Genomic DNA, 288,358 nt, shown 5'->3' on the forward strand with positions numbered 1-288,358 from the left:
TTCTTTACACTCTGCTGTTGGAATGGATCTGTAACGGATGAGGGAAGGTGGACTAGGGAAAGGGAGTGTGCAGAGGAGGGGTTAGCAGGGGTTCATGTGGCTGGGGCTGAGTTTCCTGACACAACAACACCCCACCCCTGTGGCCCAGCCAGGGTATAGATACCTGGTGAGGGTGGCCTGGGCCACACTACTGTGCCAATTACACAAGCTTCTAACTGGGAAATTAGCAAGCAATTCAGGCTTCACAAATAAATCCATGCAAACTGACTACAAGAGCAGTTCTGTTAAGTGAATGTAAGAATGTTTCCTTTCACCCAAATGTTTAGCATCAGTGCAAAAAAAATCTGTTGATCAAAGGTCTAGTATTATTTTTAAATCAGAGAAGAGAATGTGGTTTGGGTGCAGAATGTTTCTGAAAGAAGGAAAAGAGTCTACTGAAAGATTTGACCCCCAAACTTTCCCCTTTCCTATAATTTATATGCATAGCATGCAGAACAACCAGGGAAATAATTAAGCTTGTGATAATTTTTCCACCTTTATACTCTTAAAAGGCACATCAAATCTCTTTGATCATATGAGAGTTAAAATTTTATTATTATTTTCTAGTGAAATGTAAGGGTCACTGATCCCCATTTAATCTATAAAAGACATGCTTTTCACCACAAGGCCTTCTTTACTGCAAAGAGGTTTTATGAAAAAGGATTGCATGGGGAGATTAATATGATTCCCTGAAGACCCCTGATGGGTTTGCTATACTGAGTCCTACCACTTCGTGATGTGCATGTCCTCCAGGCAACTTAGTTATGCAGTAGCATTTCCCAGATGCCAGACTGCAAACTAGAACCCCTTGTGGCCAATTTTCACTAATTCACAAAATGTTTATTTCTGAAAGGGGCTTGGACTATCATCACATGTTACAACCCTATGGTTCCCTTGCCAATGACCTGAAATGTCTGGGTGGTCAAGAATTAGGGTCCAGAGCTCCACCACTTAGGATTCAGCTCCCTGCTGCTCCGGGGTGCTGCTCTGTCTCTCCCCGCCAACCGTCCTTCCTGTCTCACCTAAGGTTTCCAGGTGCCTCATTCAACGTGAATAGTCAAAGTGTCTGTGCTTTAGGTGTACCCAACACTGATTACAGGCTTATTCTGAGCCAGATGCTGTCCAAGGCACTGAGAGTCCCAGGTAAGTCAGAAACCAGCCCTGGCCTTGAAGAGTCCATGGTAAATTGGGACAAGGCCCACACTAAAAGACAGGGAAGCGGTCTCTACATGGAGGAAATATACAGAGCCGGTAGCTCCACCTACGTGTCACACAAGGATGACCTTGAATTATTCTTGAGATCTGAGAGCAACTGGGTCAATTAAGGAAAAGTAGAAAGTACTTTTAGGCCCAGATTATAGCATAAATGAAGGTCTCAAGAGTTACAGTATTGTTATGTGTCCCCTCAAATTCATACATTGAAGTTGTAACTCCCAATATGACTATTTGGAGATAGGACTTGTAGGAAGTAATTAAGGCTAAATGAAGTCATAAGGGTGGGGTCCCAGCCCAGGAGGATTGGTGGCCTTAAAACAAGAAGAGGGGCAGAGTCAAGATGGCGGCATGAGTAGAGCAGCGGAAATCTCCTCCCAAAACCACATATATCTATGAAAATATAACAAAGACAACTCTTCCTAGAATAAAGACCAGAGGACACAGGACAACATCCAGACCATATCCACACCTGTGAGAACCCAGCACCTCGCAAAGGGGATAAGATACAAGCCCCGGCCCAGCGGGACCCGAGCAAACCTCCCCTCAGCTCCCTGGGAGGAGAGGAGTCGGAGCGGGGAGGGAGAGGAAGCCGAGGACTGCTGAACACCCAGCCCCAGCCATCCGCACCAGAGCGCAGACACAGTGCATGTGTGGGGTCCTGCATACTAGGGAAAGAGGGCAGCCATACCGGTGAGCGGGTAACAGAGGCCAGCGCCGGAGGACAAAAGAAAAGCGAGCGGCCATTTTGTTGTTGTTGTTGTTGTTGTTGTTTTGTTTTGGCGAGTGCTTTTTGGAAGTCTTAAAGGGACAGGGACCCCAATACTAGGGAAACAGGGCAGCAAGACCGGTGAGCGGGTACCAGAGGCCGGTGCCAGGGAACAAAAGAAAAGCAAGCGGCATTTTTTTTTTCTTTCTTCTTTTATTTATTTTTAATTTTTTTCGTTTGTTTGTTTTGGTGAGTGCTTTTTGGAAGTCTTAAAGGGGCAGGGTGGGACACTTAGTCCAGAGGTAGGGAATCTGGGGATCTCTGGGCACCCTAACCCCTGGGCTGCAGGGAGCAGGGAGGCCCCTTACGGAGATAAATAGCCTCCCAGCAACTCCTGCTCCAACGCGACTCCACCATTTTGGAGTAGCTGCCCGAGCCAGGCCACGCCCACAGCAACAGCTGAGATAAACTCCATAGCAGCCAGGCAGGAAGCAGAAGCCCTGTCTGCGCACAGCTGACCAGCACAAGCCACTAGAGGTAGCTGTTCTCCCAGGAGAGGAGGGCCACAAACCAACAAGAAGGGAAGTTCTTCCAGCCATGACTCATCCCAGCTCTGCAAACTATTCCTATCACCATGAAAAGACAAAATTACAGGCAAACCAAGATCACAGAGACAACACCAGAGAAGGAGACAGACATAACCAGTCTTCCTGACAAAGAATTCAAAATAAAAATCATAAACATGCTGATGGAGATGCAGAGAAATATGCAAGAGAAATGGGATGAAGTCCGGAGGGAGATCACAGACGCCAGGAAGGAGATTACAGAAATGAAACAAACTCTGGAAGGATTTATAAGCAGAATGGATAAGATGCAAGAGGCCATTGATGGAATAGAAACCAGAGAACAGGAACGCATAGAAGCTGACATAGAGAGAGACAAAAGGATCTCCAGGAATGAAACAATATTAAGAGAACTGTGTGACCAATCCAAAAGGAACACTATCCATATTATAGGGGTACCAGAAGAAGAAGAGAGAGAAAAAGGGATGGAAAGTATCTTGGAAGAAATAATTGCTGAAAAATTCCACAAACTGGGGGACGAAATAATCGAACAGATGACGGAAATACACAGAACCCTCAACAGAAAGGATCCAAGGAGGACAACACCAAGACACATAATAATTAAAATGGCAAAGATCAAGGACAAGGAAAGTTTTAAAGGCAGCTAGAGAGAAAAAGATCACATATAAAGGAAAACCCATCAGGCTAACATCAGACTTCTTGACAGAAACCCTACAGGCCAGAAGAGAATGGCATGATATATTTAATGCAATGAAACAGAAGGGCCTTGAACCAAGGATACTGTATCCAGCACGACTATCATTTAAATATGATGGCGGGATTAAACAATTCCCAGACAAGCAAAAGCTGAGGGAATTTGCTTCCCACAAACCACCTCTACAGGGCTCTTACAGGGACTGTTCTAGATGGGAGCACTCCTAAAAAGAGCACAGAACAAAACACCCAACATATGAAGAATCGAGCAGGAGGAATAAGAAGGGAGAGAAGAAAAGAATCACCAGACAGTGTATATAACAGCTCAATAAGTGAGCTAAGTTAGGCAGTAAGATACTAAAGAGGCTAACCTTGAACCTTTGGTAACCACAAATTTAAAGCCTGCAATGGCAATAAGTACATATCTTTCAATAGTCACCCTAAATGTTAATGGACTGAATGCACCAATCAAAAGAAACAGAGTAATAGAATGGATAAAAAAGCAAGAAAAATCTATATACTGCTTACAAGAAACTCACCTCAAACCCAAAGACATGTACAGACTAAAAGTCAAGGGATGGAAAAACATATTTCAGGCAAACAACAGCGAGAAGAAAGCAGGGGTTGCAGTACTAATATCAGATAAAATTGACTTCAAAACAAAGAAAGTAATAAGAGATAAAGAAGGACACTTCATAATGATAAAGGGCTCAGTCCAACAAGAGGATATAACCATTCTAAATATATATGCACCCAACACAGGAGCACCAGCATATGTGAAACAAATACTAACAGAACTAAAGGGGGAAATAGACTGCAATGCATTCATTCTAGGAGACTTCAACACACCACTCACCCCAAAGGATAGATCCACTGGGCAGAAAATAAGTAAGGACACGGAAGCACTGAACAACACAGTAGAACAGATGGACCTAATAGACATCTATAGAACTCTACATCCAAAAGCAACAGAATATACATTCTTCTCAAGTGCACATGGAACATTCTCCAGAATAGACCACATACTAGCCCACAAAAAGAGCCTCAGCAAAATCCAAAATATTGAAATTCTACCAACCAACTTTTCAGACCACAAAGGTATAAAACTAGAAATAAATTCTACAAAGAAAACAAAAAGGCTCACAAACACATGGAGGCTTAACAAGATGCTCCTAAATAATCAATGGATCAATGAACAAATTAAAATAGAGATCAAGGAATATACAGAAACAAATGACAACAACAACACAAAGCCCCAACTTCTGTGGGATGCAGGGAAAGCAGTCTTAAGAGGAAAATATATAGCAATCCAGGCACACATGAAGAAGGACGAACAATCACAAATGAATTGTCTAACATCACAATTATCGAAATTGGAAAAAGAAGAACAAATGAGGCCTAAAGTCAGCAGGAGGGACATAATAAAGATCAGAGAAGAAATAAACAAAATTGAGAAGAATAAAACAATAGCAAAAATCAGTGAAACCAAGAGCTGGTTCTTTGAGTAAATAAACAAAATAGATAAGCCTCTAGCCAAACTTCTTAAGAGAAAAAGAGAATCAACACAAATCAACAGAATCAGAAATGAGAATGGAAAAATCACGACAGACTCCACAGAAATACAAAGAATTATTAAAGACTACTATGAAAACCCATATGCCAACAAGCTGGAAAACCTAGAAGAAATGGACAACTTCCTAGAAAAATACAACCTACCAAGACTGACCAAGGAAGAAACACAAAAGTTAAACAAACCAATGACGAGCAAAGAAACTGAAACGGTAATCAAAAAACTACCCAAGAACAAAACCCCCGGGCCAGATGGATTTACCTCGGAATTTTATCAGACACACAGAGAAGACATAATACCCATTCTCCTGAAAGTTTTCCAAAAAATAGAAGAGGAGGGAATACTCCCAAACTCATTCTATGAAGCCAACATCACCCTAATACCAAAACCAGGCAAAGACCCCACCAACAAAGAAAAGTACAGACCAATATCCCTGATGAATGTAGTTGCAAAAATACTCAATAAAATATTAGCAAACCGAATTCAAAAGTATATCAAAAGGATCATACACCATGACCAAGTGGGATTCATCCCAGGGATGCAAGGATGGTTCAACATTCGAAAATCCATCAACATCATCCACCACATCAACAAAAAGAAAGACAAAAACCACATGATCATCTCCATAGATGCTGAAAAAGCATTTGACAAAATTTAACATCCATTCATGATAAAAACTCTCAGCAAAATGGGAATAGAGGGCAAGTACCTCAACATAATAAAGGCCATATATGATAAACCCACAGCCAACATTATACTGTACAGCAAGAAGCTGAAAGCTTTTCCTCTGAGATCGGGAACTAGACAGGGATGCCCACTCTCCCCACTGCTATTTAACATAGTACTGGAGGTCCTAGCCATGGCAATCAGACAAACAAAGGAATACAAGGAATCCAGATTGGTAAAGATGAAGTTAAACTGTCACTATTTGCAGATGACATGATATTGTACATAAAAATCCCTAAAGACTCCACCCCAAACCTACTAGAACTGATATCGGAATACAGCAAAGTTGCCGGATACAAAATTAACACACAGAAATCTGTAGCTTTCCTATACACTAACAATGAATCAATAGAAAGAGAAATCAGGAAACAATTCCATTCACAATTGCATCAAAAAGAATAAAATACCTAGGAATAAATCTAACCAAAGAAGTGAAAGACCTATACTCTGAAAACTAGAAGTCACTCTTAAGAGAAATTAAAGGGGACACTAACAAATGGAAACTCATCCCTTGCTTGTGGCTAGGAAGAATTAATATCGTCAAAATGGCCATCCTGCAAAAAGCAATATACAGATTTGATGCAATCCCTATCGAATTACCAGCAACATTCTTCAATGAACTGGAACAAATAATTCAAAAATTCATATGGAAACACCAAAGACCCCGAATAGCCAAAGCAATCCTGAGAAAGAAGAATAAAGTAGGGGGGATCTCACTCCCCAACTTCAAGCTCTACTGCGAAGCCATAGTAATCAAGACAATTTGGTACTGGCACAAGAACAGAGCCACAGACCAGTGGAACAGACTAGAGACTCCAGATATTAACCCAAACATATATGGTCAATTAATATTTGATAAAGGAGCCATGGATATACAATGGCAAGATGAAAGTCTCTTCAACAGATGGTGCTGGCAAAACATACAATGGCGAGATGACAGTCTCTTCAACAGATGGTGCTGGCAAAACTGGACAGCTACATGTAGGAGAATGAAACTGGACCATTGTCTAACCCCATACACAAAAGTAAATTCAAAATGGATCAAAGACCTGAATGTAAGTCATGAAACCATAAAACTCTTAGAAAAAAACATAGGCAAAAACCTCTTAGACATAAACATGAGTGATCTCTTCTTGAACATATCTCCCTGGACAAGGAAAACAACAGCAAAAATGAACAAGTGGGACTATATTAAGCTGAAAAGCTTCTGTACAGCAAAAGACACCATCAATAGAACAAAAAGGAACCCTACAGTATGGGAGAATAAATTTGTAAATGACAGATCCGATAAAGGCTTGACTTCCAAAATATATAAAGAGCTCACACGCCTCAACAAACAAAAACAAATAATCCAATTAAAAAATGGGCAGAGGAACTGAACAGACAGTTCTCCAAAAAAGAAATACAGATGGCCAACAGACACATGAAAAGATGCTCCACATCACTAATTATCCACATCACTAAGTATCACTTCACACCAGTAAGGATGGCTGCCATCCAAAAGACAAACAACAACAAATGTTGGCGAGGCTGTGGAGAAAGGGGAACCCTCCTACACTGCTGGTGGGAATGTAAATTAGTTCAACCATTGTGGAAAGCAGTATGGAGGTTCATCAAAATGCTCAAAACCGACTTACCATTTGACCCAGGAATTCCACTCCTAGGAATTTACCCTAAGAACACAGCAAACAAGTTTGAGAAAGACAGATGCATCCCTATGTTTATCGCAGCACTATTTACAATAGCCAAGAATTGGAAGCAACCTAAATGTCCATCGGTAGATGAATGGATAAAGAAGAGGTGGTACATATACACAATGGAATACTACTCAGCCATAAGAAGAGGGCAAATCCTACCATTTGCAGCAACATGGATTGAGCTGGAGGGTATTATGCTTGGTGAAATGAGCCAAGCAGAGAAAGAGAAATACCAAATGATTTCACTCATCTGTGGAGTATAAGAACAAAGGAAAAACTGAAGGAACAAAACAGCAGCAGAATCACAGAACCCAAGAATGGTCTAACAGGTACCAAAGGGAAAGGGACTGGGGAGGATGGGTGGGTAGGGAGGGATAAGGGGGTGTGTAGAAGAAGGGGGTTATTATGATTAGCATGTTTAATGGGTGGGGGTGGGAGAAAGGGGTGGGCTGTACAACACAGAGAAGATAAGTAGTGATTCTACAACATTTTGCTATGCTGATGGACAGTGACTGTAAAGAGGTTTATGGGGGGACCTGGTATAGGGGAGAGCCTAGTAATCATAATATTCTTCATGTAAGTGTAGATTAATGATAAAAAACAAAAAAAAACAAAATAAAAAGAAAGAAACAAAAGGGGGATTACTCCCTGATAGGATAAAACTAACTGTAAATCAACGATTAATGCATGCTTTAAATATCCTTAATTTTGATCACTTAAAGGGTGTCAGATGATCGGCTATGGAGGTACATTTTTTTGATAATATTCCTTTCCCTTAAAAAAAAAAACAAGAAGAGATCTCTCTCTCTCTCTCTCCTCATGTTCACACGTGGAAGAAAGGACCTGTGAGCACACGCTGGAGGACTGTCAGCAGCCCAGGAAGAGAGCTCTCACCAGTCCCTGACCATGCTGGCACCCTGATTTCTTCCAGCCTCTAGAACTGTGAGAAATAAATTTCTGTTGTTGAAGCCGCATGACCTATGTCATTTTGTTATGACCTCTAGAGCAGACTAAGATGAGTGCTGTCTTGCATTTGAGTTATTTAAGAAAATATACTTATTAGACTGTGAAGTTTGAGGCCTGCAATGGAGAAGATAATACTGGAGGTATAAGATAGTAAGACATAGGGGAAAGAAGGGAATGGAAAGGGAATAGAAATACCATTGCCCTTAGAAGCTTTGGACAAGGGAGAAGAAAAGATTATCCCCAGGCTCTTGGAAGCATGCTAGGAATTTTGGCACCCACAGAGGGGAACCCTTAGCCTCCTGCTACTGCTGGCAGAAGGGTCACCTTCCTTCCCTAGAGCTGGTTTCCCAGGCCCACTGGAATTCTGTTTCACTTCCACCTTGGCTCCAAAGCACAAGAAACTGGAGAATTTAGGAATATTTCTCCTGGCTTTCAACCTGTAACCAGTGTTCTAACAACTGTTTCAAAATAGGAACATAGAAAACAAAGCTAATGCTGAGAATTCAAAGTAATTGGTGCTATTAGCATGATAAACATGCAACAATTTAAAAAAAAAACTCCAATTTCTTGGAAAGAGGATTATGTATAGATACAGTGATGACAAAGTTTACATAACCAGATTAATTGTTGATGAGTGAAAAGGAGAAAGAAATAGCTAATGGAAGCATAATTAATAAACCAGGGCCTCTTTGTTGCTATTTTGATTAATAAACTAATAGTTATGAATATATCTTAATAATGATTAGATAACCATGAATAGAATGGAATGCAGGCATCTGCTTTCTAAAGCACTGAGAAGATAAACAAAATGGCCTGGAGAACAGAGGCAAAATGGTGAGCAAACAAAAACCAGACAGCAAATGAACTGTCAGACCAACAAAATGAATGAACATAGTTCAAAATTTCCCTAATACAAAGGCAAAATGTATCAGACTGAATAAAAAAAATACTCCAGTGATTAATTGAAGAGCAAGAGCTAAATAATAATTAAAATAATTACAGCAGAGGTGATAACATGAACAAGTGGAACTAAAAAGTGTTGTCATAAATTGACGAAATCTCAGTTGCAGAAATAACAGTGAGCACCTAACGCCAAGTAGCTGAAAACATATAAAACAAAATTATTTAAAATATAGGAAATTACATTTTAAACATAGAATCTTCTCTATCAGCTATCTAGCCTTCCATCCTATTAAACATAACACTCAACAGATACAGATAGACAAATAGAACACAACAAATATCTGTTTTTAGATCAATGTCAGTATTGAGCTAACAAAAAGTTATAAGGAATTTGAACAATGTAGGATTTATATATGTATACATATGTATAATATATATGTAAACATTTTATCCTCTACTTCCTTGTAGGGAGAAAAATCTTCACAGGTGTCTTGCATTTCTGCACATCTTGCAAGCAGAGATATTGGGTGGCTTTGCTCAGACCATCTTTCCAGGGATGCTTTTATAGCAAATAACCATGGAAGACAGGGATAATCTCTCTCTCTCCAGAGCAAAGAGCTGGCTAGCTGCGAATCTTGGAGATAGATAGTGTTCCTCCAGAGCATGCTTACTGCCTTTTGTAAAAGAATCTGGTTACCTAAGCTCAGGATTCCTCTCCTGTAACTTGTCCACTGAGTGTCACCTCGTCCTCTTTACCCTGGCCTGTGGGAATCACAGCATGAGGAAGTGATAAAAAATGATACTCTAGCTACTGCTGTTGCTGTGAGTCCTAAAATCCTTTCTGACCCAGGAATTGAATCTTTTCTCCCAATATTCATACAACAATGAAGCTAAATTGTTAGCTATAAAGTAAGGCAAAATCTCAGCTTTTCTCAGTTCTTTACTAGTAACTTTCTTCATGTAAAATGTGCAAGAAACATGTATGACAACTGGTACGAGACCAAAGCATAGTCAGGAATCTAAAGAAACCAAAGTCATGCACCATGTTAAGTGACAGGGAGTGGGAAATACAATTTTTCTTTTCCTGAAAACAAGATTCAACCACTTAGAAAAACACACCTTTCTAACTACTACTGAACCAAGGAAGAGATAAAAAGTAATATGAAAAAGTGTTAGAGCAAACATGGTGTACAAAAGCGAATTCATAAGCATAAATGTTTTTCTATGTGTTGTGAAAAATCTAAATAATTTAGTAAGAAAATAAGATTATTTCATAATAAAAGAGAAATAGGTATCAAAATTAATAGATCAAAAATAAAGAAATATGTCCAAATATTTTTTAAAAATAAAATAAAGGCAAATGTCTAAAGACAATATTAGCAAATACTGAATAAAATTTTAAGTGCTAAACACAATATAACAGTACTTTTAAACATAAGTAAAATACCAAATTCTGCCAAGGATATCAATGAAGGAAAAAGTCAACATCTCTCTAAATGAATCTGAATTTTAATATCACAAATAAGATCTCAGAAATAGAACGTGACATTATATAATAATCATCAAGTTGGAGTTATTTCAGGAATGAACAAATAATCAACATTGCATAATTTATTATTATACTATATTGAGTTATTAGCTCAACTAAGAAAAATATTATTATTATTATTTCTGCATGAGGCATTAAAAAAATTCAATAGTCACAATTATTGAAAACTCTGATGACATAGAATATGCCATCAACATGATTAAAAAATAGTCACTATGATACATTTCTAATGGTTAAACCCAAGAAGACCACCACTGAATGTGGAAAAAAAAAATAATGATATCTAACATCTTTATTAAAAGAGTTGTTCAATGGTGGAAGACATGACACAGAACTAAGAGCTATAATACAAGACAAAAAGAAAAATGATTCATTTAAAGGAAATGATAAAAATGACATATTATGGAAACTGTATACAGTTATTTTATTTATTATAGAAGAAAAAAATTAGAATAGCCATGCCTATATTCTGACAATAGCAAATGTGGAAATAAAATTATAGAATAACTTTAATTTATTATTGTATCAAAAATATAAAATCCCGAGGATTTTCCTTAAAAAATGCATTTAACATATGAAAACTTTCACAAATATTTTTGAAAGGAAAAGAGTTTATATGGGAAGACTATTTTACAGATACCAGTTTTACCAAATTAATTGGCTGTTTATGCTATTCAAATGCTTTTCAAACAAAAATTAAATGTGATTTGAAGTAATTTAATAGAATAAATATTAAACTTTTCCTGGAAGAATAAGCAGATAAGAACCACAAAGAATTCTTTCAAGAAGACAAATTAAGGGAAGAGGTAAGTCTTCTCCTATAGTAAAGGTAGTATAAAGCCATAACAAAGTAGCATGGTGCTGATGTAAATATAGAAAGGTCCTGATCAATACACAGAAAAAGATACACCCAATCAATGGGTGAATGTTCTTGGGACAGTAGGCTGGAAATCAGTGGTGGAGTAGGAGGTGAAATTGACTTTCAATCTTCACTTTACAATTTCATCCCTAATAATTAGACAAATAGACAAATAATATTGCAAGAACTAAAATTTTATTAATTCAAACCGTTGAGTTTTAGGGGTTGTTTGTTAGTTCAGTATAATGTAGCCTATCCAAACCACTAGTCATTCTCCAAGATGTAGTTTTCTCCAGTAAAGTTTAATGCTAACTCATCATACAAGCGTAGATTTGAAATAGCTTTACCTTGGGTAGCAAGTGACTTCAGTGTCTTATGGAACTAGGGTGCAAAATCCTATGCTGCCAGAAGGTGTCATGATCTACATTATGCAGTGCTGGCTACAAAACACCTGGGCCAGAGACTTCATGAGTTGGATGCCAAAGATACCCCTGTTCACCAGGAGTTAATACCAAATTACAATATACTTTAAATTAGCTCTCTGTTTATCAGTTGTACAATTTTTAAACTTTGTACATTGGTTTCCTTCAATACAGAATTTATTTTTTAATGTTGAGTGTCAATGCTTGATTGCCACACTGAGCTGGACAACTGATACAAGATTATTGAAGCCATTGTAAAATAAGTTATATAATTCATACACAGTGTTCTAAAAAGTTCTGTACTTGTACGGATACCTATAATCTGTTAATGAGAACTTCTATTATAATAAACAGTCCCAAATCTTTGACTCTCCTCCAAACAGTGTTTCGGACACAATGGAAACTATCAAGGATGCCTGATGGCCTTCCTTGAACTTTTGTCTTACTTGTTCCACATCCATTCATATTTGTGCTGAATGCTTGTCAAGCAGCCAGCCTCTGGGTCTGGTACTGCAAATAAAAGGAAATAATGGTGGGAACAGAATGGATAGTTAGCAGTGTGAATGGTGTCCATAATAAACAGCTGTGAAACTGCTTTATGAATTTGGTTCTACCTTTGGAGGCACAGTCGGGACACAAATATACCCTTCCTTCTAGTTTATTTACAAAATGAGAGGGAGCCCTCGCAGCCCCCAGGGCTTCCTGAGGACCATTGCTCGGTGCATATCACCGTTAACTCTCTCTTTGAAGGCAGAGGAGCTGGGAAGTTGTTCCTTCCCAAATACGTGTTTTTCTTTGAACCTGATGTGCTTGTCTGAGGGTCTGTTGGTGTTCTCTGATGATAGATGCGACAGAGACATTTGTTTTTTTGGACTAATTGGATGACTTCGGTTTCCAGAGCTGTCAGCTTGACAATTTTTACAAATGGTAAGTTCAAGTGAAATAAAATTACTAAAATTAATGGTAAGTATTGCAAAACATAAAAACTAGACTATAAGTAGCCTTAAAAATTTGAAGAGTTTGTCCTAAACTATGAGCATCTCCTAATGGCTGGTTCAAAGAGCAGGGCCACACCACACCCATGTTCAGATTAGACTCCTAAACAAAGTGCAGACTGAGTCAACAGTGTGAATAGCAGTGTCTTTTGGCTCCTTCCTCCCTCCTACTCTCTCCCTACTTTTTCTTCCCCTTGCCTGATGGTTTTTAAGATATTAAAAGATGACTCAGAATATATACAAATTTTTTAAAACAGCATTAATCACAGAGCTAAGACATTATATCAGCTTGGGTTTTGACTCAAAGGAGGACAAAGGTGGAGAAATGTTGAACAAAGAAGATTGTGGTCACGAGCAAATGTTTTTCAGTGAAAAACAGAAGCTGGGAAAATGGTAACTAAGAATATAAAATATTAATTTTTATGTTTAACATTTTGCATCAAGATTTAAGAATTTAATTTCTGGAAAAAATTTCATTGTGATATTGGCTGGCTAAAATAAATTTGATGCCTAAAAGGACCACACGTGTTTTTTTATGCCCAGTGAAGATTTTTTAAGTGCTTATTTTTTAACATTATTTTTTGTAAAACTAAATCAGCAAATATGTTTTTTACTTTGACTTTGATAATAATTCGATTTTTGCTATATTGATTATAAGGATGCTGTCAGTAAGCTAAACTGCAGGATTTATAGAGGAATGCAAAGGGATTTCTTAAAGGTATGTATAACGTTTAAAACAACTGAACTGACTTTGTGATTCTTAAAAACAAACAAAAAAAGAAAACAACGAAAAAGCACGTACCTGAGGGGAACATCTTTAGCATATTAGCCAGGGTCTTGGGATAACTTTTCTAAGTTCTGAAAAAACGCAAGAATCTTCTGAGTTTTCAGATCCACACAGGCTGCTTTCCTTCAGGCAGACGCTACCTCGACTTTCTCCTTGTTCTTAGCTTTCGCCAGGCACGTGGAGTCTGAGCATCTCACGGATCCACTAAGAGTCCACATTCCTGCGAATGCTCCTCCGCACACCGCGGTTTCCCCCCACCGCAGGCCAGTCGGCCGCCGCCTGGTTTCTTCTCCCGCAAACCCTGCCGTAAAGTCTGCCTGTCCTCTGTAGAGCTAAGAGTAACAGGAAAATATTTGAAGCATCGGTCTTATATTTTGTTCTTACTCTCAGAGAAGTTCTTCAATTTGGACACAATTTTAAAAAGTAGCACCCCCTTTGTTTAAAAAGAGAAAGTATTTCCTTTATAATGAAAATTAGGCTTTTACCGCTTACATGTTGTTACTATAAGTGGTAAGCTACCCAATTTTACTATTAAGGTAAACGGAATATTCTAAACAGGAGAGAGACATTTCTTAGAACTGATTATCTGGAAATAGAACTGGGTAAAATGGTGATTTCTCCACCTCTGTTAAACGGATGCTAATCGGCCTTTTAACTCCAGGCCTGAAATAATCATGGGTATAAAATCTTTATAAATCCCTGGAAGGTGGAGTGGTGGTGCACTGATGAATAACAAGATGATGAAATTCAACCTCATAAGACTTCAAATGAATAATAGAAGGTTTATACTAAGTGAAAGTGAAGAGCAATTAAATATTCAATCAGTGACTCTCAACAGCAGGAGAGTTAGTGGGGATACTAGTAATTAGCTCCCCCACGGGGAACTTGTCACAATATTTGGGGCAAGGTATAATAAAAGCACCGAATGATTCACATTCATTTATAGGGTGCACCTTCCCCAAAGGAAGATGCTTTTTCTAGGACATTTTAGCACCCGTGTACAGCATGACAAAAACATCAAAAAAGGTGGAAGATAATTGTACTAAATACCTTAGTTATTTCTTTTCCTTCTACTTCAAATTTCAGGTTTGGATTCCCCCTATTGTAAATTTACATTCCACTATTACCTGTTGGAAACACAAATCCGTCCATATTATCTGGATAAGTACTTCATTCTGGATTGGTGTAGCTAGTGTGAATGCAAGTGAGCACATCAGGGTGGCTACACCCCCATGGACTGCTTCAACACCTTAAAATGTTTTTCATAACTATCATTATGCTATATTGAGGATAGAGAATTTAAATTTTAAGTTGAAAATTATAGGGACTACAACAACGAATTGGGACTAGGTCATTTGTGAGTGTGACCCAGTTTCTCACAGAACATGGAGTGGGGTGGGGGGGGTCAACTTCAGTAAAGGCTGGGTCACAGTGGGAGTCCACGACATGGGCCTCAGTCCTGGCTGATGCGCATCTACATCCTCGGTAAGGGGGAGACGACCAGCTCAGGCAGGGCAGAACTATCAACAGTTACCCAGCCTGCAGGTAATCACCTAGGGCTCCTCTTCTCCTTTGTCACGGAGTAAGTCACAGATTAAACCTGGACAGAGATAAGTAAGGTCAAGCTGCCACCAGAGTGCAGCACGGCTGGAGCCTGTCCCAGGCTACGAGGTTCTTCCTACACTTCTGCAGGCAGCAACCACTCCCAGGATGCACCTGGGCATGGTGCACGTGGTGTAAGCGGGGGAGTAACCCCCCTGCTTCCTGACAGTGTGTCAAGCAGTGGTTAGAAGAGGTTCTGAGAAGAAGGTTCTGGAAAAGAAGACAGGATCTGAACTCACCACCCCTGCAAAGCCCAGGCCTGGTAGAATGACTTACTGAAAACCGAAAGGATTAAATGAAATTCTGCAGCTTGAACATCATCCCCTTCCCCAAGAAAGCCTCTAATGTGAAAGACAGAGACAAAAACAAACACTGCAAGAAAAGCAAAAGAGAGGAAACCAAGATAATGCAGGGAGCAGAAGAAAACTTTTAAACAATGTATAAAGAGATAAGATGAGCTCTCACCTCCACGAATCAAGAGCAATTTTGGTTTCTATAAGAGAAACCAAAAGCTCTTGGAAATCACAGATATGACCAAATTTTCAACAGAAATTAGAAGAAAAAGCTAAAGAGATCTTCCAAAAAACATATTTAAAAGAGAGAGAAAGAAAATGGAAAAGGAGAGAGCTAAGAAAATTAGGGATAAATCTGTAACATTCTGTACCTGGAAAAACAGGAGGTCTAGAAAACGAGAAAAAAATAAAAAAGCCAACTTACATTTTCTTTAAAGTTTGTACAATCTCATTAGCATATAGATAGTGCTTATTTTTTACTGGAAGAAAAAAAACCTGTGAACTACATAAAGCCCTTTTACCTCATATTTACCTTTCTTATTACAAAAATAACTTAAGGGGCAGTTTTGAAGTATAAATAGGTCCTTAATATTTGTTGAGGTAATAATTTGAGAACTGAGAATAGGCCTACACATCCCCACTAGCAAGCATCTCAGAGGGAATCTTTCTTACCATTGATGACTTACTTGCTCTTATCAAGAGATGCACAAATTCTGGGAGAGGTCAGACTAAAACTGCTTTGGACGAACTTGTCAGTTGCCCAGTGGTCTGGACCTTACTGTCAGTCCCAGATGCTGAAAGGAGGTGGTCCCCAAGCTTTTGTCCAAATTCCACATCCTGTTTCTTTTCATCTTTTTTTTTTTTTTTTGCATGGCATACTCCTAAAAGTGAGCAAACATTTATTGAGCAAATAGTAAGATTATGACCTTGCCCCTATCTCATAGTTTGGCCATAGTCTGCATTCCATTCACATCATGAGTCCCTTCTCTTATTAGAAAGCACAAGCCTACTGTGTTTCAGTCCCTACGTTCTGAGCCCATCTGTCCTTGTCTCCCCTGCTCCCCACTTCCCTCATTGTCCCAGTGACCAGTCTCCTTAAAGTGCTCTTCCCTCAGCTGGAGACACCTCATGTCCTGGTGAGCTTCAGAGAGTTTGAAATTTGATAGGGCTTGACAAATTAGTTTTAGAATGCCAACATATGTTTATCGTTGGCTGTTGGGACAACTTTGGAAGTGAGAATATTCCCATCTCTCAGAAACACATTTTTGAAAAACGTCTCAAGGATGACTCAAAATAATAGACAGCCCAGAAAGATAACGCTTATTTGTGGCAATCACTCAGCTCTTTGGAGCTATGTAAAGAATGAATCACAGTGACATATATTATAAATTCTGTAATAAGTGGGACTATTGTTGATTTTTTATATTCACTGCTTAACTCAGATGGTATCATCCCAGATAGACTGCAATATAAGGACTCATCTGTGAGTCATCTGTGAATGATTTATGGTGCATTTCACTGAATATAATGTTCTCAGGAGTCTATGGATGAACATGTGTTACTTTTGTAATAGAGAGATAAATAATGTTATTTTTCAAATTTGTGGATAAATGAAAACGAAGGAGAAAGATTTCACCAGCATGAGGAGTCTTGTCAGTTGTGCGCATCATGAACATGTGACGTGACCTTAGGTACCAAGTCCTCATTCCTCCTGTGATAGCAGAATCCACAGCCTAATCAATACCATGCATTTATCTAGAATTCTCTCTGAAGAACCAAATACACTTGTGGACCTTCCTTTCTTAGTCCTCTCAGCATTTTGTAAGGAAAGTGAAATTATTTATGCTGTATAGTTGAGAAAATAAGTGGCATTTTAAGATTATTCACCAGGCATGGACTTGGGAAGTAAACACTGGTCTGCTGAGTTCAAGAAATACTTTATCAACTGCCTCAAATTTCACTGGAGGAAAGGGCATAGTCAGTATAAGTTCAGATATGAAATACATTTTACTATCCTCTCAACACTGACAGTTGTATTTCAGAACTTTCCAGAAGGCAGATCTTTGCTTTTAAAAGGATATGAGGGCAAAACTTTGGTGCAGCTGAACAATATCAAAGTCTTCAGTAGGATTTGTGTTATTTTTTGAAGATACCTTTATCTTGAGAAATGGCCCTTCTGACCTTTAAAGTCATCCAAAGTGCTGGTGTTGCCCCATAAATACCATGCTTCTGAGGCAGAAAGTAGATTTCTTGAATATGATGAAAATCGTATTTTTAAAAATACAGCTGTGATCTTTAAGCAGGACTCATGAAGTTAACTATGAAAATTTGACTCTGGGAATGCAGAGAAAATGGTTTGAGAAATGACAAAAGCCAAGTTCATAGGGGAAAGGTGCCAAGCAAATGAGGGTTAGTCCTTGCCTTTTATGAAATAAGTAAAAAATGAATTTGTTTTCCTGTACAAAATCCATATGTTAGTATGGAATATAGTTTCCTAGTAATGCTTTAATATTCTCAGATTTGTTTCTGTGCACCTTATAAAGGCATCAAAGTTTTATTACTTTTTCAGTCTGTAGATGATTCAGCCATTGCTATCTACATTAGACATTTTGTGTTGTTCTATAGAATTTGAGCCTCCAAAATAAAACTATAATTAAAAGCCTTTTTTTTTCTTTTTAAACTGTAGACAGAACTGGAGGAGATGAAAGGAGCAGTCACCGGGACTCCTGAGGAGCTCAGCTCCAAGTTCTCAATGTAAATAAGCATATTGAGTACATATATAGATACAATGTAAGCTTCCACTATACTCCCCTCTGTTCACATCAGGCTTTCTGAAGAAGTACTGGCACATTATCCACATTTCAGAGGTAAGAAAAAAGATCCTTAGAAATGTTCAGAAACTCACCCAACATCACAGAGCTAGGTCTACCTGAATAAGAGTCCATAATCTGTTTATTACATCTTTCTACTTTCCAGAAAGCCAGAAGGGATTTTTTTTTTTGTTAGTGGTGTTCCTTGTAATATAGGGGCTGCTTGCGAATTTGCAATTACTTCCCTCATGTTGCAAATTTATAGCTCATTTACTCACTTACTTGTACATATGTACTTCAAAAGTTACTTGGTTATATTTTCTATGAAAACATTGAGCTTGATCTAAACTACTAAAAAAAAGGTAAATAATATCCACAAACAAGAGTGGGTTTAAAAAAATAAAACCAGGTTTTTCTTCTAGGATTAAAACAGAGCACACACACCTTCTCTGGTTGAGAACCAAGTAAACAGCTGGCTTGCTCTTAGCACATAAGTTCTACCGGAGATACTGATCTTGAAATGCCAGAGTCCCGCTAAGTGTGGTGCGAAGATCACACTGAGAAAGACCCAGGAGAACTGAGACCAGTCGGAAGAAGCGCAGAGTCATGGCTCCGACCTCACACATGTTCGGAAGAACGAAATACCTGAGAGAATCAGTGAACAAATTCCCATCATCATTAATTGTTTTTAAAGCCTCCTCCTCATTCCATAAAGTTGAATTTTCTGAAGTTGAAAGGAACCCCCAAGAATAATGTAAAGAGCCTTTATAGGACCAGGAGAGAGGAGTCTGTGTCCCATTGGGGTTCCCTACTTGCATACCTGCTTAAACCCCTTTTAAAACAGGTGATTTGCATAGACCGTCTTTAAATTTCAATTACAACATTCCATAACCCTGTAAAAGGGGTATGACCCAGGGAAGGACAGCTTTAATACACTAAAGCTAGTTGGGGGGCAACTTGCAACGTGAAGACACTTCGTAAAGGAGAACGGACAATCCTAGCTTTCCCTGGAGGTTGGGAGAAGGATCAAGAGAGGAGGAGGGCCTTCATTCAGCATTGGGGAAGGACACTTAGCTGAATGGCAGCAATGAAGACATGTGGGGCTCCTGACTTGGAGCTGTGTGTGGGCGGTGAGGCGGGAACAGCGGTGCTCCGGGTAGACTCCCTGCAGCCTGGCCTCTTGTTTCCAAAGTGAGGACCCTTTAATACAGATACTCACATGATATATTTGTACCTTTAGCATCTCTGATAAAACACATTAGAACAAAATGTTATGATTTTACTTTGAAATGAATGTTTAAAAATGAATCATTGTGGCATCCACATACATTTGAAACTGGTATGTGCAGGAGATATCATTTGTTCAGTGTGTCCACAATGTCTGATGCACATATACATTTGTAGACCTCTTATAGGATATCAGCAGCAGCCCACAGGCAGAAATCAAGGGACTAGACTGATTTTTGGTGTATGAGCCCAGCCTTACTTTTTATTATTTTTTTCTTGTCTTTCCCTAACCCTCACTACCTGGCTGTTTCTCAGGATCAGTGTCAAGTCCCCTGCAGCCCTGGAGCTCTGCAGGCTGATGGAAAGTTAATTTTCAGACTGAGGATGCTTTGAGCAGAGGCTGAAAATCTGAAAGTTTGGTTACCATTTGCTCAGAGAAATGAATTATTAGATTATCCTAAGTATGGTGCAATGGAGGTAAAGCTGTGCTGGGTGCCAAAGTCATCCCTAGACCTAATTTTGTTGACATCAAATGGATGCACAAAGTCTCCAGTAACGAGTTTAGAATAGGCTATTCCTTCTTGTGGTAAAAGGCTGATTAGCAAGATTTGGCCAACCACGTGATCAGGTTAAACTCAGGCAAAGCAATTCCCCAGCGTTGAAGAGTGAGAGGCATGCAAGACGGGTCCCTCCCCCACCCTCAAAAAAAGCTATATGGTCAAAAACTATTGGAATCAGAGAATTAGTTGACTGACAGGCATTCCGAAGCAGATTTTGAAGTCATATTAAGAGTTTAATTTATAAGGGGCACCGAGTTTAAAGCTTCAAGCAAATCAAATAATACTAGAAAGCAATAGTTGCTCCTGGTGAAATCTGTTCTCCCTTCAACCTAATCAGAACGGCAGTTACATCAATGGCTCGGTCTCCTCCAGGTTCACAGCTCAGTTCTATGGGGGTCTATACATTCCACTTCAGAATACAACAAATTATATCCCCGTATTCCTACTGAATTGTTTTATTATTATGCATGAGTCCTTGAACGTGGAATTTATAAACACCCTATTGCAAGAATTTTTAGGCAGATTAGCCATAGTGTGACAACAGTATTTAGCAAAGAAGAAAAAGAGAAAGAACAAGCTGATCATTTCCTCTTTAAATTTAATTAACATGATCTTTATTCTTTTGAGAAGAAAATCCAGGAAAAAGTTTTTTAGTTTCATTTAAAAAATGGCCTACAATATTATGTTTTAATGAAAATTGAGTAAGCTTCCCTATGAATATTAAAAAATTAAAGCCTAGTCTGCAATAGTACATAATTAAAAGCTGCATTGCTTATGTCAAAGTTATTAGTGCTTAACTGTTAGAGATTCATCAAGTTCTTTAATGATCAACCCTGAAACTCAAATTCAAATAATATGAATGCTTCAGTTACCCAACGCAGAAGAGTCATGTTCACTAACTGCAACGAAGGTCGACGACCTCCAAAATATTTATATGCTTAGATAAAAATCAACATTTTTACTTGCCTGTAAAACTTAAAAAAATTCTGGAAAAAATTTATCAATTTACCAAAGTCAATTGTTCCTCACTCCACCTCCGTTCTACAAATTCTTGTGACCCAAACTTGTGAAGTCTCTCACTTTTTGTGTTCCCAGTTCACGCCTTAAAAGGACGAAGCAAAAATCCTTTACTTGGTGCAAACTCTTTATCAGTCATTTTATCTTTTAGATAATCCTATTTTCATGGCGAGTTCTGGCTTTTAGATTGTTTCCCCGTGTTTTCCTTTTCCTTCCCTTTTTCCCTTTTTCTTTTTTTTTTGTTACTGTGGCGGTTGTTGGGGGTGGTGTAGAGAAGTCAAAGTCCCCGAAACTGCTAAAAAATGTGAACGGTACCACTAACGAGTAGAAATGCAAAACGGGAGATAAATAAAATTACACGCGCTCTCCAAGCCCCAGGGGAACAAAAGAAAACCCAAGAGCACGCAAACTTAGACTATTCCGGCGCACCCGCCGAGGCGGCGAGGAGAGCGCCCGGCTCCGCCCGCTCGGTCCGCAGGTGGCTGAGTCTGCGCGGCGGACAATGGCCGGGACGGGCCCCGCCGCGGCGCGCGTTTGTGGTCTGCCCCTGCCCAGGAGAATGCAATCTGAGAGAACGACCGCACGGAAAGGGCAGCGTGCGGCAGGCCACCCGGAGGTGTCCCCCCCGTCCTAGTCTCAGATTCCCCGGCGCGGCCCAGAGGTGAACCTGCCACCGATCAAGTTATGACGCAAGTTAATTTCCCGCAGCCACTCCGTCCGCCGGGCGGTTCTCCGCACGCCCCGGGCTGCCCTCCGGCGACCCCCCGCGGGCTGCAGCAAAATCGGGGCGCTCCGGCAGGGCGGGGCGGGCGGCTGCCGCGGATCCGGCCGGCCGCCGCCGCAGCTTGGTGGCCTCCGATTGGCCACGACGCGGGCGGGGGAGCTCGGCGGCGGCGAGAGGCGGCGCGAGGGCGGCGGCGGCGGCTGGGGGAGGAGGGGAGCGGGCCGCGCGGCCGGGCAGCGCGTGCGGCGGGCGCGGGGAGAGCGGCGGCGGCGGCTCGCCCAGGTCGCGCTCACGGAGGCCGAACGGAGCGCGCGGGCGGCGGCGGGTGCGGGGGCGGCGCGCGCGAGGTAGCGGCGCCGGGCGAGGGCCGGCGGGCGGGTACCGGCGCTCGGGCAGCGCGGACGGAGCCGTGGGAGCGGCCGCGGCGGCCCCTGGGCTCCTGCCCGCTCGGCCGAGGCCAGAGAACAGTCCGCAACTCCACGGGGGCCCGGGAAGGGCGGCCAAGAGGTGGCCCTCGGCCCGCGCGCGGCGCAGACGCGGGGCGGCGGTCCCGCGCCCTCCGCGGGCGACCTCCGCGCGGTGCTCTCCCCGGCGTCCTGGTCGCGCCGCGCGGCCCTGGAGAGCCCCGCAGGCAGCCCGGCGCGGGCCCAAACCTCCGCGTGGCGGAGCTCCGGGGAGCGCCGGCGATCCGCTCCCACACCCGCATCTTCCGCCGGCCCCGGTCCCCGCCGGCCCCGGTCCCCGCCGCCCGCGTCCCTCCCGGCCTCCGCTGCGCTGTGGGCCGGAGTCGGGCCGCCCACACACAGGCTCACGCTCACACTCACGCGCTCACACTCGCGCGCGCCCTGCCTTCCCCGCCCCCCGCAGCTCCCCCAGCCCCCGGTCTGTTTTATTACTCCTGGTTCGAGTCCCGCGGACTCCGCGGCCCGCTATTTGTCACCAGCTGGCTCTCCATTGGCGGGGAGCGCGGAGCCGCGGAGAAGGGGGTGGGGTGGGAGGGGAGGGAAGGGGTGGGAACTGCCGCGAGCCGTCTCCCCGTGCCGCTGCTGGTGCCGCCGCCGCCGGCTCCTCGCTCGGCCCTCTCCGCCTCCATGTGCCGGACAGTGGGAGCTCCGCGGACCCTCCTGCCGCTGCTGGCGGCCCTGCTCCAGGTACGCGGCGGGCTTCGCGGGCCGGGCCGCGGGCGGGGCGGGGCGGGCGGCGCCGGGTCCCTTTGTTCCCCGCGCCGCTGCGGGGCCAGGCTGCGCACCCGGGAAGGGAGGTGCCGCACCGCGCGGCCGAAGCTGCGCAGGCACGAGGCTCGGGCCGTGCTCAGGGGCAGAGCCACCGGGGCCAGCGGGGCTCCCGCGCCTTCCCGGCCAGTCCCGGAGGGACCGATCGCCGGCTGTCTCTGTTCTTTTTCGGGGACCGGACGACCCGCGGGGGTGTCTCCAGGCGGCAGAAGGATGAGGCAGGATAGCGCCTCGGGTTCGCAATTTTCTACGCTCCGCGCCCCTCGCTTTGCACTTTGCTCCATTTTTTTGTTTGTTTATTTCTGCAGGGATGGGTTGCGAGTTTGCAGTAGGAAATCTCACTCTGTTGTCTTAGTTACGGGACTTGCCTCCCCACCCACTACGGCACCCGCGCGCCTCCCGCTGCCCGAGGGCTCCACGGTCCTATTGTCTTTACCCCGCCCAGAGTGGCCTCTTATTGCTGTTCCCTTCGCCTTCACAGTGTACTGTGTGGGTCCCACCTGGAGGAAAGCCTCACCCCCCCTTGCCTCCAGACGAGCCTGTGCGGCTCGGCGCTGCCTCCCACAGACCCCGGCCCGGCGCGCTCCTATCCCGGCGCGGGGAGAAGTTCCGCTACTCGGCTGTTATTCCTCTCCCTTCGGCCGGCCGCTTGTCTTCGCCAGGAGCCTCCGCACTTTTCCTGCTTTCGGGAGAGCGCCAGGCTTTACCGGAATCCGCACCGGGAGGCTACGCCGCGGCAGGAAGCACCTGCTCGCCGCAGGTCGCAGGCGCCCCCGCCACTCCTCGCCGCCCCACCGCCCAACTTTCCCGCGGCCCGAGGACGCCCTGAGGCCCCTCCAGTCCCGCAGCCCACCCGGGAGGCGGTGCCGCGCGCCTCCACCGCTACCCCACGTCGCTGGGTGGAGGCGGGGCGGGGTCCCGAGGGCGCCCCCACGGGCGGAGGGGCCCGCAGGACTGCAGGAGAGGGGCGTGTCCGCCCTCCTTGCGGCTCAGGGTCTCCGGGGAAATCTGCCCGAGAGGCGCCCTGCGCACCGCCGGCGGCAGCTCGGAAAAGTGCGGGTGCGGCTCGGAAGTGCAGCTGCGCGGGGGGCTGGGGGGGGTGGCCCGAGAAGGGACCGACGGTGCGTACGGCCCCCCTCCGGGTTCTTAGGGGTCAAGGCTGGGCGCTCCCCGGCCGTGGGGAGGAGAGGACGGCGCCCTGCGGAGTGCTCGGGCCGCGGTAGCGCCGAGCCCTGTCCATGGTGCGCGGTGGAGCGGCGCGCCCGGCCCTGCCCGGTTCGGCTCCGCGCTCTCCCCACCTCCACCCCCTCCCCGGGGCGTGCTCTCCCACCTCCCGGCCTCTCTCTCCCTCTGCTTCCCCGGCCGCCGGGTCCCGGCTTTCCTTTCTCCTTTTGTGGGTTTCTCCTTTTGTTCTTTGGTCTCCTGCTGGTCTTTCTTCCCTTCCCCCACTCTCCAGTCCGCCCTTCTCGGCTCTCCTGACTCTGGGGTCTCAAAACTATTAGACTAGACATTTTTGGCCTCTGCAGTTTTGGGAAGTGGATGGAATTTCTCCTAACTTGGGGGAGGAGACCTGTCAGTCACTTGCTAACAAAAGTACCTCCTGTTATAAAACCACCCTTTATTCTTGGAGTGCACTTTCCTCAGTCTTACTCCTCCTGTCACTCCTTATTGTTTCTTCTTTTAAAATGGGGTTTATTGAAGAGGTTTGAACTAGGGTGAAGGAAGAAAAAAGTGCGACTTAAGTCTTTGAAGTTAAGGGAACTGCAAGATAAGCTTAATTCTGCGGGCAACAGATATATATATATATTTAAAACGGCGATGTTATCAAAAAATCATTTAAAAATATTTTGGGGGGGCATCGTTGAGTGGCCTCATTTACAAACAAAGTTGTAATAAATCCTCAGAGTGTGAGCTCAGCGGCAGATGGCATGTTCCCTAACTTTTCCATCTGAAAGTAAGTTTAATTGAATACTGCTCAGTGAAGCCAGTTAGAGAAGACATTTTTGGTCATTAATACCAGGGGATTAAGTGTGGTGCCACTGAAGCAACCTCGTTTCCTCTTTTAGTCATCCGCCTTGAAGTCAGCTCTGAATTTTATAGGTCATTTTCTTTTTTTTTTGTCTCCTTAAGCATTAAAAAAAATAGCAAATAATGTGCTTATCTTTTCCACTGTGATTCTTTTTCGGTTTCTTTTATAGTGTTATTATATTGACTTTTATAAACCTTCATGAAAGAGGAAATTATAACTTTGTCATCAAGTTTGGGTGCAAGTCAAACAATAACATTGAATGATTTGCAAGGTCATTTAGGAATGGAAGCCGAGCAGTTGATGCAACATGAGTTTTAGGGTTAAGTGCACCATGTGAATCTCACAACCGAGATTAGAAATGACTTTGTGCTAATGGTGTGCTTTACACACCAGAGTAACAAAGATCTATCTTCAAGGTGAAAATGGCCCCTCTGCAGTCATCTGCTATTGAAAGTCTAGGTTTTTTTTTTTAAGGCCCGACTCAGGAGTCAAGAGTTTTAGAAAAGAGAATGAGTAGGTTATTAGTGTAGATAGAGAGCAACCTAGTTTTATCATACCACTCAAAGAACTGAATACTCAAATGGACTTTGTACCTTTGTTGTTAATTGAAGTGTTCTTTCTTTGACTTTAAACAGTTTTTTTTTACTTTGAGAGATTCTTTGTTTAGTTATTCTGTTACCTGGATTTTCATAATTCCAGTCAATTTTGGATGTTATGATATTTAGCTGTAAGATTTTCTTTGTTCTTCCAAATTTTAAATTGAGGTGTTAGCATTGTTCTTTACACTAAAAACAGAAGAGCAAGAGTTTGAGCATTAAACTTCTCTGATCAAAGGATAACACAAAGTTATAACAAGCTTTTCTTTTAAATTATGCTAGTGACTTTCAAATTCTTAAGCGGATTTATCATCAGGAAAAAATAATCAATTTTACTTTTACTACCTCCCCAGTAACAAATAGATTAGAAACCTGTCTTGTTTTTCTAGTGAATATTTTAATTGCATAGCTCCATTGTTCTGATTTAAGTACGCTTGCAGAGATTATGAGGCATCAAGGACATCACCTTAATGTTCAGCTTCTTTAGTCTAGACTCTTAGTCTTATCACACAGGTTCTGCTTCCTTGCAATCCTGGATGAGAATATTTGAAAAGAGATGCAGAAGCCATATGTAATTTTTCACCTTTGACTTTGAAGAGATTATCATTCAATACATGAAACATGTTTGTAAAAAGAAGCTTCACTTTCAGATGAGGAAAATCTGGGGTGCAATAATCATTTTAAGTATAAAACATACTTATTCTCAGTATCTGTTTGATGATATTCATGTGTCTTTGCAACAAGTTCTTGTGGCAGTAGGGAGAATTACCAGAGCTGGTGTTCAGAGTTTATTGTATTTTGTGGCCCTGGTTATGAGTATCTCTGGCTTTTTCTTATCTTGTGGCATGTGGTCATTACTAATAGATGATGCATTGAAAATATTCTAGATACTAGATGTGATTTGAAATATAATAATTTGTGTTCCCTAAAATATCTTTGTCAGAACATTTAAAAACATGATATATAACATTTTTCTCTGCCTCAATTGCAAGTTTGAGTTTACATGCAAACTGTACTTTTTTGACTTTCCTACATTCATTGAAGTCTGCCCAGACCTCTTTGTAAAGTTTGCACTGAGTTTTTTTTAGAGGAAATTCTTCTTAAATAGTTTGTATTCTTTACATGTAGAGACAAAAGTTTTCTTGGAACAGATTATTTTTTGTGACAGGGTATTACACCAAACTGTCCTTAATTTCCTCTTTAATTAGAAATCTCAATTCTTAAATCTGTTGTGCCTCATTAAGCCTTAGGTTATTAATCTGGAAATGTCAAGACTTAAAGCAACAGTTAATCTTGCTTTAAAATCCCTTTTAAAAAAAGTCCTTAATCAGTCAAATCCCCATCATGTTTTCAAAGGGTTATTCTAAAGTTAGAAGAGAGATTTTTTTTTTAAAGAAAACTCTAAATAGTTATTTAAGAAGTGTGGTGTTTTTGTATACACTCTACCATTTTGCCCAAGTTAACATGCTTTCTAATTTGTTCCTTTGGCTCAAATACAGAAAGTAATTAAGTTCAAGCCCTGATTGGACTGGTAGTAAATTTTACCAGCCACTTAAAACATATAATAGATTAGGAATTTGGATTTTGTCATTTCAGAAAATATTTCATATCTGCCATTAGTATACCTTTTAGGAACGTAAGTATTTTCAAGTTGGGTTAACTAAGTTGAAACATAATTTGAACCTACAAATCATGTTGCCTCACATTTCTGTTTTATCCTACTAAAAACTTATATTTCAGTTTTTCAGCAAATTATATCAGTTAATTTGAGCAGGTGCTAGTCTTTGTGTATTTATGTAAATGTAGATACATTTTAATTAAACAGCCCTATTCATGTCAGGGAAGAGCATATGTAGATAAGTGTTTTAGAACCGTATCTTCTATGTTTATAGAGAGATGTGTTTAAAGTAGCCAGAAGAAGGTGCAGGCAGGAGCTAAATGTGGCCTTTGAAAAGATTTGAATTTAAAGATTACAATTTGTGTTATAATAGAGTTTTTAAAAGGAAAATTTAGGTTACACATGAATACTGTTCAGCTCTTCATTGTCAACCTCTTCAGTACTCTGTGCACTTCTTGTCTGAGCTTTCGAGTGTCCATACAGCAGCCAGGCCTTTGGGTTGCAAATGTACACCCACATGTGTTGAGGTCTGCTGTCTATATGTGTGTCCCCTGCACCATTACCCACAGTGTGGCATGAGGTGTCAATCGGCAGTTTATTGATAACTGTCTGTGTGTCATCCAAGGTGATTTGGGTACCAGGAGTATAAATAAGTTTGTTCCATGCAAATGACCAGCCCTTACATAGTGCCAAGGACAAGAACTAGGAGTCAAGGGCAAGAGCCTGGTGTCAAGGGCAGGAAGCCTGGGATTCTAATCTGGTCCAGATGTCGTTTATTCTCTTAAACTCCAGTGACCTCATTTTCCTCAATAGTAAGATCTTGGGCCTGGTTCAGTTAGTTGCTCTCTAAGGGGTTTTCCAGTTGTGTGACTCTTGGGCTGCTTAAAAATATCCCAAATATGACTCCTTTTCAAAGAATTTGGAATGACTTTAACTTGTAACCTGATGTACAAAGATTTTCACGTACGCAGAGTGGTAGAAAGTCATTTTTGAGGGTTATTAGCATGATAGGTCAGAAGTCATCTGTATTATTTATATGCTTGACTTTTAAAGTTTTTTTTTTCATTGCCTCTGGTGCTTTTTCCACCAAAAGTAAACTGGTTTTTTTTGGAGGGGGTTAGGCATAAAGGAAGGGAAGTGTAATATAACTAAGAATAAAAATCTTTCCTTTACCTATTGAAAGAAACATTTTTATGTTTCTTTGAGAGATGATAGCCTCCATAGGCACTATTGAATTGAGTGATATGGGTCAGCATTAAAAATATAGCCTTTGTCCTAGCAAGTCCTTCTCTAGTTATTTTTCTACAGATATTTCTGTATTCTTGATGTTAACATGATGCATATACATATAAAAATATGCATTGAAACATTCCTTTAATTACAAAAGATTGGATTAGTTGATCTCTGAAGGTCCATCAGTAGGAATTGATTTAATATATTATGTGTAACATAAAGTCAAATTTCTCAACCCCCAATGTGTGGAATAAAACACTTTATGTTTTAGTTCTGGGTCAGAGAAGGCATCCAGTGTTTTTGGTATCACCACGTACCTAGAAAAGCTTTAGGGAAGGACAGCCAAAATAATGAGTGGGATGTCAGGGCTTCTGAATGAGAAGGAATGGGCCGCAGATAGACACTAGAACTGAAGATAGAAAATCAAGCGGAGAGGAAATAAGATGAAATGACCTGACACTAGAACATCCTAAAGTTGGAGGAACATCCTGAAGAGAACAACTTGTAGCAGGCTGAACTGTAAGGAAGTCCAAGGGAAGACTGGCTGAATTAATAGGTAATTAAATAAAAGATAAGTTTCCATGTTGTGTCATGGAATGACCACACTGTGCTGAGTCGTTCGTGACTGAGAGATTGTAATAGTTGGTTTAACTATTATGATAGTTCTTATATTCCCTTGACAGACTGAATATTTAGTTTTTCATTTGTTCCCGTGGTGAAAATCTAGTCTAAAGTGGACTTCACCTGTCTGTGGAAGATATGGAAGAACATTTAGTATAGGAATCTGCTGTTCTGGTCTATTGCCTACATTAAGTAAACTAACTTTTTTTCCCAGGTAGCATTGGGAGAATCAGTTATGTATGCTTTCAAAACAGCTTGAGCTATTTGAGAGGAAGAGCTATCATAAATATAATATGGTGTCCATAACAGAGTAACTTGGAGAAGTGCTTGATCCATGATCTATTTCTTATGTTTTCTTTTACAAAATATACCTATCTATAATAAAAGTAAATAAATAGTGGAGTAACAATGTACTTATGTACTTCTGTGGATTGTGAATTTAATACTGCTTTTTTATTGATTTGAAAAATTTACTTGAGCGTAGTGTGTCAACTATATATTATAGTTTTATAGTTTTAATATTGGGTTTAATGTGAATTAAAGAAATTTTGTACTTGACCTTCATAATTCAGAACATTTATACTAAGATCCCTGTTGTCATACAGATATATTATTTAATGTTTTGGTGAATTCAGGAATTAGTAAAAAAAATTGTTAATTAAGGGGGCAAAATTTGGAATTTTTATTAGTTCAGAAATTATTGGAACTAGAAGTGTGAAATGACTTTTTTTCCTCATTATTAAAATAAATTTTGAGTTTATTCAGTTTTCTTCTGTTGCATTAAGTGTTGAGCTTTTTGTATAAATGCTTTCAGTAAGGGTTCTAAGGATCGCCTGCTATGTTTTTTTCCATATATGCAGTTCTAAGACATACCATAATTGATTTTATTTTCAGCATTTTTCAGTCGATCATTCATATAACTTAGAAGAGCACAGACACCAGAAAAAATCATTGACACTTTAGATATTTGCTGACATCTCTTAAAATCTTTTTTTTTAAACTAATGTCTGGTGGTACTAAACCTTGAAAATAAAATATTTTTGATTTAAAGAAAGGAAAGTAATATGTAATCTGAGTTAATTATTTCTCTAACCCTCTGGGATAGGTGGTTTATTCCCATTCTACAGATGAGAAAAGGGGAACTCAGTCTGGGGAGTTAAGAGAACCTAGAGCAAACTGCACCTGTCCTTGAATTGAGCCTGGTTATAAAGCACATGGTTTTCTCCCTCCCTAGGCTAGGGCCTTTCTAATACAGTACTCAGGGAATGACTATCACATGAGAGAGGAATTTTAATTTTAATTCCTCTCTACTGAGTTGATAAGATTTTTTTTAAGCAGTTAACTTTTGAGTTACAGTCTCTGCATCATTTTGACCTTAGATATTTTTATTTTTTTTGTCATGTGAGGTAAAAAGTAATGCTTGGTTAGGATCTCCATTCTCTCTCTTTTAAAAAAATATTCTCTTAGAGAAAGAAGAAAAAACCTTAGGGAAATGATTCATTATCAGTTTAATAGTGTTCTTCAAATTGTCTTGGTCAACAGATAATATGCTGGTAAGTGCCCCCAAAATAATATTTTGTGTGTGAATCCTGGAGCTTAAAATACTTCCAAAAGCCTAGAAATCCTCCGGCTGTGCATTTTTTTAAACTGTTTTTTCAGGGTTCTTCTCTGTGAAAACAAATTCGAGAGATTCTATCACTAAGTTTTGAAATACTGTTATGTTTGATGGCACACTTCCCATATTTGAATAGTTTGAATTACTTTTTCCTCCCAGAAATGAAGTTATTTAATGTCCCTTAGGATATCTACGTGCACATCCTGAAAGGGCCTCCCCCTGCAGGTTGATGGGAATGTTTTGTGCAGTGACTGACTATAGACATTTGATTTATTTGCAGCAGGGAAAGCCTAGAACTATTTTGTTTGTAACTTGACATATTGTTACAGAGTGGATACATTTGGCTTGACTATAATCTCCAACAAAATGTCTGTTTTGGGGGAGTTTTAAGTGAACTCTGAAATGAATGACTAAAAAACATTAATTTTTAAATTGAAAGGCGATATAATCCACTCCCTCTGCTTAACATCTTTAATGAACTAGAGATTATGACCACTTTAATATATTTTTTTCTTTTGTTGTCTTAATTGGTTAACACAATGGTTCAAAGTCTGAAGTTCATTCTTTATAGTCTTCTGGTCCAGGAAATAAATAAAAATGTGTTTTGGCAGCCAGAAATTGAGCCTTTTGCAGATCCTCTGGCACCCACCTAGGGTAGTCTGTGTCATGCTCAAATCTCCAAAATAGGGTTCTAACATCCTGCTCCCCCATATTATGTTTCAGGGAATTCAAAATTCCCTAAATTTTCACACACATATATGCTTACACACACACAACCACACTTTATGAGAGAATTAAATGCATACAGGAAAGTGTACATACATGAGGGTGGCCTGCCTAGTGGTCATAGATTGAACATCCTGTTGAATGAGCATCTAGTCAGGGTGGCATTGCCATCATCTCAGGAGCTCCCTCTTCCAAGTTTAACCATCCCCCAAAGCTAACTACTTACTTGACTACTAACAGCATTATTTTTCCCATCTTGCACTTTATGAAATCATACACTATATTCCCTTTTTTGTCTGGCATCTTCCACTCAGTTCGTTGAATGGTCCATATATGTGTGTCATGATTTTTAATAGTCAAATTGGGAAGTAGTCATGGACATTATAAAAGTATCTGGAAGGTTAAAGAAGTTGAACATTGATTTAAATAAAAAAGCAGACTGATTGTTAACATTGAAGCTAAAATTTGCTTCTGTGTTTATGGTGTTAAGCCACGGAACCCCTCCTGTGGGTTTCCTACTCGATGTCTTTCTTCTTCTGTAGTTCTGGTCATTTGGCAATATTATTTCAGCCCAAAGCCAGAGACATTTGGAATTCAGTTAAGTTACAGCCTCTCTTTATCAGGAGGAGGATGGAGGAAAGGAGTAAATGTCTTTTTGACTTGAAGTCTTCAAGCAAAAAGTTTGGGTGTTAATAGATGCTAATCTTTTCAGTGATGATTCTTAATATTTTCTCTGAGCTTCCTAGTGACTCACTTCTCCATAAGGTTCCACCCATGTTTATTTTTAATTTTAAAAAGGTACAGTTGAGGGGTTATAATGCCATAGCTGCTAGTTTTCCAGCTATGTTCAGTGCATCTTTGGGTACAGTCGACCCACTTTCCTGTTTGTGTAGGTTGTTGAAGGTCTGAGAGGTTGTCATGAAGGCTGCAGAGTCCCGTACTTGTCCCCAGATCTTTATTTCTAGGGGCCTTTTCCCTTCTTTTACAGTGATTATTCGGTAGATCCAGATTCCAGGTGGAGGATTACATAAAAATGCTGAGGGCTAAGGAATCAGATTCCAGAAATATGGCCCTCCAACGATTTGTGTGCTTCAAGGCAGCTCTATTGTTTATTATCTTCCCTGTGTGGACTTTATTTTACAGTATTTAAAAAGACTGTACTCTTTATGTGGCCTTAGCTTATTGATGCATAATTTGTATTTCACTGATATTTCACCTTTGCATATAGTTTTGCTATCATAAAAGTAATTATTTACATAGAGTGTTTGCATTTGGGGCATTAAATTTCATGTATAATTCTGTCTTTTCTGTTTGAAATACACTTAGAACATTTGGGAAAAATATCGTAACCATTGATTTAATTTACAAATTGATTTATATTTGAGTACCTTGTAAATGAAGCTGAATTATACATGTTTTAGTTTTGCTCCTCCCACTTATTTAAGGCCATTTTGGAGCCATGTTTATGGCCTAAAAAGCACTTTTGAAAACAGTGTGGTTACTTTTTCTAGTATTTGTGTGTGTAATGGATCTTGTCAAAATTGTAAGTCCTTATTTTATGAAGTCTTAGTTATTCAAAGTTAAATAAGTTTTAAAAATGTGTATGATGTGTTCTGGAATACTACTCTGGTGGGTGAACCAAGAGGTAAATTGAGATTATCTGCCTCCAAACACAGTCTTTTCAAGCTTGATACTGTATATCAAATTGTGTTTATCTGTTTGTATTTTTACATTAAGATAATTTACTTATCTGAAATTAATTTTTATATGTAGTATGAGGTGAGGGATCTTGCCTTATTCTAACCTCCAAATTTTATACATATAAACATATGCACAGAGTAACACACGAATGGCTGTCATTTGTTGAATGAAACTTATGTTTTTCTGAGCTGTAATGCTTCCTTTATTAAGTATAACATTTCTGTAGATTTTTGGATCTTATTCTTTTGTCCTGCTCCACTTGTATTGATTTCATTACCTAGAGAGGCCGAGTGGCACCATGGTTAAGAATGGGGAGTCTGAGCTGGATGACTATTTGTACCCTGGCTCTGACACTTGGTTGTTGTGTGAATTTGGACAACATACTTGATGTTTCTATTCCTCAGTATCCCCATTTTACAAATGGGGTTAGTAAATAGTATCTATCTTAAGGTTGTTATGAAGAATACCTGGAATAATATATATATAAATCATTTATAAAAGTGCTGATAACTTGTAACTCTGGACTACCTCCAGTGGTCTTTAGACTGCATTTGGAAGCTGCAACTGAACGGCACATATTTTAACATTCCTCTGTGAATTCTAACAGATGTTGTCTAGGCTGGTACAATAGGGAAAGGGGTTAATATATGGAGTGTTATTCTGTCAGCAATTTGATTTGGGAATTAGAGGTAATCAAACAGGAGCTATTCTGGTGTCTTCTAGGTCTGTCTCTTTGCTTCTGTGATTAATTTCTTTAATGTTCTGGTATGAATGCAAGCATGTGCATGGTGTGTTTAGACTAGCCTTGAATCAGCATAAGGTACTCAGTCTCTGAATGCTTTTAACATGTTGATGAGGACCCAGTAAAGGGGAGAGGGTAATGTTATCACATTGGTTGATACCAGCACAGAGCCTGTGGCAACAGAGCTGAAGGTAGATTCATTGTTTTTGTACATTCTGATGATTTATTGACCATTAGATGCAGGATATGTTGCTTTTAACTTAGTTTCCACCTATCTTAATAGTAGTACATCATTTTTGAGTAATTAGTATGTGCCAGACACTGTCCAAAGTACTTTATATGTATCAACTCATTTAATTCACAGAAACCATTTTACCCATGATACCAATGCACAGATACTTCAAACGAAGGTGTCCAAAGTTATTTGGTTAAGTGATGGATCTAGGACTTAAATGCCAGGTGTCCGACGTCAGAGCCTGTGTTCCTAGATTTGATATTTATTCAAATGCAGGTAAAAAAAATGAAGGCAGGATTGGCATCTGGTTTTCTCTTGTATATGTATGAAATTCAACCTGTTTAAAAAAGTTTTCCTACTGAAAAATGTGGTCCATGTAGAGGAGTGTATAAAGTATATATGCACAGTTTAAACCATAGTTAAAGTATGAGAAACATGTCAGTGTAAATACCAGACAGATTAAGAGGTAGAATATTGCCAGTGCCTCACAAGTCCCCAGAGTGCTCTTCTCATTCCCCTCGTCCCTCCCGCAGGTAACCACTATCTTCATTTTCTAATAATTATTCATTGCTTTTCTGTACAGTTTTATCACCTCTCTATTTTCCATATATATACATATATAGAGAGATGTGTTTATATGAATGCATATATGTAGCATGTATGTACACATAAACATACCATGCATATGTGTGTATGTTGTGTATATTTATATATATGTATATCTGTAATGTATTTTTTGTAATTTGTTTCTGCTCAGCATCTTGTCTGTAAGAGTCATCCTGTTGAATTGTGTAGCATAATTTGCTCATTTTCACAGCTCTAGGGAATTCATGCTGCTATTGAAGTACAGTTTATGTATTTATTGTTGATGGGCTCGTGTGTGGCTTCAGAACTTTGTTGCCGTGAACATTCCTGTACACGCCCACAAGCATAAGGGCCAGGCTTACTCCAGGGCTGCAGCTCCCCACCTTAGCTGTCTAAGAATCACCCGAAAACTTGTGTAAGGTTGACTCCTGGTCCCACCCTCTGAGCTTCTGATTCGGTAAACCTGTGGTGGTGCCTGAGAATCTGCATGTCCAGTAAGCTCCCAGGTGGTAAACTATTGGTCTACTCTGGGGTATATACCAAGGAGTAGGATTGCAAGCCATGCACATGTTTGTCTTTACAAGCTAATCCAAGAGTGTTTTCCAAACTGTTCACCAGCACCATGTACCTATTTTTTTCCCCATAGTTTTAGTATATGTGTTAGAGTCAAGGTTTAAAAGTCTTTAATGATCTAGTGGACTTCATAATGGTGTCTCTCTTTGGTTTCAGTTCGCGTTGTCCTAGTTACTACCAAGGTGAAGATTGAGATTGCTTTTGTATGTGTGTTGGTCTTTGTGTCTTCCTGGAGGTGTCCGTGCACCCAGGCCTGTTGAATAAGTCTCAGAACTTGTCTGACTTGGCCTTACTGTTCGTTGTGCATTCCCTTTGCCTAACGTTTTCAGGCATGGCTTGTATGGTGTGTTTCCAAGAATCGTGAGCCTTTCTGAAAGCTGACTCGCAGTTCAATCTAGTATTTGTTGGAGTCTTCGCTGTGTGTATGGCCGAGCCCTTTACCTGCATTGTCTCATGTAACCCTCTCATCTGCGATCCCTGAAGATAGGTTGGCAGACATCACAGTCGTTATCCATTTTACTGATGGCTGAAGGAGGCCTGGCTTAGCTCAGTCACTCAAAGGCACACTTTTAGGAGGTGGCCAACAGGGGCTTGAACAGTGTTTTATCTCCCTGGTGACAGCCAGTTCCTTGGATTAGCTGCAGTGGAAACAAGATAAATCTATCTATCCAAGATTTGGAAGGATGGCAGGCTGGAGAAGGATTTGGACTTTGGGATGAAGAAGGCCTGAAGGATCTCAGTTTCAGGGAGTAAATTTTGGCCTTATGAATGGGGAATTCTGACAGACTGAGCCAGAACCAGCACAGGCTGCTGCAGAAGAAGGCAGTTTCTGTCACTGGCCACCTTGGTGGTGATGTTAAGAGACTGAAAATAAGTGATGAGTGGCTGGCATCTCTGTGAGCTGCCCTGCTTTTCCTGACCTCCGGCCGTCTTGGCCCAGAACTGTCGTCGCCCAGGAAGCCAACGTGCCTATGTCTTCCCGTTCCCAGCACTTGGGCACCCCAGGCACTTAAACAGACTTGGTTGTTTGCTGGCAGCGCCTCGGTGACCAGCCGTCCTGTCGGTGTTATTTGACCTGGCTTTTTTTATCTTTTAGTTATTGCTTTTGAGGAGTCAGTAATATTGAGATTTTACAGGTAATTTCAGTGTCTTTAAAAACCTAATAAAGAGTGCTTCTTATTCATCCAATTTCTGCACAAATAAGACAACAGAGTTAGCAGATAGAGAACCAAAAAGAAGCTTTATCACTGACAAAGACAAGGGTGGAGATTGTATTTAAATGCTTAAATAAATTCAATCTCAGAATTAACTCTCTGCTCATCTCCCATCTTTACAATGCTGGATGAGGGCCAGGCTCCCACCCAGGGATCCTACTGCAAGTGAGCTCACCTCCAGCGTAATGGCATCTGCACTGTAGAGGCAGGCTGGCTCCCAGCAGAAAAGGTGACAAGGGACTGGACTCTGCAGCCCAGCTGTTTGGTGCAGACTCAGCGGAGAGGCCAGGGGTGGTGCTGCTGGTGTAGGTCCCTCTGCCTGGGGGTGGGGAACGAGGGCCCCACTGACCACAGAGACTTTGGATTGACCATTAACCGCTGCATTCATGCTCTTTACCATCAAGTGTGTGTCCTCCCTGAAGTGCAGCAGCCGCCCTCAAATGGGCATCTGTCACTCCCAGCCCTGTGAAGTTTTAGAAGACCAATAGCTTTACTTTCTAAAAAATCTTCAAGCCTGATGGGCATGCAAGATGATCATAGCAGTTGTCAGCCTACAGAGTTGGAAGGCTAACCAGTCCTGATCCTAGAAAACTTAGCCCAGGGGAAATTATGACCCTGAAGCTTGTCCTTAAGCATTGCCCAGAGACCCTGACAGAGAGCCCCTGATCTCTGGAGGAGGGACTCCCAGTGTGCAGAGAAAACCTTCCCCAGGTGAGCCTTTCCCGAACGCAAGTCAGGCCCAGCTTCCTGTCATCCGTGACTTTTGAACTAACAGAGTTCGAAGAAGAAATGAAGACTGACTTAAAGATATTGGATATGCTGGATAAGAAAGAAAGGCACCTCAGAAAAAGACAGGGATCGCCACCATCAATATCCTAAACCTTACGTGGAGGTGGCAGTACCTCAAATGCCAGCTTTCTGAAGGGAAGCCCAGAAGGCACCCTTAGAGCCCCTCCCCCAAATACAAAGTGCTAAATTTAACCTTCCCCTGGGAGCCTCTCCCTCAGGATGAGGTCGGTTTGCAGCCAGCATGCTGAGACCGCCTCCCATGGCTTTCCCCAGGGTCCTGGAGACAAAACAGCCACGCTGTCGGCGTGCTTGGTCGTGTCCTGTGGGTGCTGGGACCCACTGTCTTGGGAGACGTGTTTTCAGTCTCTTGCTCTTGCTGTGGCCTTGCTTTGGCCAAAGAGGGCCATTTTCAAGGGAAGATTTCTTTTTCATTTGTGAAGACTGGCCCAGTCTGGTGGAGGCTGCCCCCTGAGCTTGTGGTCAAGTTCGGAGAATCCAAGATGCGCCTTCCTTTGCCTCTGCATGCAGAACAGGATTTGCGCAGCCAGTCTGGTATTGCCTTATGGACCTGCCATTGATTTAAGCTGAGAACCTTGATAGGGGTCCTGAATTCACTGGCCTTTAAAAATAGTGAGTATTGTTCTCACTAGTCTTTAGGCAGGAGGTGTTGAGCTAATCTCTTTTCTCAGTCCTCAGCTGTCTTTGCTTGTGAGCACCTCCAGGAGGTATGAGGTGCTCAGACTTTGTCCAAGGCAGCCTGCAGTAGGCCCCCTAGCAGAACTGTTCATCCCCTGGCCAGGTCACTGCGTGTCCTGCCTCTTTCCCAGGATCCGTGTCCTGCAGCCTTTTTAAGGTCCACTGCCTTTGTTCTAGGCCCTACCTCTGTGGACAGCCACTTTCCTGGAGAATAACCAGCATATGTTGTGGTCACACATCAAGATCAAAATACCCTGTGGTTTTGGAATTAAAGCCTCTTGATGTTGAAAGCTACCTGCCCGACTATAAAAACCAGCCACACTGTACAGTCAAGGCTGCAAACCACCACGTTAAGGAGCAAGCAGGACCAGGACCGGTTCCCCTGGTCGCACCCCATCACCACCATGGGCATTTTCTTCCCAGGATTCCTTTTTGATTATTTCTCAAGGTCCCCAGATAGTATTCTAAATGCAAGTCTCTGAAGGGGCCCAATAGATGGGACCTCTCCTCCCTGATCCATGTTTTGAATCAAGTAAAACATAAGCCAGAAGAGCCAGCAGTTCAGAAAGAAAGACCTCACCATGTCCTGATAAGAGCGGGCTGTCTGTTGCTGGTACAGACCCCAGGATTGTACACCCATGCTCTGAGTTGCGGGCCGTGCAGGAACACTCCCCCCACAAATGCTGCAGGGCATCTGCAGATGCCCAGCTTGGAAAATGAGATCACCACGCCTGTTTGCTAAGGGCCAGTGACTCCCAGGTGGGAGGGGTGTGGGCCAGGGCTGGGCACCAGCTGCCCAGGCTGTTCTTCCGAATTCAGCCTGCGGGTGAGTTCATCCATCCCTCATCTCTCGGGTAGCAGTTCACAGGCTTCTTGTGTCAGGACTCTTTCACACTCTTAGAAACTATTGAGGCCTTGTGAATGTTTATAATGCACTAAAATCTACCAGTGTCTGGCATGCTAGAAATTGATATGAGAGAATTATGTAATATTTATTTACCTCATTAAAAAATATTCAACCCATTACATATGTAACATAAATACCAGTTTTTATGAAAAATGACTATTTTCAAAAGCAAAAATGAGATTTGTGGGAAGAGAATCATTGTGCTTTTATTTGAGGAATCTCCTTAGTATCCGACTTAATAGAACACAGCTGGTTTCCTATGCCTTGTTTTTCATTTACTTTGTTAAAGGGCCACACATCACCACGCCTCTGGAAAACTCCACTTTGTATGTCTGAGAGGTTGAGAGGGAAAAAGCAAATAATGTTATTATATTATGGAAACAGCTTTGCCTTTTCAGATCCCCTGGAAGGATCTTGGGAGACCCCTAGGGCCACACTTTGAGAATGCCATTCAGGGCCTGACTGATGGGTGGGAATACTGATGGAAAGAGGTGGGAATATTACATCAGCACTTTCCTTCCACATGGAAAGGAGCTTCAGGAGGGGAAGAGGCGTCCCCCTCGACAGGTTACACAGTGAATCTGTCTAAAGGCCAGACAGATTCTCCTGATTGCCCCACATGGAAAACGTGCGAGGCCTCATCCCCCAGTGGAAGCTGGACTGGTGACGTTAGCTCTGTGTCATCTGGGCGGCTTGCAGGGCTGGTGGTTTACTTTTTTATTGTTTAACCTGTTGAGGCAGCCTTTTAGGAGAGCCACTGCCTCAAGAGCAAGCTCAGGAATGGCTTTGAACTCTGCTGTTAGTGACTGTGCCCTTTTCTCCCTGCACTGCATTTCCAGGAGCTGTGCTCTGAAGTTATTTTCTCACCGAAACAATGGCATAATTGGGTTGGGTTTATCTTATGAAGGACTCCAAATTAGACAAATCATGCCTATGGCCAGTTCTTCAAACTAAATCAGAGTTATGGGGTCTGTAAACGTCTATAAGTGATTTTAAAAAGTGAAACTATGGTCCAGGTGTTTTGAAATAGGTCTGATAGTTCATGAATAGAAAGGAGTGTGGATAAAAGACAGTACACAGCCTATGGCAGACTCACTCCCCCATCACCTACTGAGAATTGATATATTTTCCATGATCTGTATGTATGGATATTTTTCATATCTTAGAAGAGTTTGGTGGTGGGGAACTTTGGGTGACTTAAAAAACAAGAGGTTTACCAAAGTTTGACTTGTTGCCATTTTCTCCCAATTTTTTTCCAGAGTCAACAGACACAGTGAAACTCTTTGCTAATAATTATTTGTAAAAAGTTATTTGTTAATATTTGTTAGCCTTTGTCATATCATACCACAATCATATTTGAGAACCATATTTTAGAGAAAAATTTGCAATGACAACAGGTAGATTTGTACCTGGCTGTAAATCGTATTGGACAGTTTCTAGCCCTTAGCCAGGTAGGTATTCTGTCCATGGATGTGGGTGCCTCCTGATGACTTTCCTGGTCTCCTGGTGAAGGGTCGTCCCTGAAGCCACTGAGTGCTAGCGTGTACCATCCCCAAGTTGGCAGCTAAGTGACCTCGGGCAGGTTCCTTTCCATTGGCTTCTCATCCTGCACAGCAGTGCTGGTAACAGTACCGCTCTTGTGGGGTAGTTGTGAGGGCTGTCGAGACATGATGGGCAGAGAGTGCTGTACCCGGCTCCTGGCCCACAGTCCGCACTCAGTGACTATTGGCAATCACCAAAATTCAGTGCATTAGCTAATGAGTTTCCAGGTTGATTATAAACACAGTATTGTACTGTTTGATGACATTTTGAACATTGTCTGTAAGCACTTTGCAGTCTCTGGTGACTGCATTGAGCTGGTGGGTCAAAATTAATCTAAGCCAGGATTGGCCATGTCTACCCAATTGCCTTTGGCTCCTCTGTAACTTGTAATGGCAGTTTAGTTGCATCACCAGCTCAGGCCATTATGTGAGCCCCTACATCGTGATAGTGTTATAATCTACAAGGCAAGTCAGTCTGTAGGCAGCGTGATGCTGGTCACTCCATTAAGCATCCTGGGCACTTACTGGTGAACTCCTGTCTGTCTTCTGGGACTCCACTCCATGAAGCCTTGATGCCTAGGAAGCCCCCTCTCAGAGGGCCCGAGGACACAGGGATTGCACAGCTGTCTGTGATTTTCCTTTGCTATATGCTTGTATTTGGTCCTAGGCTTTGCTAGGTTCTCCTGAGAAGTTGACATTCCCATTCACATTTTGTATGTGCAGCTCAGAAGTTTGTCAAGCTGTTGTACTGTGGTTCTGTCTTCTAGCTCAGAGTTCAATTTCAGCAGAGTCACTGGGTTGTTGGGCTGGCATCAATACTATTATTTGACCATTCTCTTTGACTTCACTTGATTAAAAGAAATGAAAATGACAAAGATAAAAGTACTGATACTGGAGGTATTCAGAAACCCATCCAATTATACAATTGAAGCAAAGATGGAAATAACTAGGTGGGTCACAGGGGACAACTTGTGGCCTCAGTCAGGTATTCTTTGCACCTAAGCGCATCTAGATTGTATCAAAAAGGCTAGAAAGTTAAGGAATCCATTCAAAACATTGTGCTTTCCCTCCAGGATAGCACATGACAAAGCAGAAATATCAAAGTCTGGGTTTAAACTTTGCACATTTTGAGCATGTTTCCAGGGATATGAAATTCAAAGTCAGTAGCATGACTGACAGAAAATTCTTTAAAGGGTGTCGGTAGCTCTTGAATAATCTTCTTAACATAGCCTCACATCGTGGATGAAATTCTGTGAAATATGAAGATTCTGGAAAATGTAATTGTATGGTAATAAATTGGATTAAAAATAAAAAATTCGTCATGCAGAATTGGTCCTGAACAGCTCCATTATTCTATAGCATGTACCCTGCTAAACACTTGACAAATGTCCCCACTAATTGTTTACATTTTGCTTATGTCATTTGGAAGAAATAGCTGTGTAACAAAAGTATTGCCGTAGTTGGCCCCGCTTCCTCTACCACACTGGCCAGCCCCACCCCACCCCGCCAGTCACATGTTAGGAAAGGAATTCCAGGTTTTTTTGTTCATGTTTGAATGGCTTTTTATTTTTTGTCACCTTAGGTTCCTTTCAGTATTTGTACTTTATAAAATTCTTTGTAAATATTTCTCAGGTACCCTTGTAACAAAGAGATGAAAGTCCGCACAATAGTACAACAGCATATTGTAGTCATAGCTAAGCTTCATCTTGTGGGGAATCAGGAATTACTTTTAACATCTTTATATGCTTCACTGTCGTTCTGTGAGGCTGCTACTTATTATCATTATCATCATCAGTGGCAGGATTATTATTACATTACAGGGGAAGAAACCCGAGGTACAGATGAAGTTACATAGCTTGTCAAGGTAGCACAGGAAGTGTGGAGACAGGCTTCACAGCTAAGCAGCTTTGCTCCAGAGCCTTGTCCTAAACACTGTACGCCACACTGCCTGTATTTCCATAAAGAAGAAGGGAAACAGTTCAGTAAGAGGAAGTTTACAGCTTCGTTGACTGCGATTGTTAATCTACTTCACAGTGTTTCCTTTTTACTGAGTTCTGACTATAGACTATCTATCTGGGAGGGAAAAAAGGAAGAGATCATTGCTTTGGAGAAAAACATCCAATGGATTAAATTTAAGAGTTTATGATAAATGACAGAGCCTAAGTTTTAGTTAGGCAGTCTTCAGAGCCAGAAAGAAATGATAAGATTCCATGAGGTTTGGGCTGCTTTCCGATGTGACAAGTTTAGCCAATAATCATTAATGATCTTGATCAGGGAGAAGATGGAACAGTCTGCTGTGGCTTCAGTAGGATATTCAAGAGCTTGGCTTTAGGAGCAACTTGGAGGAAATGGGAGAGCAGAGCTGGTGGCCAAGGGTGACGGAAAAACAATCACGATAAGGGGAACCTAACAGAGCCGTGGACTCAGGGCTGTACAGTTCACAGTATTGAGACTATGGAAATATTTTAACAGGAAAAAAAAGCCATGTCGCTGTGAGTTCAGAACCGGAACAGATGGACTAATAGCAACAGGCAAGCAGAACTCCTCAACTCCTATTACACTTCTGTCCTTTTCTGACAAGGGGGTCGATCTTCAGCCTGTGAAGAGTGGAGCAAATACTTGTAAGAGGAAACTGAAACTCAAGATAGGTGCGCTGATTGTGCGAGAGCAGAACAGCACTAAATTGGTTCAGATTCCCTGGCCAGCATGAATTTCGTCTTGGTGGGCTGAGAGGACTTGCTGACTGCTGTAATCTGGAGGATTGTAGAGAGGAGCAGTTTCTAAAGGACTAGGGATGGAATTATGTTACAACTAGAAGCATAACAAAAATAGAATGAAGAAGGTGTGATTTTCAGACCAAAAAAATAGAGAGCCCCTTGCTGACCTGGTGCAAAACTCTCAAATCAGTCATTTCAAAAGGATGTCTTCGGGGTTTTGATTTTCAGATGTTTACAGTTACTAGGAGACAGCACGGGATTGTGGAGAACAGATAAAACAATTGCTTATTTATTCTTTTTTGTGTTAAGTTATTAGATTTGAATATATGCCAAGCCTGGAGCTCAGAAAGATGACAGGCTGGATGTGTGGCCGTCAGGTGCTGCACAGGTATTAGTGACTATACCGGTTTATCCACCACATGTCTTGAGATTCTGTTTTAGTGAGTCTTGGTTTTGGACCCAGGAATCTGTCGTTTAGACAAGTTGTCCCAGATTACTCACTATACTCAGCAAGTCTGGGAACTATTGATTATATAAGACACGCTGTGAGCTGGATTCATGTTGTCACACTAGTGTTAATACTGCTATTACTAAGCTGCTCCATTGAGTAACCACGTGCCAGACACTGTCCTAAGTACACATGGGTTCACCTGCCCGTGTTGTGGGGGTGGTGGTGGTGTCTTTACTGTGATATAGGTGAACCATGACATTCTGAAGTCTAACAGGTAGTAAGCCATGGAGCGGAATTCAAATGCAGGCCGTCTGGCACGTCAAAAGTCTACACTCCACGTGACCCACAGATCCCCCTCCCCACCCTCCGGCATGCTCCAAGAGCCTGGCTTATGGCTCCCTGTTGGTGGGAAGGCAAAGTCTGGCCATGTTCACACCTGTCTGCAGCATCTGACTAACATCTTTACAAAGACATTGGGTGTCTCGTTAGACGTTTTGCTAAGACGTTTTGCCAAGACGTTTTGCCACAGAGAACTGGGAGGAGAGACTAAACCTAGATGGGATTACTAGTTGGTCTGGATGAAATCTCGGAAGGTCATGTGTAAATTTGCTGCCCCTTGAGCCCTAATCAGGGGCAAAGACACTGGAAATCAGGACTTAACAGTTTTCTTTAAAACAATTGGGATTGCTTGGGTTACCAACAGCTCTGTATAAATCAAGGCCCTTGTCAAGCTGCACCTTTTGCCTGGAATGCCCTTTTCACTTCCTCCTTTCTCCTCCTGGCAAATTTTGAATCATCTTTAACGAGAGCCTAAATGCTCCTTTGGCTATGGAGTCTTCAGATTCCTGCGGGCAGATTAATCATCCTGCTCTCTGCATTGGCACTTGACTCCTGACGTTACAGTTTTGCCTGTTGTCCTCCTTAGTTCATGCCGCCCACGTCCACAGTCGCTTGTCTGGAAACGGGGGAGGGCATCAGTGCCCCCTTGCCCCCTCAGCACGCCCTGGCAGCCCCAACTGCCCACGTGTTGACGGTCTGCCCCTCCCTCATGCCTGCAGCCTGGTCTGATTCAAGTCGGTGTCTAACTTGTACCCCAGCTGTGTCTCACTCACCCCCTCCTCCCCCATTTCCCACGAAGCATCAGAGAATTCTCTTATCAAACACAATCTGCCTGTGCTTAAAATCTGTGCCTGGCTCCCCACAGCCAACAGGATAACCTCAAGCTTCCAACCATTTATGATCTAACCCCATCTAACTCTTCAGCCTCAACTTTTGACTTCCTCCCTTGATTCTTGGACTCTGGTGACACTGAACTCATTGTCATTCCCCAGGCAGTGTGCTGTTTCTCGCTGCCTTGTTCCAGCTCAAGCAGTGACTGCCCGGCATGGCTTCCTGCCACCCCAGCGGCTGGGCTGCTCCCGGGTTCTGCTTGGGAGGCCCCCCAGCTCCTGCAGACCTCTGCCTCCCAGGCGCCCTGTTCTACTGCAATTACTTCTTTATTTTGCTCTCACATTGAACCTTGAACTTCATAAGGGCAGAGGCCATCTGTCCCAGTTTCCAGTGGCTAGTGGACACTCCGTACATGTTTCTTGAAAGAATTGCTTTGTAATTGTTTGTTCTACTTGGAAAGACTGTAAGGTTAGAATCTTGCCTCTTCCTCTTGCTGGATGTGAGGTCTTGAATATTTCCCTGTACCTCCGAGTGAGAACCTATTTGCTTACTTGTAAAGTTGGGGACATTTCACCCCCTTAAGGGGCTATTGTGAGCGTTAAGTGAGAGAGCGCAGTGTCTTACAAAACTTCACATACTATCCCAGGGATCTGCAGACTGCAGTACTGATGCCTGATTTGTATGGCCAACAATGTTGCTCACATTTCTAAAAGCTTAAATGTTTAAAAAAACAAAAATTGAAAGAAGAGTATTTTTTGACACTTGAAAATTAAATGAAATTCAAATTTTGGTGTCCAGAAAAGAAGTTTTATTTGAACGAACAGAGCCATGTTCATTCATTTCTTGTTGTTTGACTGCTTTTACTGTGCAAGAGCAGAGCGGAGTGATTTCAGCAGAGATCCCAGGGCCTGCCAAGCCTCAAATATTTACTATCTGGCCTTTACAGAAGAAAGTTTGCTGACCTCTACATTATTCAAATATTAAGAAACGGCATGTTTTCTGAATACTGTATTTAGAAATATGAATACACAGTCTCCTCCTTGCACGACAGGGACCTTTTTGAGGGGACGTTCCTCTCTTTGAGCTTCTGGGACCTCATCCTGGGCTTGGCAGAGTGAACAGTTACATTGGAGGTGAGCCCAGTGGCAAGATTTTGGTTTTTTGTAAAGGAGGATGTTCCAGTAAGAGCGTGGTGGGCTGATTAAAGATATAGCTTCCCACTGCTTAGGGTGTTCAAAGGTAGGTGGACACCCCTTTGTGGTGCGTTGCTGTAGGACAGGGTATCCCACCCTTGGTCCTGGTGACGTTTCAGGCCGGGGCTGTCCTGTGCATTGTGTGATGGTCGGCAGCATCCTTAGCCTTTAGCCTTTGGAAGCCATGGGTGCCCATCTCCCAGCTGCAATAACCAAGAGTGTGTCTAGACCTTGCCTGACGTCCCCTGGGGATAAGGCCACCGGGGTTGAGGGCCCCACGGTCGTAGCACACTCCAGCCCTAGCTATGGGTTAGTCTAGAGAATTTTCAGTGCCCCCAAGGCTGTTGCCACCAGAGGCTGCGTGAGTGCAGTCAGCTGCTCTGGGTGGAGGGTGTCGCCAGCTCTGGGGTCTCCCGAAATCTCAGGCCTCGTACCAGCCCCAGCCTCGGAAGGTTGCTGTGAGCAGTAAGTGAGAAGCCGATATGCAAGCACAGGGCTTGGCACCAAGTAAGCCAGCGTTGTCTTCCATTTGGAGATTTTGTTTATTTTAGTGCTTCTTGTTTGCTTTTTGAACATTAACTTTGTTATTTTGGGACCGATTTTTAAGAGGGGAAGTTAAAAAATTAATAAGGGGAAATATGTATTTTAATAATTTTATGGAGCCTGTATTTAAGAAAACAGATTACAGAAGAACACCAGCATGTCATTTTGAGAATCTGTTTTACTTGGGGAAGAACAATTTAGAAAAGGTTCAGCTGTTTAAAAAAAAATTGAAAATCTCATGAAGTCCTACATGACCCCATGGGCCTTGTAAACATGACCCCCATGGGCAGTTCCTGTAGGCAGCCAGCATCTGTTAGAGATGTGCCTTCCGGTCATGGGTTCAGGGATTCTCCCAGCCACCCTGTGCAGGCAGGTGCCTCCACCTAGATGAAGAGAATGAGCCAGGTGGCTGAGTAAAGGGCAGCCTGATGAGGACTGAGGTTCCCTTCTCTGAAATAAGGTGGAGATGGAAATGCAGAAGGGAACCTTCACAGTGTTACCAATGGCCTTGAGGCGGCCTTGAAATCCCACTCTGTAGATTTGGGTGAGGAGCCTGTTGCTGCTCATTGATTCCCCTGTGTTTGGGCAGATGACCTGGAGAACAAGGTGATAGTGGAGTTATAAAGACACGATTGCAGTCTTCTTCCAGTCTTTAGATTATTGATCTCTAGGGCTTGCCTGTAAAATTCCCCATTGCCCTAATCCAAATGCCCAGGTTGAAATGTGGCCTGTTTGCTGCTTGCTCCCCTTTGTTTACCCCTGGTCTGCTGCCCCTGCAGAGCTCTGCTCCACCTTCCTCCTTGGGCCAGAACCTGCCCAGCCTCCTCTATGGAAGCCTGGGCTGGAGGTGAGAGGCCAACCTGTCAATGGGACAGATGTATACACGTTGGCCCACTACATACAGGGAGCTGAGGACTGCCCCTCGCTTGTTTGCTTAGCTAAAAAGCAAATCTTACACTTGGTGTTTGCTCTGCGCCAGGTCCACTCTAAGGGCCTGAATATTTATAACTGGCGAGTATCACAATATTGCCTAGGGTCCTAAACTCGGCAGGTGTTGGAAGCCCACCTTCTCAGCCTCTATTACTTGTTCTTCAGGAAGGATGTGCAGCACACAGGATATACAGGGAATAATGAAATGTGCTCCTCTGTGCCTGTGCACAGCATCACCTTTTACTCTGTTTGCTTTCAGTTCTTTTGGAGAGAAATGAATTATTACAAATAAAATCAAAGCTTCCTGTATGATCCTTTCTAATGCCTTTCCTGTCTCGCCCTCCCCTGGGATAGCCACTGTTCTAAATTTGATGTTTTTTAATACCTTGTACATTTTCATTACACATATGTTAATAAAATTACATACCTCTTATTACATATGTCAATAACTTTACATTATCTTCTGTCTTTAACCTTTATATTCTAAAAATGGGGTTACCAATCATGCTTTTTTTCCTTTATTTTTTTGCAAGATGCATCCTGCAATGTGCTTGGTCTCTAATCTAAATTTGGAATGCTGCATAAATAGATTTCTGAATTTACAAAAAAAAAAAAATAACATTCATTCCCAGGTTGAGTTATAATTAAATTTTCTCTTTCAGTCTTACATAGAAGTTAAAAAAACAGACTTTTGTTTTGAGATGTGACCCCGTGGATAAATGTAGATGTAGTTTTTCCCTTTTAATGCTGTTGAGTGTTCGCTTCTCTGGCTATGTGAAAACTTCCTAGTCCATTGTCCTGGGATGGGTGTTGAGGTTGTCTCCAGGTCCTGCTGTTACAGCCATGCTGCCATGAACACCCCTGCACATGTCAGCTGAGGCTCCCATGGGAGAGTTTCTCTAGGACTGTACCTACCATGTAAGCTAGGATATGTGCACCTTCATTTTTACTAGAATTTTCCAAACTACATCCCAATGTGACTTTATCAGCTTTCAGTTAACACCTGTATAAAATGGTTGCGCTGTATCCTTGACTTGCTATGATCCTTTCTTGCATATAATAAACTTAAAATGCTTTGCTAATTTGACAGGTCTGAGCTCATATCTTGCTGCTTCTCCTAATGCTTTTTTTTTTCCAGATTAAATACTGTGTTATATTTAACAAAGTTCAAATTTACTTCTTTCTTTATGTTCTCAGATCTGAAAGGAATGGTTTAAATAATAGATCAGTCTAGGTTTTTGCAACTTTAGTATTTGCCAAACTTCACATGCATGATGCAGGTGGTCCTTTAAATGGGAAGCTGCCCTGTGTTGCTTTATTCAGACAATTTGCTCTGAGGTCTGTTTCTTGGGCAGCCCTTTAACCTTGCTTCCAATTTCCGATTGTCCTCATCAGTGCAGACTGCTCCTAAGGTTGGCCCTGCAGCTACTGATATCCCTCCTTCTGCAGCCTTCCTCCACCCTTCCTTCTCCTGTATTTGGACCCCCAGCAGGGCAGGGTAAAGTTTCCTGTAACAGATTTAAATGCTGCACAAGTTCTGCTGAGGTCTGACTATCCTGTGATGATGTCAGGAGGTTCTGGGAAAAGTAGAGAAACTAACTTGGCAGGGGAAGTGGGTGAGTTTTGAGCACAGTATGTAGGTGACCTTGCTTGTGATGATGAGGGCAAGAGATAATGACTTCCTCATTTTTAAGTATAAAAAGGAAACATTATTGTATTAATCTTTTATATTTTGATGTATCTGTGCCCTTCAAATCAGATAAAAACATACTTTTGATTGGTTGGTTTTACTTGGTATGAAATGTGCTATATCCTGCAATAAGTATATTACAATTTTGTTCTTTAATTAATAGGGTATATTGAAATGAACTTCATAGAGAATTAAATGTGAATATAAAAATCTATACACTTGAAAATATACATTTTTCTTGAGAAGTTAAGTTAAATAAAGATGACTATTTGTCGAGGCTAAAAACTATTTGGCTGGCTCCCACCTCCAGGTCCACTTGCTATTCTTCAGTCCCAATGACCATTTTAATGGAAATATTCAGTCCTTAGAAGAATCTAGAATGTGTATTATTTAGGCTTTACTGGACAAGACAAGTGGGATTTGTTTCTTCTACTCCAGTTATCAAAAAGATTAACCCTTTGCCCTCTACATTCTAACTGTAAACGTTCAGAAACAAAGGGGTTGTTTGTACAAGATGGTTGAAAAAAATGAGGCTTTGTGCCAAGTGGAATGTTTCTTAGCTGAAGGAGGTAGCAATCATTGCACACATTTTTGTTTCTTGTGTTGCAGGCGTCTGTGGAGGCTTCTGGTGAAATTGCATTATGCAAGACTGGGTTCCCTGAAGATGCTTACAGTGCCATCTTACCACAGGATGTGCACGAAGGACAGCCTCTGCTCAACGGTACTGTCTCCAAAGATGTGTTTGTATACATACAGTGTCTATGCTTTTAAAACAAATTAGCTGTTAAAAGGTCTCTATGTCATCTCTCCTGTATAGTAAGTATGAGTTTTTTTACAATCAGTATAATGAGGCTGCAGTGACTTTATTTTAGGGTTATAGAAGAGTTCATGAGTCACTTCTGTACATAATTGGAAGTTTCTTGATTTATTGAAAACTTGACATTTCTTCCATTTTTAATTTACAGTAGAAACCATTGCACAACTCATTTTTACAGTTTTCTGCATAGGTGTTACTTAGTTGAAGGATATTTATCAAACATCTGATTCTAATGGTTTGAAGTTACAGTCAAAATTCACTTAGTATTTTGAATTAAAGAAGTTACTGTGATGTGAAACAGGTTAAACATTAATGTGTTGCTAAATTACTATGACCAGATTTAGCAGGTAAAGTCATGAGGCAGGAGCACAAAACCATATTTTTGTTATGACATTGTTTATAGAAATTATTAGATAGCGAACTTCATTATAACATATGTGAATTTCAAATATAGGCTCATCTCCTACTTAAATATGCATTGATTTTATTATAATTGTCATATGAAAACTCTTGCCAATAAGACTAGATAAAATCTGAAATAAAATGAGTATCAAAAGCAAAATCATAAAACTCTTTCCTTTGCCTCTAATTGAAAGCAAATAAAATCTTGGTAGAATGCTCATGGACTTACCATTGCACGTAATATTGTTCAAATGTGAAAGCAAGAAGAATCGATTAGTAAGTTGTATTAAATTCTAGTTCTCCTCAAATCATGCCTATCTCCGAGGCTGTTTTAGAGAGCTGCTTTTAGAAAATCCTTGTAACCTCAGCTAATTAATTTACACAGAGTTCTACCACACAGCCTTAATTGAAGTGTCTCTGCAATCTGTTCCTGGAACAGTACTGAAGCCTACCACACACAGAGGACTTGGACGTGTAAATGGCCTCCGAGCACCTAAGGTTCTCAGGGGCAGCTCATCACGTTATTTTCATTTCTCTTCTAATTGTGATTTGCTCACACCTATGTGATTTTTCTGAGTTTGACTTTTTAAAGACATCTTCCTCCGCCTCATTACATGGTATTTCAATGAGTAAATGTTAAATCAGTCTGACTCAACACTGAGATGCTATGTCATCTAGTGGGTAATGTTTGACATGATAGAGGTTTAATTCAATCGGAAGTGTATAGGTTCCATGCAGCCTGATCGAGTCCTGCAGTTCTTCTGCGTGTGTCATTTTCTTTAAATCTGTACGTTATATGGTTTCCTAGACCCTATATGGCCTGTAGATATTTTTTGAAGGTTGAAAGAAATATATTGATACATCTCACAATAATTCAGACAGCTAAGAAAAATGTCAGTGGAATTTGTGGCATTTTTGCACTTTATTTTTGAGATTCATTTTTACATGAATAATGCCTATTCCTAGTGTGTTTGTTTTTTCCCCCTAAAAGCATGTTGAATTTTCTGGTTACAAATAAACACATGTCCATCACTAGAAACCTCTGATTTAAGATGAAATACATTGGCATGTTGAATAGTCTTGAAAGTGAAAGCCTGTTTTCTAATTACTAGATGATGCTGGTGACAGTAGAAATTGGACATAGTTGCTGGCCAACATCTTTTTAGTATAGAAATTTGGGAATCTGCTGGCATTGTAAATGAGAAAACACTTTGACTCTGTGCTTTAACCATTACTGGCAGAAGCATGTTATGATACTCTCTGGTAGAATTTCTATGGTTTTGGTATGTTCCACTGTTAACCATTTTATTTTTTTAGCCTTTAAAAAAATAACCACTATTTTTCTCATGACACATCATAACATATTTTCTTTATCATTCGTTGAATATGTGAAAGAATACCAGTATCTTAAAGCTAAAAATACCTAGTTTAAAGTACTGATTAGTAGAGAAGAAATTTTTTGGAAGAAAAAAGAAAACTTACACAGGCTTTTGTGAAACATCAATGTTCTTTTTACAAGAGTGTTGCCACTGGTTATGTTTCTTTTGGAGAAGTGTTACTTAGAAGAATTCTAGGTTTTTAACTTTTCTGTCTTCTTGGGTTTTTTAGTGGGATGATGAGATAAAGGTGTATCTAAACACTGAGCCCAAATACCCTGTCATTATTATGTTCATGAATTCTGTACTAAAGCGGAAAGGCATCTATTGCCAGGCCATGGTCACTTGTGCCATGGCTTTGTGACTTGCAATGTTTAAGGAAAGTGGGAATTGTACATGAAAATACACAGCAGTTTTGCTAATGCATTTGCCTCATATGAAGTTTATTGTATTAAGTTTGACTTCAGAGACCAAGAGCCTGTTGAAATCATGAGTCCTAATTCTTGCTTCCCTTTAATTTCCCATTGATGACATTTTTGTAGAGGAGGAAAGTAGTCCAACAGTGTGCAGTATGCTCTCGTAGGATACACCCCGGTGCACTAGACCTTACACAGAAGCTTACCTTTAGGTGTATAGGTGCACAACTGCTGGTTGTTTCTCAAATAATAAGCAACATAATCTTTGTGATGGTGCTTGAAAAACACTGAGTGTTAGATGGAGATACAAGGTGGGATTAGTCATGGTAGAAAAACTGGGTACAAGAAGCAGGAGATGTAAAAAGGGGATGATAGTGTAGAGAGCTTTCCTTTCTCCCCAGCACCTCTTTATTTTTTGTGATTGTGTTGACTTTTATAGAAAGAATGGACCCAATGAACTTCCATCCCTCTGGTTTCTCTTCTGGTTTTCATTCTGGAAGAAAACACATCAGTATGTTTCTCATAAAATCATAAGGAGGGCAAATGTATTTTGCAATCAGCCTTTACATTACATTTCATGTTATGTCATGTTGAATATTTTTGCTCTTTTGAAAATAGCTCTGTATTTAAAGAAATGGCTATACAGGCCTTTGTTCCATTTTGTTAGCAAAACCAAATTCTGCTTAACTGGGCCTCTATTTTTGTGCTTATAGGTTGTTTCCAATTTTTCTCTCTTACATATAGTGCTGTTATGGAGATTTTTTTTACAGAGCTTTGATTTTTCTTTAGGGATATTTTCTTTGGGGATTTATGCTCCAAAGTAGAATTACTAAGCCAAAGGGAATGTAGACTATGATTGTATTTTCTTTTCTTCTCTTTTTTTTTTTTTGGTGTTTCTGTAGGATTCTTCTACAGAGGACTTCAAGTGTGTTGGTTCTTTCCTACATTCTCATTACCATTTAATTTTAAAATGTTTTTCATTTTCCTGTTTCCCCTCAGGTGAAAAACATTCCTTTTTTTTCATCCTGTGGTATTCTCTGTGTTTGCCTTTGTGAGTTAGGATCAATCTTAATATGTTTGGGTAGTCATTTTTGCCTTTCATTTTTCTATTCTCTTTTAAATGCATTTATTACTAGACCCCCTCATTTTACAGATAAGCAAATTGGAGCTCAGAGAGATTACAGGCTTTTCCTATGATTATGCAACTTTAGATTGTAAGCTACAGATCTGGAATGTTCCAGAACCCAAGTTTCCTGATTCCTAATTAAACTCTAATGATGTTGATGATAAAAAAAAAACAAAACATTATGGTATGTAACCCAGGGAGGAGTGAAAGCTATTGAGAGCTAGTTTCACCATCCTGGTGTTTTGCGGCAAGTTTATCTTAGAGCTGGCTGCCTTTATTCCCCCCTTGACCCTGTGCCTCGTGCATTAACAGACATATTTGGGAATTGGTGACTCTAAGGCAAACAAACCCCCTATAATTAAAAAATATCTTTCAGTGATTATCACCATTAGTATTTTGTGCATACCTGTTTACCAGCAGAAGAATGTTGGGCTTCGGAAAATGATATTTAGTCTTTGATATTTAACTTAAACTCCACTGAGCCAGGAAAATCTCTTGTGGTAGCACATTACTTGAAAATGAAATGGCTGCAATCATATATTTCCATTCTGTTGCCACAGTGCCTGTGCCACTATGAAATGACAGCCACAGTGTGACGCTGCAGAGAGGGTCTAGGCTGTCTGTAGTGTGGGCGTCAAGAGTGGTTTTCCTGTGTTTTTGCACTGGTGGTCTGTGTGCTTAGACATTTCACCAAGTAAACTCCTCCAATTCTGGCCAACATAAATAGCAGCCTGCAATTACCAGGAATATTTTCAGTAACCCATTTATAATCACCGACTTGGGGCAGCACATGATGATTATTTTCGACTGGATGGAATTTGATTTAGATTAGTTTACTTACTGACTGAGGCTTGTCTACATGAACATGATCAGAAAAAGCCTGTAGTACAGTATCTTTAGAAAATGGTACTGAAATATTTTTTTATTCATTTAGTAAGAATCGACAACCACACTATTTTTTTAATGATATGAGTACTTTTGTATGATATGTATTACTGACTTACAGATTTTCAGCAATTCTGCTGTGTTTAAGACTTGTATTAATTTGTTATGAAAGCTTGAAATTTATTTTCATTCAATTTTTGGATTCGATGTATCTTTTGTTTTTGTTATTGAAGATGTAAATGTTTTGAAGTATTTGAAAGGTAGGTTTATAAGCATCTTGTTTATGAAGTGAGCCAGTCTCTTGGACTTTCCTGATTTCAAATGGATTGTGGAAAAAGGCACCACGTGTGGAGATTGCTGCCTTGGATGTTGATGATATGCTCTAAGGAGTTACAAATGAAATGCAGCCATGTGGATTCTCATGTGTGGAGAGCTTTTTTTATACCCTGGGGCAGTTTTTTTAAGAGCAATTAAATATATAATAACATCAAATTAGAACTAAGAAATTTCATCCTTGTTTTCATTAGAATCATTTAGACTTTATTTAATACTTGACAAATGTTACATCCCTTTTGATGTATTTTAGGTCCAGCTTTCTTTATGCAGTGCTGCAAACCAAGACAAGCCAGCTTGGATGGTCACTTTTTAAAAAAGTCCTTTGTACTTATTCATAGCCTTCAGTAATTTGGAGGAGCCAAAATCTGCTCTCTCACACACTAGCCCCCTGATCTGTGTTCTAGTAAGTCACAGTTCACATATGTAAATGTGTTAGCAAGGAGGCACCTGAATGGTTTAAATTCTGCCCTTCTAACCTCAGAGAACTCCTTTCTCTCTGTCCTTTTAAGCCTCCTGTTAAGTGTCTAGTGGGGCATAGAAAATAAACACCATAAATAAGTAAAATTTACTGTGTATTAGATGATATAAATGCTATAGAAAAAAATAAAGCAGAGAAAGGGAACAGGGAGAAAGTGTGGTTTTGCAGTTTAAATAGGATGGTCAGGGGTGGCGTCATTGCAGAGGAGACATATGAGCGAAAACTGGCTGGAGATGGTCCAGGAGCTGTGGATCTGGGATAGGAGAACTCACAGTAGAGTGAACAGCAAGTGCAAGGGCCCTGAGGCACGAGTGTGTCTGGAATGCTGCAGGAGCAGCAAGGAGCCTGGTATGACCAGAGTGGAGAGAGGAAAGAGGAGAGTAGTAGATGGGATTAGAGCCACATTGTCTGGAGACCTTGCAGATGACTATGAAGACTTTGGCTTTCACTGTAAGGAGCTTTCAGGAGAGGAAAAGCAATATCTGACAGAGTAATATTATTCTGTATGTTGTGTTGACAAAGGGGACAAAGGGGAAGAGGAGATCGTTAGGAGGTTAGTGATAATCTAGGTGAGAGAAAATAGTGTCTTAGACCAAAGTGCTAGCAGTATAGGTAGAGAAGGGGTTGGATCTGGAAATCTAAAAAAAAAAAAATCATTTAAATGAAATTCATGTAACATAAAAGTAACCATTTTAAAGTGAGCCATTCAGTGGAACTAGTACATTTTAATGTTTTTAATCACCAAATCATTTTCATCATTTTAAAGTAAAATCCCTTATCCATTAAGCATTTTACCCCCAATTGTCCCTCCCCTCTGTCCCACAAACCTTTTCATCTGGCACATTGTTTTGGAGACTCAGCCACAACTGTAGCACATGTCACTACTTTAGTACTTGTTGTGGCTGAATAGTATTCTCTTGTATGTATGTATATAGGTATGTAGTTTACAGTTTGTGAACTGTTTGCTACCCGTTCACTAGTTGATCGACTTGTGGGACATTTTTATCTTTGGCTCTTGTGACAAGTTCTGGTATGAACAATGGATACACATGTAGTTTTGAGTACCTGTTTTCAATATATTCCTGGGAGTGGAATTCCTCCGGAGGGGTCATATGGTAATTCTATGTTTAACTTTTTGACAAACTGCCAAACCATTTTGCTTAGCAGCTGAAGTATTTTAGGCTCTCAGTAGAATATACAAGGGTTTCAGTTTCTCCACATACTCACCAAAACTTATTTTCCCTTCATTTTCATTGTAGCCATCCTAGAGGGTGTGAAGTGGTATTGCATCATAGTTTTAATTTGCATTCCCAATTGACTAGTGGTGTTGAGTATCTTTTCATATGTATCATTTGTATATCTTCTATGGAGAAATGTCTATTCAGGACCTTCGTTCATTTTTAAATTGGATTGTTTTATTTTTGTTTTTGAATTGTAAGTATTCTTTATGTCTTTTAGATGCTAGACCCTTATCAGATCTTTGATTTGCAAATATTTTCTCCCATTGTCTAGATTATCTTTTTACTTTCTTAATAATGTCCCTTTATGTACAAATTTTTTAACTTTGATGAAGTCCAATTTATTTTTTTCATGTTGCTCTTGGTGTCATATCTAAGCATCCATTGCAAAAAAAAGATCATAAAGATTTACTGCTTTGTTTTCTTCTAAAACTTTTATGGTTTTTGGGTCTTTAGGTCATTGACCTATTTTGACTTAATTTTTGTATCTGGTCTGAGACAGAAGTCCAGTTTTATCCTCTGAATATGTTTTGACAGTAGAGCTGACTGAATTTGATGGATTGGATGGGTGGTGTAAAAACGGGAGTCAAGGATGACTCCATGGTATTTACTGTCTGAACATGGGAGGATATCAGTCATAGCGGAAAGATCGGGAACTTGGTTTGACCCTGAGGAGATGAGTATCAGAGATATCAAGGAGACATTTAGATATGGGTTTGGGGTTCAGTGGTATGGGCTAGGCTGAAGGCTGGGAGCACTAAGTGTGTGAACAGTAAGTAAAGCCATGCCCCAGAGTGAAATCACTAAGGAGCCTAGCATGAGGAGGAGAAAGCCAAAGAAAGAAGAGAAATGGTTTCATAGTGAAGCTTTGAGCTCTCCAATATTAGAAAATCAGGACTAAGAGGCAGAATGGAAACTGAGAAGAGTGACTGAAGAGGTAGGAGAAAAATCCGGAGGGTGTAGTGACTCTAAGTCCAGTGAGGGAGTGTTTCACAGGGAGGGAGGGATCATCTGTGCCAAACGCTACTGAACGGTCAACCCAGATAAGGGCTGAGGATTCACCCCTGATTTCTCAACACAGAGGTAACTGGTATCTTTGATTTGGGTACACACGCAGTCAGTGGAGGAGGGAAGCTGGACACAGATGGATTTTATTTAAAAGGAAGAAGAGAAATCTATGGTTGGAGAGGGAAGCAAGGTCAACCTAGGCTATGTTTTAACGATGGGAAAAACATGTTTGCATGGTGATGGCAAAGAATCCAATAAGGAGAGGAAGGTGATGGCACAGCAGAGAGGAGGTAACTGTGAGGACCATGTCCTGGGTCAGTGAGAGAAGTGGGATCACATGGGACATAGAGATCCGCATCTATGACAAGCTCCCCGGATGTTTTGTGGTGCCTGCATTTGGGAACCACTCTGACATGTTCTGTTGAGTCATTCCTGACATGGTTTAAAATTCTTCATTTCAGCTTGATGATTTCATGTCAGCAGAAGGTTTGTTCTACAGAAACGGCCCATAGGATAAAAATGAAAACCTTGTGGTGTTCGATGATGCAAACGGTGTTTTCATGGCTGTAGCATCCTTGACAGATGGTTATCCAGTTTCTGCTAGAATACCACTGCTCCTCCTTCCCCCAGAACGAGGAGGAGATGACTCCCTTACAAAGCCGGCTCCCTCTTTGGAGAGCTCTAACTGTTAAAAAGTTATTTCTTAAAAAGTTTAACTGAAGCATATGTTCCTAAAATTTTTATCCACTGATGTCTTTTCATCTTTTGGCATCACCAGAGCAGCAAGCGTATTCTCTTTGTGCTCTGAAGCCATTCATTTCACCATTATACAGTCAACAGGTATTTTTGAGCATTTGTCCCATGCCAGGCCTTTTTCAAGGAACAGGATAAGATGGGCAATCCCTGCAGGAGGAGCTTCATTCAGAGACCCTTAAGTACCCAACCACGGTTGCTTGGGCCCTGGAAGTCTTCCCTGCTCACACTAAACAGCGGTTTGTTCAGTGGTGTCCAGCATTCTGCTTTCCTCATTCCTTTCAAATAGCGAACACTGCGGGCCTCTCCGCAGTGACCCCGCTCTGCGCCCTGCCCATGCAGAGCCCTCTGCTTGCTGTCCACGAGGCCGCAGCAGCCCCAGAGCAGGCCAGGCTGGAACTGGCACAGTCCACGCTGCATCATTCTTGGCTCCTGTTACAATGGTGGTTGACTCAAACTCCTGGGTGGTTTTCAGAGGAACTGCTTACCCTCTTGCACTTGTGAAATTGATTACTGAACTCAAATGTTAGAACTGCAGGTTGGCTTTTTTTCAAAAAGGCCCTAGTTTCAACACCATCTGGAGACCCCAGGAATGAATACCGATATACTTACTTTAAATTGTCATTTGGACAAAGGAACATATGGTCCCCTCTAAAAGTTTTAGATGACAAACTGCTAAATTGATTGAGCAAACCATACACACACACACACACACACACACACTCATATACTCTCACGAAAACGTGGTTGATGAGTTTCAAGTTCAGCCTACAGCAACTTCAAGACACATGGTAAGACTAGAATCTTCTTAAAATAAGATTTCTTAAGGTCAGGCGATGGAGAAAAGGCCTATTTCAAATACATGAAGATATAAATAACAGGGGACTTAAATATCCCAGGGACTACTATTTCAGGTTCCCACTAAGAAATGAATTTCATTCATTTTATCAAAAAATTAAAGTTATTTTCAAGAATGCACATATAAGGTATGTGCTTTAATAAGATAAAGCACATCTCTAGCTGCTGCGAAGTCTCCATCCGACGTCAATAGACAGTGATCCCTAAACTGACCGAGTATAGCAAAGATGAGTGCATTCTGGTGTTTGTGGATGGGGACACTATTTTCTGCTCCTTCAGTAACTTTGTGCTTTGAATCATGTCTTTGCAGAGGTCTAACATTTGCTTTTTTTAGTTGTTTCTCATTGAATTTTTTCTCTATCACTCCGGGTGGGATTTGCCAACTTGTAAGAGGAAAGTCACCGACACCTTGATCTGTTATTTTTCCTTCTTCAATATGAACTAGGTTCCTTTTATGAATGCTTTACTTTGCTCTTATTTTGAGAAAAAAAATCTCATAGGCTTTTATCCAAATGGAATCATCTTTCATGCTAATAGTGTCATATGCAGAACGAAATTGAGAATTCCAACCACCTTTGAAAGACGTGTGTCTTGACACCAGAGTGTATGTCTCCTCTGCCTTCCTCTAGGAGCCAGCTATCCTTTGGGGCAGTGTTTCATTTCCTCTTGGTTTGAGATTTCCAGTAATATGAGGAACTACCCCTGTGGCACTTGAATTCATCAGATTTTATTTGCACTGTCTTTTATATTGACTGTTACATGGTTCTGCACCACTGATAGGCTTCTATTCTTTCCAGTTTAACTTTGTTCTTAGTTTCTATATTTAATAGTATAGGACATAACTCCTTCAAAATGCTCTTGTTTTAACTTTCTTTTTTAAACAAGTATCACTGGTTTTCAGATTATAGGGTGTCTTGAGTGTTAACTGGGAGGAACTTGTTAAAATGCAGCTTCCTGGGACCCACTGGAGAACTTAAGGTCTGGATCCTAAGAATGTAAGAATATACACGTTAGAAGTGCTCTGCAGGTGATTCTAGTAAAGGTTGTCTTCCACCAAGCTTACATAGCTGGGCTTAGTGTATATTTCAAAGGCAGAAACACAGATTGGATGGATTTTTAGAGGTGTTAAACTTTAGAGGTTGTACCTGATCTCTTCCTTTTTGCTTTTTTATATAAAAGGCTACTTTCTGCCTTTGTTTGGACAGATACCACCAACATCTAAAATAGATATTGATGAAACCTTTGTTCACATTAATGATTGAGCCAAACATATATGTATACACTATTGTTACACTTTTGTTGCTTTTAAACATCTCAATATTTATTTCACCAGATGATCAAATAAGGAGACTGACAAGTTCTAAGATAAGTAAGTGCTAACCAATCAAAACTAAGACTCTGCCATTACCTGGTAGAAAAAAAAAATGTAGCAAAGAAAATGGCTCATAAGTTCTTCTCTGGTTGGTTCCTGGAGTAGGAATCTCCTCCTTCCTGGCTCCCTCATTTGCTTGCTGATGTGGTGTTTAGCCTAGAGTGTTCCTCTCAGAGCAGAGTACCAGGTATATTGCATTTGATTTTCCTGACATCAGCTGGCCTGGATGTTCCCCTTTCCCATTGGCACTTGACTTTGTTTAGCTGTTTGTTGAATTACATTTTCAAACCCTGCAAGTAGGGGCCAGTTCATTACTACTGTCTTTCATTTCAGAAGTTCCCTTTAAGTCTTCTCAGATTTGCAGGGATTATGAATTTAGAAAGTGTTGATATGGAGATTCTCAGAGCATGGGAAGTATTTGTGTCCCATACATTTATTCAACAAATATTTGCTTTCTGTTGTGTGTAAGGAAATCACTCTGCATCGCCTTGGAAAATGCCAGTGCCCAGCTAAACACCTAGCAGTTGTGGTAGTTGGGAAAATAGTCTTAATTTGTGGGAATCGTTTAAATTATAACTGTTTCTCTGTAGAATTTCCATGTGGCTTTAAAGGGCAAAAATAATGGGCCACCTTAATGAAAAATCTCAACAAAGCCGAATATTTGTTCTGCTGATTCCTTTGTGAAATTAAATACTGCAGATTTTCCCATTGTGCATATATATAATTATTCCTTCAGTTCAGTCACTGAGATCTACCGTGGCATCTTTTGTTGATGTGTCATGTACTCTATTGATGTGGAAGACGTTTATTAAAGCATCTTGTTGCATTTATATTGTAGGAAAATGGTCCCTTCTGAGGTAATCTCACACAAACTACTCACACTGATAAAGCCCCAGTATGGTATTGTCACTCTACTAATGATTAGCAAATTAGTAGGTGGCATGAATTCTCAATCTGTGTTAGTGCTCCATCCTCAGACATTTAGTAGTTTTATATTTAAATGTCCTATTTGTTTAACCCTTCTCAAATAATAATTATAATTTATTATTTTCCAGGCAACCATTTAAATAAACTAGGCAATTAAAAACAGATGCACGCTTTGTTTTGCTGAGCATTGATGTATGATGGCTGGCGGCTGCAACATGGACATTTCAGCAGCATTACATTCAGCACTGTAATTTGTCAGAAATGCCTTACCTTAAGCATTCAGGTTGCTTATTTGTAAATGTATTACATTTGCATAGCATTTTATACTGACTGAGAAATGGGATGAATTGTATTTTTAACTGCCCCAAACTCTGAGTCAAGTAGGATGGGGGTGCTGGTGGGGAGGGGATGGGGAGCCTTTCTACTTTCACATAATGAAACTGAACTCACAGAGGTGAAGTGATGATTAGTAAGTGGCTGAATGTGGCTTCGTTATTGTCTTCCGATTTCTGTCCTTTTCCTGGAGCCCATGAGGTCAGTGCTTTTCGTAATGGCTGCTTCTGGTGGGGCATTCTGTGCACCTTCTGCTTTTTCACCGCCCACCATCTGGGACTCACTTGTCTGGGGTTTTAAAATCCATGTTGCCAGTCACAGTACTAGTTCATTTTTCCATCCGTCACTTTCCAAGAATGATCACAAAGCCAAGTTCGGGTTCCTTGGGATGGTCCTAAGGGCCGCTGGAGTTCTCTGGTGCCTACTCCAGCTGTTTGAACTCTGATGGGTTCTCAGCAGCTTTTAGCTCTGCTTTTACTTTTTTTTTTTTTTTGCAGGGAAGTGGGTTGTTTGTATTACCACCATTAAGACCAGAAAGTCTTCCCTGTGGAAGATTGTAGAAGGTAAACATAGCCCTCGTGAAGCAGCATCTCGGTTTTGCCAGAGCCTGTGGCCAGCAGTTCATCAGCCACAGACACCGAGATGAATCCTCTTGTTTGCCCCAGAATACTCGTCGTTAAGTGAAGGTCTAGTATATGCGAGCACTGGAGAGCAGCAGAAGATCGCATACAAAACAATCAATTTGTAAAAGAGGCATTATAGTTCCATTCCTCTGACCACAGTTGAACACCTTGGACCAGTGAGGTTCACTTTAGGGAAATACTGCTCCCTCTCAACTGTCTCTGTCGTTGCCACCTACCTCGCCTCCCTACCTTCTTCCTTTTCCCTTCATGCTCCTCTCCATCTAGAGATGGAGACAAGGAAGCAAAAAGTCCCAAGAGCTCTGGTGGATCATCCACTCCAGGCAGAGTTCAGAGTTCAGGGAAGGTAAGAAACCTGGCCCTCCATGCAGTTATGGGATGGCTGAATTGATAGTCCCCAGAGCTTTGCCAGTGCCTGGGTTTCTGCTCATGTTGGCTGATAAGCCCTGTCGACTGTGTAGAGCAGCATGAGAGGAGTTTTCTGGTAAGTGCAGTGAGTTGCATCCCAGCTGGTAGTGGGTCTCACTGAAGGTCTCAGAGAGGATGGGTCACAGGTTGCGTCCATCAGGGCAATGAGACGCTGGTTTATGTGGTTGTGGCCAGGAAGAAGGCATCAGGGTAGAGGTAGGAAAGGTGTTGCATTGATCACAGAGGGGTCTCCACTTCTCTGCTGTGGGCCTGAGATGACGGTCAGCTCTCTGAGGTGGGGACTCTGTCAATTATTTACCCAGGTCCCCAGTGCCTTGCTCAGTGTCTGCCAAATCCTAGTTAATAGATAAATGAATGAACGCATGTTGAACAGAGTTTGCAGGTTTGCTGAGAAATAGGAAATGAGGTCAAGGAGAGGATCATCTATCGCAAGGAATAGTGTGGAAATTAGAAGAAAATGAAGCAGTTAATAACTTAGAAAAATGGAAATGGGATACTAACTTGTGAACAGCTGGAAAGTATTTACATAAAAACAAGTTTTAACTAAGCTGTAGGGTTATACCGTTTCAGGCCACAAAAAAACTGCTTTGGGAACAATTTCTTCTCTATCCTTAATTTTTTGTCTTCCTGTCTAAATGGACCAATTTTTTTCCAATTTTTTTCCTAAATGTCTTCCAAAATATTTAGATTTTCTTATAAGAAAATTTTGTAAGAGAGAAAAGTTCAGGAAGAAAAAGTAAGCACTTCCACTAGGCCAGATCTTAATAGACAATCAACTCCCAGGGACTGAGGTGCTTCGTGAAGACTCCATCCGGGGGCTGCTGTTACTTCCCAGGACGTAAAGTAAGGTATTATCATTAAAAACCCACTAGGGAGCTTGCTGTGATTATCTTTACTCCTGTGGGCTCATTCCTTACAAAGTAGGGGTACAGAAATCATTCAGAGCATTAGATTTTTAAAAATTGACAGAGAACTCTCTATCTGAGAAATGCTCTTCCTTTAGTTCTTCATCTGTTGGGGCTGCTCCAACAGAATACCATAGGCTGGTTGGTAAGAACAGCAGAAATTTGTTTCTCATTGTTCCGGAGTCTGGGATGTCCAGCTCTGTCTGATGCAGTGAGTGTCCGCTTCCCATGTCCTGTGCGGAAGGGACAAGGGAGCCCACTGGGGTATTTTTTATAAGATGCTAATCCCATCTGGGGGGCTCTACCCTCCTGATGGAAAGGCCTCCCCCCCTCCAAATGCCATGATATCAGGGAGTAGGTTTCAATATACAAATGGGGGGTCACAAATATTCAGTCATAACAAGTTCCTGGAAAAAAACATAAATTTTCGTATTTTTGAAAAAAAATAGATAATACATAATTTTAGATGCGCGAGAAAGGCAGAAGAAATCTGAAATTATCACTTTCAAATACAGTAGAACTTAGAGTATCTTATTTGAGCTTTTTTGTGTGGGTCATTCTATCCCCCAAATTATATGGTATTTATTGGTCCAAAGTGACATTTGCTTTCTCAGCTTTTTGGAACTATTTTCTGGTTGTATGTCTAGTTAGCTGAGGAATTGGTGTAAAGAGCTGTCTTAAAGATTCCACTGAATGGGTGAGTGGGTTCTCATATATGTGCCTGATTCTAAATTTTTATTTAACTCCTGAAAGGAGCTCACTAAAATTTGGGGTTGTGGAAATCTCAGCTTCCCGTGGGAATGACATCCTTTCGCTCTTCTGGAGGGGCTGATCCTTTCCCAGTCCAACTCCACTTTGGAAGTCTTGGCAACATTCCAAGTCCCTGTAGCCCAAAGGAGGTAACACATTGTCAGGCTTCAGTCCCCAGGGACAGAGCCCAAATCCTCTCCTCCTGGGCTCGCTGGAAGAGGTCTGCTTAGCTGCTCTGCTCACATCTCGATGCTCTCTGTTTTCTCAAGACTTTTGCGGATTCATTCTGCCTTGCAGAATCCAACCAGGTTTGGTGTGATTTATTCACAGGGGTCCTATTTGGGGCGGGTATATACCCATGTTTCCTACAGCAGTTTTCAAGTTGTTATGCCTGGGCAACACTGTCAGAGATTCATTTTACATTGTAATCCTATATTAATACACACACACACACACACACACACACACACACACACACACACACACTTCACAAGACAGTACACTTACCCTTGACTGTGATGTACTCATGTTTCATTCCATTCCAAATTATACTAATAATCTGCTGTTTTCTGCTCTCTGAAAAGCATTACATTCACCCTGCTTTCTAAGGCAGAGGGAATACTGTGCCCCAGAGTCTCCAGAGGATTTCTGACTTCTCCAGCAGGAACGGACCTCTGACGACCGGCCGTGACTTAGCCATGCTCCCAGTCACTCTCTTAGTCTTAACACAATTCCAAAATGATCATAATGTTTCTGACTGATATTTTACTTATTGAACACTGTGTACTAGATATGAAAGTGCTTTTTTGTGAATTAGCACCTGTGTGCCTCACAATCATCCATTAGGTGTGAGTACTGTGATTGTGCACCTATTTTGCAAATGAAAAGAGAGGGTCATTATTCTGCCAAGGCAGTAGCAGAGCAGGGATACTATACTTAATGCTGCATTATTCCAAAAATACTGCTTTTGACCTAATGACATTTTTCTTATGCAGCTCTAGCCATCCTAAAATGGGTGATAAGACAGGTATAAATTATGATTGCTAACATATAAGGTAGAGTCATCATTCAGTGTTTACAATTTAATAGTTTGTGTTTTCCAAGTAGTGGCCAGTGCTAGAATCTAAGTGATGTTCACCTGATTTGCAAATCATAAGGTGGTCTTTCATTAAGAAAAATAAAACTTTGATATTTTATCTTTGGTGTATGTTTACCAAAATACATCAAGGCCAACTTCTTTCAGATATTTTGATAATTACCGCAATTCAAGCATATTTGCTTAAGTAGAGAGATTTTTATACATAGGTAGTTATGTTTTGCTTGTAAGTTTAACATTTTTACAACTGATTTAAAAATCCTGAAGTGTGGAAGTAAATATTTTTCCATGGAAAAACAATTTCAGATTAGGAATATGTCAACCAGGACTTAATGATGCTTTGGAAAGCAAATTACAACGTTCAGTGGGGCGGCTATTAGCCAGATCACACAAAGGCAACTGTAAGGCCTGTTCGCATGTATAAGGGACATAGTCATGTAGTGTAAGATGCCTAACTATGTTGAGTGGCCCAGGCTGCATCTGAAACCTTCACTGACAGTTTAATGTCTTTGGAGATTTTGGGTGTGATTTGTCCATTGTTGGCTGACACTGAAATAAGTTTACAGATTGACTTTCCAATATAAGCAAGATAGCACTTCTGACAGGCTTTGTTTTATACTCCTGACATATCTGCTGGAACCAAATGAATAGTGTGTGTTGAACGTGTGGCAAAGCTCATTCCATTTATAACATTTTTTGTCCTTCTGTGGGAGGCAGCCCCATTAGTAGTGGGGTGAATGCTCAACCCAGCATTCATTTCTCTCCTTAATTTGTGAATGCTGGTGAAACACATTAAAACGAAACTTTCAATATTATAGTTCAGCAGTCAGTGTTCTTTGGAGGGTGGTCCAATGTATGAGAAATAAATATACATACATCTGGTATCTTAGGTACGTACTTGTACATGTATTACATTGTACATGTAGTCATCTTGATGTGTAGTCTGTGAAATGAGATAAGTGATAAGATTATGAGACTCAGGTACAATCAAAAAAGTTTTCCAGGACCTAAGTATATTCTAGTGTGACCTATGAATTAATTTACTTACTTATTTTATTGATGTATAATTGACATAATATTATATTAGTTTCCAGTGTACAACATAGAGATTCGACATTTATATGCATTCTAAAATGTTCACTGTGATAAGTGTAGTTACCACCTGTCATACAGTCATAATGTTATTGACTATATTCCCCAGGCTGTGCTTTTAATTTTACATTTAATTACAAATAAAGCAAATGAAAGATTGACAAGGAATTTCATGATAACATTTCAAAAGTGTATCCAGGATGTGATAATGACTTGCCATGAACCCCTTTTGCTGTTAGTGGCATACTGGTTATGTTGTCTTACTCTTTCCTTCATCACATGTCCTGGGAATGCTGGATATGTCCTAGGATGGTAGCCACCTAGTCATTGATCATTCATTTATCCTTTCATTCATTGTCTGAAATACTTGTCACCAAGCATTCTTTCAGGATCATAATTTAATAGGTATATAGTGTAGCTGTGCAAAATATTTGAGCACCATCATCCTTGGCCCAGTATCATGTGTGCTCTGATGCCTAAGCACATAGGGCTTCGAAATACATTAGCCATTAACTGAGTTCCTATGTACAGATGGAATGAAGAAGGAAGTAGCACGTTTTTTCCCCTTTATGAAAACATTTTCTAATTGCATTTGTACTTGAAGGATTTGTATACATTAGGGAAGCTTTACCTTCAACTGTAATAAACCCCATTTTTTTCAGATCTAATTGTATTGGCATATATTGGAAGTATTTTTTCTTTGGTATGGCTTAAATGCCTGCATTAAAATCAGCCTTGGTGCTCTGTTACTAAATTATTTTCCTTATTGCAAATTGTAATGAGCATTATTTTAATAACATTAAATAAAATCTTACATGTATTTTTGAATAGGTAAATGGACTTGACCACTGCTCATTGAGAAGTATTTTTCCTTCTCCTCAGGGTCTTGCACTGATGACGGCTCCCCTAATTTCAGAGAGCACTAGAATAACCTGTCACTATGGCTACCAGAATTTGAATTTGCTGTTATTAGGGGAAGCTAATAAATTCCCAAGCCAGTCACAAGTGGAATCCATCAACTCAATCCAAAACTGCTCCCATGGGAAGTCAGGGAAAAGCCCTGTAGATTTTAGTATTATTTCTTCCATATCAGATTGGTGGACTGGATGACTTGACAGTCATTTTTTCTTTCCTGTACAAAAGAAGGTGATTCAGTAAGTACACAATACTTATCTTCTTTTTTTTTTAATAGTACATTTCCTCTCCAAGCTATACTTCAAGCTGCTGGAATTCTTTATACAAAGCAGATACTGTGTCTTTCTCCTGGCTATGAGCTCACCATGGGTCTACAGGGGTCTGCTGTGCCTTAAGGAGAAAGTCAAGCTGCCCAGACCTTGTATGCAGCACCCTTGCTCGCAGGATCCAGCCCTGGAACGCTCTCCTGCAGTTCCTTTGCCCTGTAGCCCTGTGGACATTCTGGGCCCAGTCATGGAATTGTTATTGATGGGTCCTGACTGCCTCGTTTGATTGTACTGCTGTATCTTTGCATGTGCTGATCTGTCTCTCTGGAACCTCTGGCCCCTCCACCCACCTTTCAATTCTAGGAAGTCACTTTTCCATACTAGCCTTGCTGTTCTGCCAGGATTGTCTTATTCATATTTTACTTCCTCTGCCAAGCACAGCATGTTCAATAATGCTTGAAATCAATGATGCATATCACTCACTCATTCTTTTTCTTTAAGGACTAGAAAATTGGAGAGATTTACCTAATGTTAAGTATTTTTTTGAAGGTAATTATTTGTAGACAAGAGATTAGAAGCTCTCTGACTGTGTTTCATATTTATGTAAGGGTACCACATTTGCTTGGGTTCCCGATACTATGTTAGGGGTTTGGATGTGTTATTTGGCTAAATTATCATAACAATCAGTTGGTATGGATTTTGTATATATTTTAAAGAGATTGAGTAAACAGATTCAGAAAAGCTAGAAAGTTTCCATAAGCACCCAGCTAGTATATGGAAGATACCATATTTTTTTGAAAGGCCTTATGCCATCTTTCTAAGGCTGGAGTAGACACTACTGTATTTTAAAGAAATTATTTATTTTGAGTTTCTAAAGGCTTATTATGTAGTCACATTATCTCCCCCAATTATTCTTTTTAAGTTTTATTTCACATACCCATTTTAGGATAATATGTAATTGAGCAAACAGTTATGGATTGCTAAGATCCATTTTTCTCAGGTTATGGCATTCTTCCAATTAAAAATATTTGTACAATTTTAAAAGTATAGGCATCGGGACATTTCCTATGGTGTAATAATATGTGGCCTTTTAACAATCTCATTTTCATTAAATGTTTCCCTGTTTTTCTTTTAATATGAACTATTCTCCTGGTCTGAGCAGTTCAAAGTGTTAGACAATACAGTTGATCGTAGACTCTATCTCTTTTCCTGTAAAAATACTATACTTAAGGTAAGTTTTCACGTTTTTCATTTTATATACTATTTTCAGTTCATATTTAAGGACAATGAGGAAACTGTCTTGCATATTGTCTATAGCCCCCAAAATTTCTTAAATGTAGATGCTAGTATTTTGTAATCAGGAGCTGTGAGCTGTAGGTTATAAACCATACTACAGATTCAGTCTCTGCAGTTTCCTTTGAATACTGAGGATAATCATAGTCCCTATTTACATGTCTGTTAGGATGAGTAAATGAGTTATCTATAAAGTGCATAAGGATAATGCCCAACACATAGTAGATTCTAAATAAATGTTCATTATAGAGATTTGGGATTTCTTTCTTCTACACCTTCCTTTCCAACAGGAAGCATTTTCAGAAATCAAGTTAATTTACATTTAGTGTTCACATTTAATAAATTAATACATTAGGGCAGGTAAATCCATTCTTATAAAACAAGTATTTGCATTCAGTTCCTCATTCTCCCCCTCCCATGTATTTTCTCTTAATCCTGGCAATTCTTTTAAAGAAGAAAATTAATTTCAGAAATATTTTCTTTTGAGTCTGGCTCCTTTCCACCTCCTGTCTTGGAGTCACTGCTAGCAGATAGCAGCTTTCTATTAACTGAGCGGCAGAGCTCCATCATTCATTCTAGGTACTTTGAAAATATTGGCTAAATAATCTGGCTGTGCAGCACTGTCCTGGCTTTCTGGCTTCTTGACCTTCAGGGGAAGGAACTTAAAGAGTTTTCTCATACACTGAACATAAACATTAAAGCAGAAGTCTCTCTCCTCACCTCCCAAACTAAAAAATCCTTAGTATTTGTTTAACAGCTGTAGCATTCTTCTGATAAAGTAGGCATAAAGATATTAGAATCTAAATTCTCGGCAACTTTTAAAGTAACTCATATTTGCATCTAATACTGTTTTCCAATGATTATGTCAAGATTTCAGAACTGACCTGGTGAACAGGCAGCGTATGCCCTGTGATACTGAAACTGAAAGGGAGAGCATCTTGCCTGAGATAGTGCACTGCACAGCCCTTCAGTGGCTAAGCCAGGATCGGGGTCCCCTGGCCTGAATCTCTCCCTTCCACCCCCTTCGAAAGTACCACCAATTACTTTATTTCTTTAAGTGAGTTATACTTTAGTCATTATTAGTTAGTGAGGTTGAAAAGCCTTAATACCATAGAGATGAATGCAGTGATTCAATACTAAATCATTGTCTGCCTCTCTTTTAAATACCGAAATATTGGAGTAGTGATGTAGAGTAGTAATAATGAGTAAATATGGTAGTAGATCTGAGAACTTAATCCTTTGAATTTGGAAAAGGTGGAAAGGTTTCTGGAAATGTTGCTTTGGTTGATGTTTAGAAAAACAACCAGGTTTTCCTTATTTATTTTTTTTAAACCCATAACTCTTTGAAAGTGTAAAGGGGAACACTAACAAAATTTGAGAACATGTACATGACCTATGTTCTAAAAACCAGAATAAATGGTTTTTATTTTTCCTGAGGTTAAAGGCCACTGTAAATTTTGGCAGCAATATTTTATTGTAATAAGATCAGTTTGCAGCATATTCAGGCTTATTTTGAATGAAAATTATTGAGTTTAACTAAAGAAAATCATGTCCTTCCAAATGAAAATGAGCAGATGTACAAAATTAACCTTAAAATTAATGTTGCATTTACCCCTCCCTGCATGCATCATTTCACAGTAATGTTGAAAGTGACAAGGGGTGGGATGGGGGGAACAGGGCAATGCTGCTGCATATTCAGAGTTAAGAAAAACCACTGCAGACCTGTTTTGGGGGTTTCAGGGAACAACTTAAATGCACTAAGGAAACAAAATTGCCTCTCTGCTTAGAAATATGCCAAGGAAACATTCCTCTTTTTAAAGTTATTTTACCTTTAAGTTACCATTACATCATTTTTAAAACCGAGAAATCTTTGAATTTAACACAAGTTTTCTCTCCCGGCCTGTTCTCTGACTGAATGCTGTCTATTATTTTAATCATGTTAATCTGCTACTTAGTGTAAAACGCTGCTCTGTGGCTGCCTAGGAACAAAAGTGCTTTCTGTTCCTCCTCCTTCAGTGAACTGGCCTTCACATCGCGCCCAGTCCTGCAGACAGTTAGGGGTTTAATCCAAGCTGATCAATACATTCAGAACTATTTATTTAGTGAGATCAATACAGGGTAATGAAGTCTGTGTTCCAGTTCCCTTACGGGCACCACTGCCAGGCTAGGTAGGTGTCTGTTTTTCTGTTCTAAAGCACAGTCAAAATTATGTCTGAGGTTTTTTCTTATTACTCAGGACAGAGCAATGCTTTTGAGCCCCTTCCAGATGAACCCTGCAGAGCTCACTCCCTGGTCTGTCCAAAGACTTGTCCTTGGCAATAATGAAGGGGGAGTGATGAGAAATCACGTGATTCAAGGGAGAAAATTGAGTATCAGCAAGTACTGCTCTAGTTAATATCTATGGACTTAATCACACCAGATGATTGCTGCTCAGTGGTTTTGAATAAAATCGCTTTATGTAAATATGCCCACAGGTTAGCAGCATGCTTGTGAAAAGCATGTGGGTTATCATAGCATCGGAGAGGTGATCTGTCAATTGTAATTTTCATATATATTCATTTATATGCAGCATGAATAAAAAAACTGGAATCCATTGTACTTTCCTTCTGAGTTTTTATGTGTTCAGGATTTGCTCTTCATGAGGCATTTGAACAGTTTTCATCTTAGCTTTAAAAATATTTATATATTTGGAGTAGTGTCTTAGAGTATTTGGGGTGTCAGTTTTCTAACACTTAGAGCAAGATAGGCAGAACTAAAGCCTGAAAACTGATCCCTTATATAAAGTGCTAAAACACAGTTTGTTACCTTGTTGGCTGCTATGTATCCTTGATGAACTTCCCTCATTGACCTAAAAATGTCCTAAAATTGTTGTTGTGGAGAAGTCTCAACAAAGGCTATCCTTTTTATTAGAAATTACTTGTTTTTAAAATAAGATAGTTAAAAATTAATCTGAGGCACATTAAAGAATTTCTAGGTGGGGGCACGGGGAGGGCTGTACAACACAGAGAAGACAAGTAGTGATTCTACAGCATCTTACTACGCTGATGGACAGTGACTGTAATGGGGTATGTGGGGGGGACTTGGTGATGGGGGGAGTCTAGTAAACATAATGTTCCTCATGTAATTGTAGATTAATGATACCAAAATTAAAAAAAAAAAGAATTTCTAGTTTCTAGTATCTACTTTACTAAAAGCGTTGTACGGCAATGTTTATATTCTTAGGCAAGAATAAGTAAGCGACCTCTTATGTGCTAAAAGAGTTTTGTTTAAGAAAGTTTGGAGAAATCACCTTATAAGGTATTGATTTAAAGCAGTTTATTTCTCAGTGTCTTATAATTAGAAACTTAATACTACCATTTTTTAGTTAACCATGTTTCATAATATGGAAGACTCAAGTTTTAGATTTGGAAGGAATTTTGCAGGTGGCCTAGGACCCCCTTTTCCGTGGAGCCTATTAATTAAAATAACAAAGCCCAATGGCTAACTTAATTTATGTTGACTTGGCTAATAGAATACAATGAAATTGTTAAAATACTCTCAATAATAAGAGCCAGTGTAAAGGAGAATGAGAAGTAAAGAGTCTACTTGGAGAAAAAGCAGCACCTTTGAGCTCCGGGCATGTTTGAACACCAGAGTGCAAATACGAAATGATTTATTTGTCCAGTAGTGGAGCTGAGCACAAATAGAGATCACTGAGGTATTAGGGGACCCTTGAAGGAATGCTTATTGTGTCTATGGTATAGGTTGGAAGAGGCTTCTTAGAAATATGGCCTTCGAGCTTGGCATGAATTAGATGAAAGCAACTGGTAGTTTCTGCTGGGCATTTGTTGGGTGGGGTACCAGGAGGAGAAGGGAGCCACAGACTTTCAAGATGTGTGTATACATGACTGGAAGTGGTGGCTTCCTGGAGGAAGGACATGCTAAGACCAAAGCTGAGCATGGGGAAGGAAAGACCGTCCTTCTCCAGCCCTCTCCCACCCCTGCTGAGCCAGACCTGGACAGTCCCTGCCCCGCTCAGCTGACACCTGCCTCTTCTCACTCCCTGGGCCCTGCTGACTTGTCTGCTTGGTATTCTCACAAAACCCAGCTAACGTGTCACAGTTTTGAGCACAGCCACTGGCCTGGGGACTCTCAGGCCTGCAGTTAAACCTTTTAAGGTTTATCCCACTTATATGCATGTGATAAACCATATTTTATCTAGAGTGACCTTGTTTTCCTGGGTAACCCTAACCCCAGGTACACAGTCAAGGCGAGTAGATTTTTGTTGGATTAACGAAAGGGGATAAGAATTACGACTGTTGGAAAGATGACCAAGGGGAGGATGTACAACAGCTGTGGCTTAGGTTCACCCAGGCTGGGGAAGAGGCTTCAGAATCTGACCTGTCTGGTTGGAATTGGCTCCTTTTGTAATTGAAATACAGCTGAATCGAAACCAGTATTACATTGGTTTCAGCTGAACAACTTAATGATTCGACAATCACGTACATTCCTACATGCTCACCGAAGTGTGGTTACCCTCTGTCTCCATACCAAGACGTTACAATGTTAGTGGCTGTAGTCCCTATACCGTATTTGCATCCCTGTGACTTATTTGTTTTATAATTTGAAGTTTGCAGCCCTTTATCCCCTCACCTGTTCCACCCATTCCCCATCCCCCCAACCGTGGTAGCCAACAGTCCGTTCTCGGTGATTATGAGTTAGAGTTGCTGCCTAGAAGCCAGAATCTAGAGAAAAGAATATCCAGGACTGAATGTGGGACCCAAATGTGGAGCTGAAAGAAGTTGGGGTGAAATCAGTACAACAGAACTTAAGGACAGAGACAATCTCGAGAATTAAGGAGTGACCAAGGAGTTCAAGTCCTGCAGGGAGGCCAAGAACAATGAGACAGAATGAAACCATTGCCTTTGGTGACCGGCGTCTTTGAGGCCCTTGAGAGTAGTTTAAATAGAGTGGTTAAGAGAAAATTATGCATTTCTTCCAGAAAAACATTGGCATGTTTTCACATGTCATTTGTAATGATGTGCTAGACATTGTAGTTTATTTAGGTGTTTTCTATTGACCCTTCACCCTTGAGTGACCAGCAGGCTAAGGATTCCTTGGGGTCATGTTCAGCTGACTGAAAGCCAGTCGTCGAGTAAAACATATACGAAGTACTGGATAATTACATGAAACTGTACAGAATAACATTAGTGTTTCACCGTGGTTCCCATGGATTTCTTTATTTGCCCTTGGCCCTTAAGGAACCTGTTAGCTGTGAGTTGTCACAGTGCCTGTGGCTAGAGTCAGATTCCATGAGTAAAAGTTGACACCTGTGGCAGAGGGGCTTTCTCTTGAGAAGGGCTTAAACCCTTACCAAAAATGTAAATTTCTAACCAGGAACTTGTTATCAGAGATCATAAAAACAACAATGGGACAACTTCTTGCTAGTCTGGGCGACACTGGTGCTGCATCTGAGTACCTCTTCAGTGCCCTTCTTTCACGTTTAAGCTTCAGATTTAGGACAGGATGGATGGGGCCGATGAAGTGCCGTAGGTTTTCTGTCCGACTAGGGCAAAAATCATGCCTGCCTTTTATACTATCTTGTTTATATTACTGCTCGTCCGTCTTCTTTAGTACAGGCATGCCTTGTCTTCTAAATAAACACAGGCTCCAGCCATGTACTATTGGGTGAAATGTCAGTTTTATTCATAAGCAGGCATGTAGTTGTTTTTTATCTATGATGATGTAGCAGCAAAACTTTTGGAGAAATCTAAGTGATGTGTACAACTTCTGTATCAAAATGTATCTTTTCTATTATTCTCAAATTTCTTTGCTTAAGTTCTCAACTCATCATATTTTAAAGAATCCAATCCAGATGAATGCATTAGAGAGAGGGAGTTTAAGAAATATGATGGATCTGCCAGCAGCATGATATGCACCATCTGGAAATGATTGGGACCTACACACACATACTACCACCATATGTGTGTCTGTGTCTAGTGTTCCAATCGTGTGTGTGCGCATGTGTGAGATACAATTTAGGCACAGTACTTAGTAATAATTAAAGAGTGGGTTTTCATTTGGTTGATGAATTAGGTAATATACAAATTTGGCTGTGTGAAACAGGAAGTAGAAAAAACAGTGATTTAAGAAAGAAGCTTATCCTCACACATGTAACCATTTGGAAGTTGGCATTCAGGGAAGGTAGGATGATTTGCTCCAGGAAGTCACCCATAGGTCCAGGTGCCTTCTTTGCTACTGTTTTTCCCTTCTTAGATGTTGACTTCATTTGCAGTACAAGATAGCTAACTGTCAAGTTCACAGTCCAACCAGCTGAAAGGCAGAGAGTGCCCCTTCATTTTAGAGGCACCATCTGAAAGTCGCACATATCACTTACCCTGGCATCGCATTGGCCAGAGGTATCTTAGGAGGTGCAGCAACCTAAAGGAGGCAGGGAAACGAACTCTTTATTCTGAGCTGCTGTTTGCCTACCTAAAAATTCTATTACTTTGTAAGAAGGTAAGCATGTGTCTTGGATTATAGTTTCTGTCCCAGGCCACAGTAGAGTTGGTGTACACAGAGAGCAGAAGTGTCATTTTCTTTATTTACATTATTACAGATTGTTTATTGAATGTCCACTCGATATGCTCAATATTAAGGCATTATTGAATGTTTTATAAATTATACATGGGACAGCTCATCTCCTTCAATTGGAAAACCTAATGATCTAAAATTCCCAAACTTTACTCTCTGGTGATGAGGGAGATGGCATGTGATTACTGATGGAGAGCCATGCATTTCCTAACTGGTAGTGGTGGTCTGTATCTGATTACTTCTTGGGCATTATTTTGTTCATTCATTCATTCAGTTCTTTATTAAGCTGTCTTAAGTGGCAGTCTTGTGCCAGGCTCTGTGTGAGATGAAAAATGAATTGAACACGGACTCTGGCACTAAGGCTTTTACAGTTGTATCTGCATACATACTGGCTATTTTTGGTGAAAATCACAGGGGAAATTGCCCCAAATTCTCTCCCTCCTCATTAACTCAGATTCTGATCTACACTGTATTTCCTGAACATAATCCACTTTAGATCTGGTTGCTATTGTGGGAACAGTTTTTGAAGGTTCAAGTTCTTTATGTTCCTTGGATTGAATTTTGGGTTTTGAATTTTCTAATGGCTAATGCAGTCAATTGGTCTTGTCAGAGAGTGAAGAAAATAACTTTATGTCTATTTAATCAGTTATTTTTCAGGATTTGGAAAGTTCACTTTTTAACATAAAATATACTTTAGCTGGTAACTACACATATTTTCTCCTTTCTTAAGCAATACAGATTTAAAGTATTCACTTTTTCATGAGACTGTAACTTAGGAACTTTTTACAATGTAAACAGTCTTTAAGAAATACAAAGCTGGTTTTAATACATATTAATGGAATACCTCAACAACCATTCAGGTGTACTGGCTAAGCCTTTCTTAGGTGCACTGTTTGGCTTGTAGTCTTAAAATTCTTAACAAAGGAAAGCCTGGTGTGACTTTCATACTGTTCGTGACTAAAGGCGGTGTGTGTGCATGTGCACACACACGTACATATACACACGACCCAAAACACCACTCATCACACCTTAAATGCATTAAAAAACAACAAATGAAAAGTACTGCTCACCCCATTTTATCCATTTTATCTTTTTTTTTTGTCATTCTCTTAATGAGAACTTTGGAACTATTCTTTTTAACAATATTCCTTTGAAACAGGTCGATTATTTTATTTGATTACATTAGAGCAGTGAAGACCAGTGTTGATGTTACTAAAAGTCATATGTAATAGAAGATTTGCTTGACTGTAAATATGCAACAGTAATTCGTGACACAATCCGTGTTTGTTCCTTATCCCTTCGTCCTTGCACTTCGTCCTTTCAGTCCATACTCTCCTTCCCACCCCCGTCTGCTCTATGTCCTTTAACACAGAGGTATGTGGATCTTAACTAACACACAGAAAACTCTTGAAAGATCTGTGGTATGATATGGTTAGAGTCACATCATCGGGGGAAAAGAACAAAACTCAACCAAGAAATAGAAGAGGAAAATGTCTGTGTTGCCCTACACTTGGCAGAAGGGCAGATGAGATTTGAATAAAGGTGGAGATACCACATCACCAGTCTTCACTTTTATTTTTGATAAATTAAGTGAAGTGCCTATGCTGGAATATACAAAAGCTCTTAAATTTTTCCCCGGCACTGTGCGTGCTATTGAGGTGACAGGCAGCCTCAGCCATGGGGAAGAGCAGAGGGGCGGGAGTCAGGAAACGTGGGTTTAAGGGTCAGCCTGGCTGCTGACTTGAATGTGACTCTGCCATGGCCTGTAGAGTCTCTGGTACCTGTTTTCTCATTTGGAAAATTCAGGACTTGCATGATGTGATTACTAAGCTTTCTTTCAGGTCTGTGATTATCATCTTACTGGTCACTTTTATCTTAAAAATAACATGAAATACAACAGAGTCAGCAGTTTTTAAAGCCATATTCTACAAAAACAAGATTTGTGCCCACATCTGTGTAATCATCGTACCTTAAGGCTACATACCTTTCTTGATCATTTAAAGCCTTCATGAGTAAATTTTGAGACCTAGCAATGTTAAGCCCTGGGCCCTGGGTTGTGGTATAGAACCTCTTTCTCCTGCATTTTAGGAGCACTTACATAAAGTGTCCTTGAGCTACCTCCCAAGTGAGGCTGGTGTGAGCTGGTTCAGGCTGCCCTGCCAGCTGTGTACCCTCTAAGGGTGAGTGGCCAGGTGGCCAGTCTGGAAAGGACATCTCTGACCTGCTGGTTGCAAACATTTATCCCTGTTGTATCTTTTTCCTTTAGCCATATCCCCCTCGGATCACATGTCTGGCCATACGGATTGAGTTTGCTTAATTTGAGGTTGACATTTCCAGCCTCAATTAATCTTACTCAGAACAATTTGGTTTTTACAAGTAGGTGAATGGATTTCTCTCTGTGTGTCATTACATCCCCTTTTGGTAGGAGCAATCAGTTTTAATTTGAAGGGAATATTAAACATCAGTATGAAAAAAATGAGTAAGACAAACAAGTCACTTATCAAACTGCAAAAGTTGGAAGATTCATTTCAAATGAATCATAATTTGTGAGAGAAGAAGAGTACAAAAACCAGATTGTGTCTCGGTTGTGGGAGATGAAGCTGCTTAATGAACTCTACCCCACCTACAAAATTTGAGAAATCTAGTTTTTAAGAAGATGAAATACTGCTTCTTCCCTCTTTCTTCCTAAGGAAGGTACTTAGGACATAAAATAAGCCTTTCTTCCTTGGGAATTTGCCCGTGTTAACTCTTTCAGGAACTCCACTACCTTTCATAAGATCTGTTTGGTTCATGAAGTCAGGAGTTCATACTTTGAGTCGTTCAAACATTGAGTGCCCCTTGGGTCACATTGATTCTGTGCTCAGGTCAAAGAAAAACAGGGAAATAGCTTGAAACTATGAACAAATGAAATAGTTATTTGGAAAGTGTGAAATAGAGAGTCTTCTGTGTTGATGGGTTTTATAGAAAAACCTGGAATGTCAGTAACCTTTGGTGTCATGTCATTTACTCCTGTGGCCTCTGGGTGTTCTTTCTAAAATAGACACATGCATGGCCATTCGTGCCCCACTTAAAATCTTACAGTGGTAAGGGACTCACTTCCTATTCAAATAGCTGTTTTCTTGAGAAACTTTACTTTGTCCTAAACTAAAATCCATGTAGTCTGTCCCAAAATGGTTCATAAAAGGGCATGGAAAATAATACACAGAGTTTGATCAGAAACTAAGTTAAAGCAGTTAATAAAATTTAAAATTTGTCATATATCACCTTCATTCTTATAGATGCTCAGGATTCAAAGTTATCTAGTACAAAACTTCTATCATTATTAAACTCTATCAACCAGTGGTTTCTCTTTTCAGCCTAGCAATTCCAGGTCATTTGGATTTAAAAAAAAAAAGTAAAATCTCAAAAAATTTGCCAAGTGACTTCAGCATGGTTTTCTCAACCTCAGCACCATTGACGTTTTAGACCACATAATTCTTTGATGTGTGAGACTGTCCTGGGCACTCTACAGTCTTTAGCAATATTCCTGACTCTACTCATTAGATATCCCCAAAGGTACCTCCAGCGATTGCCACATGTGACCCAGAGGGCAGAAACACCCTCAGCTGAGAACCACGGCTTTATGTAAGTAATTAGTATCACCATTTAACACCAACACTATCAGGTGGATACAGGACAAGCCTTAAGGAAGGATAGTGTGAGAAACTTAGACTGGCCTAATAAAAATGCAGTATCAAAGTTTTATGAGCTTTAACTGAGTTTACTTGTTTTCCTGAGACATGTTTGACATTAGATCAGATCTGCAAGGTGAAGTGGAGAACTCAGGTGGTCCCACTTGTTCTGTCACCTAAAAAAGTCATTGTAAAATGTCTACTTCATGTAGGTGGGTTTGCATAAATGGAAGTACTACTTTTAATGTCAGTTCTTGACTTTGGAATATTCTGGGCTAAATGTTCTGGAAAGCTGGCCAGTAACTTGGTCGTGGTGGTTCTGGTGTGGCTGTAATAGGAGGGCTGCCAACCGACTCCCTGTTGACCATCACAATTGCACAGCCAGGGGCCCTGATACCAGGAAATTATCTCCAAAGGACAGCGGATCCCAGTGGGAAGCTTTGTCAGCAGTCAGGAGGAAGCCCTGGCCTGGGTCTGAGAACCCCTACTGTTTGACTCATTTGGTTTCCTCTCGCAGTCCCTGATAGGTGTTGAAGTGGTCAGCCCAGAGCAGCGTGGCGATTCACACTGAGGACATTCCTGCTTCTTCCAGTTGGGAGGGTTCAAAGAATAGGACAGGAATTGAATGAACGTGACCCATGCTCCCTTCCCACATGGAGTTTCTTATGCAAGGAATCCCTGTGGCATCTTGTGGGTAGGACCCTCTTCCAGCCACAACTCCCACGCCAGAGCCAGCATTCTACATGACCCTCATTCTTCCAAGAAATCACTTTGGTTCCCAGGCTTTAGAAAAAGGCTGAAGATGCCTGGCACCAATGTTTTAACTCGGTGAGTTTTAATAGGCAAGATGTGTTCTCCCTGCATGAGCGTGTGGGAGAAGAACAGCCCTCCTGACACCACTGAATCCCACCAGGACCCTCGTATGCTTGGGGATCTGCCATGCCCTCAGGGGGGTTGGGCAGGCAAATGGCTGAGAACCAGGGGGCCTAAATATTTTTGACAAACAGAAGCTAAACCTTAATACTGTTCATTCTGATCTTTTTTAAAAAAATATTTATTTTCCATGATGAAGGCAGCCTACAATTTAGATGAAGGAGATAGCATTGATTTTTTTTTTTTTAGAAGATGGAAGGAAGACTGAGCCAAGGGGTGATTATGCCTACGGTCATGGCATATTAATAACAGATTTGGGGTCTCAAATTTAGAGGCCGCATAACTAAAACCCATCATGACATAGTAGCCTAAGTATTTTACTGACACCAAGTCCAGATAATGTCAGCGTCAAACTACAGCTTGCTGTGGGAGTCATTATTAAAAACATTTTTGACAGCTGCATGGCATAGAAGTTGAGGGAGAATAATACAATTTACATGCAACTAATATCCATTTTATTGCTCAATTGTCAGTTAAATTTAGAGGCAAATTTAGAAGCAAATTCAAATAACAATATAGGTATGAAATATTTTATCATTTTCTGACTGTACATATATTTCTGTACTTACTGTATGTTGGAGGGTCCATGGAAAAAATAATTAGTAGTGTGTATATAAGACCTGGAATAAATTGAAAATACTCTAGGGTTCAGGTCTCTAAGTTCCATCTAACATCGTAGCTGTTGGAATGTGGGGTGACACTGCTAAATACTATGAACTGATTTCTCTTCTTGTTTCACAGTCTTTTTTCCTTTGCAAGATACTGTCATTTTTTCCTTAGGATCTTGAGAAGGAAAGTAAATATATTCATTATGCTCTGTGGATACTATATAAATTTCTCAGTCTTTTATGGAGGGTAACTTTATGTACCCTGGAAATCATCATTAAACTTGAAGGAATATTTGACAGTAGTATTCTATGTTCCCTGTCCTTTTTTTTCAGAGCTAAATCTAAGTTATTTTTAACAGTCATGTTCATTTTAGGAAGTATTCTGAGGAGGAAGGTTCTGTGCAAATGCCTGCAGTGGAAATGCTCCAGTAGCTATGAAGTTCTTTCTAATCTCTACATTTAAATCACCCGCAATTCATTTATGCCTCGTCTCTCCATCTCACCTTCCCTTCTCAGGCAGCAAAGAATATTTGTGGCACCTTTTTGGTGAACATTCCCCATTTTCTCATCCATTTTTTTCTTTTTCCTGGCTCCTCACAGATTTTTGATACTTCAGTATTGCAGACAATTACCGAGGTGTGTGTTTAAACTTCTGTTCAGCGGGGTAGCCAGTAGCCCCGTGTGGCCGTGGGGCATTTGTAATGTGGCTACTCCAGATTTTGGACTTAAGTACAAACAGTGAATGTAAAATGTCTGTTTTTATGTTATCACATATTGGAATCATATTTTAGATACATTGGGTTAAATAAAATATACTATGAAAATTAGTGTTGCCTATCACCCTTTTTTTTACCTTTTTATTTATTTATTTATATTATTATTTTTTTCTTTTTACCTTTTTAAACTAACTACTGGAAACTTTCAAAGTAACGTGCAACTCATGTATTTCCACTGAGCAACGTTACTCTACAACCTATAAAGTTTCTTTGCACCCAGATTCAGTATTTTACTCAAGGCCTCATAAATACAGATTGTGTTCAAAGAGTAGTTAGTATCATTATATTCAGGGAGTACTTCCTTGCACTTCTGCCCACCCCTCTGACATTTCTCACATTTTAGCAAAACAAGATGTATGTATTTAAAGTTCGTATTTGCTCAGAAGGTGGGCCTCCTTGATTTCGCTCCATGTATTGTCCCTGCTGTTGACTTTCCTTCCTTGGGAGAAATGGACACTTTGAGCAGTTAGGCCTTATTTGCTTGCCAGACCGTGGAGATAAAGGGGGCTTGGAGTGTGGGCTTTGATCTGTGCTTTGAATTCCTTTGTCTTTTTTTCATCTCCTTGGTCTGGTTTGTAAACCTGCTACCTTGAATGTGGGCAAGGCTGGTTCCGCAGGAAGACCTTTTATTCCTTCTAATTTTAAAACCAGTCTTGAGTCACCCATTAGAGGATGTTTCGAAGGGCTCATTGAATACTCAAAGACGATCAAATGAGGGCTACACTGTAGGCTTAAGGAACTTTTTTAAAAAATACCAGCTTGGTAATTTCTTTTTGGAGTGTTTGAAGCTTTAGTGAAATTTTACATAAACTTCACAGCCTTCTGCTGAATCCATGGTGTCAGTGTCTTCTTCAAAGGGTCTGGACTTTGCACTGGCCATTTGCTGAGAGCAGTAACAGCTTTTCTGCTCATTCAGGCCACAGTGTGGAATTCAGCAGGCAGAGGCATCGCTGACCCGTTTGAGGACAGGGAGGGCAGAAAGTCAGGAGGGTTTATTTTGGATCACTGAATTTGTCTGTGACCGTGGGGCTGAAATATGAAAGAAAGCAGCTGTGGAGACATAGTGTCTTGTATTCATAGTGAAGATTAGACAGACGAGTGGCCGGTCGTGACATAGCCGTGATTCATGCTCTATCTACCAATGACGAAACTTTCCAAATACTTCCAGCGCACTGATAGTGCATTTCTTAAATGCTAAATATATCTAACTCTTAACGGCTAATTGTCAGGCTCATTGTCTGTTGCCCTTAAATGTGAAGGTCAAACTGCCCTACTAGCTTTGTAGATAATAAAAATATGTATGCGCAGCAGAGGCTAAGAAAAAAAATACATTAAAAATGAGTATACACTTGTAAAGCCTGCTTAAGCTTAAAATTTTGAAAGACATCATTGTAAATGCAGTTAAGCTATTTATACTTTATTTTTGTTATTTTTTCTCGTTCAGTTTGAAACAGAATCATAGAACTTCAGATCTGGAAAAAAAACTTTAGAGATCATCTTTTCTTGTTGCATAATAGTAAACTGGGTTTAAAAAAGGTAAATGCCTTTTTTCCAGTCTCCATGCTAAGGGAGAGATAGGTTCAACCAAAATTTGAACCTCTGATATTTAAGTTTAGTGTTTTTTCCACCTGCATGTGACAGTCCTCACTCAGAGTTTCAGGCAGATCAAGACATCTGAGATCTCAGTGTTTTCAGTTTCAAAGAAACACCACCTGCCTCTCTGATCCTCAGTTATTTCATTTATGACATGATAGGTCTTGGTTAGGTGAGTCCTAAGATGCTTTTTGCTCACACGAAATATAGCATGGAGTCGTTTCTCTTTTTAATATGGACAGTTCAATATATATGTTTATATATATGTTTAAATCAAATAAGTTATTTAAAAGCAATTAAATATATATGTCAAATATATATGTTCCAATATACTTTTTTCTTTAAAAAAAACAGCCACTTCTAGTTCAAGGTTATGTCACGTGACATTCCAAATCCAGATGAAACCAAAGAGAAAAGAAGGATGCGAGATTCCCCTGCTAGGCGGGGAGGAGGGACCCGCGGGCATCTGTGTCTCCGTCTAGGTCAGCAGGCGGCTCCGGGAGGGTGGGCGAGGCAGAGGCCCGGCTGTCCGGGCTTTGGAATTTGATGAGAGGAGCCCTTTGCCGCTGCTGTCTACCTGGCAGTATTTGTCCTGCCTGTTTTCAAGGCACGTCACACAGGCCCGGCGAGCCAGTGCAGTTCAGCCTCCAGAGCTGATAGGAGAGTCGGAAGGAACAGTTTCCCTCCAACACCAAGCCAGCAGGCCCACCTGGCGCGACTCCGTGCAGGCTGCTGGGTGGGAGTGTCCCTGCTTTGTTGTGCTCTGAGTGCCCTGCCACACTGACCACTTCAAGTTTGATCCACCTTGTGTCCTGTGGCTCCCATGGAAGGGGCAGTGCACACAGTGTGGCTTGGTGAAGAGAAGCCACAGCTTGGAGAATAGCAATCTGGGCTCCACAGCTCTGCCCTTGCCCCTGGAATGCACGGCCAGCTTAGCCACTTCCCTTTGGCCTCAGTTTCCGCTGCGGCCTTTGTGAGCACAGGCGTCTTTTACCTTTGGGCTCGTTGCGGTGAAGGTCACATTCACTTTTCACTGCCATGTGGTTATTTCGTGCTCATCCCCATTCTTCAGGGAGCAGGCCACCTTTAGCCCCTGGGTAGCATGTATATTCATATCCCTCTCCTGGGAATTCCCTGTTGCTCAGGTGGGGCAGCTCACCAGCTGGCAGGGCAGATTCATTGTTTTAGGACGGGGAACCACGGCAGTGGTATTCCCAGGAAATAACTGGTGCAGTGAAAGGATGTGGCTGACAGAGGGAAACACTGCTTTATGTTCATCTTTGGCTGGAGCTAAAACAAAGCAGAGTGCACATTGGCAGCGCTACTTGGAGGAGGTGATGGCAGAGGCCCCTGCGTGTAATCAGTGCAGGGTGAGAATGTGCTCATTTCCCGTGTTAACATGGGCAACACCAAGTTCATGACTCAGAAGGGGAGTAGGCTCCCAACTGTGTCGGCTTTATTGCCTTTGGCCTCTTATCTCAAGAAAGGACACCATATGGCCCTGTATTTGTATATTCTTGCCATGACAATTCCTTCTGTCAAAAATGATTTTCTCCAGAAGTATGGTATGTAAATTCTTGGCCGATCATTCAAAAAAAGAAGGGAATAGCATTTGTTAAGCAGCGTTTTTGAACATACTGTTTTGGCATATGAAAGAGGAATTAACAACCCCCCTCTAAGTGTTGACATGTTTATGTGCTTTTAATGATCATCAGGATACATAATTCCATAAACAATAAAAAGCTCTCTTCCTGATCTGATGATCTAGACCTGGAGGGTTTTTTTTTTTCTTCCAGAGTTTCATATTCCAAAGTAGTAGGATAAAGTGTCAAAGAGATTTTGACACCAGTTATTTGTGAAATTGTTTTGAAGTTAGGACTTGTTTCTGTTGAATGATAGTGAAGTTTGCAGTATCTAATCATTACCCAGTTCTTAAGAATAACAGTCCATTGTGTCTTATCTGTATACCTACATCCTCATATTGTTTTGTTCATTATTACAATACTTAGAAGTAGAGATGGCCAAAGAGTTTCACTTTTTCATTATGCTCCATAAATGGGTATCTCCTTAAATCCTTCATGAGCTGTGTAACAAGAAAAGCTTCACTCTTTATATCCAAATATGTAGGGAGACAGGAATTTCCTAACTTAAAATTAGATGGCATTCCATTTTTATTACTTATCAATTGTGAATTAGTAAAAATATTTATTTTTGTCATAATAGTGTTAAAAAGGAAAAGGAAAAAATAAGGCTACTTAAGTTCACAGGCCAGTCTACCAAAAATGTGTTTATTTTGCAGCCTAAGAATCTCATTTCTCTGAAAACTTTTCTTAATTTGTACTGGGCATTTCAAGAATGACTTTTTCTCTTTTGCTCCTTATTAGCTCTGCTAATAGGAGATGGTAGATCGAGTACTTATGTCATTAGCTGTGTAGTTACTCCTCCCATTGCATTGTGGCCGAGGTTCAGATGCTGGGTTATAAGATTCATCATACTGCTCCTGGCGCTGGGGAAGGTGTATTGTGTTGTTAAAGTAGTAGTTAATGTTCAACACGAACAAAGCCTTTTGAGGTAGACTGGACTGGGTTTTATTACTCTCCACCTTTTTTGACTGGTCAGCTAAGTGGAATTCTACAGACTAGGACAAAAGAACTGGAAGCTTTTCTATTTGTTTAGACATTACTCCCGCTTCTAGTTAAGGTGAAGAAAATTTGGGAGAAGTTGTTCTAGTCTAATCGTGACTTTTTTTTTAAGTACCCCTGATGTTTCTGCAAAGCTGAGCTTGTATCACTGGAAATGGCTAGTTAAAACCTTTTGATACGTCATCTGCCTGACTCAAACTATTATCACAGACTGACCCAGACTTGATAATTTTGTAATTGAGGTGTGCCTGTATCGGGCATTTTGAGGACTTGGAATAAACTGCTGTGTTTAACTGTTAGAGGGACACAAATGTCTTTGAGCAGCTTCTTGATTAAAAGCTGAGCCCATCAGGGTGAGTTAGAATTGGCCAGGACTCAAGTGCATGCGACCGCATTTCATCTATTTGCTCTCTCAACAGATGGATCTGTTTCTTCAAGTATTTTCAGTTTGTCCTTCAGCAATGACTAGATAGACTCAGTGACTGTGGCTTCCATTGACCAGAGTTAATGATGCTTTTCAGCAGATTGTTATGTTTCCCATAGTAGTTTTTAAATTTATGGATCAAATAAGCAACGAGAGTTTTCAGCACTTTTTCAGATCTTTGGAAGTGGTCTGGAAAGCCTAATCCAAGGAAAATGAGGCCATTTATCTTTTCCAGGGGTTTCCATGCCCTCTCAACACCTATGTGTTAATGGGATAAGTAAGAGTGGTTTCACTTCTTGAAACCTGCAGGCTATCAAGTGAAGAAGGAAAAAAAAAAATGGAAAGGTTATAGCTTCTTCTGTCTACCAGGTTTTATTATGGAAACTGTTCACCAGATAATTGGGTTTAATTTGTAACAGAAGGGAAGATTTGTATTGTAAACAACAAAGTTCTTTTGAAGATAAATCTTGTCAGTAGCTGTTGGAAGAATCCTGGAGGAAGCCTTAATTTAAAAAAAAAACATTTTTTTTTAATGGCCTGGAGTGGGATGGTGTTTTTCTTTCTTTCTTTTTCTCTTTTTCTCCTTTCCTTCCTCTTTGCTAGACTACAAAGTGTTAGTGGGGCTGGAAGGTGATAATGAGCAGTCTTCACCTGAATTTTTTTTTTTTTTTTTTTTGCCAGCTGGCTAATTAAAATGCATAAAAACTTACACTTTTTTTTTCCAACGGGAAACATACTTCTTTGATAGCTGCTTTTCTGAACTTTAGCACTTGTCCCTGTCACCCTGTTTGTTTTATGGACTGCCTCTTTATGCATTTGAGAAGAGTCTAACATGCTTACTTGTAACCCTTAAACTTGTAAATATAAGGTTTGCACCAATGTTTACCAGTGTTACAGCATACGTGTCATACTCATGTTACTTATTGTTCTGTTTCTTTCCATTGGGCTTTTTCTTATTTAGTCCTGTGTGTTCATAAGCGCCCCAGGTAATGGGGTTCCTACAGTCTTTTGTATTACAGTGTATCACTGATTCAAAGGTTTCTAAATGCATACCATCTCTCCTTCCATGCTTTACTGTCACCCTAAGAATGGACACATTTTTTAACATTTTAACTCAGTATCTATAGGTATTGGATATGGGTGTTGTAAACCTAGGTTCACTTTTTTAGTGTTGGATGTCTTGCTTCAGATTATATGTTATTCTTGATAAACTTTGATTTTATAGTCTAAAATGATGCTAGAATTATATGAGACATTGTAACAGTAAATGCATTATAGTGGTTCATTCTTGTTTTGCCTGTTTTTAATTGTCAAACCTGTGGGGTTTTCTAGTTTTGCTGTCTGCAGGTTTTCCATCATCTGTGAAAATATTTGTCTTGGAATTGATAATGAATAACTGTGTGTGTTTTCTAATTAGTGCTGTATCAGGTTGCCTCTTTTGTACATAATTCTGATTTTTGTGCTTATATCCAAAATAATTTTAACTAAACATTTGTGTAACTAGATAAACTGTAAAAAAATTTCTCCTGCTACTGGTGGTACAAAGTGAGTAGAGATGCTAAATCAGAATTATAAATTACTTTATGGACTTAGATTTGATGCTTTTGTATGCCAATATATAAGACAGTTACTATTATGTAGGAAAATAGGTTAAAAAGAATAGTTAAGCTGAAAAAAAAAGTATATTAAATGATATGGGAACTCTGAAACTCAGAAACAAATGAGTAGCTCATCTTGTGGGCTTGCTCACTATTTAGTAGTTCTGTGTTACATGGTTTAAAAAAAAATCATATGAGTATGTAACTGTAGTGGGTAATTTCTATAGATAGTTTTTTCTTTCTCATATGAAAAAAAAGTTGAAACTATCCATCTAGGAGGAAATACTCCTGTGGTAGGTTGATGCCCAAAAGGTACATGTAACACTTCCTCACCCCGCATTTGCTAGTGCTGACTGACTGCTGGCAGGAAATAGAAATTTTCAAGAATCTCACATTCAAAATCTCAGAGAAGAGAATTTGTGAATAAGCCCTGTGAGTGATGTAATATGGATATTAGTAAAGTGAATACATTCCACTTGTTTCCTAGATACTATAACTTATAGCTACTGCTTTCACAATACATCCTCAACTAATCCACATACTAGAGTGTTTTTTTTCTGGTTAATGAAGTCATGTAGGGGTTAACCCCAAATTCAGTTATATTCCACCTTTATTTTTAAATATCTTTATAAAATATTTTAGGATACTTTGGCTATTATAACACCATTAGTGAATGTGATCACATTTTAGATTAAGGCCTGAATATTGACATAGGTGAATATTTTTATGAAATTAAGTTTTCATTTTGAAGTTTTGTGAAGCAGGCCATTCCCAAGAAGTTAGAGGACAGTGAAAAATGTTTATTGAATGATTGATATAAATTTGTTCTGTTGTCAGGTGAACCTTTCTTCCAAGATTAGAGTAAAAAAATTAATTTTTAAACTTTAAATGTATGTAATTGGTGAGTTCTGTTTAAGAGTTTTCTGTATTCTTATGAAAAGCTTATTTTGAAAGTGGTAGAAGGAATTTGGAAGTATTTCAGAACACTCTAAAATTCATACTTTGTAATCTGCTTCATTCAGATTTTTTTGATTGGCATGCGATCCCTATGTTGTGTTCTAAAATATTTAAAATCACAACATCTTGATGAGTCTGCTCTATTTTTGAATTGTTTTAAATAGTAAATTTAAAATTTGCATTAATTGAAAAGTACCTTGTCATAACATTTGCTTTGTGTCATGAAAGGTTATCTATATTTGGAAGTAACATTTTGGTAAAAGGAAGATTATGGAATATTTATTAACTTTCTCACAGATTCATAGGTATTAGAACAGGATGGAACTTCAGAGCTTTGTAACCACAACCTTCTCAATTTACAGTTGTAGGAAATGAGGTCCAGAGAGATTAAGTGACTTGCCCAAGGGCGCATGGCCGAAGAGTAGTGTGAGGACTGTAGCCCTGGACTCCTGGCTCCAGCTCAGCTATTTTTACCATGTGAAACTCTCACCAATAAATGGAATCCATCTTTTCAAAAGCTTATGGTGTGAAGCTTCAGGAATCATTTTTATTTTAAGGATGCTTCATTATGGTTTTTTCCATCTGTGTATACATTTAGGTAACTAACTGTGTTTTTCCTATTAAAGTATGTTTAATTGATGAATTAATTACAAGATCGAGAATAATTTTACGTGGAAGAGGATAATTTTACTTATGCCCTTGATCCAGTTTTAGAACTATTGCTCTTTAATAAACACCTCCATTAGATAATGGAGAAGAATAGGGATAGTGTATAAAACAGTTATACAGTTATAATTCTTGGATTATTGCATGGTTTTTAAAAAATATTTGATGAAGGATGAGTACTGTGGTTGATGATTCTTGATTTCAAGATACCAACAGTTATGATCTCAGCTTTCATGTAACCCAGTGTTTTGGTATAGCACAAATACCCATGTTCCTCTAATTAATTTTGTTACCATTAATTTTTTCACAAGCAGGTACCATTCAATGAATATATACAGTAAATGCTTTCAAAGCCATACTATTTGGTACAGAACCCTCAGAAACTGTTGATAACGTTATTTATAGTCTTCCTTCATTATAAATCTGTTTAAGCAACCAAAATCAATAATATAACCAGCTGGAATTCATACTGATTGTTTTCTTGGAGAGGCGGACAGGAAAAAGTCACCACCAGCCGGCATCAGGAAAGAGCTTGTCCCATGAGCTGCAGGCCGCTGGCCACAGCATATAGAGTTTGCAAGAAAAAAAAATGCTACTCCAGCTTCTCCTGGGCCCTTCATATTCAGGGTACAGCCTATTCTCATGTTAAAGAACCGGAAGTGTTTTTCTAACTGCATTCCAAAATCCTGTTGACTTTTTTTGTTTCTGTGTATATAAATATATATGATAGTAGGAGTTTTTCAGTTGGGCTTAGGACCTTACTTCCATTGCTTCCTTTATTTCTTACCTGGTTATTTACTGAGTACCTACATTTTACAAGTACCTGCTATTAAGTAACTAGCTGTTCTTTCTAGGCAAATGATGTTCTGAGGATTATCATCAGTTCTGCTGCATGTATGTTTGTATTTGAGCTGACTTCAGGTTTGCACGACAGATTTTTTTGTAATCTGCAAACCAGTTTCTGTTGCCCTGTTAGGGATTCTTAGGTATTTAGCATCACTTACTGAATATTAGTAGCTTATTTTTGTAGTTGACGTTTCCTTCTGTTTCCATTTCAGTCTGTCAGATAAGTAGTTTGAGGCCTCTATCCTCACCCTGGCCACCTCGGCCACAAGTTAGCCAGTTAAATAAGGCCTCTAATGACAAAACTACATTGCAAACCACAAGACACGTTTTAGGATTTCCTATATTTAATTTACATTAGGCACCTAAAGTCCTGACTTAAAAAGGCAAGGGGATAGTTTGCTCCTTCACTGAAAAATAAACCATCAGCTCTGAAATTGCTCTTCTCCAAGGGGACCAGCTGCTGTCATTCACTGTTGGATAATCTGTGCACATGGGCCTCTGTCCTGCAGAGGGTCCACAGCTCTGACTGCAAGACTAGATATATAGAATCAGAAAGCAGGGGTGTTGGTCTCTATTACCATAATCGGTGTTTCTAGTTAAAACAAACAAAGCAAAATAAAACATTTCAAGAAATGACTCAGCAGAGATGGATCAGGATATCCAGACTGTGCTTAAAATTTTCATTTCTTAATTCTCTAGACACTTGGCACTTAATCAATTCCAAGCACTTGGAATTTCATTTCTCCATTTAATAAAGTGAAAAAATAATATTTTTTTCTACTCAAATTAACTCATGATTTCCTGGTTCATGGAAAACATCACTGTTTCCCCCAAAGAGAGGGAGGAACCACACACTCTGCTCTCTCTTCTTCTGGAAAACTAGGGCACAGGCCTAGTTTTATAGTCCAGGTGGTTTCAACTCCAAGACAAAGGTGAGTTGAACTGTGGGTATTTCTTAACACATGGCCATGGGAGATGGGCATATGAGTTAGCTCTTACTGTGCACATCCTTTGCTGCTTCCCTCTTGAGCAATTGGAGAAACAGGAAGATACATAGGTAGAAATGGAGAGGGCAGAGAAAAACTGAAATAGGTGCCGAGATGGCTGAACTTGGCTTTGCTAGGATACGCATCATGGCTAAAATACGGAGTCTTTGTAGGGTGGAGTAATTGTTTTACTTCGATGTATTTTGAATCCTTCTTAAGCAATCAAGGAAATTAGAAACCCTTTCCTGCTTAGGGCAGATTTTTGTAATCTTTTGTATGGTTCCAGCTATGCGGTTCAGTTTCCTGGATTCCAGAAAAGTTTATTCTTGTACTTTAATCAATTCTTTCTTTTTAAAACTCTGAATGCCCAAGAACTGCTATTTCAGGCAAACATAACATTTTCCTCAAATTAAATTGTGCATCGGTATTAAATAAGCTGGGTGAGATTGAATTCCCAAATGTGTTGGAGTGTGTTTATAGAATCACAGATGTGGTTACAGTCAAGTCTCCAGGTGGCCTTTGGAGAAACAGAAGTTAATAGGGTGCTGGTAAAGACATGCATACAGGTGCAGATGACTTTGAAAGGCAGGAAAATGCACCACTAGCCTCATTATGGTAGGTAGATGAAAATTAAGTTGCATGTAGTCAGGAGAGTCACATAAGTAGTTACAGGGGTTATATGACACTGCTGGGCAGGTAGAGGTTATGTGTGTACTTCAGTAAAATTGGGAAACATGGGAGACTCTGGAACACACTTGGAAAAAAGTTTGGATATATAAAATATTTCTAAATTTTTTATAGGTTTTACTAGAATTTTCTTAAAACTTTGGGAATATATATAATTCATTCATAAGGATTATGAGTGATTATGGAGGCTGACAAGTCCTAGTATCTGCAGGATGAGTCTGCAAGCTGAAGACCCAGGGGAGCTGATGGCATAAAGGTCCAGCCCAAAGGCCCTCAGACTCAAGATCCAGGAAAAGTTGGTTTCATTTTAAGCCCAAAGGCAGGAGAAACCCAGTGCCCTAGCTTGAAGGTAGTCAGACAGAAGGAATTCTTTTTTACTTGGGGGAGGACCAGCCTTTTTGTTCTGTTCAAGCCTTCAGCTAATGCGATGAGGTCCATCCACATTGCAGAGAGCAGTCTGCTTCACTCAGCCTGCAGATCTAGATTCCACTTGTCAGTCTCATCCAGAACCCCCTCACGGAGACACCCAAAGTAATGTTTGACCAAGTACTTGGGCACTCTGTGGCCCAGCCAAGTCAACATATAAAATCAGCCATCACACATGGTATCTGTGTGGTGCTAGGACTTTAAAAGCACTAATGCTCGATAAACATCAATGGATGCATAGGAGATGGTTGTTGGAGAGATGAATGAACGAATTGTGTAAATCTAGAAATACTTCTGTTTTTGCTGGTTAAATAAAGTCATAATTTCACAAATGTTGGTTCGAAATACAGTCTTTGACCCTTGGGTTTAACATACACGCCACACTGAAGGTTATTCCTGCCTTTGAATATATGCAAACATACTCAAAAGGATCTAAACATTTTTCTTCTCTGATCTCTTATCTTTTACTTGCTATTTGCTTCCTTTAATAATCACACTTCTTTTAAGTTTTCCTATGTTTACATGGCCTCTTTTTCCTTTTTAAGGTGGTATTTAATATTTATCTTTGATTTTGTCTTGATCTTTATTTATATTTAATGTTTATCCTTTCTTTACTGTAATTTATCTTGATCTTGTTTGGTTCTGCCTCTCAGTGAACTTCTTTTCAGTAGTTTCTTGCCAAATGCCTTATCTTTACTGTGTAGATAGTAACTTTTCAGATTTCATTTGTGTTCAGTGAAATCCTTCAACTGATAACAACCTTAGTACTATAACTACAAATTAAAAAAAAATGAGATACAACATTAGTATTTTGAAAATGGACTGAATATTCTATAAAGAAAACTTGAGTTTATTTTCTCTTAGTCTGGTTTTTCACCATATAGTTATAAAGTTTTCTTGACCTCTGTTCTTTTAATTCCTACAGAATAGGTATTGCCAGTATTTACGGGACATTGATTAATGTCGAATAACTCTCATTATTATAAAACGTCTAATGGTGTAAGGTAGTTCTTTAAAATGTAGAAGGACAATACTTTAAGAGGATATTTTTAGTAATAGCTTCCTCTTATCAAAAGGTTCAAATACTTGCTGTAGAAAAGTTGAATAATCATGTATTTTTGAAAAACAGTTGAAGTATGGTAAGTATACTTTGAAACAGCAGATGAGCGTAAAGAAGAAAATAAATAATCCCTGTGACAGACCAACCTGGCTGCTACCTAAAAAGGTTTCTGGCCCTGTATTAGTTACATGCATCTAGTTCTTCCTGAGACTGTGTACAAGAACAGCCGATTTCATTATTTGTGGGTTCCATATTTGGAACCCTACTCTCTAGAATTTATTTGTAACCCAAAAATCAGTGCTCATAAACTCTTCAACATCATTTGTGAATATGTGCAGAATGGCAAAATTTGAGTCAGCTAGCACACGCTCTCAGTAATGTCGAACATTTCTTGTTCCAGCTCTCATACCAAGCGCCCTTCCTGCAGTCTGTTTAGTGCTGTTTTCACATTTTTGTGCTTTTCACTGGTGATTTCATTGTTAAAAATTGCTCACAGGCAGAGTACTGAAATGCTAGTGTTCCTAACTGCAGGAAGGCTGTGATGTGCCTTTTGGAGAAAATACATGTGTTAGGTAAGCCAAATTGGTGTTTTCGGTGATTATATAGAACCTAACTTCCTGGGATAATCAAAGTCAACTTTCATGTTTTTCTTTTTTTCAAGAATTGAGTTCCACTGTTTATGTCTGCATTTTTCCTCAGTATTATGTTTTGAATGTTTACCTGTGTCATTAAGTATTGTTCAATATCTTTTTAATGTTTACGTAACAATACAGCACACAGATGGGCTGTCAGGTTATTTAATAAAAGTCCTTTTATAGAATACTTACTAGGCAATTCCCCCCCAACCCCAATTCCCGCTGCCAACTTTTTGCTGCTGTGTGCAGTCTGGAATAACATCCTTGTAATTTAATCTTTATCACATCCATGATTATTTCCTCAGGATAAATTCTCTGCAAATAAAAATATTGAAATACAGGATAGGTAAATTGAGATTTATGTTGTTTGCAAGGCTCCTTTGTGATCCTTCTAATATATTATTTTCTAAATGAAAAGAAATCAACTAAAAATTATGCTTTCTTACCAAATTTTGAAAATTTTTATATGGATTTTGAAAAATAATTTAAAAGTCATTTTTGTCTTTTACTTCCGTGGCCATTTATAGCAAATGTGTTTTAATGTATATAAGTTGCAGGGCATGTATTTTGGATCTGGAGAACATTGCAGGTTAGAAAAGAATGCACTTGCACAAACCCTTAGGGTTTTTTAGTCCAACCTCCTGTTTTTATAAAGTTGGAAACTGGTTTGAATATATTACTGTGAATTCAATTTTTTTTTTTAAGAGCCAACTACCTGGCTTTATTTTCTTCTGAATATTATAACCTGTAGGGTTTGAGAACTCTGATTGTGCACCTCCATTTCCAATCCCTCTTTGGTTTCTTTTTCTAGCTTTGTTTCAGATAGCTAAATTCAGGAAACAAGAATCCCACATCTACTTGTCGTAGATGCAAATGTACAAGTGAAAAAGCACCACTCCCTCCCCATGCAGGTCAGACCAGGTACACAGTTCCTCTACTACAGGGGCATCTTCATTAACGCCTTAGGAGACATCTAAGCACAAAGCATTGGAAATACAGAGGTCCATAAAATATGACTCTGCTGTGAGAACTGCCGGCTGAAAGAGGCAGCATGTGTGCTTGAAATTGAAAGATGACTTATGTTCATGGGAAAAATTATCTAATGCTATATACATTTGCATACTTCTACGACATTGGCAGATTTTTAGTTTTGCATATGATCTTTCTCGAGTGGGGAGGGTGTCTAGCTTATCGTGTATTTTAAGCATTCCTGCTACATGAGAGCAAATGTTGGTTTATACCATTTAATTCTTATTTACAAAGTACATGTGGCACTTTACAGTTTGTACATGTCCTCATAACAAATTCTTTGGCTTGTTTCTGCAGTGCCTTTGTGATGATAAATTACTGAATGCATAATATTTGAGTGTGTTGATCTATTTTAGTTTAACCTTCTCTCCTAATTTGTTCATTTTGAATTTAGTTCCACTTTTTGACTTTACAGATAAAGCCAAGTGAACTGCCTATATTTTTTTTATTTCTTGTGGAATATTTTTATTCCACAATATTCTTGTGGAATATTTAAATATACTGCCTATCTTTTTTTTATTTCTTGTGGAATATTTTTAGAGCATATATTCCTAGGGGTGGAATGACTTGGAACTGCTTTTTTGCTACTGTTGTGTGTCTTCATACACACAAGATGAGCTGCTGACAGTAATCCCTACAATAGTTACCCCATGATTGTGTGTTATTACAATAAAAAAAGAATCGCATTTCCTTAGTGGCCATAAAATGACATCTTGAGTTTGCTTAATTTATGTGTCTTTGATTACTAGTAAGGATCAAATTTTTTCTAATAGCATTTAGTATTGGAATTCTGTCTGTTATAATATCATAGTTCATAAATTTTACTCAGAGACTTGCCTAAGAGGGCCTTTTTTTGCCACAAGTAAGGTCCTTTATGGAATTATTCTGTTAAGTATGTTTTTCTGTATGTAAAATTTAAAGCTTATACTATGTCCATTTATAAGCCCAGTGTGTGTGTAGTACAGAGGGAATAGCACCTCATATTAGGGGGTTCTCGCTTGGATTCAGACACTTTAAGAAATAAACATATGTCTGAACCACCCTTGTAATGATCTGTGAAAGAAACAGGACTAGTGCAAGATGCATAATTCCCAAATAGTTTATTTTCTGACACTGGAGCCCGCCCTGTTATTCACGGCAATAACCCCTTATGCCTCATACGGATGCATTCACCTGCCTTTCTGTGCTTAATCATGGCACATTATAATTCTTTTTTAACCTGCTTTTGTTCCTCTTCTGATGTTTCCTAAGTAGTGGAAACCCATGGTCAGATTCTTTTTTAAATTCCTCATGCCTAACACAGAGCAGCGCATTCACTCCTACGTTTGCTTATTCATTCAGCAAGCATTTATTGGACGTCTGAGTGCTGTTCTAAGCTTCACAGGCATGGATTACAGAAGGCTGGTCCCTGACGCCTGGCCAGATCATTTACAGGGGCGGGAAGCCCAGGGCCCGATAGCTGACAGAGTGTGAAGCCTCATTTTATCGCTAAGAATAGTCTTTAAGCACTAATAAGGATATGTTGGGACACCTTATTAAAACGGTAGTGCCCAGGAATTATTGGGAAAAAATGTAATAATGGGTTATAAACTTTTTAAAGGTTGTTTCCCCAAACTTGATAGATTTTCAGTTAAATTGGCCTGGCCAACTGTAAATCTCCACCATTATTTGTTAAAAACTGTGGTCATAGAAATGTAGTATTTAGAGTTGGCAGAGACCTTAGAAATCTTCTATTTAAAACCCTTCTCTTTACGTTTAAGGAAACTGGACTCCAAAACATTTGTGACTTTCCCAGACTAGCTAAGGTTCTTTTCTGAAAAGAAAATATTTCAAAAATGCAGAAGGATTTATTTTTTCATAAATATGATGAAGAACTATATGTACCTCTTTTTACATTTGAGCCTAAGAGTTTTTAATCAGACCCAAGAATAAGTGAGATTCTCTGGTACGGGGCTGTGAGGGCAGTCTGTGCCCACGCACAGTCCTGTCTCTCTTCATCCTCTGCGCACCTGCATGAATGCTTCATGGATCCGGGAACTCTGCTCTTTCTTATATTGTACACTCTTTGCCTTTTTTAAAGATGAAGTTAAAGTTTACTCTTGGGGTTTGGTTGTAGTCCTTTTTGTGACAAAGACATGTATAAATTAATGTTGGGTTTTGAGTTTTATTTTTCAGTATAATATATAACATGTAAGGGATGAAATAGAATATGTCAAGGAAATTATATTTATCATGAAACTGGCTGGCAGTAATAGTGTTTTTCACAACATAAGTTTAAATGAACTTTATGGTGAAGTGTTTTATTGTTTTTGAGAACAACCCACTGTTTTTTATATTTTGCTTAGATGTTAAAAGATAAAGACATAATTATCTTAATTGCAAAGCTAACATAGTGGCCCCCACATGGCAATAGAATAGTGTAAAAGACAGAAAGAAACCATTGAGATTCTATATTATCTATTTATTCACTGAATTATAAAACTTAGTTAAAACTCCTCTCCTTTTTTGCTTTATTACATGGAAACTCTTTCAGTTGAGATGAGGGCTCAGGGGCAAAGAACTCTGCTTAGCATCTTCTAACATGGGCTTTGTTTTTGACTGTGTCAGAGGTTCTATTTCTCAACCACTTCTTTTTTTTTAATTGAAGTATTATCACTATACAATCTTGTATTGGTTTCAAGTATACAACACAGTGGTTCAACAGTTATTCACAATTTTAAATCCTCACCCCCACTAGTGCAGTTACCATCTGTCAGCATAGGAAGGTACTTCTCAGCTACATTTTAAGAGAGTATTTGATTTTCCTGACATGCCAAAATGTGTATGTATATGGTTTGGTTTTTTCTGGAGAAAGGGGTTGATAACATCATCAACTGTGTTCTCAAAGGTGTTCCTAAACAAAGAGCAGATAAGGAGAACCACTGTCCAAATTTTGATCCACATAAAATGTGGTAATTTATGAAATGGCAAAAAACTCCATTGTCACTATCTTTTTGAATAGGTCCTTCAGAATGACAGAAGTGACTGCTCAATATTACCTATATTTGTGATTTGCTCAATAATATGAAAAATACTCTAATTCATTGGTTTGGTTATATATAACTTAGATGTAACAGGTGGTTTGAGCTTAAATATTGAGTCATTCCACTCGGTGGGCAAGAAGGATGTTTTTAATGGATTTCATCCTTCACTGTTAAAATGAGGAGATGAAAAGATTTTTATGAGTAATTTCATTGATTCTATGGAATATAACTAAAATTAGAAATAAATATTAGAAATGTGATTTGATACCACCCCTGAATTAGTGATTTTGTTTTTCTATGGTGTCTTTTAAAGATATGTTCTCCAACAAAATAATATTAATGTTAGAATTTTCAGCTGCTTAGTTTTTGTCAAGCTTTTACAATTTTCATGCTTTTTTTTCTCTTCTGAGCAATAATTTATTCCTATTTCTTGAAATAGGGCTTTGGGAGGTATTTTGATATTTGTATTCAGTGCCATTTAATTACATTGGGCTTCTGGTAATGACCAAATTTTATGGTGATGACCAAAATTTATGAGTCCAACTATTCTGAGTTATTTATGTTTCATTTTATAATAACCATTTTAAATTCATACACAAAAATAATCATTCCTTTAACATTAATTAAGACTGTTTCTACTACTACTGCTAAGAGATGTTGGCTTGTTGTCATGGTCAGTAATTTCTCTGACTTTCCTAGCCTTCTTTCCTTCGCCTTGGAGGTAAATAAATAGTATTAGACTTAGAAAATTAGACATTTTAGAGGCATTTGGAAATGAAGGGTTAATATTTAGTTAGTTGTGGTTGAATTTGTCCCCCCCAAATTCATACATTGAAGTCCTATTCCACAGTACCTCAAAAAATGGCTGTCATGGGTGATAGAGTCTTTACAGAGGTGATTAAGTCAAAATGAGGATATCGTGGTGGGCTGTAATCCACAATGATCTGAGTCCTTGTAAGAAGAGATTAGGACACAGACATACAAAGACGAAAGACGGGAAGACGCAAGAAGATGGGTCTCCTTAAGCCAAAGAGAGGGGCTTCAGAAGGAAACCCTGCTGACTCCTGTACCTCAGACTACCAGTGTCCGGAGCTGTGAGAAAATAATTCCTGTTGTTTAAGCCACTCCATCTGTGGTACTTTGTTATGGCAGTCCTGGCAAATAAATACAGGGGAACTTGTTAAAGAGCGATTAAAACAGCTCAGTTACTCAAATGAAAAAATAAATCTATCATTTCTCTTTGGAAACAAAGTTTTTATTAATGTCAGTTCCTCATAATCCCTTTGAAGGTGTCCAAAACCATGGGTATTTTGTGAATTAATTTTCCAGTGGTGTCTCCTCCAAAGAGCAGATCAGTCAGTCATCTTTAATGCAGCTTTTTATGGGAAACATCAGGAAACCTATAGTTTGAAAAATAATTTGAGTTAATCATTAGGATGAATTGCTTCATTCCCATCCAGCAAATTTTTTACCTTCTTTGATGGCGAGAGATATTGAGGGTGTTTTTCACCACTTTACAAAACTATATTGTAAGAATTGCAAAATGTTTGCCAGACAGAAAAAGCCTACTGGTTAACTCAGCTAAAGGGCATTAAACTCAATTAGTTACGAAGAAAGGCTTTTAAGTGTTCGAGTGTTAATTTGTTTACTTCCTATTTCTCCAAGTAATTTAAGAAGATCAGTGGAAAATGAGGAAAAAGGGAGAAAGCACAGTTTATCACCTTTGCTCTTGCTTGGTTTATGATCCCTCACATCAATTTCTAGTAGGAAAAAGAAAAAGACTCTGCGGTCATATAGATATTACAGAAACCAGTATTCTTAAGTTTCTTTTCTTTTAGCCTCATATCAGAGTATTTCTAGATCCTCTCATTTTTATAACTTTGTTCTGGAAGTTATGAGGAAGTCAGCCTATGCAATTAAATGCAAAATCAATGTACACTGCCCAAAGGACTAACGTATTGGGTATTAGCTTGTAGAGACAAATGCTTTTTCAGTCCTCTTGCGATTCAACCGCTATTAGATATAGAAATTTAAGACTTAATCTCTATTATCTCAGAGTTTTAGTTGTAGGCAGAGTGAAAAGGAATAAATGGATTTTTTTCTTTCCCAAACCAGAAAGAGACATGTTGCCTTAGAAATATTATACTGGCTTCTGGGTATTTTTAGGCCATGATAGATATAACATTCTACAGTACAATAAAGAAAATTTGTCTTTTGCCCTAAAGTTATATTTTAGCTTTTGTTAAATTCTAATCTACCATAAGACTGGAAGGACAAAAGCATTTATAGTATTTCCAAATGTTGGTTGGAATGCAGTAGAAGATACTCTAATAAATGTGCACAGGGTTTATTTTTGAATTTTGTTGGTGAGGGAGAAATGTACTCTTTGGGAGAAAAGTTGTGGGTGGCACATCAACAGGTATTTATAGATACTATTGGGGTGGAAGATTGCAGACCTGTGTTGTCAAGTCAATTATATTGCTAGCCAGTGTTGTGATGTTGGGAGGAAGGCTCAGTCATTTCTGGCCTATAGTTATACTTCAATGGTGATGCAAAGAAGGTGGATGAGATTTTTGGTTCTTTCCCTTCAGGGGCCTAAGAATTACTGGCCAATATACAAATCCTTATGTCAGTTAATCCCACATATTTGCCCCTGTTCTCCAAATTAATTTAGGTGTTACTGAGATCAGTGTAATACTTATATAAAAGCATGCTGAATTCAAACTAGTTCTTTCATTATGTGTTATCTCATTCAACAGATGCTAAAAAAGAACAATTACAAATACGTGGGAGTCTACAGAGTTCTGTGTTTTTGTGTAGTTTTGTCTTGTTTATAAATTATAAATTAGTATTTACAAAGAAGAAAGGAACAGCCAGAGGGATCTCCAAGACCCTTACTGCTATGGCATTCAGTGATTTTTTTTTGAAGCATGCTAACCACACTTAAGTTTCTCATCACTGAACCTCAAATATTTACTAAAAGGGTACAATCACAGAGTTTATAAAAGCACAGTTTATGCTGGGTATTGAAGTTTTTCTGTCTGCGAAACTTCGATCTGAAGTGTGAACAGGCATCAGCTCTGTCTTGTGTCCTGCTGTATTCCTGGTACCTTTCTATATGTATACATTTGGGTGGTATGTGCCCAATAAGTATTTATTGCTGACTGTGTCTTGGAATAAGACCTGGTTAGAGTACTAATCATAATTTCAGCTGACCTCAATTCCTCTAATCATTCTTAAAAAAAAAACAAAATCCAAAAAAGTTACAGATACAACCAAATAGGAAATCAATAGATTAAATATAACCATTTGTTTTAGAAAAGATTTGGAACATAATTGTAGCTGAAATTGTTTTAAATTTATTTAAATAATTAAAGGACATTTAAAGTATGATTCTCTTTACAGATTATCAATTTGTATGCAAGTTTTTGGGAAAAACTAGATGTTCTTATGTGGAGAAAGACACAGTAACCATTTAAAAATTTATTTACATCTAAGAAATGCTACTGATTATAATAATTACGTGAAGAAATGCTTGCCATCGCTTATCCTTTCTAAGTTGTGACTGAGTACTGTTGTTTGATTTTTTTCTGTTGTAGTTCTATCTGGAAGGAATTGTATTTCCTTGAGGTCCTAAAGTCTTTTTCCAGAAGGTTGTCAGTTCATGTGTTATGATTTGGCTCAGAGTCAAAGCTGTTTGCTTGGTATTTAGACTTTTATGCAGTTTGTTTCTAGTGGCTCTTTATTATAAAATAGTCTTCTGAAGTGTCGGCAGTTTTGAATGGTAAGGGGAACTTGTCAAGTTCCATTCCTTTATCTTTTCCATTCTGTGTATATTCAGTTATGAGAAAGAAAAAATGAATAAAACGAAGTCATAAGCATGTAGGTTATTTGTTTACAAAGCTCCTTGAGAATGGTCATTTTGTCATTAAACTTGTGTAATAATATACGTATTAATTATTTTTAAGTCAGTTTCAGTTTCCCTTTGAATTTATCTAACACCCGTCATAAAACTCGTGCTTTGTCTCACGGCCCCAGTATCTGCTTCCACTTGGGTTTCACCAACTGCTTTGTGTCATGGTTATCTTTTGGTAAGGACAGACAGCCCCAGTTTAGAAACACTCAGCTGCTGGAAAGGTGGCCACTTAACAATTCCTGCCAACCCGTGGGTTGCTTCCCCTCCACTGGGGGGCTGTGGTACTAGAAGCCTTTCCTCTCTCTGCCCATTTTGGGAGGCACCCAGCTCACCAGGCTCCTCTAGGACAGACCTACACCCAGACATTCCCTCCCCATCACCCGGGTGCTGTGGGCCTTGAAGTCCGTGAGAAGGAAGCAGTGCTGGAGGGTACTTGCACTGTTAATTCTCTGCGCTCTAGTTAGAAAGGGTTCTCTGAGCTAGCTGGGAGACATCTCATGATTTCGGTTTAGTTTGGAAAAAATTGTAGTTCAAGTGTCCAATTTATAAATGAACTTTCAAACCTATTTGCATGTTCTGGGCTGTTTATGTATGTCTTATTTCTGATACTAGATTTTCAGTCTCATTGTGCAAGGACAGTTGCTTAAAAATGTCACCTGTAAGTTTTGTTTATTCAAAAATGTAGTTCATTCTTTGAATACCAGTCTATGCCCCCACAAAAAAATAAGAAAAAAAAATAACACTTTAATCTGATGTGAAAGTCTCTTTTTTCTTTAGCCTACTTTTGTCAATTTAGTATTATAAATTAGTTGCTTACTACTCATTAAGCCTAATTAATCAAGGTAGCAGTGATTTCTCTCCGACTTACTGTCTGATTGACTATTTTCACCAAGCAGCCTAGTTACCTAAGAGTCATTTTAACATTTTGACAGATCTGGTGTATCTGTTGTGGAACTCATGTTGGTAGATTTTATGTCCTACCCTCTCCAAGGGTGAGAAAAAAAAGATTAGACAGACAATGAAAAACCTGAGTATCCGAGCCCCTGTTGCCTGTCCTGTGTGTTGCACGGCTGGGAAGCCCCTGTCCCAGGGAGCCCAGGATGACCACTGGGCAGCATGATTTCCTCCTCTGTTTGCTGTTTGTCTCCAAGATTGGCACCGAGGAGAGCATGTATATCAGCAGATGGTGACAGCTAAGTGTCTTGCCACGCTTTGAAAAACAACAGTATTTTATCAAAGGGATGTGAATTTGGGTGTTGGGGTATCTGAGGCATAGAAAGAGGGATTGATGTTCTCCTTCTGAACCCAGTGTAATGGACAGATTGGGTGAGGACCGTCCCGCAAGTAAAACCCAAAGTGTGGCACTGGTGTCCCCGCAGGCGGGTTGCTCGGTGGCGTCCGTGCTGTGCCTTGGTGTGTGGGGCCTGTGAAATACCCGGGCAGGCAGGGGAGTGAGAGGATGCTTCCTGCCTCAGCCTGGTGGCGGCTTCTGCTCTGCTCTCTTCAGGCAGGCTTGTTGTGTACCGTCCTTCCACCTCTGTCCCGCCCCGCGGCGTGGGTACAACCAGTGGGTGCGCTGCCATGCTTCGCTCCACACACATGCACAGCCCTTTTGTGCTGTGCCTCAAACTTGTCTTTCATCCTGTCTTTTGTATCTTTTGCAAGGAAATTGATCTCATAAAGAATGCTATCAAATTCATCAACTGGCAAAAGATAGCATTTCAAGTGTAAGGAAGAGATACAAAAGGATGCAGTTGTAAGCTTGACTGTTTCAACAGAGCTGCTTAGCAGAAAATATTAAATCTGCCTGCATGCCACTAAATCACGCTGGGCATAACTAGCCAAGGAATTTCTCAATGTGGATAACCTCCAGCCCTCTGACTGTATGCAAAACAGAAGGCTGAATAAGAGCATTGTGTTAGAAAACCTTAAGCTGAAGGGAGACTAAAAAGCCCAATCTTGCTGGTGATTTTGGACATTCAAATGCTGTCTAAGAGAAAAGACTTCATTATGACTCAGTTCCGTTAATTAGACGTAAATTACCATCTTTTGTCTGATGCAAAAGAAGGTGAAGGGAACTCTGCAAGACCAGAGGATACAGAAATCCTAATGAGATGGGAGCCTGGGCTGGGAACCGGACCGAATACAAGGAGCCATTCAGCTTGAGTCAAGCCCAAGCCCCCAGTGCGGGTGTGTATGAGCAAAAAGCAAAAACATACATCTGTGATTGTCCTCATTCATGTCCCCCTCAGCTCCAGGCCCCTGCCCCCCGGAGCACATAGGGTCCTGATTTTGACAGGATGTGAGGCTGACCCAGGAAATTTGCTCTCCGTGTCTATTCCTGGTTACTTTCTGAAGATTTTTGTTATGTACACAGTCTGTTCTCAGTGGGAGATGAAAGTCCTCAAATGTGATTGAATGATAAATAAATGGACCTTTTACTTAGAAAACAATAAAGGTTTAATAAATAAAGGAAATTAGCAAAGTTTGACCAAGAGACTTAAGGACTTAAAACAAAAGTGGAGGAATTGTTCGAGCCTCATGGTAACTGAGGAATCACAGAATTCTGAGGCTGGAAGGGACCTTAGTGTGTAGTTCTGGAACTGCACAGCTACTTTATTAGACTAAGAAAATAGTAACCCCATTAATCCCTTCTTTAGAAATGTATAAACAACATTTTCTTAATTGCATCCACTTCTCAATTGCAAAAGCAGGTTGTTCCAGAGTAAATTCAGCCTCACTGTTTCTGCCTTCCGGAAAGTCGAACTTTTCCCTTGTGTTAGGCAGAAATTAATGTGATCTCAAAGGTCCTATAGTTTGGTCAATAAATGTCATTAGTTTCTAAAACAAGTTTCTAATACAGTGGTGAGCATGCTTCCTGGCACATGATGTTTCTGTACCCCTTGAGAAAGTGGATGTGGCAGGAGTTTATAGCCTGTGTCTTATGGCACTTGTCATGTTTTTAGTTTACATGATCCAAATGCTGGGTTCATAGGAAATCACAATACTGGAAGTCATGAGTCAGTTCATTCATTCAGCATGCCAAGTGCATATTATGGCCCAAACACAGTGTTAAGCACCAGGGATTCAAGAATTACTGTGGCCCCAGAGCTCAGGAAAGAGGTACAGCCCAGTCTAGGTACAGACTCAGGAAGAAGTTCCCTTGGAAGCCTGACTTTGAGCTGCCAGTGAACATGAGGTCTGTCCAACTGAGCAGATCACTGGACTTGGTTTCTGAAGATGAAACTGAAGGTGGTTTTCTGAAGTCTGGGGTAATGGGTCTGACCTAGGAGCCGCTGGTAGGGAGCTGTCGGTTGAATATGGTGGGGTGGTGGATGAATCCCACCAGGTGAGTGAGAAGGGCCTTGGCACGGGAAGGAGGCCCCAGGGAATTAAGATTTAAGGGGCAGGTGGGAAATCAGGATCCTGAGAAGGAAAACCAGACTCATTCAGAGAGAAGCAATGTGGAGCAAGCAAGCGTCATGAATACTAGGAAGGGGGGTATCTTTCCTCAGTGCGTTTGAATTGTGGGATCGTGTGTCGGCCAATGCATGTGAGGTGTGTGTGGCACAGGGGGAGAGGGGCCTGCAAAGTAGCACTGAGAAGAGCATTAAGATAGGCCTGGGGGCAAGATGAGTCTTCTCAAACACGTTTATGCCCTGTGTACAAGGAAAGTATAAAGAGAGAAGTTGAAAAAAAAAGGAATGTGAGGGTAACCTGTGCCTCTAAATGCAATCAGGGCCAGGGACACAACTGGAAGAGGAATCCTGGAGTCAGGAATGGGTGTGGCTGTCGGTAGCTTTGTGGTGGAAGAGGGGGACTTGGACTGTGACTGTGGCTGATGGCCTCCATCCTCCGGTGAGATGCCGCCCGGGAGATGACATCACCGACAGGCTGGCCGGAGCCCAGTGAGGGTGCAGAGTGGCCCCTGAGGGAATGGGGGAAGGTGGTGAAGCAGGGACGACAGAAGCATTTCAGAGCTGGTTCCCAGGTTCCCAGTTACGACTCAAGGCATGACTTGGAGAAGATGCCAAGCTGCCAGGTTTTTCTCCAGAAACTTTCTGCAACTGCATGAGAGATTGTGCTTTTCAATATTGATTCCAGTTTTAAGGTTTTGCTGGGTGGACGAGGTTGAACAAAATGGAACAAAACAGTTGCTGAGCTGGCCAGCAAGCTAGGAAGATTGGCCCGGGCTTAGATACACTGGCTGTGATGGTGTGTGTGTACGTGGGGTTTGCACTGCCCACTGCCTCCCAGGACCCTTCCTTCTTCATGTAATAGTGTGTAACTGGCTTTCTTCCATGCCCTGGAGAAACTGGGCAAAACTGGGAGATTCTCTACCATGTCTTAGATGCTTGAAACCAGATGAAGACACAGAAAGCAACTCCTAAAATGTTGGTGACTGACTGTTAGTATTCCATGCTCCTCAGTCCTTGAGGCAAAACAACAAACGAAAGGAGAAAACCCCTTTCCCGCTGTGTTCAAGCTCCAGAACTGTTTTTGCAGAACCTGCCTGTAGGATTCTGAGTAAGGGGTTGAATTTTGTCTTCAGTACCGCTTCCTGGTTCGCAGTGACAAAAACCTCAGGCCCTGACTTTGAGTGATGTTTGTAAAAGCTCAGAGGCTAAGAGGTATACAGAGAATTAAACAGGATTCATTCATGCTCACTGCTAACACCAAGTCATGTATTGTTGGCATTTGGTAATTTGAATTTGTCAGACAAAACTCTTCATGGCTGAGTTGCTTACTGGCTGCCCCTGACAAGCTTCAGACTATGTGTGAACCAAGCTGGAGACAGGGCTCCAAGCCCTGCAGAACTGCACTCTGCTGACCTCTGCAAAGCAGTTGCAGAGCTAACTCTTACCAGGACATGTACCTCCCCATCCCAGCCCCCCTTGCAAGGAGCTGATCCCAGCAACAAACAACCTGGCATGCTCTCCAAATGCTGAATTTAAGGCATTGATTGCCAGCCCAGACTTTGTAATATCTGTGCCTGTTTTCATTTGCCTCAGAGGCAAATCATGGTTTAACTCATTTGACTGTAGTGTGTATGTGTATTACATTTATCATGCCTTTTAGGAACGAGAACGTTTGGAAATCAAGCTTCAGTTAGGTGTTGGGGACTTGGCGAGAAACCTTGGTGTGGAAATAAGGAAAATCTGGATTCTAGTTCTTGCTGTGCAACTACCAAGTGACTTGGAGGAATCACTTTTCTCTGGGATCTTAGTTTCCTCAGTCATAAAATGAACTTTTAAGTTCTTTTCCAGTTCTTAATAATTCATGATCCTTTAAGCTGTGTTTGAAAGAATTTTAAAATATTTTTTTCTTGCTGTTTTCCACTTAGGCCCATAGTGCTTATGATTACAGTGTAGGTTATCTAGGTTTCTGTTGGATCAGAGCCCTTCCTTTATAGATTCTTAGTCTTGTGTGCACTGTTGGCTATTTGTCTGTTCATTAGCCCCTCCAGCAGAGAGTGGACAGGGACAATAAAATAGAAAATTCAGGCACAAGACTGCTGTAGGCTTGGTCCTCATCCTGAAAATGAGTTTCTTGGGGGATGTTATCTTTAGTTACTTAATTATACTATCTGTGTCACCAGGAGGTAATTGAGGGAATGGCTCTGCAGACAGATCAACAGTAACGAACGTGTTTGACCAGCCCTTCTCTACCCTAGGAAGTCCATAGGCAGGAAATTTAACATCAGCATTCTTTTCTGCCCTGTTGGCATGAATTGTTACTTGCTTTTAAGCTGCTCACACAGTATCTTTAGACCCCTTTCGTTTGGTTCACTGTGGAGAACAACATACCATACTACTGTGGTCATCACCCAAGGTGGGAAAGATCCTTCGAGCTGGTGCAGACCAGCCCCTCTATGAGCTCTGAAATGCTCCCCTTATGATAGGACATCCACTTGTACCTTTGGGTTTCAGCAGTATTTTTCCTGCTCTTTTTCCTTGTGTATTAAGTAATGAAAAAAAATTTTTAAGTTTATTTTCATTAGATTCAAGAAACCAAAACTTAAATACAATTAAGGGAACAACATTTAAGGAACAGCTGTGTGGTCATAAAACAGTGTGTGTAATATGCCATTTTATAACCTATATAAAATAGGATTAATGAGATGATAAGAATTGCTGTGTGAATCTTTGAACAATTGGTAGGGGGAAATGTAAATTAATTTCTAAATAGGGGTGCCTATTAAAATCTCTGGTGTGACAAAAATGCCAAATAAGAATTTGATCCACTTTGGCTAGTCTGCATCGACTTACAATATGCAGTCTCCAGAGAAGAAATGTAACTATGCCTGCAAGTATTGGTTGCCTTTTTAAGAGCTTTGTAAAACCCAGAGGTAGCTGTGATCCTCATAATAATAAGTAAAAAAATACTTGGATCAGTGATTTGGTTAAAATAAGCTTGTCAGTAGTTCACAGCAAGATTTTATTAGGCTAGAAGCTTCATCTTGGACTTGATTGTTATTTGAGAAGCTAATATGGGAAAAGGTACTATTCAAGAGATGGCAGTGAAGAAAATGCTAAGCTCTTATTCTCTTACCTGTGTATGCTGTGTATTTTGATCAAATTAAATGCCTCATTCTAAAATGCATTACCTTTGGCAACCATTATTCACGTATATTTCATTACCTAAATGCTAAATTATATGTGAGGCTCGACAGCCACTAAGCTAAGCATTTAACATTGCCAAAATATGTGATGCTTGTAGCATAAAAAATAATTAATTTTACAAATGCAATATAATCATTATTTAGGTAAGTCTTATAAGTAATCCTGAAACCAGATGGTATTTTCCCCACGAAGCACTGTCATACATGGTAGATGAAATAATACAATTAGTGTTGTACTTTACTCATATAATGAAGAAAGGCTACTTTGGCAGGATGATCTAAGAACTAAGATTTATAATATTGCAACTTGCAAAACATTAGTGAATAAAATATTACAACTAGTTTGTAAAAAACTGTTAAGACAGCCTGCTTGTGAGGGATTCCTTGTAATTTTAAAATGTTTACTGAAAGTTAATTTTAATATCTAGGTATAGATATTTTAATATCTAGGTATAGCTATTTGTCGTTTTTAAAAAAAAACATTTTGAATAGCTCTACTCTGGACTTCAACAGTAAATTAATCAATGAATATTTATTTTGATTAGTAATTCACCAAGTGCTTCCAGGAATAAAATGGGACCTGTCCTCAAGTGATAAAATAAACCTGGGGAAAATTACTAATTTAAGGAAACAATTAAAAAGCAATTAAATGCTGAATTGTTAGAGTTAAGGAATCCAGAAAAGGATAGATTATCCTCACCTAGATGGGCAAATAGCATTTTGGGCTGAATCTAGAGTGTTGTAAGTCCAGGGGAACCTGCTGTGGTGTTTGAGGAGTCAGGCGAGGCCCTTTGCGTGTGGTGAGGCGTCGTGGCAGCCATTTCTCAGTGCGGAGGCCAAGGCACGGAGCTGAGTCCCTTATTCTTCATCTCCAAGCTGCTCAGCAGGCTGCTTGCTTTTGGGACAAGGAGACCTTCAAGGTGGAGGGAATGCTTGAGTAAAAGTCACCAAGGTGGGCACAGCTGTGCCTCCTAGGAGTTAGTAGGAGATAGGCTTACAGGACATCTGTGCATCGCTGGAAATCTGATTTAAATATGAAGCATGACCTTTTGTATTATTGCTAAATTATTTTCCCTTGTATTATTACAAGTTGTGGAATATCCTTGGTGCTCGGTGATACTGGCTGATTGAGGGAGGTAGAATTGCATCTCTCCGAAATTACTGTGTCATACTTAAATTAGGTTGGTCATTGGGGTCATTTTTAGCATGAGCATGATTTCACAGATGAACTCTATGTATTATATGTACAAAATAAACTATCCAAATTTGTGGTAATTTGTTTCAACATTCTCTGATAATCCAAGGTTTCAGGTTTGTTTGTTTTCTCTAAGCATTTCCTTTTCCTCTGTTGTCCTGGGCCGTGTTAATTGTTGAAAGACCTAATTAGTAACTTTATGGGATATGGTCTAACAATTACAAAACTTAGAAAGTGAGGTATCTTTATAGCAGAAACCAGCCAATTAGAATTGTAAACTTGTGTTTGAACAAAATTTCAGTGGAATTTTGATTTCTTCTTGAATAGAAATAGGGGACATCCCAAGTTGCCTTCTAAGTAGAAAATGAACACGGATTTCTGTATTGTGGTCTTACTCATGGTTTTCAGAACATCCTGGGGAGGCCTCCAGGTTTGTGTTAGATCTCAGGTAGTGGAGGTGTTCATTGCTGATTTCCCTTTCCCCTTAGAGCAAGTGCCTCTCGGTCTTAGCTTTGCCCTCAGAGTCTTGTCTCTTCTCCACTTTATGGTAAACCAATTACCAGAATATCATTCTTTCTCTTCAGTATTAGCCCTGAGTCCTGTTCCTGAGGAATCTGTCATTAGCCACTGTAAGCTTTCCAGACTCTGGGTGCTGCCATTCTGGAGAATTTCAGTGCATGTGCTAATGGAGGAAGGTATTTTTCTGTCCTTAGTTTCCCTTTGTTAAAGTTTATTTTTTTATTACTTGTAAACCTGTAGCCCAGTTTTTAAAATTCAGTGAAGTCTCTGTGATCATATGACACATTTTACTGTGGAGAACAAAGATTCACTGTTTACAGAGGCTACCCCCCATACCTGCTAGAGGTAACGTGTCTGTCAGGGGAGCGTCCTGCTCGACAGCGCTCTCCCCTTCTCGGGGACTAGCAGGACTGGAATTGGGAGTCTTCACTTCAAACCATTGACCAGGTCACCCTTTCTTTTCTTTCTTCTTTTAAGGAAGGATGGTACTGCAAGGGGAAAAAAAACATTCATTGGGATCATCAAACTTAAAGCTATGGTCTATTTAAAAGCAGACTGATTTGCTTCAAAGGAAAGTGCACAGAAAATCACAAATACTTAGAGACCCAATACACCTGAATATTTTGATGTTGTACAGACTGGATTCAGCCCCACACAAGATGGAAACACTGTAAACCTCCCACTGCATCTCGCCTTTAAAATATTATCTGGATATATTGCCGTATTTTAAAAACTAATGGAGAAATTAAAGGAAGGAATTGAAAGAGTAGAGAGCAAGGGTTTTTAGAATCTGGAGCAAGGATTGTGGAATAAGGATAGAAAATAGCATTGGTCCCCATCCATGGATAATGAGGAGGAACAGGGGAATTGCTTTTTGACTGCAGATTTCTTTTGAGAAATTAAGCTAAACATAGGAAGGAATTTTGGACAATTCAGACAGCTAAATGTTAGACTATTTTAATTATTTATTTAGCAAATATTTCTTGAGCACTTAACTAAGTTGCTAGACGCAGAGGTAAATAAGGAACATTCCTATTGGTTTAATGAATTGAAAGTCCATTAGTAAAGCCAGGTAAGCAAATAGTTACAGTTCAAGGTGGGTTCTACCCTCTGCTTAGTGTGAAGGAATGATGTCATTACTGTCCAGAGGAAAGGTCCCATTCTAATATAAGCAGGAATTTTTAGATGTCCTCGTATTGGTGATTTCCTTTATTAAAGGGCTCCTTTAAATCTTATTTGTGATTTGATCCCTCTCTATAAGTTTTCATCTTATTCAAGTGGAAGATTCTATAAATCTCTGATGAATTTATTCATTTAATATTTATCCCAAGGATCATGACTTCTGCTGTTATAAACAAGCACAATGGTATTGTTTGGTTTTTCACCAGTGTTCACATACTTAAAGCAGCAAGCAGTGTGGCCAGTACACCAGAAAATAGCAAGATCTAAAAAAGGAAAGATAAATCTAACATTTATTGGCAATTGGCTGTTTGATGCAAATCATTCTCAAAGTGGAAGATGATTAGAAACTTCTGTAGATGATGAATGAGGACTATGGGGACAATGGCCATTATAATGGCAAACCTGCATTGAGAGCAAGAGACAGAATGATCTTGACTTCTCATGCAGCATCCCACTTCATTTTCATTATTCTGTGCTTCCTCATCTGTTGGGGATTGGTAAAGATGTTTGGGTATAATTTTGTGAGAGAGTTGATGAACTAATCAATACATTCCCTAAAAGCAGTGTTTCTCAAGCCTGAGAAGTAAAAGGGCCTTTTTCCATGAAGATTTATATTGTATTAATTATAAACATACAAAATGTGAAATTGGTTAAACCTTTCTTATAACATTTGTCTCATATAATTGTAGAAGCAAAGTGACTTTAACCATAACACTAAAATCCAAAAAAGCTATTAAAACTGAAATAAGGATGCAAATTCATTGTCAGGGATGATGTTTTTATTGAAATTACCATTGTACAAACTGTGTCTGTGTTATGCTTGGGGGTTCAGTATTCTCAGGTACTCACGGGTCCCTGGCAGCTGGCTTTCTCCACTGCCTTCCTTATTTCGGACTCCTTCAAACCTGCACACAGCATGCTGTGACATCCTGTGGCCTTTGCTTGATACAACAGTATCAGTGTCACCTACAGATTAAGTCTGCTTTTCTGTCACTGCTTTGTATCTCTTTGTACATGTGGACACAAGTGGACAACAGGGACTCTTGTTAAATTTAAAAATTATCATGTGAATAAAAGCCAAAATTTAAATATTAAAATATTTAATATATTTTAAATATTAAATATTATATTAAAATATCCCTATAGAGAGAATTTGTAGTTTTCCAGAATCCCTCAGCCATATCTCTCTGCCTTCCCCACCTTGCAACATGCTAATGGGATTTGCACAGTGGACATAATAAAATAATGAATGGCTAAGTGCTGCGATGAGCTCTCAGGAGTCACTATCTCATTGAACCTTGCAGCATCCCCAGGAGCTAGGTAGTCTTGCTTTCCCACTTTGTAGATAAGGACACTGGATATTGGGCATATTAAGTAAATTCCTCCCAAGGTCACATAACAGTAGAAACTCAAACTGATTTTGAACCCAGGTACTGTCACTCCAGAGCCTATAACACACTCACCAGTAGCTTTATTTCTTCACCAGTTCTATAGATATGTACAGTGTACCTTCCAGTGCTTAGGCTATCAGGCCATGTGGTTCCCATGTATTATAATCTTTACACCAATCTCAGCAGAGTGATAGATACTATCATCTACCTTTAGTAAATGAAGAAGGCCAAGGAAACCCTTTGAGTAAGAGCCAATCCCCCCCTTAAAAGACAGAAGCATCTAAAGGCTCACAAGGGACAATTTTAAAAGCAGAATCTAAAGTAGTGTCCTCATTTTCTAGAGCTTCAGAGCTTGATTTATATTTTTCAAAGAAAATCAAATAGGAGATCCTGTATTTAATATTGATTAAAAAAATTAAAACTTTAAAAATGCCATAAGAAAATGGGTCTGTTAAGCTTTTTAAAGGCCTCCTTTGTATGTGAGCCTTGAGAAAGGGTAAGAAACAAATGCCTTGTGAAATGAAGTTCTCTACATTAAAAACATTTTTGGTCAGGAAATCTTGTGGCAAATTGATCAATGTAGTAAATATTTCATTTACTAATAGGGCAGTTTGGGAGAAAATTTATTTACACTAGAGACCGAAGAAAATGTAACCCAAATTGCAGGCATAATGATTCTCATTGATATTCTTGAAACACCCTCTAGCTTCTATGTGCCTATAAAGTGATTATTTTTTGGAAAAAACACTCTGGGCCAACACCTATATAATTTATGTTAGATTCCTGACAATTAGCATACTGATAGCTCAGAAAGCAACAAGAACTCCAGGTGAGTGATACATGTATTTGTGTAAGTGTCTGCAGGTAGACACAGGTGCACATAACTGTGTGTGTAACTTGCAAATCCAACTGGAGTTCATATTCTTTTGAATCTTGATGGGCTTGTACTTTGAACTTAATGACACTATGAATATGTTCAAATCTTACTCTGCAAGGCAGAAATGATTGCTTTGGGCAGGAACAGTTATTTAATGTGTTCTGATGACTTTTGTTTGAAGAAATAATGCATTACAACAGTCGTGTGTCATAACATTCAGACAGTGTCCCTGTGTTAAATGGAGAAGTTTCATGGAAGATTGTTGGTTTGTTTTGTTTATAGTCTCATTTGGAGATGTCTAGTCTATTTCATTACTCGGAACTCTATGGGTTCCTTGCTAAGTCCTGGAGGAATATGACAGTTAGCCAGAGGGACAGGTGGAACTGTTGGGTCAGACAACTAACAAGTACCGGATCCCAAATTGTGGCGAGGATGGAGAAGACCCTTGGCGGGGTGGACTCTCCCAGGCTGAGCAGTCCTTGGTCAGGTGGGATGGGGCATTGGAACGGAGAGAGCCGCGCGGATGCCGACGGTGCTCAGAAGCTGGAAGGCACGTAGTATGGGAGTCATATAAGGCTAGTGTGGGGACAGGTGGGTCATTAGCTCATCCAGCAAAGGGCTTTTTATATCACTTAAAAGAGATTCAACCAGGGAGCCCTGAGGCACACCCTACACTCAAGAGAGAGGTAGAAGAAGGAGACACCAAAGTGGGAGGTGACCTGGAGAGAGTGGTAACGGAGCGCTGGGCAAGGGCGGGCAGGCACAAGACAGAGGGAGTGAGGCGGAGAGACGATCGCTCTGCAGCCATGGACTTGAGCGGTTAAGCGGTCATTGGTGCCCTTCTCAAGAGCAATCCCATTATCCCTCTTGTCTGTTGGCTTTCTAGGATCTTAGAAAGAGGAATTATATGATAAGACCGTCATAAAGTAGTCTTGTTTCCTAATGGGGGAGAAGCTGCTTCGGGGGGTATCGCTGCCCCTTTAGAGTTCCCAGTGGAATCTCCAAAAGTGAGCAAGCCAGAAAAAGCCAGAGCGTGGGCTCAAAGGAAGAGCCAAGCTGGCCCCCAAGTTACTGCAGGGAAATTGATGGCGCATGCAAGCTCATCTAGAATATTTCAGTGACAGGATTTATCTTGAGTAGCTTATAAACAGAATGACTTGGGTTCACTGCTGATTAAGAAAACGCATGTCCACTTGTCAGAATGCCAGCAGTTTGTTAATTATTTAGCAATAAAAAAGGTTTAATTCTTTCCCTGCTTTGGGCTAATGAGCAGATAAGAGGTGCAGGAGGGGCGGGCAGGTCCGAGCCTGCAGTCCTGGGAAGGCGGGGGTCGGCCTCTGTGCTCTGTGCTCTGCTGTGGCGGCAGGATGGTGGAGTGACCCTGGCAGACAGATGTCTCGCACCCACGCTCTCCGTGAACCTTGCCCTCATTCACACTGGCCGCTGTTAGCTCCGTGCTTCACTCTCCACAGAGCAGAGCATTCCGGCTTGTGCACACCTGCATTTTTGCTCACTAGCATTTTTAGTCCGGCCCTTTAGGAATTGGGAGATACATGTTTTCCCAAATTCTTCCTCTTACTTTAAAAAGGGGAAAAAAGAGAAAAAAGAGGGAGCAGGGAGAGAGAGCACAAAAATTGGCAGAAAACCCTGCAAGAAAATGAGTTTGACGGATTTGTTCAGTTCTGGATTTCTGTCTTCCTGTTTCCTACATCTGTCAGTAAAGCTAAGGCCCTTCCCCCGCGATGAATAAAATCCCCAAGGCCGCTGTCTGAACAGAGGGGAGATACATATCATTTTCTCTCCAAATTATCAGAGGAAGATCCATGCAGACAGACCCAAGACACAAATCATTGTCTTCAAATCATTGGCGGGAAATCAAATTAATGCTCGAGGCTTTAAAATGGGTGGGCTAATGTGGAGGGGAAAAAAATAATTGAAAAACAGAATGTCTCATGAATAATAAATATGTACAATCTAGTTGTAATTTAATCCAAATCCTACCACTAATGGATTGCTTGTGATTAGCAGTCTGGTGCACTTTTTGACATTTCCTGATACTGCCTCTCTGCCTTTGCCATCCCCCCCGAAAACATTTATCTTACGACATTTAATTACTTGTTTACACTGTGTTGTCTCCAGTTAGGCCATGAGTTCTGTGGGCGCTGGGACCCGGAGGACTGTATTTTCTGTGTTCTACTCACAGGAGATAATCCAGAAGTATCCTGAGCACATCAGGGAAAGTCAGGCGGTTTTTATTTTGCAGACAGACATCTGATTTAGTAAGGGGTCCGACTTTTGGCATGGAGGCTAGACGAGGGGCGTTCGCCTCTCAGACGCACTGCCCCCAGGCTGTGCCCTCTGCCTGCTGCCCCGAGCTTCCTTCTGGACGTGGACTCCAGCTTTCTCCGGCAGGATGGGACGAGCACCTGGCTTGGAGTCAGTGAGGCCCCACTACCAGTCCCGCCTCTGCTCTGCCCCAGAAGGACCAGAGCAAGCTTTGCTCACTTTTCCCAGTCTGAGCCATTACGCCTGCCTCATAGGGTTGCGGTATGATTCAAATAAAAAAAGTAGCTATGAAAGCAGTTATAAACTGTGAAGGTGGTGGTTGTAGTTGGGCTTGTAAGAGAGCGAAACAAGAGCTAGCTGCAAACACTATACATCCACACAACATTTACTCTTGGCCTGGTGCTTTGTACCGAGAAAGGTTTTATGTATTTATTAGCATTCATTTTGTGTGTGTGTGTGTGTGTGTGTGTGTGTGTGTGTGTGTGTGTGTGTGTGTGTGTGTGTTTGTATATATATATAAATTTTCTTGGCCTGCAGAATTCCTGCCTGCTTCAAAGCCCTGTCCCCAAACACACTGATTTCCCCATCTCTGATCCTATGTGGGTTGGGTAAGCATTCTGGCTTCTGGCCATGTTCTTATTCTTATGACCCACCCCTGCTTACTGGGCTTTTTGTGGCTGTTCATGCACTGGAGGCAAAGGAGACCTTCACTTTTGTGCATTATTCTCTGTCAGGAAGCTTCTTGTATCACGGTTTCATAGAGTTTCCAAGGAAATGGGACCTTGAGGGCTGTTGAAGGTCGTGGGAAGGCTCATGTGTCTAGGTAAGTGGAAGGGTCAGCACTGAATGCAGAGGAGGCTCATTGCGCTGTGTGACCCCTCCCCCGAGTCACGCCCCGTGCCTTCAAGTTGCACATCCTGGTGGGCAGCTCTGTCCTTCTCTGTATGCTGCAACTCCAGGCACCCGCTGAGCCTGAGAGCCAGGGACAGGATGCTGATGCTCTACGGTTGTGTATCAAAGGTCATCCTCTATTCTCAAGGTCTCAGGGAGGAGACTCACATGAGCCACCTGCTCTAGGAACAGTGTTAACGTGAATTTTTTGTCACTGAGTCTCTTGGTTCTGGACACTTGAAACTTGGAATGGAAAAAATGGGGTTACTATTACAGAAAGAGTATAAAATGAGAAGGGTTGTTCCTTTGAGCAGATCGAAATTCGATGTCCATTGCATGACACTAATATTGTAGGTTCAGAATAAAACTTATTTTTTTTTCACTAGAAGACTAATCATATAGATCTTTTCAGATTGCTGCCTAAAAAACATTTGAGGAAGCATGTCAAATTCTAGATTAACCAGACAAACAAAGGTTAACATTACAGTGTTAGCAAATTTCCAAGATCGAAAATACTGTGATGTAAAGATACATACATACCAAACTTTTTACATACATTCTGAAGTAATGTACATCTGCCCAAATAAGAAAATGTGTCAAGTTTACTATAATTTCAAAGTATTGAACTGAATGCCTTTTTATGGTGGTTCTACTCCATATCGTAAAGAGGAATATCCTCAGTCATTTGTCAGGCCTAGCCTTCCCAGGAATGTGCTCCTTGTATAATGTGATAATTCTGTGCCTTTGTATTCTCCAAAAATAAATAAATAAATAAAAATGGTTTATTATGTGGTAGGGAATGACTTGTCTTTTTATTATTTAGTCTAAGTTTTTAATGTTATTAACTGGATCTCAGATTGAATAGCTTCTCACCAGCATAGCACCTATCAGGTGTCAAATTAGTCACTAGTTAATGAAATCTCATGGGATTTTTTCACCATGAGGAGTTAGTTCTTGGCTCTGTAGCTCTTTGGCTAGATGGCATTTCTTGAAAGTCAGCCCTCATAAGACAAGGCTTAGTCTTAAAACTGCTAGTACTGACTGAGAGCAGCTCACATTATTATCTTCACGTGTGAACAACAGGTGTCACGACCTTGCCATGAGACTTAATGAAGCTATTTTGGTCATGTTGTTAACACCTCCACATTTACTACCGAGTGTGTCTGCATTATCTGCTGTATGAGTAAATTCAGTTTATTTTTAATTTGTTGATAAGTTTTGTACTGGAACATTTATCTGTGTGTTTGTTCTCAGAATGTTCCAAGTGGTCTTGATAGTGATATTATGAGAGTTCGTGTGTGTGCACTCGTTAATTTTGTTTACTTGGAGGTTGAGAAATGCATACTGACTATGTATCATTTGGACTCTCTGGAACATTTCTGGTGTTTATAAATAACGTTCATGCATGTTAATGATGTTGAGACCTTAGAGCCAGCAGCTCTGATATTTTTATTCTCTCTTTTACTCTTAGCTTTCAAAATTTGAAACGCAGTTTGAAACACTTGGGCACCAGAGATCTTTTCTATGCCCCTCCAGATCTGCTCCGTGCCCCAGGAGGTTGACTGAATGGACCATATCAGTGGGTTGCTTTGCCCTCTGTTTCTGGATGGATTCAGCCCATGAAATAGTCGGCAGAGACTGAAAGGAGAGAGGAGAGGAGAATCAGGACATTCATTGATCTCTCCCTCTTCCTGTAGGGTGGTTTTAAACTAGTGTCACTATACTACATTTGGGGATTCATTCAGCTTTGTTTGATTTTTTTCCCCACTCATTATGAGCACCCATTTCTAGATCCCCAAAACTTGAAACTCAGAAATAATTTTTATTTCACTATACCTAGACAATCCATCATTTCATAAAAGAGAAAATTGAGGCCCATGTAAGGTGATGGGCCTTGATTAAGAATATTACCACTTGACTCTCAGGGACACTTAAAACTTTTGACCATAATTTTGAACAGAAAGTAAATGATTTTCCTTTGAGGAGAAGGTGCTTTCTAGAGCTTGATGGAGTGAATATCTTTAGTGAAGAAAGTAAAACGAGATAGGAAATACTATTTAAAAAATTGGTCAATTGCAAGTGACCCAAATGCCTTCACCTGATGAACATACCATAATATTATTCAGATATAAAAAGAAATGATATACTAACACACGCTACAAGGTAGATGAACCTTGAGAACATTATGATAAGTGAAAGGAGCCAGTCACAAAGGACCATGTGTTGTTTGGTTCCATTTATATGAAATGTCCTGAATCTATAGGGACATAAGGAGATCACTGGATGCCTTGATTAGATGGTAGGATGTTGGGATGGGGGAGGTAAGGGAGGTGATGGCTGAGAGGTACAGGGTTTCTTTCTGGGTAATAAAAGTGTTCTAAAATTGGTTGTGGCAATGGATGTATAACTCTGTGAATATACTAAAAGCCATTGAATTGTGTACTTTACATAGGTGAACTGTATGAATGTGAGTTGTGACTCAATAAAGGTGCTTAAATAATTGTAGAAATAAGCAAAAACCAAAACCACAGAAATATACATTGCATAATCAGTGAGTGTGCAAATAGGTGCTTTCACATTCTCAAGTTTTGAATTTCTGATTGTTACCATTACCAGGAAGTGTCTTGATACATGCAATCTATTTCTTACTACCTTTGTAGAGTGTGTTTTTCTCTGCAGTTTATGAAGCTCTGTTTTTGAAGGTTTTTTTATGAGGAGAAAGAGCCAAGTAGAAAACTAACTATCTATAATATTCTCATTGTAGGGCTTTTATTTCATGGGTTACTTGAAATTTACTTCAGTTGTTTATATTTGGTGGAATTTGCCAGTTCTCTCACGTTGGAGGAGAGTATGTATATGTGTGGGTTTATATGCATTTATATGTAGATGCTGCAAGAATTGAGTCTTCTGAATGCTAACTGAATGTGTTCATCTGTAGATTTCAGATTCTGAGAGTAAACATTTTTGTGACTCACAGATTTTTTTCCATTTGATCCAATGGTAAAACTCATCCTCTGAACAATTCAGATTCAACTTGACTATAATATAAATCATTATTCAAACAGTAGAGTAGTACCAGCTTTTCTGTGGCACCTAAACTAAAAAGAGAATTAGTAAAATGGTTTTAATTACATGCTTGTCTGTTTGATAGGCAGAAAGAAAGGAGAGTTTTGGTTTTGAAAAGTGAAAGGGGTCTATTTGGAGAAGGGACTTGTCAATACAATTCCATGCATTGCTAACAAGAATTATTCTGAAAATTGTTAATGCATTAAACATAAGAGCCTTTGTTACAACTCTTGCTCTAAAGGTGGCAACCTTAAAATCTAAGAACACTGATTAGAAAGCCTAGTTTTACTTTAATAATGTAAAATCAGTGTTTTTCTTTATGAAAGTTTTTGAAGTTCATGTGTAATTAGTTTTGAAGATAAAATTACATTTAGCAAGTATCTGTTAAGGCTGTCTTTTCTTTTCTCTCTGTGCAATTGAAATGTGCTGTCCAGTTCAAGCCAGTTGATTTAGTTTTTCAGATAAATATTTTGAGTTTAAGAATAATTCCTCTAAAGTCAGTGGTTATGTACTTTTAAAAATGGTTGTTATCAGAGAGAGATGTTGGCATATATCAACATGCAAATCCTGAAATAAAGCAGGCCCTCAACTATTTGATTACCAAATAGGGAGAGTTGGGAGGGATGTAGCCTGGAGACCTGTCACACCCTCATTTTAACTGGAAGTCCAAGATGCCTTCCTTTTCTGATTTGGTACTTTCTGGTGTGTATGATCATCAGAGCCTAGGGAGAATGAAATTTGATTTTATGATCATCTTCAGACCCCTAGCATTTAAGCCTGGCATTGCCTGTAAGAAATAGAGTGGTGCTTGTCCTGCTCCTCTGAGCCCTCATGACCTCAGGGACCTGAGATCACCTCATGACTTCGGGGACTACTGTAGTCTTCTACAGAATTTAATATCGGAGAATTAGGCAGGATGATGATGATGACAGAGAAGAGGTTGACGTAATATTTCCTGGAATGTCAGCATCCGAGGCAAACAAGGAGCCAGTTCTATAGCAAGTGACTGGGTTTCCTTAGAGGTTGACAATGACCGGATCATCCATGTAGGCACATTCTTAGCGCTGAGCCAGTGTCTGAGAATATAGAACAGTAATCCCTCTGCCATGTTAGGAGACAGAAGCATTTCTAGTTGAAAATAGTAGTACTTTCAAAAGATGTCTCTATTACATTGGCTCTAGGATGGATTCTTCTTAACATAAACCCAAGTGCCTTTTTTGGTAAGACATTTTCTGTAATTAAAATGTTGTTTGGGATACCCCTTAATCAGCCTACTACCTGCATCCTGATAAATGGATGTTAGGTTGTAAAGATAACCAGTTGTGAAGCCTAATGGAGTTGGGACCCTGGCTTAGATCTTAGCTCAGATCTTGTCACCTCTTGGACTCTGAACAGTGAAGTGTCAACAGCAGGTAAACCCCGTGGTGACTGAGTTTCTGTCTCAGCTTCCAAGACCTCCCTTTAGAAGAGGAACTGAGGAGTGTGTCATGAGCAAAAAACTGGGGTGGTCATTATAATTTATAGTTTTCAGTAGCCACTGAGCACAGCACCTGAATTGTAGTCCAGCTTCATTTGTGACACTTGTGGGTATGAGGAATCTCATTACGGTGGGTAACTGCTGGGCAGGAAGGGACCTGAAAATCCAAGGTTCTTGGAAAGGGACGAGCCGAGTGAGTGGGAAACAGCAAAGGCAGGTTAATCACGGAGCCAAGGAAGCTAAGTGCTCAAAACCCTTCCCTTTCAGGCTGATTGAGGGGATTTGCTGGGAGTTACTTGGGAGTGCCATAGGAGGGAAGGGGAATCCAGGCTGTACTGGGGAAATTTCTCGTGAATTGACTGAAAAGATCTCAGAGGAAGAAAGATTCCAGAATGTCTCAAGGCTCCAATAATTTTGGTGATTTATTCTCTCATTTTCATTAATATTCACTTTATATTTTATTTTATATCTCTGTTAAACAGGGCTCCGAGTTTCTGAATGTTCTGAAACAGGGCTCTGGGTTTCTGAATGTTCAGGTGTGATCACCACATTGATTCTTTTCCTTTTCTTCAATCCACCTCAGAACTGGGGGAGGTGAGTTAATTCATCCCTGGTGCTGTAATCTCTCCGTTTTTCTCCCTCCCTCCTTCTTTCCTTCCTTTATTTCTTTTCTTATTCTGTCTTCCTCTTATTTCCATCTCCATCACGCTCTGGTGCATCCCCATATTTACTGGCTGGTGCTTCATGGAAAAATTATAGTTTAGGAAGCCAGTGAATGAAAATGGATGAGGCAACTCCCTAATTCCCAGGGATTGCTTCCATGCAAATGCCATGCTCAGAGATGGGATTCCTTTTGAGACAGGAGGTAGAAAATCTCCTTCTGCCCCTCCACCTCTGCTTTGAGGAATTCATAGTTTTAAGATATTTCCAGATGTTTCTCATCCACACACGTCTGGAGAAGTAAATGAAGGACAGTAACTTGTTTTGGCTGTTGACGCCTCTCAGGCAGGCAATAAATATTACATTACTTTTTCCTTTGTCTACATCAATCTTTATCATAGAATAAATTGGGCTGGTTATAGGCAATATACTGTGGCTCTCATGATTTTTGAAGATTGTAGAATATAGGTGATTACCAATAATGATGTGAAGCTCCTTTAGGAAGAAAATGCAGAAAAAAGCCTGTTACTACATGTCGAACATGAACGAAGTTACTTTGTCCACAATCCCAGGGATGAGGAGCCGAGCTGGCGTGAAGTTTTACGTGCATGTAGGTCCCAGCCAGGAAAATTTGTCCCAGTAGACACCCTGCTCCAGACCATTACTGGGTTCAAGCTTCACGTTATGGCTTCTCAAGCTAAGGCCTCCTGCTGACATTTAGTTTGTGCATGTAGATGAGAAAGGAGCCCCTGTGAAAAGTTTTTATTAGGATGTGTTAATGATGCCTTAGTGCTCAATATGATGGGTGAGAAAGATCTGCATGGCTGTGGGTGTGTGCCGCCATAAATAACTTGCCCACATTCCCCATTTTTCTTAGCTCCAGGTTAGAAAGATTACTTCTCCTATCCCCCACATAGTGGGATATTCTTCGGCCCATAGTGTGCTTCCCTGTCAGTTGTTGGTTTTTTACTCCCTTGCCCACTTTTTTAAAAAAGCATCAAATAGTGACCATGTTACAGTAGTAAAGAGATGTCCAGCAAAATGGTTGGGATTCAAAATAGAAGAAAAATGGTGTAATTCTGTTGCCCTATAATAATGTTGGGGTGGGATTTTTTCCAAGTACATTTCAGTGAAACAAATAGAGTTCTACAAAGCTCTATGCTTTTATCTTTTTAAAAAATCACCATAAATGTGACTTAAGAGGGCCATACACTGCTCCTTAAATTGAACATTTAAGTAGTTGATTTTTAAAGGATTGCTTGTTTTTTAAGATGTTATAATATAATTTTAACAGTTTGGGAGCCTGTTGGGCTTTTATGAAACATGTATTCACAATTTGTGATGTTCCATTACATTTTTCTTATTGCTGTATGATTAAAATTTGGGGAGTTTTCAAATATGTAGCCATCTGACTTCTTGTTATAATGGTGAATACTTGCATTACCTCAGTTGCATGATGTGGATTCCTTGATTGACAGTATCAGGGGCCATTTTAAAATAGTTTTATAATTTCAAAAAGCCTAGGAATTTTAACAGTTTTCATCTATAGTATTATGCTATAAAAGTAATGTAGGCAACTCAACAATAAGACCATTGTTGATTCAAGGTGAATATGTTAGACTGTCAATTGTGGTCAATTAGTTGAATAAGTTATAGATTTTAGTTGGAAAAGTTGATAAATTCTTTTATTTAGTGGACAAGTGCATGAAGAGTTGCCAGTAAGCCTCTTCCTTTAGAAGTAATTTTAGCCACTTTTTAAATTTTAAAGAGAAATAGATAAATGACTAGAAAAAAAATTATCTCACAGGTTTATTGTGAAAGAACAAGGCTGTTCATTGCAGTGGTTTGTAAAATTTAAACACAGGAACAAATCAAATGACTGTGACTGTGAGTTGGAGACTGGCTGAATAGTTTATAGTATGTCCACCCAGGGAAGTACTATGCAGCTGTGAAAAGGATTTCTGTAAACCGCTGTGGAGAGATCTCTCGGATAAAATGTGACGTGAAAGCAGGTACGATGAGGAAAAGGTACAAATAAACAATGCTGCTGTTTATCAGGGGTATTTCATAGGTTTGACTCTGGAAACATAACCATATTTTATGTATGCGTGAAACATAAACAATCAAATGAAGACGGTCATTACAGATGACATAAAAACCCTCGAGTCTGTCTAGTTCATGCAGAGAAGAATAATTTCAAATGATACTAAGACACAGAAATTTGACTGTAGGTCTTCAGTGGCATATACTCTGATCTCTAAAAATAGAGGCAAAAGAAGTTTTAAGCTTTCACACTATCATATTTGGTAGTAGTGTTAGTTTGGGGAACTGCTGTGTGTGTGTATCAAGGGATAAGTAAGCCAAGTACAGTGTAACCATGGTTTTGATGGGGGAGAAGGAGGGTAGGGGGGTAAGATCACTGAATAAGTAAAACTCCTGACATGCAAAAGTTGCATGAGAAGTGTCAAAATGAATTTATTTTTAAAATACTGATTTCTTAAGTGTTTCCTCTGAAAGTACCTGAAAACAATGAACACCTAGTAGTGGTGAGTGCCCCTTGGGTCCATACTGAAGCTCGCTGGAAGAAGCCAGGGCTCTGTGAAGAAACGGCTGGTTTCACGTCTACGTCAACATGTGAGACGAGCTGGAAGATCATGTTGTTCTATCACAAAGCACATAACTGTAAACAATTACTAGTCTTATCAAAAAGTCTCCCCAAGCTGGGTCAGCTTGGACATTATAATGTTAATAACTACAGAGGAAAAAAAAAACCCACCATTTTTGTCACTGTTTTGAATATTCCACGGCCATCTCACCCTGAATGCACCCGATCTCATCTAATCTCAGATGCTAAGCAAGGCCTGGCCTGATTAGTACTTGGATGGGAAAATTGTTAAAGGAAAAGAATGAAGTATTAATCTTGTTTTTTCTATAATGGCTCTATTTCATGGAAATCTTCTCTGTGAGTAGATGATGAGAGTAAGTTTCTTTTTATAGAAGTATCACAGCTAATAAATTAAGGAATTATAGAAATCAGTCATCACCATATTACATCTCTTATTGAAATAATGGATATACCCAATGATAACCAGTGACTAAAAGAAAGAAAATCTGTTATGTCCTCCTGATAGAAATACACAGCATTATCTGTGAACTAGTTTGTCCCCCACAAAAATGTAAAATAAAATAAATAGACAAACAGACCTGGAACTGATCAGGCATTTAGAGGTGCCAGTTTATAAGAAATGCAGAGGGTAGAGGATCATGTTATATGACATAAAATTAAAATCAATAAAATCTAGATTGTGGGAAAATGCTGTAGCACAAATAATCCAATTTCTTCAACAACATCAAAATATTGAACAGGAGAAGCACATGGAGACCCTATAAATTAAAGGAGACCTTTCAACTAGTCTTATTACAATCTGATTCAAACAAATGTGTATGTGTCTATGCGGGTTTGTAATATACATACATATATGTATATAAAGTTTATATGAAACATACACATATGCATATATACATGTATACATATGTATATATGTGACAAGGAAATTTGATTGCAGACTGAATATTTGGTAATTGTAGTGAATTATAATTACTTTTCAGTGTGATATTATCTAAAAATATATTTAATACTTAACATTAAGAAAATTAAGGTCATACTAACTTGCCTGATTATGAATGAAGTCAGTAAATAATTTTTAATTTTTAGCATTACAAACTATCAGTTTTCTAGGGCTATCATACTGAAATACCACAGACTGTGTGGCTTAAATAGCAGGGCCTTATTTTCTCACAACTCTGGAGGCTAGACGTCCCCTCCAGGTGCTGGCACATGTGGTCTCCATGAGGCCCCTCTCCTTGGCTTGCAGGTGCCCCTTCTCGCCCTGTCCTCACCTGGTCTCTCCTCTGGGTAGGCGCATATCTGCATCCAATTTCCCTCCATTTACAAGGACGCCCATCACAGGAATGAGGGCCCCCTCGTGAATCTCATTTTACCTTCATCACCTCTTCAAAGGCCTTATCTCCTAATATGGTCATATTCTAAAGTATTGAGGGTTAGAGTTTCAGCATATGAATTTACCCAAAACACATGGAATATCATTTTTCATGGTCTGAAAGACAGGGATTAATTTCTTAGACTTCAGAAAACAAGTCATCTAGTTGTAATGCACTCCTTGCTGTTGAGCAAGCAGAGTCACTCAGACATCTGGCCCGTTTGTCAGGGCCTATGTTCTCCCTTCTGTCTTTTGAGGGCTTCTGCTTTATTCCCGAACTACATTCCTCCTCTTTTATGTGGATGAATTGTCAGAGCATCATTTGATCACTTTAAAACACTTCCCTACAGTCTTTGAAATTTCTTTACGTTTCCAAACAGAGGTGCTTAAATGTTGTAGAGAAACAAATCATTGAATATAATGATAGCATTACATAAATTTAAAAAGGGAGTCCTTCACAGTTCATATCTGAAAACAGAAATTTAAATTTAAGTTTTCCTTCACTATTGTCATCATCTAAATATAAGCTAAAACTCAGTGATTTCTCTTCTTTTATCTGCTTGATTACATGTTTGATGTATATTTTGCCATGATGCCTTCTCTTAGCTGCACCTCCTTTACATAGATTACTTTCCACCTTTTAATAAATTGAAAATGGAAATTATGGCTTTTCGAATTACTTTTTAATTTCTTCATTTTTCTTTTTTCAGAAAAGTATTGTAGTTCTGGGAAGTAAGAATATTTTCTTTGCAAAATATGTTATGATGGAAAAACAAACTTGTTTTAAAAAACTTCATAGGTGGGTAGTTCCATGGTGCTAAACAATTATCACTAATTGTGTTAGGACTGTAATACATTGTGATTCTCTAAGAAATTGTTCATATTTTTCTAGATGTATACCAATGGAGCGTCAATTTGTTTTAAAATACTTAAGCAGTGACAACAAAAGCAACAAATAAAAACAGGTGGCAAAACTGATTAATTGTGTGATCTGGATGGTCAGTATGAGTTCATTGTACTGTTCTTTTTGTGTGTTTTAGTTACTCCAGTAAAAGTTGATATTGGGACTTAGTTATCATTACTGCGTAATTATTTCATAGAAAATATATAACAGGAAATATTTACCACATTCTAGTAGTTGATTCACATAGTTCCTTTTCCTGTAGACAGAGGCATCCCTACAAGGCTTCACAGGATGCGTATCATGAGCGGGGCCGCTCTGCAGTTAAGAGGGAGGATTTTTGAGTGTGGTCCATTTGCAGTAAAGGATTAAATTTTTTTGTTTTTATGAGAAATGTTTGGCACTGAATATCTTATTTCTTTAAAATTTGAGCACACCTGATAGTAGAGCGGTTCTGCCATAGAATCTATCACCTTACATGCAAATCCCTTCTTGTACTTCATAGACTACACTTCTCAGGATGAGTGGACATTTTTAATGACAAGCAGATATTACTGATGGTAGAGACAATGGCATCCTATTAATTAGGCAGGAGCTATTTTTTAATATATTTGGTGTCTTCACAAGGTCACTGTTACTACTATCATAGTATCTAGTTTTACCACATCTTGACATTCTCAAAGTCCTTTGCTCAGTGTCATGTTATGTATAGTTTAGTCCCAGGACTATGAAATAGAGATATCTGTCTGTCCTGACGTATTAGGACATCTAACTCATAAACACTTCTGTGTGTGACACTTTGTGTAACAGAAACAATAATTAATTTAATATAGTGCTCAGAAGGCCTTATTCTCTGCATCAGTATCTTTAAAAGCTACCTCAAGAACAGCATTCATAGAAACATGCTCCTAGCTACCTATTTTTTTAAATAATATGCATATGATTTAGAATTAGGAAAGGAAAGTGAAAAGAATTAGGCGTTTTCAGTTCTTAGTATGGGTTTATTAGGAATACATCTGGATAGGGAGATGTATTTTTTTAATGAATTTTCCTTTATGTAGTCCTTACCAAGATTGAACTAATGATTCTAGATGAAAAGAAATACACTTTTTTTTAAGTATCCTCTTGAGCTAAAACTTAAGGCTGTCCTAGGAATGTTCTGCTCTGTTCTTCCCCTTTGCAAGAAGAGAGCTTTCAGGAATCCCCAGAGGCCTCTCCTCGTCAAGTGTCCATCTGGGAGTGGGAACGGGGAGCTCTCTCAGTATCACATGAATCCCTACAGAGCAACAGAAGTGAAAAAGACAGTATATCTCCTCCATGGAGTCTCCTATTTAAACTGTTAAATAGAAGAAACTTTGCAGAAATATGCTAAGTATTAAGGAAGCATCCATTTGAAACCTAGAGCTGCAACCTATTAGCTGTGTGGTCCACGTTGCTTAAGCCGTGTGAGTCTTGGTTGCCTTCTCAGTAAGGAGGATGAAGTTACATTACAGAAATTGTAAGAATCAAATGAACAGAAAGCAACTGCTTTCATGCCTGAGACGCTGAGACGTAGTATTTAATAAATGGCAGCAGCTACTTATGTGGGTGTGGAAAGGTTGGAAGGGGTATACCCAAGAAAGTCCCATTTAATAAGGCTTATAATTACACAGCGTTCTATGAACAATAATGAAATCTCTATATTTCCATTTCGCTCTGTACCATTTAATATGTAGGCCCTCCTGATGATCATACATTCATTATATCATTATTAATATTGTTACCTCCACCTTTGCCACGCTGGGTCCGCCCCCAGACTCAGCGGCTGAACCAGCAGTCATCCCTGCCGCGGCACGCGGGGGCTGGCTGGGGCTTCGCTGGCCCTGCCAGGCTTGGAGACAAACCGCGCACTGAGTTTAGGTCTGCCCTACATTCCTCTCATCCTCCTTAACGAATAATCCAGATTTTCAAAATGATCACCAGCATTGTAATTGTTATTGGTTGCCCCCAGGTTAAATTACATTGAAAGCTTCTAAAGTCCGTGGCCAGGTCTGCGGGTTGGGGCTGAAAAGGCTTTGCGTTGATGTTGGTGGCGGCTCTTCGCTTTTTGACATTTAAGGTGCATGTAACCTTATCATAGATGTTTTTAAATGATGAGTTTCTCTAGATACTAAGCTTTCTTATGGTCAGTACACCGTGCCTGATAAAGAAATGCATATGCAAAATTTTAAAGCCCATCAGTGCTTTCCTGGTATCATTAATAATCTAGCTGAGGACGTTTTCGTCCTGTTTTATCAGTGTGCTTTAGTTGATCTAACCTCCCCTTCAGCGCGACACTGTGTATTTGTACCGTTCATTTACTCTCTGCAAAGAGTTCCATCTCTCGCAGGAGGTAGAGTTTCAGGAGTGTGTGCACCATTAGAACAGGTGAGTTGGAAATAGCTGTGTAGCAACTCAGAACGACATTTCGGTGCAAGCACTACACGCCCCTGGCACGTTTTTGTGTTTGTATCACAGAGGCGGCTTTTGAAATGCATTCACCTTGCCAGCTGGAATGGCCACTCACCACTTTTAAGTGCTTATTTTTCAAACTTTTCCTTTTACCTCCACATGACCCCTAACAAATCAATCAGAAGCCCTCTAGTTGAAGACTTTTCCAGCATAGAATGTGACACCGGCAGAATCTTTTTAAAAAGTACTGTGTATATGTCTGAACGCACAATAACTAGGAGTACCAGATTGGTTCAGGGAATGAAATAGAGCCTAAATAGGCGTTGGTGGATTACTGCTGGTGTGCAGCAAGGAGACTGACAAGGTTTGTCCTGCTGTCATGCAGATGTATTGTCTGTTTCCTTTCTCTTTTTTTTTTTTTTTTCATGGGGAAATGGGAGGAGCGAGTTGTTTCAGCTGCCATTGATGAAAATCAAGCTCCCAATGTCTGATGGCAGGCTGCTATTTCACTCTCTGCCGTTTTGTTTCAACAGAAATTTAGTTTGTTGTGCTTGCTGGCAGTCTTGCCTATTCTAAAGTAGAGAGGCTGCTGCATTTAGTTAGGGGTTCAGCATTCTTTGCTTACATTCAAATTCGTGTCATGGTTATGGTGCTTCGGATTTATTTCATAGAAACACCTTCACGTAGACTGGGAAATAGCATCGTGAATAACACTGTAGTCTTGGAGAAATGCCAAAAACCTGAATGTTGGTCTCTAGATGCCAACTTTGTATGCTTTGGGGGCAAATGACCGACATTACATATCAAATACAGTTCCTCTTTATCATGACTGGAATCATTATTTATCCCTGTGTGAGGTACATTTTTGCAGCATTGTCCCTATGTATACATTTAAACATATAAAGTCTTTGCTTATAATTTCAAGGGAAAAGCAGTTGGGGGGAGCAAAAATGTAATGGGAAATTTTACTTCAGCTCCCTTCCCCGTTTAGTTTTTAGCCTTAGATGCTAAATAAAGGTTAAAATATGTCAATTCAAACTGAGCAAGGCCTTATTCTTCATAGGGAAACTGTTTATGTCTAAAATCTTTAGATAAGAATTTGAATAATCAGATTAATCTTAGTCCTTTGTTTTATGATGCCCACTGAGCTGAAGTCCAGCATGGCTTCAGAAGATAAGCTTTCTTCCTTTATTTTAAGCAGGTAATCACACATACTGCAGTCTGTGGCTGAGTGCTTGGCAGGCCGGTCTTACCCTCTGGTCTTATATCTTGACATGTAAAATGAAGAGTATTTTAATATGTTTTCTTGCTCAGCCATGAATATTGAGGGCCAAGGCTTTCTATGATAGATGCCTAAGTCTGACCAGTATCTCATTTCTTCTTGGCTTCTAGAAAGCTCCTAGGTATTTAAGTCTCTAACTGTTTTTTGTAACTCGGTTGCTTCTCCTCTAGCTAGAATCTACCTCCCATGTACTTAATGGTAACTTGTTTGTGAACAGCCTGGAGCGTGGCTGATCACAAGGCCACAGAAGACTTGCAGTGTAAAGAAATCCCTCTAGGAATCATATCAAATGCAGTCATTTGGTTTTTAGCACATCTCAGTAATGCATGAGTCCTAAAATTTATAGTCTTCCAACCTTCTGCTAGAGTTCACAAAGGTAATATTGTGTGCTGGCCTGAGGCTGCTTTAGAAGGAGAAATTTACTTCTACTTAATCAGTCACAGTTCCTGTCACTTTCATCCATTACTCCACTTCAACGAAAGTGGTACCTTAAATGCAAAATTGCTATGTTTGCTCCTAGTGAAGTTCATTGGAAAGTCCAAACAAGATTTTTTGACTGTTTATTAAAGTTAGCAAGGCTGCACGTCTAAAAGTCTATCAAAATGTCCATTCTTTTCCTTTAGCTTTCTATCGACTAGGCTGAAAATTGATGGATAAATTACATCAATTTTATTCTGGTCTATGACAGTATTTCATGGAAGATCTGTTACTTAAGATGCATTCTGTAAATTTGCAGAGTAGTTTTCTCAGCACTGAGTCTTATATTACAACTTAATTTGACTTAGTGATGCAAGAGTTCCCTGTAAATTATGAGTTGTGTTTATATCCCTTCCCACCTGGATCACATTGTCAAAAAAATCCTTTTTTTTTTTTTGGTTTCTGACCACATCTTTGCATACATTCCTAATGTTTCACCATGACATAGCTATCCACATTTCTAAAAGAAATGATTCTCTGTTTATTCAGCATTTAAACAGATTCTCTTAGTGCATTTTATCTTGCGGGTTTCTTCTAAAAGTTCCATTACCCATTAAGGCAGTTGTATGTGAATTTATTAGTTGACCAAATTTCCTAATAATATAATAAGAGATGGTCACAGATTACTAGATGACAGTAAGCTATTTTCTGGTGTTGCTCAGTAATGCACCATATTTAAATTATTTAAACTATAAAACATATTAGTCTCTCAAATTGTCATCTAAGGAGCCATAGCTACCTTCCAAAAGTGAAGATGCTTGACTGAACCCCTTTTGGAACACTGTGTCAGCTTCATCACGTATTGATTATCGTAAACAGGACATTCTGAATAGCTCTAAAGGAATGTTTTCTTTATTAGTAGACATCACAATTATGAACAGTTATCATATTCTTTATTGTGTGGGTCCTGTGAGATACTCAATGTCTACAGACTCCAAAACATACAAAACATACTCTGAACTTTGCTTTTTATTCTTGAACTACAAATTCTACCTCACTCCACTGTCCCTTCATGTTCGCTGCCTTCACGCATTCAGCAAGCATGTATTAAGGGCCTGAAATGCACCAGAAATAAGCACCAGACCCCCTGAAAGAATAAGGCACAGCTTTGCCCTTCAGTTTGAGAAAATATACACACAAGCATGTGAAATACAGGTGTGAGTGCTCTGATAGAGGTATCTAATGGATACAGTCTGAGCACAGACACGGGGGAGTGCTCCGTCAGCGGGGCTTCCTAAAGGAAGTGGCCCTGGAAAACTGCAGAGCCATTTGCCAAGCTGAAGGAAGGGCTCTCCGCTCCAAGAGGCCAGCATGAAACAGAGGGAGCTTGAGTCCGTCTGATGCAGTGGTGCAGAAACTGTGCGCAACCCAATGAGACTGGAGTGGAGTTCACTGACAAGGCGTGATGAGAGAGCTGCCTTTGGCCAAGGCCACATTGTCAAGGACATGTGTAACCATCCAAAAAATACATCTTATTTTCTAATCGATAGAGAGCTATTAATAGGTGGATCAGCATCAAGTTTTAGAAATACTTATTCATCAGCTGTTAGGAGGGTGAATTTGATGAGTGTAACAAAGGCAGAGTATATACCATTAGGAAGCTGTTGCCAGAGAGGACTGCTGAGGGCTGCAGAGCATCTGCTTGCCAGGGAGAGGCAGAGAGCACACATCTAAGAAATGGTAAGGGGGTAAAGTCTACAGGGCACGGAAGGCATCTAAAATTATCATACTTGTGTCTGGGTGACTGGTGGGGGGTGGCATCATTCTTTATGGTAAGGGATGTAGTCGAGCCCCGGTGGGAGCAATGCAGGTGTCCATTTTCCCTTTGCACAGACTAAATTTGGAATTTGATGTCTGTCCACAGGGAAAGGTCATTTAGGCACTTACACCTGTCTCTGAATCTCAAATCTCAAGAAAGAGTTTTGGATTAGAAATATGGATTAAAGTCATAATGAAATAAGAATGGTTCTGTTATTGAAAACATTCTATGGGCCAGACCCTGTGCTAGGTGATTTTATACATGCATGTGCATGCACACACATACACACACACATATACATAATATATCCTTTTTAGATCTTTAATATACTCTAGGAAGACGATGTTATTATCTTCATTTTATTAAAGAGTAACTAAGGCTTAGATCAGTAAGAAAACTTGCAGGCTTCCATATCTAATAAATTGGCAGGTCTAGCATTTGAACCCAAGCATATCCTTAAAATAATGTTCACCTTCTTCCCCACTTTCTTTTTTAGTAGTGTTTTAGGAAGAATGGGAAGCAAAGTAAAGAAGTGGTGACAGGCTAAGTGTGCCCTTAAACCTGGATTTGAAAGCCTATAGGAGTGTCGTACAGAGAATACTGGAATGGTAGTACATTTGATCTCGTCTTACTGGCCGTAGGAAACATTGAAAGTTAGCAGAATGATTAGAAAAAAGGAAATGAATTCAAATGAAGCATACAAAACAGACAAGGGGAGGGAAGAAAAATTAATATTCATTTGGTTGCAAGTAACAGGAACAAACTTAAGCCAAAGGGATTATTTATTTGGAAGAATGCCAGAAAACATCTCCGAGAAACAAAATAATAAGTTAACAGCCAAGAAATGGAGCAGTTGGTGGAATTTCCCCTTTAGGGTACAGCCAAAAGTTAACATACCCTCAGCAGTTCCCTGGGTTTCTGTATCTCGGTTCAAAATCCCAAGAAGCTGAGAGAGGTGAGCAGGTCCAGCTCTTGTGAGCTCTTCACCGCTGGTCCTGTGAGTTGTGGTTATTCACTTGTAAACAAGGCATCTCTTGTCCATCTTTTGACCTTAAGGAGATCATTTCTTCTAGCTTTATTTTATTTGTTAACCTGAAATGAAAATATTTTTCAAACACGACGATCATATGACTAGCTCTGGTTAGATTTTTTTCTCATAAGGGGAAGCCATGAAGATTGAAGTGAAATGAGATGTAATTGAAAAGTCAGTGCCATCAACCACTGAAGAACCAAGTTCCCTTAAAAATCACAAGTTTACATCAGCTTCTCCAGACCAAACCTGTTTTCAGAGAGCCACATGTTATTTCCACAGGAGGAAGAAGCTCTGTGCTTCCTTCTATCCCCATGGTAGGTCTAGTTTCCTGGTAGAAGATTCTAGTTCTAGGTACTCTGTGTTGTATTATTATTATTCTTTAATGGGAAATTATGAAATCCCTTCATGTCATAGACTTCAAGCAGAAAAGCTAACATTATACTTTTTTAAACCTTAATTTCCTGTAGTGACTTATTTTATCTATATAAATGTTGCCTTAACTTTTTCTTAAACTGTGTGTGTGTGTGTGTGTGTGTGTGTGTGTTTTGTTCACTGCTGTATCCCTAGGGCTCATAACAGTGCCTAGCACATAGTAAATGCTCAATAAGTAACTGTTGAATAGATGCATGATTTTATAAAACATGCTAAAGTGAGGTGACTTCTGTACCTGTTTTCAGCATGAAAAATAGAAAAGAATTTATCCAGATTTAAGATTTGTAAATCCTTGGGAGTGTAATGTCAGATCATCAGTATGGATACACCACCTATAATACTGTTCTGTAAAGAGTGGATGTAATAGACAAACAGGCCATGTTACATGTCATCTGAGACAGGTTAATCATGGAATCACTGAAGAGCCTCTAACCTAGAATACTCTTAAAGCAAAATTATAAAGCATTTGAGCCCAATTCTAGTAATTCCATTGCTATATTATTGGATATTATAAAAGTAGAAAAGCTTCTCTATGAATAAATTTTAAAAAAATCAACTGTTCTATATATAATGTTCACAATTCTAAGTTCCTTTGTATAGGGAGTCCTATATTTAAAAAAAAAACAATAAAATGTATATAGTAAAAAAACAAAAGCCCTTATATTATTAGTAAAATGTGCTTATTTCACATACAACAGCTATAGGTTTCATATTTCCTTCTTTTTGCCCTCCTTATATACAGCTATTTCTCAGTTGTAACTACAAAGGGCTTGGCAAAAATTAAGGACAATTATTTAACAGTAAAATTATTTCTTGGTATTAACTTGTTTTGTCAATAAATTATATTTAAAAACTTTGAGCTATAAGATGAATAAGACCTGAGGATTTTAATGTATAATATGATGTCTGTAGTTGATAACACTGTATTATATAATTGAAATATACTAAGAGAGTAAATCTTAAATGTTCACAAATATATATATATATGAATGTTCCCCCCACCAAAAACATATATATATATACACATATATTATATATGTGTATATATATATATATATACACACACACATATAGTGAGGTGATAGATGTATTAACTAGATGGGAGGAATCTTTTCATAATGCATATATATATCAAATCATCGTGATGGACACTTCAATTGTCTTACAATTCTATTTGTCAATTATACCTCAGTGAAGCTGAAAAAAATATTTAAATGAAATAAGGATGTGATTCTTAAAGCAAATGGAAACTTTTCAATGGAATGATAAACTTTTGCATTTTCATTTTTAGAAAATAAATTTATATTTTCATTCATTCTTACTGTTATTGGGAACTTCTTAAGTTGATTATGAATAACCAGAAAATATGGAAAGTGCTAGGCGGGCAACACGTAGCATACAAGCACTCTATCAGTTCAGACACAGGCACAACAGTGACGTGGAGGCAGGTCCATGCTTCTGCAATGGTTCTTGGTTCTGTGGAGAATGATTCCCCTAAAAGAAGGAAGGGAAAGAGTTGGATGCATCCGTGGGTGAATTCCATCCCTGATCTCTCTGCGCCTGCTAAGTGCTGCTCGCACTGCTGTGGCATGTTTTCCTGTTGTCATGGACACTCACCCATCAGAAACACACAGACGCCTGCTGACATTTTTTCACAGTGCCTGGTGAGCCCTGGGTCTGATGCAGACTTTGATTAAGGTAGAAAATATTCAGTAGAAAATCCCACTCTTCTTATTTCATATAAAACTGGGTGTGTGATTCCAGTGAGCAATTAAATGAATTCCGATTTTATTTTAGAGAAGTCAAAAATATTCATGCAGCCCAGGTGCCTGTGGACACCTTGTTTTAAGTAGAGCAGACAGATTGTCAGCTCAGAAAACCACTAGTACAAACATGCTGATTAAAAGAGATTGTTTAGGGAATGTACCAGGTGATAGAGATTTCATTATTTTATAAATGTATAGTGTAGTGCAGTTCCCAAAGAAAAGATACTGTTATTCATAAAGATCGTAATTGATGACTTATATTTTCACTCTGGACTTGTGCTCACTACGGACTCCTCTCCCATAACAGAGGCAGTGGAACAGTTTCAAAAAAGCATACCAGGCTTCGGAAATCACACAGCCACGTTCAAATGGTAGTTCAACTGCAGAATGACCTTGGACCTGGTGGCTCGTTCTCTGACTTTTTTTGTTTTCATCTCTAGAATAGCATCTACCTCTTAGAGTTGTTCTCAAGATTAAATAAGATAATGTAGATAGTGTGTCTGGCATAATAAGTGGATCAGTGGACCGAAGATCTTTCAATATGAGAATAATGAACCAGAATCCTAGGAGTTTGCTCCTCTTTCACTGTACGGAGTCCCTGGAGGGCTGGAACTGGAGTTCTCTATCTTGGTTTTCTGTGTTTAATATCATTGCACTTGGTAAGGGCAATGTTTACTGTGGTGAGGGTTCACGGAATTCTGCATCATAGCTTAGCTGGTCTCTTGTGATTCAGCTTCTACTTTATACTGTTTTCTCTGCTTTATGCATCTGATATTTTTAAGCAGGCACCATTTTACTACCTATGGATACTGTTGTTCCTGACACTTCCGTTAACAGCAGGCAGAACTTTGTGCTGGTTGCAGGTTGTAGGAACACAGTTTTTATGAGGGTGCAGACCTAAGAAAATTAACATGATCTGTTCATCACAGAATTTTAGTCACTGCACGTGAGTTAATTATATTGCTGATAGGCTGGCCCTGCCCCATTGTATGCTTGGCATACAGTTTTTGGACTACTGCCATATCAGAAGTCATAATTTGCTTTCTGCTTATGTGAAGACAGTTTTGTAATTTTTAAGGTGCTATATAGTGGTAAGATAGTGGTCCTGTTGTTATCTTGATCAGAGAGTAAAGCTGATATCTTTCCCTTTGCTCAATGTCAGTGTCTCAGCTGTAAGGTGAAGCCAGCAGGAAGGACCACAGCTGCCCCGCGCTTACACACTCAACTCCGAGGCCCATACACAGACACTCAGTCACCTTCCCTAAGCATCATTGGCTCCAACTAAGAAAGTAATTATTTATACCTCAGTGGCACCATTTTAAGATATTAGAGTAAAAAGCTGCTTGTAACTTTTGTGTTCAGTTCATCAAAAAGAGATCTGCTTCAGCTTTTCATTGGCAGCCAGCTGTTGCTTGTGTTGAAGCAAGCATTGACCTTCCATCACACACAGGTCAGGACACCAGTCCTTGTTGGTTGTCCCGTCATCAGCTTCATTTGAACCGTAGATATTGACTGACCTTTGCTTTCTTTGTGTTCACAGTGTAACCATAAAATACCAAGATCTGTTCCACAGTCACACAAGACTCAAACTTTTGTGGAATTGCTAATCCCTACAACTAGTAGAATTGCAGGGAAATTATTCTTAGACATTAGTGGTCATAGAAACTTGATTTGACCCCATGATACACACTCTGAAGTCATGGCTTGGTGCTGGTGATGCAGAAAATAGGTCATCGTAATGAGCCATAAACTAACATGAGCTGGAAATCTCTCCTTGTTTGTAGGTCATTTGGTCCCTAACAATGGCAGTTTATTCTCTTTGACAGTTGTGGGACCTGGAATAGGTTGCTTAATCTCACTGAGCCATAATTAATTCATTTATAAAATGGAAATATGAGTGGCTGCCTACTCAGGCCAGAGTGAGTTGGGAGGATCAGATATGATCACATCTGTGAAATAACCAAAATAGCAACACCAGTCTCTGAAATCCAAAAGAGGATTGGAAGGAACACTGGAGAGTGAGGCTGAACAGTGAGTGCCAGTGCCAGCCCTCGAGCCCACGCATACTGTGCCCCCCTCCTCAGAACCCTCAGATGTCAAGAGATATGCTTTCACACCAGTGGCCAAGTAGTACACATTGTGAGATTACCAGACACAAATTTCAGTGGCTGTGGAAAGGCGGGGAATAAAGAGACCCTTCCTGACTTTAGACACAAAGCATAAGCCTCCTTAGAGCCCTGAGCGAGGGGCCGAGAGTCCAGGGATGACACAGAGGCCACTGGCCCATGTGCATACCAGCGATGGGACATGTGTGGCCTGAGGATCGTGAACACTCCCAGATATTTTTAAGCTCATGAGAAATTGCTGAGCCTGCATAGGAGTTACAACAGCTGAAATGTGTTTTACATTTGGTAGGTTCTCAAACGATGTCATCTTGGCAATAACTGTCACCAGCATTTGAGCTTAGAGAATTTAGTTTTGGGAGTTTTGCATTTCAGAAAGATAGTAACAAATGAGAATATGGTGAAGAGAAAAGGTCCATGAGAAAAGAAACTAATACATTTGCAAAGGAGGGAATAAAAATGAGGGCTGACATGGTATGGTTTTTGTATCTTTTTTGAAGAGATATTTACATATGAGATGGCTATCACATGTTTTCTGTCAATAAGACACCTAAACAAGATAGTCTCAGGAGGAAAATGTTAGGTTAGGCATGACTTTATCCTTGCAAGATTTCACCTCATTCCTTTGACTTCAACTAGGCAAATGATTTGTGTGTCTGTCTCTGTAGTCATAGCAGGAGCTCAGCCAGGTAAGGTCTGTGTAGAAGTTTATGAATCCCCTACCTAGCCCAAGGTCAAGCACTCAGAAGATGCACAATTCATGTATTTTTAATGCTAAATTAAATCGGCAGTTTTGGAAAGCAGTCTTCGATTCATCTTTCTACTGGTCAGCTAGACTCAAAACACTGGAATCCTTTTTGACCCCTTCCTGTCCTTTCACAGCCATTCCTCATCCTCACCCCTGACTGGTTACCAGGTGCTCTGGATTCTTTCTTCGCCACTGCTTTGAACATACATTTTCGTTCTTTTGAGATTCCCGTTGCCACCACCCTGACTCAGATCCTAGTTCAGGCTCAAACCCAAGCTCTTCAGTGCCTTGCCAGTCACCCTGTGTGGTTAGGTCACCCGTCCCAAAACACTACTTGCACTTCCTCTGCCCACACACCTTCAGCATGTCTTCCGAATTCTTGCAAGTCCTCTGCAGCGTGTCTGCCTTGAATTTATAGACGTATCTTTCACTCTCTCCATATGTGAACTCTAGACAATGGGTGGCTCTTGACTTTCCTTGGGCGAGCCGGCTGCTTTCTTTATGCTCTGTGTAGTTCCTGCTACTCCCTGAAATGCCCTTTCTTCCTATTCTCACCTCTCAAAATCCTCCAGGGCTCAAAATCATCCCAGAGTATTTCTGTAGACTTCCTCGTGGGTTCCCACAGTATTCTTAAGCTGCCCTAAACTACTTCGTATAGGGTGTGACCTGGAAGTCGATTGTTGAAAGGGGGATGGTTAAGAACAACAGAACATCTGACAGGCCGTGGTTAAAAGTAGTTCAGCTTTTATGTCGGAAGCTTGTCTGAAACGTCAGAAAGTCTCATGGAGTGTTTAGCATCTGTAAAAATGTGGGATAATGAGCACTTTTGAAGCATTTTGTATCTACCCATTAGGAAAATTGTTTTTAGGAATGTTTTGCACTTCGAGCATCTTTCATTTTACATAAAGTACATTTTTTCAATTATGAAATTATGTGTTTTCACAAGTATTCTCAGATACACTCATTTTGAAATTTAACCTTGGACTCAAACCCAATGTAGAGTGTAAAACCAATGACCCTTTGCCAATCTTAATTACATTGTAAGCACTTTGAGAGCTCTGGGGGGACACAAAGCACACTCACTATTTCCTTTTCATCCAAGTTGCTTATTTAGAGAAAGCTAGAAGAGCTCCAGATATTTTGACTTAGCAGATTCTAAATAAAAACTGATGGGTTGTTGCTAACTACTGAATAGTTACTAGAAAAACCAGGATAGAACATGCATCCTAAGATAACCAAAAGGGAGATATGTGTCCCGATAGAAGGGCTCTTTTACTCCCTAAGAATTTATTCTTATGTTGCATTTTGTTTTGCAAACAGACAAAAGGACCGCAGAGCACAGGAAGGTTTTGTGTTGCTCTGAGGTTGGGGGCAAGAATTTGAAAGGGATCAGTGAGTCAGATGTAATGTGGGCTGTTGGAGCCACCCAATCTCTGTTTTGCTGACAGGTCAGTACTCCAGTTACAAAAAGCTGCATAGGCATTTCCGTCAGCTACAAAGAACTTTATCCTTGTTTTCGTTCTGACCTACCTATTATGACTTTGTTCACTAAGCAGGAGGAATTATGGGAAACCTCAATGGTATGTTTTTATTAACGAGTAGATGCATTTATCCTTACTGAGAAAGGAACCAGGTGGTTTCCCTTTAAGGTATCAAAAAGTGCCATATTCATTCCCAATAACAATGATTTAGTTAAATTGAAAAACAAATAGCATAAAATGAGAAGGCTTATATACAAAGCATATTTCATATTTTAAACAAAGAATTCAGTGATTTATGAATTTCTGTTATTCTAAAGCCATACTGAAACAGAATCACAAAAAAGCTATGCAAGTATATTCTATGGATGCAGGGATGGTGGTTTAGGGAAGAAATGTCTAAAAGCTGCATTTCTCCATTACCTTCTTTAGAGTTGTAGCTTTAGAGAATTGCACATTTGTATTTTAAAATAAAGTACACATTTTGAAGTCCATCTGGTGATACTTTGCAGCAAACTGTATTTGTCCCTGTCTATATACAGGAGACATTTTCTTGCAAATTGCAGGTAAATTAAAATGTTACAAACTAAATAATATTGTGACACACTTTATACTTTTTATGATACTTCTTGTTTAATCATGTTATTAAATGTCAACTTCAGCTTTCACATTTCTTGGTCTAATTTCTCTAGTCCCCACTCACTATGTCGGTTTTCATCTTAATTCACATCACTTGCTAGAGAAATTTTTAGATGAGACTGACTTCCCTGAGGGTAGACTAGTTGTCCCGTTCACATCCATATTTCTAGCTCCTCTTCCAGTACCTACCTTGTAGTAAGACATATGTTCAGGCATGTCAGGCATGGAAAGGAATAAGAAGGCAGAATATCATGCAGCTATGAAAAGGAACCTTATAGAAAGAAAACCATTCTTAATGCCTCTTTTGGTTTTAGTTCAGATGTCTATATTTTTAAATATTAATTTAAGTGGGATTAATCTGTATTTAGTTACCTAAATATGTTTTAAGATTAAGGAAGTGTCAACTTCTTTCTCTTTTAGGTTCTACTTTGAGTTTAGCAGATTTTCCTAACATGAATGTCAAACTTAAGTCTTTGACTATGCATCACCTTTAAATAAGAGGTCCTTGTTAACATCAACTAACTCTGCAAGTCTGAAAAATGAAGGCTAACCTCATTAATTGTGTAAAAATTTGCCGAACATCAAGGGATTTGAAACTGCCTAGAAAAACAGTAAGATATTCAATAAAGTTGCTAATTTTAAAGTCTTAAGTGTAATCCATTAAAGAATTGTCAAAAGGTAGTGTGCATACAAAATAGGCTGTTTAAAGAACATGACTTGGAACCTGAGAAAAAAATGCTGCTCATTAGAAATGAAAACTTGGAGTGGAATGCTTATGTATAGCTATTATGATAAGAACTGAGCAGAGAATATCTCTTTTATAAACAAATACTGAGCTTTCATTAGAAACTTTTAAAAGAAAATAAGACATGTAAAAGTCAAAAGAGACAGAAAGCATCTGTCATACTGGTTTTCTTGCCATACATCTGCCAGGGAAATTTGCAGGCCTTCAGTTTCTCTTCCCAAAGAGCAGTTGTCCCATCAAAATTGTAAACGTCCGGGAAATCAGATTGCATCCTTAGTCATCTCAAATGTATATTTTTGTTCTACAGAATTGCAACAGTTTTGTTTTCCTTACTGAGTAGTCCTCAAGAAGTGTAAGGTTTTACCTTTACTCATTGACATTTCATTATTTTTAAGGGAGATGAGAATGAATTTGGAACTTGAAGTAGTGTAGTACTATTTGATTTTATTCAAGGATTTATACTCATTGTGACATCTTAGTACTGGGATGACTGAAATGTGTTTCATGCCAGGAAGGTGACTGGTCTGTTCTAGGAAGAGTTGTGTTTCGAACAGAATCACTTGGACTTCTTTTGCTTTTTGTGATGACATACAAACTTTAGACAAAGACTGTCACCTAGATTATAAATTACTATTCATGAATGCCAGTGTGACTTGTTGACCTAACACGGGGTGACCATTGAACAACTGCCGAGATTTCTATCAGTGTAGCTTTCACCTTTCACCTCAAATGACTTGGAATGTGATCGTTGAATTTTAACTTCACTTTGGGATTTATAGCTCTTTTAAAACTAGAGGAAAATGAATTTAAAAAATTTTTATTCCTGTAGAAGTATTCCTTTGCTTTTTGTCCCAGAGAAGCCATTGCATTTTACTTAAAACCTGCTCAACAACCAGAAAAACAAAAACAAACTGAGAAGACTTAAGAACGACTGTCAGTGGTGATATTCATTCAGGGACTTGTTCTACCAAATTTTAGACAATGTGTATGTGTATTTTTAGTGCTGTGAAGACATTAGGAATCATCAAATGAGACTCCCTCATATTACAGCTGGGGCTGTTTAGAGAATTGCTTGATATCTGTAGAACAACAACCAGAACTGAGTTTACTGGCTATAGTCCGCTGTTCTATTTTATTTTTTTGCACCAAACAAGAAAAAAATGGTAAAAATCTCATTATCAATGCAATTTCTTCCTGTTTGAAGAAAAGTACACTATGGCAGGCTAGTTGAGGGTATGGTTCAATTGAGTATAAAATGATAATGCTTTATTGAAGATTGCTTGTAAAATGCATGAGATTAGAGTTGGCCTTTATGCAAGCAGATTTTTTTAGTATCTTTTAGCTTTATTAATAATTCATCTCATTAGATAGTGAAGTTACTTCTGTACTGTACTCCAAATTAAAGTGCATATTTATTGCCCCTGTTGGTTGGACTATAATTTATACAAGGCATGCTTGTTATGTAATGAATCTCATTTTTCTATGTGACTGTGGAATCAATCCCATTTCTTTATAATCACATCTTGCATATTATGCTGTGTATTTTTGAATTCCTGTGTTTAAGAAGTGCTCCTAATGGTCTTGCTCTTATTAATAGATCTAACCATGAACTTAGTAAAAGGTGAAAGCTAAGATTTTATAAAAACTACAATGGAATTTAAGTTTTAACACTTAACTCCTACTCTTGGGTATGCATGTTATACACATGCACACAGAATCCCTAAGTTCTGTAAACCAATTCCTGTGCATTAGTAGTCTGGGCCTATGTTGACATTTCTTCTTTCAGCCTAATGGACTTCAGTCTATCTGGATACAACTTTCCTCAGTAAGAGATTTTACTCCATAAATATTCTTCCCCCATAAAAATAGTAGGTCCTACAAACACCTTGCCAAACAAATTTTTCCAAGAAAAAAACAACAACCCTTACCTATCCAGGCATACTTTGGAGAGGTATGTTGGGTTGGGTTCCAGTGTAATAAATCATATATTGCAATAAAGTGAGTTACATGAGATTTTTAGTTTCCCATGCATATAAATTTTATGTTTACACTGTACCTTAATCTATTAAGTATTCAATAACATGTCTAAAGGACAGTGCATATACATTAATAAAATATTTCATTGCTAAAGAGTGCTTGCCACTTGAGTTTTCAAAGAGTAATAATTACAGATCATCACAACAATCACAATTAATGGAAAAGTTTGAAATATTGTGAGAATCACCAAACCATGACACAGAAACATGAAGTGAGCAAGCGCTGTTGGAGAAATGGCGCCAGAAGACGTGCCTGATGCGAGGTCACCGCCAGCTTTGTAAATTCAGTTTGTAAATACGGGTGTCCGCAAAGAGCAGTAAGGCGGGGTGTGCCCTGTACGCATTCTAAATAGAGGTGTTGAGTGAAGAATAGCCAGGCGTCACTCGTTCTGCCTCTGTGGAGGCACAGCCACTGCCAGGCGTCCATGCCCCACTCATGCCCGAGCCACCACCCTTCCCCTGTCTCCATGCAGCCGCTGGATTCCTGCCCATCCTTCTATGCGCAGAGTAAAAGCCAGCTGCCATTTCCGCATCCCCAGTAGCTCCCTTCGTCCCTTCAAGTGTCACTGCCAAGAGCTTTGGCTTTGCCCAGCTTGCTCTGTATTGTTTTGCTTTACTGTTAGTTATTGAAGGCCTTTCCTCCTAAATTTAAACTCCTAGAGATCAGGGAGCTTGCCTTATCCATCTCTGTATTTACCTTAGGTGGTTGACTGGGAATCGTTTTGTTGACTTCGGTTGAGTGTGGGCAGTTCAATGGTAAACAGAAGTTTCCCTTGGTCCTGAAATGTAGTGGGTACATTCTCAGGATGCTCAGACATCAGCCCCACCACTGTTAACGTGTAACTGGTAAGCTACGCCCCGGGGCCTCTGCTTCCTGGTGTGTAAAGATGGGAGACCATTGTGTGAAGTGAAAAAAAAAAATCCATGGAAGTATTTGGATCATTGGAGGTGATAATCCAAATGAGATATGGTATCGCAGACATTCTGAACTCTGAACTCCTGACTTAGAAATGGTGAGTACAAGTTGATACTTACTGTGTTCAGAGTACAGCACTAGACACTCACTTTTACATGTAAATAGACTGAAGGAATCACACATACATACATACAAAACAAGCTGATGTGATGTTATTATCTTGCACTGTTGGACCTGAGAGCGTGATATCCACCTCTACCCTTTTTCGCTTAATGAAGAGTCATCCTATGCATACTCTCATGAGGCAAGGTTATAATTCATGGTGGGTATTAAGTCCACAAGTTTCTGTATGCTAATTCTTATTAATCCCAAATTTTGGGAAGGCTGAATGCATATATGAATAAACAGTAGCTCAACACTAGGTTGTCATTATGCCCTGACCATCACTGTGGAGGCACTAGTTGGAATTTGTTCATCCCTCTGTGAGTTTTCAATTCCAGTGTTGATGGAGAGGCCGTTTGGTGCAGGACACACAATCCTGTGTGCAGCACCCGGCAGTGGCTACATGTTCTGGTCTTAGTCCAATCCCTAAATTGCAGACATCACAACAATTTTGTTTTCTGTCTATTTTCTTAGCTCTTATTAAAATTCATAATGAGCTTCCCTCCTCCCACCCCCATGCATTCTGTGATTCATATCCCTTACCTCTAGTCAAACCAGCTAATAAATAAAAAGAAGATCTCATTGTCCTTTTATTCATTATCTGGTCTAAAATCCACCCTTATCATTCCTTGATACAAGGAAAGAAAGAAAGTTGTAAAAGTGAGGGAAAAGCAACTATAACCATAAAGCTCATAAAAGACTGAAGTGAGCCCAGTGATCTTTCATCTAGACAGTTGATTTAATCTCCTGCCTGTTTTACAAGTTCTCTTGTTTACAAGTTCTCTTGCTTCCTCTTCCCTTTTACTCTCTCCTCCTTTCCCTCCTGTATGGTGTGTAATATGTCAGATATGCAGAAAAAGACCTGAGGCAGGAATCTGTTTGACTTGGAGAAATCACAAGGCGGCCTGGCGAGCTCGGAGAAGAGGTGAGGCCTGCATGCAGGGGGATTGCCAAGGATTTTGTTTTCTGTGAGAGGAAGTCTTTGCACATGATAATTTACATTTTTAAAAGGCCATTATAGGTATCATGAAGTGTGGAAGTGAGAGACCAGACAGAGGCTCCAGTCATGATTTAGCCCAGGTAATGGCCAGGAATAAGATGATAGCTGTGGATGAGAAATGGCCATATGGGGGTGTATTTTGAGCCAACAGGACTTGCATTTGATTACATTTGGAATAAGACAAGAGCTGAGTTCGATTACCAGCCTTGCCGTCTGAGCATTTACGGAAGGGGTGAATCTGTTTACCATGGAGTTTGTTGCTGGGCGCAGGAGTGAATCAAGAGTTAGTTTTGGCCCCTGTTCAGTTTGAGTTGCCTATTACATATGCAAGTGGAGATGATAAGTAGACACTTAGATGTAGGAGTCCAGCTAGATCTCAGGGGAACAGACAAGCTTCAGACAGATTTAACATTCAACTTTGTACAAGTGGTTTTAAAGACCTGGTGCTGGTTGAAATCACCTAGGGTAAGAGTGTAGATGAGTGAAGGTCCCAGGCTGAACCTTGAAGCATCTTCTAGAGATAGAGAAAGAGTGGCTAATGGGGTTGGGAAAACCAGAAGAAATGTTCCACGAAGTTGATTCCGTCTGGAGTGTGTTAGGCTCTGATTATCCTAAGGTTGTGCCCTCCCTCCTGTCGCCTTCAAGCCCCTTTACTCTGCAGAAGCTGAGCCTCACTTGCCTCTGATTGCTTCCTATCCAGGTGGTAATTTACATTAAGTCCATTTCTGGTCTGCAGAGATGCTCATCTTGTTTTTGAGCCTGCCTGGGTTTTGTCTTACTTTGTTGTGTTATAACTATTATTTTTGCTGTGCATTTGGAACAAAGGGTTACACCAAAGCCTCGGGCCCACTGCACTATCCCTGCTATCCAGTCTCCTTCATACTTTGCATGTCTATCTGTTCTTGCTTTTTATATTCCTTCTTTTTAAAAATGTTTTGTTTTATGAAAAGTTCACTTTTATAAGTCTTTCATATAACTGAGAGTTTTTTCTACCATTGTCCCATTTACATCTGTTGTTTTACTTAATTTTCATGCCTCTGGAAGTCAAATATCTAAGTTAATTTAAAAACAACCACAACAGGCTATTAATATATTATTCTAAGCATTAGTATTGCTGAAGCTTTTAGGCAAATATTATTTTGCCTAAATAATAATTCAGACTAGTCTGCTCATTGCATCTACTTACAGGATAGGATAAGGATATTGTTTTAGCTTGATTCAATTTATTGTAGCTAATACACACAGAATGGGAAATGGGAAGTTGGAAGCAGATAATATATGCACAGGATATTTGCCTTGACATCATCTTGGTTAATGTAATGCAAACCCTTTCATTCGTGCTAATATATTTACACAGGGTGAATTGAATGTGCAAAATCTTTATCGCTATAAAATTTAAAGATATCTGACCCCTCTTAAGTGTCCCTACAAGCTGGACTACGAGTGTTCTCGTGGCATTTGGGGAGAGGTGAGGGTGAGGTTAATGTGCTTAGGCAGAGCATGCATGCACCTAAGATGTTTCCAGGTGAATCACATGGTGTAGAGCATACATGCCATTACCAAGTGTTAAAATACATGACAACTAATCCTATGCACTTTGATAAAATTCATGAGAACGGTGAGATAGAAGTGTAGTTACTTTTATAAGAGGACGTGTCAGCCCATTCATGAGGATAAAGCTTTCCGTTGGTTGAAGCAGCAGCATTTTTGCCCAAACTGTTGAATCCGTTACGTTCACAGATGTAGATGTTCAGGATGTGATGGAGGGAGGGGACACTTTTGAAGAGGGCTTTTTCTTTTATTGTTATATTTGTTTGCTTTAAGCCCATGACAACATTTTGAAAAGACTGCAGTTCTGGGACTCTACAATAATAATTTAGTAAATATAATCTCTAAGAATAATAAGTAATTGGCATTTAAAAGACTGTAAGACTATTGCTCAACTTATGTATTTATACATTTGTGTAAAATCAAATACTCTCTCAGTAGCCCTTTATTATGGTTATGTGAATGCATCCGACATCATAGCCCATTCTTTTATTGTATGTTGTAGGTTACTTGCCCTTGTTTGTCCTGTTGGTGTATGTGATAGAGCAGAGTGAACTGGATCTAGGAATACTTTCTATTTAGGTTGCTGAAAAGATGCTTTTATGTTGCTGGAGCTGCTTTCTAGGGTTTATACACGAATTCTTTAAAAAGTTAAATAGTGGTGTATTTGAACAATAATGAAAAGATGGGCTGGGAAGCCATGTTTTATTCCATGTTATATGGTGACGTTTCCCAAGTAATAATGACTTGATTGAATTTATATTAGAATTTGTTAATTGTTTTTACTGCTTAAATTTAATTGGTAACTTAGGAATTTTATTTAATTGCTTTGGATAACTTCATTGGCTTTATGAAAGAAATAATATTGAGGAAATTTTTATAGAATTCTGCATATATTAAATACTTACAACATCATGTCTCTAGTTCGGAAAACATAGGCAGCCCTTTAGAAACAATGGGTGTCATATTGTGGGTTTGGGTTTTGCTTTTGTTAAATTATATAGTTCACTTTCTGTAGCAAATCCAACTTGACTGTTGACACACAATGGCTAGTGAACTGATACCTCTTTTGAGGGGGCTGGCAGTCATTGAGTTTTTAAACTACGACTTATGTATTATTATGGCAAATTTTGAAGAGCTGTTTAAATACATGGTTATTTCTTCATATATGAACATGCCCTTTTCTCTTAACGAACAAAGGAATAAATATGTCTGAAATTGTTTTATGTGTTTAGGATAAAATCTTACTCTGTTCATTTTGTGATTTCACTGGTATCAACAAATGGTTTTGGGTTTAATAGTGTAATAGTTCAATGGATTGCAATTTCAGTTAATGTGATATCATGTCGTACCAGAAGGGTGTAATGAATATCATGTTCTAGGGACCTCTTTCTTTCATCCAGGTCTCATGAAGCAAGTGACCTTGTTTCCTTGGTAGCCATGTCCAGCAAGTTAGCACCCTTTGGAGACGCTCTGGTCTCTGTAGCACGTTTTGAGGCCACATTGTAGAAACTGATTAGACACAAGATTAACTTTAATTTAATTTTGTTTTTTCCTTTTCTAATGGTGTTTTGAAAACTCCAATTATCAAGAAGTTCTGTTTCCACTACTGTTTATTACAAAAACTCTTTTTTCTTTGAAAATGAACAAAAGCCTGTCACAAAAATTGGGAATGAGGATTCCTTCTTTGTTGACATAAGTGGCCTGAAATATGAGGATAACTAAATTGCATCAGATTTCAGAAACTAATCATCATACAGTTGGGAAAAGGAGCATCTACACAACCTGTGCTCTGTCAGAGTAATGTGATTAGAGGTAGTGATATTTCAGTGTAATTTGTTAATGGGCACAATCTGCAAAAAAGAATAATTCTGCCTGAGCTCTGGTAATTTTATATACTTTTAGCTGGATTCTGTCAAAAGAAAGAGTTTCCATTGAATTTCATGGCATAGAGATGCCTGGAGGTAGAATCGCAATGAAGTGAAGAACAGCTTTTATCTTCTGAATTATTAGAATGCACACAAGGGAGAATGCAATCATCTTACTGCTTTGCCAATAGTTTAATACATAAAATTGTGTGCATAGCATTATTGGACTGTTGGAAATCTAAATTTCATATTTTTTATGTCATATTCATTCTTCTATATCATCTCTACTGCTTGTTTTGATTTTTTTCAATTACATATCAAAAAAGAACATCATAGCCCTTTATTCTTTTATTTGTGGCAACTTGTATACAGATATTAGTTAAATATTACACAGTTTTACCTGGAAAGGAAGAAACAGCCTTCTCTAATAAAGTCATAACATTTTACAGAATATTATAATAAAATATTTTTCTTTAGGTGGGAATATATCAAGATTTTCAGGAGTCAGAAATATTTTTGTTTTATGAATTAAAGCTACAATAAATTTGATTCCAACTGATTTCATTTCATAGCTGCTTCATCCTAATTCCACTGCTTTGAGAAGTTAGGCCATCAGCTTGAGGACCTGACAGACATGGCAGGCCGAGATGTGCTGTGTTACCAGTAGCACCAGTTTTCTGTGCCTAACACAAAAATGTCAATTTCCCCATCATGTGAAGGCCACTGAGGAAGCCAGTGACTCGCTGGGGCAGCGCTCTGCTGCTCTGGGGTTCCAGTCTCATAGTACCTCATTTAACACGTTCTTTCATAATTACTACTGCAGGGAAAGGGTGCATAAAATGTTAAATGCTTCTGCTGAGAAATAATGTGTGTCCCCTCCATCCCTACCTTTTATTGGCCAAAACAAACTATAATAAATTATAATATATTAAATATAATGGTATTATATGTTACATGTAGTAACAATATATTAAATCCAACAAATAATCTTATATTACATGATATATTATTATTTACATATATCATATGACAATTATATATATTATTTACAAACAGATTTTCTGAAGCTACACATGCCTGCAGTCTGGTTTGTAATTAGATTTCATTTTTATATATGTTACTTTCCCAGCCCAATGGATAATTTGGGATGAAAGCTGGAAAGATTTTAGAGTCACAAGATTCCCCTCAAATGTTGAAGATACTGATTAAGTAATATAATAATGATTCTTTCAAATTGAAATTCATAGTCCTTATAATTATTCTCACACTTAGTCTGAGTGTTCTATTTAATGCAAAAGTAATCAAGTGAATCTACATGGAAGACAGATTTTGTGGGCACCATATCCCAAAAACAGCCATTTTAGACAGAAGAAAATTTAGATTCTCTTAAGCAATAAGTAAGAAAATTTATTTATGAGATTGAGTACAGAACAATCTCATCAATCTCTTAAAGCCATTTATAACACCTCATATTTAATGCTGTAAACCAAAATGCGTCACACAAATGTAAAAGTCCTTATTTTACCTACCTATGCAAACATAATCAATGATATACTAGCAACTGATGAAGCAAAAGTAATAGAAAATGACCCACTTTTGAATAATACACTTAGCAGTGGTAGTGGTGGCATGTCACACATCATAATGACAGCACTAATCAAATTATGAAATCAAAAATTTCCTATTGCATGTTGATGACTTTAAGGAATGAATGAATATGTTAGCTAATAGCAGTATTTAGAATCCTTAAAGAGCAATATTTATTCTGAAAAAAAAGAAGCAAAACAAACTTCTGTAAATTATATATTCAAGGAGACAAGTAAATATTTTAAAACAAGATGTTCAGCACATATTACATGAGACTAATGCTCTGGCCTTACTGGCATAAAGGTATAAAATCTACTAGTGGTATGAAGATAGGAACATCCAGATTTAGTCTAAGGGTCCCGTGATGATTCTGTGTTAGTTTTACTCACACAGAAGCTCTTGTATATAAATGTTTGTTCATAAACCTTAAATCCCAGATAAATTGATATTATAAAAATAAATGGCTACAGCTTAATGCAAAGGTAAGGGATTCGAATCCCATATTTCCTGACATATATACCAAAGTGCACACTGTCCAAAGGGCACTTTTTTTGTTGTTAATAGAAAAATGAGTTGTGAGTGCATTTGAATGTTGTTCACTGTAGGAGAGTTACTCACTTGAAAAAATAGCTTACTTCGCCACCATTTCGGAGCATCTGAATGCGCTTAAGCTCCAAAGATTGTGTGAAGAATATTGCACATAATCACAGAGTTGGTGAGTTTGCAGCAAAAATTTAACTCTGGAAAAAGGATAGAAATGATTCATTTGTGATATTCATATATGTTATGTTTTAAATCCTAAGGAAAAATTATTAAGACCATTGCAGCAATGCCTCTGTATGCTTGGAGTAAATTTTATCATTTTAAAATACCTAATATGAAAAAATTCAGAAAGCTTTCCCATTTCAACAAGGAACTTTAACATTGTATTGTCAGTGTAAGAAAAGGAAGGACTGTGAGCTTAAAAATGTATCTCTCCTGGTTCCTGGCAAGAAAGAACTTTCTGTCCTTTGGAGAAAAAGGGATGAATTCCTTGCTACCTTTTGTTACCAAATCTTGTGAATAAAGTTTTCATTGATGGTAATTAGCAAGAATTTGATATTTCAATCATAAAAACTTAGTAAAAAAAAGGTATTTCATGAAAACAAACCCAGATTTCTCATTAAAGATTTTTTAAATATTTGGAAATTGTGTGTATATTTAGCAGTGTGTTGACTAAAACTGTATTTCATTTTTCTTATCATAATTATAGGCTGTATAGAAATGGCATGGCTTTTCTACCAAGGTCCATAGGGACATTCCCAAACTCTTTTGGTGTATCCCATTGTGCTTATGTGAAAAAGGATTGGTAGACCCCAGAATGGGTGCTAAATAGGTTTAGGAAAAATTATCCTTCAAATTAAAACTCAGAAAGAACCTGGGATGGCAAAAAAACATAAAAGCATATTTTTCAGGTTTATGAATGAACTTTCCATTGAATCTATATGTAGGAACCCTGAAATGCCAACTGCAGAGAGGCTTCTCCATACCTCCCTCCCTCCCCTTTCTTCATTAATAGATAGTAGTTTATTAATAAATATTGCTCCATGCCTATGGAGAGAGAACTTCTGTTAACACTGTGAAACTCTGTTTTCCAAAGATGCCTTAAAAAATAGCAATTAATGTGGAAAAAAGTAATAAAAAAGTCAAAAGCATATTTAGGCACAAAAATATTTTATTGTGTTCTCTTATAATTGTTTCTAAATATGGTGTGATGTTTTACTTGAGCAAAAATTATAAACATGGGAGTATTTTGCATATTTTCGTTCATATGGTTTATGTGGTGCTATTAACAGCCAATAAATTTAATATATATTAAGATCTGGGGTTTCCTGTTACTATTTTATAAGTATATTATGATTTCACAGTTAAAATTAATTTGAAATATTGCTTTAAGAGTCAAAAAATACTTTAAAATAATTATTTGCCTGATGTTTAACTTTGTATTAACCATATTAACAAAGTTTTATGTAGGCTAGAACACAATAACTACATATTATATATGTAAACTATCCAATAGCTCTAATAATAAATTTCTTGTTTAATATTATGGTGTTTTTCACCACAGACATTTAATTTTGCGTAGAGAAGTTTAAAATTTGAATAATCCAGTGGATCAAGCCTTATTTTTCAATCGTCTAAGGAAAATTATTTATTTCCTTTTCTCCAGTGTTATAAAACTTTGGGGTTCTACTTTGAGTTATCTGAAGACTTAAGTAAAATTGATATTTAACGTAAGAAAGGTTGTTCTTTCAGAAAAATATTTCAAGTTAAGGTCATTGATTATTTTTTAAATAGTAGAGTTTCAACTTTATTACATATCTGATAAAATAATGACTTCCGTGAAACACTTATCTCACTGTCTCCATATCTAGAGTATTTATGCAAAGTTACAGATTCAGGCAGATTATATAGCTCCAACTAATACGACCTTAAGGCAATTCACTGAAACTCATGTTTGCAAGGGACTAGGATATTGGCAACTAAACATCCCTTTCAAATACTTAATAATACAGCAGATTAGACCATAACATGTAAGGAAACTTTTTTTTATCAAGACTTCATTTTTTTAAATGTATTTATTAAGGTATCATTGATATACAATCTTATGAAGGTTTCACATGAGCAACATTGTGGTTCCAACATTCACCCATATTATAAAGTCTCCCCCACACCCCATTGCAGTCACTGTCCATCCGCATTGTAAGATGCTGTAGAGTCATCACTTGGTTTCTCCATGCTGTACTGCCTTCCCTGTGACCTACCTATATTGTGTGTGCTAATTATAATGCCCCTTAATCCCCTTCTCCCTCCGCACCCTCTTCCCTTTGGTAACCACTAGTCCTTTCTTGGAGTCTGTGAGAATAGACTTTATTTTTAGACCAGTTATAGGTTTACAAAAGAATGGATCTCAGAGTACAGTGAGATCCATACCACCCATCCCCTTGAAGATTTCTCTATTATTAACATCTGGCATTAGTGTGGCACATTTGTTAAAATCAGTAATGATACACTGTCCATAACTAAAGTCCATAGTTTACATTAGGATTTACTCTATGTTGTGCTCTTCCATGAGTTTTGACAGATGCTTAATGTCATGGATCCACGTTACAGTATCGCGCAGAATGGTTTCACTGCTAAGGATGTATTTTAATTTAAAATAAATTTATCACTTTTTCTTAAAAATCCATATATTAAAAATGATAAAACTATTTTATGTTTTGGAAAATAAAAGTTGAAAATCTCATTCATTATGTTAACTCAGAGTTCTCTACCTGCCATCCATTTGGAAAATGCTTTAATAATGGGAACATCTTTGTTCCAGTAAACTAATATATTTCTTCTCACAAGAGTTAAATGTCTATGTGGATTGCCTTGTATTCCTCATCATCATAATTAAATTTTAAATCTAATTTTCAGGACTTTAATATTAAACCGTGTCCTTTGGATGTTTCTTTCTCCCTCCAAAATGGCTTCTATCCACACTCCTTTTTATTTTTAACCAAATTTTTTGTACACCCATTTTTGTCATAGTCCTTTCTAAAATTTTTTGAAATGCTAAAATTATAAATAAACACAATTTAACTTATGAGTATATATTAGTCCTATAACTAGGATCCTATAACATAGCAATTTTACACTTTTTTTTCATTCATTTCCATGTGTCTGTAAGAAAAGGTCCTCTTAAGAGAGTCTCAGCAGTTTGTCCAGGGCAGAGGTGACTCTTGTCAAACTTGAGATGACACTCTGAGTGGCATCAAAGTCCTAAGTGGTTAATACATGGAGTCCATGCACCCACTCCCCATTGCATGGGACTACAGGCTGGTTGGTCTACACACCAGAAGCTTGTTTTCTCTGGCCTCTGGAGGCTGGAAGTCCAAGCTCAAGGGAATAGCAGATCGGGTTCTCCTGAGGCCTCTGTCCTTGGCTTGCAGACGCCGCCCTGGTGCTGTATCCTCACACGGTCTTTCCTCTGTGTACAGGAATGTGTATGTCCAGATTTCCTCTTCTTGTAAGGACACCAGTCGTACTGGGTGAGGGCCCAACAGCAGGAGCTCATTTCACCTTAATTACCACTTTAAAGACCATTTCTCCAATAAGTCATGTTCTAAGATACTGGGAGTTAGGGCTTCTACATATCAGTTCTGGGGAACACAATTCAGCCCATAACATCCACTGACATTAGGAAGCCTTTTAATATGTGTGACTTGAAAATGTTAAAATGTGGTTATCATTAATTAAGGATGTCACTGTGAGCCAGGCACTGTACATGCATTAACTCACAACCACAGGGTGAAGTCAAAACTAATTTGGAGAATTTTTTTAGTTGGCAGTGGATCTAATTTCAGTTAATTTGATTTCACTGGTTGAAAGTACAAAAGGAATTATGTAATATAAAACACTTCTTTAAACCTGAATAACGCTAAAAATGTTGCTTATTTTAATTGCAGAGCAAATGAGAATTATCATTTGTTTAAAAAAAGAAAGAATTTAATAACATATATTAAACCAATTCATATTGGTTATAGGTTATGGGCATGGGTGATAGAAAACCTAATTAACTTTAAATAACTGACCTTCATGCAGCTTCCTCCAAAGTGTTTTCCCCAGTGTCAGCCTCTCTCAGGTCAACCACTTCTCATTCATAGGATATGCAGTGATCCTATGTAGGAAAAGGTACATACTTTTTTCTTCTTTGCTAATGCATTTTTTCAAAGGCCTCTTCCTTCCCCTCCCTGAAACATTCTGACAACTGAATCCAAATAGGTAGCTGAGTCCCACGTCAGCAGATTAACCAGTCCCCGTAGCAGTGAGCATGAATTTCCCCCCTTGCCTGCCAGGCACTTTCCCCACACCTTCGCCACGATAGGAGGAGGAGCGAATGCTGTTTGCTCTGGTCCTTCGAAGCCTTCAGTGGGGCACTGTTCTCCACATGAGCATTTATTTATCAAGCCTCTTTGTCGCTTCTTGATTTGTATTGCTTATTACAGGTTTAGGCTTCAATTACTTAAGAGTCGTGAGTGTAGTTAGATCCCTTTGCACTTTTGGAATGGAGAGAACACTAGTTGTCATACAGCTGTGGGCACAGGTGGCTCCTGAATTTTCTTACCCTGTCTCCAGAACAGGAAAGATGATTCCCACTTCAGGAGGCTATTGTTAAGGTTAAAGTAGACACCCTAATATTAAGTGTCTTGTTCAGTGCTTAACTATTAAGGAGACAGTCACGCCAATCCAGGTGTGAATGGGTGAGGATTAATGCTACGGTGGTAAAAGTGAACAATGTAGTACAGTCTATAAGGGTATAAAATTTTCCTGAACCAGGTTATGTATTTTTAAGTATCAGGAGTACCTTTTGTGACCATCAAAGATAGTTTTTATATGAAAAGATGGTACTTGATTCCATTTAATTTCAAATTCAATTTGATATCTTAGCAGGGTTCTCCCAAATAATTTTACTCTGTATTTTGTTGCCTTTGATAAGAGATAAGCAGTGGATGGCACTGTTTGATAGAAAAGATTTCCATTTTTCACTTTTGAATCATGTGGCAAGTAAGATGTATTTTTGGAGATACATCTACTCCAAAGACAAATAATTTGGTTTAACACAATCTAGTGAGAGATTCAACATTTATTTTTATTTTGAAATATTTGACAGATGAAGGATAATGTATGTGGGGAATAAAACCTTTAGTAAAGTATTTTATTACTGTTATCAAGGATTTTACAGTTACTAAGGGAAATGAGTGTGCCTGTTATTTGACTGTGGTCTTGTACACATCAATGAATTTGTGTCAGGGAAAACAAAAGAACTGTCATCAATTTGTGTAAAGAGGGAGTTTGAAAAAATTTACTTAGATCCTTAAAAAGTGTGACAGGTTTGTGGGATGACATTTTGTAATGTGTACCTATTAATCACATTCCAAAATGTATCCTATGTAATTGTGGTCAGGACATATCAATCATATGTTTATGGAAATGAAAAATTGCTTTTCCTTTGATCCCTTTATGCTATTCCTATACAAATTTTCTTCAAACAGGATGATTAGGGATTTCCAAAGAAATAATCTTCCTTACATACAAGTTTTATTTTATGAATTTATTTTGGCTTGAAAATGCCTGCTCTACATTTATAAGTACATGGTTTAACTTTTATTTCATTATCTGGTGAGACATAAAAAGCTGACTGGCATTCCTTTTAATAATGCACTGACTTTTAAAAAAATTTTAAGTCATTACATGCAAGACAGAGATAACTAAGATACTGAAATCTCTGATTCTTCTACTCTTAAAATACAGATATTTTTAATTAAAATTTATTTTCAAGACACACCCAGAATTTGTTTGAAATTATATAAAATTGTTATTGCTTCATAGAACTAGTGTAAATACAATGAGGACTAGAAATTTCAAATTATTCACCTTTTAATTACCATAAGCTCTTATAATTCTCAAGCATAGAAGCATTCAACATTAATAAATGTTAGTGCATTCTTCCTTTAAGCATTTGTTAAAAAATTATATTGGGACTGTGTGTCAGAAAACCACTAGGAACCACTGTCTGTCCACTTCAGTGTGAGAGCTCTGTTAATAATGTGAAAGTAAAACTTCTGGGTTCCTTCAGCTTAAGCCGGATATAGATTTAGGCGTTAGGTGTTTCTGCCTTTGACGTATTATTAGATCTACATATCTATTATCTCTTACAGTGAAGTTTAGCAACTGCAATGGCAAAAGGAAAGTACAGTATGAAAGCAGCGAGCCAGCAGATTTTAAGGTGGATGACGATGGCATGGTATATGCTGTGCGAAGCTTTCCCCTGTCCTCTGAGCATGCCAAGTTCCTGGTATACGCCCAAGACAAAGAGACTCAGGAAAAGTGGCAAGTTGCAGTGAAATTGAGCCTCAAGCCGACCATACCTGAAGAGTCCTTAAAGGTACAGTATCCAAATGTGGCATTGGGGTTATAATTAAAAATTAGATTTGTGTGCTTTGAACTCAATAGTTACTTTTGCTTTATGTCACATTAATGGATGGTCAATATTTGAATTCTTATCAACTTATGTCACTTCAACAGTATTTCATTGATATAAGTACTTATATCTTATAAGACTCTTTGACTAAATATACTTTTAGCTACCTGAAATTATATTTGAATGGTTTGTTTATACTTTGAGGTTTGTAACTTCATTTAAGTTAGAAGTGTTGTTTATTTTAAATTTCTTAGAAGCTTTACAAGCTGTTAAATATAACCACAAAATCAACAGTTTTTTGTAAGCTGTCTCACCAGTCAGATTTATTGAAAGGGAAGTACAGATTTACTGTGGTAATAGGGAAGCATTTCTGGCTAGGGGCATTAGGCTTTGTCTCATCCCTTAATAATCAAATATGGGAATATGAGTTATTTATACTACTGACAGGACTTTTAGGAATGATACGCTCCCTCTGGTGGAAGCTGCTATGAGTTGAGATAAAACAAATAAGGTATATTTCCAACGGAGTAGAGTTCAATTAAAGTCAACAAACGTTTATTGAGCATTTATTTTGTTTAAGTCACTGTAGTAAGAATATTTAATAAGTCATAACAACTTCAGTAAAGTAAATACTGTTGGTTTGAATACATGAGTTAATTCAAAACAGAAATGAGGGGACACCACTCTCATATATTCTGAAGTCCATGATTTTATGAACTATGACTATTACATTTTGTATATTTACTCTACTGTGAGAGATAGAAACATACACATTCATTTCTGGTATTTAATTGTAAATATGGTATAAGGTATCCATATGAATAACTATATCAAAGGAAAATCTGTCATTTTTCTCTTATACCTGTGTTGGACTTTCATTATGTAAAATGTAATTTGTTAATCTATTAACTGTTAAGGGGAGTCATGTCATCTGCTAATGTAAAGTGAGAAACTGGTAACGAATCAAGTGAAAAGATGTTTCTGTTCTTGCTGATGATTCACTGAAGCCACAAGGCCTGATGGTTAAAATGTCTACAGATAGGGAAAAACAGAAGGAAACGTTGACATCCAGCAGAGATTAATACCCAGTGTGCAAAGTGGGTCATCTACAGCATCCATCATGGCTGACATCGGTTTAGAGTAATTACAGCATTAATTCTGTGGGATTTAATAGGGTCATAAATATTTAAAGCATTCCTAGCAGTATGTGTTAAACTTCTCTCAGAATTCTGATTATATTTTAGCACATCAAGATCTAAATTTAATGTACAGTAGGACATTACCTGAACTGTGGTTTAAACTATGAGAGATATATAAAAGAGTACTATTAAATTTTGCTCAGTGTTAACTACTGTCTAAGATGGTTTATGGAAACTGCAAATAATTTACACAGCTGTGCCACATAATAAATTGTTTTGAATTCAATTTTTCAATGAATAGTGTAACAGAAAAATGTTGCGGTGTTTTCTATTATTTTAATAGTGAGACAAGGAAAGGGCCCCCAGACATTTTCTCATTCATAATAGACTGTGATTTCTATGCTGTGGGTTATCAATTCATACTGACCTGCTTTCAGAAAATGCTTTTCCTGGTACTCAGTATTGTCTTGTTGTATTTTAATGCGAAGGAATCGAGAGAAATTGAAGAAATAGTATTCCCAAGACAATTGACTAAGCACAATGGCCACCTACAGCGGCAGAAGAGAGACTGGGTTATCCCTCCTATCAACTTGCCAGAAAACTCCAGAGGACCTTTTCCTCAAGAGCTTGTCAGGGTAGGGTGGCACGATTCTGTCTCCGTGGCATGTGTCAAGTGTATGTTTCAAATACCTTTGTCTATTTTTTCACAATGTAGAGTTTATGGACATGTATGTACTAAACTGATATATTTGTGTGTAGATGAGATGTCTATAATGGTTTAGAGAACCTCTTCTCATTTTTTTATTGTCTCAGATTATTTATAGGTAGAGCTCTCTGTAGGTCCTATACACCATAGATGACAGTTTTCTCAGTGTGAGTATGTAAGCTCTAACTCCAGCACACATACACACCCTCACCTTAAGCTGCCTCACAACACGCACACACCTTTGCTGCCCTGTCTAAGCACTGCGCTCTCCATGATGAACTTTGCCCTCTAAGATAGCTTTTGGGCCAAAGAAAAATTAAAAGTCAATCATTGCAAAAAGTGCCGGCACCAAGTGCATTTGAGAATTTTTTAAAGAAAAAAAATGACCTCTGATACCATTAACAAAATCTCCAGGACCATGTAGAAACATAGCCTTTTAAATCTGAGAAGTATGTTTTTTTCCATTACTCTAAATGCATACCATCAGATATCTAGAGAAAAAAATGCAGATATTTCTACATGTTCAATAAAATTTGCAACCCATTATTTATTACAAAGAATAAATTTTTAAGATAAAATCATCATATACCCATTTATTAGAATGTAAATGCTTCTGTATATGATTAACTTAGCATTCCAATACATGCTTACTGAAAGCTATATTTTAAAATTTTTATATTTTTTATATTTACATGAATTATATTTATTATTCACTATTATTATATAAATTTATTACATATGTTATTTATATATTATTTATTTTATATGTACATACTTATGCTGTATATTTTATTCTAAAGCACATTATAATTCAGTTTAATAATGAACAACATAACCCCCAAATGAAAGTGTTTTTTAGTTTTATATTTTAATGGAGAATGGAAAAAAAGAACTTTGCCCTAACTTAAAAAAAATAATCATAACTAGATTCTATTACTGGATTAAGTGTAATCCAGTACATAAAGATTTCTTATTATCACCTTTTAACAGTGTTAATTGATTGGCCCTTTCTCTGTACTGTCCTTCCCCCTCCCTTTCTGTAGTCTGTGACTTCTTATCTATAAACTTACTTTTCTTGGCAGTTGTTGTACTTAGAGGAGAAGGCAGTGAGCCTATAATGGGTGTAATTTTTGAGAGTATAAAAATATTTTTTTAAATCATTTATTGTATGCTTTGTTATTAATAAAGAATTTTAAGTAATAGGTGACACCTGAGAATGATATGGAAAGCTTTGTTTGCAGTGAGTCATGTCAGTCCAGTGCAGGTACTGAGATCTGACTTTCAGGCACATCCATAGTATTAGAGTTCCCGTGTGAGGCTATTTCACATAATATTCCATTGAATGAATACACTATAATTTTAATAACGGTTTCTTATTAACAGACATCTTTGTCATTTTATCTGTTCCTATGGTCTTTAATTATTCCCATTAAATAGTCCTAGAACACGGGTGGCACATTTTCATTTTGTTATTTGTGTTTTCATTGTGTTATGTGTTAACAGTTAGACAGTTATTTCTTATCTTAACTGATGCAAAAAGGTAAATAAGTTTTATTTTAATTAAATTGGACACCTGTTCCTGGGTTAAACACTCTAACCTTCAAAATCCCAGGATAGAATCTGATTCTGTTTTAAAAACTGATGCTCCTTAATTCTGACGCTTTGTGCAGCTCTCGGTGAGTGTTCTTTGAGACGTTAACGTTGCCCCCAGTCTTTGTGGTTGAAAGGTGACATCTCTTTTTGAAGCCTGTCACTAAGAAGTGAGGATGAGGAACAGGACTGAGAGGGTCTCAGGGTTTTCCTGGATGAGATGGTGCTGGTCTGTACCTGGCGTGACATCTTGAATGTCTCTGAAAGGGCTCATTTTCTCTCCTGTTTAATATGATTGTCATCTGGATCCTCAGATCAGGTCCGATAGAGATAAAAACCTCTCGCTGCGGTACAGTGTAACTGGGCCAGGAGCTGACCAGCCTCCCACTGGAATCTTCATTATCAATCCCATCTCGGGCCAGCTGTCGGTGACCAAGCCTCTGGATCGTGAACTGATCGCCAGGTTTCATGTAAGACTTCAAGCTGCTGATCATTTTATGTACTTCTAGATGTGTGCAGAGTTTAACATTTCCCTCTTATGTTGGCCTTAAAGCTTTGATATTGAGAGTTTAACACCTTGTGCTCATAGCCTTTTCAATTTATCATAATTATATTTTTATAGACTTGATGGATGCTCATGGTTAAAAAAAAAAAAAGCAGTACCAAAAAAGAAAGTGAAATTGCCTAAAATCTCACTAGTCTTTCTTTACATGTGGCTAAGAATTTAGGAGAACAAATTTACATAAAGGGGCTCAAAATTGTTGTATGTAATTTACGTAGAGATCACAATGCTTTTAATGACCACATAGTATTCCATTGAATGAATAGGCTATAATTTTAATAACAGTTTCTTATTAACAGACATCTTTGTCGTTTTATCTGTTCCTATGGTCTTTAATTATTCCCATTAAATAGTTTTAGAACACAGGTGGCACATTTTCATTGTGTTATTTGTTGGACTCATTCTCTGCAGAAAGATGTGCCATTTTGATATTCTTCACTGAAATTGAGATCACCCCCCCATAATCCTGCCAATACTTGATTTCATCAATCAGCCAATATGAGCAATCTTTTCTTTAATATGTTACCTAGTTTATGTTCTTGATTTTTCTGTTTACTCATTTTCTTTGAGTTATAGTAGCTTCTTATTGTTCTTAATATATGTGCAGATTTGAAACCGATTTTCCCAATTTAAAAATATTATTGTAGTGAGTATTCTAAAACTCAAGAATTACCAAATATTAAAAGATAAATTCCGGGAGGTATTTCCCTTTGTTTTTTTCTTGCCATGCTTGCACATTTTCCTGGAACAAGACTTAAGTAATTTTCTTTCATGAGTTTAATATAGAAAGCTAACTTGATCTTTATTACTTCTCCAATGTCTACATGAATACCTAAAACTTTTAATGAAATTATCATTTTAGCTCAGAAAAGAATATATGCACACTGTAAAGACTTTTCAAATGATACAGAAATAAATCTTCAAATAATGCAGTATTAATAAGAAAGTAAAAATGATCTATAATCCCAGCACATAACCTGACCTTTATCCTTTCTTTAGCACTTCGGTGATATACTGTAAGAAGCTTGTCCATGCACAGACAGATAAATGTAATCTTTTTGAATTGGGAGCACTCTCTGAAAACAGTTTTGTCACTTAGCAATCCTAAGATTTAGCAACCTTCTATGTCAGTAAATCATTATTTTTTATATAATCATTTTTAATTGCTCCATATTATTCTTTTGAATGAATGTAACATAATTTTAATTAATTACCTATTGGAAAATATTTAGGCATTTTAGGTTTATTTTTTTAATTTTGTTTTGCAACTGCAAATAATGTGGCAATGAACATCTCTCTGTACATTTTCCCATTATATTCTTGGAATAAATTCCTAAAATTGGAATTATTTTGATAGCTATACTGGAAGTGTTCTCTAGAATGGTTGGGTACTGTATTGTCCCACTCTAGGGGATATACTTTTTCCATACCATTATCAATTCCAGGCATTACTTATTTATTTCCTATATTATTTGTGAAAAAATTTAGCTTCATGTTTTAAGTTGCAGAAGGTGAATATCCAATCAAAGTGAATTCTCTATTCCTGTCTTATGACGAACTTTCTTTTGAATTATCTTTTTTTCTTATTGTTGTTGAGAATCTTTTATCTATTAGAGCTGCTAAAACTTCATTTGTCATATATTTTCTCCTTTTGTTGTTTGTTTTTAAACTTTGTTAACAATTCTTACCCTATGATAATTTACAGTTTTTGCATTGTTAAGTTCATTTTTAAAAATTTTATCCTGCATTCTGGTTTTTGAGATGGTAATAAGCACTTGCCTACTTCAAGATATTAATCTCCTTAAATTTATCTGTTGTGTTTATTTTTATGCATCTAAATTTTTAACCTCTGTGGAGTTTATTTTAGTAAAAAGAGAGAGGGATAGAGACACACTTTGTTTTCCCTTATGGCAAACAAGTTGCCCCTTCTACTGAATTAGTGTTTCCATTGATACTACACTTAGTCGTTCACTTTTTATTCCACATAGGCATGTGTTTATTTTTAGATCCTTATTTTGTCCATTAATATATTTGTTGAATTTCTGCACTTGTACACATTTTTAAATTATCGAAGTTTGAAAATTATTAAAATATTGATATGTGGTAAAACAAGATTCTTGTAGATCTAAGCAGACAAATAAGCATATAAGAAATTTAAAACATTTTAAATCCTGAGTATTACTCAACACACCCTCCTCCCAAAAGCTTTGATTGTTTTATCAACCATTTCTTTTGAAATCCTTTAAGAGAATATGTAATTCTAAGGCTGTTTATGTTTTTTAAAACAACTCAGTAGTAAAACTTCTAAATCTTTCACAAAGACAACATCACATTAGTGGGGAAACTTGATAGAGATAGCACATAGTAGTCCAATCTCCAGTTAGACTAGTCTCTAATTTATAAATATAAATAACGTCAACTAAAAAATTTTAAGTATCTCTTCCTCTATGAATTTTCATTATCTGAACTTATGTTGTTAAAACTCAGGAAATAAATATTTTCAGGTCAATTTTGGGGTAAACTTTTGTTCTCCTGGTTATCACTATTTGTACATAAAACAGCAGTATCCATAAACCACTAGGATCACAGAATTTCAAGGAAATTTCAGGATTTGATTCTGTTAATGTAATAAAACTTATTAAATAAGTGAAAGAAAAATAAGATTATTTCTATAACTGTTGAAAAGGCAATAATAAAATTTACATACTTTCCAACCTCTAAAAAATAAAAGGAATACTTTGATGCTTGTTTAAATGAATAAAGCATATTGAACAGAAACCAATGGCCAGCACCATACTTAACAGGAAAACCACAGAAGCATTCCGTTGAAAGGAAATGATTTAATGGAACACTACACAGCCATTGAAAAGAATGCAATGGATCTCTATGTGCTGGATGAAAACGTTTTGAAGATATTCTGCCAAGGGTAGCTGAGTAATTATATTTGCCTAAAAACAAAAATAAAGAGAAAATTTCTAGAATACCTCTAAAACTGAGAACTCAGGCTTGGGAGAGGAACAACTATTTTACATACTTAGGTCCTTTTAACATTTATGAGTGACTTTTATAATTTAAAAAAACCAGCTAGCTTCAGAATTCCTTAGGCACACTTAATTCTTCCTGGAGTCTCTTCTGCTCCCTTGATCTCTATGACTGCTCTGCCGGTACCACATTTTTAATTTCCCTGACTCATACGTACGGCTTTGGCAGAAGGATCTAGGAGCTGGACAGAATTGGCCTCGGATCGGAGCTCTGTCAGTTAAGCAAAGTACTTAGCCTTTCTGAAGCTCAGTATCCTCACATACAAATGCTAATAATTTCTTCCTCACCCTTTTATGTATGGCTTAAATGAGTTAAAATCCATGAAGCTAAGCACAGTGCCTCACAGAGAGTAAATGTTGGCCTTTTGCTACTGTATCTACCATAATTATATGGAGTTCGGCCAATTAAAATTTTGATGGGGAGGGTAGCCCATCCTTGCTACATCAGCAGCAAGGTGAATTCAGTCTTCTCACTCGGGATGTCAATCTGTTAAAAGGTTTTGTTTTGGAATAACTTTTGCAGTTGAGGGCACATGCAGTGGATATTAATGGCAATCAAGTGGAGAACCCTATTGACATTGTCATCAATGTTATCGATATGAATGATAACAGACCGGAGTTCCTGCACCAAGTTTGGAATGGGACGGTTCCCGAGGGATCAAAGCCGGGTAAGTCGGGAGGTGTGAGCTCTAACTTGAGGACTGTGTCCGGGAGTGTGGTGTGACCCAGCGCTGATACAGGAGCAAGAGAACACGAGTGTCACCTTAGTGTCATCTTTCATTCATGACACAGGGAAGAAGGAAGATAACTTAGGGGAAAAAGAGAGAAACCAGAGAAATATCACTCTACTGCCCACATCGACTTTTCCCACCTCTGAACACATGCACACACAGGACCTGATTCGATGCTAGAGACCCTTTCATTCTGACGAAGTTGATATGGCCATAGCAGCTAGCAAGTGGGCCCAGAGGCAGCAGATTTCTTTCACAAAGCACAGTTCCATCCTGTCAGTCATAGCAGCAGCTAGAGGCTCAAAGACACTTGGCATTCCCAGGACCAAAAGCAGAGAGGGGACTCGGGGACGGCTGTGAGGGCTGCTGCCTGGCTGCACTGGGTGTTTACTTTCCGGATGGCCCTAGGGCCCCAGGCCTCCCTTAGTGCCACAGAAAGTGACCTGGCCTACACACAGCAACTGCTAAAGCCAAGTGAAGTTTGATTAAGGTTTTTCTATTCTTGTACTAAAAACACAAGACTTTAGTCAGTCACAGGAGAACAGCAAGACTAGAAAGGCCGATATCATTTGGGAAACTAGGGGACAGGAAAAGCAGTTGATAGAGAAACAGCAAAAGGCAGTGTTTTGCCAGCATTCCTGAGATGGTGGTTTGTTGTGTTTGGAGAGTTTTAATTAGCCTGTTCATTTTTTTCCTATTTAAAAAAGCCTCAGTGTTTAAAATTGTGCTATTACCTCTGTCATCTATACCACTTCATGTAGCTCCTTTATGTATAAGCCAATATTTGTGCACATAACCACCTATGCCTTAAATTGGTTCTTTTGCTTGGTTCAAATACACTTGTCTGTACTCTCAGACAAGAAGTGGGGAGTGGGCAGCTGGTTTGAGGCTACACGGATATGCAGGAAATTCAGCCACTGTGGCTCCTTCCAAGTTACATCTCAGAGTAGCTTTCTTTGGTATTTTAAAACGCTATAAAGTCAAAGCATATTAAGCATACCCTTACTAAACACAAGTCATATACATATTCATAAACATATACATAAGGATAAATAAATGTTGAGCTTTTATTGCCTAGTTTTTGGTTTTTCAAAGTTATTTTCTTTTCTATTGCTTCTAACTTTATTGAAAGTATTGCTTCCCCAAAACTGTCAAAAATAAGTCATTAAAACCTACTTATTATGCATTTGTCTATGAGTTTCCAGAAAGCCTCCCATAAATAGAACACTCTCAGTGATCATGAGAAGTAAAGACATTTCCTAGCACATGTCCTGTGGTGGTTCTGTAAGTTTGAAAATGTGCTTCTAGGCAGCATTTAATAATGTCATGAATCTTGAGTTAAACTGCATTGTAATCAACATTTTGGTTCAAGATTCTGAAACCAATTCTTTTGTTTTTACAATTCCTTCATCCAGTGAATGCTGATAGAGTGCGTGCTATGTGCTGGGCACGATCCCATCACTCTGGGCACAGCAGTGACAAGCTAGATCCTGCCCTGTTGGAGCTTAAATTCTATTAGGGGAGAAAATTAAAAGTCAAGCAAGCAAATACACAATAAAGGTTTGAAAAAAATAATAAAAGCTATAGGATGGCACCCTTGTTTAGAGGGACGAGCTCTGAAAAGAGACTTGAATAATGTGACCAAGCCTTATTAATTTTGGGGCAAAAATGTACCATGTACAGGGAACAGAAACTAGAAAGTTCCTAAAGTGGAGCAGAGCTTAGAATACTCAGGCAGAAGCTAACTTGGAGATGGAAAATTTCATAATCCAGGTCTTATAAATATCCCACAGAACAAGCCTTCTTAAATAGTAACTACTTTACTCTCTACTTCTAAATGACACATTTTGTCTAGCTAGTTTAAGCTTATTTGGTCCGAATGCTTTGTAAATTTCCTTTCCAAAATGTCTAATAAATTGAAGTCCCTGAGTTTGTTACAGTGTTGTTTTAATCTCCTAGGAAATAAGCACTACAATGCCAAAGCCCTATTCAGTGTACCAAAACAGTAATGCATGGAGAGGTTCCTCAAGACCTGATAAATGGACTGTGTACTGTAACACACACAGCTTACTTTCAGAAGTGACTTAGGCACTGGGGAGAATCATGCTCAGCATGTCATCTTAGGGGTTATTGCATAATGGAAGAAACTATGGCAGAGGGAAGGAATCAGTGGCCATAAAATGTGTTGCTAATGGCATCTGTGTTACTGATTATTTTCATTTTATGTGAACAAGGGTCTGATGTGATCCTTCCTTTGAATCCTTTCTGTGAACGTATCTTCTAAGTCATGGAGTCTTTATAAATGAATACATTTTTAATGATTTTCCTTTCAAGTGTCTAAACCGCATTTTTCATTTTTTAAATGTGAGTACTGTTCTTCTCAGCAGTGTTTTATCGAGTCTACACAATGAAATGCTAGTTTTGAAAAAGTGAGATTAGGATCGGTCAAAAAGGTAACTATACTTTCTATTAAGGAGACCCTGAAATCGGTGACTGTGCATTTTCTGTGTCCTGTGTCTAGGAACCTATGTGATGACAGTCACTGCTATTGATGCTGATGATCCAAACGCCCTAAATGGAATGTTGAGGTACAGAATCCTGTCCCAGGCTCCAAGCACCCCTTCACCCAACATGTTTACAATCAACAATGAGACCGGTGACATTATCACAGTGGCAGCTGGACTTGACAGAGAAGTAAGCAAAAAAAAAACTACATTTGAGCTTGTTTTTAATCTTAAAGAAGCACAATATTACATACAAGGTATCTCCAGATAATAATATATCCACAATATTATTCAATGTTAATCATGAAGCAATTGGCTGTAATATTTTCTTCAGAACTTCAAATGGGTTAAATAGTGTATGTGGTGCTGGATAATCACTGTGAGCCTTACATTGCTGGTCTACGTAATAATCACATGATAATTGACTAAGTTAATTAGATACCTCTGGTATCTAATTTTTAAAATCCTTGGCATTCTCTGGGTTTTACCTTATATTCAAATATTTTTGTGAAGAATTAAATTAAAAATAATGGCCAAATAATGTGTGCCTACATTTAGGATAATTTTCAGCATTCTTTTTTTTAAGAAGCTGCAAATGACATGCATATGATTAGGTTTTATGTAGCCTCTGTGGATACCCTGGTCCAGCACAAAGGAGATTATTTGAACTTGCCCCTTAACTCTAAGGTTAACTTATTTAACAAGTTTGAATACTAGTAACTGCATTAATTGTACTGATAAACCTTTAAAATTGTAAATGCAGAGAGACACACTTCTGAACAGGGTATTTTTTCGTAAGAGTGTTCAACAATGATGGAATTTAAATGTTCTGTAGTATCACAGTCTGAGAAGGAATGGGCATTTCAGTTAATCCCCGGCGGTCACGGACAGGGACAGACTGCACGCCCTGTGCTCCCGCCCCCCTCTGCATCCTGTCCAGGTGGTGACTCCTGCCGTGAGTGCTTTGCACGTTTTTCTCCAACTCAAACCTTCCAGTTCTTCATATTCCAGTTTAATCCCTGCTTATTATATGCTTTCCCAAAAACTCCAGCCCTAAAGTATATCTCTTTCACCCTTTCTCTATTCTGTTCTGTTCTCTTAAGAGACTCTCAAGGTCATTATTGATCATCAGTAATCATTATATGAGTGAATTATCAAAGTGCCACCTCACAGAGGTTCGTGCTTTGTAGATTTCTGGCTGAGCCAGCTTTTATAGTAATGAGACTTGGATGATGTACGTCGAAAAAAACATTTTACCTACCATAACAAATATTATTGACAAGGATTTTAGGAGTTGGTTTTTATGATGCTTTATTTGCCTTAGTAGCAGTCACTTGAAATGAATCGAAGAAAACATTACTATTGCAATTAATTACACATGCAAGATAGTGCTAAAAGCACTTTCATAAAGCATTACAAGCCAATCAAGATTACTTTATTCACAACTGAGCCAAAAGCCTTCCTTAGGAGCTAGAAGTATGCCTATAACATTATACCTATTAACTTCCAGGTGTCAGCAATTCTTTTTCTGAGATATTTTGCATTAGAGATGGTTGATATTTTGTTTTTGTAATAGTACTTTTAGTTCAGTAATACTGAAAACAGGTGTGTCTTTTCACCTCTTCCTTTACTGTATAAAATACTATTCTTAAATGCCAATAAACTCAGCATGAATGCCATATTTTAGAAGGAAATGTAGGATAGCTTTTAAATTCTCTTAAGTGCCAAGTTGCTCGCATGCTAAGTGAGCATAGCTCACCTCCCAATTGTAATATTTCTTTCATTCACATTCTTCACTGTAAGATACAGAAATAGGGCTTCATCTCGTTTCATACAGTAATACTGCTATCACATTTAGCCTGGCAAATGACAAGAAAGATGCGTACAGAATGAAAAGTCATTTTCCTCAGGCCAACCTACAATATTTATAATCAAAGAGAATGTGTTTTGTTTAGAGGGTGAAAGTCTGAAGTCAGACCACAGTCATGGCTGAGTGTATCTTGCAATGGATGGAAGCGACTGTGTGCACCAACTCCCTGTTGAAACAACTGTGGTAAAGGGTTTATAACTGTACGGTCATGGGTGAAATACAGTATGAGGAATAGCTTTTTGACAGTGAAATTACTAAACACAACAATGAGTTACTAGGAAAAATTGTGGAAAACCTTCCTTTTCTGAAAGTCATTTAGCATAGATAAAATGTCTCAATCTCAGATGGTTTATGGTCATGCTGCCTGATGCCGGGAATAAATTACTCTGACTCCTTCAGGCCACGTGCAGGCTTGCGATTCTTTTATTTCTATTAGAATTCATAGTGTTCTTTCTGTCAAAAGTAGGTTTGGTCATTGTTCTCCCAAGAAATGTGACACCGTCCAAGTGACTGAACTCCTAATCAGTGGCATGCTTGCTGAGATACAGCTTTTTATTCTCTTTCTTTAATCTCCAAGTCTTCTATTAATTCTTCGTGTTTTCCAGCCTAAGAGGTACCAACACAAACCCTAGTCTTCAGTTCCTTGTCTCTCCCTGACGTCTTGCTGCGTTCATCGCTGATGCCCATTCCTGGCAATTTCGTCTTTCCCTGCCCTTCCCTGTTGTGGCCCCTCTCCTGCCCACTTGGACCAGGACCCCAGATGGGGCAGCCTCTGTCCCACCATATTTGAGTGACGGCTCTGCCTGTTAAGGTCTTCTTGACCTCCAGTGCATCAACCTGCAACCTCAGCTCTCACGACCTCAAGTGGGGATGATGGTACTACCTGCCTGGGGAGGTGACTGTGTGCAGTAGGTGTAAGGCATTCACACGGCGCCCAGTACAGCGTAGCCAATGTTGCCCCATCACTGTCATAAAGCAGCCCAGGCATCGCCTGAGTGAGCCCCCTCCCCGTTTACTCCTCTTGTGATTTTCCTCATGGCAAAAGGTTTTCCTTCCTGATCCCCAAGCCCACTCCCCCTTTCGCTGTGCCCTCAACGCGGTGTTCTATCTGAAGGAGCAGGCTCTTGTTTGCTGTTGTCTCGGCCTTCCCTGCTCCACAGGATCCTCCCTACAAGCCCTGCAGGCTCCTTCAGAGCCTGCCAACATGCCGTCGCCTGTGGGGAAGTGGCTCTGCACAAGTCCCCCTCGTCTAACCCCCTCAACTTCCTTGCGTCCTGCTCAGGAGCACCACACACACAACCACCTGCAATTCCTTGTACAAACCCAAAGTCTTACCTCCTTCTGTTTTGTTGCCTCCTCTGCGCAGAGATCCCTTTCCCATCTCCCCACTGCAGGCGAATCTTCACTCTCTGGCAGCGAGTCCCCAACCCACCCTGGATGCCCACAGTCATCAGTTTCTTGGATACACACAGATTGTTAGGTAGACATTCTGTCTGCATTCTTGCTCCCGATATTGAGAGGCCGCTGTGTTCCCCATCTTTCCATCCTGAGCAGGAGCCCTGATGAAGTGTTCATGTTGCAAGATTTTCTCCTTCATTTCAACACCAAATTTCTGAAAAGACCAGCCCACATTGCTCTCAGCTCTCACTCCATCCCCACCTCCCTGCAAACTGACTTTCTGCCTCCTCAACTCAGGAGGCACCTGCTCTAGGCACATACTCGCTCTCTTGAAGGGCACCAACATAGTGGATCAATTAATGGTACAGATTCTGGTCTCTCTGAGTCCTGGATTCAGATCTTGTCTCTTCTGCTTACAGCTGGGTACAGGTGGGCAAGCTTACTTGCCTTCCTAAACTTCGTTTTCCTCATCTGTGAAGTGGGGACAAAAAAATCCACCTGCCTTTCAGGATTGTTTTGAGGACCGAATGAAGTAACGTAGAGTGTTTAGCACTGTGCCTGGCACATAGTTAGTGCTCAATCTCAACAAATGTTAATTTTTGTTTTTATTGTCAAGGCCCTAGAACGGTGTTGGCATATAGTAAGCATTCAAAACAAATTTTAAACGTTAGATTTACAAGATAGATAGCACTATTGGCCCCTTCACAGACAAGGACACTGGGGCTTAGCATTAAAGAATTTGAACAGGGTCACAAACATGTACTTCCCTCCTGAGTTCTCATGACATTATTATGTAGTTGTCCATCCCCTAACCCAGTGCTTCCAAAAGCAAACCTATCATCTTTCTAAATATGTGCTTCCTGATGAATTTCCAATTCTGTGTGACCACTACCACTGCCCCAGTCTCCCAAGATCAGAGTCTGCCGGCCTAGACCATGCACTGCCCTCCATCAGCAGGTCTGTTTCATCATCATTTTCTTTCAGTTCAGCCCCAAAATGCCTCTTGTGCACTTTCTTCCCTCCAGACATTGCGGACTGTTAGATGTCCCCATTAAAGTTCCTTACATCACATCTTCCTGCTCTTATGAAAGTTGCTTTGCACATTTGGCCTGTGATCCATTAATATCTGCCTCCATCACTCAAGGATGGACAGCAAGGCCACCTCTGGTTGTGTTCATTATATTATCCCAGTAAATTATCCAAGGATCCAGTATGTATCTCATTCCAGTAAATGCTACATTGTCTGACATCTAGTAGATATTCATTAAATGATTGCCAAATGAGTGACTCAGTGTTCCTACCTCTGTCTGCTTATGTCACTCTAGTTCATCCTTTCAAAAATGTGGTATGTAGGTATCATGACTTTGGTTGATACATGTAAGGAAGCCTCCCGGGAAAACCAAAGACCATGCATCTCTTAGATGCAACACCATCAAGCAGAGCCTGCCAGGCATTCATTTTACAGTATATTCAGGGCAAGTGATAATAGTTTTTCATTTACAGTACTTTCACAATAAATTAAGTTTTCCAAAAGGGCATTAATGTCAAGACAATCAGTGACTCATATAGAAATAGGAGGATATGGCAGAATTGGGAAGATGGCATATGACTCACTGGAGTTTGGGAAACAGTGGGCTGGTGTATGTTCCTAGTATATGTTTTAATGAATAAATGAGAGCCAGCCATGTAAATAAGAAGATGGTTTTTCCCAAACCTGAAATGAGTTTTATAATGTAACGCAAGGCCTGACGTTTCGCATCCATTCATCCACCCAACCCCGAGTTCAGAAGCACTTACTGCTTGCTTCTCACTGTCAGGCGTTGTGCTATATACCAGCAGCATAAACACTGACAAAGCAAGGACCCTGGGGAGGAGTGTGTGTACATAGTGGGACAGGCATGCAGATGGATGGCAGCCAGAGAAACTAGAGAGACAGCACCGTGTCCTGAGTGGGCTGGCAGCTCTGCCTCAAGGACTTTCAGAAGCCATTTGTGAGGTGACTGGTAAGCTTTATGTCTACCAGGCTCAGAATGAAGGGAAGCATATTCTAGGCCAGGGATTCTCAACCTCGGTACTATTAACTCTTTGAATCGGATAAATCTCTGCTGTGGGGCCCTGTCCTGTGCATCATTGCATGTCTAGCAGCATCTCTGCCTTCTATCCATTAGACATCAATGGCACCCTGCCATTGTAACAACCACATCTGTTGTCATTAAAATGGGGAAATGTTTTTAAGCCAAGACCCCTCAATCAGATGTGGGTCTGTGAAGTTAGGAAGTCAAATTTTTATGGATTCTAAGCCAGTGATTCCAAACCAGATGCCCAGTAGCTAAATGAGGCAAGAAGCTGTAAATAAGTTTGTTTGTCTAACAGGCAGAGGCTGTCACGTCTTCCTTACTAAATGCAAGAGCCTTTTACCAACCAGGCATCTATAAACGGAGATTAAAACACTTACCAAGTCAGTATTTTTTTATGTGAAGAGGCATTGTATCCTAGAAATAACAATATTCTTTTGTAACTTAAATATTTCAAGACTAGCTTGAAGCGATAGGAAATTTCAAGTATTAGCTACTGATCCCAATATTTCAGCTCAGTGGGAAATTGTATATATTATGCTTGTACAATTTCAAAATAGACATTATAATTTCAAGTGCAAACATTAACAAAGAACTCTGTCTCCATATAATATCTGTGTGGGTTTTTTGTCTTCTTTAAGAAAAATACTCCAATTTTTTCCCTTTTTTGGAGGATTTCATCTGTTTCTGCAAACAACAGCTAACAAAAATGGCATTTCAAAGTCATAACAAATTTTTAGTTTCATGATTTCCATCTAGGAGGCTGAACTCAGTGCCCTACAAAAATCTCTCGCTAACCATGGGAGCATTAAGCTCAAATGACTCTCTTGATTGGGAAAGGAAATCATTAGGAAATATTTTAGCTGATGTAAGCATTATAGTCAGGTGTTATGGGTTGAAAAAAATTAAAATGGCTCAGCCAGCACTATTGCTTTATTTCTTTTTTTCTTTTAATTCCAAAAAGTGTGGCATTTTCTCTTTTAGGAAGACAAAGAAAAAGACCCACTAAAATAAGTAACTATCAGAGATTGGCATTTGGGTGGACAGAGACTTAAAATCAAATGTGTGAGGTCTGGCTTTCCCTCCTACTTCTTTTTCCTTGCCCTTCCCACTAACAACTGAATCAAAAGCTACAATTTGTTCTGTTCTCTGTAAGCTCCAAAAAATCCCTTAAAAATGGCCATTCATAATGTTAGCTATATTTAGAATCGGGGAAAACTCTACTTTGCAGTGGCAGTTTATTTTTGCATGAAGAAGTGAATTTTGTTGTTCAGAATGTTGTAACATTTATGAACAATCTGTATTTTTTATCTGTGCCAATTTCCATAGAAATTTCAAACAATTTTAGGTATTCCTCTTGGTTAGGCTGTCCTAATATAAAACTTTGTCAGCTAGGGCTATAGACTTTTCAGACATTCTCAAGATTTTATATAGATACATTGCAACATAATTTGGCTCCCCATTTAAAAATTCAATCTGGACTTTGAAAGCAGTGATACCAATTTAATAATGACCATTTATGTGCAGATGTGTCCATATTCATCATAGATATATGGACACAATGGGTGTGATGCCAAGATGGCAAGCCATTGAGTATTCAACTATTAAATACTTACAGTTTTCCAGGACTAAGGAGAGAAACGTAAACCCTTTAATCAGGTTTTGACTTCATTTAAGGAGGTATCTCCTGTATAGCTGTGAATAGTATGTACTAATGGGAATTAGGAGAAAGCCTTATATCAACCTAGGCATAACAGAAAGAACACATACAAGACTATATAAAAAGAAAGCATATGTACTTCATGAATTTTCAAAAGTTTTTATCATCTTCCATATACTAAACTGGGTAGAAATTAATGTATGAGAAACTAAATACAAACCAAATGACTTGAATGCTGGGTCAGAATGCTGTGAAGCTCAGAAGAAAGAGAAAGGTCAAACCCACAGAGAAGTTTCAGCTTACCTGTAAACTTCACACATCTGCAATGTGCTTCTTTCCACACACAGAAGGGCAGATATACAGTTAAATCTCTCTAGACAAGAACCAGACCTGTGCATCTCAAGTTAAAGTAAACTCCACTTGGGAAACTTCAAGTCATGTTTATCAGCGTGAATGATGCTGCCCTCTCCGTGTATAATAAAGGGCCTGTTACAAAACCACTATTATGCCTTCTTAAAGAATTAGTTTCATTTAAGTGATTATCTTTATGTCTTTTTAGAAAGTGCAACAGTATACGTTAATAATTCAAGCTACAGACATGGAAGGCAACCCCACCTATGGCCTTTCAAACACGGCCACCGCTGTCATCACAGTGACAGACGTCAACGACAACCCTCCGGAGTTCACTGCCATGACAGTAAGTGCAGACTGTTACTCTCAGAATGTCAGGTCTACTGTCCATTACGGAGAAGGTTTGGCATGAAGAATAAGCATATTAAATAGAGGTGGGATGGGCTTAACCTAATCATAGAATGGCTGCTGACTCAGATGTTTTCCATCACTAAGACTTGAAATAAGGCTCCTAGTTTGTTGTCTCATAGTCTCCAGGTCACTGATAAAGGTGTTAAAATATGCTGCCTGGAAGAAATGCCCTAAAAGGATTTTGTACTACTGTAACAAAATACTATACATATTTCAGGATCATGAAACTAAGTGCGTAGTACATGACTGATTTATGCTACTTCATCAGTGTATAATTATTACCTCGAGTCAAATTATTTCCTTCAGACAAGTACTGTCCTCCAACCCTACAGTAATCACCCGGGTACTCACAAATGTATGCTAATCTTAATATTAATGAAACTGTGGCACAATTTGGGAAAAACCTGACCACTGGAAAAAGTTAACAGTATTTTAAAAGTCAAACATAAATGCTGTGATTACCTGCATTACTGATCTCCACGTTTAGTGTGGATAATGAAGATTTAATGGGGCAGTAAAATCTGCATCAAGACACACTGTCCTTCAGGACCAATGTGGCCGCTCTGACTGGGGCTGTCTTTCCTGCAGTTCTATGGCGAAGTTCCTGAGAACAGGGTAGATGTCATAGTCGCTAACCTAACCGTGACGGATAAGGACCAGCCCCATACGCCAGCCTGGAACGCCGTGTACAGAATCAGCGGCGGGGACCCCACAGGGCGGTTTGCCATTCAGACCGACCTGCACAGCAACGACGGCTTAGTCACTGTGGTGAAGGTAAGTGTGGCTCAGGCCACCCGGCTCCGACAGCCCCTCGGCTGGGGCCCATGCAGCCCCTCTCCCTGTGGTTTGTGTTGAATCTGAGGGCTTTTTTCTTTCAAACACCTTTAAATCTGGAGTTCATGTGTTTGGGAGAATAACATTTTTTACTTCTGACTTACGTTGAGGCTGTGGCCGACATAGATGTTCTCACAGTATCCCTGAAATATGATTGTTTTTGAGTCACTTTGGGCAACATGAAGAATCTGAAGACAGGACTGTCATCCACAGTGTGAACTGTCAATGTAGTTGATGAGTCAGTGACACAGCCTGTCCTGGTTTGTGTCACCGACTCGTAGCTATTAGGACTGATGTGCACACCTACTACCCTCAAGTGTATGGCTTGTTATTTGAGTATCGGCTCAGGGGACAGACCAGAAGATAGCCCAAGAGTAAATGGGATGAGTAGACATGAGGAAGGCCTACACTTTTAAAGGTTGTGAATTTACATGGCTGTTTTTGAATGCTATTTTTAATACTCGAAGAAATGGTGCTTCTGATTTTAGTTGTCAAAAAAAAAATGCAACTGAGTTCTGGAAGCCAAGAGAATGTTAACTTCAAGAGCAATAAATACAATAAATATAAGGTAAAGATTCTTTAAAGTGAATATGTCACCCTTTGGGCCCCCTGTGAAGTGTTTGCTTGCTGTCTCCCATCCCAACACGGGTCTGTAGGTGGACCCAAATGTTGGCCTTACATAGAAAGGTGTGTTGAGGTGTAAGTGACCAATAATTCCACAGGTGTGTGAGTAGAATGGCAATTTCCCCCAGGAGGTGGATGTTAGAATTCTCTGAACTAGTAGCACAGTGAGCAAGAACACACCCCAGAGCCTAGCTATCTGTGTTCAAGTCCCAGTTCTGCCCTTTGGTAGCACTGTGACCACAGCAAATTGTTTTAAGCACTCTAAACTTTAGATTCCTCATCCAGAAAGTGGGGAGGATAATAGTACCCAAATCATGGTGTCGTTCTGAGGAATAAATAAGCTTAATACACATCAAGGGATGTAGAGCTGTGCCTTCCACCTAGAATAAATAAATGTCATGGACAGTTAGTGTGACTAATGTAATCAAAGAATTCTATCTTTCTTTCTGACTTCCTTACTGTCTTGTTTAAAATAATTGAGAAAGAGAAGTTGAATTGGGGATTTTAGAGTGAGGGGAAGAAAACTATGTGCATGAAGATGTTAGGAGGTGGTCTAGGCTGGGAAACTAGGTCCGGTGTAGTTCGGACTGATCACGTGGCTTTCTCATCAGCTTCATTCAGCTCTCGATCATTCGTGGACTCCCTCTGATAACATAATCGTCCTGCCCGCTCCTTTCCATATTCTTACTGCACAGTAAAGCTTATTTCCGCATCTGTTAGAAGGTGATCCCGGGAAATTAAGGGTGAAAATACAGTCTGATCACTTGACTCTTAGTTTCTTTTCTATTGACAGTGGGATTCAATGGAACCTTGAAAGTTACTGTTTACATTGCGCATCATATGTGCATTGCCTTTATCTAGGGTATTCTTCTTAGATTCGGGATTTTTACAGACCAGTGAACTATCCAGAGTCACTTTGGAAAATAGCCAGAGTTTTAGTTTGTAAACTAGTAAACTAAGGAACGAGCAGACAAAAAAAACAACTTCTATGTACAAACATGATTATTATTTAAAAGTGTGTGTGTACTTTAAAATGTGTACTTCACATTATGATTGATGCTTTAAATTGAGCAAGTTTAGCTTTATGAAAAAAAATCATATTTTCTAGGGTTCTATTTTTGTTTTTCTGCAATTCCTGACTGCTCAAAGCTTTCCTGGGTGAGAAGTGGTGTTTGTACCAGTGTTTGAGAATACAGTCTGGACCCTCAGGTTCTCACTTGACCTCAGATTATTTAGTATTTTTTGTTAACAATGCTGTCCTTAAAAATAATCAAGCTTTTGGATGTAGCTGAATAAATGCAATCAGCGCAATAGTAATACCCATTATTTTCTGAACATAAATCTTTGAAGTACCCTTTGAAGATGTATAAGTATCTGATGCAAATAAGTTCAATTGTGATAAATATTTCAATCATTGACCATGCTAATGCATGTTTTACAGAAATTTGGGGGGAACCTATGGTGTAGTGAATGAAAAATTAATGTGTTGGAAATGGAGTTGATAGGAGAATGAGCTGCAGCTGCAAATATTCTTTTTTCCTGCAAAAAATATGGTTTCCCTTTTCTTGTTTTTACAGCCAATCGACTTTGAAACAAATAGGATGTTTGTCCTTACTGTGGCTGCAGAAAATCAAGTGCCATTAGCCAAGGGTATTCAGCATCCCCCTCAGTCAACTGCAACTGTGTCAGTTACAGTTATTGATGTGAATGAAAACCCTTATTTTGCCCCAAATCCCAAGATCATTCGCCAGGAAGAAGGCCTTCATGCTGGTACCATGTTGACAACATTTACAGCTCAGGACCCAGATCGATACATGCAGCAAAACATCAGGTATCAAATGCCACGTATGGTGTTTCTGTAATTTACACTGTGTCCTGTACTGTCTATAAAATGTATTTACCATTTGAATAAGAAACCTTTATTGGAACCAAAAACTTCTTATTTGCAAGATTGTTTTTAACTATTTGGTGAAGTTTCCTCTCAGTACATCAATGACTATATTAGATAAGAAAATAAAAGAGTAGATCAACTTACAAATTACTCGAAGGAAACAATGTTATCTGCCTCCTTTTTCCTGCCCAGTTTCCTTTCTTTTATGTTGAATAATATTCAGCCTGTGCTTTTATACCGAACATCACAACAAGTTTCTAATGTGAGCAGATGGGGGACTCTCTGAAGTTTATAACATCTTTTTTTATCCACACATCAAGAGGGAAAGAAAACTCAGGCCAAAACCAAGATTTAAGAGCTAATTCTTCTCATCCCTTACCTGTACAGTTGCTGGGGAACTTGTAAAACAGATCTGTAAAGATTTCCAGCCACAGCAAAATCTGATGTATCCTTCCTGTGAGCAAGTGGATGGTTGGCAGAGCGCACCCCACATGACTATTACCCGTGCCAGCGACGATACTTTTAAAAATCAGCTCATATTTTATTTCACTTCTTTTAGGGCTGCTGCTCATAGATAACTGCATATCTTCTTCATTTCTCTGTACAGTGAAATCAAGATAGATGAATCTAATTTGGGTGTACTGAACTACCACCCTTACCTCAAAGTATAGGATGTGTTTTCCAACCTATGCATTGGTTATCGGAGCTCAGAAAGTTCATCCCCCAACCCAGAATAAAAAAGAGCTTAAACTGATAAAGCCACTGATACAGATAAAGCTGCTGCTCCTACTCAGACTGTGGGACTGCCCTTGAAGGGTGTAGTTATGAGGTTGGCCCAGTGGGGGAGAGCCAAGCAGGAATGAGATTCTGAAGATCCCCCCCAAGTGTGACCTCCTCTGCTTCTTGATAGCGTGGTAAACGTTTTACGAGTTTTCTGCAATAGAACATTCAACTTCTATTATAATTTGTATTAAGTCTTCTACATTAGGGCTATGGTTTATTTAGAAGATATATTTGGATGTTTTTATCTGCACCATTGCTATCTGTTGAAAGTAATAAACAAAAGCTTAAATTGAGGTCTGTCACTGGCCTATAGCAGGGAGGCTGGGCTCCTGGTATTTCCCCTCCAGCAGTTACCTGGTGCTTCCGGCATGCCTGCCATACACGATTCTCATGTGCCTCCCAAAACCACTACCACAGAAATACTTCTCCAAGTTAAACTGCATTTTCAAACATCATCTACAAAACTGCAAGTTAATGGAGCTGATTACATTTGGAATTAAAGCTGTAATATATGCTTTATTTTTTAAGCATCATATCAAAAAATTTAAACTCACTGCACTTTCATTTTGTAGATACACAAAATTATCTGATCCTGCCAATTGGTTAAAAATAGATCCTGTGAATGGGCAAATAACTACAATTGCTGTTTTGGACAGAGAATCACCAAATGTGAAAAACAATATATATAATGCTACTTTCCTTGCTTCTGACAATGGTATGTAATTAAATATAGTCACTATGTTATCCTGTACGTTGTTAAAGAGAGCAGAGCCTCATCACATGTGCATCATCGGGATATGAGGTGTTCTATGAAACTGAACTATCTAGCAAACTGACCCTTACTGCTCTAAGGCCCCCACTTCTGTTTCTGTTTCCACTGGGCTTTCTGTGACATGCAGGGCACGTCTTCCTTAATGAATGTGCCCGAGGCCCATGCCCCTCCATGGTAGCCCAGTATTGTGATTATGAGGCTCTGTAGTTTTTCTTCCCTGCTACCCATGGAGGCCTTATTATTGCAGATGGAGTCTATTCTAAATGCCTCAATGGCCCAGACACTATTTTCAAAGTGGTCTTTTTATATTTCTCCTAGCCAGTCTCTTTGTGGCCATCAGCTTGACTGTCTCAGAATTTTTCTTCTTTCTAATTCTCTGCCTCTAATCTGCCATGGACTAGGATACTCTTAATTTCATGCATAAATTGAAATATGTGAGTACACAAGCTTGTGCTGGTTTGGGAACAGATAGTTTAGCATTTTGGGTTTCCTTTCTGGGTCTCTGCTGGTTCCTAAATGGTTGAGATTAATGGATAGCACTTTTTTGTAGTTAGACAGAATGACTTCTGTAAGCCTGTAATGGGTATGTTTTGCTCTGCGAGCCTTCAGTATGATGTGTTTAACAGTGCAATCTCTGCATTCGGGTCTACCTGACCCCCTGTGTCGAGACTCCAGCTCTACCACTTGCTAACTGTGGGATTGGCAACAGGGTTTTAAATCTGTCCATTTCCTTTCTCTGTTGAATAGGGATAATGGTAGCAGTGCCTCACTCACAGTTTATTGGGGAAGATAAAATGGTTTGTACACATAAAGCTTTTAAAACATGGCCTGGCACAAACTTAAACACTCAAATAAATATTTCTGTTATGTTAATAGTTTCAGCACTGAATCAAAACCATATTTGAAACTCAGTTAATGTTCGATGATAAATGTTAGCATCCAGTACAAATAGCAGGCTTCAATTTGGTGGCCAAGATGTGCACTTTGAAGAATGTTGTCTGTCAACACTTTTGATAAGAACAGTTTAAATGCAACTTTCCAAATTGCATGTAATAAGATTCAATGAGATTATTATTTATCATAAATCTATGTGGTGACAGGACCAATGCAATATTTCTTATCCTTTCTAATATCATACCTACTGTTTAAATATTTAAAGTTGAAATTTGGTAGGAACAGTTTCAGCCATTGCACATCAGAGGCACGGCATTGGGGTCTGTTTTATGCTTTCTCACTGTATATAAGCGTTAGCTTTCCCCTAGAGTGGGAAATAAAGTAATATGTCTTGACCATTATGTTGAGATTTAAAGAGCTATAAAATTACATGCATGAATGTTGGTTGTGAGTTACACCCAGGTCTGTCATTCACCAAGGTGGATTTTTTTCTAATTGAGAGGGTGCTACGAGAGTGAAGCGAGTGGCTGAATCTAGGTAACCATGACACTTGGCGCGTGCACTTGACCTCAACTCGCAAGGCTGGCTCTGGAGCCCCAGTTCTTAATGGTAGAGCCAGTCCTCTGCCTTCACTTCGTCACTGATCAGTCGTGTTTGCTGTGTGCTGAGTCTATGAAGATGTTATGAGAGTCAGATAACATTAAATGTGATGATACATATGCAAGTTGCTCAAACTCTGGCGTAAAGTGGTCCTGGTGATAGTGGAATATTGTTGACAGCCATGCTCCCCTTCCAGCTGACTGTCCCTGCTCCCAGAACCATCCACAGTTCTCAGGCCCACAGAGTGTGTGTGCACCTTCCTAGTGACTTGTTCTTGGGCAGGTCACTTAAATCTCTGGGTCTCACTATGATTATTTGGAAAATTTTTATATTTCTATCATATTTATGTAATATACATTATATAATTAAATAACATAACCCTATCACATATTTATATATAATAAGATTGCATATTTCCACTATATACTTACATTTTATTTTATATATTTGTGTATACTTATATTTACTTTATTATAAATATATCTAATATAGCAGAGGTCAAATCACCAGACTGAATTATCACAAGAAGTGGTAGAGATGGTTTTTATAGTGGAGTGAGAATGGGTTTGGGACCAGCCCGTCAGGCAGACCAATTTTAATAGCAACCCCAGCACATAAAAGAGTGCAGTTTGCAAAGTCTTAGGTCCCTCATCTATGTAAACCTCATTCATAGGATTATAATGAAATGATGCTAGAGCCTCCTAACAGTTTCTCAAGCAGGTAGTTGGTTTATCTCAAATACCATTTCTCTTCTCCATGGCATTCCTCCCCCAGACGAGGCCTACAGGTCTGTCTTGCTTGTCCAGACTGTTTAGAAATTTCATGGCTGTGCTTGAGCTTTAAAGGCATTCTTATGTGTCTTGTGCACATATCTTACCATCAAAAGCATCAGGCCCACAAGGTCACGGCACTGCTCTGCCTCCTGTGCATCCCCACAGTGCTTGGAGGAGCGTGGTGTGAGCTGGGCCCAGTGTAACCTGGCAGGGTGGGAAGGTGCAGAATCACACTCGTCCTGTCAGTGCTCAGCCCCTGCACACTGACAGCCCTGGGTCACCCCATCGAGGAAGCCCGGAGTGGCCTTATTCCAAAAATAGGCTGCCCAGGTGCTGTGGCAGCTAGATTTTTCCAGAGTTATGCAATGATAAAGACAGAGGCCAGAAGTTTGGGGGAATTCCACCATAATTGACACTCACGGGAAAGAATTATTCAGCATCAGTCTGTGATTTTTTTCTCCCTTTAAGGAATTCCTCCAATGAGTGGAACCGGAACGCTGCAGATCTATTTACTTGATATTAATGACAATGCCCCTCAAGTGTTACCTCAAGAGGCAGAGACCTGTGAAACTCCAGACCCCAATTCAATTAACATCACAGCACTTGATTATGACATTGATCCAAATGCTGGGCCGTTTGCTTTTGATCTACCTTTGTCTCCAGTGACTATTAAGAGAAATTGGACCATCACTCGGCTTAACGGTAAGAAGAGGTTAATTATTTGAATATATGTGCAGTTGAGAGGTTTTGAAGCTTGATACGAAAAGTTAATTTTAGGTGCTTTATAATCTTTTCATTAACTATATTTTAAAAGCAGCTTAAAGTTTAAGTAAGATATTAAAATCCCTTAAGGCTGAAAAAAGTCTTCATGATGCAGCACCGTGGGAATGGCTTAATATAGACCTCATAGGAAATAAATACATTCTAGAAAATACTATGGGTATTTTTCATCGTATGATGTATTAACTATCAAATGGGTTTTTTTTTCTTTTTCATATAGGTGATTTTGCTCAGCTTAATTTAAAGATCAAATTTCTTGAAGCTGGGATATATGAAGTTCCCATCATAATCACAGATTCGGGTAATCCTCCTAAATCAAATATTTCCATCCTTCGAGTGAAGGTTTGCCAGTGTGACTCCAACGGGGACTGCACGGATGTGGACAGGATCGTGGGCGCTGGGCTTGGTACCGGCGCCATCATCGCCATCCTGCTTTGTATCATCATCCTGCTGAGTGAGTACCACCACGGTCGCCAAGATGGCGATTCTTTTCCCTTCCAGAAGGTTTAGCAAAGGAACTTTCAAAATATGCTAACAACTGTCTGATCTCCAAGTGTTTTCTTGCCAGGCATAGATGGGTTAGCCCAGTCCACTTTAGGAGAGACACCCTGAGCATCGGCCCAAGCACGTACGTATCTGTGGCAAACCCAGCCAGTGCGCCTCACCTGTCCCAGGCCTGTTGCTATTTCCTGATAAGAATGGCTTGGGGAGCTGGAGCAAACTCCTTTCCTAGAAAAATGTCAGGCGGGCCTGAGCTTGAGCCCTTATTTTCTGACATGACAGTGAATTTATGGCATGTAGTTGATGATTTAAGAAAATAAGTATATTGCTTTCCTTCGCTTTCCTTCATATAAAGCACAGCCAGCAGCCTGCTCCAGTCATGCAGAGATCAAGATATTTGTTTCTTAGGCTGCGTAAAATAGTTGAGAAGACTGTTCTTCATACAGCACCCTTGATAATGGAAATGATGACACAGCTCAATAAATTATCTGTCTTTAGAGCAAGTCTAAATTAAGGAATTGCTCCTTTTTAAGATACTTTGCTATCTTTGGTTCAGTGGAATGCAAGAAATTAACCACTGGAAAGTACTTTAGGAACCACGTTTAAGTATGCAGGTTAAAAGGATAAATTGCCTGGGCCCTGTGTTTTACTGTGGAGCAGCAGCAGGACTTGGTTTATTGTGCGATCACGCTATGCACCAATCACTTTCTTGAAAATGTTGGCCATTTCTTTTATGCTTTCTCCATTTACAAGTGTTCTGGTAATTTAGAATTCTGTCCCTTTATTCTAAGCAATTACTATAGAAGCCTGAGCATTTTTTACTTCCTGCATGGAGACTACTTTGACTATAATTCGAAACCTGCATGCTATACTAATAACCCACTTGCTAGATTTAGCCCTGGAACAATGGCAAATGAGATCATGTATCTGGCTTTAAAAGGAGGATATTTACTTTTATGGCCAATAATAAAAATGTGCTCAAATAGGAGTCATTAAATCTTTTGCTTCAGGATGTAAACTGATATCCTCAGATTTTAGTGAGAATGCACTCTAGATGTGCACTTAGGGACATGTTTCAATTTCAACTAAAATGTGACATATACAAGAACTTTATCCAGGAAGACTTAGATATATGATGGATTATGGCATGAAGAAGTGGCTATAGCATTTTGAAGGAAAATGAATTGGTGCTGTTTTTATCATCAACCTTCTGGAAAATTTATTGTTCTAGACCTGGCACAAAAAGCCTAATATTATTTCAAGGTTCAAACCAGTCCCCTAGCCTCCTTATTGAAACATGCAGTCTAGTAGGAAAGGGAATGCAAACTAGTGCGATAGAAAAACACCAGCATTTGGGAGTCAGAAATCCTCAGGACCCAGTTGTCCATCCATTTCCAGTCAGCCCCCCTGTAGAAGTGCCTGCTTTCTGATGACCGACCAAACCGGAAGGAAACAGCAGTTAAATAACAAACAACAGTTTAACTTACTTTTGTTTGTTGTTTGAAAACAAACCGCTATATGAAGAGTATTCCATCCCCTAGCAAGGCAAAGAAGAGACAAAAAGAGTTATTGTCCCCATTTGTAGATGTAACTGAGGACAGATGTTCATGCCATGAGCTCACAGGGCACCAGGTCCCAGTACCCAGGTCTTCCCAGTCTACACTCAGGGCTTGGACCCGACGTGTTCTTGTTTCTCTCCATGTGAATCCTGAGATAGGTAAGAGTGGGGGATGCACTACAAGCTTTTGACCCATCTGAGGTATTCATGTTAAAAACTATGATTCGATAGCTGAAGTTTGAAAAATGATGACCTTTATGTTTTTGCTCTTTTGCTCCTCAGTCCTTGTTCTGATGTTTGTGGTGTGGATGAAACGCCGGGATAAAGAACGCCAGGCCAAGCAGCTTTTAATTGACCCTGAAGATGATGTACGAGATAACATTTTAAAATACGATGAAGAAGGGGGAGGAGAAGAAGACCAGGTGAGCCCTATTGTGAACCTTTAAAATGAAATCTCATAATCATATAATTTAAATCATAGGACAAGTGTTACTATATTCAGTAAGGAAATGCTAGCAAGTTTCCTATTCTGTGTCTCACACTGTCTGACACTTGGTGAATTATTCCTGATGTGTGCACATTTCTTGACCGTTTTTTCTAAGTGCCAAATGTCAGTGTATTTATTTTGTAGAAAATCGTTAACATTGTTTCAAAGAGTTAGGGTTTAAACCCAATTCTGATTACAGTTACATTAATGAAAGCTTTTTCTTTACAGTTTTTCTTAAGTATCTAAAGTGTAAGTAGGTTCTACAGTGGGATTTAAATATTCATATGGGTGGCAGGAAACACATTAGCCCTTTCCATGAACATACTTACCAAGGAAATTCAATATTCTAGTCATTGTTTGAATCATTAGGATACAGAGGCAGGCATAGCCAACAAATATCTTCCCTCAAGAGTTATATTCATGAGAAATATTTGAAGTTAGAGACAATAATTTTATAGCCTAGTGTCTGTCATGGTACTCAGCTCATACTAGTTGCTCAATAAATATACAAATTCCCATCTGATTATAAAGTGATGTGAGCTTCTGTATTGCTGTGTATGTAAAGAGCTGTTCAAGGATAAGAATCACCAATGGGTGGAAAATGAAGATCTTTATCATCTTGGAAGAAAATTTAGATACTATCGTTGTGAACAGTTATATGATCTGTACTTACATATCAGGCATTCTTCTAAGCACATTGAATGCTGTTATCTCTAAACCTTTAAAACGTGTGATATTCTGAGAATACCTCCACTTTTGCGATACAAAACAGAGCCTAAGGATAGTTGGAGTCTTGTGAACAAGCAACAAGTGATAGATGCAGGATTTGAATCCAAGTCTGTCTGATACCACAGCCTAAACTAACTCCTCTGACATATAGTTCCTCTCAAAATTATTTGCAAGATATTAATGTAATCCACAAAAAATCACTCTGACTTCTCCAATACAATGCAAACTTCAGGGGTAACATTCAGAAAAAGAACCCAGAATCCTTTGGTCTTGGGTCATAATCAGTAACTTCAAAAGTGCCCTGTCTTAAGTATATATGTAGGCATTAGTGATAAGACTCACTTGAATAAGAGCAAGTTTTCATGAGCCTATTTCCTTTCCTCTCTTTACTCCTCTGAGGAAATAATACACCACTTTCTGTTTCACAAGCTGCCTTCATATCCATTGTTGTGTTTAATCTTGATGGCAGCCCGTTAGTTTTCCATTTGACATTTTCATCTAGCTGCCTGTTGCTCTCAGTCTGTAACTGCAGAGCCAGAACTCAAGCCCCTATCTTCTGATTTCAGATTCCTTGGTTTGCAATGCCTCAACTCTCTAATTTAGAAGAGACGTGTATTAAAATCTGTTGAAAACTTGACTCATGTGTAAAGCTGTTTTGAATACTGACTAATTAAAGTGACTATAAATATACCCCAGGGTTTCTTGCTTATAAGTGTCTTTGGATATTAAAATTCATGTTTGGCTTAATCTTTAATTAATCTATCCTTTCACTTTCCTGAGCTATATTCAAGATGAAAAAATGTATATCGATCACATTATCTTATAAATCTTCTTTTGGTATTTTATCTTTTATGTCACTGTGCATAATTTTCTAAGCATAAACCTAAACCCAACTCAATGAAGCTTCAGTAAAAATGGTTAGTACCTGGAAGGCCACAAGTCATACCTGGACACTGCATAAAACTGGAGACCCAGAGGCAAGAACCAAGATAGTTCTCAGCATCATAGAGTACAAACAGATGCTTGATGTCCCTTGATCTGGCTCTTCCTCCCCACTCCCCACCAATCCCTTTAGAAGCTGTTTCGTAAGGTTTTATTGTAGTTATTTTAGGAAAGACTTACTACATTTATTGACTTTATCCAGTTAGACTGATGCTTGAGATCAAATGGTAAAATTTAGCTTTTGGAAGATTTATTAAAATTACCATCATAAATCTTTAAAGTCTCCTTTTTCTGACCTCTGAAGTTTTCTTTGCCCCTAGATAAACTCTTGGGCATGAATGTTTTGCTTCCTGCCCACTCCCCTAATTGTCCAAAGATTATTCTAGAATTTTCTCTGATTGTTCCCTGTAGTCTAACTTCTTTATTTAGTACTGCTCTCCCTATTTTGTGGCCTCTTTTTGTAGGCTTCCTTTTTATAGCTTTTGGTGGCATGTTAGTCTAGATCAAAAGCCTCCATCTCTGGTCCTGTTAGAATTTCCATTTGCAGTTCTCATTACAGAAAATTGTGACAAAATTACAAAATGGATTTTTCATTCTATTTTTTCCCTCACGATAGCAGGATAAAATTTGCAGTGTAGAAATGCTACACCAAGGGTTCTGTCTCCCCTCCCCATAATGTGGTTCATAAAATCCATTTGCTCTCTATGATGAAGGCCACCGTCTTAACTCAAGTTAGAATCATTACTGTCCTACAACAGCATCCGAATGAATGTCCTGTCTCTGCTTTCACACTGCCATCTGTTTTTGGAAATAAGCAAATTCAGACCTTCTCAGCATGCCTGCCTTTGGGTGCTGCACCTAACCTTTGGCATACTCCCTCTGGCACGAGGTAAAGGGTGTGGGGAAGCGTTGAAGGGTGGATGCAAGTCCCCTCAAGGTGCGAACCCACCCAGCCTGTCCAGGCACTACCAGTAAACTTTCCCTGAAAGTCTGGATGGTCTGTCCTGATGCCTTTTACAACCAATTCCTTTCTTCCACTCCTCCAAGGCCAAAAGCAGCTACAGGTCTTCTTTCTCCTAGAAAACGTTTGTCAGCCCCTCATTTTATTCATAAGCCTCATTGTGTTGTCAGCTTTCTTAGGGCTGCAGAATCTGTGATTTGGTAGGTTCTCTGGCTTATTCTTGTAATTAAACCATGAATGATGACTGCCTGTGTCCCAGCCAGAAGGAAAGCTTCTTACAGGATGGAAGTGTAACCACTACTCATGCCAACCAGGAGCATTTCCAGCTCTCTTGGAACTTCCCCATTATCCCTGCCAGGCTGGCTACCCTCTGCCATAAGTAACCAGTACCTTTAATTTTTGTCACCGCACAGTAGTATTACCTGGGTTTGGATGTTACTATGTAAATGGATAGATCACACGGGAGGTGCCTTTGCTGTGTGGCTTCCATGCTGAGCAGTGTACCTCTGAGACTCATCCATGCTGGAAACAGAAGCAGTTCCTTTTTGATGTGACTGACTAGTATCCCATTGTAAGAATTAGCCCCATTTCATTTATCCATTTTAATACACTTGACATTTGTGTTCATCCAGCTGAGTTGCCATGCATGAAACTTCTGTGAACATTCTATGTGCATGAGTTGGTGCATTTCTGTGGGTATGTGCACAGGGATTGCATTTCTAGGTCCTAGAACGTGCATATCTGCAGCTTGAGCTCAATCCTGCCAGTTTTCCGAAGTGATTGCAGAATTCCACACCTCCCTTCACCATCCGTGCAAGAGTTCCAGTTGCCCAACATCCTCTCTAGCACTTGGCTTTTCTCTGTCTTATGTTTTAGCCACTCTCATGGTGTGTGTGTCTCATTGTGATTTAATTGGGATGTTCCTACTGACTAACTTACCATTTTGATATCTTTGTGATGTTTCTGTTCTGCTTGGCTACTTTCCTGTTGGGTTGTCTGTCTTTTTCTTATTGATTTGTAGGAGCGAGCTCCTTATATATGAAGGATACTGGTTCTTTGTCAGATAAATGTGTTGTAAGTATCTTCTCCTATATTGTGGCTTGCTTTTTTAATTATTCTCTTAATGGTGCCTTATGATGAATAAAAGTTTTTTAACTTTAAGGAAATCCAATATACCCATTTTTTCCCATATGGTTAGTACATTTATATCCTATTTAGGAAAATTTTGTCTACCCTGAATTAATGAATCCCCTCCGCCCCCCCAAAAATCATATTTTCTTCATGAAGCTTTATTTTTTTACCTGTCATACTAAGTGTCTGATCCATCTTAATGGATTATTCATTTGATATAAGCTATTTACCAAAGTTCTTTTTTGTTTTCTTCCTGTACAGATATTTACTGTGCAGATATTACATTGTTTACTAAAAGGGTAATCCTTCCATACAGCATTGTACCACTTATTTTGTTTGTCTATTCTTGGGAAAAACCAGTTTGTTTCATTACTGTCATTTTCTAACATGTCTTCATATCTATTTCAATAAATTCCCGACTGAATTCATCAAGACTTTTTAAAAAATTTTAGGTGTATTTTATCATTTACTTTTTTCCGTTGGGAAAAAGAAACCACTTACTTAATACTCTTATTTCCTAAGTGAATTTAATCCAAATGCTCTTCTATTTTCCAAATAAGATGTTACTGCTTTGAATCTCAAAATCATAGTCAATTCCGGAGAAGTTCAGTTTTGTGAAACAGACTATTCTGTTTTCCATAATTCACATGTGGATTACTGTTAGAAATTCCATTTCTTTGTGCTGTGCATTACACCTTTTTAACAACAGAATATGATTGATGTATTTTTATTAGTTTCTTTGGAAGATATTATCCCTTTATAAAAGTAGGTCTTGGAAATGGGATTGGTGCCATATTATGTTCTAGACAAGTTCTAGTCGGTTTTTGTTGCACATAGCTGGTATTTTATGGAGCGTGTGGTACAAGATGTGGATGGAGACTGTGTCATAGGAGGCAGACATGGCTGGTCATAATCAGACTGTGGTCTGCCTGCTGTCTCAGCTGGACAATCCCAAAGAATCACCAGCTTCTTTTAAAGGACGGGTGTGTCTTAGAGGTCAGTGTAGATGCACCTAATGACTGGTTACAAGGCCAATCTGCAGCGGTGCCCTGAGAAGGCCATGACTCCTGGCCTACAGCTGGCTTTGCCAAGATTTCTGTTCCTCTGCCAAGAGACAGTATCCTTCTTAAGGAGCCAACAGATTAGAAGGAAAACAAAAAAAGCAGTTCTTTACCAGAGAAGCCCTTATCCTCACTGCCCCTGATTAGCATCTCTGTCTGTTAAAGTCCTGTGTCATTACACAGGTCGCTAATTTCTTTAACAAAATAGTTAAGAAGCCTAAGAGAAGAAAACACAACCCCAGGCACCTCCATATTGGCTTTCATGTCCTGTGCGCTAGGCTTTTATCAGTGCCCGTGGTGTCCTGCTCTGGTTTCTGTCATCAGGAGACTGGGGGGCCCACCTGGGGCCTAGCCTTGGGTTTGTCCCAACAGGAGCGTTACTGCCTTGCAGGGCTGTTGGCTGCTGCACAGACTTTTCTAGTGTAATGCTTGGGCTCTTTTCAGAAAGTGAGTTTCCTTCTTTATCAGCAGGGCATTTGGTGGTTATCGAGTCACGTTTAATTACCCTCATTAGTAATTGTTCTCTGTTGCCCTTTTGGCCAGTGGGCTGATTGCAGATACTATATTGCTTTTAATGATCTTTGCATCTAATCCCTTCCATATTAGCATCCCTAATAAAATCAGGGTGAATGTACATTATCAACCATAGCTCACTGTTCCTGGAACCATCCCGTTAGCCCCAGGATAGGAAACAGAAACTGTTAGCTTTCTGCTCTTTAAAGCTTAGACTGTAGTACGATAGCTCTTCTATTAAATAAACATTATGGAGTGTATGTTATGTTTACCACACTCACTGGTGCTCACTTTAAGCCACCTCTCCCCAAATCACTTGACATTGTGCAACTTCATTCTCCATAATAATAGCAAAAGCTATTGTTAGGGGCACCCTACAAGCACCCTACGTTACGTGTTAGGCCCTGTACTGACTGCTTTATATGCATCACCTCATGTGACCCTCCCACAGTACAGGAAGGTAGGCCCACACGGCTAGAGAGCAGTGAAGTGGGAACTGAATCCCCTTCTACCCAAGTCCAAAGAAGGCGGTGTGTACCATATCCTGTGCAATCCCTGGCAAAGCTCAGGCTCAACCAGGCCATTAAAACAATGCCTTTCAGAATGTCATTGGAATTTATCAGAAGAAGGCTGTCCCCTCTTTGAAATGGACTCTGGGATGTCCAGCCACTTCCTCTGCTCTTAACATGGGCCTTGGAAGGTTTCCCATTCCCAGGGCTTGGGGCTGACATGGGGACTCTGCATCTGTGAGCGACGGTGCTGCTGCTCATGTTGGGAGGTCAGCGGACACAATGACACCAATGACAGTCAGTGGACACTGACTAGGCTGGTGGTCGGGAGCAGGCAGCATTCCACGATGGGGCTTGCCGGCTCCACAGGCAGAGTCAGCTCATCTGCAGTAAAAGCTGACGCTGATCTGAGCTGGTCGGGCTACAAGTGTGAGTGGCTAAGTGAACATCGCAAGTCCATTTTCTCTAGGTCTCCCTTGGACTCTTTGGCCCTTACATAAGGAGTCCGCTGTGTACCAGGACTGTTTTTCTACACTCGCCACTGCTGAGTGGGGTGTCACAATTGGCTAGCTTTGTCCCTCAGTCTCTTCAGACAAGGCCCAGCAGTTCTCAGGCTTGGTGGGTTTCACATGCCAGGCCTGTACGGACTCTACTGGATCCCCACATTTGGTTTCTTAAGCTTTAGAGCCTTGCTCAAGGCTAAGTTTCTCATCAGAGACAGTTCTGAGCTCTCAGAAAACATACCTGAAGCCAAACCTGGTTTGGGGACATCTGAAAGCTGGATTCTTTGTCACTCTAAAGCCACAGTTCATGCAATGGGGAGTCTGCCCACGCAAAGCCTATAGCTGCATCTCAGTTAGCTTGCAGAGTATAATAACTGAAAAATAATTACATACGTTTTGGATCACCCTATCACTCCAAAATAAGGAAAGATCTGGAGGCCTGCCATCTGACATGACAATTGTTGGAAATTAAATGGAGTCTTCCTTCTTTAAACATGGCAAGCAATGTTCCAATAATTATTTTTTCATACCAGGCCATCTTTATTGATTCACATTGTCAGTTTATCCTTTATAGACAACTATTTTTACTGACTCCAATTAAATTATACAATAATTATTAAACTTTATGTTAACAAAAACATTTCTATGAAAGGGAGGTACTATAGAATGCTCCAAAACCATGAGATAGTTTTCTGTAGTACTGGTTTAAAAAAAGGAAAAGAAAGTGGATTGGCCAGTATGTATTCAGCCAGATGTATTAGTCACATAAAGTGCAGTAGCGTTGACCTGCTTGTACCTCTGTACCTACACCATGCACATCACACTTCTGTGGTTTGGTCACTGGTTCTCACCTGCCTGACCCCATTTAGCCACCAAGACTCATTTCAAGGCAGCTTCTCCTGAGGTTGGCCAAGTGTCTCTTCTCTGTGCTCCAACAGCATCCCGTGTCTACCTCTATTTTGAGGCTTTGTGTGCAGCCCTGCTTCTGACCTTAAGTTCTGAGGGCAGGGACTTGTCATACTCATTTTTTTTATTGCCATATCTAGGACAGTTCACACATCATAGGCAGTCACAGAATGGTTGGGCCTTCTGCTTCAGTCTCTGGATTTGCAAATCTGTCTGTGGGGTTGTTTGAATCTGGTGCAACCCTAACAACTTCACTTTCATTCTTTGAAATCTCTGACGTCTTCAGGAAATGCTGATAGCTTTCTTCAATGCTGGCATTCATTATATCCTTGTTGTGTGTCTGGCACTGTGATATGCTGTTAGTGTGCATGGTTCTTATAATCTTCCCAACAGTCTTGGGAAGTGAGTACTGCCGTTAGTCCTGTGTTCAAACCCAGGTCCATGGATTTGAGAGGCCACACTCTTATGCACTGTGCTGGCAGTCATATGATAGATGTTTGATTTAGTCATCCTGGTCTATAGCAGCAGGTATTGCTGAGTGGGACCAGCCAGACTGGGCACGTAGCCACAGTTTCACAGGTAACCACTGGTAACCTGGCTTTAGAATAGCCAAAGAGTAAGACCCAATTTATTGTTTAAAGATGACTTTCAAAATTGAGCACACTTTGACATAACAAAGTTAGAATCTAGAGAAGCAATCTGAGCAGCCAAGTTACTTTAAAAAAAGGGCAAGGATACAATCTGGGCAACAGTGCCTAAAATCTAAAATCTAGGCTAGATGCCTAGACAGAGGGATGGGGCACAGGTACAAGAAAGCCCTTTGAGACCAACCAACCTCTTCCGTATGTCATGGGATCTTCTCTTGCTCCAGGGAGTCACTATGGACTTCTCACCAATCTCAGGAACAACCCCAATATGGGCACCCAAGCCTGACCCTCTGACTCAAGCAGGGCATGAAGCTGTATAGTTTAACATGGTAAAACATTTGAATCTTTGAAATAATTGTTTTTCAAAATCACTCCACTTTACATAACCAAACTAACAGATGGCTCAATCTGGACATAACTGTGGAGACCACTTTCAACATTTTTATTGTTGGCTGAGACACACTCTGTTAATTATGTTCCCAAGTCATCCATCCATTTATACCCACCTGCAAACATTAGTATACATTAGTTATTGAAAGAGTGACACTGATTTCACAAGAGGAAAGTTTCACCAGGAATTGGATTAATACATTGTCATTCCCCTCTTGTATGCTGTTCTCAAAACACTTCTGGCCAAGAGACACACATTGGGGGTCTATAGGCAACATATATTCTGAACTGGTCCCAGCCCATTCCCTACTGGGCATTAAATATTTTTAATGTTCACATTTGCACATGACCTTTTATTTGCTCTTCCTGTCACTTCATGTGAATAAACACAATACTGTATGTCATTCATTTTAATATTCATTCTTCCTGACCAATCATAAGTTTACTACCTTTAGTTTAAGAGGAATGGCACGTTATCAGTATCCCAGTAACAGCAGTGATAAAGACTTGAATGCCAATATGTGTTAGCACTATGCAGAGAAAGCAAGCTAGCGTGCTGTGTGGTATATGCCAGAGTTCTACCAGTTGGCCAAATCCACCAAATGCCAGGTTTTGTAAGTAAAGTAGCATTGAAACACAGCCATGTGCCATATCCATTGTTTACCGATTATCTGTGGCTACTTTCATGTTGCAGCAGCAGAGTGAGGTAGTGTGTCCCTCAAATCCTAAAAGACCAGTGGAGTAAGTCTTTTGTCTAAAGGTGAATACTCATAAGGTGAGCACAGGAAATTTACAAAATCTGCCCAAGGTCACCCAGTTGGATTGGTGGAGCCAGGTTGTGAATCAAGGCACTTTGATTTCAGGATCCATCTTTTTAATCACAGTACTACATGACCTTTGCTGTATTGAGTTTAGATGTAAATTTATCTTGAACCAATGAATATATATATAGTAGCTGCAGTCCGAAGGGAGTTTAAGCTCTGGGCAAGTTCACTCTGGATTTGGTGAGACCAAAAAATGACAACAGAACATTGAGGGTAAAAAGGGGCTTATACCAAGCTTTATTCTCACAGTGGCAGGTAAAGCACCAGAATCCCATCAGCCTCCACTCCTGGCTCTGTTTCCGCTCCAGGCTCTGCTCTCTTGCCTCCAGCCTCTGCTCTTCCCCTAGAATCAGGCAGAGCTCTTTTTGTAGCAGCTCAGGCAATAATGGCTTATCACCAACAGCTGTGCAAGCATGCACCTGTGCAGTAGGTTAAGTATGCATCGCACATTCACAGTGGGCAAGTAGGTTAGGATCAGGAAAGGATGGAACTCACATTTTCCCTACAAGATTATATATATAAAATCATTAGGAAATTCCAACACACTGTGACTTAAACTAGTGAAGGATTTGGATGGTCTGTCACCATATGCCCAACCAAATACTGTCATTCCTTTATTACCTATTTAGGTTCCCTGAAAGATAGAATAACACATCATGCTAAGGTAGAATGACTTTGATCTTGTCTGAATGCTGACATTTGTGTTTTCTCTAAGGAGAAGTTGGAGCTTTTGTGGAATGTGGAGCTAAGATGCATTTAGAAGGCTATCCTCCCTCTTATCTCCCAAGATGGGCAGTGATTGAAGGGGTTAAGAAGTGTGTGTCTTTATAAGGCTGTAACTGAATTGCATGGAAAGAATTGGAAATTACAAGCATTAGGATTAAAAAATACATTTTAGATTTCGGAAGAAACATCATCTTTCTGAAGCCCTGTTACTATGCTTGATGCTGACACCTCCATGCAGCCGCATCCTCACTCCCTCCAGCAGAACCTCCTTCACAGCTATTTACTTTCACTTTTCATGTCTGTATAATAGTTTATATAGTATAACGTTAACTTTGATTATTTTACAATGCATCCTTTTGAAAGACTCCAGACTCAAAGTTCTATGAGGTCAGGTAACTGAGTCTTATGACCCAAGAAACTCTTCAGAAAGTATTTGTTGAATGAAATGTGAGTTGTATGTGTACCATTCTTCCAAAAGAATATGCTGTAATCTTACAATGGGAAATAGGTTGTAATAAAATTTCAACAGTGCAAACCATAATTTTGTACCAAAGAATGAACCTTCAGCTCATTCAAAATTCTGAAGACAGAATTTCACAGGAATTTTAAAAGAAGCTATGACAGGTCAGCATTAAAGCAGCAGTAAACCGTGGAGGCAGAAACAATGCATGTGTGCCCTGCTACTGGGGCTCAGCTACCTCCCTTGTGGGAAGTGGAAACTGGCTATCCAGGAAGATGGCAACGTGTATGAAAGCAGAGAATGAGGTCCTTCATCTGTCCCCAGGTTATTTTATCTCTGTTAGATTTATGATTCAAACCAGAGAAGCTTTTAGCAAATCCTTTGTTTTGAGGGACTTTAATAATCCATAGAATCTACTTAGCTTTCCACATCATTTCACCTGTGCAGATAGTTACCATCATAACTGTATTTCACTGGGGAAGAAAATCAGGTCATAATGTAATTTGCATAAAGCTTGCAAGGGCGTTTGACTGACGTGTCAGCAATTGTATGGTAATGTTGACAACTTATCACTATTTTATTCAATTATTTTAATGCCAGGAGCTATAGAGGGTGAGATAACAATGTTCTTTCCTGCTACCTTCTATTCCTTTGTGTGTCTAAGAGTTTCTTGCCTGTGCCACAGATAACTTTTTTTTCCCTTCAGAATTTTGTCCTTTTACTTTCATGTTAGTATTTCCACTTCTCTCACTCAGTCTTGAAACATTAAAAATATCTACCTTATCTATAGGGGCATTTAAAAATGACCTGCCTTTGCTACCAAGAAAGGAAAACTTTCTACTTGTACCAGCCCTTGCCTGGAGTACCAAGACTGGCTGGTGAGGTTCCTCACTGATTCTCACCAGTAGAGGCTGATAAAGGACCTTGAACTTTCAGTGCCCACCCCCGCCCCCAGTGCCAGAACCAGTGAAGACTCCCTTCGGATAAAGTTGGTGAAGTTGTTTTAACCAACTGTGCTTAGAGAGGGAAATGCTAGGTCCCGGTGCCAAATTAGCACAGCCATCTGGAGCTCTTCTAGCACTCAGAACCCCTCCTGCGTCCCCTGCTCAGCAAACTATTCTGCATATTTTCTTCACTTGCCTAGTGGCAACAGGATACATACATAGTTTTTTGTTTCCTTGCTCTGGTGATTTCTGCTTTATCCTTCCACACTGCTTAACTGAATCCATGACCTTGGGCAGATCATTAACCTCTCAGAGCTGTGGTAATCAACGGGATGGAACAGCACCCACTGGGAAGGGTTTACGAGCTATCACATGGGAGAGCACCTCGTGTAATTCCTGACAGATCTTGGGCACATTGGGGGTGGGGGAGCGTGGCTCCTTCTTTCACATCCTCAGAGCAGATGATATCACCTGGCACGCAGTAGGTCAGAATGAAACGGTAAATTAATGTTTTCATCACTCTCTCAGACTTAACTGCACGACTTCATAAGGTCAACCAGCAATGTAGCTTCTGAAATTTTTTCCTGGGATTCCAGATTTTCAGTTTATACGGATGCAGCATTTTATTTTATTTAAACATAACCAAATGCCTTAAGGTGGATTTCGTGTTATCATTTTCTGAACCAATTACAAATCATTGCAAGTCAGTGGAATTTAACAAGAAAGGCAAAACCAGTTTTAGCTGCTGACTTCACGCTAACTCTCAGAATGGTACCACCCTTAAGACATTTTTATATCATAGATGAAAAAAGTTTTTTCAGTTAGTTGCAATGTTTACATTCTAAAAGCCCTAATTCCATGGCTATTCTAATGGTCATTGCCAAATAACACATGTTCCAAACATTAGTTAAAACAAGATTTTCCTTGGCCTTCATTTGAAGATTATATTTCTCTAGGAAGTTAACATTGAAAAGTTTGACAATCATAAGAGAATCTTCAGACCCACTTTTTCTCTAGAGAGTTTTAGGAGCCAAATAAAGATTTCTTCTTGAATTATTTCTTCAGAAGTAAGGCCATGAACCCCAGTGACCTCGATAATGTTTTTGGTTTCTGTAATTTGTTATAATTCTGATCCTACATGTTGCAATTTGTGTGTTTAAGTAAAGCATTATGGGATTGTAAAGATGTATAATTTAGGAAGTTCACATATAGTGACCCCTTATCAAAAGGCTTAAAATTGGACCTTCAGGACAGGACCTCTGCCATCTCATACAAATGGATGCAGGCAGAAAAATCCATCCCTCTGACCTGAGGGCATTTCTGCCCACTTCTCCCACCATCAAAGTTTTATATCACATATTTGCGGTAGACAGGGAAAACATTACAGAGGAACATTAAGCCTCCTGTTTTAACCTAGTTTGTAGCTCCTGTTAATCAGTGGTTTTCTGCCTCTTTTTTAGATACAGTGTAACTGAGGAGCACTGTGGGGCCACTCACGTGGCAGTTGAGTCCCAGCAGTGAGGCCTGGTCTTTCCTTCCCTCCCCTTGTGAATTACCGCTGTGGCATGTCATGTGATCCAAGGCACATTTTTTTTTAATTCATCCCCCTTGTGAATATCTGGTGTAAATGTCATTGCTGAGACTTTATTCAACACATTATTTAGTGAACACATGCTCTAAGCCTGACACGCTGATGGTGGAAGGGACTGAGCAGGATCACAGATGTTTTAAGACTATTCCTGCTCTCTGGTTCTTCACGTTGCAGGAGAAGTCTGCCAAAAGAAAGATAAACACCTATAAATGAATGTGCTGCTGTGTGTCTACACCAGTAAGTGAAGCTGGCCAGGTGGAATGCTGGTCTTCCAAATGAGACAGTTACAACCAGCTGTGGTAAATTGCTAAGTCCGAATTTAAGCTCTGCTTTGCCAGATCTTCCTATTCTCAGATCTTCCTATGCCTAAAGGTTGGCAATTTACTAGAAAGTTTTTTAAACAAAGCTGGCCCATCAAAATGCATGTGTCTTTGTAACCTTTGGCTATAGCAGGAACTGTGTGAGAAGTCAGGGTGGCCGGCTTCTTTCCAGGTAAGGGTGAGCATGCGCAGAGCCCACATGCCTCCTTTGTGTCTGCGTGTGCCAGAGAAATTCCTCTGCATTCTACAGACTTGTCACGTAATATACTGAGGACTCCCAAGGATTATGGCACCAGGTATTTAATGTGTGTTGAAGACAGTCCTCAAACATAAGATTCAGTTACTTAATTTCATGTTATTCAGGCTTCTTATAAAGCATTTTACACCCTTGGCATAAAAAAATGTTCATTAACTGTCATCATATTTACCATCTGTTTTCTGCTTTCTACAAAAAGCTTTGATAATTGTCAGCAGGCCAACTTACTCCCAGTTTACCCCACTCTGGTGGTTATGCAATTAAACATGACCTGGAAAAACATGCTTCTTAGTGTGGAAGCACTCAAAATTCTCTAGATAAATCCCTCTCTTCATTTTGTTCACTCTAACATTCCAAAGGCTTTCATACCTGTTATATCATTGCACGCCTTTAAGATATTCTGTAGATAACTTCCAAAATCTATAGAATTTAAAATGGAGTACATTTGTGCAAGATCAAGATGTTTTCACCCAAGCTTTGTACGGGCGATTGGAAATATGCTATCCTGACAAGAGAAAACAGTGCTTCCCATGCTTTTGCTCATGCTGTTTACCTTCGCAAAACGGTCTTTTCTCCCTAGCCTATGGGTTGTTCAAGGTCCAAATTTAACACCAGTTTTCCCCTCTGAGCAGTTCATACTTCACAATACCAAGTTCTCACCCCATGCTGGCCGGCTCTCCTGTGGGCGCCTGCCCTCCTTTGCACATTGCCGTGTACACTCCTGAAAGCAGGGGCTTTTCCTCAGTGTCTTCTCTGCTAGGTCTGCTGAGTCTCTTGGTAAGTCGTTTAGGGGAGCAAGATCAGGATGAGAGTGTCTCAAGGAGCATATCAAGTTTTAGATCAACGCTGTGAAGTCAGACACACCCGATTTGGGTTCCCTTCCTAATCACAGACCTGCCCATGTGACCTTGGGCAACTTACTCGGCCTCTCCAAATCTGTTTCTTCATATAAAAAAGGTGAAAATAAGACACCCTTCCCAGATTTCTTAGGAAGTATGGCTGAGAAGTCACCTACCAAGAGGCGGGTATAGTTCCTGGCACAAGACAGGTGCAAGGCCGTCAGTGACCTTTCTCCCCTTTTGCTTCCTTTGTTATTTTCATCATTTCTCACATTCCTGTCCCTCCACACTCATCCATCTGGCTTGTCTTTCTAAACCCAGCCTTGTAGCTCAGACTTGGCTCACCCTCCCAGATAACTGTGCAAAGGGCGCGGCTTTGAAGTCTGACAGATTAGGAATCAGAGCCTGTGTCTGTGTCCTAGTGTGTCTGGGACCATAAAGGACTTACTTGGGTTATTTGAGACTCTGTTTCCTTAGCTCTCAAGTGGGGATAAGAAAACATGCAATCACACGGTATTGTCTAGAGGATCAAATGAGTGGCTGTATGTAAAACTCCTAGAACACTGCTGGAATGTGGTAAATACTCCATGTTGACTAAATCAAAATTACTGTAGAGATCCTGCAAACTGTCTTAAGCTGGTTTAAGACAGAGATGAAGCCTGAACTCTAACGAACACCAGAAAAATCTGTACTTTTTGTAAATGTCAACATGAAATTAGAGAGTTTTGGTTAAGTTGGGAATATGACATTTTATGTCACCAGAATTTAGGGGTTTGAAAACTATAGCCTTTGCCCAAACAACCTAACATTTTGATGCATTTATACATTACAGTCAGTTTCTTTCTATATTCCTGTCTAACTGGCTGATGTAAAAGCTGGAATTAGTTCTGAGAGCCCAGCCTGTGCCCAGAGCATCCTCCTCCATGGGCTCTACTCCCTTAGAAGCTGATTTTTCAAGACCTCCCCGCGAGGCTGCCTTGGCAGGGAAGCCACACCCCCTGCCCTCCACCACCACCACCCCGCGCTGGGCCACACAGTCAGGCGTGGTGGGCCACATACAGTCTGTGTAGCTTGTTCTTCTTCTTTGCTGTTATCGTTGTTTTAAACAACCCTTTAAAAATATGAAACTCGTTCTTGAGGAAAACAGGAACTGGGTCAGCCTGGGTCTACAGGCCACAGTTCCCTGACTCAAGGCCGCTGAAGGGAGAGAGGGATGAAGAGTAGCTTGGAAACCTTGATGAACTAATAATGCCTTGCTTTAGGCAAGGAAAAGAGCCGTGTCATTTTTTTTTTCAGTATTAAAGACATTGTAGAAGAGGAAAATTTTTCCTAGATGCTCTTAAAGTCCTTGGCTAAGTCTGAAAATTAAACTAACAAAGGGATTAATAGAAGAAAAGCCTACACATTTTATTGAAATTTTACATGTATGTGTGAGCCTTCACAAGACAACGAAGATGTGAAGAAGTGACCGGAGCAGGAAGCTGTTATACCCTTTAAACAGAGAGGCAATAAATTTGTGAAGAATTGAGCAGACAAAGAGTTTGGGGCACTACATGTAGTAAATGGTGAAGAAGTAAGCAGGAGGGTAAGGGTCCGTTTAACAAGGCTTGTTTGTACAGGGCTCCTGGTCCCAGATTCCCCGTCTCTGATGGTAAGAATGTCTTCCCTCCTCCTAGAATATGGAGGGACCTTCCATATGGGAAGTTTAGAATCTGTTTCAGGGAAGAAATGCAGTAATGGGGGGGGTCAGGGTGACCCTCTTTTTTCTGTCATTTAAAAAAAATTCCTTCAACTTAAGGTCTCTAATATGTCAAAGTGCTGTATTTTAGGGTAGTAGGTCCTGAACCCCATCAACATTAAGCTAGAACCTTTGCTTCAGTGGTACAGCTGTATTTTCTCATCAGGTTTTTAGTCATTTTGTAGTGGGACCTCATCTCACTGCTGTTTTCCATTGGGAGCTGACGGGGATCATAGTAAAGCAGATGGAGCACAGACTGTAGAGATGAGAAACACAGAAGAAAGAGCTGTGCGAAAGAAATATTTAATCATAACATGAGAAACTCATAGTGGCAACTTTTCCATTATGTTAAATTTCACTCATTTCTATGCATTCTGGGTATGTGTTTAAAAACAAAGGTGGTAATTTTCCATCTTTATGCCCATCTCCCATGGGTTGTTGATTCTGTCTGTTGCAGGACTATGACTTGAGCCAGCTCCAGCAGCCTGATACCGTGGAACCTGATGCCATCAAGCCCGTAGGAATCCGGCGCCTGGACGAGAGGCCCATCCATGCCGAGCCCCAGTACCCTGTCCGATCTGCAGCCCCTCACCCTGGGGACATCGGGGACTTCATTAATGAGGTGCAGAGAGAGACTCACTTTCTTTCTAAGTGTGTTTATTTTATGCTAATGGTTAGCTCCATGGAGGCCACACATTTGTTGAAATACAGCTGCATAGTTCATTAAAACACACTTGTTTTCCCTAAGCTTATCTTTGCATGAAAACAAATGTGGTTTCAGTAACAGAGAACAGATTTAATCACTTTGATCTGCCAAAAAGAGATCTGTCAGTTAATATTCTGCATTTGTAAATGACACTCATATATATTATTAGTATTAGTCACACTATCTCCAAAAGGATTTCTTTCTCTTAGATTACAAGTAATAAATAGACTAACAATGTTATAGTGTATTCTGATTTCCTTTATTAGCACTGATGAATGTAACAATGGTTCACTTTCATTTTCCTCACACTGTACCCTTCCAGTCCCACCAATGGTGAGAATTCAGTGCCTACGGACACAATTCCACCAAATGAGATTAGTAGGAAGAGCAGCCAAATTAAATATTATGTAAGTGATTTAAGTACTCATCTAGTTGAGGAGTTTTAAGAGCTTCTGTAAGAGGCAGCTAATTCTCTGTTGAATATAACAAGAAATGATTTTCACTGTCAAAATTATATGGCATTCTTTCATTTCATTACTGACCAAGAGTTCTACTACATTTAATACTTAAGTTTTGAAGTAAAATGATTTCTGCTTCTTCTTTCTACATGGCTGTAGTTTTGGTGCAGTTCTTCTCTTGAACATTTATTGTAAGAATAAGAGAACAATACATACTGACATTGTTTGCGAATACATGGCAGGATTCGTTTTCTGTGGCCCTACTCCCCACCCTCCCAGTACTGGTCTCTGTGCAATGCATCTGCCATACACCACCTGATAAACTCTTTATTTTCTGGGCTTCTCTGTAGTTGTGTATTATATGTACATAATCAATCTACCTTAGTGTTTTAGATGTACTTAACAGCTTGAAAAAGAAAGTTTTGAAACAAAGTTGAACTATTTACCTGTCTATACAACTATTCATTACTGTCTACTCCTAAAATACATATGTACTCATTTCTGTTAAATAGGTAGTAGGTTAATTTGTACTAGACATGATTTAGAAGCAGAGGAAAGCAAAAACAACACAATGCCAGTAACTCCTTCATCTGCAAAAATATGCCCTAACTTTTCCAGTTTATTTATATATGGGCCTGGTTAGGGGAATTTGCAGGAATTTATATGTGTGTGTGTGCGTGTGTGTGTGTGTGTGTGTGTGTGTGTATACATATATATATAAATACATACACATATATATATCTAAAACCTTTTCAAATCTGTAAGAGTGCCTGATGATTATGTTTTTAATGTAGCTCTTGTCATCACGAGAAACTATTCAGTTATGCATAGGGTTGTCAGGTTGCACGACAGAGTGGATCTTGAATTTGGGTGTAGAAACTGGACTTTTTTTAAAGCAAGGTTTCTAGTATGTGTCAATACTTACATGAAAAGCTATGTGCTGAAAAACTGACTCAAAGTAGCTCCTAGAATACAATCAATTCATAATTTGAGGATCATCTTCATTTATTAGAAATGACTCATTTGGAAACCTTCTTGAACTTGGTTTAGGATCATGCTTTCAGCAGATTCAGACTATTGAATATCTACTATATGTACGTAACTGTGCTAATAATAGGTAATACATAGAGAATAAAATTAATTAGACCTAGATTCTCTTTGTGTGTGTACCCTGCTTTGCTACTAGTTTGACCTTTGTACCAGGCGAACATTCCAGTACCTGAAGCCTTACTTTGTCAGGCATAGGATGCCAAGGTCTGGTTCTTACTTGGTGTTCTGGTTTCCTCCCAGGCCCCTCCCAACCTGCATCTTCCAGGCCCTCAACAGCGACTTCTACCTTTAGCTCCTAGGCCCCAGCTTGAGATTCCATGCCAGATCCTGTTCCCACACTGTCCTCTCTGCCTGAAATGCTTTTCCCTCTTCTGCTAGATATTAGTTCCTTCCTTAAGTCTTTACCAACCTAAGAAGGTCATGAAGACAGAGTATGGGGTAGGCGCTATCCAGTGGCATCCACCGTACCCAGGACTCACCTACCTTCGTAACTCCTATCCTGAGGTTCCCTTCTGCTTCCACTCTGAGCACCCCCATGGCCCGGGGGAAGAGGTGCATAGTAGTGTGGGGACATTGGTTTGGTGACTGCACAAATGGATGAAAGGATCATGTTTGGAAATTATTCCCCCAATGGCTACTGAATCCATGACATTGAATGTGAGAAATATGGAAGCAAACAAAGACCAGATATCTGTATTTAGAAATGCCCTATCTTTGGAACAGGAAGAAAGTCTAAGGAGGTGTATAGAAAATAACTAAAAAGAAGCTCTGTGGACATGCTGGTCAGTTCGGCAGGAAATTCACAGGGCTGGAACTGTAAAAAAGCCTAGGTGAGAAAGAGTGCCAAATGCACACACAGATTCTTCATCCAGGACACCTGCTAAGACTTTTTCAGCATCTTTCTATAACTGGACAGATAAAAATAAGTGCATGTAAAGTTTTAAAATAGTGGAAGGCACCTAGATAGAACTCAAGCATATTTCATAAATATATTTCAAGTGCAAACAGATTTATTTATTTCCAGGTCTTATTTGATTTAGTGTCGTACTGAATGTTCCAAATGAAGAAGAATATAGTGGTGATTATAATTGGTGTGTTTTTATAGATGTAAGGAATAGGTAAGCTCATGAGAACATTTTCTAGTTTGTTTATTTAAATAATGAATGAATGTTGCCTTGAATCTCAAAAATGATAACTTCTTTCCAGTCTGGTAAGTCTTATAAAATAAAACAAATCACACAGTTTCTTAATTTCCACTACAGAATTTCATTCTATCTTGAGGTTTTTAAACATGACCTTCAGAGGTTGAAAGTTGAAACAAATTCATTTAATCTCAGCCTGCCAGTAGATATAAGCATACCTCCAATAACCACTAATCCTATGTATTTCTTTATCTCAGAAGTATAAAAACCAAGGGCATACTTCAGCTAAAAGACTGACTTTTGATTAATATCATTAAAAAACTTACAGAAGGTCCTTCTAGAATAACTTTCTTGAAACCACTGAAGTTTAAAACTTTTGCCTTTTTTCTCCTACTAATTAAATGTAATTTGTCCTCTTTAAAATATCTTCATCCACTCTCAGCGAAGTTGAGCATTTGTTTGAGTTCAAATCCAGCTGCCTCATGTGACAGTTGTTACCTTGTATAAGGTCAAGGTCCTTGGTTATAACTGCTTAGATTTCCAGTTTTCTTATATGTAAAACAAAGATAATAATAGAAGCTTCTTTTAAGATTGCATAGAGGACTAAATGAGATAATGCATATAAAGTGCTTGGAATAGTGCCTGTCACAGAGTAAAATTTCATAATTATTATCAGCATCACGTTAATTATTATTACAAGTTACTTTCCAGAAGTGAAACCTTTCTACTGCCCTCCAGTTGTAAATGACACAAATAAAAACCTCTTCTTCCCAAAAAATTGCTTCAAGTAAAATGAAATTCCTACAAAGGGACATAGTAATTTTGAAGGTAGTAAGTTACAGAATTTTGCTATGTATAAACATGGTATACTTCCATGTCCACAGTTATTTTAAGCCTAAATCATAGCTGCTTCTGAAAGGCGTGGGTATGAATATGAAGAAAATTCTGAGGTAAAAAAACTAAACTGAGGACAGCAGTACAAAGCCACCTTCTAGAGTAGCTAGATAGTCAGACACCGTTAGGCAGCAGGATACGAAATGAATACAGCCAGCCTTTGGAGAAAGGGATGTCACAATCTCATGTAATGAAACATGGCAATAAAAGTAAGAGACCAGACAAACCGTGGCAATTACTCTCAGTCATGGTTGAGGGGAAGAAAATCCATGCACAGAAGTGACATTTTTAATGGGCTTTAAACGATGGATGGATATTAATCAGATTAATTTAAGTGAGTGAAGACATTTCAAATAAAAGAAATCACATTTCAGCTAGCAGAAAATGAACATGTAAATAACAGAGGTCCATAAAAACATGACATTTTTAAGTTTTGGGGGAGATGGGCAAATAATTTGGTGACAAATTCAGTGCGGTTGCTGGAGTTGAGAGTAGCTGAAACAGAAAAGATGCGTGAACGGTCCAGGTTCACTGAGTTCTCTAAAGAGCTTTGACCTTATCCTGTAGGTCATCCAGACATTAGGCATTTGAGTAGCGCCTTCTAGGTTTTTCCATGTCTGCACATCTCTCCTATTACTTAAACTTTTAATACATCTTTAACTTAATTTTTTTAAATAAGAGAATTGTTTTTAAGTGCCCATGCACCTCAAAAATCACTGGGCATACCCCCAGGGGAACTCCTTCCTTATGTGGGAAACTCTGCTATAGGTACTAGAGGGTAATAGAAGAGTTTTTCATGGAGGAGTGACCTCAAATAATGTCAGAGAGGAACCATTAGTAGTTGTAGGAAAGACGCAGGTATAGTACTGGGGACAGGGAGACCAGTTCGCAGCATTTGCTGGGGTCCAGGCAGGATATAATGAGGACCTAAATCAAGGCAGTGGTGTTGAGACAATAGAGGACAGAATTTCCAGAATCAATAGGACCTCTCTCCTCTTATATCCCTGATGTGTTCCCTCACTGAAGAATTTGGGTCTTTTTAGTCCCTATAAAAGAATGTCTCCATCCATAAAGCATAGGATCAGAAGTCTATAAATACAAGCTCCGCAGGAGCTCAGCCCGAGCCACATGCTTTTCATTTTATAGAGGTGCCTCAAACACTAGGAAATAGCTCAGTTTTATCCAGTGTTCAAGATCTGCCTCCCCAGGAAATGTGAAACAAGCGCATACTTGTTTAGTCAAACTTAGGTGGAGAAAGAGAAATGCATGCAATTATTTTGTAAATTTGATGACAGTGCATCACCTACCACGTGAAATGCTGTCCGCACCTGAGCACAGAGGAACCCCATGAGGGAGGACCGAGGTTATGTGGCCCCTTGATTTCCATTGCACATTCACTCCGGTTCAGGCTTCTCACTGTCATTTTCTCAGGACTTGACTACAATCTTTTTAGAATTACCAAGATAGTACCCAGAATTTATATAATGCCTCATCCAAGAATCCTATTTTATTCTCAGATGAAGATCAGTGCTGTCCAAGTGAAAGGTACTTAGAGTACTTAACCTTCAGCCCAGAAGGATGGCTTGCCTAAGAATTCTTGGGAAGGTCAGTGGCTTTGCCCTTCTGTAATTATTAAAACCTGAGAAAGTGTGCCATGCAGTAGCAGCACCTGGGGATCTTTAATGGATTTTATGGTCTTAACCTCATTTTTAAAAAGAAAGAAAACAGATTCAAAAACTAAGAGCATGATCAGAAAACTAAGATAGGAGCTAAAAAATTAAAAGAAATGAGTATTTTTGAGAATCTCAATAGTGAGCACAGGGCTAGATTATCATCAGTGTTTTATTTATTGTAATTAATTGCATTAGGTGGCTTAAGCATTTCATGAAGAGCCTCGGGTCCCTTTACATGCCAGTGAAGATGCGACAGCAGCCCACAATTATTTCTAAGTCAAAGCAGACAGGCCACTGTGCTCCTCTCTACCGAAGACGCACTTAACACTCTGCCATTGGCTCTTTAGAGCTGATTTTAGTCGTAACCTTTTCATATTTCCAGTTTGGTGCTGACAGCCTAAAGATTGGGCAGGCTTCTGCATGTTCTTCTACTTAAAATTTGAACTGCGGTAAAGCAGATGACCTGACCACAGTGACCTTGGCCACTGACTCTTGTTTCACATTTCCTGGGGAGGCAGATCTTGAACTCTCGATAAAACTGAACTATTTCCTAGTGTCTGAAGCACCTGTCTCTGCTGCAAGTCACTGAAGGTCATAATGAAAACTTAATACAGGTATTCCCTGCTTTTCGAATGTTCCAGCCATGCCACTTTACCTTCATGGAACACCTACATCAGCACCTGTTGCTGACCTAAAGAAATCCGAAGAGGATTTTCACTTTCACCAAAAAAGGCAAAAAGTGAAAAAAAAATCGAATTCAGAAGTTTGTTTTGCAGCAAGCCTTTATAGAGGCAGCGCACACCCCAAGCGGCCACAGTGGCCTCCAGGCTGCCTCCCAGGACTGCCCTGCATCCCAACATCCAGCCAGCAAAGCTCTGAGCTGTGTCTGGGAGCATCTGCACTGTATCTCCACTTACTCTGTTAGCAAGACGTGTCCTAAGGTATCAGGAAAGCTAAGAGAGGTGATTTTGGAGGCCTAGGAATGCTCCAAAATGTTTAATGTAAATTAATGGTTATTGCTTCTTTGTTTTCTTGGCTTACCAAGGGATTCAAAGCAATGCTCTACTTTCAGATAGCAGGTGAAATGGATTTGTCTACAGAAGCCCATTGTCCTGATCAGGATTTTTCATAATTTTTATTGATTTCCTTCAGCTCTTTCGTAGACCCAAGTTAGACAGTGCTAAAGTAAAGGAATCACATATTTCTTAAATCTGCAGTTGCTAGATTTTGTAGGGAAAAAGAAAGAGGGGCAAATGCTGCCATTTGAATATAAACTTCAGGAGGACAGGCATTGGACCTCACTTATTAATTAATACCTGTGTTCCACCACTATTGTAATTATAAGCAAAAATATACAGCATCATATACATACTCAACAGTATGGCTTGAATTGAATAAATACAAGCAAAATAAATGAAGGTGCAGTCTTCAGCTTTTTCTAGCTAAGGCTACAGTAACTAACAACTGCAAAGTGTGGTTGGCTTACAGTAACAAAGGCTTACTTCTTGCTCAGGTTATGTGTTAGCTGTGGGCCAGTACTAGCTGCCTTCCTGAGCCTTCTGCATCTCAGGATCCAGGCAGAAGGAAAATTCCCACCGGAACAGGCCCTTCTGAAAGTGGGGAGGGTGAAAAGGAGTCCGTAGAAATGCGTCAGGTAGAGCTGTCAGTGACTCCTCTTAAAGGAGAGGTGCTGCTCATGTTTTATTGGCCAAAGCCAGTCCCAAGCAAAGCCTGACAGTGGGTGTGAGAAGTAAACTCCAGCTCCAGAGGGGCTCTTGGGGTAATGGGGGTGTGTAATCCACCTGCAGGGAAGGGAGAGCAAATCACTGAGCACAGTAACATGCTCTACCACAGAATGGAATTGTGGACTTTGAGAAGTAGCAGTCTGGTTCTCAGTCTTAGCAGAACTGCCTTGTAGATTATGCTATAAATATGATAAATAAAATCCTATCTAAAGTTACTTACTTTTATATACTTAAGTCATTTGCTGAAGACTTGTTTTATTTCACATAGGCTTTTCTGGGTTATAAATAGTATAACCCAAACCTCACTTGAGAAAAAATGGTGTTTAATTAGATGGTTAGGATTGTTGGTGAGAGAGACTTGGGGATTAAAAATTGGTAGTGTGTACTTTTCTCTTTTGTTTTTGACTGAAGTCAAGCAGTTGCCATTTTTGTGTCATAAAATATTATGTCTCACATTTACTTTTCTTTTTAAAAATTACAAAGCAGGAAAATTTTCAGTGAACTTAAAAGTTATCTTTTTTAGAAAACTAATATTCATTGAACTCTAACATGTGCCAGACACTGTGGTGACCCCTTGGGTTTTATTATTTCTCATGCTAATCTTATTACAGTTGCAGATGAGGAAATGCAGCTTCTAGAATTTAGCCAAGGTTCCACAGCTAATACCACGTAGAAATGAGGTGACAACCCTGAGTCTGATGTCTTAACCACAACACACACTGATTCTTGCTTTGTGATGTTCATGATCTTTTTCCGTCCTTCTCCTCTATAAACTTGAAGAATAAATAGATGAACACATACTGATAAAAAATACACCCACATATATATACTAATAGAATACATGTAGGACAGTCCATGACATCTTGGAGAAGGTCTACCTTAAACCTCCCAGCGTTCAAAAAACAGAGTCGTGGAGGAAAAGAATTGCTTGTTTGGAGACTAATGCTGGTATGTCTTGGAGAGTAGAACTGAGGAGAGATTAGAGAAAATGCCCAAAGGACCTACAGCATTAAATCCTTCAGTTTTGTGGAGCATAATTATGAATTAGCTGCAAGTACATAAATTATACCTTTACAAGCATTTTACTTGCAAGAGTTAAGTTTATAGATAATAATTTCATTGGTTCTCATTCTTCAAACCCTTTTAAGAGCCATATGTGTACATGTTGTTTTAAACGGGCAGGTTCCCCACCAACACACAACATTTTTTACTATGTATAGATACTGGATCCTGACTTTTCTCGGGCCTGTGAGAGTTAGAAGTCACTCTATTCTTAAAAAATAATACCTGATCACAATTTATCAATTAATTTAGCCGCTTATTTTCTGTTAAGAACATAAATGATTTAACCAGTAACTTTCCTTGTATTGTAATCACATCTGGCCTGTCTTCCTTCTTTGATAGCCTTCCAAATTTAGGTCCATTGCAATGCCACTTCTTCCCTGAACTCCTAGCTCTCAGTGCTAGTCTGAATTTTTTTCCAGCATCCTGATGATTTTGCCTAGATTTCATAGTTCTGTCACTTGTCATTTCTTTCATTCTATAGTGATGCCTCTTATGCTAGACTGTTTGCTTGCAGAGACAGGACTACAGGGCACTCACTTGTATGTCCTTCCCTTATATATTACATATATAATTCCTGTTTAACCTGGGCAGTGTCAAAATTCTTTGTCTCTGGACAGCTTAGGATCTATGTATCACATGATTTCCTAGTCCTCTGTATTATTTCATGTTACTTATTTTACCAATAATTACAACTGGTCTTACCTATGTCCTGTTACACACATGCCTTAGTCCACTCCATTTCAGATCCTCCCTTAGCAGCTTCAAGCAGTTAACCTTTCATGTCTGCCACTATCAGACACATTGTCCACTTAACCCCCTTCCCATTGTATGTCTTGGCCTCACCGAGCTGGACTCCTTAAGGTTCTTTCTTGCAGAAGAAAGACATAAGTTACTTTTTTGTCTAACTTTCAAATGTGGTGATAGCCCCATTTCCCTATGGATTGAAAGTGTAGGCTGCAGGTAGAAATGTACAAACAAGTATTGGATCCTGTGGGCCCATTAGGATCTGTGATTCCTAACCCTCTCTTCACTCTTTCCTTGTCTTTCCAAATTGTAGGGCCTTAAGGCTGCTGACAATGATCCCACAGCTCCGCCATATGACTCCCTCCTAGTCTTTGACTATGAAGGCAGCGGCTCCACAGCGGGGTCCTTGAGCTCCCTAAATTCCTCCAGTAGTGGTGGTGAGCAGGACTATGACTACCTGAACGACTGGGGACCCCGCTTCAAGAAGCTCGCTGACATGTATGGTGGAGGTGATGACTGAACTGCAGGGTGAACTTGTTTTTTTGGACAAGTACAAACAATGTCAACTGATATTCCCAAAAAGCATTTGGAAGCTAGGCTTTAACTTTGTAGTCTACTAGCGGAGAGCTTGCTGGAGGCTTTGGTATAGGCTGCAAACCAATCTGGGCTCAGAGGGAATATCAGTGATCAATACTGTTTGGAGAAACACTGAGCTCAGTTACACTTGAATTTTACAGTACAGAAGCACTGGGATTTTATGTGCCTTTTTGTACCTTTTTCAGATTGGAATTAGTTTTATGTTTAAGGCTTTAATGGTACTGATTTCTGAAACGATAAGTAAAAGACAAAATATTTTGTGGTGGGAGCAGTAAGTTAAACCAACATGCTTCAACATGCTTTTGTTACATTGCATTTGCTTTTATTAAAATACAGAGTTGAACAAAAAAAACTCATGGAGCAATTTTATTATCTTGGGGGATGAGACCATGAGGTTGGAAAATGTACATGACTTCTAGTTTTAGACTTTAGTTTCTTTTGTTTTATGGGTTTTTTTTTTCACTAAAATCTTAAAATGTATGCAGCTGGTTGCAAATAAAGGGAGTTTTCATATCACCAATTTGTAGCAAAATTGAATTTTTTCATAAACTAGAATGTTAGACACATTTTGGTCTTAATTCATGTATACTTTTTTTATTTACTGTATTTTTTCCACTTCACTGTAAAAATGGTATGTGTACATAATGTTTTATTGGCATAGTCTATGGAGAAGTGCAGAAACTTCAGAACATGTGTATGTATTATTTGGACTATGGATTCAGGTTTTTTGCATGTTTATATCTTTCGTTATGGATAAAGTATTTACAAAACAAAGTGACATTTGATTCAATTGTTGAGCTGTAGTTAGAATACTCAATTTTTAATTTTTTAATTTTTTTTTAATTTTTTATTTTCTTTTTGTTTGGGGAGGGAGAAAAGTTCTTAGCACAAATGTTTTACATAATTTGTACCAAAAAAAAAAAAAAAAAAGAAGGCGGCAAAGGAAAGAATAGGGTGGCCTGATGCTGATGGCACTACTGTGTGTTTTTTAAAAAAAGAAAATGAAAAAAAAAAAGCTTTTAAACTGGAGAGACTTCCAACAACAGCTTTGCCTCTGTATTGTGTACCAGAATATAAATGATACACCTCTGACCCCAGCGTTCTGAATAAAATGCTAATTTTGGATCTGGTGACTGGCTTGAACTTTCTCTTTTCTACTTGAGCCCCTCTGAATGTTGTAGAAATCCCGAGTACTGGAGTTTCGTTGAGAACAGTATGAAAATACGTATTTGTGCTTCAGTACTGACCACTGAGGCCCGTAGCACGGCCCCTGCGGCCCCCGAGCAACGGGGCGTCACTGCGGAGCTTCTCATCATCCGGGAGAAAGATGTCAAAGGCGCAGGAAGACGTGCCGAAGGTGGCGCGCAGGTCACGTCCGTAACTTCCGGGAACTGTTGTGAGTCTTCAGGCCTCTTCCGCACTTGTGCCTTTCAGCCCGGGCTTATGGTTATGCCAGCTCCCAACGGGCCTTTACCATTAACACAACCTGAGAACGTCAGTGGCAAGTGACAGGATGGCCCTGGGATTCCCCGGTCATCCGCGGGGGTCGGTGTTTGCTGTACTCAGTGGAATAATGCTTGGGTCTGACCTGACTTCCATTCGGTGGCTACCGTTTCTTTCCAGCTGCACTGAGGTATGATTGGTGAGTAAGGTTGAAAGTATTTGAGGTGTACAACATGCTGGTTTCATATATGTAAACATTATGAAATGTTTTCCACAATCAAGTAATGCATTCATTACCTCCAACAGTTACCTTTGTGTCTGGCGAGACCATATGCGATCCACTTTCTTAGCAAATTTCAAGTATATACAATACAGTATTAGCCTGATATAGTCAGAGAAGACAAGAAAAGGGAGACGATCTTGCTGAATTTTGTAAAATTGTTCATGATTCATAAGTGAATTTTAAAAGGCTTGAAGGAATTCTCACTGTTTTTCTTTTTGCTTCATGATCATTATCACACCTTATATTCTTATACTGTAGAGCTTGAAGAACATTTATACAATATACCTCTAATTAATTCCATGTGTTTTTGCTTAATATAAAGATTATTTTATATTAGGGAAACTTACTTTTCTATTGATTCATTCTGTAAGCAATACTTCCTTGTTCATTTTCTTATCATTAAATGCCAGAGCTTGCCTCTGGGAATTTCCATAATGAAACTTGCTAAATTTGATAATTGGAATAGTCTTTACTAAAATAGATTCTTAGACTGCACTTCTAGGCTGCTGTGCATGCAAATGAAAACTAAACTGTCTATTTAAATTCAACCATTGCAACACCTAAATTTGCACCATATAGGTAAACAGACACTCTTCCAATTATTTTCTTATTGTTGATGTATAATCACAGACTATAACTGGTAATATGTTAACTTTAAGCATTAATAATAAGCACTCTATATATGCCATCAGTGAATATTAACATTAATATATTTCAAAACTTGCCCCATTTGCAGAAGTAATATCTGACTCTCTTTCCTTCATGAAAACACTTACAAAAAACCCACAAGAAACAAAGTGGAAGCCCCGTACCCTGTTACAGGAAGAACTTTGAAGTCTTAGATGTGTGATTCCTAGTCTTCTCTAATAAGCATTTTTATGCACACATTTCCATAAAGATTTTATTTTATTTTCATAAAAGTGCAATTTTATATTGCATATTTTCTATAATTTGTTTTTTTCATTAATCATGTGTCCTGGAAATTTTTTTCAGGTTAGTATACATATATATATCTATATCATTTTTAATTACTACACAGTATTCCTTAAGATGGATACATAGTTAATCATTTCCTAAGTAATTTGTTGTTTCCAACTTTTTCACTACTATAATTAATTCTAGAATTAACATCCTTGCACTTGTTTCTGCATAGGAGTATTTCTCTGAGATGTTTGGAGATGAAATTGCTGAATTAAAGAATGTGGAGAGAAGTGAATTAAATATGGCCAAAAATATAAATGTTTTAACATTACTTCAAAGAGACTTTTAGCTAAAAGAAGATGAAGTTTTGTAAAAGCCAGTAATTTCCTCCTTTGGCAAAAGGATTTTTATGTAGCTCAAAATGTTAACCACAAAATGTAAGACCATCTAACCAAGGCCTTCTTTTTTCTTTGGTAGGTAGCCTTTGAGTCAGGCCAAATACTAGTTTCAAGCACTCTGTGAAATGACCATAACCATATGATATAATAAACCTTGAAAACTATGTTTATGAACGTGGTTTATGGGCCCTATCCAGAAACATGTTTTCCTGGGGTATTCCTAGTGATGTGGATGTCTTCTGCAACATTGCCAATAAAAAACATATACAGAGCCTCTTTGAAATGGATTTCCTTGATAAATATGTACATTTTAAATTTTAATGAGATGTGGCTCAAAGTGCCCCAATAAAAACTACACCAGTTGACACTCCACCAACATTCAATAAAAATCTGTAGACCCTTATCCTTAGCAATCTTGGCAGTTACATGTTTAGGTCTTGTCAATATGGTTGTCAACAGAAGATACATCATGCCAGTTATGACTTCTGGTTACTCATGAGTCGGTTGATTATTTTTTTTCTTCTATGTATTAGCGAATTGTGTTTCTTTGAATTGTCTATTTTCATTTCCCTATTGAATTACTTGGCTTTTTCAATTAATTGTTAAGAACTCATAATGCACTTTTTTCCCTAATATTACATGCTGGGTTTTTTCCTGACCTTGTAAATTTGTGGTGTTTTGTCTTACTTGAGATGTTCGTTTTACATGATTGCTCTGCAGTATTTCCAACTAGATTTTTGAGAAGGTCTTCCCACCTCTAAATTATAAAATTATCCTTTATTGTTTCCTGTTTTTTATTGTTTAGGATTTACTTAGCTCTTTAATTCACCTAGAAATTACTTTGTATGAGAGAGAAATCTAACTTGAAAAACATCTCGATACATGGTCTGTTTTCCAAACTCCACTTGTTAAAAAGTCCAGCCTTAACCCAATCATGTGAAATGCCATCTATAAACACAATTCCCATATAAGTGCATGTTTGTTTCTACAGCATTTTTACTGTTGTATTGATCTTTTACATAATTCCTGCACAATACTAGACTGTCAATTCTGACAAGCCACTCCCCATACTGTTCTTCTAATCAAATTTTCTATATTCTTCTCCATTTTTTCTGTTGTACAGAAATTTTAGAAGTATTTTGTTGAATTCTGTAATAAACTTCACTGGAAATTTTCTTGAGTTGTGAAAAGTTAATAGTTTCATCAGTTATCTCATCCAATACTATAACATCTCTCTCAATTTCCAGTTCATATATACACCTCTATGGAGTTTCATTAAACTTCTCACTTTATTACACTTTTATAATTTCCATTGCTATTATGAGTGGAATTACATTTTGCAGCATTTTTTCAAGTAATTATTTTGCTGTGTTGGATATTTATCCATCATTATTTATTTATCTTGTTTCTAACTCTTACTTTACTCTTGTTTTAGTTCTAATAGCTTTTAGATGATTTTCCTGACACATAATCATGTCTGCAAGTAATGACAGATTTTTTCCTCTTTCCAAGATTAATACTTATTTCTGTATAGATAATGGTAATGTTTATTTTCTGTATAGATAATGGTAATGTTGATCATACACATTTTTTCTTTTTCTTGAACACAGCAGTTAAAAATATCTACTGTTTTGTTAAAAGAACTAGTTTTACAGGATATTTATGCACTTGATTATAGGGCATACATTTTTCTAAACCTATTACTTGTATTTTTCAGAATCCTAGTATTTTACTTAATTTGGGTTGATCAGTTCCTGGCACAGGTTTACTAAGATTTCCCACTAGCATTTTGGATGTGTGTGTTTCCTGGCCACACTATTAAAACTGTTCTATCCTGTAGTTAAAGTGGTAGCTTTTATCAGTGGGAAATAGCTTGCTTGGCAACTTTCAGTGTTTTCTGGCTCTGAATTCCATTTTGATGTTAATGTCCACACAGCCATACTTGTCTTCCTTTTTCTGTGGTTTTAGCATTTGCCTGGTATAACTTGGTTCATTTCTCTATTGTTAATGACTTCTGAAAAATTTTGATTTTTACGTCTTTGTAAAACAGTATAGAGATTTAAAGTTTTTATTTCACTGCCATTTTCAGACAGGCACTGTAACAGAGAATAGGCCAGAGCATCAGTCTTGATAGTGATTTGGTTTCTGTAACCAGGAGCTTCCAATCCTGTCTTTGTAGACGTGACCTCAGTGAGCTGGGCACGTTGGAGAGTCAGGCCGATCCCTGCTCTGCAGGTGTCTCCAGGCTGTTAGCATGTGAATTGACCTCGATGGTGTGAAAAGCAAGAAAAGGCATTAAAAGCCAGGTTTCTTGCCCCTCTCATTTTTGCTTTGGAACTTTACAGTTGTTCTTATAAAATCCACTGTGGTTTTTCCTCACTAGGAGAATAAAAGTATCATTTTCATATTCAAAGGGAATGAAGACCTAAGAAATTCATACTATATTGAACTCTTTTTTTTGACTCATATGAGATGATAGTGAGATCATGCAGTACAAAATACCTGACAGTTGTAGTACTACCATATGCTCAACAAAACAATCCAACAAACAAAAACCCCTCCTGGAAAAATATCTGTTGATTGACCCCACCCCTCTTAAGAAGGCTTTTGGAGGAGGAGTGCAGAAAAGCCAATTCTCTGTTTTTCTGGATGCAGCAAATTCAATCTTACTATAGATATTTCTTTTTGATTGATTATTAGGGCTTCTGTAAGGTTTGTAATAAAAACTCGTATATCACCATTTTTTTCATTTTGTTAGCCAGTTTAGTTAAGAGTTCAGTAGGTGGAAAAAGAGAGGATTCTGCAGCAGCGAAAAGGAGATTATTGTAGATGTAAGTAATTCGGATTCCCTTACAATGAGGGATTGTGCTATTTGTAACATTTGAGAATATATTTATTCTTTATAATGTGTTTTAACAAAACATCAGTCCACATAAGAATTTTGATACTGATTATTTTAAGTGCCTACTCTTAATGGGGGGTAGGGTGGAGGGAGCAGGCCTCCACCAGAAACATATTTATGAAGCAGAAAATGATGGTGGGCAGATATTTTTGAGGTATTCTGTTACCTAAACCAATATATGTTGAATATATTGGGTTTGTTTATTTGGCTTTTTAAAGTTTGATCATGTTGACCTCAAGAATAATTCTTAAAAGTGTTGATATGTTCAGGAATGCATGGTGAACTCAGTTACTAAACAGATGTCAGTCAGCTCCTACAGTAATCTGTTCTTTATCTTCCTCTACAGCTAACATACTATGAAGCAGAAACCTCAGCTTCAAGAATGTTGACCTTTATCTTGTACATGAATACATATGCATTTATCAGTGATAGTTAATTTTTTTTAGTGTCTACTTTTTAGGAAACAGTTTGCCTAGTGCAATTTTAGGCTTTGCTGCTTTTTCTAATAAGGTTTTGGATTGCATGTGGTGAAGACATTTATTGTGAGGGGCAGAGGAGAAATACGACTGCATTGGATAAGGATATTTTCTTATGTAGTTTGTTTTAATTTTAAACAATTTCCATGTTTGGGGGGATCCTTGAATTGGGGAGACTGATTTTCATAATGTTTTTCTTGTTTCACTGGACATTCTTCTTATCTTCCTGTTCTCACTCTGTCCCCATTGTTAAGTATAAATCAAAGTATCAGTAACTACAGACTGAAAGAAACTTCTCCCTGCCCCGGGTTTCTTCACCTTCTGTACTTAGGTCCTATCGCCACTTTGGGATCCCTGCTACCTCACGGTAATGCAAACTGAATTAATGCCCTATCTCCCCAGGCCCCATATTAGCATTATCAATTGAAGTTGACTTCTTTTGTATTTGGAGAAAGCATGTCCTCACAGACTGTATTGAACTAAAGCTCGCCGGTAACCTGTTCACACACACACACAATTCAACAACACGCGAGAGTCTTAACAATACTGAGTTCCCTCTATGTGCAACAATACTATTCTGTTCCCTTGGTATATTAGGTCATTCAGTCTTGCAGTAATTGCCTATTTCATCGCTTCTTGTAGATTTATCATTTTCCCCACAATTTAGCAATTCTGAGATAAGAAGCCCCATCAAGGTACTGAGTGAGCCCCAGCCTTGTGGCGTGGCACTATGGTTGTGTGAAAACTTCACACCCACACCTTTTGGGGAAAATGATAAAGCACAGCATCAGAGTTTTTGAGTCTGAAATACGTATTCAGGTATGTAAGATGGCTTTCATTTTCCCCAGTTTCTTGAGACGTTACAGGGCTTGCCTGCTGACGCTCGGCGAGTGAGTGGCGGAGCCGAGATTCCAGCCCAGCTCCCAGCTTCTGAGCTCGCACCTGCCTCCGACCCAGGCTGCGGTGGGCCCTGGGGTAGAGAACGGCCAAAGGCATAGAGAGGGAAGTTGCTCTCTTGCACAGTATCCCTTATACATTAGATTGAGCCACATAGGTTTGCCATTTTTGGATGTCAAGACAATTGAAAATCTTTAATTTACCTCCCTAAGTTAAAATTTTTAATTAGTTAATTCTAAATTTTAAAGTAAATTATATATTTTAATGGAAAACCTACATTCTGTATGAAACTCTAAGCACACTGGTGAGGTGGCATGTGGGCAGGAGAGGAATTGGAGACCCTAAGATGAAAGGGAAATATGTATTTTTAATTTAATAGTTTCTTACACTCACTAAATCCTGTCCTTTCACTGCTTACACCACGACCAGTACATCCCAGCACCCTTGATCATCAGCCTCTGCCCCGTCCCAGGTGGCAGGGCTGCGCCCTGGGGCCTGGGGAGCTGCTCTGAGCCTCCTCCAGGAGCCTGCCGCTCCACAGCCTCCCTCACATACAGCAAGACCTGCCGGCCATCTCTGGCCCAAACGTTTCATTTTCTAGTTGTAAGCTGAACAAGTTTAGAAATGAAAATAACATTTCCAGGCTCTGGGGGAACATTTAGTCTGCTAGCAGAAACTCATTTTCTTCCCCACGAAGGAAGATGAATCTGTTCTGGCTCTTCGTCCAACATAGCTGGTTTGTTTTTCCAGTATAGGAACTTTTGGCCTGACAGACACTCCAACAATCTCAAGTGGCTTGAGGAGAAACTACACTTCAGCAGAAGGAACAAATCTGTGTGATTCTGCCTGGGTTCAGATCCCACTTCTGCCCATTGGGGCTGAGTAACCTGTGGTGACTTGTTTGGTCTCTTGCTGTCCCCCCCGGCCCTGGGGTACCCCAGGGCTGCTGTGGACAGTGCCTGGAACCTGAGCACAGCCAGAGTTCCATAAGCCTTACCCACCGAGATACAGTCATACCTACCCCCACAGCCACCTGTCCTCTTATCATTTACAAAAGAAGAGAATGTTTTCACTCTCGAAAAGCTTTCCACTTGAAGTTTCAGTATAATCTCTTTTTCAAAGATCATTGAGGAGATTCAATCAGAGCTTTTATGAGAACTTCAAAATTCTGTAACACATGCTCTTCCAGGGTGCCATTTTCAATGTTATATGATCTTATCTCACCTTGATAAGAGACTCAATTTTACTTCATAAAGTTGAAGAAATCTCAGTGTGTTCTGCTTTCTGTTGTAAAATGTTTTATGTATTATAAGTATAGTTTATATATCTATATATTATAATCATTTGTGTTATATAATATATACTTATATATACCATATATTTATATAATTATCATGTAAACATATAACAAAATATCTTATATAATGCATTTGGCCCTAATTTTATTTAAGTAAAATAGTGCATGATCCCAGGTTTCAATGACCAGAATGATTCAACACCTGTCATCCTTGTTTCCTTAATCACCAGCTCCCGAGGAACATCTGAGTATATCCAGGAAACTTGGAACTATGGAAATTCTGAAGATTGATTAAATTGCCCGGAAGTGATAGATCTAAAGAGATCAAACTTCATTACTTCGGAGATTTTCCTTGTGGACTTGGGCATGAAGAAAGCAGACTTAATAACTCAGTTGTGTGAGCAGAATTACTCATTTGAGTTTGGTTCCCCTAATTCTAAATCCACTTTCTAATATTTCCCTTCTTAATAGTACCATTCCTCTTAAACCCTCTGACTACACGTATAGGAATCTTTTAAAAATTAGGTCATCATGTAATACTAAACTTTGATAACTGGATGTACGGGGCATAGAAGCAAATAGATCAAATGGCTTTTTGTTAATCATGTTTCTTTACAAGACCTGATTATCCATATCGCCCAGTTTATTACATCACTCAGCACCACTGAACTGTGTCAAATGAGATAACTGACGCGAAGATATTTTATAAACTGGAAAGGGCTCTATAAATGGTAGGTTTCAAAAATTAAATGAATAACTTGGAAAAGTGAATGGCATTATGTATCAATATGACACTACTTTGACTGAAGCCTCACATATGCATCTCTCTTACATACTAAAAGCTAGTATTTAGCTTTCCCAGAACAGACTGATGTCAAAACTAGAAGACAGGACAGAGATACATCTATTAGTTTGTCCATTTGTTCTAGGATTTGTTTGCTCATTGATTTTGTTTTTCTCAAATAATTGTGTAACTGTGACTGCTATTTCTTTTATGAGATATAATACATATGACATTGTATTTGTTTTAGGTGTATGGCGTAATGATTTGATATATGTATATATTGTGAAATGACTACCAGAATAAATTTAGTTAACATCCATCACCTCACCTCACATAGTTGCAAATTTTTTCCCTCTGACAAGAACTGTTAAGGTCTACCCTCTTAGCAACTTTCAAATATAGAATATAATTTTGGTAGCTATAGTCCTCAAGCATCCCCTCAATTACATCCCCAAGCATCTATCTTGTAAATATAAGTTTCTACCTTTTGATCACCTTCACTCATGACCTGCTAATGGTGAGAGAAAATGATTAAATGACATGACAAAACAATTCCTTGTCCTTTGACAGATACTGTCGTTTATTGTTTTTGCATGCTAATTCTTCTATCATCAAACCATAATTCTAATATGACTACACTCACCCTCTAGGAGAGAGGCAACATATGAATAAGTTATGGTGGCCCTGGAGAATGGAGGGGCCGCGGTCCAAGGCACAGGGACAAAAGTCATTCATCATTCTCAGGATGGTGAAAGAGGGGCTCCTCTGACGAGTGTTAAATAAAACTATTCCCCAGGTCAAACACAAGATTGCTGGAGAGGTAAGTCGGGAGGTGGAGAGACTTGAGGAAGAGTAATGGAGTTACTAGCCAGTGGGTACTGGACTTACCTGCACATTTGAAGCCCTGGTGATCTTTAAGAAAATGCTAATGGCTGGCTGCCAGCTCCAGATTCCCAGGGCCACAGCCTGAACAGATGAACCAGCCATACAGGATCACCCAACAGCAGAACCTGGCCAGGTTTGCCTAAAAGCTTGGTTGGGGTCCCATCTGACTGAGACACTTGATAACCATAAGGAGGAACAACAATTAAGAACATATCCCAGGATGGGTTCTAAAGGAAGCCGTCAGGTGATTGGCATGCAGAAAGTTTCTCAGGGAGGGATCTTGGGATCAATGTTTGTGGAAGGAAGGGAAAGAAGCCAGATTAGGTAGGAGAATTTTGGCTGCCAACCAATCTCAGTACAGACTTCTGCTATAAAGCTACCGTGGTCCTTCAGAATTTTTCCAAATTGAGGTGAGGAGGCTACACCTACATAGATCCATGAAGACCTGTCATTAGGTTCATGCTGCCCTAGGAGGGTTTTTGACCTTGGGTGAGTAGATTCTCATTAGTGGAGACAATCTTGGAAGAGGGCTGTCATTAGCGTGGTCTGCTAATGGCAATCTCAGCAACTGGAAGAGTACGTTTTTCAGTCCTCAAGAAGTTCTGGAAAGCACACCATAGTGAATGCATATTAATTTTTTAACTCTGGTAACTTACTCATTTTATTACGTGGTATGATAAAAATAAAGTACCCAATATAAAAATCCCCCTTATAGGAAGGAAGTCTTTGTTGAAAGAGAAATTCCTGAGATTAAGACTGGGTACAAAAAGATGTTAACAGAGTGCTACATTTGAAATGCACAGGAAGGGGTGAGGGGGCATGGGGAGATGATGGAACACAGAGTTAAAGATGAGAGAAGATGTATGATTAAATAGCATTGGGGGAAGTTTAGTATCAGGAACATTCGATGCTCAATTTCAGCTTATTTGCACTATTGTCTATAAATCAGCCCCTCCATTTCCAATAGAAAAGATATGAACAAGGGGTTCAGGGCTTAGCTTTGTTTTTTGTCATATTTTGTGTTTCTGGTGTTTTGTGGAAATAAGATAAAGAGTCAGCAGAAGGGTTGGTGCAGTGAGGAGTGGCAGATGGAAATAGAGGTAATGGAGCTCCTAAGGCATCTCTCGAGACCCCAGGAGACATCTTAAGTTGCAGCTTTTTAAAAAATTATTATTCCAGCATTTACCCACAGGACTTACTTTATATATGGAAGGGCTTGTGTGCATGCTTTGGGGGCTGTAAGAAAGAAAATGGAGGGAAACTCACCAGCCCTGATGTGCAACCAAAGTCCAAGAAATAAAAGGTCAGGGAAATATGGGATGCATTCCTGAAAACACAAGGAAAGAAAGAAAAGCAATCTGATCCAGCAGGCCCACACACTTTTCTCCTGGCAAATGGAGATAAGTTCATTGTATAAACATCTAAGGATGTATTTCTATAATCTAAAGGAGTTCCTTCTGTCCATACTGTAAACATTCTTCTGCTCCCTGAATATTTGAATTCCTTGTTAAAAATATTTTTGCTTTCCTTCAAATATCCTAATTTAGCTGATAAAATTTTCATGCACCTGCATGTTAATAGAGCAGTTAATGGGTGCGAATGCCTTAAATTCTGTTAGATTATACTTATAGAAGTTCAGATATGGCCATATATTATGCTGTTTTGTGCTGCATAGAGAACTAATTTATATATATATATATACACTAAGGTTTTGGTTCCCCAAGATACAGGAACTACCTAAAAGTAAAAAAGTACAATTTGTTAGAGTAAAATGGTATAACACATAATTAGTTCCTATTTAATAAATATAAGTAGCATCTTCTAAAACAAAGTTAAAATTTATTTTAATCTCAGAGCTTTGAAAAATTTCTTTCAACTGGGAAAAGATAATCCAAAAATTAATGCATCTCATTCTTTTCTTGCAACTTTCTATCACCTTAGGAATGTTGGTGTCAGGGATAAGAATTATCCATTATAAAATTCATCAAGATACAATCATGTGAGAACAAACATGGTGACTACATAGTCAAATTACATACCCAATTTACGAATACCATGTGTGGTTTTCAAAATGTGTGGCTACTTTAAAAAGTTATTTGTGTTTTCACAATTAAATGCAAGCTGTAACTTGCCATTTACAGCAGATGATTTTTTGACATGACTATCTGGGTTATACATTTTCTTGATTAACCGAAATACTAGACTATTAGTTCAATTTGTGTCAAGAAAGCTCAAAATCTAGTTCCTACATAAATGATTCCCTACTGATGCTACCATTGTGTTATAGACACCATATGTCATTTAGCTAAATAGTGAACAGAATTGTGAGAGAAAATTAGATCAGATGGCTGAGTGTGTAGGTTATTTTCATGTTATCCAATATTACTAAAACACTAAAAAGATATATTAAAAAATAAAGAGACAAATTAGCGTAATGTCATACTTAACAGTTACTTATTTTGTACATATTTTATGCTAATTGATGTGCTTTAAATAAATTATCCCACTTGATCCAAACATTTACCTTTCTTACAGCTGAGTAAATTATTGTTCCCAAAAAATTAATTCAGTTGCCTAAAATCTCATGGTCTATTACAGAGTTTGGAGGCAAACTCAGGCATATGTAATTCAAAAATCCCTTATTTTTACCACTACATAGTCTTTTAAATTAGTTTTTATTTTAATTATAACAAAATTCATAAGAACTGCTTTTATCTCTAATAAAGCAAAATTTCAGACTTATAAATTTTGCATGTTCTGGTAAAATGTTAACCTTTTAATATATTTGAAAGATGACCTTATAATTTCAGTGCTGTTAAGGTTCCCAGCAAAGAGAAATAAAATATGGGATTTCAGGATGTTAGATATCCTAACATAAAATTTACCCTGTATTTTGAATTTAAATGAATACAGCTATTCAGCTTGCACTTTCCTTTGTACCAGCACATTAAATTGTCATTAATAAAGGTGTCCTCTTGATCCAGAATATCTTATAAAATTGCAAGTGTTTTGTTACTGAGTAAAGTTAGTATGTCAGCCTCCTGCCCAAGTGTTTTCAAGGCTAGGCAGAAGTAACTACTTCAGTTCAAAAGTGGACATGAGGAGATAAGAAAGAAAAACCTATCATCTTTGAAAGAATGAGTGCGAATAGATTGTTCTGCTTATCAGAAGGAGTTTTTAGATAGCCAGATTCATGGAATCAGGGATGCCTACAAGATACCCACCAGCTCAAAATAAAGAGGTGGAAAAACATATTCTTTGTAAGCGGAAACTAAAAGAGAGTGGGGTAGCTACACTAAAAGTATGCAAAATAGGATTAAAGCAACAATGGTAATAAACAAAGACTGTTATTATATCATGATAAAGGGTTCATTCATCAAGAAAATAATAATTATCAATACATACCACCCAACATCAGAGCACCTAAATATAATAAGCAAATACTAATGGATCTGAAGGAAGAAATGGACAATACAATATAGTAGGGACTTTAATACAGAAAACTGACAAGCATATATTGGACTCATACCACACCTTAGACCAAATGAATCGAACAGAGTCACATAGCATCCCATCCAACGGCCATCAAACACACAGTCTTCTCAAGCACACATGAGCCATTATCCCAAATAGATCATATGATGTCACAAAAGAAGTCTTAGCATATTTAAGAAGACTGAAATCATACTAAGCATCTTCTGACCACAATGGTATGAAGCAGAAATCAGTAATGAGAGGAAAGCTGGAAAATTCACACATACATGAAAATCAAACACATTCCTGAACAACCAATGGGTCAAAGAAGAAATCAAAATACGTCAAAAGGAAAATCAAACATATCTTGAAACAAGCTAAAATGGAAATACAGCATTCAAAATCTATAGGATGCAGTAAAAACAGTTCTAAGAGGAAAGTTGATAGTTTAAATGCCTTCTTTAATAAAAAAGACATACCAAATAAACAATTTTACACCTCAAGCAAGTAGAAAAAGAAGAACAAACTAAGACGAAGCTTAGTAGAAGGAATGAAATAACAAAGAACAGAGCAGAAATAAATGAAATAAAGACCAGAAAAACACTAGAAAAAGATCAGCAAAACTGAGCTGGTTACTTGGAAAGCTAAACAAAATAAAAAAATCTTTAGCTAGATTAAGTAAGAAAAAAGAAGTCTCAAATAAATAAAATTAGAACTGAAAGAGGAGACATTACAACTGATACCACAGAAATACAAAGTTAGCAGAGGGACTACTATGAACAATTATATGCCAACTAATGGATCCCTAGAAGAAACATATAACCTGGGGGTTTGGGGAGATGTTGGTCAAAATACACAAATTTCTAGTTGTAAGATGAAAAGATTCTAAGAATCTAATGTGCAGGATAGTGATTATAGATCATACTGTATTACATACTTGAAAGTTGCTAAGAGAGTAGATTTTAAATGTTCTCATCACTAAAAAGAAATGTTAATTATGTGATGGAAGTGTTAGCAACACTGGTGGTAATCACTTTGCATATGTAAATACATCAAAGCAACATGTTAGACACTAAACTTACACATTGTTATGTATCAATTATATCTCAATACGGCTGGAAAAAATGAAATGAAATAAAATTGTTCTCATAGATTCCTGTGGTCAGAGACCAAAGAAAGTACAGTTGTATGACTATTTCAGTGTATCTTAATGTTAACAGGATAGTTTGGCACTAACTGTCATTATATTTTATCTACTAAATGTATTGTAAAAATTGTATAGGCCTTTAAGGGAGACGTAGTTCAGAAGATAACTGATCTTTAGGAAAGAGATATGCTGAAAACTGAAAAAAAATCAGCAGTATCAAAGAGACAATAGACTACTCTGATTCCAGCAGAAAAAGAATCTGTTCTTCCCAGTTGCAGTAATGGAACTGTCACTGCCTGAAAGGATATCTGCACGTAAAGCATAAATGGCACGTCAGAAGGCGATGGGGAGCAAATTCACACACCTTCGGGCTCGCTTGATGTAGACACAGAGAACAGCGAAAACCAGGCCTAACATGGAAGTGGGCAGAGCCAGAATAAGAAACTGACCTTAGAATATACATAATGTGTGTGCATGTGTGTTCTTTGGCACACTAGATGTAAGGAAGATGAAATGATATTAACAGAGAAATCCTAATAATTTTTTATATAGTTTACCCTATTATGTGTTTCTTTATTAAAATGAGAAGGATGTAGGCTGGTCAGTCTTCATTTTACCCTTTCACTCTTATATGAGACATTTTAACTATGTTTATTAGATGATAATATCCTCTCTTTCTTTAATTTTCATTATCACAGCAAAACTATTCACATGGATGCCAAATAAGTCAAACTCTTCAATCAAAGTTACATAAAATCCCTGGCACTTGCTAATACACTGTGGCATCAAAGTCAACAAGTTCTTGTGACTTCTTACCTGGGTTTCGGAAGCCATAATTAATAATAATTTCACACTTCTAATAAAGTATACACTGTGGCATAACACTGTGTTGTATAAATCTCAAACACTTCTAGCCTGCTTTTCCTGAAACATCCCAATGACTTACTGGTCAATTTAAAAACTTAGTGACTTCTGGTATCCAAAATAAGATTATAGAGTTACAAGATGTTTTACTTATAGTAAAAGTCACAAATGTTGGGGCCTGAGACAAATCTTCTAAGATTTCTCTTTCTCCTCTTATTTAGGGTTAAACAAATTCAAACAGCTGGTATCATAGCAAAATCATAATATTCATGAAATACTATAGATTTCAGGAATGATTCACATTGATTTATGTATGTCATAGGAATGGCTAAGCAATTATTACTTCACAAAGTACTTACACATATTTAAGATTAATAAAGAGAATACATCTCTGTAAAGTCCAGAGAATATGGACTCACTGGGTATGCTTTTGAACCAAGTTACTCTTTTGATGAAGTAAAGAAATTCCCTTTGTATGTGAAGCTGATATAAGATACAATAAGGAGGACATGCATTTTCTTTTTATTAAGGTATCATTGACACACAATCTTATGCTCAGGTTTCACATGAGCAGCATTGTGGTTACTACATTCATCCATATTATCAAGTGGAAGACATGCATTTTTGTTTAAAAAGTTTCTTTAGCATCATCACCAGTTTCTCTCATGTTTAATGGTTTTGTGTTAAGAAGAATAGATGAGGTTTGAGATGTGGGCTTTTCATTTTCTCTCTACAAAAGCCATAGGCTACACAGAGCTCACACCTTTGATCCTGGCTTCATTGACACTATGATCTCAGCAATTCATCTGTCATCCCTGTCTTTTGACCTAATGTGTGTGAGCACCATTACATCAGAGAAAAGTGCCCAGGTCAGCAATTAATAAATTAGGGTTACAACTACATATAAACCTATGTGCTTGCATTTTTAGCAAGACTACTGTCAAGTGTCCTATTTATTTTTTATATAAAAAAGAGGCAAATACATTATGTAACTTGTTACCAAATATGATTTCACATGTACAAATATTGTTAATGCCTCTGGACAATATGTAGTTGGATTCTATAGACATGGTTTCAAACCAAAGTCAATTGTAGAGTTCCCTTAAATTAAGTGGTAGATTAATTTGAATGACACCTAATTTATGACTGATAAATGCTAAAAAATTTAATGTCTGTAACTGATTGGCCTAATAATACATGTATCTATCTCTCTGCTAAATTAAAATTTCATGTAAATAATTTAAAATCAAAATCAAGGTATCTTGTGTTACCTTCAAAACTCCTAACACTCACACATTTGTAACAGTAGCATCTATGTTTGTACAACAACACAATTCAGCCTTCATCCCAGTTTGCCTCTGAAAACATGTCCTTTCCTGCACATAAGGCTTCAGTGCCCTTTTGCTCCCCTCTCAATGAAGACAGTATAAACCTAGACTTATTAGCCAGTTTCTATATATGGATTGAGAATCAAGGCTAATTTGCCTGCAACTAGGAACTAACCCCCAAGGGCACAGAGACAGAAATGAGAGGGGATAGCAGGGCTCCATGCTGCAGGAACACAGTGCCTCCTTCCCAGACATTCTTTAGCACCAATCCCAAAGAGACCCCTGCACCCTTGTACTAACTTTGACTCCTTGTTTAAACAATTTCCTTTCCCTAAAACCAAAGAAGTCCTAAGAAATATAACTGTAACCAGAAAATTTCAAAGAGAAATCAGAAGGTTAATTCATTCATAATCCCCCAAGGAGTCTGGCACAAAATTTTTTGTAATGGCAAAAGTGAATTTTATTTAAATGTTTTCTTTATGTTAAGATCAATTGACTATCATAAAGAGCTAGTGGAAAAATCTGTAGTAAGCTCTTGATCTCTTGTATACAATAAACCCCCCAAATAACATGCTACTGGAAGAATATAAAGTCATATATAACTGTTCACCCAAAGATGTTATTCTCACTATGGGGCAGGTGGCATCGATTTCTTAGAATAAGCTGATTAAAGTGAAATATAAACTTGATTTTGGTTGATTTGGGGAAGACAAGATAGTGCCCACCTTGAGACACAGGCACCATATGGAGGCAAGCATAGGCAGAAGGAGGCACATTGCCAAATATCATAACTTGTAATCTGTTTATTAGTCATATCTTGGATACCTCCAAAGGCAGGTATTCAGGCTGCAGCAAGTTTTCAGGCTACAGCAAGAATATGAATATGGATAAAGGGGGATAAATGATTCAACTAAGACTTATTCTGTCAGCTAAGAGAGCCAGAGACAATTTCATATTTGCATTTTTATCATCACCTTTTAAGATTACACAAATTCTAAATTATCCAGTTGTTTTTCCAAACTTTTTTGTATCAAATTTTGAATTAAAACTTATTTTTGAAATGATTAAAATAATTTTTCTGGGAAAAAAGTTACTCTCTTCACCTGTGGGGTTTGGTGGAAACATTACATTTCTGTTTTTATAATACTTTTCCAAAGACTATTGACCATACAATGAACATTTTGATTTTTAAACCAGTGTCTGTTAATGTCTATATTTTAAAAAATACAAAGTGATGTAATGAGACAAGGTAAGTGAACTGGCTCATATATTTAGCACAAATGAATTCAAGCTTATATAACCAGAAAATTCAAAGAAATAGAACATCCTGTTCTTTAAAGTATACTTCATATTGAGGTGTGCTTATATTTCAATATTTGACATATTCATTAATATATGTATGATTTTTCAGTCATTACTCATACCATTAGTTTATAGGGCAACATAATTTAGAAATTACAAACAGAAATCTTGATCTTTTGAACTGGGGTTTTAAAATAATAGAGAGTTTAAAAGATGTTATCAATTCTTAGATCTTTGTCCCAGGAAATTGCATTTTAGCTGCTCATTCACTGTTACCTTTATAAACAGAAAGAAATGGTTATTGCTGTTATAATTTTGGGGTGCACTTCAGAGACTGATATTATTACATAGGGAATTAGGCACTACATAAATCAGAACTTGAGAAACAGGCAAATTTGAGATGTTGCTTCAAGAGCACTTAGCAGTACAGTGCCCTCTCAATGTGAATGACTAATTTCCATTTTTGTTAATAGTACTTTCTCATATAGGCATCTCAGAGAAGGAAACCATTTTTCTTTTATTGGTTGCCCTTTCCGTGTTTCTAAGTGAATGTCAGCTCTTTGCAGGTTAAACTAAAACAACTGATTTAAATGTATACTAAATCTTGTAAGAAGATGTTGAGCTACTTAAGACTAACTGTTAATAGTTTTTAATTCTAGAACAAAGATGATGTTGAATGTTGAAATGTTGGTGAGTTACCATTGAATTGCTCTTCATGTATGGCATAATACTGTCTTAAGAGACTGCAGAAATTCTTATTGTATCTTTTATAAGAAGCAAACTTCAAATCCGAAGTGCCACTGACATGATAAACCAAAAAAAATAAAAGAATTTATCATTCCCATTAGAAGATCTTAGGCCCTAAAGATCTGGAGGAAATGAGTTGGTGGGTCAAATCAATCCCTTCTGGATATCAGGTCACATCACTGTACCATCACACATAATCCCACACAGAGGACAGCTCACTAAAAGCAGGTTGAAGATCGTTCTGGAGACATGTATTGCCTATTGTTTCTAACGACTGAAAAAGATTATTTCTTTAAGTCAAAGTTGGTGTTAGTGAAAGGCAAGTAGAACAGTTAAAAGGACAAATGGACATTCACTGCAGGTGGAGAAAAGAATGTTTGCCAAGAATGGAGAGTAGTATCATACATTTAAAAATCAGATTTTAGATAACTTATCACTATTAAAATAATGTTAAGTGCCTGATAGGCAAACACAAGATATTACAGGGTGATAAACATACTGGAAATGAGTATGGGGAAATGAGTATGTAACCAGAACACGGCCTTGCTTACAAAAACAAAGACTATGGAGTATCTTCAGTTTATTTCTGCCTAAGTGTCAATTTCCTCAACAAGGAAATGGATATATAAGTAATCATGCATATTTCACAGCATTGTCCTGAGTATTAAATGCATTAATATGTATGAAATACTTTGAACAGTATCTTGAATATACAGTAACAATTCAATAAATGTTAGTTCTTATGATTTTATTATTATACTTCTTGAAAAAGAGAAAGTATGGAAAGTGATCACTTTTCAAGTGATGTGTTTCTTATCCTTATATTAGAGAGATAACATATTATATAACTCTTCCCAAAGAGTCTACAACTTGGTGTTTAAACCATCAAATGCTTTTCTTTTTTTTTTTAGCAGGGCTTCCTTATTTCACTGGCAGTTCAAGCAGATGTCAGTATCATATCAAATTCACAATTAAATATTTGTCTTTAAAAGCATCTCTACAAATAAATTGTACAAAGAAAGCAAAAAGGCTCACAAACACATGGAGGCTTAACAACATGCTCCTAAATAATCAATGGATCAATGACCAAATTAAAATAGAGATCAAGCAATATATGGAAATAAATGACAACAGCAACACAAAGCTCCAACTTCTGTGGGATGCAGCGAAAGCAGTTTTAAGAGGAAAGTATATAGCAATCTAGGCATATTTAAAGAAGGAAGAACAATCCCAAATAAACAGTCTAAAGTCACAGTTATCGAAATAGGAAAAAAGAAGAACAAATAAGGCCTAAAGTTAGCAGAAGGAGGGACATAATAAAGATCAGAGAAGAAATAAATAAAATTGAGAAGAATAAAACAATAGCAAAAATCAATGAAACCAAGAGCTGGTTCTTTGAGAAAATAAACAAAATAGATAAGCCTCTAGCTAGATTTATTAAGAGGAAAAGAGAGTCAACACAAATCAACAGTATCAGAAACGAGAAAGGAAAAATCATGACGGACCCCACAGAAATACAAATAATTATTAGAGAATACTATGAAAACCTATATGCTAACAAGCTGAAAAACCTAGAAGAAATGGACAACTTCCTAGTAAAATACAACCTTCCAAGACTGACCAAGGAAGAAACAGAAAATCTCAACAGACCAATTACCAGCAAAGAAATTGAAGCAGTAATCAAAAAACTACCCAAGAACAAAACCCCCAGGCCAGATGGATTTACTGCAGAATTTTATCAGACATACAGAGAAGACATAATACCCATTCTCCTTAAAGTTTTCCAAAAAATAGAAGAGGAGGGAATACTCCCAAACTCATTCTATGAAGCCAGCATCACCCTAATACCAAAACCAGGCAAAGACCCCACCAAAAAAGAAAATTACAGACCAGTATCTCTGAGGAACATAGATGCAAAAATACTCAACAAAATATTAGCAAACCAAATTCAAAAATACATCAAGAGGATCATACACCATGACCAAGTGGGATTCATCTCAGGGATGCAGGGATGGTACATATTTAAAAATCCATCAATATCATCCATCACAAAAACAAAAAGGACAAAAATCACATGATCATCTCCATAGATGCTGAAAAAGCATTCGACAAAATTCAACATCCATTCGTGACAAAAACTCTGAACAAAACAGGTATAGAAGGCAAGCACCTCAACATAATAAAGTCCATATATGATAAACCCACAACAAAGATCATACTGAACAGCGAGAAGCTGAAAGCATTTCCTCTAATACCGGGGACAAGACAGGGATGCCCACTCTCCCCACTGTTATTCAACATAGTACTGGAGGTCATACCCATGGCAATTAGACAAAACAAAGAAATACAAGGAATCCAGATTGATAAAGAAGAAGTCAAACTGTCACTATTTGCAGATGACATGATATTGTACATAAAAAACTCTAAGGACTCCACTCCAAAACTACTAGAACTAATATCAGAATTCAGCAAAGTTGCAGGATACAAATTAATTCACAGAAATCTGTGGCTTTCCTATACACTAACAATGAACCAATAGAAAGAGAAATCAGGAAAACAATTCCATTCACAACTGCATCAAAAAGAATAAAATACCTAGGAATAAACCTAATCAAAGAAGTGAAAGACCTACACCCTGAAAACTATAAGACACTCTTAAGAGAAATTAAAGGGGACACTAACAAATGGAAACTCATCCCATGCTCTAGGCTAGGAAGAATTAATATTTTCAAAATGGCCATCCTGCCCAAAGCAATTTACAGATTCAATGCAATCCGTATCAAATTACCAACAGCATTCTTCAATGAACTGGAACAAATAGTTCAAAAATTCATATGGAACCACCGAAGACACCGAATAGCCAAAGCAATCCTGAGGAGGAAGAATAAAGTGGGGGGGATCTCTCTCCCCAACTTCAAGCTCTACTACAAAGCCACAGTAATCAAGACAATTTGATACTGCCACAAGAACAGAGCCACAGACCAGTTGAACATAATAGAGACTCCAGACATTAACCCAAACCTCTATGGTCAATTAATATATGATAAAGGAGCCATGGACATACAATGGAGAAATGACAGCCTCTTCAACAGATGATGCTGGCAAAACTGGACAGCTACATGTAAGAGAATGAAACTGGATCACTGTCTAACGCCATACACGAAAGTAAATTCAAAATGGATCAAAGACCTGAATGTAAGTCATGAATCCATAAAACTCTTAGAAAGAAACATAGGCAAAAATCTCTTGGACATAAACATGAGCGACTTCTTCATGAACATATCTCCCCAGGCAAGGGAAACAAAAGCAAAAATGAACAAGTGGGACTATATCAAGCTACAAAGTTCTTTAGCAAAGGACACCATCAATAGAACAAGAAGGTATCCTACAGTATGGGAGAATATATTCTTAAATGACGGATCTGATAAAGGGTTGACATCCAAAATATATAAAGAGCTCATGCACCTCAACAAACAAAAAGCAAATAATCCAATTAAAAAATGGGCAGAGGAGTTGAACAGATAGTTCTCCAAAGAAGAAATTCAGATGGCCAACAGACACATGAAAAGATGCTCCACATCACTAGTCATCAGAGAAATGCAAATTAAAACCACAATGAGATATCACCTCATACCAGTAAGGATCGCCACCATCCAAAAGACAAACAACAACAAATGTTGGCGAGGTTGTGGAGAAAGGGGAACCCTCCTACACTGCTGGTGGGAATGTAAATTAGTTCAACCATTGTGGAAAGCAGTATGGAGGTTCCTCAAAAAGCTCAAAATAGAAATACCATTTGACCCAGGAATTCCACTTCTAGGAATTTACCCTAAGATACAGCAGCCCAGTTTTAAAAAGACATATGCACCCCTATGTTTATCACAGCACTATTTACAATAGCCAAGAAATGGAAGCAACCTCAGTGTACATCAGTAGATGAATGGATAAAGAAGATGTGGTACATATACACAATGGAATATTATTCAGCCATAAGAAGAAAAGAAATCCTACCATTTGCAACAACATGGATGGAGCTAGAGAGTATTATGCTCAGTGAAATAAGCCAGGTGGAGAAAGACAAGTACCAAATGATTTCACTCATCTGTGGAGTATAAGAACAAAGACAAAACTAAAGGAGCAAAACAGCAGCAGACTCACAGAACCCAAGAATGAACTAACAGTTACTAAAGGGAAGGTACTGGGGAGGATGGGTGGGAAGGGAGGGATTAAGGGGGGGAAGGAAGGGGGGTATTATGATTAGCATGTATAATGTGGGGGCGGGCACAGGGAGGGCTGTGCAACACAGAGAAGACAAGTAGCGACTCTACAGCGTCTTACAACGCAGATGGACAGTGACTGTAATGGGGTTTGTGGGAGGGACTTGGTGAAGGGGGGAGTCTAGTAAACATAATGTTCCTCATGTAATTGTAGATTAATGATAGCAAAAAAAAATGCATCTCTACAAGTAGTGAGGTGTAGTGTGTAACTTCACTCGCATTTCTCCATGCCTCCTGTGGAGACCTACTGATGAAGCATTTAACTTTGTAAGAAGCAAAGAACTTTCTTAAGACAAAACATCCTTTTGTTGTGAACGTTTTTCCCTTCTGAATTCTGGTTTCAACAAATATTTCTGATCAAAATAATGCACTAGGCACTAATGGTATAAAGATAAGACATGACACCTAGCAACAAGAAGTTTATGGTATATTTGAGGAAACAGCACGTGCAAGCGGCTAAAACACAGATTCGATATTGACAAGTGATGAAATGGAAATAAAATGTTTCTGGAGCCTATAGTTGAAGGCGTTATTTCCACTGAGCAGGGCTGGGAGAGATTTCATAAAGAAAATGGTATTTTCCGAGTGTAGATGGTGGCCTGTTGGAAATCCAGATCTGGAGTTCAGGGAGTGGTAAGGCTGGAAGGTAAAAATCTGGGACTGCATCGATCAAGGGGATGATAGAGGTTATGGGCATACTTGATATTATCCATGGGTCAGAGAAAGATTATGAAACAAAGAAGAAATGCGGATTTAATCTCTGAATATTTGTTTTATTTTACATAGAGAATGACAGTGTTGAAATAACTAAGTTTATTTTCACAAATTCTGTTTTTGGTAGTTGCAGAGTAGTTTATATCAGACTAGCTCTCCCATATAAAATGATTATAACTTTTAGCAACTATTAGAAAGCACTGGAGGGAAATCAAAAGCAGGCAGAAAATGGAGTGAAGTTGGCTCTTGAAAGAGACGAAGAATTTGACTTACATGGAGGAGTGCCTGGGGCACCTCCAGTCTGCATGGCATGGAGCAGCTGAAACTTAAGCTGAAACTTGGTCTTACTGACTCAGAGTTAGAGGTTAGGGTGCAGGACTGCCAGAGTGTTAGGAAACCCAGATGGTAAGTCCCAAATCAGAGGGATGGGCTTAGCCTTACCCTAGAAATCTATGTATAAATTTTGCTCACATCCTATATATCCTGAACTACGTGTGCATAGGGAGCTTCCGTCGGATTCTGCCAAACTAATAACTGGAAAGGTGGGAGAACTGAGCAAAAGTGTCAGGAGCTACCCAGCCCTAGAGAGAGAAGGTTTAGAGGTAGAGTGCAGATTGACTGCCTGCTACAACAAAGATCAACACTTCCCCTTTCTCAGAGGATTATAACAAAATCCAGAATCTCTAAACATATCACCCACAATATTCAGTATACAAAAAAAATTGATAGGCATACTCACCCGAAACAGAAAAATGTGTCACATGGTCAAGAGAAAGCAGTTAAAAGGGCTCAATCTTGAGATAAATGAGATGTTGGGAGTGAACAAAGACTTTAAAATAGCTATGGCTTCAGAGGAAAATGTGGTAATAATTAATTAACAGGTGGAAACTATGAGAAAAGAACTGTGTAATTTTTAGAATTAAAGATAAAGTATCTGAAATGAAAGATGTCCTGATTGGCTGAACAGTACATTGATTCTAAATAGTAGAGGAGTCAGTAAACTAATATATAAATCAATAAAAAGAATACAGTCTAAAGAACAGAGAGCAAAAAGATTTCTAGAAATAACCAGAGCCTCGGTGATATGTGGGACAATACCAAGTGGTCTAACATGGGTAATTGAAGTCCTAGAAGGAGAGGAAAGAAAGAGGCAGAATATTTTCCAAATTTGTTGAAAAATATAATTTACAGATTTAAGAAGCTCAGTGAACCCTAAGCAGTCTAAAGACACAGAAAACTGCATCTACATAGATAACAATAAAGAGAAAATTTTTGAAAAAAGCTAAAGAGTGACACTTTTATACAAAGATACTTATTAAGAAGGTATAAATTATAGTCAACTTTCCTTCAGAAAAAAAATGATATCAAAAGACAATGGAGCAACATCTTCAAATCACTGAAAAATAAAATCTCACAACTCAGAATTTTATATTTAGTTAAAATATTCTTCAGAAATGGAGTCTACCATTTTAAGATACAAAAATAAGCATATTCTTCTCCATCAGACCTGGTTTACAAAATATGCTAAGGCAAATAATTCAGGCTAACAGAAAATCATCTTATGGCAGTTCAGATCTACTGGGTGAAATGAAGAGCACTAGACATGGTACATTTAAGTAAAAGGAGCAGACTATGTATTTTTCTTCTCCTGGGATTAAAAAAAAGCGATTTCTTAAAAAAAAATTCAAAATGTCATAAAAATGTACAATGAGGTTCATAATATATTTAAACTTAATACATTTGAAAACATTAGGACAAAAGATGGCTGGTAAATCAAACTATACAGTTGCAATGTTCTTACATTTTAAGTGAACTAGTATAATATTAACTCTAAGTAGACTGTGGTAATTTAAAGATTCATACTGTGATCCCAGAGTGACCCTAAAAACCAACAGAGAAATTAACTGGCATACTAATAAAAAATATTTAACTGACCAAAAAGAAAAGAAGGAGGAAAAAGATGAATGAAATACAGATGAGATAAATAAAATATCACAAGGTAGACAAAAACCCCATAAATATTCATATTGACTATAAATGGACAAAACATTTTGTTTATAAGGCAGTGGACATCAGAGAAGTTTTGAAAAGCAAGACCCCAGTTTTGCTCTATAGAAAAGATGCACCTTAAATATAGACTTTAAGAAGTAATACCAGAGGAACAGAGGAAAATATCATTATAATAAAATCACTTAATTCATCAAGAAGATGTAAAATCTTAAATACACCAGTACTTAAACCTACCAAACTGCAAAATACAAAAGTCAAAATGGATGGGACTAAAAAGAGAAATAGACAAAACAACCATAAGAGAGAGTTTAACACTCCTTTCTCTATAACTGAAATGATAAGAATACAAAAGTTTAGTAGTGATATAGAATTGCACAAAACCATTGAACAACTTCACTGAATTGACATTTGTGGAAGTCAACAACTGCTCTACACATACCCTGAAAAGTGTACATGAAATATTCAATAAGGTAAATGATATAATGGATCACAAAGCAGGTCTCAGTAAATTTCAAGATTGAAACACTACAAATTAGGATCTCTGACTGTAACAAAACTGAAGTAGAGATAAATAACAGCAAGATATTTTTAAAGCTCCAAATATTTGGAAATTAAACAACAAACTTCTAAATAACCCATGTGTCAAATAAACCAAGAGAAATTAGACATTATATCAAACTAAAAGATAGTGAAAGTATGTGTCAAAATGTGTGGGATGCAGCTAAACTATGTATAAGAAAATGAGTAGCTTTAAGTTTTTATTACAAAAGAAGAAAGGTTGAATATCAATTACCTAGGTTCCCATCTTAATAAAAAATTGAACAAATTAACCCAAAGCAAGTGGAAGGAAGGAATAAAATAAAAGTAAATTGAGAAAATAATGAAGTAACAAAGAGACAGTTTTAAAAAAACAGCTAATAAAGCCAGAACTTGGTTCTTTAAAAGGGTCAACAACCTGACAAACATCTAGCGAGACTGATCAATACAAAACAATTACCAATATCAAGAATGAATGATGTTGTATTAGTGAGCATTCCAGAAAAACAGAACCAATGGGATATGTATTTGTTACTATGAAATGGCACATGCAATTGCAACAGCTGGTAAGTACAAACTGCAGGGTGGGCGGCCGGCTGAAGAGCAGGAGAACCAGTGTTCCAGTTCAGGTCCAGTCTGCTGTAGAAGTACGAGGGGCCAATGCCGCAGATGAGATCCAAAGGCTGGTGGAGAATCCTCTCTTGCCCCGGGGGAAGCTAGTCTTTTTGTTCTATCTAGGCCTTCAACAGATTGGTTGAGGCCCACTAACATTATGGCTTCCACACTGCTTTACTCAAAGTCTGCTATTATCAATTATTAATATCTAACTGAGACAAAGTCTACTCTAACTTCACCAGCTGGTCACCCTTAAAAACACTTCAAAATTCTTCTCTGCGAGGCCTTCTTCCTTCTCTCATATTGTAGCTGTGTTTATAGACACATCACACTCTAGTGTAATTGTTTCCTTACCAACTGAAGAGTTCCTAGGGCAGGAGTAACAATTCACTTGTCTATGTTAGCAGCTCATAGTAGGGAGCCTGGAACATAGTAGGCATTCAGTAATCAAAACCAGCCTACTCCACATTCTCTATATAGTATAAAAGTTCCTCTGACCTTTAGGAACAGGCTGATTTTTCAAATTGTCCTGTTTCCACTCAATAAACAGTCAAAATATCCCAGGAATCCCAAATGACATCTTTCACCATGCTGTTTGCAATTTGAGTAAACACAACAATTCTTTGTCCAACCACTGGTACTAATTTTTTCTTTCAAACAATGAGTTCACCAAAGTATATGCCATGTTGCCTTCAAATGTTAGTGCCTAAGAGGCAGAAATTAATTGTGAGAATGTTCTGCTCAATTGATAGCCTGCTGTAATTGCTCAATACTTATTTAATATATCAACAAAACTTGTTTCTGTGCTTTGACATTTGAACCAACTATATAATGTTGGGCAAGTATTTTGATTCCCATACATCTACATACCAAAGCTAAAAAATAAGGGACCTATTTTTCCCTCAGAATTGTTTCATGCCTATATCAAAATAACAAGTTACCATGGTGATAGCTTCTATTGTAAAAAGGGGATCTCTACCCCTCCATTGCAAACCTTCTCCCTGAAGCAAAAGTAACACAAAAGGGAGGTGAAATACCCTCTGAAATTGATGACAAAGGAGCCTGGGGGAACATTCCCTCCGTGAAAGAGATGAAGGCTCCTTCCAGGTAAGTCTGGAAGGTGACTGTGTTCCTCTTCCATCCTCCTTAGAGGCCTATATGCATATGGAGAGAGGCAGGACCTGAATATGCGTGGTGCAGGGAAGGTACTACTGGTGGCACAGGGAGGTTTTATTTGCTGAGCACAATGAAACTAGTGTTAATAACAACGAACATCCATGAGGACGTTTTCTGGCCTTCAATGCTTTATGTGCACAGACTCGTTCAGTCTCCGTAACACTTGAGGGAGGTAGACCTAAAAGGCTATTGAAGAGTTGAGCTGGGATTCAAAGTTGCGCACTTAACCACTATGGTACTGTCTGAAAAGTAACGAGGAAGGGATTAGAATGGCTGAAGGAGAGAAACTGGCCTTATCTTGATCTTTACAAAAGGATGAGGAGGAGAGGAAGCAGAAAATCAGAGGTCAGGGTATGACTGTTAGAGCCACCAGCTGTTCTAAACACTGCAGGTTGGCCCTAGGGATAGACAGCCAGGCTGGATGGGGAGGGGAGAGTGCTGGGAGCAGGGAGTGAGCAACAAGTTAGAGAGAAAAGCTACCTTCAGGATGAGAAAGGACAAGTTTCTGCCAACTGATGATTGAGAGCAACTGAGGCCTCTGTGCACATAATCAGATTCTCTGGGAGAAAATATCCCTTGCTTGTTCTCCACATGTCTCTCAGCTCAGTAGGTCTTCCCTCAGTGAACTGGTTTTTCATTTCATTTCAGTCACATGTCAACACATTGATAGTTTTGAGGGGATTGGTGACTTTCTGGCTTTCACTGTGATTTACTCCAACTCTTTGAAACGTCCTTCATTTCTGGCCTCCTTTAGACTACAGATCTTAAAGAAGGGACAGAGAAGCCTCCTGGTTCTGTGTCCCACCGAGACTAGAAGAGATGGAATTCAGGGCAGTACTGCATCACGGAGCTGTTGAAGTGACTTCTAGAGAAGAGCCCTAGCCCAGCAGAGACGGAATGGCTGGTCGGAGATGTGTGTATGTCTTCTCCAGCACAGAGCACAGCAAACCTTAACCAGCCCCCTACATTGTACTGTAAGGAATTGTAAAGCATTGTTTATTTCAGAGTCAGCACCAATAACAAATGCAAACAAATGAATATCGTTCTTCAACACAGGTTCTTTGGAAGTTTATATGCTCATTTGAATGAAGATGCCATTTGTGCAAACTCTGTTTGAAATGCCCTGTGGAGCAATCACAATTATTTGTAATCATGCCTCATTTTTATCCTAGAATTCTTCTAATAAGAGTCATCTTCTATTTTATTCACTATACTGAACTCCTCCACATAACTTTCTTTTCAAAAATTGAATCCACTGTCAAAGGATAAAAATTCTCTATGGAGGCTTTTCCTGAACGTGCTGGAAACTCTGCGAGCAATTCCAAAAGAGGGACTCCAGAAGTGTTTTGGCCAACGGGCATCAATGGTGAATTGCCCTCGAAAGGTGACTGCTGCTTTGAGGGGGTCTGTACTCACACAGACATGTAAAATTGGTAGACAAGATAAATCAGCTTCTTTCCTTATCAGACATATATTAGGCTGTGGCTAACAACTTGGAATAATGACCTTAAACAATGAGGACCATGTTCCCAAATTCATGGCTAATTATCTGTACCTTTCTTATGGAGGATTTCTTTTTATGAGTTTGCTTTATTGCAAAAATTTTAATGCATATTTTTGCTTTTGGAAACTATTTCCTAAAAGAAAAACACCTTATTAAAAAAATTCGGACTTGCATTCATTCAAACACACATGTGGAATTAGATACATATTTTCCGACACCAATTGGATGAAGTTCCCCAAAGAGTGATCAATCAGTGATGAAAGTGTAGCCACTTACTGATCACTGAAATCACTGATAGACATTTTCTAAGGGCATCCAGAATCCACATGCCATTGCAGTGCTCATGGCTCTGCTCCTGTCCATGCAATGCCCTGAGTTCTGTGCAAATTACCTAAATTGTGTGCCTCTTATTCAAACAAAATTGTGAATTCCTTGAGGGTAACGCATTACCTATGACAGAGCAAAGCACCTGGGAAAGAGTCTGATGGTTTAAGTGTCGTGTTCCCAGTAAGCAAACTACAATCAGTAACCAGTGCAGGTGACAAAAGTTGAATGAAATGTATCTCTGTTATTACTGTTCCCCTGATTTAAAAAACATATAAAACATGTTCGGCTTTTCTACAGCTCCATGCTATTTGATATAAAGAAATTTGACTGATAATAAGACTTACCCCTGGCAAATTTAGCTGGATCAATATTTGCATGATTTAATGTTATCTTAATTGGGCATCCTGAGACTCACTGCAGGGGTACTTTTCTCAGTGTGTGCCAAAAAGTGCTCTCTTCCATTTGCTCTTCTTAAAACTGTATCCAAAGGCAAATATTCCAACTGTTTCCTTTTCCACTGATACCATAGTCAGAGCTAAATTGCATTATTGCCAAGACTTTACTACCCTTAAATGCAAACCAGCTCACCTTTAGGGACCTACAGATGGAGGAGCAAGCAAACCTAATGCTTTAAATCATAACACCAAAAAGCCTTTGTAAGAATATTCTGATTTAATGCCATGTGACTTCAAATTCTACAAAAAGCCTGTTTCTAATGTAAGCTTGGCTCTTACATAGTTATTAAATAGATTTCATTTATTCAAAAGAATTATCAAATATATAAAAGGCATAAAATAATCATGTTACAATGACTGCTTATGGGTACACACCCATTCTGTTTCCCATCTGTCACATTCAGATGTTACCACTAGCCTGTATTTTTTATTTATCACTTCCTTACAATTCTTAATAGTGTTACCAGAAATGTTGTGACCCCAAACATATTGTTTTTAAAATTTTTTATTTAGAAATAATTTTAGACTTAGAGAAATGTTACAAAAATACTAGAGTTCCTGTATAGAATATTCTCCACCCGACTTCCCCTAAAGTTACCATCTTGCATAGTTCGATGATCAAAACCAAGAAACTAACATTGGAAATAGTTAATTGCTGTTAACTACGGACCTTTGTGAATCTCACCACTTTTCCACCAGTGTTCTTTTTCTGTTCCAGGTTCCAGTCCAGGATCTTACATTGCAATTAGCATTGTTTTAATTTGCATACCTCATTATGACTAAATATTTTCCCATCTGCCAGGATTATTTTATTTCCCTATTTGTGTGAATTATTTATTTACATCTTTTTCAATATTTTCTATGAGGATTTTGATCCTTTGTCCCTCAATTTTTAAGAGTTCTGTATATATTAGGAATTTAGCCCTTTGTCTTTAGAGTATGTTGTAAATGTTTTCTCCTACTTTTTCAGTTGTTTTTTGACTTTATTTTTGGCATTTTGTGATATATGAAGTTTTAATTTTTTCTGTGGTCAATTTAATCTTTTCTATTATTACCTATTTTGAGTCATAGTAAGTCTCCATCTACCTTAAGTCAAAGAGTAATTTGCTCATGTTTTATTCTTGCTTTTGTGTGGTTTAAGTTTTTACACACAGATACCTAAACCATTTGAAGTTTAATTTTTGTGTAGTGTGAGATACAGATCTACTTGCATCTTTGTCCAACTGGCTAAGCAGTTAAGTCAGCACCATTTATTGTAAAGTCAGTCCTTTATTTGTTATCTCATCTCATCTCACATCACATCCTTAAAAGTGATGTAAGATGTCACCCTTATCATACACTGAATCTGTAAGTCTTACCGTATATTATTGTGCTTCACTTTATTGCCCTTTGCATATATTACATTTTTACGAATTCAAGGTTCATGGTGGCCCCGGAACAGGCAAGTCTGTTGGCGCTGTTTTTCCAACAGCATTTGCTCACTTCATGTCTCTACGTCACCTTTGGTAATTCTCACAATACTTCAAACTTTTTCATTATTATTATTATATTTTTTATGCTGGTTTGTGATCAGTGATCTTTAATGTTACTACTGTGATTGTTTTGGGGCACCACAAAATGTTCCCATATAGACAGTGAAGTTGATTAATAAATGTGTATGTTCTAGCTGTTCTACTGACCAGCCATTCCCCATCTGGCTCCTTCGCCTCAGGCCTCCCTGTTCCCTGAGACACAGCAATATTGGAATTAGGCCAATTAATAGCCCTGCAATGGCTTCTAGTGTTCAGGTGAAAGTCACAGCCCCAAGACACAGGCTGCTAAAGACTGAGATTTAATCATAAGACTTCAGAATGTTCCCTCTCTCCCACACCTTACCATCATACCAAAAGGGCTCCAGTATAATAACAATGCATGACAGCTGGAGGTATAAGGCACAGAGTCCTTCTGAGGGGGAGTACTTAGGGAAGCCCAAAGCTAGGAGGGCTTCTGAAGGAATCTGAAGCCGCTGTCACCCATCAGTACAGCAGACATGAAACAGCCTGCACTGTAGGCAGTTTACCTTAAATCCTCATGCTAAAGGTCTATGTACCTCAGTTCCTATTACCCAGTAGAACAGGTCCTACTTTCCACATCAAATGGCAAGGCATACCAAAAGGCAAAACAGAAGAAAACAACAAGAGAAACAAAGCCCAGTCTGAAGAGACAAAGCAATCAAAGTCAGACGGAAACATGGCACAGGTGTTGCATTACCAAACAGGGAATTGAAAATAGTTGTGATTAATATTTTAATGTCTGCAATAGAAAAAGAAGACAACTTGCAAAAAGGAACGGATAATGAAAGAGATGGAAACCCTAAGGAAGAAAGGAAATTCTGGAAATCAAAAACATCAAAATAGTAACAGAAAAACAAAAATAGTAGCAGAAATGAAGTATGTCTTCCATGGGCTCCTCAGTAACCTTGACACAAACTGTGAGCTGGAGGAGAGATGAATAGGAACTTCTCATACTGAAACGCAAAGAGAAAAAGCAGAACAAAACCAGCAAAGCTGAAGTGGGACAAGAAAGAACTGTGGGACAATTGCAAGAGGCACACCATCCCCACAGCAGGACAGACTGGAGTGGAAGAAATAGTCAAAGTAATAATGGCCAAGAACTTTTCAATATTAATGTCAGGCAGGAGACCACAGGCACAGGAGCCTCAGAGAACATCCAGCAGGAAAATACTAAGGAAAACACACTTGGGCAGATGAGAGTCAAACTGCAGAGAGCCGTGGATGCAGAGAAAATGTGGTGGTGGTAGGTACGCAACTCTATTGATTTACTACATACCATTGGCTTGTCCAATCAAAATGGAAGAATTTTATGATATGTAAATAATACCTCAATAAAGCTGTTATAGAAAACAGTAATTCAGAGAAGTATTAAAATCAAGTATTGATGTCAAGGCAAAAAACATTTATCTACATCAGGAAATTATTTCATATTTTACCTATATAATCAAGACTCTTTTTAAGAGGTGCACTAAAAAGAGAGGCCCAGCTCCGGAGGTGCTCTGCGAGAGGTGGGTTACTGAGTGGAAATCCCTGGCGTGGCTGTTTCCTCTGTACCTGGTAAGCCCTTTGACCTGGGCAAGGCAATGTGAATCAATCAACATTTTATCTGCTGCTGCTCGACAGCCCAACTTTGAATTGGAGTAGGTTACAACCATGTGTTTTCCCTCATTTTAAATTTGCTCAAGTATTTAACATTCACTTTTTCTACCTGACTGTCCTATATTTTTTGGCCTCAGCTTTTTAAAAAAGGTAAGGTCAGTTAAGCTGCCATGGCACAGGGTACGATGCAAAGCAAGCTCACAAACTCCCAGGGACAAGAATCTACCAGGCAGATGCGCTTTCAATGGGACTCCTCTTTGTGTTTAAAGTGCACATTTTCTGTTTCTAATCAGTGCTTTCTCCTCTCTTCAAGAGAAAAACATAGCTTCCAGAGAAAAATAGCTTCACTGACATTTTCCCTCTGATGCAATGCTTATCTGCTTCTCTCTGAAGGTTTCTCATTGGGTTTATCTGTCTTATGCTTTTAACAGTTTCTGATCTGATTATTGTTATTTGTACAGCCCTGAAGCCTTTTAGTCTCTCCAGGTGGAGATCTATTAGAAGGGCTTATTGCTAGAGAAGAGCATGATTTTCAAGAAGACTTTTGTCGTTCAGCGGTAATCAGCACGCAGATGCATCCCGCTTCTTCCCCCTTTAACCTTTGTTGCCATTAGGGATGCTTTTATTACAGTCTTAGGTTTTCTAAATCCAGTAATTAGCCAGAATAATTTTATAAGGGGGGAAAAAGGCAGTGAGAGAGGATAGAAAACTGGTTTAAGAATGAGGAAATCCTTCCATGGTCTCTGACTTTGTGTAACCCTGGCTGGGCAAATCATTTCAGGCACTTTGGTTTGACAGCCTGAGCTCCTCTGAAGCATTTGGGGGTTGCCCTAATAAGATTGACATCCATGCAACAAAACAAGTTATGCAGGAAAGATGAACTGGAATGATTTCATTAAAATGGATTTGCCCTATCCAGACAACGGGGCAAAGGGCAAAGTGATTCCTATGAAATTGGTTTGGTAAATTCCTCCTCAGGGGGCAGTGAGCCCTTCCAAATGGCTAATCTTGGCTCACTTGTCCTGCTTCTAATGGCCTGCTCAGAATAGAACCAACTTCACTGCCAGGATCACAGAGGAATGTGAATAGAAGACTTGTTTCTTCCTTGTTTTAACAGAGCAGGACCAAGAAATGGGATGGGCAGAGCAGTTCAGTCAAGGAGTTAAACTGATCAGGAGAGCAGTTGTACAAGGAGAAAAGAAGGAACTCTGAACTTCTTCAAGGGATTTAGTAACACTGATGTATGGAGAAATAAACTTTGTCCCCAGGCTCTGAGCAGTTTGGTATCATTCAGTTTTAGCTCCCTTTTCAGAGAAACTCTTTCCTATATCTCCTGCCAATGTGCAGGCCTTTAAACTTAAGATTAAGGACCCTAGAAATGTCCCTGGACTTACAAATGTAACATGGAAATAATGGACTTTCTCCAGAAATTATACTTCTATTGCATTTTTTTAAATAGATTGATTTGCGACATACTTCTCTGATTTGCTTTCATGAGTGTTCGGAGTCAGACAGTTTTGGTGAAATGTAGTTCAAAAATGTAATGTAGGCAAATACACTAGCATAGAGTAGATGCCAAATAAAAAAATGCTAACAACCAAAAAAGAAAGATAAAACAGTATCTCTACAAGTTGCATAGAACAATTTTATTTGGGCCACAGTTTTAATAATTTCAAAGTACAATTTTTAACAATGTTATTTGGGGCAAGTTACATGGTCTTTTGTGGGACTGAATCTCTTGACCTTGAAAGTGGGTATAACAACTCCTAACTTTCTTGATCTCTTGAATATTAAAGTATAGAATGTATTTAAATGTCAGGCATGCTACCTGACTTGTGAATTACACTCTTCGCTTCTATTTTCTGTACCTCAATTTATTATATTGCAAAGTGGAATTGCTTTTACAACCTGTCTTAAAATTATTGTGAGATAAAGGCCACAGAACAATATTGATAAAATCATTAGAGGACACACTGAGCATTAATAGATTTCTTGCATACTTTGAATTCTAGTTAAATATGAACCTGGGGAGAGCTCAGGAGTTCTGCCACGTGGAGGTGCGGGAGAGGAGAGGGAAACGTTGGCCAGGTCATTTCACTGGCCTGTTGGTCAGAAAGTGACAACAAATGGTAACTTTTGTATTTCTAGTTGTCTCGTGATTCAACCCTGTCGCCAAGCTGTGCCTATTCAAGCAGATCACATTTTACATTCTGGTGTAGTTGGTTACCAAATGATCCAAAGTCAAAGTCATAAGTCCCTTAAATCTAAGAATTGACAAGTCTTTCAAAAGAGATAGCAATACCTACTGGGGGGTGGGGAGTGGGGAGTGGGGGCTGTGTTTGTGAACATGGTTGGAGGCCCAGGGAGCACTTCCAGGCCGATGAATAGGCAAATGATGTCTGAGAGTGAGGGCAGAGGACTCGCTGGGCAGTCTTCAGGGAGCAACAGAGAATAGTGCTGAGTCCTCCAGTGGGTCTTTCCTCGCAAAGCCATTGTGAGTAAAGATTTCCTAATTCCCAAAAGGTGCAGAGGATCTGGGAACCAGCCCACAGATATTTTGGGCTTGTCTGTCTCAACTTTTTTCATCGTGTTGCATTCCTGCTTATAAACCCTGAGGTGTATCCACACAATCATATTGTTCATTTAGTATTTGTTGTTCTTTCCACACAGGCCAAACACTGTCTGGGGCAGGACAGCACCCTCCGAGTCTCTCACTGGGGACCATGATTTCCCTACCCTATGTCAGATCATCCTCAGGTGCTTTTGCTGCTCCAGAGAAGCTTGTAGGTGCTCCTTGAGCTCCGTGAAAAGCAACTGTTAGAGGATTTGTTCTTTATTAATCAAAGATGTTCCAGGCAATCAAATATTATGCAGTATGCATAGAATGATATTGCCCATATGTGCTATAAACTAAGAAAATAAATCTGAGTTACATACCTCACTACATTCTGTGAAAATAATAAATAATTAGGTGGGTTATACTGAAGAACATTTTTCTCATTATTTCCTCTGTAATAGTGGATTCTAGCTTTTGTTTTTAGCAGAAAGTTGCTCATGTAACTATTCCTTACAAAGCACAACATTCTTTTTTTTTCCAGTATATGATTTCAAATCACATACTTTCTTATTGCTAAGGTTATCAGTCTATCCTGTGATGATCAAACCTTAAAGTGTTATTTGGCATAGTTATTGATCCCTGGCAGTGGAGAAATCAAAATACCACTCTACGTCTCAGGTCTGTGTGAGATGCAGTAATAATTAGGAAAAGCTTGCTTGCCACGTTTGTGCCAAACTCCCATCACAGGCAGCGGTCAATAGTCCAGACATTTCCATGAGTCTAGCAGAAGTGAAGGGGAGAATTAATTACATGTTCTCCCAAACAAACTGCTAAAATGTATTTGTTTTACAAAACCAGAGAATGAGTGTTCTATCAAAGGATGTGCAAATTAAATAAAGATGAGGATTGGAAAATGTCCACTAGATTAGCTAATTTTTTCTTTTTCTGCTTCAGCTTTCATTAAAATGTGGGATTCTCCTTCTTTTTCCAGCGCCCCATAGAGCCTGGTGCATAGTTAAGACACCATAAAAGCCTGTTGAGCAAATGAGGGACAGCACTTCTTTACTCTTAGAAGAATATAATGCTGGGCTGTCTTGTAATTTTGTTATATTCATATGTCTGTCTTTGCTATCAAATGGGTATGATGATGGGCATATGTATGAGGACTTTAAAATAGCAGTTCCTTTAGTTCAAATATATCTATAGATACATGCTAGATGTGTGGTATACAGAAAGAAATATGGTAGAAATGCCAGCTTTCAAGGAGTAGGTAAACAATTTCTTTACTTTCATGGTTGGAAAAAAGGCAAAGGAAGTTAAATTTCATGGTTGAAAATTTTAAAAGTTTTATGGAACTTTTAGAGTAGGGGTGCCAGTTAAAACATAGCACACTGGATTAAATTTGAATTTCAGATAAACAACAATTAATGTTTTAGGGTAAGTGTGCCCTATGCGGTGGTTGGAGCACACCTATCCAAAACATAGCATTCACCGTTTACCTAAAATTCAAATTTAAATAGGCATGCACAACTGTGTGTGTGCACATACATGTGTGTGCACTAAATTTGACAACCGTACTTTTCAGGCCACTTTTTATGTAGAAGAATCTTTCAAATCGGTTTTCCTCTTACGTCTCACACCTGTAGAACTTGTTAGCAATGGAGAAAAGTAGAGTCTCAGAAGAGCCTCAGGAAGGAGAGTAAGCCCCTTGGATAATGATCAACCTCAAAAAAACTGCCTATTTAAAAGGTTGACGTTGACCATGAGAACAGAAATGTTGTTGTCCTGTTTGTTGGTGGGAGCTTGATGCTGTGTTTTGAATTCAGACTTTGGAGTCAGACGGGCCAGTTCCACGACCTAATGGTGCCTTGACCCTGGGCCAGGAACTCAAGTTCTTCGTGGCGAAGCTTCGTCACGTGACAGATGAAGCCGAGTAGAACACCCCTCATAGCGCTGTTCGGAAGATTAAATGGAATAATATTGAGAGCAATTAGCAGCGCTTGCCTTTTAATAGGGGCTCTCTGCATTTTAAATTTACTTGTACAAACTAATGCTGTTTAGGTAGAACAAATCACCACCTCTTACCAGTATGATTTTATACCACAAGACAGAAACGCATTTCTGGCATCTCAGCTTTTTCCTATTGAGTATAAACAATTTCACAGAACACCCAGATCAGACACAGCTACTCTGCCTACAGTGGATCCAGGCAGAAATAAAATCATTCCATAACCATGTATGAACACAGACAGAAACATGAAGAGTAACCACACTTCAAAAATGACCTCATGCTGTCCTGTCCTGGCTAATATGAGTGACTGGCTAATATAAACCTGAAAAAGTTATTTATTTACAACACTAGCCTTAGCCTAGTTTTCCTGCTTTTTAGAGAAGACTTACTAATTGTCCAATTATGATATTAATGCCACTTCCTGACAGCATACAATTCAGAACAAAGACCTGACTTCTTGAAACCTCTCCAAAATCAAATAACACAAGCTCCCATCCTTTCTGACATCATCTTGCTGAGATGTCCTTTGTAACCCATCTCCCCGTGGTGTGCATTTTCCTTCGTTGCAATGAGCCGTTCACTTTGTTCAGCCATAGGTGTATTCCTGGTGGCCTTTGGTGGAGCTTGTCCATAATCACCCTCTTTCTCCTTCCTTTGTCAGTCTTCAGCATTCTGTTTTCTCCTTGTTGTCTTTCCCATTTCTCATCAATAAACTGAGTCCAAAGGTATGGGTGTAATAAAAATGTCAGTGAGAGTCTCTATCATGATTCATAAAGTTAAATAAATGAGATCAAATGTCGGATTCTGGTAACTCAGTAATCACCTCTCAGTGTCCGATAGGCATTCCAGGCCTAGCCATTTTCTAGGTCTCCCTCTATTTTAATAAATGGTTACACAAAGACATTAGAATATTTTCACAATTTCTCATATTTTCCCCATTTTTCAGCAGAAGAAAATCCAAAGATATAATACTATAAAGAAAAAGGTTTTGGATAACAGTATTTGTTGTTGTGCTAGTTTTCTTAGCTGTAGTTTCAGAGAACAGTAATGACTGATATATAAGGGAAGTGAATGATACCTTCCTCCCTTGAAAGCATTATCCACTTCCAGGCTAACTTTAGGGTATGGAAACTGCTATGGACAGCAACAGTTAGTTGCTAGGACACAAACAATCCTGACTCTACATGTCACATGTCCCTCTGACTTTCTCTATTATAGTTGTGGGCAAAAAGATTTCCTTTTCTTATTTTTTTTGCTGAGTTAGAGACCCCAGGTTATTGCAGCTCCAAGTTTGTCAGCGTGAAAACCAGTCCAGCAATCTGTGTATTTTGTGATATTGGAAAGTGCTGGGTATCAAACCTATCAGATTGATTTTGTTCAAGCTCCATACTCCCCAGGTGGAAAAAGTTGAAGAATTGGAATAGAAGGGAGAATCAGGGGTATGAGTATTTATGTGTTAAAAACCACAGGTGATTCTTACGTGACCCAGTTTCCAATTCTCCAAGAACCACCCACAGAGGCAGTCCTGCCTCTCCATCAAAATGCAATGGAGACCTTTATGGAAATCACATTTAGGAACAACTTAAGATCTACTATTTAATATTGTTTGTAGTCCAAACTCAAAACAAATTTAAAACAGAATCACACATGTGCATAGCACATCTCAGTGTGTATCCTGCCATCCATGGTTCCATAGCACGGCATGCACTAAAGCCAAGCCCTGGCCTGAAGCAGCAGGCCGTGCTGAAAAATCTAATTTAAGGGACAGCAGTAGTGATGCTCCAGTTAAGGCTGTTGAGGCCGTAGTGAGCTAACCTCTATTTTTCACTCCCTAATAATTTTCTCAGAAAAAAACACCTTTGGGTATATAATTTATCTTGCTTAGTTTGGGCTCAACTGTGAATTTGAGAGAGAAAAGCTTCAGTGAAATTCAGTATGTTTTCAAGCTGTACTGCTGTGATCAGCTGAATTTCCTTTGTTTCAAGAAGAAACCAGCAGACTTCATGGCAGAACATACCACTAGATGTATGTGGCTTGATTTTGGCCCCGGAACAGTTTATTTTGAATGTCAGACTTATATGGACATTCTGATGTAACAGTGATGGATGATTTATGAAATTATAATAAAATATTTGTCTCCTGAATTGTTCACAGCATGGTAGAGATACAATCTAATGAATCTTTCCCTCCAAACTGAAAAATAGATGAATACTGACTGTTTCTCCCTTAATTTAATCATGATGTCATCAATACAAAGGCCACAAGTAATTCATGGAAGAGCCCTGTGTAATCACTGCAAGGCCCAGCATCTCAGCCTGAGATTTTCCCAGCTAGGAAAGAACAGACTCGCAAAAGCATGTTTTTGTCATTCAATCACAACTTCAGTTTTACTGCCAGATATTTTGTGAGCTCCTCAGAGGAGAGACGTAAGTCTTTGGTCCCAAGAATCTGTTACACTGTCAGGTACTAGACAAAACCGCTCACACAATAAAAATCAACCAACCAAAAAACCAAAAAATAAGGTAGAGTCCTGGCCTGCCATTATCAAGTCTTTTTCAAAAAGGAAAACCTAGATGGTTTTTGCCATTTCTAGGTATGATAATCACCTGAGTAGGTTGCCAAGGTTAGAATTTGGAGGGAAATGTCCTAGAATGCTCAGCCATCAGCAAAGTTTCAAATATTTTATATCAATTAGATAAAAACCATCTTTCAAAAAGTCTATTGCAAAAAGCTAATTACATTTCTTATATTTGATTAAAAAACTGTAGGAAGTACAAGGTAACATTCTAATATTCTGTTCACTGTTGCTTTTTAGATGTTTATAAGATTTGTTGTGAGTGAAGTAGTAGAAGATGGGGACAGTAGGGGAAGAAAATATGCAACTTCTTCAAAACAAAGGCTCTTTTCTCTAACAAAAAGTAAAAGCAAAGCATTCCTCTGCCTCTGTCTCTCAGTGTGCCCTGCTGCTCCCCCAGTCACTCATCTCCCTTACCCAGGGCTGCCCCTTTACCTCCCTTACCCAGGGCTACCCCTCCCCATTACCCATTCAACACAGAGCGAAGACTGGCTCTACCACAACCTGCATCAAGGATGAATCAGATTAGATCAGACTTAGATTGTACCGGAGCTTTTACTGTTTGCATATTTTGTCTTTAAATTTCACTTCATGAAACTCTTGAAAGTTAAATATATTTATTTCTAGTATTACTTCTACATTTATTTCTAGTCTAACATCCACATTTATTTCAAATATGATTTATAGCCTCAGGAGATGAGGGTACCTGGAATCTAATCGGCTTGGGGGCGGCTGTCTGTCAAACTGCTGAAGAAACTCTCACTACCGTTATTGCTGGAAGTTCAGCTTAGAGTAAGGGATGGGGAGGCATGGCTGGCCTGCAGTTACCCACCAGCTGAGAAAGTCAAATGGAAACCGGCCTCTGTGAGACACTGCCCAGGCCAGGCAGGCAGGGACAGCGGGACAGAGTGGCAGGAGTGCCGAACGTGTGGAGAAATTGGTGACAGTGCTGACTTGCCCTTATTCAGGTCTGGAAGCATCTGCACAGAGACAGGAAAGTTTTAGGAGGCTCCTCTCAGTGACTGTATGGCTGAGGAGATCACTTCAGTAACAGGGGCTTTTTTAAAAAAACTACTTGTTATATATCTCTGTTTTATAGTTTGGTCCTGTAAATACTTGATTATTTTAACTTTTGCTGCTATTCTCATTTGAGTAGATCTTAACCCTGAACATAAGACTTTACATTTCGTGGCTTAAACATAGTATCTGAACTTTGGAAGCACCAAAAAGTGACAGTGAGGAAGAACAAATAAATTGCCATGCGCTGATGGTACTGGCTGAGGTGTTTGATCAGCCCCTGGTCTACTTATAATGAATTCAAGTAATATATTTGACATAGTACATGGTGAGTACTGTGCAAGAGATGCTGTAAGGAGAAGAAAAGAGACATTAACCTTATTTTTCACAGTTATGTGATAAAGAGAAGAAAGAATAAAATGGCAGAAGGAATAAAATATTGTGAAGAGTACTGAAGAGAAGCAATGATTTCTGCTTGCAAGATCTCTTGGAAAATAAATTACTAAATCAGTTTAATTTCATAAATCTTTATGGGTGTCAATTATATGCCAGGCTCTGTGCCAGGTGCTGGGGCTGAGGGTCTATAAAGCCCCCCTGCAAGGATCTCCTAGCCTAACTGGGAAACAGGCAGATGAACAAATACGACAAACAGCCATGAATGGGGACAGCAGAGAACGTGGCCCATCTTTAGAAGTTCCATGTATGTTAATATTCTTGGGTGGTAAACTGAAACAGGCGTGACTGGAAATGTACATAATGGGCCAGATGAGAGAGGACATTTTATGCCTTGCACAGGACTTGAGCTTTAACATTAAAGTATTACATTTATGTTTAAGGTAGGCTCTTTCTAGCATTGGAGTGACTCCAAAATATTTCTCCATACCCCTATCATAAGGTGGATGCTACATGAGATGTTTTATGTTTTAACTCAATTTCTCTTGCTGTGTTCTAAATTCCTTCAAGGTAATCAGTATGTGTCTTGATGACCATACCTCATCCATAGTAGGTGTATATTAAATATTTGGACATAATTATCAGCACAAATTATTTTGGAGGGAAAAAAATTAACCTACACCAACTACTTCCTAAGTAAGCAGGTATTTCCCTAATTCAAACATGTTTTTTTCTCTAAATAGGTCTTGCTGCAGATAAAGCCTCAATCGCAAGCCTAATAGCTCCTATAATCCTAGAAATAGCAGTGAATAAAAATTAGAATGAGTAATAAACAACAAATAGTTTACTATTACTAAATAGCCCCACTTTTTTTGGGAAGGTCATCCAAAACTTTTTTTTTTGGAAAAACCATCCAAAACTCTTTTTTTTTTTTTCCATTGCAGACTTGTTTATAAGGAATTCTAATACCTAAATACTTACTGTCAAGAAACCCCAGTGATGCCACGGGCTTCATGATTCAAAAACTCTTACTTCTAACCAGTCATGATTCTTGCAGTTGAAAATCAGTTCTGGCTAGTAGGATTCCATTTTTAAATTGTGTGTCTGAGGTTATCTGGAATGCTCAGGCCGTGACCCATCTGCCAGGTCAGCCATCAGTGGGTTCCTTGGCCTCCCGGGGAACTCATGCAGAGAACGCCCACCAGACGGCTGCGCGATCTCTGTGCTCTCCTGGGCTTCAGCCCTGAGCCCTGCCGGGGCCCCTGCCCTGCTGACTGTGTCACCCTGTGGGTGCAGTACAATCCTCTATCTTGTTAAATGCAGACATGAAGAACCTAGCCCCTATCTTCATTTTTCTGCACTTGACCCACTCCACTTTCCAAAAGCAGAAAGGGCTCCGACTATTCTGGCAACATAGGAGAGAAGAAAGGGAATCGCCAAGTGAAGAGAAATTTTTTAAGGGTCCTCTATCTGTCCTCTGTTATTTATCATTCATTTCCCCTCTAAAAACTACACCCCTTAATAAAGTAGCTTAATTATGTATCCTTGGCTTATATTCTTCTTCTGGAGTGAGAGGAGTCTTTGATTTATCCTGAGATGAGACAATGGTGCCAGCTCGGACGTACTTAGAATCAGGCTCAGAGCTGGAAGGACTTTTGAGATGGTCTGACCAGTGGTTCCCAGCCCTGACTTTGCCCCAGTGACCCCGAAGAAAGCAACGTTCTCCATCAATAACACCATGCGTGGTGCTTGTGAAGGGATTCTTCGTAAGGAAGCACAGGGAGGGCCTTACAGGACCTTGGCAGGGTCGCAGGGGACTTGCACAATGTTCAAAGAATCCCCTGCCACCGGTGCTGTGCCGGACATGCTGACATGCTGCTGGGCACAGGACTGGTGAGGGTGGGCAGATATAGTGGAGTGTTGTTTTAAACAACCCTCTGTTTAGAGAGGAGAAAACTGAGGCTCAGAAAGATCAGGAGATTTGTCCTGATCTTGCAACTAGTGACTGACTCAGGTACAGAAACTGTCTTACCTCCTGAAATCAGTTGATTGCACTCTGCTGCATCCTCATAGATTCAGATTTTGTATAGCATTTTCTGTGCCTAAACAAAATTAAATAAGGAAGGAAGGAAGGAGGGAGGGAGAGAGGGAGAGAGGGAGGGAGGGAAGGAAGAAAAGATAGAAGGGAAGGAGGGAAAAGGAAGAAAACAGGGATAAAATACAAGGAAACTAACACCAAGGGCATGGCCCAGGGTAGCCTGGGAGCAGAATTCAAATTGAATAATGATGTGATTGCTGTCAAACAGCGAATGGACTCTATAATTAGCAGTGGAGGGGCTGGTAGATCAACAACTTAAAATAGAATCACTTGGAAGGATCCTGACCTCATACTGATTTTGTGGGCAAGAAGAATGGCTTGTATTTGAGCAGACTCTTATTTGTGTCAATGTGCCCTTCCCCCAGTAAGTCCCCGTCTCCTAAATGGGGACAATCCAATAGAACTTAGCAAGACCATTCACCTGGCAACTCCTGCCATTCAGAAGAACTGTTGGAATTCTAAGGTCAGAGTTTCCTTCTCTCTCCTTATGATTCTTATTTCTGTTAAAATGTGAACAGTCCAGAGGAAGCACCTAAGAGGACTGTTAGGGCTGGATGATGACAGCAGGAAGATAGTGACCTTGAGGACGGAGTGATTCAAAGGGACTTAGCCCTGAAAGTGGAGTGATTCTAGGAGAATCGGTACAGCATGTGCACTGAAGATGAACATGACATCGAATAATTTCTGCCTCGCTTTGACTCTGCTCAGAAGAAAGATCTTGACTCTCATTTCTAGTTAAGGTGGAAGAAAATGAATGTCTTTTTGACCATTTTGAAAATCACGAAGAAGCTGAAAAAATAAGGTGGAAATGTTTAAAAGACTGCTTTGGGGAAGCAGAAAAGACATACTTTGTGGTCTGGTGGGTGTAAGGCTGAGAGCACTGACGGGAGGAGCAAGCACGTCAGACCCTGATGACGTGCCAAAGTCCCCGGCTGCTGCCCCCTCCCAACCAGAAAAAGGTGCCTTACGTTAGCCAATCCTCATACCGCTGTAAACCTAAGCTCTGCTTCCCCCTACCTTCTTTAAAAACTCACTGCCTGTCTGCTTATTCGCGAGAATTCCCCAGCCTCTATTTCTGTAGACTGGAGAAATCTTGCCCAGGTGTTTGCGTTCAAATAAACTACCTGGCCCTTTGTTGCCTCTCTTTGCCTGCTTATTTCGGCTAGAATTTATGAGGGACAACAACTGCTCCTATATCAAGGGGGAGTGTTAGGAGATCAGGGATGGATATATCTCAGGGGACGAATTGCCCTCCCCCAAGCCCAAGGCAGGGATGTCATATCCAAAATTCATCAGTTTCTACACATTGGGCCAGAAGCCATACACGGGTTTCTCTCCCCCATATTTGCCCCTTATGGTCTCCGCAAGGCCATAGATGAGGTACACCAAGGCTGCACTACTTGTCATCGCATCTCGTCTCAAGGTGCTCTGAAAATCCGGATGGCCCTCCACCAGATGAGAGGAACCATCCCCAGACAGGACTGGCAGGTCGATTTCACCCACATGCCTAAACATAAAATCTCAGGTATTTACTAGTTCTGGTTGATACCTTTTCAGTATGGATTGAAGCCTTCCCCACCAGCCAAGAGACAGCTTCGGTGGTGGCACAAACATTGGTAGCGCATATCATCCCCCTTTTTGGCCTCCCTGCCTTGCTACAGTCGGACAACAGGCCTGCTTTCATCTCTCCGGTCACCCAGCTAACAGCCGAGGTTCTCAATATCACCTGGAACCTCCATATACCCTACCACCCCCAATGGTCGGGTAAGGTCGAAAGGGCTAACGGTCTCTTAAAAGACCAACTAACTAAGCTGTCTCTAGAGGTAAAGCTCTCGTGGCCCGATCTTCTCCCCATCGCTCTCGCTCGGCTGCGTGCTGCCCCCCAGGGACCGGCTGGACTAAGTGCATTTGAGCTGATGTATGGCAGGCCTTTCTTATTAAACACAGGCCTGTCTGCTACCTCTCCTCCTTTGGCCTCCTACCTTCCTTACTTCACACTGTTGAGGCATCTTCTTAGGGAACACGCAGACCAGCTCCTACCCCAACCTACGTCATCCAGCAACCAAGGAGAAGTAGCAATCCTTCAGCCAGGAGATGAAGTGCTCCTAAGAGAACTCCAGCCAAAATCTCTCCAACCCCGCTGGACAGGGCCTTATACAGTAATCCTCACTATGCCCTCAGCAGCCAAGCTACACGGGCACTCCTCCTGGTATCACCTTTCTAGGCTCAAATGGGTACCCAGACATGATGAGTGGGTGTCTTGTGAAGTGGGTCCTCTTAAGCTACGGGTTAGTCGTGTCAAGTACAGCCAGCCAAATAGATGACCCTATAGTCTCCAGGCAGAGCTATTCAGCATGGAAATTCAGGCTTAACCTAACCCTTCCTCATGGAACTGAGGCCCTAGAAGTAGGCACCCAAAACTGCCTGCGTGTGGGTTGTCAGGCACCGGTTCAAATACCGAAATACACAGACATCTTAAATACCTTCTCAAACCGAATGCAATGCTTCCCTTACGACCAGACCTCTAGTACATGTACATTCCAGTCCGACATGTATGGAGGATGCCATCCTGAAGCAAACAAATGTAAAGTCCATACAGTAAGAGACACGACAAGGGGAACCAATGACAAAATGTTTACCAAGATACAAAATAGGCTATACATTACCGTTAGTGACCCATGGGACCAACGTTGGGAAAAAGGAGTACAGGGCAAGCTGTACGAAAGCGGTCAAGCCTTTCCACGGGGCACGATCGACATCAAAAGAGAGTGGACCACTGTAAACCCCACTCTCACGGAGGTCTTAAACACCCAGGCACGAGTATCAAGTAATATTTTAAAAACAGAACAGGCACTAAAACAGAGGACCCAGTCGGGCCCCTACCCCCACTCTCTACAACCAGCAGGAACTCAACTTTCCTGGGCCAGAGTCATTAGAGAAACAGTGCAGTTTCTTAATGCTTTACATATCCTCAACAATGTGTCTAATTGTTTCCTCTGCACCTCCCTCCAACGCCCCCCGGTGGCTGCAGTTCCCATTAGTTTTTTCCAGGCTCAACCAGTAAACTCTGAAAAAGACTGCGGCCTCCCTTTAAGTGAGGTACCGATGTGGAAAACAAGCCTTGAGCCCAAAGCTCTGCATAAGTTCGATCACCAGAAAATGGCACAAAAAGCCATCGTCCCTGCTAACCTGCTACCTGACCCAGCATTCCACTATCTCAGAATGGCCAATGGGAAGCCAATGCCGACAACGGGTGACTGTAGACACTTCAATTTCCCTTCAAGGAGACAGATTCTTCTGGTGCAACAGCACGCTTACACAATGCATCAACAGCACCACAGTAGGACCCTGCTTTTCAGTAATGCTGGTGCCCCAACTAACTTTGTACAGCAAACCTGAGGTAAGACAGGCACTAGACGAATGGTCTATATATCAAAACACTAGATAGAAGAGCGCGGATTTTCTACCGGTGCTGGTGGGAGTGAGTCTAGTTACTGCAGTGTCCATGGCCGCCACAGGGGCAGGAGCATTAGGCCATAGCTTAGTGAGCTCTCAAAGTCTAGCAAGTCAATTGGCAGCATTAGACGATAGAGTGAGCCTAACCTTGGGAGAAACCTCAACCTCCCTTATTTCCCTCCAGCGACAACTTACTTCCCTTGCCTAGGTCACCCTTCAAAATCGGCGGGCCTTAGATCTGCTTACTGCAGAAAAGGGCAGAACCTGTATTTTCTTGCAAAAAAGAATGCTGCTACTATATTAATGAGCCTGGGGTCGTAGAGCAAAGTGTAAAAAAACTGCAAGAATTACAAAAAGACCTCCGCAAAACATGAGTACCTGAAGGCGGCCCTTATAGGTGGCTTCAGTCTCCCATAATGGCCTGGCTAATGCCTCTGCCAGGCCCCTTAATAACAGTTTGTGGTTTACTCTTAATCTCCCCGTGTGTTTTCAAGTTCCTTCAACAGCATAGCAGAAATTTCACACATAAAAGTTAATCAACTGTTGCTGCGTGAGTACTCGCCCCTCCTGACTGAGTCTCCAGCCATCAGTCAGCCTTAACCCCCCGCCCCCATGTCGCCCCTCCTCAGCCAGAAGTAGCCAGATCAAGTCAGCTCCCATTATAACCAAAAGGCTGAAATGTAAGGCTGAGAGCACTGACGGGAGGAGCAAGCACATCGGACCCTGATGACGTGTCAAAGTCCCCGGCTGTTGCCCCCTCCCAACCTGAAAAATGTGCCTTACGTTATCCAATCCTCGCACATCTGTAAATCTAAGCTCTGTCTCCCCCTACCTTCTTTAAACACTCGCTGCCTGTCTGCTTACACACGCGAATTCCCCAGCCTCTTTCTGTAGACTGGAGAAATCTCACCCGGATGTTTGTGTTCAAATAAACTACCTGGCCCTTTGTTGCCTCTCTTTGCCTGCTTATTTCGGCTAGAATTTATCTTACAGTGGGGTGGCCACACTGGCAGAGTGGACCGCATGCAGCTGTCATTTCTCCCTCTGCTCACTTCCTGTCCTACCAATGGGTGTCAGCCCCGGGCAAGTTCACTATGGATTCAGTGTGACCAAAGCAATGACAGTAAAGCATTCTTGGGGTGAAATGGTTATACCCAACTTTTATTTCCACTGTGGCAGGTCAGTCATTAAAATCCTGTTCACTCAGAGCGAGTCTGCAGGCAGCAAGCCAGTCTCTGCCTCTGGGCCCCTCTGTCTGCACAGCTGTCATCTGTCTCTGTCCTCGGCACTGCCACCACTTCAGCCTCTGTTCTCTTGCAGCCTTGCAGCTGTGCCACCCTGTCACCCAGAGCACTGGGCAGAGCTCTTTATATATAGAGTCAGTATCAATGTATTGCCCACACATGTGTAGTGGGATAGCCAACCAGGGCCAGGTGAGAATCCTGGCCACAGGAACTTTCATTTTATCCACACTTCCCCATTCCTGTTCCCTCACTCCACCCCCAAGCTTGCCACAGGGTATACATATGTCCTAAGGGAGGGCTGATGGGTTGTCTCCCAATAACGTGAATTTTGAGCAGAAATACAGGGCACAAGGAAACACTAGCTGTTCTCATGCTAGGAGTCTATGGGGTGGTCTGGCTTCTGCCTGTCGATGTCTTCAGAGCTATCGGGCACCTGGCTTCCTGGAGGCCTGTCTGTCCACTATCTTTTCCCTCTCTGAGCCCCCCCATTTTTTACTTAAATGAGTCAGATTTTACTCTTTTAAATTAGGAATCATTTTGCACATACACTTGTAGAAATAGGCAGGTTAAATAAGGTCATATGCCCACTAAGATTTTTATGGAAATCTACAATTTCAAGAGAGAGTTCTGTTGTTGGTTGACGTGATGAAGTATTTTTTTTTAATGTGGTCATCTACTTATTCTTTTATTCCTTTAGTTAAACCAGCTCCAGTGCCACAAATCTACTTTGTCCACCTTGGGAAAGCTCTCTAATACTCCTTTTCTAATACTCCGAATTACCCTTTCTGGTGAACTCTGGGGTGGCAAGTATCTGTCTACAATGTGATTATTTGCACTTGAAAGGATTTTGCTCCACTTCTTTGGTGTCCTCAAAACACTGCTTCTTTACTGTTTCATTAAAAACTGAAGGCCACTCTCCTCATTTCCCAAAGAGTTTCTGAATGACATCATTGGTTCAAAATAGGCTCTGAGTAGGACAGAAGTTGGAGATAGATATTGAAGAACGTTGGCTAATGTTTCCATTTTCATTCTTGTGAATTAGTGAAAGAATTTCTGATTATAACCCTTAAATCAAAAGTGAAAGTTGGAGGAATTAAAAACCATTAATAATTCAGTAAGTAGGATGCATAATTGTATCCTTTTTTACAAAATAATATGCTGACATTGCTGTATTTAGTAAGGCTCATTTAAATAGGTCTGATTACAGCAAGTCTGCATTTAAGGGAATGTTAATACTTCTTTATGTCTTCAGAAATGATACACTGGGTTATTTTCTTTTTCCTAAGTAAAGATGATATTTCTGATAATGGAAATAAAGCTTGTGATAGAGATATAAATTTAACATGATTTTGGAGTCATCTCTCACTGCATGCTCCTTACTCTGTTCTTAGAACTATAAAGATGTGGAGCAATACATGTACTTTTGTGACAGATCTCTGCTTAATGCTGAGCATAGTTAAAAGGAAGTTCATAGAAAATTTGCTGGGTAATCATCCCAATTCCCTTTATTTGGTAAATGGAATTGTGTATCTAACTCAATAAGTAAAACATGATAATATCTGGCCTATTTTTCTTCACTAGATACACAATTATTTTCATTCATTCCCCAAAGTTTCTACTATTAAAAAGATGAATTAACTGCAGATTGAAGCTTGTTAAAGGTATCTAAGCACAAAGAAAAGGAATGATTTCACATTTCTGAAGACTATTGCATTGCCTCTAGAATGAGCTTTATTTTATCCTAAATATTAAGTCAATCAATAGAAGTTAGGTAAAAGCAAATGGCATTGTATTTAGAAATGTAAAGGCAAATAAGACATCCAAAATATATACTTAAATGTAATTGAATAGTAGATAATCTTGGTCATAGTGTTCTTTATAACAGCTCAGCAATATTTTTTCCTTTTGTCCCTTTGTATTATGAAATGAAATAAAGAGATTCAAAGATACTTTGTAAAGGGAATTTTATTATAAATGAAAATTTATGGTATTTGAAAAGTTTATATTTTCCGTATGATTTTCTTTGATCATGGATATTATCATCAAAGTAATTTTTAGATAAAATTGCAAATATATATATTTTTCTGAATAGACAACATTTCAAAACCAAAATGATTTGGCTGTTTCATAAAAGCCTTTCTTCTGTGTAATATATGGAATTATTTAGAAATATTTTTTAGGAACCAATTTATTATTTTGTGAGTGAATCTTGTTTCAGCAAACTTTTTTATAGGGCTACTTGGTGGGCTTTCAGAAATTGTGTGCATAACCTAAGAAAGAGCTTACAAAACTTAAGGACTGAGCCTTAAGCCTATGTAATACAGTGTTTGGTTTAATAAATATTCACATTCACTTCTCTGGATTAAATGCAAAGCATGTGAGAGTTTAGCGGGGAACCAATGAACTCATTATATCCTGGAGGTAGTTAATAATGGTAACAGCCTCTGGCTGTCCAGTCCTGCAGTGTGCCAAGGATCTCCATGGTGCTCTCCTTGCATTATCTCATTTAATTCTTTCATAAACTTTCTGAGGAATATGTATTTATGATCAATATAAAATGTTAAGCAGTTAATAAAGTTACATGGCTTATAAATGGCAGGGTTGTATTTTAATATGACTGTAGACCCTGTTCTCTTAAGTGCTATGCTATAGATGGATTTTGGTCTAGCTGCCTCTCCCTCATTGTCTCCAATTTGTTCTCCACCCTGTATAATTGTGCTACACTCTTCATTTCACAGATCCAGAATATAATAATAGATGGCCTCTGAGAGTATCAGGTAATATTTATTGTCTTTATTACGCTCACAGCACTGTTCTAAATGTTTTATTGCCCATAATTTAAAGACAGAGAACAGAGTATTCACATAACATGGCTAAGGAGGAGCTGTTATGGGATGAGTTGTGCCCTTCAAAATCCATGTGTTGAAGTCCTAACCCCCAGGACCTCAGACTGTGATTGCATTTGGAGCAGGATCTTTACAGAGGCAATGAAGGTGGGCCCTAATCCAATAGGACTGGTGTCCTTATACAAAGAGGAAATTTAGACACAGACAAATATGGAGGGAAGACCATGTGAAGACAAAGGGAAAAGATGATCATGTACAAGCCAAAAAGCAAGACATCAAGAACTAAACCTGCTGACAGCTTGATCTCAGACTTCTGGCCAACAGAATTGTGAGAAAATAAATTTCTGTTGTTTAAGTCATTCCGTCTGTGGCACTTTGTTATGGTTGGCCTAGCAAACTAATACAGAAGTTGATAAAATGTATCTGCTAGAATGAGTGTATATGGTAACGTGGGATAAATTTATTCTACAATTCCTGTGACTAACACTGATTGGAGATTTTACCTTAATAGACTGAACTGTTATTATCCAGATATGTTAAATCAGTTGCATTCCAAGCTCTTGCAACTTAGGTGGTAGAAACATGTACACAATAAAACCTAAGGTACTTCTGTTAATGCTTATGTTGACTAGCGAAGACTGTTGTTTTGTTGCTTAGATCACCTAAGAAACTGGAAGATAAAAACTAATGGATTTATAATGATTCATCACTAAGTAAAAGGGCAGAAACAACATAAACACTGAATAATCAATGAGCATCAAATGTCAAAAAGGAAGAATTTAATGAATGAAAAATGCCTAATGAGAAGACATGAGATGAAAACTGTTTGTGTGACCAAGAAAGGTCATTGCTTTTATAGATTAAACTGAACTCTAAGACCTCCCTTTCCCTGCTCCATGAGTATTCATCGCTGCAGTGCACGACCACTGGCATTCATCATGGCTGCACCTTCAAGGGGACTTCCCAGAGTTCCTTGAAAACTTTGTTTCATGGTTCTTTATTTCTTTGGTGGGAAGTGAGATAATTAACTTTTATCTGCCTTTTACTTATACAGTCTTTAAAAGAGCAAAGAATATTTCACCTGTGACATTTTCCATTTAGCCATCATCACCTCAGAGTAGTGAATCCCAAAGTGTTTCACAAAACTCTAGTTCCATAGGCTATTAATAGAAACTGTATCTCCTTTATTAGAACTCACTTTTGAGAACTTTGTGTTTCTTTTTCTTTTAATGTCCAAAATAACAACATCAAAAGTTTAAGTAACTTTGTAAAGTTATTTTAAAAATATTTTAAAAATCTATATTTGGATTAAAAGTCAACTGACTGGAAGACACTGAGAGGCAGATTAATTAACTATAAAGTTTCAAGGCTCTGAACTGATAGATTTAATTTGCAGCCAGTGAATACTAAGGATGATGGTCATGATGTTGGTGGCAGGCACTTGAGAATTTGGTGAGTACTTATGAGGTTCCAGACCATAAGCTAACAGCTTATAGGTTTTATGTGCTAATGTACATTGTGAAGCTCTAATAGTGGAATATAGCATGCACCCTTTCTTAAATTTATATCACTCTTTTTTCATGAGCATCTAGTAGGGCTAGTGCTTGGAAAAAAACAATTTGGAAAAGGGAGCCTTAACGCACATTTGCTCTTATTATTAATGTCATTTTTAATGTTGAAGTTTTTCTACTTAAAGTTGAGTAATTGCTAATTTATTCTTCTAGAATTAACTATTTCTGGGGCCAGAAAGGATGCTGCGTAAATCTCTTCTATACTCTCACCAACATTTAGAAATACTCATAGCAAGCATATGAGCTAGCTGTGTTTCACAGTAAGCCCACCAAACTACAGTGGCTTAAGACAGAAACAGTCATTTATTTAACTCATTACCACTGGTTAATGACTTAGACTGGGCTCTCCTGGGTGGTTTGTCTGGTCTTTGCTGAGCATCACTCACAGGGCTGCAGGCAAGTGCAGCTGTGTAGGAGACAGGCTCTCTCACAGGTGCCAAGCTCCAGTTAGGAGCACCATGTGGTTCCTCATCGCCAGCATCTCCAGGAGGCTAACCCAGGCTTGTTCACATGGTAGTTGCAGAGTTTCAAGAGATGGCATGGCAGCCTTATCCTGTCGACCCTGTCTCAATGTATCTCCAGAGTCTGACTATTCTATATTACTATCGCCCTGTTTTATCCTTTGTTTACATTGTTGCAGTAGCCCCTTAACCAGGGTACCTGCTTCTACTTATTCCCAATAGGACATAGAATGAGCCTACAAGTCAAACCATCGAACCTAAGGATATAAAATTCTCCAGTGGTTCATTTCTTATTCAAAGTGAATGCCAGAGTCTAACGATGGTGCTGCAGACGCCTCATAATCTGGGTCCTCCTGACATCTCTGACGGCATCCCAGCCTCGACTGATTCCAGCCTTGCTCATGTGTTTTTTTCTCACTGTTCCTTAAACAGAACTGTTGGTGTCTCACCTGTCAACTTAGCACTTGCTATTCAAGTTTTTGCTCAAATGTCATCTCTCCTGACCACGCTACTGAAAATGGCAGCCCTCATCACCAGCATCTTTAACCTCCTCTCGATCACTTTCACCCATGGTGTTATCATTTTCTAACATAATATCAGCTGATTTTTTTATCTGTTGTTTTTCTCTCTCAACTAAAATACATACTTCGTGAGTCCAGGATCTTTGATTATTTTGTCTGAGCTTCACAAAGGCCAGGATTTTTACTGTTTTATTCATTTCCTATATCACAGGGCTCAGAACAGTGTGATGCCAGTAGCAAGTATTTAGTAACTCTTTCATGAATGAATGTCAGAAGGCATGCTGAACAAGATTAAAATAGAAATAAAAATTGGGGGCATATTTTAAAAGTTATCACTTGTTCATATAATTGATATCTAGTGTCAAGAAAAATACAAACATCTCTATTAAAAAATAAGCACTCACATATGAAAAGATATTCACAAAAATAAAGTATAAAACCATGCAACTTCATTATGTAATAAAAATACACATTATAATAATGAAATTATATATTTCTTCATGAATTTGGCAGAGATAAAATTATTAACATTCAATTATAGTAAGTTTGTGAAAAATGAATTCTTTGCTATATTTGTGATGGGCATCAAATGCCTTTTAAACAATTTTGTAATGCAGTAACAAAGCCTTCATGATATTTAAATGTTTTGACCCAAAAAGTCTACTTTTTAAGAGATTTGTATTAATAATTAGAGATACCTAGCAATGTATCAGAGAAAAACAAACAAACATGAAAACCATCTCAATATGTACAATGGGGAAATGGTTTAAAACATAATAACATAACTATATAATTAAATATTTACAGCTATTAAACGTTTCATAAGAATGTTTACTATAATAAATTAAGTTTTCATAGCAATGAACTTGACCTTAAATCTATCAATTAAACCAATCCCATATTTTAATCCTTACCCAAAAATTAAATACACAATATAATAATCACAATTTTGCAGAAGGAATTAAAATGTATATATGAATATATAAAATTGGAAGAAAATGCAATAGCATATTAACAATGGTTTGTAGTCTCTTGTAGCTCTTACAACCAGTCATATTTATTTCTTATGTTTTTCTTAATTCACTGAGTCTGAAAATGAGTATGTTTTTGATAGTCAAAGTCAACACTATTTAAATAATCTAAATAAAAATGATTGCAGTTGTTACAGTTGTTACTCTGTTTTCCTAGTTGCGTGGAGATGGGCCTTGTATCTCCCTGCAGAGGATCTGCTTGCAGCGCACTCTGTGTATCAATGTACTGATACTGATGGCACTAAGTGGAATGTAAATTCTCCTCAGTGGGCAGGACAGCTATCTTGTGTAACAAAGCTGCCAGTATCTACATCTAACTTTTAATTAAGTACAGTAATTCCTAGCCAGTACCAGCTGGTATCATGTTTCTCCAATTTGTGCCTTGATAAATAGCTCAAAGGAATGTTATATAAAAAACATAGTCATGCAAACCTCTTCTCATTTTAAAATAAGCTTTGAAAATAAAATCCCTTTGAATTCCCAATTTCTTGAAAAGGTATGACCAGATGCTTGACAGGATACCCAACAGACACACACCCCTATACCCCCAAACCCACAGCACACTCCTGCCCACATACATCTCAGTTCTTTCTTCCATAACATCATTTTAACAGTAGATTAGAACAGTTGTCCAATATTAATGAAAACCCCTGAAGAAAGTACAATTATTTTCACCCCATTTTAGAGCTGAAGGAATCTCTCAGTAGAGGTGCTCATTTTTGGACTTAAGATCCTTGATCTAGTTCATTTCTGATTTATTGGCTTGGACTCCTGCTACTATTTGCTTCTAATCTGACCAGCCTTTCTCCCAGTTTTTGAGGTATCTTAAGTTTTCTGAGGGCTATGTAGTGACTCAGGAGGTGGGATCTTCAACTAAGATGTTCTGATCTGTGCTGTATGTTTCTCATAACCATAAATGGACCCAAACACAGTACAGAGATATCTGTCCTCCACTACAGATACATGCTGCTGTCCTTGCCCAAGGATCTGCAAGTGAGCTGAAGAGGGTGAAAGAAAGTGATAATAAAATTGTGCTTTAAAGTCGCTATAAAACATAAATAGACAGATAGAAATAGATAAGACAGAAAATTCAGTTCATTCAACAGACATTTATTGAACACTTTTATATTTAGAACACATCCTATCATGGAAACAAAGGTAATCAGTCTATTTGTAAAACCTGAATACATTTTTATGTTGGAGTATATGAGCATAGGAAGGGCTTCATGTTTGAAATTTTGGATTGTAAGGCTATAAATTTTGGAAGATCTCTCCAATACTATAGGAATGTTGCAGAGCTATGAGACAGGGAGCTCCTTGAGAAGGACTGTGTTTATTTCACCCATCCATCCATGCCATGTCTGGGACATTGCACACAAAGAGTGCTTGGACTGTAAGAAGCAAAGAGACTATTTCTGGTTCTTAGATGGCTTCCCTCATATAGCTGAAATATAGTAAATCAAGATGTTTACCTTTTACCCCTACCCACATTTGACCTGCTAACTGATATATAGAGACAATTCTGTTGCTTGTCCAAGTTTTCTTGAGGGCCTGTTACCTCTCAAGCATTTCATATTGGCAAATAATGCCAATATTCACCACTTACAGAAACATTAGGACAATTCCTAAAACCTGTGTGTAATTAACTAGAACATCATCTTGGCTTTTAGGGGAAAAAGCCCAAGAGAGGTACAGGATCAGACTGAAACTACAATCTATTCTTGGCTTTCATTCATTCATTCATTTGTTGAGTGCCCACCATATGAACAGAGCCCTGGAAAGTGCTGAAGCTGTCCTGATGAGAAAATCACATGTGGTCTCTGCTCTACTGGAGCTTAAAAGGGAGTGGAGAATAAGACATTCATCGAATAAGTATGCAAATCTATAAACTGGTGATAAGCATGATGGAAAAGCTGAGGGTGCTGACCTTGAGCCCTGGTGGACTCATGTACACTGGAGGATCAGGAAAGGCTTCCCTGGACTGAGATCTGAGGCGTGAGCAGGCTCCACTCAGTGAGCGACAGCAGGGGAGTAAATATTCAGGCAAAGCACGAGGAGCAGGACAGAAGCTGTGATGTTGGGTGGGTTGGCGGGGCCGGGAGAGGGCTGCCATGATCACTTGGGAATATGCAAGAAGATCAGTGTGAATGAAGCACCAAGAATGTAGGGATGGCATGAGATGGAGCAGGAAGGCAGGTGGGGGTGAGAGTGGACCAGGAGGGGGAGGCCACGGTAACGGGAGGCGCTTCAGGTGTTGGAAGAGGTAAGGTGTGGGAAGGGGGGTGTAGGGACCACAGTGATAGCAATGTAATCCAAATTGTGTTTTCAAAATATCACTCTGACTCCAAAGTGAGGACAGATTGAAGGAGCAAGTAGTTTATGGAAACTGATCAGTTAAGAGGCTGTTTGAGATTCAGGATGAGATAGGATGGTGGCTGGAACTGGGTGGTGGTAAAGAGAAAATGAGTCTTATGAGGGCTGCTGGAGATTTAATAGCTAGATCTTCAGAATAAAAATTTAGGAATGTGTATCAGCAGTGAAATGTTGGAAGAGAGGATGGCATGTGGAGGTGACCTTCTGCAGCAGTTTACTTACACAAATGAAGTAATTCTTGTCATCCTTTGGAGAGATTGATTATTAGCAAAGAAACTCAACTACCTATAAAATGAAACAGATTCAGTGAGACAGTAGAGCCAGATGGGCTTTCAGCTTAATTTTGACAAAAGTTATGTCTGACATGCAGAGGGTTTTTTTTCTTATAGTTTTTCATGATACTTTGAAATCTGGGAAGTTGCTAGAGTCAGTAAGAAAGGCCAGAGTGAATCTTCTCCAAAAGCCAGGGCAACATGGGTTTTAAATCGTGCATATTGCCTGAGCTATTTTATTTCAGTTTAATGACTAAGGTTAGCATTCTAACATGAAATAATTACTGAAATAATGGGTACTGGGAGAGAGGCAGTTTTCCATAAAGAACAGCATCCCTTATTATATCTGCTGTCTTGGTTATGCTATTGAATTTTGGTGACAAATAGGAAGATTTTTACTGAATTGAGCTGTTAAAGGTTAGACTGGGTCTTTGTGCAAGAAGGATATTAGTATCATGAACTTTAAGACACTAAATAACATTACAACAAAGTAAGTGAGAAAAGAAAAAATACCCATAATCACATTTCTCTCAAATTGCTTTAATTTATCTGTTTTATTTAATATTTTGCACTGATGTAATCACAATAAAGGGATAATAAATATTATGTAACATTAAATAATAAATCCATTTCCACATTGCTGTATTATGTTAATGAATTATTTTAACAGCATTATATTTTATAAAGTTGGTGGCCTCAATGAATTTAACTATTCTCTGTTTAGACATAAAGGTTTTTATTTTTCCAATTTAATGTTAATACAATAACTTGCACTGAATATTTTTATGTGTGTTGGTGTGATCCTTTCTTTTGTAATATTTTTAAGTGATGCATTCCGACAACTTGGAAATCTTGGCAAAATGTAGAAACATCATCCAAAGTGTTGAGATGTATTCTCTACTCCCTAACTTAGCTACTAGCAATGCGAGAGTATGTAACAGGGTAGGATATGATTATTTCCAAGTGTTAATAATTTAATATGTGGACAGTGATACACCATTTTAATGTTCATATCTTTGATAAGATGAAGTTACTATTTTTCAAAAGTTTGTCCACAGTTTATATCTCCCCTTGTGGAATGAACATATTCATATCCTTTTTCTATCTGCTGGTAATGTTATTAATTTTGTATGAGCTCAGTTTGTAAGATAAGTACTGAGAGGAATAATATTAAAACATATTTTGCTGTAATATTTTTCCCTTGACTACTTCCCCCACCCCCTGTCTCCACTCTGGGGTGAACTAGTGGAAACTTCTCTATTCCTACTCCAGTTCATGCTATCCTTTGATCAGTCATCCCTGCCCCCTAACTTTTCTTGGGGACACAAAATTAATCTGAAGAATATGCAAACGTTATCAATGCAAAATGAGAAAGGGATAGTTTTGTATAAGTTCAGAAGCAAAAGAGCACGAGGTGTGCATGGGATGCAAACAGAGCTTGTGAAATACCTGACGCTCCACTGCCAGGAAAGAGTGACACAGCTTGCGGGGGACTGAGAACCCCCCACAAGCAGGGCCGCTCCAAGCCATCTGCTCTTTGCAGGTGCACCTGGAGGACTTTCTGCTGCCAAGATTATGTTAAGAGCATCACGAAATAGAATCACAGCTATCCAAGAGGGAAGTTGTGGCATGTACCCTGCATATGAAGAATAACACCATAATTCCTAGAGAATTTTTTCCTGGTAGAAAAAAAGAAATAAATAAAGTGATCATTTGGAAACTAATACTCAACTTTTGTTTGAGTGTCATAGAGACAGGCACTAACAATATCCATTTAAGAACCCGAAATCACTAATTTTTCTAAAGAACATATATAAACATATTATTTTATAGCTATGACTTTAATCCCTCCCATCAATAATTAGCAAGTTAACATATGTATGTTTCATCATAATTATAATTCACGTTAAGAAAGAGTCTAAGACCCATGCCTGTAATGAAATGTCTTGGTAATTCATTTCTCATCCAAAAATAAAATGAATATCCAATTCTTGCTGGGTTCCTGTAACTTCTGTATCAGGTTGAGTAAAACCTGTTTTCCAACATTAATGAAAAGTGAACATTTAAAATACTCACAGGTTGTGTTCTTCTTTTCCATACTTAGATCTTCCTTGCAGTAGACTCTGAACTATGGAGACATGCTGAAGCTTGTGGGTCTTTGGTTCAACCTATATAAAGAAACCTTCTTTTTCTCTTTGGGTACAGTGCCACATTCCATTTAAAGATAAATCTTTCTAAACACTGAAAAACTCTTTTAAAATAACTTGCGTCACCACTTCTAGGACACGTGCATTTTTGGTCTGAAGGGAGATGAACCAAAGGCCAATTCTAAGTCAATTCTAACCTCTTCTTCTCACCCGAGCCTCTGCCCAGCTGGGAGAACACCTCCGACCTCTCCCCATCTGGCCATTCACCTGCTTGAGAACACCTAGAGTTTACATGATATGTATTAGATATATAATACTTTGCATACACCCAGTGTAATTTGTGAAAGTTAGAATAGCTTCTATTGCACTCAGGCCCTGAGTAAAGCCATTTGTCACTACCCGATAGCAGTACCAGATAAAGCTTAAAGTCACTACTGGATAATGTTGGACTGTCTATTGTGTGCTTTACAAGATCGCTCTAGAATTTCTGGGTTTAAGAAAAATGCACATACAAAAAAACATCTAGGAAAGTGATTCAAGGCTAGTAAATATAAATAAAGTGAAGTCTGTGGTCTTTCAGAGCAGCAATGGCCAGTTCTGACCTCAGTCATGGGATGGCAGAGAAAGGCCGGGGCTTGAGGACATTTAGCAGTTGCTCCTGATCTCTCCAACAGGTGGCCCCGGTACAGACTGGAGAGGGAATCTGCTGGCTATGTGATGTATCTCTAAAAAGAAAGAGAGAGGAGAGACATTACCTGAATGATTTCATCATTAAAAGTAATTAATTCATAGAATTTGATCTGACCCATCCCTCGTTTTCTGTTTCAAAAAAACAATTCTGAATTGTTTTTCTCTGAACTATTATGAGAAAACCCATATAATTTTGGACCTAAGTGGGAACTTAGAGACTTTTACCAACTCAACTGTTATGGACTGAATTGCATCCTCCCAAACTTTATATATTGGCGTCCTAACCCCCAGTACCTCAGAATGTGATCTTATTCGAAAACAGGGTCATCATCACAGTTGTAATTAGTTAAGATGAGGTCACTAGGGTGGGCCTAAGCCAGCATGACTGGCATCCATATAAAGAGAGGAAATTTGGATACAGAACAGACACTGACAGACGGGAGATGATGCGAAGACACAGGGAGAAGGCAGCCATTGTTGGAGCCAAGGAGAGAAGCCACAGAAGGAACCAGCCCAGCTGGCATCTCCACGTCAGACCTCTGGCTTCCAGAATGCGAAACAATACAGTTATGCCAAGACACCCAGTTTGCGGTACGGTGTTACAGAAGCCCTAGAAAATGAATACATTTTTTAATTGTTAAAGAAATTATTATAGAAGTAGACTTAGTGAAAGTGTGAGCAGAGCTGGTAGGCGAGTTCAGAGCTAGAGCTCTGGCTCAGGCCCTTTCCGTGTCACACTTCCTCAGCAATGATCCCCGCGTTTGCCCCCCAAGCCCTGTGCACACATGTCTCTAATGACACTCCTTAGCAGAAGAGAGTAACAGGCGTTGTCTACTCAGACCCACTGAATTTCTGACGATTATATGGGGGCAATTTATGTCACAGTTTGTACCTTTTTATCTCTTTCCTTTTCAAAAACAGACGCTCCCCATAGACCATTATTTTATTACTTGCATTTTTCTAGGGCTTTGCTGAGATACTCTTTTCTCTGGTTAAGCAAAAAAGAATTGTGTTCACCATGCACTTAGGTATATAGCAAAGATTAAATTTGAGTCTACAGAAATCATCATCATCTGCACTTGTCATCTGTTTGAAGGAACCGAGCTGTCATGCACCCCAGTGGAGACTAGAGTAGCTCTTCCCTTTGGCATGGGACACAGACCCGGGGAACTAGGAGCTGAGACAGGAGCAGTGATTGAAAGGACAGTGGCAGGCTGGCAGAAATGGAAACTCACTTCTATTCCTGACCCACTCAGAGATACTTCACGTTAGTGCATTTCAGTGTTTATCGAAGGCCCAGAGGCTGTTCATTTAAAAACCCTTGATGAAAACCAGACTCACCAGAGTGATAACACTGGTGAGCACAAATGTCCTTTCAGTTGAAACCTTGCTGATAGAGATTAACCTTCGCTCATAGTAGAAATATCAAGGAAAATGGTTCACAGAAGAACAGTAATGCATCGCTGGTGTCCAGGAAAGTCTCGGTGAGCCTTGTAAGCCTTATAATTACTCAATTAGGAATTACCTGGAGAGGAAGATATAATTTCTGTAATTGAACCAACATAGCTATTTAGCCTGTGTATTTTCTTTATAATAAAAATAATCACTTATCTGAAAAATATCTGCTATCAGCATAAGCCAAGCCCTGATGGATACTGAGTGGCAAGGGGTTGGTGCATTTGTAAAAGAAGCAGGGGGTGATCAGGAGGAAGGGATGGGCATGCTTCACTGGGCAAATTGCATTTTGCAGCCAGCGCTGAGGCCTATCAAATATCCCTGGGTGAAAGAACATGCACATCGTGCGCGCTGGCCATCCTGGCAAAGAGCGGAACGTTCCCTCCAGGGTTTATTCATGGCTAAATCAATTGTACCTTAAAGGGAGAGTTTTTCAAATAGTTTTGCTCTTGCAGGAGGGCCCATGCAACAGTAACTGTCCTGAAATCAGAGAAAGGGTGTTTAAGGTCTTCCAGACCCGGGCCAGGATAATGTCTCCCCCGTTTCTCCCATTTCCTGGTGCTGTGCAATTCAGATGCTTGGGATTTCTAATCACTGAGGACACGGCCGGAATCAAAGTGAAGTAGTTCTCTGAACCATGGAATTGTTCTTGCTTTTGCTGAGAAAGGTCTCTGTTCCCGATCTTTTATTAGGTGCTATTGAAGGATTAATACAATCACATACAGCTGTTTCCTTTGTTGGTGTTTTAAGAATTCTGTGGAGTCAAGGGAGGTCATTTGGGAGGAAGAAATCATATATTCCAGCAAGGTGCTTGTAAAACAAAACCCACATTTTTATTTGTACCAGTGTAACTCACCCTTGGAGGGTAAAAGGCAAGAAAGAGCAAACGAGTTGTTGCTTTTTAGTGAGGGGCAGCAATGCCGGGGCAAGAAGGGCAGATGAACTTTGGGAAGCAGGGCAGCCAGCCTTCAGAAGGGGGTGTGGGCAGCTGGGAAGCTGCAGAAGCTGCTGAGCCAGCCTGGCAGGCTGCAGCCGGCAAGGACATGGCTACCCAAGAGTGAAAGTCCTGGGCTGACCAGGAATTCCTCGGGGTGGCTCCGAGCTCTGGAAATAGCTCCTGCAGCTGCGGATCAAAGGCATGGTGCATGTGCCCAGCCCAGAAGGCAGGGCCGGTCAGCTGCTGGAATCCTTTGCTGCCTTGTCATCATGGTCAGCCAAGGAGCATGTAAAGAGGAAAAGGAGCAATATGTTTTCTTGGTTTTGCTTTGTGCCAAAGTGCAACGAGATGGTGGCTGCTGCTAGTACTTACCTGAGGATTACAAGAAGTTGCTTGGTCTGTAAGGTTAAGAAAAAGAAAAATGTGGCCTGAATAGCCCTATGCTGGGGGAGTTCTCCTGAGCCCCGCAGACGGTGGCTTCCCTGGAGGCACGCACGTGCCTATCTGCTTGCCTGCTCACACACACACACAGGTTACTCCATAAAGCCAATCCCAGCAGGATGGCATGCATGGGGGGCCGAGGAGGTAGGTAGGATGGCTTACCCCAGGGATGCAACCATATTAAGGTTTGAGTCTAACTGGATGAAAGGACTTAGGCTTCTCAAACAGAGGCACAGAAAGGAAATGACTCAAGACAACCCTGAATACAGCTGGGATCAGCCTCTGCACCTGCCCACATCCGAAATATATTCAGGATAGAAGCAGCCTCCCTGGAGGTTACACCTTAGTGCGGTGTACAATTACAATGTCCTTACATGCTGGACCTGAAAGTGGTCGTCCCTTGTCTCTTACCTGTGATTTAGGACAGACGTTTTGTGGAAGAAATATCTTCAGATGAATGTAGAACCAGGGAAGGAAGTGAAATATTCTTTCTTTCATGCTGCTGCTAGGCTGTAGTCTCTCTTTTTTGCTACCACATTTGTATGTGCGTATCTCTGTGAACATACCTTAAAGTCTGTTATAATCTCGAAGGTTATGTTCTCTCTTCCGCACTAAAGTGTAATATACTCTTGCACCCGTTTGTTCTTTTCTATCTCACTAGACCCAGTGCCTGGGAACATAAATCTGTTGAATTTTTAAAAATGCCATGAATCCTGATAGAAAGAAAATCAGGTTAAATTAGTTATCTTGAATAAATTTAAGTTCTTCCTGATGTTCCTGCTTCCAGGGTCAGGTCAAAAATGGATTGCCACCTCTCCTACCCTGTGCTGCCAGAACCAGTAAAATGCTAGAGGTTTGCTTAAAGTCTTAAAGAGAATCTTGAGAAGTTAGGAATCACAGGGTTGTCTCTAAGAGGAAATACCCTCTTCTTAAGAGACCACTTGAGAGGATCCTTAAGTGGTTTCCAGGAATAGAAGGCAACATGCACAGTTAAATACAGGTCTCCAAATTGAAGGGTCATCGCTGCGTAATTGTTTGCCTGGCAGCCGTTTCACTGGAGCAGTTTGTACTTCTAATTGTTTAATGTCAAATGTATCGTTTACATCCAAATGAAAAACAAGAAATACCCATATTGTGTTGTTGGGCTTAGTAGTTGTGAAATCAGGATTTAAATCAGCATTTTGGACCTATGGCAGCTCTTTCTAGGCAGGCATGATTAGAAGGCGTGAAGAATTTGGAATGTTTCCTTTTGGACAACATGGTCATTTTTCTCTGGTTTGCCCTGCTGGCCTGACCACGACTTCCAAAACTCTCACTTCATACAGTCGATAAACAGTTGTCGTTTGTAGTACCTGCTGGGCGAAGCCCTAGGTGCTGGGTCGGTCTTCCTTGAGAGTGTCTCTGAATGTCACTCGGCCTTTGGTGTTCCTAAGGGTACGTTTATCTATATTTGATTATGGTTTCCATGCTGATTTTAGAAGCTAACCTCACCAAAAAACCATACTCCACTATAAGAGAATTTTGTCTTAGGACCATGTAAGACCCTGAATGGAGATGTCTAGTAGACTATTGTACATTTGGGTCTAATTCTCAAAGGAGTTTGGGAATAATAGTATAGGTAGAGACCTATTATATTTTGCTTTTATTGTTCTTTTTTTTTTTCTCAACAAACGTATGCTTAGTATCTATTATCTGGATTGAGAACTGAACAAAGAGAGTCATGAGCTTAGCCCTCATAGAGTTTATAGCAGTAGGGAATGTGGACATTGCACAAATAATGTCAAGTGTGAGGAGTGTTATAATAGGGTAAGAAGCAGATCCCATAAGTACATTAGTAGCGAACCTGATTCAGTGGTATATGAAGAGAAAGTGTAACAGGAGACCCAACAGATTTTGGGACAGTAATGATTTAGCAAAAATGCAAATGAGCTTCCAGGATGAGAAAGACACTGTTCCCTGCCTGATCATATACCTTCCTAAGCGAAGCCCACTATTCTGCTCAGATAGGGTACAGGGATGTTTTGACATCAGGTAGGTAAGGTTGTGCATGTTAGTGTCAGCCAGGGTCGGTCACCCACACTCCATGGGCCCCATCACTGTTTCCCTGAAGCCAGGGATCCATGGCTGAGTGTGCCGACCCACAAGGCAGGAAGGGAAATGTGGTGTGGCCGCTACAGAGCAGAGGAAGTGCTTTCTGCTGCTTGTCCTTCTCTCTGGGACCCTGGGGTGAGGTCCTGTGACTGGAGCTGCTCCAGCCATCCAGTGGGGGAGAGGGGACTGGGCCCCTGAGTCCCTGGCCTGCTGGATCATTTATCTCCAGCCTTCCTGTCAGGTGTGCTAATTAAATCTGTTTATCGATTAACCGTTGTTTTTTTGTTACTTTCTTACTTCTGCCTGAAAAGCATTCATAAACTAGGAAAAGGGGAGCTAGGGGTCAGACAGAGGCAGACTGTTCCAAGAAGATGGGGACAAAGGCCAAAACTGAAACAGCATGTGGTCTGATAGAAATAAATTCAATGAAACATGCGGTTCTGGCAGAGTTTTTGGCAATATGGTAAAAACGGAAAATCCTGTCTGCACAAAATCACCCCTGCTGGGTGAATACCCCCTGTCCTCCTCTCTCTCTTCCTTTCTCTGTCCTTCCTCCCACCCCCTCCCATCATCTCCAGCCCCTATTCTCCTTCTCCCTCTCCCCAACTCCTTCCTTCTGTCTCCCTCTACCTCTCACTTCTTCTCTTTTGCCCCCTAAAACTGAGCTTAGGGAAATTAAGATAAACCCCAGGACAAAACCTGAATGAGCTAATACCAGAATGATGGGCAATATGCTCAGATGCCCTGAGCATATCCTGCCTGAAGAACTTGAGGCTATTGGCATTGCCAGCTGGAGTGGCCAGGAGATGAGGTTTATGACCTTTGCAAGGTGGGGAGTTAGAAGTGAGACTTCACACACAGCTAGGACCCCCATAGGGCTACATCCTCAGTGAGGGATTGGTTAGCAAAACTGAGAGAGATACTTGTCTGTTCCAAAGAATCTATAATCAGGCGTGAGCTTCTCACATAAGTTTGGAGATTAAATAATTCTCCTTTGGCGTTACAAAAAAGCAATTTCAAGAGGACTTCTGTTGTCATGCTTGAACTTGGCTGAACCCTAATTCACATTAGAAGAATTATCCATCAGCACAGTATCCCCCAAACCTTCAGTCCCATCAGTCAAACATGAGTGCACATCCACAGGCATGGACAATATTAGGAAACCAGGCACCATGGTCCCCAAGGACTTTAGATGACAGAATAATCACAAGGAACATAGAGAATTTTTAAAACATATAAAAATTAAAAAGGGAATGAAAACAGGACAAAAAAGAAGAGTCTATAAATATGATCAGGACAGTCTGAAAACGAAGTAACAGACGTCTGTAATTAAAACACATTGAACAATATGATTAAACAATATAAACATTACAATGATCATATTAGGAGTAATGAATTGAGACACCTGAAGAAAGGGAATCAGTGAACCAGAGCCATACTTCTCGACCTCCAGTGGACCTGTCAATCATCTAGGGAGTTTGTCAAAATGAACTTTGTCAATCTGTAGGTCTGGGCTGGGACCCAAAAGATTACATTTCTAATAAGCTCTCAGGTGGTGTCCACACTTTGAGGGGCAAGGAACTCGAGATTGATTCGAAAAATGTGGCCCAGTGAGACAAAGAGACAAAAAATTTCTCTTGAAATAGTGAGAATAAGAACAGAAAGAAAAGGGGTGGAACCATGTTTGAAAGATAATACCAGAATGTTCCAGACCCAGTGAAAGACCTGAACACACAGATTAAGGAAACCACACCCAAGGAAGGAAGGGAGAGAGAGAGAGCATGAAAAGAAAACCTCACTTTGGAAAATTTCAAATTACCAAGGAAAAGGAAGGCCTTACAATCCGCTTAGGAGCAAGAAAAAGGTTTACGCACAAAGAAACAACAGTTAAGTTGACATCAGACTTCTCAACAGTACCAATAGATGTGGAATAATATTTTCCAATACTGAGAAAGAAACATTCTTGTTAAACTGGATTCATGTGTCCATCTGACCTATCCTCCTAGAGGAAGGACAGATTAAGTCATTTTTCAGAAAAGCCAAAACAGAGTGCATGACCAGCTCTCACTCAAGGATCTACACATGATTCTAGCAGTGTGGCCACCAGCAGCAGCGTCACGTGGGAATGTGGAAGACGCGCAGATGTTCGGGCCCCACCCCAAGCTGCTGAGTCTGGATCTCGGCCTGGGGCTGTGTGTTGTCTCAAGCTCTCCAGGTGACTGGACGCTGCCCCCTTTGGAGGACCCCTGCTCTAGGGCAGCGTGCGGGACGGAAGGAAACAGGGTTCCATTGGCAGGTCTGGGACATAAAATGGAATCTTGATCAAATCATTTGGTAAACTCTCGGTTAACCTAAACCAGATGACTGAGTAAAACAATAATAATATCACATTTGGGAGCAAAAGTAAGTAGAACTCAATTATTGAACCACCTGAAAAGTAATGTAGGCTAAGGATGATTGTGGTTAAAATATTTCCCTCTTTAAAAAGGACAGACAGAAATTTGGATACAATTTTTTTGATTAATATGTCATGATAATAATAATTACTCAACGATGTGGTCTTGATGTTAACAATAGTAATGACACCTATAATGTTTTGTTTAAAAATATTATGAATTACACTTTTATAATGCTTTCAGATGCATTATTTCATTTAATCTTCATAATGCCCCTGTTATACAAGTATCTTGAGTATATTTTCCCTTAAACAGGTGAGAAAACTAAAGAACATTGAAGCTTAACTAAAATCACGTGTTTGGGGTGTGGCAGAGACAGAATCCCAGTATTTTGATTCCAGGCCTTTATTTTGGCTTATTCCATTACCTCACTATTGCCTTTTATCATTAATACGAATTTTATGAGAGCATGCATGTAGGAAAACATATTCTTGGGAAAAAATTTCAAGAAACAGTTTTTATATCTTTTTTTATATAATACAGACAGAAAGGCTGATTAAGAAAACTTTTTTTATCTTGAATGTAACAAGCTATATTCTCTCTGTACACAAGCTTACATGATGTACGGGTTTGTTGTTTCCAAAGAAATAGACTCAGAAGGAGAGGATGGAATGACAGTATTTTTTTTTCCAATGTGAAGTCTCAGAAGACTTGGAAAACATAATCACATTCTTTTAAAGATAAGATTGGTTCCCATCAGAATATAAATGACAGAGTTAATCACATGCATCTGCTTTGGAGTATCAACCTGAGAGTTTCTTGTATTGTCATGGCTTCTGTAGGTTGTTATGCTGTGATGTCAGCCCGGGTCTCTTTGCCTGCAGACCTTCACAGAGAATAAACAGGTGACCCCCGTTTAGCAGCAGGAAGAGACAATAGATGTCCATGTTTCAGGTAGGCCATTACCAGAGCCCTTGGCCTTATACAGAGCTGCAGAATTTTCTATAACGTTTATCTATAATTAGATTTACATTTTAAATCTAAAATATCTTTTGATTTTAAAATTTATGAAGGGTCAACACCTGGTGAGTCATTTGTGGAATTCTTTCCTGTAATACATGAAGGAATTTTCCAAGTGCTACAAACACCAGGATGAATTTCCCAGCCTTCTGTAACACCTTGCGTGTAAGGGTCCTCGCGTGCATTGCAGGCACAATCTCATTAGCGTCCTGACAGCCGTGGCAGACAGCTCAGTGTTCTCAGATGTGGAAACTGAGGCTTAAGGAGAGGATCATGCAGCAAATGCAGGTCCATCTTGGATTCAAATCAGGAGCTCAGCATCTTTCCTTGGAACATAGATTTTTATTTTTACAGGACTTTATAATTGCATGTTTTATATTGCTCAGTATAGTTTGAAGTGACTCAAATCTGGAAACATTCATTACATCCTTTGGGAGATTATTTTGATCTTCTGGATGGCTTTTTCTGTCTAACTGGTTATATACAATTTGATTCAGTAAATCTCATTCCATCTAAAAGAGTGATTTGCCCCTCTGTGGGGCGGACTTGTTTTTTTAGTTTCTCTTTTAGTTTAATACGTTTTTGAAACATACTCAGTTTTTTCAATAAACATTATGGGATGCCTGCTCTGTGCTCATCCCTGTAGCACCTTTGGAGACACAAAGGTGAGTGAGGGTTTTCTGCCCTGGAAAGAGGCGTGAGGTTAAATCTGTAGGTGGGTTGGGAATTAAGGGATAGGAAAGTAAGTAACTCCAGTTTGAGTGGATTGTAGAAGGACTTTTTCCAGTAGAGAGGGACTGGTAGAGTGGATTTCTTTATGCTTTTGCTACAGGGGCAGGGGACAGTAATCTCATGCTCTGGACCTTGCAAATGTTTTTAGTGTAACAGTAACAAAATAGCCCAAGGCTGTTGCAGAATGGAGTACAGACTCCAAATGGCTTCAATTCCCAGGGAGAGCCTTTCACTGCTTGATAAGGAAAGGAAAAACAGACAGAACCCTATAAAAGAAGAGGCAGTGAGCATCCTTAAGGCTCAATCCTGGCTGCTGACTTGCTATTTGTCTAAGTCTCCAAGATGTGTGTACAACGGAGCTGTGGAGCCTAGCATTTGTTTATTCATTAAATATTTATTGTGGACCAAGTCTGTCTCAGGAAGCTTATGTTTTCCTGAGGGGAGATAGGAAATAAATAATAAGGAGACAAGATACATTCAAATAATGATATTTGCTGCAGTGGATTGCTGAAGGCCCTCAAAATTTGTATCTTGAAATCTAATGCCTGGTGTGATGGTGTTTAGGAGGTGGGGCCTTTGGTGGTGTTTAGGTCATGGGGGTGGAGCCCCCAGGAATGGGATTAGTGCCCTTATAAAAGGCCCAGAGAGCCTCATTGCCTCCTTCCACCATGTGAGGGCACAGTGAGAAGACAGCCATCTTTGAATAAACAGGTGTCATCAGACACAGAATCTGCTTGGCGCCACGATCCTGGACTTCTCAGAACTGTCAGAAATAAGTGTCTATTGTTTATAAGCTGCCCAGTCTTTGATATTTTGTAATAGCAGCCTGAGCTAATTGCACAATTGCTATGAAGACAATAAAATAAGATGACATGACAGTGATTTGAGACAGTTTTCTTTAGATAGGATAGAAGGAGTCTTTTTAGCTCAGACCTACATAATAAGGAACTAGCTATTCAGGGCCCCAGGGAAGCAGTATTTTGGTAAAGACAGCAGTCCCCTGAGAGACCCTAAAATGGAAACAAAGTTAGTATGTTTAAGGAACAGAAAGAAGCCTCACTGCAGCTAGGATGGAGTGAGGGGCTGGTGGTTGGATACAGCAGGCTCAGACGTATAGGGGTTACTAGAGAATACTTGGTGAATTCTAAGTCTGGTGGAAAGCTGTTGAAGTCATAAGCATGGGGATGGGAAGAGTTTTAAGTCATCTGATTTGAAAAAGAAAAGATCATTCCAGTGCTGTGTATAGAAGAAAAGATTATAGGGAGGCCAGCATGGGGGCCGAGGTGGTTAGGTGGACGGTAGAGCAATGAGGCCAGGACTGAGGGCACCTGGATCAAGGGCAGGACTGACAGAGAAAAGCAGGTGTCTTTGGATGGTGCCACTGACACCTTGCTGATACCATGCCTTTGTGTATGTTAGGAAAAGGCGCCATTTGCTCAAGTAAAAATGAATTTTGAGTTAGAATATTATTATATAAACAGAACCACTTTTGGGGCTGTGAAGGACCCAGGCTAACATTTTAATAATTAAAGTGGGCATCAGCCTTGGCTGGGACATATACATACCTACTCACATACTCCATGGTCTCCGGCCAGATTTACCCACATGCACCCTTATCCCCAAGAAAGGCCATCAACCAGGCTTAGAGTTGTGGGGTGAGGAGTACAGGTGGAAGGGTTGGGGGCTGGGAATCAAACTTCCTGGAATTCAATCAGGGTTGGGCTTAGCCACCTGAATACATGTGTTTCAGTGAATTTGTGTGTGTGCTGTCTCGTGTGTGTGTGTACATGGTGCTTTACTAGTGAGTAATTACGGAGGAGGAAACCTGGTTTTGCTGCCACAGGTCTTAGCCAGCAGACCACAGAGGAGAGGGATGTGACTGTGAGAACTTATTTGGAGAAAAGGAAATGATTCTTGAGCTGAGATCTGAAGAATAAATTGGGTGTAGGTAACCATAATGGGTTGAGCTGTGGGCCCCCAGAAGATATGTCCAAGTACTAACCCCTTAGTACCTGTCCATGTGACCTCATTGTGAAAAGTAGTCTTTGCAAATGTAATTACATTAGGGGTCTTGAGGTGAGATCATCCTAGGTTTTTCAAATGGGCCCTACTTTTGAAATCTTATCCAATGATAAGAAAAGAAGATGACACAGAAAATAGGAGAAACACAGAAAAAAGAATAGAAAGGCCATGTAAAGATGGAGACAGAGTGAAGTTAGGCCCACTGAGAAACTCCTGGAATCTCCAGAAGCTGAGACGTAAAGAGGGATCCTCCCTGGAGACGTCAGAGGGCCTGTGGCTCTGCTGTCACCTCGAATTGGGTCTTCTGGCCTCCAGAAATGTGGGATGATACATTTCCTTTGGTTCAAGCCACCACTGTGTGGTCAGCCCTAGGAAACTAGTAGAGTAGGTGAAGTGGATGGGGTAATGATAAGGGTTTACCAGGCAGAGGAGAGAGACGTAAACAAAGGTGCTGTGCTTGTTTGGGAACAGCATGGTGAGTGTGGCTGGAGCACATGAAGATGAAGCTGGAACAGTAGACAGGAGCAGATAATTCTCGATCTTCAAGGTTTGTTAAGGACTCTGGTCTTCATATTAGGAGAAAAGGGAGCCATTGAAATGTTTTAAGTACAGAATGATGAGATCGTATTTGCTTTTTGGTACATTACTTTGGCCTTACTGTGGAGAATGATTGGAAGGAGCCAAGATTAGCTGCAATGAGACTAGCTAGAAAGCTATTGATCACTGTAGTCTAAAGTTGTGGCCTTAAAGGTCGTAACACAGCAGGAACCCAAGAGATAGTTAGAACAAAAAAATGTGAAGGACGTTACTACAGTTAGGATATGGAGGGTGAAGATAATGAGATTGAGGTGTCAAGAATGCTCTTTCTGTGGGTGGTGGGAATGTCTGTGACAGGCAAGTTACCATATTTGTTGGGCTGTGTAATGGTTAATTTTATATGTTAACTTGACTGGGCTAAGGGATGTCCAGATAGCTGGAAAAACATTTCTTGGTATGTTTGGGAGGGTGTTTCTGGAAGAGATTCACATTTGAATTGACAGACTGAGCAAAGAAGACTGCCCTTACCAGTAGGAAAGGGCACTACCTACCCTTTTGAATAGATCAGAAAGGCAGAGGAAGGGCAAATTTGCTCTCTGTGCTTGAGCCGGGACATTCATCTTCTCCTGTCTTGTGACATCAAGACGCCTGGTTCTCAAGCCTATGGTTTGGACTGGAACTACAGCACCAGCTTTCTTGGGCTTCTGCAGACAACAAACCATGGACCTTCTCAGCCTCCACAAATACATGAGCCAATCCTTCATACTAGATTTCTTTTTATATGTCTTTGCATATCCTATTGGTTCTGTCTCTCTAGAGAACACTGACTAATACTAAAGAAGACTGCAAGTCTGAATGGGCATCTTAGGGTTGTGGTCTTTAAGACATGTGAGCAGAGATGGCAGGTGGGCAGTTGGATACGTGTGACTATAAGAAAGAATCAAGGAAAGAGAATACCTAGGAGAGAGCTTTGAAGAACTATAATATTCGGTGGTTGGGTGAAACAGAGCATTCAGAGAGGCATCGGAAGACTAGAAATTGTTAAATCATGTAATCTTATGATGAGTGAGTTTCAGGAAAAAGGCAGTGTTCAAAGTGGCAGAACACTGAGAAGTCAGATAAGACAAAACAGTAAGCTGTCCCATGAGTTAACAACACACAGGGCTCTGGGAACCCTCGCAAGAGCTGTTTCAGTGGGGTGGTGAGAGTGGGTGAAGATGAGGTCCATCTGGACCTGTAGGCATGTATGGTTGTTAAGGGGGTTGATACGGTTTAGTTGAGAGAATGTATAAATTGTAGTATAGAAGCAATGAATGGTAACTTTAAGGAGTGATCAGAGTGAGCATAGAGATTTCAATGTCCCTCACTCCCTACCTTCTCTTACTACCATTCTTTCCAAATATAAAACCCCAGGCATCTTTTCACTCTAGTGGCCAATAGCAACAGTCTGCTTGCAAGAATGTTTTTCTTTGGATTCACACTGGGTATCAAATGCCAGGGAACAGATTACCTCAATTACATTGTTAGATTAACTTCTACTCTTAAATCTCCTGATTCTGTGATACAAGCCTTGGCCAAGGAAATGTACAAGAGCAGATTTGATAGCAAGGACTGGAAGAGAGGAGGAAGGTGGAGGGTCTCTTGCACTGAATGCAGGACGTTGTACAGCATGGGCTGCTGTGGTTCCGTCTGGCTCCACCTGTCATGGGGCCCAAACAGCAAGGGTAGTTCAGATACTAACCTAGAAGGCAGGGTCTCTGGACGCTGCCACAGGACTGGGGGGCGTCAGGAGGTAGAGGGGCGCTCACTTCATGCTGGAGACATATCTATACTTTCACTAGATTTTCTCCATGGTTTTATGATGGCAATATTAAAATTTCCTTTTATAGATGAGGGAATTGGGAGTTTTAAAAAAGTCACATCCTGTCTACCCGTTATGAATATTGGTCCTGTGGTTCTTAAATTCCACGTTGTTAAACCCATGGCTTAGTTACACCCACTGATGAAAACTTGTTAAAATGATTTTGCTCTGGGTTTAGAATGTGCTTAGCTTCTCTAGTATGGGAAGGTTGAAGTAGAAGCTTCTAGATTTGTTTAGGAGGTAAATTAGGAATAAATTCATATTGCTTCTGAAAGAAAGCTCAGCAAATCCAAGGGTAATCAGCACCCCTAGCCAGTGCCTTTCCCTGAACCGGAAGTAAAGAGTGTAATATTCTGGGGTGTGTGGGTTTCTCATGGTTCTGTATCCTGCCTTCCATTCTAGTTTGTGTTTTACGGAGCAATCTGTGGGCTAAATGGCCAGACACAGACACGTCAGAGCAGGGAGCGGAGTTAAACAGTCGATGCCGTAGTCCTTGGACTTTGGGTGTTTTACCTCCAAATGAATCAGTCATTGTTCCCTTTCCTCAAGGAAGGAGAGAGTGAGTTCCTTTTTTTCACACCCCTCCTTCCCTTCTTGCACTTTTTTTTTTCTTCCTGTCCTCGCTTTAATTCAGGCATGTAGACATTATATGGTTTTGTCCATAACACTTTCAAGCAGAGAAACAAGGATGCTGAGTTCCTCTCCTGGCTCCTCTGACACTGACAAAAGGTGAGAGGAAATAATTTATCTTCTTTTATTAATTAGGATATTGGGGGAAGAAGAGAGTTAGAGATGGAATGAGTGACAAAACTGTCAGTGGGTTGTTCATGGACTGAAGCCCTTTCCACTTTGTGGGCCACAGTGTTTTTTAGATGCTGATTCAAAAAAAAAAAATCTAAGCACCCTCACCCTATAGGTGGAGTGGAGAAGGTTT

At 39.3% G+C, this 288,358-nt stretch overlaps 1 protein-coding gene across 1 annotated transcript; it reads left to right on the forward strand.

Moving 5' to 3' along the window:
• The first annotated feature begins 22,954 nt into the window (after positions 1–22,954).
• CDH2 (cadherin 2) lies at positions 22,955–213,884 on the forward strand. The gene is made up of 16 exons (XM_036885966.2): positions 22,955–23,095; positions 49,901–50,012; positions 157,893–158,119; positions 159,783–159,929; positions 161,905–162,060; positions 165,717–165,861; positions 168,446–168,618; positions 175,991–176,128; positions 176,782–176,967; positions 179,229–179,482; positions 180,898–181,040; positions 183,833–184,066; positions 184,365–184,598; positions 186,486–186,625; positions 203,138–203,302; positions 212,471–213,884. Exons 1-16 carry the CDS (start codon positions 23,036–23,038, stop codon positions 212,675–212,677), a joined length of 2,721 nt encoding a protein of 906 aa, XP_036741861.1. The 5' UTR covers positions 22,955–23,035; the 3' UTR covers positions 212,678–213,884.
• The last annotated feature ends 74,474 nt before the right edge of the window (positions 213,885–288,358 follow it).

The sequence above is a fragment of the Manis pentadactyla genome, chromosome 6, assembly GCF_030020395.1.
Source record: "Manis pentadactyla isolate mManPen7 chromosome 6, mManPen7.hap1, whole genome shotgun sequence".
In the NCBI taxonomy this organism is placed as follows: Eukaryota; Metazoa; Chordata; class Mammalia; order Pholidota; family Manidae; genus Manis; species Manis pentadactyla.

Coding starts and splice junctions, on each gene's coding strand:
- CDH2 (XM_036885966.2), top strand. CDS start 23,036: ATGTGCCGGACAGTGGGAGCTCCGCGGACCCTCCTGCCGCTGCTGGCG. Junction 50,013..157,892: donor AGGACAGCCTCTGCTCAACG/GTACTGTCTCCA, acceptor TATCTCTTACAG/TGAAGTTTAGCAACTGCAAT. Junction 184,599..186,485: donor TTGTATCATCATCCTGCTGA/GTGAGTACCACC, acceptor TTTGCTCCTCAG/TCCTTGTTCTGATGTTTGTG.